The 288,358-nt window shown below is 42.4% G+C and overlaps 11 protein-coding genes and 1 long non-coding RNA gene across 19 annotated transcripts; 3 read left to right on the top strand and 9 right to left on the bottom strand.

Moving 5' to 3' along the window:
* Window positions 1-3,780: 3,780 nt before the first annotated feature.
* ankrd39 (ankyrin repeat domain 39) lies at window positions 3,781-7,102 on the bottom strand. Its single transcript, XM_046350617.1, has 4 exons — window positions 6,396-7,102; window positions 6,167-6,270; window positions 5,851-6,054; window positions 3,781-4,400 (listed from the first exon to the last, which is right to left on the bottom strand). Exons 1-4 carry the CDS (start codon window positions 6,493-6,495, stop codon window positions 4,254-4,256), a joined length of 555 nt encoding a protein of 184 aa, XP_046206573.1. The 5' UTR covers window positions 6,496-7,102; the 3' UTR covers window positions 3,781-4,253.
* Window positions 7,103-8,055: 953 nt separating this feature from the next.
* LOC124035207 (BTB/POZ domain-containing protein KCTD9-like) lies at window positions 8,056-15,374 on the bottom strand. The gene is made up of 12 exons (XM_046348637.1): window positions 15,354-15,374; window positions 13,530-13,651; window positions 13,387-13,428; window positions 13,212-13,308; window positions 13,021-13,079; window positions 12,796-12,924; window positions 12,565-12,632; window positions 12,383-12,478; window positions 12,128-12,277; window positions 11,935-12,040; window positions 11,698-11,831; window positions 8,056-9,680 (listed from the first exon to the last, which is right to left on the bottom strand). Exons 3-12 carry the CDS (start codon window positions 13,424-13,426, stop codon window positions 9,564-9,566), a joined length of 996 nt encoding a protein of 331 aa, XP_046204593.1. The 5' UTR covers window positions 13,427-13,428; window positions 13,530-13,651; window positions 15,354-15,374; the 3' UTR covers window positions 8,056-9,563.
* A 3,139-nt stretch (window positions 15,375-18,513) lies between these two features.
* Window positions 18,514-23,044, bottom strand: LOC124035206 (beta-centractin). The gene is made up of 11 exons (XM_046348636.1): window positions 22,848-23,044; window positions 21,943-22,007; window positions 21,747-21,822; window positions 21,448-21,573; window positions 21,164-21,288; window positions 20,676-20,892; window positions 20,446-20,538; window positions 20,134-20,308; window positions 19,950-20,011; window positions 19,773-19,813; window positions 18,514-19,683 (listed from the first exon to the last, which is right to left on the bottom strand). Exons 1-11 carry the CDS (start codon window positions 22,893-22,895, stop codon window positions 19,581-19,583), a joined length of 1,131 nt encoding a protein of 376 aa, XP_046204592.1. The 5' UTR covers window positions 22,896-23,044; the 3' UTR covers window positions 18,514-19,580.
* A 23,752-nt stretch (window positions 23,045-46,796) lies between these two features.
* LOC124035205 (neuropeptide Y receptor type 1-like) lies at window positions 46,797-77,816 on the bottom strand. 2 transcript variants are annotated; one of them, XM_046348635.1, is made up of 2 exons: window positions 77,674-77,816; window positions 46,797-48,813 (listed from the first exon to the last, which is right to left on the bottom strand). In XM_046348635.1, exon 2 carries the CDS (start codon window positions 48,638-48,640, stop codon window positions 47,522-47,524), a length of 1,119 nt encoding a protein of 372 aa, XP_046204591.1. In that variant the 5' UTR covers window positions 48,641-48,813; window positions 77,674-77,816; the 3' UTR covers window positions 46,797-47,521. The 2 variants fall into 2 exon arrangements, with proteins under 2 accessions (XP_046204591.1, XP_046204590.1); XM_046348634.1 differs by lacking the exon at window positions 77,674-77,816 and adding an exon at window positions 71,778-71,823.
* Window positions 77,817-106,128: 28,312 nt separating this feature from the next.
* klhl22 (kelch-like family member 22) lies at window positions 106,129-112,549 on the top strand. 5 transcript variants are annotated; one of them, XM_046350615.1, is made up of 8 exons: window positions 106,129-106,244; window positions 107,594-107,889; window positions 107,993-108,158; window positions 108,247-108,558; window positions 108,854-109,263; window positions 110,230-110,422; window positions 110,728-110,961; window positions 111,080-112,549. In XM_046350615.1, the coding sequence occupies exons 2-8, from the start codon at window positions 107,669-107,671 to the stop codon at window positions 111,407-111,409; spliced, it is 1,866 nt and encodes a 621-aa protein (XP_046206571.1). In that variant the 5' UTR covers window positions 106,129-106,244; window positions 107,594-107,668; the 3' UTR covers window positions 111,410-112,549. The 5 variants fall into 5 exon arrangements, with proteins under 5 accessions (XP_046206571.1, XP_046206568.1, XP_046206567.1 ...); XM_046350612.1 differs by lacking the exon at window positions 106,129-106,244 and adding an exon at window positions 106,667-106,802; XM_046350611.1 differs by lacking the exon at window positions 106,129-106,244 and adding an exon at window positions 106,896-106,965.
* A 2,931-nt stretch (window positions 112,550-115,480) lies between these two features.
* Window positions 115,481-118,502, bottom strand: tbx16 (T-box transcription factor 16). Its single transcript, XM_046348633.1, has 9 exons — window positions 118,487-118,502; window positions 118,079-118,235; window positions 117,848-117,950; window positions 117,342-117,506; window positions 117,065-117,211; window positions 116,886-116,956; window positions 116,706-116,794; window positions 116,386-116,605; window positions 115,481-116,272 (listed from the first exon to the last, which is right to left on the bottom strand). Exons 1-9 carry the CDS (start codon window positions 118,500-118,502, stop codon window positions 115,837-115,839), a joined length of 1,404 nt encoding a protein of 467 aa, XP_046204589.1. The 3' UTR covers window positions 115,481-115,836.
* An 8,423-nt stretch (window positions 118,503-126,925) lies between these two features.
* LOC124034914 (calcineurin-binding protein cabin-1-like) lies at window positions 126,926-216,223 on the bottom strand. The gene is given in 30 exon segments (XM_046348311.1): window positions 126,926-128,663; window positions 128,835-129,037; window positions 130,584-130,769; window positions 131,850-132,120; window positions 152,219-152,293; window positions 159,614-160,327; window positions 160,438-160,534; window positions 160,653-160,816; window positions 197,469-197,582; window positions 199,680-199,822; window positions 200,207-200,389; window positions 201,248-201,278; window positions 204,895-205,646; window positions 205,726-205,869; window positions 205,913-205,968; window positions 206,194-206,255; window positions 206,870-207,032; window positions 207,187-207,326; window positions 209,857-209,995; window positions 210,168-210,276; window positions 212,909-213,011; window positions 213,095-213,337; window positions 213,592-213,705; window positions 213,865-214,008; window positions 214,735-214,955; window positions 215,256-215,321; window positions 215,324-215,391; window positions 215,484-215,580; window positions 215,783-215,991; window positions 216,210-216,223. Coding segments are annotated over 30 exon segments (5,175 nt in total). The 3' UTR covers window positions 126,926-128,513.
* Window positions 205,676-214,583, bottom strand: LOC124036273. Of its 2 annotated transcripts, XR_006838901.1 has the most exons (10): window positions 214,522-214,583; window positions 214,234-214,403; window positions 213,865-214,008; window positions 209,857-210,276; window positions 209,220-209,275; window positions 207,174-207,398; window positions 206,870-207,032; window positions 206,370-206,425; window positions 206,114-206,255; window positions 205,676-205,968 (listed from the first exon to the last, which is right to left on the bottom strand). It is a non-coding gene; the product is annotated as an uncharacterized LOC124036273 (long non-coding RNA). The 2 variants fall into 2 exon arrangements; XR_006838902.1 differs by lacking the exons at window positions 209,220-209,275; window positions 209,857-210,276.
* Window positions 212,935-213,455, bottom strand: LOC124036272 (calcineurin-binding protein cabin-1-like). The gene has a single exon (XM_046350610.1). The coding sequence runs from the start codon at window positions 213,374-213,376 to the stop codon at window positions 213,029-213,031; it is 348 nt and encodes a 115-aa protein (XP_046206566.1). The 5' UTR covers window positions 213,377-213,455; the 3' UTR covers window positions 212,935-213,028.
* Window positions 216,224-224,559: 8,336 nt separating the features above from the next.
* On the top strand, window positions 224,560-227,402 carry LOC124035202 (neurofilament light polypeptide-like). The gene is made up of 4 exons (XM_046348632.1): window positions 224,560-225,692; window positions 225,978-226,102; window positions 226,293-226,594; window positions 226,709-227,402. The coding sequence occupies exons 1-4, from the start codon at window positions 224,625-224,627 to the stop codon at window positions 226,876-226,878; spliced, it is 1,665 nt and encodes a 554-aa protein (XP_046204588.1). The 5' UTR covers window positions 224,560-224,624; the 3' UTR covers window positions 226,879-227,402.
* A 9,076-nt stretch (window positions 227,403-236,478) lies between these two features.
* On the top strand, window positions 236,479-271,410 carry LOC124036271 (dedicator of cytokinesis protein 5-like). 2 transcript variants are annotated; one of them, XM_046350609.1, is made up of 51 exons: window positions 236,479-236,635; window positions 249,106-249,189; window positions 249,483-249,523; window positions 249,610-249,665; window positions 249,750-249,846; window positions 250,006-250,154; window positions 250,267-250,402; window positions 250,509-250,666; window positions 250,925-251,006; window positions 251,291-251,420; window positions 252,224-252,296; window positions 254,626-254,768; window positions 255,006-255,131; window positions 255,266-255,390; window positions 255,622-255,720; window positions 255,962-256,034; window positions 256,175-256,278; window positions 257,129-257,309; window positions 257,523-257,620; window positions 257,711-257,800; window positions 257,972-258,072; window positions 258,220-258,354; window positions 258,457-258,562; window positions 258,906-258,976; window positions 259,087-259,193; window positions 259,304-259,440; window positions 259,570-259,665; window positions 259,954-260,052; window positions 260,400-260,570; window positions 260,699-260,799; window positions 260,965-261,023; window positions 261,267-261,421; window positions 261,536-261,621; window positions 261,771-261,927; window positions 262,165-262,205; window positions 262,554-262,644; window positions 262,791-262,910; window positions 263,510-263,599; window positions 264,452-264,556; window positions 265,012-265,153; window positions 265,414-265,495; window positions 265,582-265,666; window positions 266,973-267,059; window positions 267,257-267,433; window positions 267,626-267,709; window positions 267,802-267,939; window positions 268,171-268,334; window positions 268,638-268,788; window positions 268,905-269,055; window positions 269,264-269,382; window positions 269,480-271,410. In XM_046350609.1, the coding sequence occupies exons 1-51, from the start codon at window positions 236,593-236,595 to the stop codon at window positions 269,582-269,584; spliced, it is 5,601 nt and encodes a 1,866-aa protein (XP_046206565.1). In that variant the 5' UTR covers window positions 236,479-236,592; the 3' UTR covers window positions 269,585-271,410. The 2 variants fall into 2 exon arrangements, with proteins under 2 accessions (XP_046206565.1, XP_046206563.1); XM_046350607.1 differs by having other exon boundaries at window positions 268,902-269,055.
* An 8,069-nt stretch (window positions 271,411-279,479) lies between these two features.
* LOC124036270 (coxsackievirus and adenovirus receptor homolog) lies at window positions 279,480-287,456 on the bottom strand. The gene is made up of 9 exons (XM_046350606.1): window positions 287,316-287,456; window positions 286,584-286,637; window positions 286,361-286,452; window positions 282,376-282,545; window positions 281,926-282,127; window positions 281,444-281,596; window positions 281,192-281,314; window positions 280,975-281,113; window positions 279,480-280,858 (listed from the first exon to the last, which is right to left on the bottom strand). The coding sequence occupies exons 3-9, from the start codon at window positions 286,440-286,442 to the stop codon at window positions 280,609-280,611; spliced, it is 1,119 nt and encodes a 372-aa protein (XP_046206562.1). The 5' UTR covers window positions 286,443-286,452; window positions 286,584-286,637; window positions 287,316-287,456; the 3' UTR covers window positions 279,480-280,608.
* Window positions 287,457-288,358: the final 902 nt, after the last annotated feature.

Here is a 288,358-nt window from a genome sequence, read left to right as displayed (position 1 = left end):
TAGCCCTATTTGGTAAAAGACCAAGTCCATATTATGTCAAGAAGAGGTCAAATAAGCAACGGGAAACGGAAGTCCATCATTACTTTATAGACATGAAGATCAGTCAATACAGAAAATGTCAAGACCTTTGAAAGTTTATTCAAGTGCAGTCGCAAAAACCATAAAGCGCTATGATGAAACTGGCTCTCATGAGGACCACCACAGGAAAGGAAGAAACAGAGTTCTCTGCTGCAGAGGATACATTCATAAGAGTTAACTGCACCTCTGATTGCAGCCCAAACAAATGCATCACATAGTTCAAATAACAGAAACGTCAAAATCAACTGTTCAGAGGAGACTGCGTGAATCAGTCCTTCATGGTCTAATTGTGGCAAAGAAGCCACTACTAAAGGACACCAGTAAGAAGAAGAGACTTGCTTGGGCCAAGAAACACGAGCAATGTACATTAGACCAGTGGAAATCTGTCCTTTGGTTTGATCAGTTCAAATTTGATATTTTTGGTTCCAACCGCCGTGTCTGTGAGACAGAGTAGGTGAACGGATGATCTCCACGTGTGGTTCCCATCGTGAAGCATGGAGGAGGTGTGAAGGTGCTTTGCTGGTGACACTATCTGTGATTTATTTAGAATTCAAGGCACACTTTACCAGCATGGTTACCACATCATTCTGCAGCGATACGCCATCCCATCTGGTTTACGCTTAGTGGGACTATAATTTATTTTTTCAACAGGACAATGACCCAACACACCTCCAGGCTGTGTAAGCGCTATTTGACCAAGAAGGAGAATGATGGAGTGTTGCATCCGATGACCTGGCCTCCACAATCACCCGACCTCAACCAAATTGAGATGGTTTACGATGAGTTGGACCGCAGAGTGAAGGAAAAACAGTGCTCAGAATATGTGGGAACTCCTTCAAGACCATTAGAAAAGCATTCCAGGTGAAACTGGTTGAGAGAACGCCAAGAGTGTGCAAAGCTGTCATCAAGGCAAAGGGTGGCTACTTTGAAGAATCTCAAATATTAAATATATTTTGATTTGTTTAACACTTTTTTGCTTACCACAGGATTCCATGTGTTATTTCATAGTTGTGATATCTTCACTATTATTCTACAATATAGAAAATAGTAAAAATAAAGAAAAACCCTGGAATGAGTAGGTGTGTCTAAACTTTTGATTAATACTGTATATATTTATACATATACACACACACACACACTACCGTTCAAAAGTTTGTCTTTGTTTTCCATGAAATCATGCATGAATTTAGTTGCAAAATGAATAGGAAATATAGTCAAGATATTGACAAGGTTATAAATAATGATTTTAATTGAAATAATAATTGTGTCCTTCAAACGTTGCTTCATCAAAGAATCCTCCATTTGCAGCAATTACAGCCTAGCAGACCCTTGGCATTCTAGTTGTCAATTTGTTGAGGTAATCTGAAGAGATTTCACACCATGCTTCCTGAAGCACGTCCCACAAGTTGATTTGGCTTGATGGGCACTTCTTAGCACGCGCTCCAGCAGGTGTATCTCACTGATCATCCCTAAAGCCAACACCTCATTTGGCCGCCTTCTGTTCCAGTTCTCTGCTGCCTGTGACTGGAACGAATTGCAAAAATCGCTGAAGTTGGAGACTTTTATCTCCCTCACCAACTTCAAACATCTGCTATCTGAGCAGCTAACCGAGCACTGCAGCTGTACATAGGCTATCGGTAAATAGCACACCCAATTTTACCTACCTCATCCCCATACTGTTCATATTTATTTACTTTTCTGCTCTTTTGCACACCAGTATCTCTACCTGTACATGACCATCTGATCATTTATCACTCCAGTGTTAATCTGCAAAATTGTAATTATTCGCCTACCTCCTCATGCCTTTTGCACACATTGTATATACTCTTTTTCTACTGTGTTATTGACTTGTTAATTGTTTACTCCATGTGTAACTCTGCTTTATATTTGCTTTATATTGGCCAGGTCGCAGTTGTAAATGAGAACGTGTTCTCAACTAGCCTACCTGGTTAAATAAAGGTGAAAAAAAAACTTACCATATGGTCAAGTTGCTCCCACAACACCTCAAGAGGGTTGAGATCCGGTGACTGTGCTGGCCACTCCATTATAGATAGAATACCAGCGGACTGCTTCTTCCCTAAATAGTTATTGCCTAGGTTGGAGCTGTGCTTTGGGTCAGTGTCCTGTTGTAGGAGAAAACTGGCTCCAATTAAGCACTGTCCACAGGGTATGGCATTTCCTTGCAAAATGGTTTGATAGCCTTCCCTCTCCAAGATCCACCAAAGCACCCCCAGACAATCACATCGCCTCCACCATGCTTGACAGATGGCGTCAAGCACTCCCCCCAGCATAATTTCTTTTTTTGTGTCTCACGAATGTTCTTTGTGATCCGAACACCTCAAACTTAGATTTGTCTGTCCATAACACTTTCCCACCCAATCTTCCTCAGTCTGTGTTCTTTTGCCAATCTTAATATTTTATTTTTATTGACATATGTCTGAGATATGGCTTTTTCTTTGCAACTCTGCCGAAAAGACCAGCATCCCGGAGTCGCCTCTTCATTGTTTTGTGGGTACTATTTAATGAAGCTACCAGTTGAGGACTTGTGAGGCGTCTGCTTCTCAAACTAGACACTAATTGACTTGTCCTCTTGCTCAGTTGTGCACCGGGGCCTCCCACACCTCTTTCTGTTCAGGTTAGAGCCCATTTGCACTGTTCTGTGAAGGGAGTAGTACACAGCATTGTACAATATCTTCAGTTTCCTGGCAATTTCTCACATGGAATAGCCTTCATTTCTCAGAACAAGAATAGACTGACGAGTTTCAGTAGGAAGTACTTTGTTTCTGGCCGTTTTGCGCCTGTAATCAAACACAAATACTGATGCTCCAGATTCTCAAATAGTCTAAAGGAGGACAGTTTTATTGCTTTTAATAATCAATCAGACAACAGTTTTCAGGTGTGCTAACATAATTACAAAAGGGGTTTCTAATGATCAATTAGCCTTTTAAAATGATAAACTTGGATTAGCTAACACAACGTGCCATTGGAACACAGGAGTGATGGTTGGTGATAATGGGCATCCGTACACCAATGTAGATATTCCTTTTTTTTTTTAAATCAGCCTTTTCCAGCTACAATAGTAATCTACAACATTAATGTCTACACTGTATTTCTGACCAATTTGATGTTTATTTTAATGGACCCCCCCAAAAAAGTGTTTTTATTTTTTTTAAAGGACATTTGAACTGTAGTGTATATACGTTTTATTGTCACATACACTGGATAGGTGCAGTGAAATGTGTAGTAAAGATTTTAATAATATAACAAGTGTTTTATTCAGTTTAATGAATGAGAGCGAGAGCGCAAAAAGTTTAACTTCAAACTATATATTTACCTAATTATTGACAGGCAAGGATGTTGGCCAAGTAGCTACTGCCAAGTCCAGACATATAAGATGGAATTTTTCCCTCTCATGTCCATAAACAAACAGAAATCCATTCATTTAGACATTATACAAGTCTTATCCATCATAACTGATCAGACAAAATGAGAGATTTTTCATAATATAAATAATGTATGTGGTCAAACTAAAGCTAACTCATTTGCTTGATTAATCCTATTTTTGTTGAGGCTGGCGCTATTTCCTTTGTACAAGGAAAATCCATAAGCTGCAGAATTACTTCCTCCCCACAACACACTCATACACATTTCAGTCTCACACCATATGGAATGCCCTCCCACCATATGGAAAGCCTCTTCAGTTTCACGTTCTATGAAAAAACAGTAGAACAACAAGCAAACTACTGCCAGATTCATTTTTTACCACGTAATCAGTTTTTCAGTACATCTTTTTCACAGACGTGCACTTGCTATATGGCTCAAAGCAGCTAGTACAGACAAACAGGCGCGTTTGCTACTGCAGTTATCCAAGGGCCATCCAGACCTAGCAAATTCAGGGCCAGGATGTCAGGATCAGCATGCCATGGAATTTTGTGAGTGTGAACATGCAGAAACAGCTAGTTGACAAAGTAAACCAATTGCTGGTACACTTGCTCCCCCTGCTGGTTGAGAAAGAACTGCACCAGATAAAATCAATCCCTTTACCAGCCAGTTTAGGTGTGGACCTTAAGAAAACAAACCAAAAACAGCTCAACACAAGTGACTGCCTCATAGATAATATTCTAGTTAACCTGATATGTGTTGTGTTGACTTTGGTTAAGCTGGGTGTCCCTGTGTTATTGTGGGGGTTCCAGGAGCTCCTTCAGATGTCCATCTGGTGCTAGCTGGTAAGGTACCTGGGACTTCTTGTTTGTGTGGCTCCGGAGGGAGGGACAGCACTGGAGAAGGAGTCTGCAGACATCTTCATGGCTCTGCTCTGCAGCCTGCTCCCTTTGTCAACACACACCAGCGTAAGTGATACAACTACAGCAGGGATGGGCAACCTTGATGGGGTGGGCCCCACAAAATATCTGAACTCATGATGGGCTGCAGTGGCTCACGGGTCTGTGTTCCCGATCCATAACCCCACATGCATTCAGAGCCAGCCCTTAGTTACATTTAGTTGGCGAGGAGAGAAAAGAATTGTAGTTTTACAGCTAATTCCATGCAATTCTACATATTTTGACATATTTGCGGTTAATATCATATCTGAGTGACAGTGACGAATAAAATCAATGGAGGCCCCCTGGCCGGAAATAGCTGGCTAGACTAACTTACCAATCTAAAACCTGGGCTAATTTAGTGACTGTAAACACTAATCTCTCATGGACAAATACACGACTTTCGCTGGAATTTTACTTCTAGGTAACCGAGATTAGTCAGTGACTGACATAAGAGGAAAAATTGCTGATGCACAACCAAATTTGGTCTTCACATCTTACTGGATTTGCAACATTGCAGAAACAAATTGTATTTTGTCAACTTTATTTTCTAAATAAAAAATTATAAACTTAAGACAAAATGGCATAGACAAAGTGATTGGCACCATGGAGCTAGTACTTGGTTGCGCATCTTTTGGTCAAGATAACTGACAACAAATGCATCTTGTAGCCATCAAATAGCTTGCTGCACCATACTACTGGCAATGTGGGCTACTCTTCAGCAGCAAACTGCTCTAATTCTTAAACTTCTATTTTAAGATCTCTCCATAGGTTTTGGATGTGATTCAGATCTGGACTCTTCGCTGGCCACTCCAGAACAGTCCAGCATTACATTACATTACATTACATTACATTTAAGTCATTTAGCAGACGCTCTTATCCAGAGCGACTTACAGTTGGTAGAGGGACCACTTAAACATGACAGGTAGCCTAGTGGTTAGAGCGTTGGGCCAGTAACTGAAAGGTTGGACTGTTCAAATCCCCAAGCTAACAAGGTAAAGATCTGTCGTTCTGCCCATGAACAAGGCAGTTTAACCCACTGTTCCTAGGCAATCAATGTAAATAAGAATTTGTTCTTAACTGACTTGCCTAGTTAAATAAAGGTTAAATAAAAATAGCTCAGGGGTGCCAATAATTTTGCCCATGCCCAAACTTAAGTTTTAATTAAAAATATTAAATGTTTTTTTCAATGTTGAAAATCCATTAACAACGTACGGTGAAAAAACATTTGTTTTTCATTTCAACTTATTTGAGAAGAAATAGGAAATGATTTAAGTGGAAGGGTGCCTATATATTTGGCTCCAACTGTATTTATAAAAAAGAACATAGAAGGAAAATTGATCCGTGGGCCACCAGTTGCTCATCCCTGAATTACAGTATTGCCTTACAACATAATGCAGCCGTTATTGCTTTTGTATTATTTTCCTTTTATAGCCATTGACTAGTACTGCACCTTATGTAAAGGGGAGGATCCATCACCATCACATAGCTGGGGATCTGCCCCATGGTGAAGCAACAGCTGGACCACGTCCAGCTGTCCACAGTAGGCAGATCGGTGAAGAGGAGTGGCCCCACCTGGCGTCTGAGGGTTGGCACATGCCCCGCTCTCCAGAAGGAACTTACATACAGACTTATGCCCACTGCGGCTGGCATAGTGCTGAAATACATCACAACCATTACACATGGTTAGGAGGATCAGTTCAACTCAGCCAAAATGTGTTACCAAATATAGGTGAAATTATAATTTTTGCCTTTGGAGACATCCTCACCAGAGCAGTGTAATTGGCTGAGTCTCTTAGGTTAGGGTCTGTACCCTTCTTGAGGAGTGATTTGACCCTCTCCAAGTCTCCATCCATTGCAGCAGACCAAATACCTGTAATATCACTCAGACTTCACTCATTACAGCTATATCTGTTTTGTTTTGATTTGATATCTGTTTTGTGATCCATTTAACCAGGCAGACTGTTAATGAGTACTAAAAGTACCAAATATAGCTACCTCTTTCAAAGTCCATTTCATCCAATGTTTGGTGCGCACTGGGGGACGCAAGTTGGTGGGAACAACACCTAACGTTACATTGATGGCCTCCAGACGACATTGCAGTCTTCAGTGCAGTTGTTTATGTATCTTGTAATTTAAAAAACGCATTTGAAAAACAAAGCACGAAAATAGAGGAAACGTTGCACTCGGTAGCTGGCTTCCAAGTCCCACTACTGTACGTTGCTAACGTTAGCTAGCTAATGTTGTTAGCTACAGCTAGCTAGCTCTCATAAGTAGCGAACACAGCTGCTAGCGAAAACCAGACGATTGTCTGCAAAGTAACCGAAAGTAACCGAGCTTGAGTTTAGCTATTTATCTGGACTCAAAGCTAATAATCTTGAACCACCACCACAGAATGTATACAAATAATTGTGTAACTAACCCGTGATGAACACGTGTACACAGGAACTCGACATTAAAGCCATGCTGTCAACATTTTCAAAATAAAGGTTTGCTACAAGAGTCGACAACGTAACTCATACAGGCAATCATTTGTTGGAATTTAGTTTTAACTAGGCAAGCCAGTTAATTAAGAACAAATTCTTATTTATGATGGCCTACCCGTCATTGTATTTTGACATCGTGTTACACTGTTTTAAAGCCATACCCTGTAATATGCGATCTAGCAAAAATTGTCCCCCAACAGACACCACAAAACACAATGATGGCACGGCAATGTTTAGAGTAAGCTAGCATACAGTTGCTATATATTATTGAGTCCACTTTGTCTGTCAGCGAAGCTTACCTAGAAAAAAGTAAATGAAAAACATTACTTACAATTTGGATACAAATTGTTTAAAAAATTGAGAGAAAGAAAACATAAAAAGTTGCAATATTTAACTACCAAAACAACCTCCCTTTATATTCAACTTCTGGGTAGCTTCTTAAAGGGAAATGTATTTTAAAAATTGTAAATGTCACTCACAAGTAATGCCCTCAGCCAGTACATTTCGGGATGAGGTGAGACATCAGCACAGCCAAACAAACTGCAAGATGTGGCTATCTTCGGAAGGTCTTCAGCCAGCTGTAGAATTGTCATTTTAACTAGATTTTACAATGCAACTATAGGAACATCCCTGCCATCATTGGATACTTTACCATCACAACCTTTAGGAAAAGACCTAGCTACGTTTGCTTCCATATTATGAATAGGTAAAGTACTTACATTGTCCAGGGTGTCAGACAGGCTGTCAGTAACTCTTTTCCCCCCTGGGTTCAAGCCATAGGACCAATGTTGACAGCAACCGTGTGACACTAGAGGCGCTACCAAAAGCAGCAGCAAGACCTTTTTCTCTTCCATTCTGCAAAGTAAGCCTTATTACTTTAGGTAAGCAACTCAGGTGTCTGAGGTTTTATAGGCAGCTTAGTTCCCATATGCCATACCCACCAGTTCCATCACTGCTGCAGGAGGACAAAGTGGATTACAGAAAAGGCTCCACTCAAAAATATATTACAGAGCAGCTTTAAGCACCTCCACTTCAGGCACCCCTAATAGCCTTTTAAAAGATTAACACTTTGGGAATGATTGTGCACTTTTACAGCAGCAACGATAAAATTAATTAGGCACATGGTCTTGGTGTTCTTCTGGAAAGTTAGTGAAAACAGTATTTCATTTTTAATTACACAGTGGCTTTTGTTTATTGAAATACATTGTTGTGCTTGAGTGCAATAATTATAGACAGGGGAGGAAGAGAAACACCCCCAGTCTTTAACTAACTTTCATTCCATATTGCGTCAATATGTTATATCAAAATAAATAACCATTGTTCTTTTCTACAAGGTCCTGATACTGACGATCTCCACACGCAAGGTGCAATATTCTTTATGATTGCCTTCATTATCACGACAAAAGAGTACCTACTATGGAATAGAGTATAGAGAGAGAATATTGCATCTCAAAAAGGTTTCAGTTACACCTATAAAAAGAAATTCAGCAGCCTTTGACTGTATTTTACCAGTCTTTAAACATGCAAACATGTTCTTAAACAGACAGATTTTAACAATCACAGTCCAGCAGTGATGTTTTGCTATCCTTATAAAACACACAAGTTTTGTAAGCACTGGATTTAAAAATATATATATTTTTTAAACACTACAAGCACTACATTCAACTTTTTGGTGTCCTGCGAGTAAGTAAAACAGAAGTTAGTGAACATAATTTTTAATTTAAGACAGATTTGTGCAAACTTCAAAACATGATTGAATTATATGCAATTCATTGTGATGGGAGTGTTGTTATACAACCATCTTCCTCATACAACTAGGTGATCCACAAGCTTGAAAATGACAGTAAACACTATTAAAAAACAGCTTATTCACTGATTATTTGCTTATCATATTTGGATATGATGAATAATGGTTTTCATACAACAAGAGACAAAAACCACCATGAAATGCATGGAACTAGATATAAATCAGAAAGTGGTAAAAACAAACGAGGTAGATTCACAGAGAACACCAAACAAAACAACAGGCAGCTTCTGACTTCAGTGATTATCAATGAAGAGTACATTGCATTCTTGAAATTCTGTTTCATCAGCCACATTATTATAAGAAAAATGAAATCCACAGCATAATTAGGTGGTGCAATAACAGCAAATTATTTTGCCATTTTTATCATGCTACAGTATAACTTTGGCGTAGAAAAAACATTATCCTAATCATAAAGCCTATCTGATATAAAACTAAGTACATTGATAAGAATGTACAGTCACACCATGCCCTTATATTGTTACTTTAAACCTTCATGCACTTATAGTTTAATAATCTGACTTTCAGAGATGTTGCATTAAATAATCAAGAGTGTATATACATCTAGAATTTAAAAGAATACTAATAAGGTAGGATTGAATCCAGACATAATTGTAAACATACATGAAATATTTTGGTTTTGGGGAAAAATAAGGAAAGACAGTTAAACAAATATCCCTGAATGTGCTCTAGTGCAAATTATTTAAAGCTAGTATATGAGCTGGAATGCCAGGTATGTGCATAAAACTACCTGTATTGCACAAGGGTCAAAGAAGCTTGATAGTAGGGGTGGGTGGGATTGGCTGGCAAATGAAGACCTTTGCCAGGCATCCATGAGATTAACCAGCCTGAACCCAGATGGAATGTGCAGGAGAGTTATCTAACACTCTGAGACATGTGCAATGCAGTCAGCATCTCTTCAAAAATGGCCCCCTTCACGTTGGACCCTCTCAAGTTGGCCTCTTGTAGGTCACAGCCAGACAGATCACAGTTCTGTGAGGAGTAAAACGAAACTCAACAGTCAGTATTCTTGGTACTAACCACAGTCATTATTCTTGGTACTAAACTTAACTGTTTTATTACCGTGACATCTATTTTAGGATTGACAACTTCATGGTATCTAACTGACAAACCTTTAACTTGTTGAGTTTACTGCCTACTACTCATCCCCAGAAGATAAGATATGCATATTATTAGTAGATTTGGATAGAAAACACTCTGACGTTTCTAAAACTGTTTGAATAATGTCTGAGTATAACATAACTTATGTAGCAGGCGAAACCCAGAGGAAAAACCATTCTGATTTTTTTTGTTTTTGAGGTCACTCTTTTCAATGGGTTTTCATTGGGAATCCAGATTTCTAAGGGACCTTCTTTGCAGGTTGACAACTCCATTGTGTCCTCCTCCCAGAGCGCTAAGAACCTTGGCGTGATCCTGGACAACACCCTGTCGTTGTCAACTAACATCAAGGCGGTGGCCCGTTCCTGTAGGTTCATGCTCTACAACATCCGCAGAGTACGACCCTGCCTCACACAGGAAGCGGCGCAGGTCCTAATCCAGGCACTTGTCATCTCCCGTCTGGATTACTGCAACTCGCTGTTGGCTGGGCTCCCTGCCTGTGCCATTAACCCCCTACAACTCATCCAGAACGCCGCAGCCCGTCTGGTGTTCAACCTTCCCAAGTTCTCTCACGTCACCCCGCTCCTCCGCTCTCTCCACTGGCTTCCAGTTGAAGCTTGCATCCGCTACAAGACCATGGTGCTTGCCTACGGAGCTGTGAGGGGAACGGCACCTCAGTACCTCCAGGCTCTGATCAGGCCCTACACCCAAACAAGGGCACTGCGTTCATCCACCTCTGGCCTGCTCGCCTCCCTACCACTGAGGAAGTACAGTTCCCGCTCAGCCCAGTCAAAACTGTTCGCTGCTCTGGCCCCCCAATGGTGGAACAAACTCCCTCACGACGCCAGGACAGCGGAGTCAATCACCACCTTCCGGAGACACCTGAAACCCCACCTCTTTAAGGAATACCTAGGATAGGATAAAGTAATCCTTCTCACCCCCCTTAAAAGATTTAGTTGCACTATTGTAAAGTGGCTGTTCCACTGGATGTCATAAAGTGAATGCACCAATTTGTAAGTCGCTCTGGATAAGAGCGTCTGCTCAATGACTTAAATGTTAAATGTAAATGTTCCTACCGCTTCCACTGAATGTCACCAGTCTTTAGAAATTGTTTGAGGTTTTTCTTTTGTGTAATGAAGAAGTAGCCCTGTTCAAAATGAGGGTCACTCCATGTTTACTTTTTGATGGAGGCAAGTGACCAGAAAAGTAGCGTCAGTTTAGTTTCCTCCTGTATTGAACACAGATCATCCCGTTTACAAATACCTAAAGTTGTATTACAAAAGTAGTTTGAAATGTTTTGGCAAAGTTTACAGGTAACTTTTGAGATATTTTGTAGCAACGTTGCTTAAGTTGGAAGCTGTGTTTTTCTGGATCAAACGAGCGAAATAAATGGACATTTTGGATATATATCGACGGAATTAATCGAACAAAAGGACCATTTGTGATGTTTGAGACATATTGAAGTGCCAACAAAAGAAGCTCGTCAAAGGTAAGGCATGAATTATATTTTTATTTCTGCGTTTTGTGTCGCACCTGCAGGGTTGAAATATGCTTTCTCTTTGTTTACGGAGGTGCTATCCTCAGATAATAGCATTGTTTGCTTTCGCCGAAAAGCTTTTTTTAAATCTGACATGCCAGGTGGATTAACAACAAGCTAAACTGTGTTTTGCTATATTGCACTTGTGATTTCATGAAAATTAAATATTTTTAGTAATTTCATTTGAATTTGGCGCTCTGCAATTCAGCGGATGTTGACGAAAATGATCCCGCTAACAGGATGGGTGCGCAAAGAAGTTAACAACAAACTTAAAATGATTACAAGAGTAGTCTAATTCTATTTGACTGAACTTTTTTGTCTCAAGATTAATCCTCTTAAATGCCCTCAGTTTACCTCAAGATCGGTTCCTGCCAAAGTGGCACCCCGCAGGTTACAGTTCTTCAGCTTAGCATTTTTGAGAGTGGCCACACGCAGGTTAATTCCGGTCATCTGACTTCCCTCCATGTCAACCCCTTTCAGATTGGCACCTAATAAGACAGAAATTAGATGTTCAACACCAGAGGTTAAACAAGTGTTATCGGTTCCATGTTTCTCATTCCTCTTATCATAAAAATCAATTAGGAAGCTTACCCTCTAAGTTGGCCTTGAGTCCAGATGGGTCCTCAAAATTGCATCCTTTGAGAGACGCCCCCTCAGCATTTGAACAGAGCATCTTGACACCCTGCAAGTTAGCACCCTAAAACAGAAAGACAAAATCAGTCCGTACAAAATACTGCTAATTTCTGAAAGATTTCTTAGGCTAGTGAAGGAGCTATGGGCTCACATCGAGGTTGGCCCCAGACAGGTCAGCGCGCTCCAGGTTTGAAGAGCATAGGTTGGCATGAGTCAGGTTGCAGCGACTCAGGTTGGCCATCTTGAAGTTGATGTAGCGCAAGTCGAGGCGAGAGAGATCAGCACCACTGAAATTAAGTCCCTTGTGGATAAAGGTATTATTTGTCAGGTTCACGTGTCATGTTAGTTAGACCGGATCTAATGTTCAACAGTGCGTTGTCCTTGTTGCAAATGTGTTGCGTTTTACCTGACAGCGGAGTTCTGATTTGGTGGGTGTAGCCAGCAGAAACCGAACAAACTCCTTGCGAGAGATGGGAGAGTGGTCCTCAGGTGTCTGGTTATTCTGGAGAAAAGCATGGGGTGACATGGATCAATATGCTGTGTTGAAATGTAATAAATCATTTGAAATATGTAGCTGGAGTTCTTCACCTTTATTGCTACTTCCAACTGCTCAGCAAGCTGCTCAATTCCAAAGAAACGGGCCTCCTCCAAAACCCCTGAAATTCACATTTAATTTACTGATTTGAGCTAATATATTGTCAATATTTCAGAAATCTAAATACTATATTCAACATGCACAAATTAAGTGTTCTCATTCATCTGTGAGCAGTATCATAGAATCAAGGTAATGAAAGTTTTGGCTGTAAATGCCATACACACCAAGTAAATTGATTCCTTCATTGATAATGAGCTGGCCATGTCGCAGGTAATTAAGAATAGGCTCAAAGTATTCTGGGCTGCGATCAATCAGGTAAGCACCACATTCATCCTGCTTGTTACCCCATACAGCTGCAGAGCAAGGATAGAGGAGACATCATTATGGGTAAATCACAAAAAAAAGGTAGCAGGGTTAGTAGTAGATGTGACAGACTTAATTATTTGTACCCTTCTCCCGAAACATATGAGCAAGCATGCTCTCTGGCTCCTTGCTGACCAAGGTGCTCCTGTAAAAAAAGATCAGTTTGTGAGGAAAGAAGTAACCAAAGGATAAAGTGGATGGCAATAATACTGAGAAAGATGTTCATTTGTGATTTCTGATGTTCACAGACCATGGAAATAACTCCTCCATTGCTTACCGTGTGGTGGTGAAGAGACGCCCTCCAATATTAAGCGTCAGCCAATCTGTGTGTGCCCCAGGCCGATCGTCTCTAGCCCTGACATCATTCTGTGGGTCTAAGATAAAAACATTATTCATAGGGATAACTCAAACCAAATGGTTTGCAAGGAAAGAATTAGAGGACACAAACTCACCAAAAAGGGTCTCCCTCTGAGACATACAAAACATCATCATCCCTATAATAAGAAGAAATTGTAGAGAAATTAATACTCAATATTGGCAGGAGTAAGGACCTTCCAAGTGCATGAAACTACAAAGTGTTGAAGGAAGTTAATACCTGATGAGCGCTATGTCATCTATAAGACCACCTTTTCCATTGTATAAATTACAGGCTTTGATTCCCAACTTATTGGTTGCTACAGATAACAGGTCAGTCAAGGTCCCATACACAGCTACAACCTAATAAAGGAAAACAGAGTTATTGTCATAAAAGACTGATTTGGGAAAACCCATTATTTCTTGCTTACTTAAATATAGACTCAGCAATATGACATGATGACACACCGCTAGAGCACTGCTTATAGACAGATAACAAAAACAAAGTTCAAATCTACCAAGACTGCCAGGAGTTAGCGACTTAACTTTAGTCAACTCTGAGTTCAACTCGGGATAACTGGTCATACGAAAGTGGCTCACCTTTTGGTCAGGTACATTTCTATGGCAACAAATCTTTCAGAACTAACCTGCTCCGGGGCAGCCTAACTCCACTTACTCTGAATGAAATTACTAAGTCGCGAGTTAAGGAACAATGAAATAAGATTCCCTCCATTTTGCAAAGTCATCATCCCCTTCATCTGAGGTAGACAATGGATTAAATATTTTATTAATAAACATTTTTGTGTGTTAAAAATAGTCATGTTAAAATATAACCACATTACACATTTAGTAAACTTCACACAATCTAACACTGTATGTATGACTCAATAAAAAATAAATAGGTTTGGGGAAAAAGATGCTTGTACAAAGCAGGGGCGGCAGGGTAGCCTAGTGGTTAGAGCATGGGACAAGGTACAAAACTGTTGTTCTGACCCTGAACAGGAAGTTAACCCACTGTTCCTAGGCCATCATTGAAAATAAGAATTTGTTCTTACCTGACTTGCCTAGTTAAATAAAGGTAAAATAAAGAAGCACACCAAAGATGGCATTAATAAAATAAAGACTGAACTTATAAAAGTCAGAGCCTGCTGAATTTGCAAGACAACTTTTCTTTCATTTTGAAACAAATGAAAATGTGGCACTGTCTCAATGAAGGGTTTGGCATCGAGAGAAAATTCTAGGTGGGATTCTGCCTTCTCCCTGCAGTTTTCAGCCATTAGCTTCACCCACAACTGGCTCGTGTGAAATACGATCCCGATGCTGTGTTTTAAGGTTTAGAAACGTCAATAATCATCGCTTGCGAAACATATAGCCCTTATCTTTCATCATGCCTCCTTGCAGCATGCAAGATGAGAAAGAATCCTTCAGATAAAAAATATACACTTACAGTTATGGATGCCCCCCATCTGATGAAACTACACTTAGACATAGGTGTTTGGTGCATGTTATATATCGAATTATAAACTGGGTGGTTCAAGCCCTGAATGCTGATTGGCTGACACCCGTGGTATAGGGTCTGATGTACCACGGCTATGTCAAAACATGTCTTTATATTGGTCTAATTACGTTGGTAACCAGTTTCTGGGGTTTGTGGTATATGGCCAATATATATCAAGGGCTGTATCCAGGCACTCCGCGTTGCGCATGAGAACAGCCCTTAACATATTGCCCCCTCCCTGTTTCATACTTTCACTTTTGATACTTAAGTATATTTAAAACAAAGTACTTTGACTTTTATTCAAGTAGTATTTTACTGGGTGACTAACTTCAACAATGTTCTATTAAGGTATCTTTACTTTTACTCAAGTATGACAATTGGGTACTTTTTCCACCACTGACGTTAGCTACCTACACAAATTATGGGCCGCATAACTTCGATGCAACTAAACCAGTTTGTTTGGACATTTGGCTGTTATTGGCTTAGTTGCGTCGAAGATGAGGCTGTATTAAATTAGCTAGCTAGTCTAGCTAACGTTAGCTCAATAGCTAAGCTAACTGTACGCACCTTGCCATTTCTGGACGTCCCGTTCACAAAAATAGTAACTCTTCTCATTCTTAGTAATAAGCTTTAATACTAATTCTAGAACAATGAGCCCCAGAAGGATGCTCCAGAGGTAGCTAGCTAGCAGACTTGACAGTGGGACGAAACAGCAAGAAAACAACCTTGAACATTGGTTAACGCCAACCAACCAATGGAATGGGCATATTACTAAGGCGTTAAGCCTCACACCAATCAAATGTTGAAACAGAAAGTAGGTGAGCCAATCAGGGGCCATCATTGGGTGCAATCGTTTTACAAGCCGGTGCGTGCCGTCAGTAATACTTTAAAGGTCCAATGCAGCCGGGTTTTATCTCAATATCAAATCATTCCTGGGTAACAATTAAGTTCCTTAACCTCTTTGTGATAGTTTCATTCAAAATGTTAAAAAATAAACAAAAATAGTTTACCAGCAAAGAGCAATTTCTCAAGCAATAATTGGTCTATTAACTAATTTGCATCACCAGGCAGGCCAAAACTCTATCCCACCAGATATTTCAGGCAGTCTTTTCAAAAAGCTTGTACACTAAAAGGGTATTATCATAATTTTATTTGGTTAATAAATTAAGTATATCTGGTGCTATCCACATTGTCCACACGCTCTGCAGTCCACACACCCATGGTAGTTACTATCTAGAATCATTGGGATATACCCGTACCTAAACAATTTCAAATCAATGTTTATTGGTTGCGTACACAGATTTGCAGATGTTATCGCAGGTGTAGTGAAATGCTTGTTTTCTAGCTCTAACAGTCTAGCAATACACAATCCAAAAATAAATTGAGAAATATCAGAATGAGCAATGCCTCCTTATGCCTCCTTGCAGCATGCCTAAGGCACGTTCATGCAGATGGCATCTTTCTTTTGGTGTTTTTCAGAATTAGTAGAAAGGCCTCTTTAGTGTCCTAAGATTTCATAACTGTGACCTTAATTGCCTACCGTCTGTAAGCTGTTATTGTCTTCACGACCGTTCATGTTCATTAATTGTTAATTGAACAAGCATGGGAAACAGTGTTTAAACCCTTTACAATGAAGATCTGTGAAGAAATTTGGATTTTTACTAATTATCTTTGGAAGACAGGGTCCTGTTGTTTTGTTTGTTTATATACTATACCAGTAAAAATCTCAAACATCTACTCAAAGGTTTTGCTTTATTTTGACTAATTTCTACATTGTAAAATAATAGTGAAGACATCAAAACACATGGAATCATGTAGTAACCAAAAAATCAGTTGTGTTGTGACAAGTTGTAGTGGTATTCAGAAGATAGCCATATTTGGCAAAAGACCAAGTCCATATTATTGCAAGAACAGCTCAAATAAGCAAAGAGAAACAACAGTACATCATTACTTTAAGACCTGGTCAGTCAATAAGGAAAATGTTAAGAACTTTGAATAATTATTTTTCAAGTGCAGTCTCAAAAACCATCAAGAGCTATGATTGAAACTGGCTCTCATGAGGACCGCCACAGGAATGGAAGACCCAGAGTTAACTCTGCTGAAAAGGATATGTTTAGTAGAGTTGTCAGCCTCAGAAATTGCAGCCCAAATAAATGCTTCACAGAGTTCAAGTATAAGACACATCTCAACATCAACTGTTCAGAGGAGAATCGGACCTTCGTGGTCGAATTGCTGCAAAGAAACCACTACAAAGGACACCAATAAGAATTGACTTGCTTTGAATAAGAAACACGAGCAATGGACATTAGACCGGTGGAAATTTTTCCTTTGGTCTGTAGTCCAAATTGGATATTTTTGGTTCCAATCGCCGTGTGTTTGTGAGACACAGAGTAGGTGAACGGATGATCTCCGCATGTGTATTTCCCACCGTAAAGCATTGAGGCGGCAGGTAGCCTAGTGGTTAGAGCGTTGGGCCTGTAACCAAAAGGTTGCTAGATCGAATGCCTGAGCTGACAAGATAAAAATCTGTCGTTCTGCCCCTGAACAAGGCAATTAACCCACTGTTCCCCGGTAGGCCATCATTGTAAATAAGAACTTGTTCTTAGCTGACTTGCCTAGTTAAATAAAGTATGGTGGGGGGGGGGCTTTGTTGGTGACACTGTAATTTATTTAGAATTCAAGACACGCTTTACCAGCATGACTACCACAGCATTCTGCGGTAGTCACGCAGTAAAAGGCACATGACAGCCCGCTCGGAGTTTGCCAAAAGGCACCTGAAGGACTCTGACCATGAGAAACAAGACTCTGGTCTGAATGCCTGCATGAAACTTGGCACCATCCCTACGGTGAAGGCATAGTGGTGGCAGCATCATGCTGTGGGGATGTTTTTCAGCGGTAGGGACTGGAAGACTAGTCAGGATCGAGGGAAAGATTAATTGAGCAAAGTACAGAGATCCTTGATGACAACCTGCTCCAGAGCTCAGACTGTGGCGAAGGTTCACCTTCCAACAGGACAACGACCCTAAGCACACCCAAGACAACGCAGGAGTGGCTTCGGGACAAGTCTCTGAGTTGCCCAGCCAGAGGCCAGACTTGAACCCGATCGAACATCTCTGGAGAGCTCCCCATTCAACCTGACAGAGCTGGAGAGGATCTGCAGTGAGAATTTTTATTCAAAATCTTAAGTTATATCAATCAATCAATCAATCAATCAAATGTATTTATAAAGCCCTTATTACATCAGCCGATGTCACAAAGTGCTGTACAGAAACCCAGCCTAAAACCCCGAACAGCAAGCAATGCAGGTGTAGAAGCACGGTGGCTCGGAATAACTCCCTATAAAGGCCAAAACCTAGGAAAAAACCTAGAGGAACCAGGCTATGAGGGGTGGCCAGTCCTCTTCTGGCTGTGCCGGGTGGAGATTATAACAAAACATGGCCAAGATGTTCAAAATGTTCATAGGTGACCAGCAGGGTCAAATAATAATAATCAGTGGAATCACAACTGCAATCAACGCATGTTTACAACTTCCAAACAGTACACTTGTGGACTTATGTACTACAGTGGACAGCCACAAGAGGGCGATGTCTACTGGCAGACAGGCTACATATCCGCTTTCTGAGTTTCCTAGCAACCACAGCAAAGCTGTGAGTGACTGTAGTACTGTGGATGAAGGTGTGGAAAATCATGTTGCTAATGTATTCAGCACAACAAAAATACATCCCAGCAGAGTGCACAAATTTATTGTAATTAAAGACATTTTTCTTTCAGCAATACTGTTAATTTTAGTGTTTGCTTGAAGGAGTCATTATTCGAGCAGGATATGGTCACATGGTTCCTCTTGAAACAAAAATATACACATTTTGATATAAAATGAAGTCAATAATTCCAATTCGGTTTAGATTGCAAATATCCAGCAGAAAACATGACAACCAACACATTATCATGTCTGCATACGTTTTGGTGCAGTTTAAAAGTTTAGACTAATTAGAGGAAGTAAACCATACCAGTTTGGATAATATTATCCAATGTGTCAGTGCTTTTAATTCATATGGTCCAATCAAGATTTAATATTTGTCCCCTTACAATGTTGAGTTAAATGAACCAATCAAATATTTATTACAAATTTAGATCCACTTGGGTTTGAAGGGAAAGTTATCCTCAGAAATTGCAACATCTGTACATTTTTTAAATCCATCAGTGTCTCATCTTCAACAGTTAAATATGAAGCAACACTTTTAAATGGAGTCGGTGTAAGTTACAGTACACTGGGTCATATTTTAACAATTCAATTTAACTGTCTCCATTCAGACTGTGGCAAATAAGGAGACAACTTCAACTAGTTCTTAAGGTATCTTTGCACACTGTTTAATGTGCCACAGTAACCACACCCAAATGTAAAAACAAGTCTTAATTGAATATATCAAAGTAAAGCAGAACATTCACCTTAATTGTCATTTAAGTGATGGATTTTATGGGGCATAACACACAGCAGAATAAATACAGAATTTGAATCAAGCAATGCAGCTTAGCCTTGAATGTGTTTAAACAAAACAAAAATAAAATCCACAATATCAAGAGATGCAACTTAAAGCCTTGTCATTGGGACAGGTTCTGGGTCTTTCTGGTAAATGCTGAACACTTTGCCAGTCCTGGCCAGTTTCCCCGTCATATGGCGTGTAGGGGAGTCCGTAGAAGGCATGCCATAGGGAGCCATGGGCTCTCCCCATTAGGGGGTGTGGTGGACAAGTTGGTGGACTTTTTGGGGGCAGAATAGGAGCACCACCAGTCTCTTCAGAATGTCTTACGATGGATGGCACGTGCTCGGTCTTCCTCATACTCCTTCTTTGACACCCACATCTTCTTGAAGGTGTCCAGTGATGCAAGGATGGAGCCCCTTAAAGCATACAACGGAGGATCATTACCATCCATTACTCTGGAAAGACTGTTTAATCTAAGTGTGGCTGATCACATGACGTTACTTACCCTATCCACGTGGAGTAGAGTCGTTCTTGAGGTGCAGAGATCTAACAGAGAAACAGGGAAATAAACTGGCTGTGAAACAGCACAACTAGTTCAGAAATATGTTGCACCAACATTAAACATACTACATTGAAATTGCTGCTCATACATGGGTAAATACGACGCCAAGGCAGCAAATACCTTTATTTTCACATCTTTAGGTGCCAACTTTTTTACTTCACTTAACAACCGGTCACCAAAACCTTTGGGACAGAAACAAAATTGTAAATAGGGAGAGTAATACAATTAGCCAATGCTGAAGGAGTGGATTTTGTTTGCTACAGTCTTCAATATGTAATTGGTGGGACAGGACTCTAGTCCATACCTTTGAGGAGTGTGGAGCCCCCAGAGAGAACAATGTTGGAAAAGAGTGTACGTCGCAGGTCCATGTCAGACTTCTGAATGGCAAAAGCAAGAACTTCGTGGATTCCTTCACTCTCGTCCCCTATCAGGTCTGGACGGAAGAGGAGCTCTGGGGCTCGGAACCGAGCAGGGCCAATCTACGCAGGGGATAACAAGCAGTCAATTCATCAGTAAAATACAACAGTTTATATGTTAATGTCAAAGTAAGTAGTAATATTTAACTTCCAGAACACTAAATCTTAAACATTTTGAGAATGAACCTAACATGACTCACATCCAATGTGCTGCCATCAGGAAGAGTGTACTGCACCTTCTCTGTCTCCAAGGTCTCATCTTTTTGTGGGTTCAGTGAGAGGTAGCATGCTCTCTGCAGACGTAAACAATTAGGGCGACAGGCGTCGAGGACAAAGAATGAAACCAATAACAAGACTGATAGTGTCTTGAAGATTTATACAACTATTTGCCTTGACCCCATCAAAAATACAACAATTTCTTCATCCATACCTCTTTGATAGTGCGCACAACCTCAAACTCAGCTGAGGTGTGGAAGTCATAGCCTTCCTTGCGCAGTAGCAGGCGTAGGTAGCGTGAAACATCACGCCCAGCAATGTCGACCCGCATGATAGAGTGAGGGATGGCAAAGCCTTCATAGATGGGCACAGCATGGGTTACCCCATCACCAGCATCCAGCACCACTCCTGTAGTCCGGCCTGTGGCATATCTGCAATATCCAAAGAGACATTCAATACGGGTGTTTTTGCTAATGATCATTTTCACAACACTACAGCTACTAATGCATTACATGTCATATTAACCTGGGGTTTCCTTAGTTGTCAATACCACAGCCATAGGAGGGGTTTTATGACCTATATGGCTGTGATAACTAGTGATGACCATTTTCCTCCTTTGGGAGTGAAATATTTTAATGTACCAGTATGCCCAACATAAGGCTGGCAAACAAGAGAAGATATCTAGAGGAAAAACAAACTCACAAGCTTAATACTGCCTGCATGGAGATGAAGAGCGCTGGTACATTGAAGGTCTCAAAAAACACCTCTGCTGCACGCTCCCGGTTTTTACTTGGGTTCAAGGGGGCCTCTGTCAGCAGCACAGGATGCTAAAGGACATTAGGAGAAATGCAAAAGAAAGTAAATGCAGTGAAACAGTAAAAAATAAAAATCATATTAACTTCAAGAAGCCCTGAGAGAGAACACAAGCTCTCAGGATCAAATTAAAAGTACCCAGAATAAGTGTCACAGAAACCAGAGAAAAATACCTCTTCAGAGAAGGTCTGTAGTTGCTCCTTAGAGTAAACATATTGCCAGATGCGCTCCATGTCATTCCAGTCCTTCACAATACCGTGCTCCATTGGGTACCGCACAGACAGGAGCCCCCTGTGTTCCTACAACCACACGGAGGGAAAGTATTGGGAATAGCAGCCAAAGTACTATATTTTGTTTAAAAATACATATTTAGTGTTAATAACATCCTACATATAGGCATACAGGCCCATAAAGCCCTTTACATTATCAGTGACACAGGGCCACAGGCATCGGTCTTAGTAAAGCACTGTACCTCTGCTTTTGGGCCAATGAAGAGATCTCCTTCCAGAGCACCTGCCATCACCCGAACATGCTTTGGACGACCCACACTAGAAGGTAAACACATAGATCATTTTACAAACACTTTTCATTCAAACAAAGCATTTCAGTCAAATACATTTAAGTATTTAATATTATAGTGTTGAGATGGCTGTAGAGTTTGATCTTACTAGTTTGGGAAGCAGTATTTGGGGATCTGGTCTCCTGCAAAACCAGCTTTAACAACACCAGAGCCCTGAAAGAGAAATAACATGTAGGTCCTTGCAACGTCAGCTACATATATTAACTCATTTATTATAGGGACTGAGGGCGTCTCTGGCCCCATCTGTTCATCCTGTTTGTACAGTGAGATCAGTCAGTAGTCATGAGAGTGCTGAGGGGCAGCACACCGGCCTATTGTAAACTACAGTGTCAGACCCAATATCAGTTGTAAAAATATGCTGTTGCTTAATTATTGTACTCTAATGCCTTGTATTGATTACGATCAGCAACACAATGATGCATAAGTAAATTATTATTTATTTTATTTCACAATGATGCTGCTATCAAGTAGCCTGAAGAGAAAGGCTGTTAATAGTCTAGCCTAACGTTAGATGATGCGCTAGTTTCCTAACTCGTCCTTTCTTTCATAATTAACGTTGGCTAGACTTCTTATTTATATCTAGCTGGCAAACTAACCTAACTAAGTTGTAGCTCCCCATAATTCGCATACTGCATATGGATGGATTGGTTGGGGATGCAACCATCTAACGTGAGCTTGTTGTTAGCCTTGGTTTATCACCCTTCCCGTCTCACAATGCTATGGTAGGTAGCTAACTAGCTACTGACTGAGTCGCAAAGCTAGTCAGTGGCTTTAGCAAAGATATTTGATATCTGTGGCTTTAGCTAGCTAATCTTGTTAGCTAACCATCAAGACAATAAGAGGGTTTGCAAAAGCATACTACTGGCTAATCAGCTAGCTAACTTTAGCTATAAACAAGACAACGACCCCCACCCATTGAAAAGCAAACGAACGTTAGCGACTTTTCGGTTACCTTAGTTACCGTTACATTTACCAATGATGTTGGCTACTTACATTATCAATAACCACAGGCTGATTTGCTATTATATCGTAGGACTCCATGGTGATAACCTTATAGATATAGGTCCTTTATGTATCCTTTTGTCCTAGCATTGTAGTTAGCTGATTTCGCCTTGTTATGTGGCGCAACGATGCAGATATAAATGTATAGCTAGATAGGCTCAGCTATTATCCGCCCACTCTGTGCAACGATTAGAGGGTTGTTTTTGCGATTTCGACGTACAGCCACACAAGCCAATCGCAAGCCATTGGAAGTAAAACGGTGACGTATGAAGCTTAGCTAGCAACAATAGGGTGCACGCAGTGGTGTAAAAATACTTAAAATCTACTTAAGTAGTTTTGGGGGGGGATCTGTACTTGACTTTACTATTTTGTACATTTACTCCATACGTTTTCCCGGATACCCAAAAGTACTTTGCGACAGAAATGGTCCAATTCACACACTTATCAAGAGAACATCCCTGGTCCTCCCTACTAATTTACCTCTGCTCTGGCGGACTCACTAAACACAAACGCTTCGCTTGTAAATTATGTCTGAGTGTTAGTACCCCTGGCTACCTGTCAATAAAAATAAAAAATTGTGCCGTGTGGTTTGCTTAATGTAAAGAACTTTAAATGATTTATACTTTTTACTTTTGATACTTAAGTACATTTGAGCAATTCTATTTTTAAGTACATTTGAGCAATTATTTTGACTTTTGATACTTACGTATATTTAAAACCAAACACTTAGACTTTTACTCAAGTAGTATTTTAGTGACTTCACTTTTACTTTAGTTATTTTATATTAAGGTATGTTTACTTTTACTCAAGTATGACAATTGGGTACTTTCTCCACCACTGGGCGCGCGCACCCTGAAAATAAAAGCTCACCATTGAAACTGATACAAGTAGTGGAATAATGTCATATCTGGACCACTAGATAATGCTAAACGAGGTTGGAATGTTGTTACATAACGTAAAATAATGCAATAATAATTAATTTGACAAACAGTTAAAAAAAAATATATATAAAAAATTAAGATCCCTCTGGATGTGTTAGACTGCATAATTGCATTGGGGGCATGCATATGTCCACTGTACAGCCAGCTTCACCTACTCGGTGACACCCACAGATTACAATTCCAAAGAGTTTACTCAAATATTAAGGTAATAGCTCTTAATGCAGGACCTGGTAGGCCTACCCTGTAGCAAACAAACAAACAAAATATTTTCCATAGGCTATGGACCGTACCTGTTTAACTTGTATTTTTTTCTTCTGAAGTGGGCTCTCTAAAAGCAGAGTACATCAATGCTTCCCGTTGGAGCCATTTTTTTTATTTTTATGTGTTAACTTTTTTTTAATCCTTTATTTAACTAGGAAAGTCAGTTAAGAACAATTTCTTAATTACAATGATGGCTTACCCGGGCCAAACCAGGACAACACTGGGCCAATTGTGCGCCGCCCTATCATGGCCAGTTGTGATATAGTGTGGAATCAAACCAGGGTCTGTAGTGATGCCTCTAGCACTGAGAAGCAGTGCCTTAGACCGCTACGCCACTCGGGAGCTGCATTTCAAGGTCGCATGTACAGTTTCAGGATAAACAATGCATGTGCATTGAATTCATGGCGATTTGTATGAGTAAATACGGTAGGCTACAACAACGCATACACGATTATTGATCATGCGGATAGCAGAGCAGAGAAGACCGTATGAAGTATGGGTCAGATTTATACATTGCATATAATTTAACAGTTCCATTTAATGTCACACTGTTCCTTGCGGCTGGGAATTGGGACCTCACAATACGATATTATCATGATACTTATGTGCCGATATGATATATAGCGATTTTCACAATTCTATATGTATTGCGATTCGACACTGCGATTTGTCGTTCCAAACATATTCAATTCAATTCAATTCAATTCAAGGGCTTTATTGGCATGGGAAACATGTGTTAACATTGCCAAAGCAAGTGAGGTAGACAACATACAAAGTGAATATATAAAGTGAAAAACAACAAAAATTAACAGTAAACATTACACATACAGAAGTTTAAAAAACAGTAAAGATATTACAAATGTCATATTATATATATATATACAATGTACAAATAGTTAAAGGACACAAGATAAAATGAATAAGCATAAATATGGGTTGTATTTACAATGGTGTTTGTTCTTCACTGGTTGCCCTTTTCTCGTGGCAACAGGTCACAAATCTTGCTGCTGTGATGGCACACTGGAATTTCACCCAAAAGATATGGGAGTTTTTCAAAATATTGCTAACTATATATCTGCTGCAGAAAGACGAGAGAGCAAATGAGTTTTGATCAGTCAGGGGGAAAAGAGCTGAAAACATGTTGGCTCCAACTAGCGTTATCTAACGCTGCCTTATATTTTAAATATATTTTTACACACTGATATTTGTAGTCAAATAGGGGATGGGTTTGGGTGGGAAATCTTGGTAACCTGGTTCCCACCCAAAAAATCCTAGCTGATACCACATTTTATGGATGCACACTATAGGTAAGTCTGTACAGTGCATTCGGAAAGTATTCAGACCCCTTGACTTTTTTCACATGTTGTTACGTTACAGCCTTATTCTAAAATAGATTCAATCGGTTTCCCCTCAATCTAAACAAAATACCCCATAATGACCAAGCAGGTTTTTACAAAACTTAAATAATACATTTACATGAGTATTCATGTCATGCAGGTGAATGAGGACCCAAAAGCGACTTGGCGAAAACAGAGTATTTAATCCAGAATAAACTTTACAAAACAAAAAGCATAATACTACACGTAAAGACAAGAACAGACTGGAGACTTGATCGAGAACTGCAGGTTGCCTCGGGAAGGCACTTGAACCTAGCAGACTCAGACACCTGCTCACCACGCAGCATCTGAGGGAAACACGACACGACAGGGCAAAACATTGACACAGCACGGTGAATTATAAATGAGGATCCGACAGCGCAGGTACGGGAAACAAGGAGTGAAATAGGGACTCTAATCAGGGAAAAGGATCGGGAACAGGTGTGGGAAGACTAAATGATGATTAGGGGAATAGGAACAGCTGGGAGCAGGAACGGAACGATAGAGAGAAGAGAGAGCGAGAGAGTGAGAGAGGGAGGGGGAGAGAGAGGGATAGAAAGAGGGAAAGAACCTAATAAGACCAGCAGAGGGAAACGAATAGAATGGGAAGCACAGGGACAAGACAAGATAATAAATGACAAAACATGACAATTCAGACTCTTTACTAAGTACTTTGTTGAAGCACCTTTTTGCAGGGATTACAGCCTCAAGTCTTCTTGGGTATGACACTATAAGCTTGGCACACATGTATTTGCGGTGTTTCTCCCATTCTTCTTTGCAGATCCTCTCAAGCTCTGTCAGGATGGATGGGGAGTGTAGCTGCACAGCTATTTTCCAGTCTCTCCAGAAATGTCTGATCAGGTTCAAGTCTAGGTTCTGGCTGGGCCACTCAAGTACATTCCTGTGTTGTTTTGGCTGTGTGCTTAGAGTCATTGTCCTGTTGGAAGGTGAACCTTCCCCCAGTCTGAGGTCCTGAGCACTCTGAAGGTTTTCATCAAGGATCTCTCTGTACTTTGCACCATTCATCTTTCCCTCGATCCTGACCAGTCTCCCAGTCCCTGCCGCTGAAGAACATCCCCACAGCATGATGTTGCCACCACTATGCTTCACCGTAGGGATGGCGCCAGGAACTCCTCTAGATGTGATGCTTGGAATTCAGGCCAAACAGTTCAATCTTGGCTTCATCAGACCAGAGAATCTTGTTTCTCATGGTCTGAGTCCTTTTAGGTGACTTTTGGCAAAATCCAAGCGGGCTGTCATGTGCTTTTTCCTCAGGAATGGCTTCTGTCTGACCACTCTACCATAAAGGCCTGATCGGTGGAGAGCTGCAGAGATGGTTGTCCTTCTGGAAGGTTCTCCCATCTCCACAGAGGAACTCTGTAGCTCTATCAGAGTGACGATCCAGTTCTTGGTCACCTCCCTGACCAAGGCCCTTCTCCCCCAATTGCTCAGTTTGGCCAGGCGGCCAGCTCTAGTAAGAGTCTTGGTGTTTCCAAAGTTCTTCCATTTAAGAATGATGGAGGCCACTGCAGAAATGTTTTGGTACCCTTCCCCAGATGTGTGCCTCGACACAATCCTGTCTCAGAGCTCTACAGACAATTCCTTCAACCTCATGGCTTGGCTTTTAGCTCTGACTTGCACTGTCAACTGTGGGACCTTAGATAGACAGGTGTGTGCCTTTCCAATCAAGTTGTAGAAACATTTCAAGTATGATCAATGGAAACCAGATGCACCTGAGCTCAATTTCGAGTCTCATAGCAAAGGGTCTGAATACTCATGTAAATGATGTATTTCTGATTTTATCTACAATAAATTTGCAAAAATGTCAACACTGTTTTCGCTTTGTCATTATGGGGTATTGTGTGTAGATTGATTTTGTAATTTAAAAAAAAAAAAGTTTAAAATAAGGATGTAACCAGTGTCGATTTTAGCATGTAAATCATGGTGGGGCAAACCATTTTTTCTTCAGAAAATCCACTACACAACAGTAAACAATACATTCATTTATAATGGTGACAAGCAGTGCCCACCAACTGTTAGGGCCAACATGAAGCTGTCCCAACAGCAGAGCTTTCTTTCCAGCACAATGGAGTGAATCCTTACCAATACCTTTTTGCCCCACTGTATGTGTATGCCCTCAATGCATGTATGCTGTATAATACATCCAGAGGGATTTTTTTTTGACTGTTTATTGTAAATTGTATTAATTATTGTATTAATTTGTAAGTTATGTAACACTCCAACCTTGTTTAGCATTGTCAAGTCCAAATATGGCGCTATTCCACTATTTGTTTCTGTTTAGATGTTTCAATTGATAACTTTTATTTTGAAGGCGAACAAAACACAAAATGTCACTATCTCAATACTTGGATATCACTGTATGTTTCGATAAGCCTACACCACCACCAGAGGGCACTGAAATACAATGTGGAATGTTGGACTTTACAATCAGGATAGTCTCTTCCTACAGCCGCTGCGGAGTGCCATACTTTCTTCTGGCGAGCAAGACCACAAATGGGATGTTTCACTTTTCCGACATGCAGATGTATCATTCAGGCCATTATATTGGCAAATAATATAAGCCTACTTTGAGAAATTTAGAGGAGATTATTATTAACTCTAAGAATATTTTTCTTAAACTTGCTATATTAAGAGTCCAAATGGCATGGTTATGCTCTTTCAGTCTGACTGACAGACTCAATTTACTTTACATAAGTTATTATTTCTACTCTTCACATTTTGCATGGACCAATGCACTCAACCTGCTTTTCCTCTCAACCACCACATGTAAATAGTAATGAGATAGATACATGTTTTTCTGTAAGAAGAGGCACGAGAGCAGTTGGTACAGTAGGAGAGAATATCTGTATCATATAGTGGACATCCTATCACTAATGTGCTAAACCAATCTCTAAGTACAGAGCTAATAGTCATGGTCAGAGAAGCAACAAGGAATTGTCACTTTAATAATGTTTAGATATTTTTGCTCATCTCATTTGTATATACTATATTTTACTTTTAGGTTGTGGCAGAGAAGGCAGAGAAAAAGAACTGGAGGGTGGGCTGCCTTCTGAGAATTCGTAGGCGATCAAATAAACCCCCACTGCCTTCCATTCTACTAGCAAATGTGCAATCTTTGGAAAACAAAATCAATCACCTACGCAGAAAATTAAACTACCAACAGGACATTCAAAACTGTAATATCTTAAGCTTCACGGAGTTGTGGCTGGACGACAACATTATCAGCGTACAGCTGGCTGGTTATACGCTGTATCGGCAGGATAGAACAGAGGCGTCTGGTAAAACAAGGGGCCGGGACTATGTATTTTCGTAAATAACAGCTGGTGCATGATATCTAAGGAAGTCTCAAGGTTTTGCTCGCCTGTGGTAGTTTTTTTCATGATAAGCTGTATCGTTTAGGTTGTGGCCAAGAGTTTTACCTAGAGAGTATTTTTTTGTAGCTGTCTGCTACAAAAAACTGAAGCTGGCACTAAGACCGCACTCAATGAGCTGTATTCCGTCATAAGCTGTCAACGCTGGTATGAATGATTCGGGAGACAGGCGCAGGAATGTGTAATAGTTTTCTATTATACCCAAATTACGGCGTGACATGTAAGGGCATGGGGACGAAGACCAAACAAACACTATACAAAACACGGGGTTTAAACCCAAACAAAAGAGCAAGGAGTACCTCGAATAAATAACACAAGCGCACAATGAGTAACACGGGACGAGACCCGTAATCACCTGAGCAATCCACAATGGCATGAAAGCCAAAACACACAGCACAGGATATGAGAACAATAATCAACAGGACAATGGTAAACCAAGGACACACTTTTACAATTACTAATCACTGGGAATAGAGGCCAGGAATTTTTTTTATTTTACCTTTATTTAACCAGGCAAGTCAGTTAAGAACATATTCTTATTTTCAATGACAGCCTGGGAACAGTGGGTTAACTGCCTGTTCAGGGGCAGAACGACAGATTTGTACCTTGTCAGCTCGGGGGTTTGAACTCGCAACCTTCCAGTTACTAGTCCAAAGCTCTAACCACTAGGCTACGCTGCATAATGAAAGTTCTGGAGGGATCCGTGACATAAACAAACAGGAAAATGCTCACCCAGATGGGGACTAATGCAGGGAAACTTAAATCTGTCTTAACAAATTTCTATCAGCATGTTAAAAATGCAACCAGAGGGGGAAAAAAACTGCACCACCTTTACTCCACACACAGAGACGCATACAAAGCTCTCCCTCGCCCTCCATTTAGCAAATCTGACCATAATTCTATCCTCCTGATTCCTGCTTACAAGCCAAAACTAAAGCAGGAAGCAGCAGTGACTAGATCAATAAAAAAAGTGGTCAGATAAAGCAGATGCTAAGCTACAGGGCTGCTTTTCTAGCACAGACTAGAATATGTTCCGTCATTCCTCCGATGGCATTGAGGAGTACACCACATCAGTCATTGGCTTCATCAATGAGTGCATCGATGTTGCTCTTGCTGCGGGCGATTCCCTGATCCACCTCTACGCAGACGACACCATTCTATATACTTTCGGCCCGTCATTGGACACTGTGCTATCTAACCTCCAAACGAGCTTCAATGCCATACAACACTCCTTCCGTGGCCTCCAACTGCTCTTAAACGCTAGTAAAACCAAATGCATGCTTTTCAACCGATCGCTGCCTGCACCCGCATGCCAGACTAGCATCACCACCTTGGATGGTTCCGACCTTGAATATGTGGACACCTATAAGTGCCTAGGTGTCTGGCTAGACTGCAAACTCTCCTTCCAGACTCATATCAAACATCTCCAATCGAAAATCAAATCAAGAGTCGGCTTTCTATTCTGCAACAAAGCCTCCTTCACTCACGCTGCCAAGCTTACCCTAGTAAAACTGACTATCTTACCGATCCTCGACTTCGGCGATGTCATCTACAAAATTGCTTCCAACACTCTACTCAGCAAACTGGATGCAGTTTATCACAGTGCCATCCGTTTTGTCACTAAAGCACCTTATACTACCCACCACTGCGACTTGTATGCTCTAGTCGGCTGGCCCTTGCTACATATTCGTCGCCAGACCCACTGGCTCCAGGTCATCTACAAGGCCATGCTAGGTAAAGCTCCGCCTTATCTCAGTTCACTGGTCACGATGGCATCCCTAAAGCCAAAACCTAATTCGGCCGCCTTTCGTTCCAGTACTCTGCTGCCTGTGACTGGAACGAATTGCAAAAATCGCTGAAGTTGGAGACTTTTATCTCCCTCACCAACTTCAAACATCAGCTATCTAAGCAGCTAACCGATCGCTGCAGCTGTACATAGTCTATTGGTAAATAGCCCACCCATTTTCACCTACCTCATCCCCACACTGTTTTTATTTATTTAATTTTCTGCTCTTTTGCACACCAATATCTCTACCTGTACATGACCATCTGATCATTTATCACTCCAGTGTTAATCTGCAAAATTGTAATTATTCGCCGACCTCCTCATGCCTTTTGCACACAATATATATAGACTCCCCTTTTTTTCTACTGTGTTATTGACTTGTTAATTGTTTACTCCATGTGTAACTCTGTGTTGTCTGTTCACACTGCTATGCTTTATCTTGGCCAGGTCGCAGTTGCAAATGAGAACTTGTTCTCAACGAGCCTACCTGGTTAAATAAAGGTGAAATAAAAAATATTAAAAAATCAATGATGTTGTCCCCACAGTCACCATACGCCATGGATTACAGGCAACATCCACACTGAGCTAAAGGAGCGGGACTCTAACCCGGAAGCTTATAAGAAATCCCGCCATGCCCACAGACGAACCATCACACATGCAAAACATCAATACAGGACTAGGATCGAATCGTAATACACCGGCTCTGATGCTCGACGGATTAGGCAGGGCTTGCAAACCATTACAGACTACAAAGGGAAGCACAGCCGAGAGCTGCCCAGTGACACGAGCCTACCAGACGAGCTAAACTACTTCTATGTTCTCTTTGAGGGAAATAACACTGAAACATGCATGAGAGCACCAGCTGTTCCCGGAAGACTGTGTGATCACGCTCTCCGCAGCCGATGTGAGTAAGACAGGTCAACATTCAGGGCCAGACGGAATACCAGGACGTGTACTGCGAGCATGCGCTGACCAACTGGCAAGTGTCTTCACTGACATTTTCAACCTCTCCCTGTCCGAGTCTATAATACCAACATGTTTCAAGCAGACCACCATAGTGTTCTTGGGCACAGGGACTAAGGTAACCTGCCTAAATGACTACCAACCCGTAGCACTCACATCTGTAGCCATGAAGTGCTTTGAACGGCTGGTCATGGCTCACATCAACACCATTATCCCAGAAACCCTAGACCTACTCCAATTTGCATATTGCCCTCACATATCCACAGATGATGCAATCTCTTGCACTCCACACTGCCCTTTCCCACCTGGACAAAAGGAACACCTATGTGAGAAGGCTATTAATTGACTACAGCTCAGCCGTCAACACCATAGTGCCCTCAAAGCTTATTAATAAGCTAAGGACCCTGGGACTAAACACCTCCCTCTGCAACTGTATCCTGGACTTCCTGACGGTGGTGGTAAGGGTAGGTAACAACACATCCGCAATGCTGATCCTCAACACATGGGCCCATCAGGGGTGCGTGCTCAATCCCCTCCTGTACTCCCTGCTCACTCATGACTGCACGGCCAGGCATGACTCCAACACCATCATTAAGTTTGCCGATGACACAACAGTGGTAGGCCTGATTACCGACAACGACGAGACAGCCCGAAGGGAGGAGGTCAGAAACCTGGCCATCTGGTGCAACCTCTCCCTCAACATGATCAAGACAAAGGAGATGATTGTGGACTACAGGAAAAAGAGGACCGAGCACACCCCCATTCTCATCAACGGGGCTGTAGTGGAGCAGGTTGAGAGCTTCAAGTTCCTTGGTGTCCACATCACCAACAAACTAACATTGTCCAAGCACACCAAGACAGTTGTGAAGAGGACACGACAAAATGTACTCCCCCTCAGGAAACTGAAAAGTTTTGGCATGGGTCCTCAGATCCTCAAAGGTTTTACAGCTGCACCATCGAGAGCATGGTTGCATCACTGCCTGGTATGGCAACTGCTTGGCCTCTGACCGCAATGCACTACAGAAGGTAGTGTGTACGACCCAGTACATCACTTGGGATACCAGGCGGTGTCAGAGGAAGGCCCTAAAAATGGTCCAAAACTCCAACCACCCTGGTCATAGACTGTTCCCTCTGCTACCCCACGCAAGCGGTACTGGAGTGCCAAGTCTAGGTTCAAGAGGCTTCTAAACAGCTTCTACCTCCAAGCAATAAGACTCCTGAACATCTAATCAAATGGCTACCCAGACTATTACATCACTTCTCTCTCTGTTATCATCTATGCATAGTCACTTTAATAACTCTACCTACATGTACATATTACCTCGACTAACCGGTGCCCCCACACATTGACTCGGTACCGATACCCCCTGTATATAGTCTCGCTATTGTTACTTTACTGCTGCTCTCTAATTACTTGTTACTTTTTATTTCTTATTCATGTATATATATATTTTTAACTGCGTTGTTGGTTTGGGGCTTGTAAGTAAGCATTTCACTGTAAGGTCTACAGCTGTTGTATTCGGCGCATGTGACTAGTAAAATTTGATTTGTGAATTGTTAGATATTACTGCACTGTTGGAGATAGAAACAAGCATTTCACTACACCCGCAATAACATCTGCTAAACATTTGTACAGTATGTGACCAATACATTAACCCTAACCCTACAGCTGTGGAACATGTGTTTGTTTTAAATTCCCGAAGCTATGGGCAAACTAAGAGTACATTCAGTTGTATTCATGCAAGACAATTGACAATGAGACAATGCATGTAATATCCTGTTGACAACTGAATAGGTTGGTCATATTCTTACCTCCAATAAAAAAATGTAACATTCAATGTGTTTCTGTGTCTGCCACCCTGCTCATACTATGCAAACACACAAACCAGATAATCACCACTATGGGCTATCTTGTTGATGTAATTTAAAGTACCGGCATTGAACATACTCCACATAGTGTACAGGGTATTATCCTTTATGAAATAGATTTGATAAGGTATTAAAGGGTACTAAAATGGGTAAATTTAATCCACTTCTGAATATAAAACTATTGTAAAAGATGAATATTGTTCACTTTCAATTTAACAAGACAATTGATCTCTCAGATTTACACAGGTTGCAACTGAATGTGTAAAATATCAAATGAAGATAAAGAACAATGGTTTTAATAGATTTTGTAAATATGGGACAAAACCTTAAGTGTGGGATACAGTTACAACACAATTATTATATTTCGGACTAATCTTGGACATTCAGACTATAGGTTTAGCTGGATAGGGTCTTTCAGGGTCTTTTTTAGGGGATATAGAAAAGTAGAGCAGGCTGTAGCCAGAACTGACTTGCTCACACCCTCGCTCCAGCGCCTGCGTCAATCTCTTCCACACGACCTCAAACTGCACCATTTTGTTTCTCTCCGTTGCCCAGACACTTTCAACATGTTGGTAATAAAGCATTTGACCTTTCCATTGTGTTAATAATGGAGGATTGGTTGATTTCCAGTTAAGTATGTTTTTTTCAAAATGATTGACGAGAAATGCATTGTACAACCCATTGGGTACCTCACTACCCTCCATTTGTCATGTCTTGAAATATGCAGACATACAGATTAAAAGTTGTTTGTAGGAATCTAGAACCGGTTTTCACACAGGCAGAATGGCCCTTGTCTGAGACTTCTCAGAGGGCTTTCATCAGTCTGTAATGTATATTATGCTGTTTTAACACCATCTACAGTGGGAGGATGTAACCTAGTCTAGATGAGACTGGCAACACAGTTTGTAAAATAACCTTGGCCTAGAGATAATTGTATAGCTTTGAAACAACCAGACACTGTTAGAGGTGATTTCTGAAGGGACAAATATACCCTGCCTATTCCCCTCCCCAATATCCCAATTTGAGCCACACATGAAAGAGGAACCTACATGTCAAGTATATAGCATATATTGTGTTCCCTACAGGTTATAGAGAAGAGCAGAAGCGCTGAAGACCCCAGTCGTATAGTAGTCATCTTTGCCATTTTTTCAAATAATGCACCATTTCTTTCAGAAAACTGTAAATTAAAAAACTATTTGGTATCCACATTTGGTTTGCAGCTGGAAAAAAATTCTGAATAATTTACCAAATCTTATCTTATTCCACAAAGAAAAAAAAAATTCCTAAAATCCTAAAATGGCCTAGACAATATTATAGGCACCTTCTAGAAGTAGTTACAAATAATTAGATTTCAAGCAGCTGATTGTCCTTTACTTTGGAATTGAACTCGCATGTGGTGGTTGCAGGTGCCTGCAATATGAAAAGCATGCATTCAACCAGTTTGAATAGAGAAAAGGACTCATTCTCCTGTTTTGCGTCACTGTGTATACTGCAATGAGCATGGAGAAAATAAAGAAAACCTGAGTATTATCTGAGGTGGTCAGACACAAGATTGTAGCCAAGCATGGACAATCTAAAGGCTTCAAGTCAATCTCCAGAGACCTTGATGTTCCTGTTTCCACCATGTCATGATGTTGGCCTGGGGGTAGGTTTAGGACAGTCATAAATACCTCTTCCCCCCCCTTTTTCCTCTCTCTACCCTACTGATGTTACATTTGCAAACCCCTTGGTTAACATAGAGATTCTGGTAACATCAGAAGGTGGAGGGAAATGAACTATATTCTGGTAATCCGACCAATTGATCATATGCGGTGGTACTTAATGAATATGATGTCAGTTCGGTTGTCATCTGAGACATTCTCATTGATGATAGGATGACAAACTCTACAGTGGAATGTCTACACATTAGAGTTATCGGATTCACATGGAATTGTTGTTCAATTTAAATGTTTGAATATAAAATTATTGGTGAAGAGATGAAATGTAATTTTAGCTTCCAAATGAGAGATTTGGGTTTTCATAAGATTATGGCTCTGCTCAATCAGTGGCCTGCCCCTGTGAAGGGACATGGGTTGTAAAACTTTTCAAACATGCCCTCCTCTCCCGTCCTATATAAAGCCTTGACGACAATATAACCTCCTGTTCCGAGGATGTGAGGACGGCGGTCCGATGTCAGAATGGTCCAGATAATAACTACAGAACGAAGCCAACATCAATGTGAGCTTTGGTTGCGAATGGTATGAACTTTGAACTCTTATTCACTACAGAAGTGATACCTCCTAGCTGTTGAGTTAGCAACATCAGCTGCAAACGAGGGTTAGGAAGGAACAGTCAGAGCAGTTTGCACAAGAGTGGGCCAAACTGCCAGTACAGAGGTGCAGGAAGCTCACTGATGGCTATAGGAAGAGCTTGATTGCAGTTGTTGACCAAAGGCTGTACTACCGAATATTAAGTAAAATGTCAATAATTTTGTCAATGTCATTTCTGTTCATGTACTGATTTAAATTAATAGATTAAGTTCTGGATCAAAAACAAAGTTTCTGTAATATTAACAGTGAAATAAAGAATTGTGAAGACCAAATACACTATATATACAAAGTATGTGGACACCCCTTCAAGTGACTGGATTTGGCTATTTCAGCCACACCTGTTTCTGACAGGTGTTTAAAATCGAGCACACAGCCATGCAATGTCCATAAAACAGTGGCAGTAGAATGGCCTTACTGAAGAGCTCAGTGAATTTCATTGTGGCACCGTCATAGGATGCCACCTTTCCAACAAGTCAGTTCTTCAAATTTCTGCCCTGCTAGAGCTTCTCCAGTCAACTGTAAGTGCTGTTATTGTGAAGTGGAAATGTCTAGGAGCAACAACGGCTCAGCTGCAAAATAGTAGGCCACACAAGCTCACAGAATGGGCCTGCCGAGTGCTGAAGGAGCATAGCGTGTAAAAAATAACCTGTCCTCGGTTGCAACACTTACTACCAAGTTCCAAACAGCCTCTGGAAGCAACATCAGCACAATAACTGTTCGTCGGGAGCTTCATGAAATGGGTTTCCATGGCCGAGCAGTCGCACACAAGCCTAAGATCACCATGCGAATCTGCATTTGGCGAATGCCAGGAGAACGCTACCTGCCCCAATGCACAGTAAAGTTTGTGGAGGAGGAATGGGGATGAATTGTAGCAACTGTACCTACCTACAGATTATGGACTATTTACTTTTGTAGTATTTCTCCAGTAGGTTTCCTCAAGGAGAAAGCCTCCATAAACTAGAAACACTATAGTAAATAATACAGGCACGTCTGCAAAACCCTACAGTTCACAAAAACACTACAGTATATATTTTTACATTTGAGTTATTTAGCAGACATTCTTATCCAGAGTAACTTTCATTAGGGAGTACATACATTTTCATATTTGTTCATGCTGGTCCCCCATGGGAATCAAACCCACAACCCTGGTGTTGCAAGTGCAATGCTCTACCAACTAAGCCACATATGACCACATTTATTTTACTACAGTATTTATACTATAGTTAACTGTAAACACTACTATACATATTACAGTATTCATTGTAGTGTTTTTTAAAAACAGTGAAATACTACAGTGAATACTATTTAAAAGAAAATCATTTTGGGCCAGATCTAACAACTTGTAATTAATCTTGTAAATGTTCTAACCTAAATTGATAATATTGCGGGAGGATGAGCAGCATGATGCTTCTAGTCCTGATGGCTCCACAGAGAGAGAGATATGTGGTAGAACAGTGGAGGTACACAGATCACTGTCATCACTGGACTAGCTTTTCTGTCAGAGGGTCCAATGAGAGAGGAGGCAACAAGGCAACCCACTGGAAGCCCTTTGGAAGCAGTAACTAGGCAACCACAACTACATTCCAAGGTCTATCTCTCAGTCCCACTCTCATGATCAAAGAGAGGGAAAGGTCAGATGGAGAGGCCACAGCTTAAATATGAAGGCAACCATGGACACTGCACTTTACCAATACGATTAGATCACAATATGACAAGAGTCGTAATTCACCTGTTTATTTTTATTTACTAGCTTCATGTATTATTTTTCATTATGCTGACTGCAAACTTTCTTTCCCTTGTAGATGGAGACATTATCAGTATACAAATACGTGTGTTGAAAGCACAGGTGGTACCCACTGCTGTTACCAGCAGGTGTTCTAGAGGAGCTGGAAACATCACCAATAGACAACAGCACCACATAAATTAATCAACAGGTTTGCACGGCTCTGATGTTTATTTTAGGCAAAAGAACGTGGTAAATAATGCATGGTTTAATCTGCCAGTTAAATTAGAAAAGAGAATACAGGTGAGAAAATAGCAGATCTATATAGACAGTGGTGAGATGCTATGGCACAGTGGTTTGGGGTGGGGATGAATGTCATAAAAATGTCATATGAGCCTTTTCACTTGAGCCACTGTGCTGTTTCTTACTTGGTATTCATTAGTAAAATTACAATAAAGTACATCGTTATAGACGTGAGAATGTAGGCTGTGCAAATGGCATAAGAGAAAGTTACCACTTTTCTTTCCATATTCAGTCTCATTTTTGCAGTCTCATTTTTGCAGGGGGTGGGTGATCATTGGATGGCTCAGTCATCCTGTGGAGATCCATAAATGAAGGCCAAGACCTGCTATTACAGTCAAATACCACCCCCGTGGGGAAATGAGACTCATCAAGTGACAGCTGCAGCTTTCTAGAACAGCTCATTTCAACTGTCATTACCCCTAACAATACAACAACACAAAGAGACAAGACAATTTGGACTAATCGATTCGGTTTATTAAGATTTTGTGTTTGCGGAGACGTAGATGAGTCTTTCTGCTACTGCAGTCTTGAGATGAGTGTGATCTCTGAAAATGATTTCTGTGGCAGGTGGAAGGAAAGCAAAGGTTCTCTTACAAATGTCCCTGTGTTCCATTCATCATAAACCATCTATTGGACACACTCTTTCCGAAGCAACCAAAGCCATCAGAGCAGCCAGGGCATAAGGGCATCAGGAAATGCCTAATAAAAAGATATGGCATTAGGACAACTCAACAGCAAGACCGATTACCTGGTAAATATTGACTGAGCCAATATGCTAGTGTGACCCCAGATGACTGTCTCCATGTTTCAATGCAGTCACACGTTTTTGCATGTATAATACCAGGATTAGAATTCAAGAGGCAGAGCTGCTTTATGACCTCTTCAATTGCCAAAGACAAAGGAGAATACACTTCAAATACAGTGCCTCTATTTGTCTTACACAGTCGTTAGGTTACACACAGGCCAATGTGACTTTACTATGTTACCACAGGAGATATTATTGAGAATTCATTAACATTTGAGATTAAGGCCTGTGAATGGATGATCCCCTGCTGTTTCAGACTTAAGGATGGGTGGGCTAGTGCAGGCCTCCTACATCCCATTCCTCGTGTGTTTACGTATTTCTCATGCTGGGTACCTGCTTCAAAAAGGAAAACAGACGGTGTGGTTATGTTTCATCGCTTTACTTGGTTTCAAAATACCCACATAACCCTGTCATTTAACATACACACACTTGACATAACTATCCTTGACAGTCCGTACAAAATGTCTTCATCTCAGCAAACTGTTTACAGGGCAAATGCAGATCAGGCTAATTTGGTAAGTATCCATAGTGGCCCCATCAGGATAAGTGATAAGAAAAACAATCCCAAAAATGTATATAGATTTCTATTTCTGGGACTTTTGAATAAGTATGTCAAACTCAACTCTGTAATCATATATCACTGAAGAGCACAGAATGTGGTTGCTTTCTCATCTGTGAATTATGCATAATTTATGAATAATTTTAAAAGCATATGTTGTCTCATGAGAATTGTTTAGGTGAAGGATTGACAGTGAAAGGAGTAAGGAGGAGGAACAGAATGCTTGAGAATTGTAAAATAGTATTCTAATATTCATGACTGTATTTGTGACTGGTGAGTGACAGGGAGAGGAAATAGAATAGAAATAGATACCAAATAGAAATGGATACAGTATACAGGTTTTGGGCACAGTTTTACTGCTTGGTCACAAATAGTCATTAACATCCTGCATAAATTTATTTTAATTTAGAAAACACTTATCTCCAGTACCCCCAACATTATTATTAAATAGAATAATAAGGTTGGGTGGAGCAGATTTACAGATACTTCATATTCTTGTAGTTCTGTATTACAATGAAGTGCTAATAAGATAGCTTGAAGTGCTAGTAGAAGTGATGATGGTGACCCTAAACAGACATTCTAACCTTAGAGGAAGTGCAAGTTGGTCAGCAACACAGCTGAACTGTTCAGAGGTAATATAACATAGCGTCGTCCGGGTTAGGGAGGGTTTGGCCGGTAGGGATATCCTTGTCTCATCGCGCACCAGCGACTCCAAGGTTACCAGGTGCACAGTGATTCCTCCGACACATTGGTGCGGCTGGCTTCCGGGTTGGATGCGCGCTGTGTTAAGAAGCAGTGCGGCTTGGTTGGGTTCTGTATCGGAGGGGTAAAAAAAAAAAAAAAAAAAAAACTTCAATCATTCCCTGCCATGTACACTATATATATAAAAGTATGTGGACATCCCTTAAAATGAGTGGATTTGGATATTTCAGCCACACCCATTGCTGACAGGTGTATAAAATCGAGCACACAGTCATGCAATCTCCATAGACAAACATTGGCAGTAGAATGGACTTACTGAAGAGCTCACTGACTTTCAACGTGTCACTGTCATAGGATGCCACCTTTCCAACAAGTCAGTTTGTCAACTGAGCTGTCCCGGTCAACTGTAAGTGCTGTTAATGTGAAGTGGAAACATCGAGGAGCAACAACGTCTCAGGGGCAAAGTGGTAGGCCACACAAGCACACAGAAAGGGGCCGCCAAGTGCTGAAGCGCATAGCTCGTAAAAATCGTCTGTCCTCGGTTGCAATACTCATTAACGAGTTCCAAACTACCTCTAGAAGCAACGTCAGCACAAGAACTGTTCGGGTTTCGTGGCCGAGCAGCCGCACACAAGCCTAAGATCACCATGCGCAATGCCAAGCGTCGGCTCGAGTGGTGTAAAGCTCAACGCCATTGGACTCTGGAGCAGTGGAAATGGTGTTCTCTGGAGTGATGAATCACGCTTCACCATCTGGCGGACTAATCTGGGTTTGGCAGATGCCAGGAGAATGCTACCTGCCCCAATGCATAGTGCCATCTGTAAGGTTTGCTGGAGGAGGAATAATGGTCTGGGGCTGTGTTTTATGGTTTGGGCTAGGCCCCTTAGTTCCAGTGAAGGGAAATCTTAACACTACAGGATAGAATTACATTCTAGACAATTCTGTGCATCCAACTTTGTGGTAACAATTTGGGGAACTGAAATGGCCGTTTCCTGTTTCAGCATAACAATGCCCCCGTGCACAAAGCGAGGTCCATACAGAAATGGATTGTTGAGATCGGTGTGGAAGAACTTGACTGACCTGCACAGAGCCCTGACCTCAGCCCCATCGAACACCTTTGCGATTAATTGGACCGCGGACTGCGGGCCTAATCGTCCAACATCAGTGCCCGACCTCACTCATGCTCTTGTGGCTGAATGGAAACAAGTCCCCACAGCAATGTTCCAAGATCTAGTAGAAAGCCTTCCCAGAAGAGTGGAGGCTGTTATAACAGCAAAGGGGGGACCAACTCCATATTAATGCCCATGATTTTGGAATGAGATGTTCGACGAGCAGGAGTCCACATACTTTTGGTCATGTAGTTTATCATCTCCATTACCTGAATCTATAAAGACTTAAACTGAACTGCATCTCTGCCTCCGCCTGCTCTTTACCTTGAGTCCCACAGTAGATGGGCATCACCATAACCCTCACCTAAAACTTAATCACTTACAATCTTGTAACTGAGGAATATTGTGTGACAAGCTCGAAACCAAACCAAGTTTTGGTCAATGTTTCACTTGGCACCCCTATTAGGGAGGACATGCAGGAAATGTATAAAGCACCCCTTGGTCATTTTCAGGTGAGAAGACATTGGGGAAAGTGTGTGCAGGAGCTATAGTGTGAAAGGCTGTCATCAAGGCAAAGGATGGCTACTTTGAAGAATCTCAAGTATAAAATATATAACACTTTTTTGGTTACTACATGATTCCATTTGTTCATAGTTTTGATGTCTTCACTATTATTATACAATGTAGAAAATAGTACAAATAAAGAAAATTAGTAGCTGTGTCCAAACTTTTGAATGGTACTGCACAGTTAGATGGCGGTGCAATTTTGTTTCGACCCTTTTCTTTGTGAACAAATGTGCAATGCATTTTCCAAACTGTGAAAGGCAGCAATATGCAACATAGCATCTAGTATGCCGGAAAGCCACATGAAGAAGTTCCGGTGAGAGCGTTGTACCTGGAAGGTCCTTTGTGTGTGTGAGCTGCACGGCGTCGTTGCTGTTGGTTTATTTCTGTGGCCAACCACTTTGACCATGCTGTCTTGAAATGTTTGGGGTGTGGTCGATTTGTTCTGAATGGTACGTGTTGAGTTGAACCATTAGTGAGTTTATTCATGTGTGACAATATTCAAGATGTTTATTATGTAAAGTCACTGCAATAATCTCCTTTTGTTTTCAGTTGGTTTGTTTGGAGAGGCTATTCTGGTTTGAGGTCCAAGCAGTTTATTGGCAGCACCCTCCTCCAATAAGGTGACTGTCTTTAAGTAAAATAATTTGTATTTCTGGATTTCACAAGACTGGGCAGGGGCGCAGTCATGGGTGGGCCTGAGAGGGCATAGGCCCACCCACTTGGGAGCCAGGCCCAGCCAATCAGAATGAGTTTTTCCCCCACAAAAGGGCTTTATTGCACACAGAAATACTCCTTAGTTTCATCAGCTGTCCGGATGGCTGGTCTCACAGGTGAAGAAGCCGGATGTTGAGGTCCTGGGATGGCGTGGTTACATGTGTTGTGAACAAATTTGTGCACAGCATTTGAGAAAAATACGCTTTTTGTGCATTTGGAACATTTCTGGGGTATTTTATTTCAGCTCAAGAAACATAGGACTAACACCTTAGATGTTGCATTTCTATTTATGTAAATGCAGTGGTTAACTGTTTATTTTCTACCATCAGAAGTACAGTATTGTTTGTCACTGTTTTTGGTCATTTTGTGAAATTGGTCAGCTGAATTTCCGTGAAGGCACGTTTGTATTTCAGAAAGCTATCTAGTGGAAGTAACAGATCTAAGTCATTTTGGTGAACTCTTGTTAATGCGTGTTATTTATCTGTGTCAAAACAGCAGCTAATCCTCTAAGCTTTAATAAACATTGTTTGTTTTGATATCTGCCTCTGTACGGTTTCCCTTTAAAGCTACAATTTCTAACTTTTTGGGATATCTGACCAAATTCACATAGAAATGTCAGTTATAGATCTTTCATTTCCATTGAAAGCAAGTCTAAGAAGCGGTACAGTGCTATTTCTATGCTTCCAAAGTTTAGTTTTCCATCTTTTCATTTCGGTTTTGTACACCAGCTTTAAACAGCTGAATATACTATATCTTTGGTTATGGAAAATATATCTCACAGCGGTTTAGATGGTACAATGATTCACTACACAATGACTGCTCGTTCTGTCACAAACTAAAATTAGGTGATCTATTAGAATTTTTGCAACCAGGAGAGGTTGCATTACTTGTTGGCAACCTTGTTATTTACAAAGTTTTTGGAACAGATTCCTGTTGGAACGTTCCACAAATGAAACCCACCCACCAGGAAACGTCGGAATGTTTCTGCATAGTGCATCTTTAAGAGTGTTGGGCCAATAACCAAAAGGTCACTGGTTTGAATCCCCAAGCCAGCTATATGAAAAATCTGATGTGCCCTTGAGCAAGGCACCTAACCCTAAATGCTCCTGTAAATATAAAACATTATAAAGTAAGCACTACATTATCAAGAGAGACTGTAGTATACTAAATCATTCTATAGTAAGCACTTCATGATTGAGGGGGATACTACAGGGTGTAGTATTCTACTGTATACTACAAACAGTCTATAGTAAGCACTACATGATAGTAGTATCCCTCAATGTGGAGTATAGAATTTCCTAGTAAGTACTATAGTAAACTGAAGTATTTTTTTATGTGGGACAGTTAAGCACAACCACTCTCTCTCTCTCTGGGATGTGGATATAATTGACTAAACTGCTGTAAAACCTGTATTTGGTAAAGGAGCTTTATTTTGTAAATGATTCACACTCTAAATCATGGTGAAATACCTTGGAAAAATAAGAGTGCTAATAAACATTTAACATTACTTTGTTATATCTAAGAGCACCTGGAGAATGGAAAACTCATGAAATGCAATACAATATAACTTTTTTATTAACATTTTATTGAACTTTTGTATAGCTACTGTAACATCTATTGGTATTGTAACTTTTCATTGTAAAAGATTATCGCTGTAGAAAGGAATACAGATAATGTAGAACACTTCATCTTGCTTCTAAAAGCTCATTGCTAACTAGGCAGTAGACAGAGAACGTTCTTTGCACATTGGATAACATTATGCAGGGGCTAAGAGCCATATATTTAAATTGAAATGTTTTCATAATAGGAAAACAGAAACGCAGCTATTTTACAAATGTTTAGACAAAATATGGCCTGATATTTGCACTACTGTATATGGCAAACTGGACTTCATTTTACCCTGCAAATCTAGTAATAACTAAATATTGCACACATTCATGAATGAGTTCCAGTTTGAATAAACATTCTTGCAACTGCCGAAAGGTAATGGATGAAAATCTGTTTACGAGAGTAGATTAGAGGGAGAACAGATGGAAATGCTGAATGATTGATTCCAAATTAATATTATAAACCAATTGTCCCACATGGCAATGCAAGAGACATATCGAGTTCAATGCAGACAATGCATCTAAACATGGCACTAGGTATATTACTGTGCATACAAAGACTCAGTGGACCTCAGTGAGAGAGCAAGGATATACAGTAGGATATTGTTCCATGTGCTGCATTCGTAAAGTACAGTGTATTAATTTACTGCTCTCTTTCTTTTGTTATATGGTGCTTGATATATGGTTGTTGGATAGCACATTTTATTATCAAAGTCAGCTGCTTAGACAGTAATATATTTAGCAGTAAACCTTAGTGGGTAGAATGTCCGTGACGGGCACTCTGCTTTAAATCAGTAGTTCTCAATGTCAGTCCTTGTCAGTCTTTCCTTGTTGAAATTCTATAACTCTGTTCTGTTACATTGGTATGTTTACAAACCAATTCTGAAGACTTCATTGACATGATGTGATCTTAGCCAAATCATTTGCCATTGTAAAGATCACATTATTCATATCTATGAAGGAAATCATTGACAAATTATTTTGGAAAACTATCCTATTAAACCCTCATCAATATCACAAATTAACCATTGGAAGTGGTTGGCACTTGGCATCCCTTACTTAACATGCATATTCCATGAGTCTCGGAATGAGGGAAGGAATTACACAAGGAGGGCTGGAAGGATAGTGTGAGCTGGATAATGAAAGCAAATTCTGTAAAAACATTGAGAAAAAGCACAATCTCAAAATGACACATTATTCTAACATCCTACTGGGCACAAACTGATGGAATCAATGTTGTTTCCACATAATTTCAACCCCCCAAAATCTGTGATGACATTGAATCAACGTGGAAAATTTGCGTGGAATTTTAAAAGGTCATCAACGTAAGAGCATTTAGTAAATTATTCAACCAATTTTTTACCTAAATCCAATGACATGGTGATTTGTTTTGTTGATTTCACATTGAATTCACGTTAGTTGACAACTCAACAAAATGTAAGTCAAAACTAGACATTGAACTGATGTCTGTACCCAGTGGGATGGCTTTGTGAGTGGACCCCTAGAATTCCTTAAATTATAATGTGCTGCAACGCAAGTTTAAATATTTCAACACATCTGGTTACACTATAGCTCTGGTATTCAGACGTTTTTCACAGGGCACATTTTATTTGCCAAAATGTGATTTGTTGATGTAGATTTTTACATCAACAAATCACCTTCAATTCATTAGATTTCCCTCTCTCTTATCAAACTTTAGACAACAAATAAAATACTGTGTTTCTAAATAAAGTTCCATACAATATTATGTACTCATATTTTTTTTTATGCCAAAAACAATCCCCCACGACCCCCTCCCAACTTTACATATTCTATAGAGACCTAAATAATACATTGAAATATGTTGGTGTAAATCCACATCTTTTACTCCACAGTGTTTGCACTGGAGAAGACCTTTGCACCTTCATAAACTCATTGACTTCCTCTAAGGCAGGGGTGTCAAACTCATTCAATGGAGGGCCTAGTGTCTGCTGTTTTTTCTTTTTTTCCATTCAATTAAGCCCTAGACAACCAGCAGACTGGAGTTCCTTACTAATTAATGACCTTAATTAATCAATCAAGTACAAGGGAGGAGCGAAAACCTGCAGACACTCAGCCCTCCACGGAATGAGTTTGACACGTGCTCTAAATTGTATAAACACAGTGCCATCAGAAAGTATTCATACCCCTTGACTTACTCCACATTTTTTTGTATTACAGCCTGAATTCAAAATGGAATAAAAAAATGTAAATCTCACCCATCTAAACATAATACCCAATAATGACAAAGTGATTTTATTGAAAATGAAATACAGAATACAGTGTCTTTCTGGGTAAGACTCAAATAGCTTTCCACACCTGGATTGTGCAACATTTGCCCGTTATTCTTTTCAAAATTCTTCATGCTCTGTCAAATTGGTTGATGATCATTGCTAGACAACCATTTGTAGGTCTTGCCATACGTTTTCAAGCAGATTTAGGTCAAAACTGTAACTCGGCCACTCTGGAACATTTACTGTCGTCTTGGTAAGTAACTCCAGTGTAAATTTGGCCTTGTGTTTTAGGTTATTGTCCTGCTGAATGGTGAATGAGTCTCCCATTGTCTGGTGGAAAGCAGACTGAAGCAGGTTTTCCTCCATGATTTTGCCTGTGCTTAGCTCCATTCAGTTTATTTTTTATCCTGAAATACTCCCCAGTCCTTAACGATTATAAGCATACCAATAACATGATGCAGCCACCACTATGCTTACAAATATGGAGAGTGGTACTCAGTAATATGTTTGGGTCAAATCCAAACCAATACAACACTTTGTATTCAGGACAAAAAGTTAATTGCTTTGCCACAATTTTTGCAGTATTACTTTAGTTCCTTGTTACAAACAGGATGCATGTGTTGGATTGTTTTTCTTTCTGTACAGGCTTCCTTCTTTTCAATTAGGTCAGAATTGTGGAGTAACTATAATGTTGTTGTTCCATCCTCAGTTTTCAGCCATTAAACTCTAACTGTTTTAAAGTCATAATTGGACTCATGGTGAAATCCCTGAGCGGTTTCCTTCCTCTCTGGCAAATTAGTTAGGAAGGACACCTGTAGGTTTGAAGTCATTAAAAACATGTTAAACACTTTATATTACTTGTTAAGCAATTGTTTACTCTTTTCACTCCTATTTTGGATTGCCATAACAAAGGGATTGAATATTTATTGACTCAAGGAATTTCATCTTTTCATTTTTAATGAATTTGTAAACATTTTGAAAAAACATCATTCTACTTTCATATTATGGAGTAGGCCAGTGACCAAAAAAAATCTACATTTAATCCATTTAAAATTCAGGCTGTAACACCACACTCCTTGACTTTTTCCACGTTTTGTTGTTTTACAGCCTGAATTTTAAAATGGATTAGATTTGTTTAATCACTGGCCATGTTTTGTTAATACTTTCTGAATGCACTGTATCTAATTGAGGACACTGTAAAATCTATTTTAGGTCACAGTGTTCTTACTTTTCCATTTCTCTCCATGCCCACCGAAGAGACCAACCATTGATTGTTAAGACACAAAACAATCCCCTGTGACTAATTTGAACAACTCCAGCCATGTCAACCCTTGCTCCAGCATTAAGCTCAACAAGTCAACCTTCAATGAATGGTTAAGACAATGGGGATTGAAGTTCTATACTTTCTCTCTCCTTTTCTGAATGGGTCAGGACTGTACATTCATGCTCATTGATCCTTTGCTCAAGGTTGACCCCTTAGTGACCTCTGTGCTGACAACAGAAAGAGGGAAGCTCTCATAACTCTCTGGTGACCCCCAGCATCGGCAGTGGTATAGGGTAGATTTTAGCTCTTTCTGGAAGTTACTGTTGAGAAAGCCGTAGATTATGGGATTGACACAGGTAGAGGCCATGGCTGTGAGGTGGCAGGCAGAGAAGATTATGTCATGCTGGCAGGATGGGATGGCCTGGTGGTTCCAGTCAAACAAGGTATTGAAGATGTTGAGCGGGAGCCAGCAGAGGGCAAACACTACCACAATGGAGGCCAACATGGCATTGATCCTCTTTGACCCCTTGGCTTTCTTCTGACAGTTGTCCCTGGCTCGCTCCACCATGTATTTTCTCTGTCGGAGACGCAGGAAGATGCGCAGGTAGCAGACCAGGATGAGGATGAGGGGAAGGCAGTACTGGAAGAGCAGCAGGGAGGTGGTGTAGGCCAGTCGGTTGTGCTCTGAGGGCCATCGCTCCATACAGATGAAGTGGTCAGTGTAGAGATTGAACGGGAGGCTCATGTTCTGGAAAGGACTGTTGTCGAGGATGTTGAAGAAGAGGAAAGGAAGAGAGATGAAGCAGGCCACTAACCAGGTGATGGCTACAGCCAGGTAGGAGTGGCGCACCATGGGCTTCCATCCAGTGGGGTGGATGATGAGTTGGTGGCGCTCCATGGCTATGAGGACAAGGGTGAAGATGGAAACCGTGACAGAGATGCACTGGACAAAGGGTGTGACCTTACAGAGTGCCTCCCCCAGGATCCAGCGGTCCATCAGGGTGTAGATGATGGTTACAGGCAGGCACACAATGCACATGAGGATGTCAGAGATGGACAGGTTGGCGATGAAGATGTTGGTGACATTCCGCATCTCCTTCTGCCGTGTGATGACAAACACCAGGCAGGTGTTACCGATAAGGCCAACCGCGACCAGTGCGCTGTAGGCAACTATCAGGAAGGTGGTGCCACTCCAGAAGGAGGTGCACTCGTCTGTGTCGCCCCAAGGCATCTCTTTCCACCAGGTGTGATGACTGCTATTGTTCACATGGGACACCTCCATGCTAGAAGTCCAAACTTGTTTTTTTTAGACTGGGATCCAAATGTATTCGTATGTTTCCCTTCCACTTCAATATATTGTCTGATGTCTTTATTGTATGTTTGAGTTTGCAGTGGTTTTAATCATACCGGTACTCTTGGTAATGGCTGGAACATTGATTGCAGTCTTTTTGCCGTCTGAAAGAGAACACAACAATCAAAAGATTAAATCCTTCACCAAGCTGATTTCCCAAATGCGAATGCAGCTATTTAATAACCCTAGGAGAAATAAAGGACTTGTCTTTGCAACCATGTTAACTCCTGTTCTGAAAACTGCTGGCTGCAGTAAAACAATATTAAAATGTAATATAATCTTTGCTTTCTATAATATCAGGTTCAATGGTTTCCACTTTGGTGCATACACAATATAAATTGAAATATAAGAGAGTGAGTAGATACGCCAATATATTTGAAATTGTTCAAAACAAAACTTAGCCTTGGCTATCATTGCAGTATTCATTCATGTTTGTTTTGGCTCTTAAAGTGCTTGTGTAAGCACTAAAATCCATTTCTTAGAGTAGACTATTGCAAAACAGAGGAGAATGATGTGAGAGGTTCAAGATGCGGTGACTGAAAAACATGCAGATGTACAGTATATCTCTGTCTACTTGAGTACTAGCAATTATAACTAAGGATGCATTAACAGCGTATCATCAAGCAAGCAGCATGGAGGAATGCTGAAATGTGTTATTATCAAAAGGCCTCATGATATACAGTAAATCATCTCAACCCCCAGAGCAAAGACAAGGCCTTCCACAGGCGGTACATTTCCGTGACAATAACCGCGTCAATGACTTGCCATCAGAATATAACATAAGACATTTAAATGAGAAGATACTTAAAGGATATAATCCTGCTGGGTAGCACATACACAATGGATATACAGCATTTCTTCTTTCACAATCACAATTTAGAGAATTAACACTGGAGTGATAGATGAGCAGATGATGATATGCAAGTAGGAATACTGGTATGCAAAAGAGCAGAAAAGTAAATAAAAACCATTTGGGGATGAGGTAGGTAGATTGGGTGGGCTATTTACAGCTGCAGCGATCGGTTAGCTGCTCAGATAGCTGATGTTTAAAGTTAGTGAGGGAAATATAAGTTACAGGGATGTTCAGCCCAAGGCTACAACATTGCTCCTGAGAGCAATTGAATTTGATGAATTTCACGTCTTGGGAGCTAGCAATTCAGGATAAGATCAGCATTCCATTCCAAAAGCAACCCATGTTCTTTTACTGCAACAATATCAATTGCATATTTCAAAGCACAGCAACCTCTTGATTTTAATTGAAATAAGATATGGTCATTATTATTATGCTTATCCTTATTGACACTCTTATTACAAAGTGACATTTCCCAAGCATCCATTGTGGATAAATGCACCTTTTGATGTTAAAAAGGCTGTTTCAACACCCCTTTTCTAGTAGTTTGTTGCCCAACATCCCTTATTTTCACCATAGTGGTACCTACAAGTCACCCAACTTTCTCAGCCAATCACGGCTTAGCTATTCCAATTCACTGCCCCTCTATGTCAGAGTGAGCATCCCTAAGTTTTCCTACGGCTTGACTATGTGTGTGCGTGTGTTCAAATACAAAGCCTTGTCTCATACACTAGATATAACATCAGTGGTGTAAAGTACATAAGTAAAAATACTTTAAAATACTACTTAAGTTGTTTTCTTTTTGGTATGTGTATTTTATCCCCTCTTTCTCCCCAATTTCATGGTATCCAATTGGTAGTTACAGTCTTGTCCCATTGCTGCAACTCCTGTACGGACTCAGGAAAGGTGAAAGTCGAAAGCGGTGCGAGCCTGAACTTGAACCAGGATCTCTAGTCTAGCCTTAGACCACTGCAACACTCGGGAGGCACACTGCTTCACTACATTCCGAAAGAAAATAAATGTTCTATTTACTCCATACATTTTCTCTGACACCCAAAAGTATTCGTTACATTTTGAATGCTTAGCAGGACAGGAAAATGGTCAAATTCACACCCTTATCAGGAGAACATCCCTGGTGTTATGCAGATGAAGGAGGACCCAAACGCGACTTAACAGAAACAGAGTTTATTAATGCTCAAAAACCGAATAACTGAAATCCTCTAGACAGTAGAGGGGAAAACAACTGGAGAAGCGGCCACAGACTGCAGGTCGCTTCGGGTAGGCGCAGGCCGTAGTCAACAGAGACACCTGCTCACACGCAGCGTCTGAAGAAGGCACAAAACACGACAGGACAGGGTGATACACAATCACGGCAAAAACACGACAGGACAGGGCGAAACGCAATTACAGCATGGAATACAAAACAAGGAACCGACGGCACAGGAACGGAACACAAAGGAATAAATAGGGAGTCTAATCAGGGGAAAGGATCGGGAACAGGTGTGGGAAGGCTAAATGATGATTAGGGGAATAGGAACAGCTGGGAGCAGGAACGGAACGACAGAGAGAAGAGAGAGCGAGAGAGTGAAAGGGGGAGGGGGAGAGAGAGGGATAGAACCAAACAAGACCAGCAGAGGGAAACGAATAGCATGGGGAGCACAGGGACAAGACATGACAATAAATGACAAACATGACAGTACCCCCCACTCACCGAGCGCCTCCTGGCGCACTCGAGGAGGAATCCTGGCGGCAACGGAGGAAATCATCGATGAGCGAACGGTCCAGCACGTCCCGAGACGGAACCCAACTCCTCTCCTCAGGACCGTAACCCTCCCAATCCACTAGGTATTGGTGACCCCGTCCCCGAGAACGCATGTCCATAATTTTATGTACTTTGTAAATAGGTGCGCTCTCGACAAGGACGGGAGGGGGAGGGAAGACGAACGGGGGTGCGAAGAAAGGGCTTAACACAGGAGACATGGAAGACAGGATGGACGCGACGAAGATGTCGCGGAAGAAGCAGTCGCACAGCGACAGGATTGACGACCTGGGAGACACGGAACGGACCAATGAACCGCGGAGTCAACTTACGAGAAGCTGTCGTAAGAGGAAGGTTGCGAGTGGAAAGCCACACTCTCTGGCCGCAACAATACCTTGGACTCTTAATCCTGCGTTTATTGGCGGCTCTCACCGTCTGTGCCCTGTAACGGCAAAGTGCAGACCTCACCCTCCTCCAGGTGCGCTCACAACGTTGGACAAACGCTTGAGCGGAGGGAACGCTGGACTCGGCAAGCTGGGATGAGAACAGAGGAGGCTGGTAACCCAGACTACTCTGAAACGGAGATAACCCGGTAGCAGACGAAGGAAGCGAATTGTGAGCGTATTCTGCCCAGGGGAGCTGTTCTGCCCAAGACGCAGGGTTCCTGAAAGAAAGGCTGCGTAGTATGCGACCAATCGTCTGATTGGCCCTCTCTGCTTGACCGTTAGACTGGGGATGAAACCCGGAAGAGAGACTGACGGACGCACCAATCAAACGACAGAACTCCCTCCAAAACTGTGACGTGAATTGCGGACCTCTGTCTGAAACGGCGTCTAACGGGAGGCCATGAATTCTGAATACATTCTCAATAATGATTTGTGCCGTCTCCTTAGCGGAAGGAAGTTTAGCGAGGGGAATGAAATGTGCCGCCTTAGAGAACCTATCGACAACCGTCAGAATCACAGTCTTCCCCGCAGACAAAGGCAGACCGGTAATGAAGTCTAAGGCAATGTGAGACCATGGTCGAGAAGGAATGGGAGCGGTCTGAGACGACCGGCAGGAGGAGAGTTACCCGACTTAGTCTGCGCGCAGTCCGAACAGGCAGCCACGAAACGGCGCGTGTCACGCTCCTGAGTCGGCCACCAAAAGCGCTGGCGAATAGACGCAAGAGTGCCTCGAACACCGGGATGACCCGCTAACTTGGCAGAGTGAGCCCACTGAAGAACAGCCAGACGAGTGGAAACAGGAACGAAAAGGAGGTTACTAGGACAAGCGCGCGGCGACGCAGTGTGCGTGAGTGCTTGCTTAACCTGTCTTTCAATTCCCCAGACTGTTAACCCGACAACACGCCCATAAGGAAGAATCCCCTCGGGATCAGTAGAAGCCACAGAAGAACTAAACAGACGGGATAAGGCATCAGGCTTGGTGTTCTTGCTACCCGGACGGTAAGAAATCACAAACTCGAAACGAGCGAAAAACAACGCCCAACGAGCTTGACGGGCATTAAGTCGTTTGGCAGAACGGATGTACTCAAGGTTCTTATGGTCTGTCCAAACGACAAAGGAACGGTCGCCCCTCCAACCACTGTCGCCATTCGCCTAGGGCTAAGCGGATGGCGAGCAGTTCACGGTTACCCACATCATAGTTGCGCTCAGATGGGGACAGGCGATGAGAAAAATAAGCGCAAGGATGAACCTTATCGTCAGACTGGGAGCGCTGGGATAGAATGGCTCCCACGCCTACCTCTGAAGCGTCAACCTCGACAATGAATTGTCTAGTGACGTCAGGAGTAACGAGGATAGGAGCGGACGTAAAACGTTCTTTTAGAAGATCAAAAGCTCCCTGGGCGGAACCGGACCACTTAAAACACGTCTTGACAGAAGTAAGAGCTGTGAGAGGGGCAGCAACTTGACCGAAATTACGAATGAAACGCCGATAGAAATTAGCGAAACCTAAGAAGCGCTGCAACTCGACACGTGACCTTGGAACGGGCCAATCACTGACAGCTTGGACCTTAGCGGAATCCATCTGAATGCCTTCAGCGGAAATAACGGAACCGAGAAAAGTAACGGAGGAGACATGAAAAGAGCACTTCTCAGCCTTTACGTAGAGACAATTCTCTAAAAGGCGCTGTAGAACACGTCGAACGTGCTGAACATGAATCTCGAGTGACGGAGAAAAAATCAGGATATCGTCAAGATAGACAAAAACAAAAATGTTTAGCATGTCTCTCAGAACATCATTAACTAATGCCTGAAAAACAGCTGGCGCATTGGCGAGACCGAACGGCAGAACCCGGTACTCAAAATGCCCTAACGGAGTATTAAACGCCGTTTTCCACTCGTCCCCCTCTCTGATGCGCACGAGATGGTAAGCGTTACGAAGGTCCAACTTAGTAAAGCACCTGGCTCCCTGCAGAATCTCGAAGGCTGATGACATAAGGGGAAGCGGATAACGATTCTTAACCGTTATGTCATTCAGCCCTCGATAATCCACGCAGGGGCGCAGAGTACCGTCCTTCTTCTTAACAAAAAGAACCCCGCCCCGGCCGGAGAGGAAGAAGGCACTATGGTACCGGCGTCAAGAGACACAGACAAATAATCCTCGAGAGCCTTACGTTCGGGAGCCGACAGAGAGTATAGTCTACCTCGAGGAGGAGTGGTCCCCGGAAGGAGATCAATACTACAATCATACGACCGGTGAGGAGGAAGGGAGTTGGCTCGGGACCGACTGAAGACCGTGCGCAGATCATGATATTCCTCCGGCACTCCTGTCAAATCGCCAGGTTCCTCCTGAGAAGTAGGGACAGAAGAAATGGGAGGGATGGCAGACATTAAACACTTCACATGACAAGAAACGTTCCAGGATAGGATAGAATTACTAGACCAATTAATAGAAGGATTATGACATACAAGCCAGGGGTGACCCAAAACAACAGGTGTAAACGGTGAACGGAAAATCAAAAAAGACATAGTCTCACTGTGGTTACCAGATACTGTGAGAGTTAAAGGTAGTGTCTCAAATTTGATACTGGGAAGATGACTACCATCTAAGGCAAACATGGGCGTAGGCCTGTCTAACGGTCTGAAAGGAATGTTATGTTTCCGAGCCCATGCTTCGTCCATGAAACAACCCTCAGCCCCAGAGTCAATCAAAGCACTGCATGTAGCACCCGAACCGGTCCAGCGTAGATGGACCGACATAGTAGTACAAGATCTAGATGAAGGGACCTGAGTAGTAGCGCTCACCAGTAGCCCTCCGCTTACTGATGGGCTCTGGCCTCTTACTGGACATGAAATAACAAAATGTCCAGCAACTCCGCAATAGAGGCACAGGCGGTTGGTGATCCTCTGTTCCCTCTCCTTATTCGAGATGCGAATCCCTCCCAGCTGCATGGGCTCAGTCTCAAAGCCAGAGGGAGATGGTTGCGATGCGGAGCAGGGAAACACCGTTGATGCGAGCTCTCTTCCACGAGCCCGGTGACGAAGATCTACCCGTCGTTCTATGCGGATGGCGAGAGCAATCAAGGAGTCCACATCTGAAGGAACCTCCCGGGAGAGAATCTCATCCTTAACCACTGCGTGGAGTCCCTCCAGAAAACGAGCGAGCAGCGCCGGCTCGTTCCACTCACTAGAGGCAGCAAGAGTGCGAAACTCAATGGAATAATCCGTTATGGACCGTTCACCTTGGCATAAGGAAGCCAGGGCCCTAGAAGCCTCCTCACCAAAAACTGAACGGTCAAAAACCCGAATCATCTCCTCCTTAAAGTTCTGGAATCTGTTAGAGCAATCAGCCCTTGCCTCCCAGATAGCTGTGCCCCATTCTCGAGCCCGGCCAGTAAGGAGTGAAATGACGAAAGCAACCCGAGCTCTCTCTCTAGAGTATGTGTGGGGTTGGAGAGAGAACACAATCTCACACTGCGTGAGAAAGGAGCGGCACTCAGTGGGCTGCCCGGAGTAGCAAGGTGGGTTATTAACCCTGGGTTCAGGAGGCTCGGCAGGCCAGGGAGTAACAGGTGGCACGAGACGTAGACTCTGGAACTGTCCAGAGAGGTCGGAAACCTGAGCGGCCAGGTTCTCCACGGCATGACGAGCAGCAGACAATTCCTGCTCGTGTCTGCCGAGCATGGCTCCTTGGATCTCGACGGCAGTGTAACGAGCGTCTGAAGTCGCTGGGTCCATTCTTTGGTCGGTTCCTTCTGATATGCAGATGAAGGAGGACCCAAACGCGACTTAACAGAAACAGAGTTTATTAATGCTCAAAAACCGAATAACTGAAATCCTCTAGACAGTAGAGGGGAAAACAACTGGAGAAGCGGCCACAGACTGCAGGTCGCTTCGGGTAGGCGCAGGCCGTAGTCAACAGAGACACCTGCTCACACGCAGCGTCTGAAGAAGGCACAAAACACGACAGGACAGGGTGATACACAATCACGGCAAAAACACGACAGGACAGGGCGAAACGCAATTACAGCATGGAATACAAAACAAGGAACCGACGGCACAGGAACGGAACACAAAGGAATAAATAGGGAGTCTAATCAGGGGAAAGGATCGGGAACAGGTGTGGGAAGGCTAAATGATGATTAGGGGAATAGGAACAGCTGGGAGCAGGAACGGAACGACAGAGAGAAGAGAGAGCGAGAGAGTGAAAGGGGGGAGGGGGAGAGAGAGGGATAGAACCAAACAAGACCAGCAGAGGGAAACGAATAGCATGGGGAGCACAGGGACAAGACATGACAATAAATGACAAACATGACACCTGGTCATTCCTACAGTCTCTGATCTGGCGGACTCACTAAACACATGCGTCATTTGTATATGTCTGAGTGTTGGAGTGAGACCCTGGATATCTGTAAATAAAAAAATAAATTCAAATGGTGCCCATCTGGTTTGCTTAATATAATGATTTTGAAATTATTTATACTTTTACTTTTGATACTTAAGTACATTTTAGCAATTACATTTACTTGTGATACTTAATGGACCATTATATCTGGAATAAACCTGCTCCAAAGACTTCTGGACAGACTTATGGCGGCTGAACCATATCCACTGGCACCTATTGCCCATTATTTATGGTCCTCCCGTACCAGCCCTTTGAATTGAATTATCTCATGAAAAATATTCTCATGTTAATGTATCTGCTTTTATTTGAGCTCAACAGATTGATTGCTATTCAGTGAGAAATTAAGTTATTTATTGATCTAAATGAAGTAGCCTTGGAAAAAATCAGTTCCACCTGGGGTTTAACCAGGGTTGTTTCTAATGATTATGTTGACAGTCACACTGTAGATTCTGTGATGCTATATAACCCTGATTGAAATTGAATTCCCAAATGGATGGTGGTTCGTGTAGGAAGTGTTGGTCCCACGTTTCATGAGCTAAAATAAAAGATCACAGAAATTTCCAAATGCACAAAAAGTTTATTTCGCTCAGATTTTGTGCAAAAATGTGTTTACATCCCTGTTATGGACCATTTGTCCTTTGCCAATATAATCCATCCACCTGACAGGTGTGGTATATCAAGATGCTGACGAAGCAGCATAATAATTACACAGGTGCACCTTGTGCCACTCTAAAATGTGCAGTTTTGTCATACAACACAATGCCACAGACGTCTCAAGTTGAGAGAGTGTGCAATCGGCTTGCTGACTGCAGGAATTTCCACCAGAGCTGTTACCAGAGAATTTAATGATCATTTCTTTAACATAAGCCACCTACAACGTTGTTTTAGAGAATTTGGCAGTACATCCAACATGCCTTACACAGACCATGTGTAACCACACTACCTCCACATCTGTCTTTTTCACCTGCGGGATCATCTGACACCAGCCACCTGGACAGCTGATGAAACTGGGTTTGCAAAACCAAAGAATTTCTGCACAAACTGTCAGAAACCGTCTCAGGGAAGCTCATCTGTATGCTCATCGTCATCACTAGGGTCTTGACCTTACTGCAGTTTGGCGTCGTAACCGACTTCAGTGGGCAAATGCTCACCTTTGATGGCCTCTGGCACGCTGGAAAAGTGTGCTCTTCATGGATGAATCCAGGTTTCAACTGTATTTGGTAGATGGCAGACAATGTGTATGGCGACGTGTAGGCGAGCGGTTTGTTGATGTCAATGTTGTGAACAGAGTGCCCCATGGTGGCGGTGGGGTTATGATATGGGCAGGAATAAGCTACAGACAATGACCACAATTGCATTTTGTCATTGGCAATATGAATGCACAGAGATATCGTGACTAGATCCTGACGCCTATTGTCGTGCCAGTCATCCGCCCCCATCACCTCATGTTTCAGTATGATAATGCATATTCCCATGTCTCAAGGATCTGTACACAATTCCTGGAAGTTAAATATCCCAGTTCTTCCATGGCCCGCAAACTCACCAGACATGTCACCCATTGAGCCTGCTTGGGATGCTCTGGATCAACGTGTATGACAGCGTGTTCCAGTTCCTGCCAATATCCAGCAACTTCGCACAGCCATTGAAGAGGAGGGACAACATTCAAAAGGCCACAATCAACAGCCTGATCAACTCTATGCAAAAGAGATGTGTTGTGCTGCATGAGGCAAATGGTTACACGAAATCCTGACTGATTTTCTGATCCCACGCCCCTACCTATTTTTTAAGTGACCAACAGATGAATTCCCAGTCATGTGAAATCCACAGATTAGGGCCTAGCGAACTCATTTCAAATGACAGATTTCTTTACATGAACTGTAACTCAGTAAAATCTTTGAAATTGTTGCATGTTGCGTTTTATATTTTTGTTCAGTGTAGTAAGGAGGGGATGGTGTGGGTGACTGACTGGTGTCTGTTGGGGGTGGGTATTGTGTATTGTAGTTAGCATGATCTATTGACACAAGAGGGGTGGGTTGATATAGTACCTTGTTTGAGTGTGTGTTGGTTGGGACAGTAGTAAAATGACATACACTGACTAGTGTGATGACCTTGACAGAAGCTTTAGTAGTACAGATCCTGTAGACTCAACATCATCTGACCCGGAGGAGGAAAAGACTGCATGGGGCTGGCAAGAGCCAATGTGAAGTTCTGCCAGACCAGCTGCCATTGTCGAACACAAGATGAGGTTTACTAGCTGAAGAACATTGAGGACCTGCCTTGAACATTCAGCCAACCCAACACCCATTGTGAGTTAGACTGATGTTGTAGTATAATATAGAATGCCTAGTATGCTTACAACTGCATTGTGGTATACATGTACCTATACACACTTTAAAAAAATATATATCTTTATTATTCCCGCAAACCCTACCACCCCTACCCCAATTGGAATAACTAATAAACAATAACACTTAGGCTTCTACCTTCAGTTTATACATATTATACACATTTTAGACACAATCTATTTTACAATAGTTATATTTAGTTTGTTTTTAGTCCTTCCTCTATTTCTGATGTCCATCCAGTTAGATTTTTATTTGTAACTGTGCTATTTAACCATTTCTAAACCTATACACATTTTACAGACCCTGTATGTTTTGCATTGGTTATCTTGTTATTAGTCCCACCCTTCAGCTCCATTCAACCCCTCCCATCCTTCTCTTAACACCATCCATTTTGGATTTCTATTTGCTATATATTTTTCAACTGTGCTGTGATGCTTCACAAAAGTACTGAACCTTTCTATTCTCATAGCTTCTACAGATTGTGAAGTAAATAAACATTTTAGCTAAAATAATAATTATATTATTGATTGATCGACTATGACTTTTCAAATCACCCAGTATGGCTATCTGCAGCGTTAGTTCTAGATACATGTTGCAATTCTTCATTCATTCTTGGACCTGTGACCAAAAACGCGCTACGTATGGGCAGTACCAAAATAAATTATGACTTTGCCACCTTGCAGGAACATCTGCAGAGCTTGGGAAGATTGTATCCCCCATATTTATAACCTTCTACCGGTTGCAAGAATTTGGAATAATAATTTAAATTGAAAAATGTGAAGTTTTGAATCTGGCATTGTTATGTGTGTTAATTCATAAAGCATGTGCCATGGAATCGGTACATCAAAAATCTCTTCCCAACTATTTTGCAATTTGTATGGCACAGCTGTCAATGTTTTGGTCCTTAAATTAAATTGGTATATGTTTTTATTTATCACAATTTTCTTTTACCATTAATTGTCTTAAATGTAGGGACGACAGACAAGTTCCTTACTTTCCCCCCAGTCTACTTGCCTCTTCCATTTCTGTGGTGATGCTGCAATTAGTTAGTTGTAATTTTGGTAGACCAGACATTTAAACTGAAATTGCAACCAACTTTCTAAGGCTTGTTTAAAAAATATCTATATTTTCGAGATTATTATGTTTTCAAATAACTGAAAGTAAGCAGTTGTAATCTGAATAAAGGGAAAAAGGCCATTCTTGAACATGGGTTGAGACATTCTTACTAATTTACTAGAGAACCATTTCAAATTTACGTATAACTTTTGTATTACTGATGCATTTAGTTCGAGGTCTAATGCTTTAATATTTAATAATTTCTGCCCTCCGAATTCATATTTGTTATATAAATAGGCCCTTTTAATTTTGTCTGGTATGCCATTTCACATCAAATTGAATATTTATTTGTTGATATAATTTAAAAAGCAGGTCACTAGGTGTAGGCAAAACCATAAGCAAATAGGTAAACTGTGATATGACTAAAGAGTTAATCAGCGTTATTTTTCCACAAATAGACAGGTATTTTCCTTTCCATGTAAGCAAGATCTTATCTATTATCTATTTCTATAAAAATGTATTGGAGTGAGATCATTTCTTTCTTTTGGGATTTGCATACAGAGTATGTCCACATCCCCGTCAGACCATTTTATTGGTAAACTACATGGTAATGTAAAAGTTGCATTTTTGAGTGATCCAATGAATAATATATATATATTTTTAACTAGGCAAGTCAGTTAAGAACAAATTATTATTTTCAATGACGGCCTAGGAACAGTGGGTTAACTGCCTTGTTCAGGGACAGAGCGACAGATTTTTACCTTGTTAGCTCAGGGATTTGATCTTGCAACCTTCCAGTTACTAGTCCAACATTCTATCTACTAGGCTACCAGACACCCCATAGTACACTTATCATAATTTGGTTTTAATCTAGCCTCTATGAGGCTGTGGAGGGATTCTAATTGTGGTTTTAAAAGAAAACATGAATCATCAGCGTACAATGACACATTTGTTTTTAAGCCACGGATTTCTAATCCCTTAATATTATTGTTGGATCTAATTTTAACAGCTAATATTTTCATGGCAATAATAAATAGATATGCCGATAGTGGACAACCTTGTTTTACTCCTCTTGACAGTTTAAAACTTTGAGATGTAGCCATTATTTACTATTTTACACCTAGGGCTACTATACATTACTTTAACCCATTTTATAAGAGATTCTCCAAAATTAAAATATTCTAGGCATTTATATATGAACTCCAGTCGTACTTTATCAAAAGTCTCTTCAAAATCAGCTATGAAAACCAGGCCTGGTTTCTCCGATATTTCATAGTATTCTATTGTTTCCAGTACTTGTCTTATATTATCTCCAATGTGTCGTCCATGTAAAAAAAAAGAACTGTCTGACGAGGATGAATAATATCTGACAATACCTTTTTAATTCTATGTGCCAAGTATTTAGCTAGGATTTTTGCATCACAACACTGAAGTGTAAGAGGCCTCCAATTGAGGTTAAAACATGTTAATAATGGTCCTCTGAGTATATAAAAACATTGGTATACTTCTACTAGTATGCCATCCAGCCCTGGAGTTTTCCCAGCCTTAAAGGCTTTAATTGCATCAAGAAGTTCCTCCTCTGTAATTTGGCCTTCACATGAGTCTTTCTGTTCACATGTTCATTTTACATTATTAATAGGAAAATAATCCATACAATTAGCTTCGGTTAGTGGAGATGGAGGAGACTGAAATGAAACATATTCTTAAAGTTCTTCCTTTACTTCATCTTTCAAAATATCATTTGGTGAACCGTGTGTGACTCCATTGTCAGGACCCGGTTACGAACCTGGGTCTCCGGAGTGAGAAACTGTCACTTAACCAACTGAGCAACGAATAGTCGGCAGAACCCAGAAGATGAGGCAGACACAGCAGTACTTGAGACGGTGTATTTAATGAAGTAAAAAGTGAAGTCCTTCAGGAAAACATGTAACTCCACAACCTCAAAAGGAATTCCACAAGAACAAAGGTAATCCTCCAAGACAAAAAGGTAAATCCACAAGGTGGTAGGTATAGCATAAAAAGCCTCAAAAGATACTCAAAAAACAAACAAACAAACAAGAACAAAAAACAGAATTCCACAAGAGAGTCCACCGGGATCAACAAGAGTTCACAGAATACTAGGGCTGGGTGCTAACATACAAACACAGAGCAAAGAACTGAGGAAAACTAAGGGTATAAATACAATCAGGGGAAACAAGGCACAGGTGCAAATAATAATGGGGATCAAGGGAAAACAAAAGGTCAAATAGCACAATGGGGGCATCTAGTGACCAAAAACCGGAACAACCCTGGCCAAATCCTGACATCCATCATTTGTAACATGTTTCAATACATTCTGTTTGGTAGCATTTCTATGTTGAAGATCGAAAAGGAATTTGATATATTCGTCCCCATATTCCATCCAGTTCGCTTTATTTTTATAATATATTACGCTGGATCTTTCTTGAATAAGTTTCTCCATTTCTTGTTGTTTTTCCTCTAACTTATTCTGTGCCTCTATGGTACAGTTTTTATTTATATCTAACTGTGCTGTTAGTCCTTCAATTTCCTTTGTTAATATGGATTAGTTTGATCTAAATTGCTTTTGTTTTATTGATGAGTACTGAATTGCATGGCCTCTAAAGGCACATTTAAAAGGGTCCCATATAATAAGGGGATCTGCTGTACCTATGTTATGTCGGAAAAAGTCAGTTATATAATACATTCTTCTGTCCTAGTTATATATATATATATATATATATAAGTTATCATCCAGTAGGCTTTGATTAAATTTCCAATATCCTCGCCTATGTGGAAATTCTGCAAGAGTAATATAAACTCAGAAAAAAAGAAACGTCCCTTTTCAGGACCCTGTCTTTCAAAGATAATTTGTAAAAATCCAAATAACTTCACAGATATTTATTGTAAATGGTTTAAACACTGTTTCACATGGTTCAATGAACCATAAACAATTGATGAACATGCACCTGTGGAATGGTCGTTAAGACACCAACAACTTACAGACGGTAGGAAAGGTCACAGTAATAAAAACTTAGGACACTAAAGAGGCCTTTCTACTGACTCTGAAAAACACCAAAAGAAAGATGCCCAGGGTCCCTGCTCATCTGCGTGAACGTGTCTTAGGCATGCTGCAAGGAGACATGAGGACTGCAGATGTGGCCAGGGCAATAAATCGAAATGTCCGTACTGTGAGATGCCCAAGACAGCGCTACAGGGAGACAGGACGGACAGCTGATCGTCCTCACAGTGGCAGACCACATGTAACAACACCTGCACAGGATCAGTACATTCGAACATCACACCGCGGGACAGGTATAGGATGGCAACAGCAACTGCCCGAGTTACACCAGGAATGCACAATCCCTCCATCAGTGCTCAGACTGTCTCAATAGGCTGAGAGAGGCTAGACTGAGGGCATTTGTGTCATGTTTGTCATTTATTATCATGTCTCGTCCCTGTGCTCCCCATTCTATTCGTTTCCCTCTGCTGGTCTTATTAGGTTCTTTCCTCTTTCTATCCCTCTCTCTCCCCTCCCTCTCACTCTCTCGCTCTCTCTATCGTCCGTTCCTGCTCCCAGCTGTTCCTATTCCCCTAATCATCATTTAGTCTTCCCACACCTGTTCCCGATCCTTTCCCCTGATTAGAGTCCCTATTTATTCCTTTGTGTTCCGTTCCTGTCCCGTCGGTTCCTTGTTTAGTATTCACCGTGCTGTGATTGTGTTTCGCCCTGTCCTGTCGTGTTTTTGCCTTCATCAGATGCTGCGTGTGAGCAGGTGTCTCTGTCAACTACGGCCTGCGCCTACCCGGCGACCTGCAGTCTGTGGCCGCTTCTCTTGTTATTCCCCTCAGACTAGAGGATTTCTGTTATTCCCTGTTTGGACTTGAATAAACTCTGTTTCTGTTAAGTCGCTTTTGGGTCCTCTATCACCTGCATGACAGAAGGAACCGACCAAGGAATGGACCCAGCGACTTCAGACGCACACTGCCGTCAAGATCCAAGGAGCCATGCTCGGCAGACACGAGCAGGAATTGTCTGCTGCTCGCCATGCCGTGGAGAACCTGGCCGCTCAGGTTTCCGACCTCTCTGGACAGTTCCAGAGTCTACGTCTCGTGCCACCTGTTACTTCCTGGCCTGCCGAGCCTCCAGAACCTAGGGTTAATAACCCACCTTGCTACTCCGGGCAGCCCACTGAGTGCCGCTCCTTTCTCACGCAGTGTGAGATTGTGTTCTCTCTCCAACCCAACACATACTCTAGAGAGAGAGCTCGGGTTGCTTACGTCATTTCACTCCTTACTGGCCGGGCTCGAGAATGGGGCACAGCTATCTGGGAGGCAAGGGCTGATTGCTCTAACAAGTTCCAGAACTTTAAAGAGGAGATGATTCGGGTTTTTGACCGTTCAGTTTTTGGTAGGGAGGCTTCTAGGGCCCTGGCTTCCTTATGCCAAGGTGAACGGTCCATAACGGATTATTCTATTGAGTTTCGCACTCTTGCTGCCTCTAGTGAGTGGAACGAGCCGGCGCTGCTCGCAGTTTTCTGGAGGGACTCCACGCAGTGGTTAAGGATGAGATTCTCTCCCGGGAGGTTCCTTCAGATGTGGACTCTTTGATTGCTCTCGCCATCCGCATAGAACGACGGGTAGATCTTCGTCACCGGGCTCGAGGAAGAGAGCTCGCATCAACGGTGTTTCCCTGCTCCGCATCGCAACCATCTCCCTCCTCTGGCTTTGAGACTGAGCCCATGCAGCTGGGAGGGATTCGCATCTCGACTAAGGAGAGGGAACGGAGGATCACCAACCGCCTGTGCCTCTATTGTTGCTGGACATTTTGTTAATTCATGTCCAGTAAGAGGCCAGAGCCCATCAGTAAGCGGAGGGCTACTGGTGAGCGCTACTACTCAGGTCTCTTCATCTAGATCTTGTACTACTATGTCGGTCCATCTACGCTGGACCGGTTCGGGTGCTACATGCAGTGCCTTGATTGACTCTGGGGCTGAGGGTTGTTTCATGGACGAAGCATGGGTTCGGAAACATAACATTCCTTTCAGACCGTTAGACAAGCCTACGCCCATGTTTGCCTTAGATGGTAGTCATCTTCCCAGTATCAAATTTGAGACACTACCTTTAACTCTCACAGTATCTGGTAACCACAGTGAGACTATTTCTTTTTTGATTTTCCGTTCACCGTTTACACCTGTTGTTTTGGGTCATCCCTGGCTAGTATGTCATAATCCTTCTATTAATTGGTCTAGTAATTCTATCCTATCCTGGAACGTTTCTTGTCATGTGAAGTGTTTAATGTCTGCCATCCCTCCCGTTTCTTCTGTCCCTACTTCTCAGGAGGAACCTGGCGATTTGACAGGAGTGCCGGAGGAATATCATGATCTGCGCACGGTCTTCAGTCGGTCCCGAGCCAACTCCCTTCCTCCTCACCGGTCGTATGATTGTAGTATTGATCTCCTTCCGGGGACTACTCCTCCTCGAGGTAGACTATACTCTCTGTCGGCTCCCGAACGTAAGGCTCTCGAGGATTATTTGTCTGTGTCTCTTGACGCCGGTACCATAGTGCCTTCTTCCTCTCCGGCCGGGGCGGGGTTCTTTTTTGTTAAGAAGAAGGACGGTACTCTGCGCCCTGCGTGGATTATCGAGGGCTGAATGACATAACGGTTAAGAATCGTTATCCGCTTCCCCTTATGTCATCAGCCTTCGAGATTCTGCAGGGAGCCAGGTGCTTTACTAAGTTGGACCTTCGTAACGCTTACCATCTCGTGCGCATCAGAGAGGGGGACGAGTGGAAAACGGCGTTTAACACCCGTTAGGGCATTTTGAGTACCGGGTTCTGCCGTATCGCCAATGCGCCAGCTGTTTTTCAGGCATTAGTTAATGATGTTCTGAGAGACATGCTGAACATCTTTGTTTTTGTCTATCTTGACGATATCCTGATTTTTTCTCCGTCACTGAGATTCATGTTCAGCACGTTCGACGTGTTCTACAGCGCCTTTAGAGAATTGTCTCTACGTAAAGGCTGAGAAGTGCTCTTTTCATGTCTCCTCCGTTACTTTTCTCGGTTCCGTTATTTCCGCTGAAGGCATTCAGATGGATTCCGCTAAGGTCCAAGCTGTCAGTGATTGGCCCGTTCCAAGGTCACGTGTCGAGTTGCAGCGCTTTTTAGGTTTCGCTAATTTCTATCGGCGTTTCATTCGTAATTTCGGTCAAGTTGCTGCTCCTCTCACAGCTCTTACTTCTGTCAAGACGTGTTTTAAGTGGTCCGGTTCCGCCCAGGGAGCTTTTGATCTTCTAAAAGAACGTTTTACGTCCGCTCCTATCCTCGTTACTCCTGACGTCACTAGACAATTCATTGTCGAGGTTGACGCTTCAGAGGTAGGCGTGGGAGCCATTCTATCCCAGCGCTTCCAGTCTGACGATAAGGTTCATCCTTGCGCTTATTTTTCTCATCGCCTGTCGCCATCTGAGCGCAACTATGATGTGGGTAACTGCTCGCCATCCGCTTAGCCCTAGGCGAATGGCGACAGTGGTTGGAGGGGGCGACTGTTCCTTTGTCGTTTGGACAGACCATAAGAACCTTGAGTACATCCGTTCTGCCAAACGACTTAATGCCCGTCAAGCTCGTTGGGCGTTGTTTTTCGCTCGTTTCGAGTTTGTGATTTCTTACCGTCCGGGTAGCAAGAACACCAAGCCTGATGCCTTATCCCGTCTGTTTAGTTCTTCTGTGGCTTCTACTGATCCCGAGGGGATTCTTCCTTATGGGCGTGTTGTCGGGTTAACAGTCTTGGGAATTGAAAGACAGGTTAAGCAAGCACTCACGCACACTGCGTCGCCGCGCGCTTGTCCTAGTAACCTCCTTTTCGTTCCTGTTTCCACTCGTCTGGCTGTTCTTCAGTGGGCTCACTCTGCCAAGTTAGCTGGTCATCCCGGTGTTCGAGGCACTCTTGCGTCTATTCGCCAGCGCTTTTGGTGGCCGACTCAGGAGCGTGACACGCGCCGTTTCGTGGCTGCTTGTTCGGACTGCGCGCAGACTAAGTCGGGTAACTCTCCTCCTGCCGGTCGTCTCAGACCGCTCCCCATTCCTTCTCGACCATGGTCTCACATCGCCTTAGGCTTCATTACCGGTCTGCCTTTGTCTGCGGGGAAGACTGTGAGAGCCGCCAATAAACGCAGGATTAAGAGTCCAAGGTATTGTTGCGGCCAGAGAGTGTGGCTTTCCACTCGCAACCTTCCTCTTACGACAGCTTCTCGTAAGTTGACTCCGCGGTTCATTGGTCCGTTCCGTGTCTCCCAGGTCGTCAATCCTGTCGCTGTGCGACTGCTTCTTCCGCGACATCTTCGTCGCGTCCATCCTGTCTTCCATGTCTCCTGTGTTAAGCCCTTTCTTCGCACCCCCGTTCGTCTTCCCTCCCCTCCCGTCCGTGTCGAGAGCGCACCTATTTACAAGGTACATAAGATCATGGACATGCGTTCTCGGGGACGGGGTCTCCAATACTTAGTGGATTGGGAGGGTTACGGTCCTGAGGAGAGGAGTTGGGTTCCGTCTCGGGACGTGCTGGACCGTTCACTCATCGATGATTTCCTCCGTTGCCGCCAGGATTCCTCCTCGAGTGCGCCAGGAGGCGCTCGGTGAGTGGGGGTACTGTCATGTTTGTCATTTATTATCATGTCTCGTCCCTGTGCTCCCCATTCTATTCGTTTCCTCTGCTGGTCTTATTAGGTTCTTTCCCTCTTTCTATCCCTCTCTCTCCCCTCCCTCTCACTCTCTCGCTCTCTCTTCTCTCTATCGTTCCGTTCCTGCTCCCAGCTGTTCCTATTCCCCTAATCATCATTTAGTCTTCCCACACCTGTTCCCGATCCTTTCCCCTGATTAGAGTCCCTATTTATTCCTTTGTGTTCCGTTCCTGTCCCGTCGGTTCCTTGTTTAGTATTCACCGTGCTGTGATTGTGTTTCGCCCTGTCCTGTCGTGTTTTTTGCCTTCATCAGATGCTGCGTGTGAGCAGGTGTCTCTGTCAACTACGGCCTGCGCCTACCCGAAGCGACCTGCAGTCTGTGGCCGCTTCTCTTGTTATTCCCCTCTACAGACTAGAGGATTTCTGTTATTCCCTGTTTGGACTTGAATAAACTCTGTTTCTGTTAAGTCGCTTTTGGGTCCTCTATCACCTGCATGACAATTTGGGCATGTTGTAAGGCAGGTCCTCACCAGACATCACTGAAAATAACGTCACCTATGGGCACAAACCCACCGTCGCTGGACCAGACAGGACTGTCAAAAAGTGCTCTTCACTGACGAGTCGCTGTTTTTTCTCACCAGGGCTGATGGTCGGAATCGCGTTTATCGTCGAAGGAATGAGCGTTACATCGAGGCCTGTACTCTGGAGCGGGATCGATTTGGAGGTGGAGGGTCCGTCATGGTCTGGGGCGGTGTGTCACAACATCATCGGACTGAGTATGTGGTCGTTGCAGGCAATATCAACTCTGTGCGTTACAGGGAAGACATCCTCCTCACTCATGTGGTACCCTTCCAGCAGGCTAATCCTGACATGACCTTCCAGCATGACAATACCACCAGCCATACTACTCGTTCTGTGCATGATTTCCTGCAAGACAGGAATGTTAGTGTTCTGCCATGGCCAGCGAAAAGCCCGGATCTCAATCCCATTGAGAACGTCTGGGACCTGTTGGATCGGAGTGTGAGGGCTAGGGCCATTCCCCCCAGAAATGTTTGGGAACTTGCAGGTGCCTTGGTGGAAGAGTGGCATAACATCTCACAGCAAGAACTGGCAAATCTGGTGCAGTCCATGAGGAGATGCACTGCAGAACTTAATGCAGCTGGTGGCCACACCAGATACTGACTGTTACTTTTGACCCCCCCCCCCTTTGTTCAGGGGCACATTATTCAATTTCTGTTAGTCACATGTCTGTGGAACTTGTTCAGTTTATGTCTCAGTTGTTGAATCTTGTTATGTTCATACAAATATTTACACAGGTTAAGTTTGCTGAAAATAAACACAGTTGACAGTGAGAGGACGTTTCTTTAGTTTATATGCCAATTATGTGACGATCCGACCGCATTCTGTCCCCCATCAACACTTTTAAAAAAAAAAAACTTTTGGTGCCAGAGAGAATGACATAAGAAAGTAATCAAGATGACTAGCTTGATTAAGCCTCCGCCATGTATATCTCACTAGGTCATGGTATTTAAGCCTCCATATATCCACTAATTCCAATATATCTATGACATTCATGATTTCCTTAAGTGCCTGAGGGTGATAGTTTGCAGTGTGATTTCCTTTACGGTCCATAGGGGTTTTTAAAACCATATTAAAATCCCCCACCATAATAATATAGTCTAGTGTTGCTTGTAGAGTTGATACATTCTCATATATACTTTCAAAGAAGCTTGGATCATCATTATTTGGAACGTATAGGTTAATAAACCTAATCTGTTTATTGTCCAATAACATATTTAATATAATAATAATAATAATAAATGTTAGGACATTTTGCACATTGGGATCAAAATTACTGTTAATTAAAATCATCACCCCTTTTGAATTTCTTTGCCCATGGGAGAAATATAATTTGTCCCCCCCAGTCCCTTTTCCACAAAACTTCATCTAAAATTGTTGAATGAGTTTCCTGTGAACAATAGATATTAAATCGCTTCTCTTATAGCCAGGTAAATACTGATAGTCTTTTCTTGTTATCTGCTAAGCCATTACAATTATAACTGGCTATACTTATTTCACCACTTACCATGAGACACAAGTTTCAATTCTATTTATCAAAATATATGTTTGTAAACATACCATTAAAAAGTAACATGATGATTGCCTATATATCTTTACCATGATATTTGCATTGCTACTAAATAAACCTCCAATTGGTCCCCACTATTCCACCTGCTAAAACCCCTCCTCATCCCGAATTGGGTTGTGATCCCAATGCCCGGCAGACCACCCCCAACCCCCCAGATCCCATAGCCCCGAAAAGACCGGGACCCATCCTTCGAAAAGAGCACAGAGTGCCACCCACAGAACAAGAGAAGATCAACCGCCAAATGCATTTCCAACGCCTTCACCTCAATTTGTATTATATATAGCCATAAAAAAAAAATATATATATATATATATATATATATATATATATATATATAATATATAATAAATATATATATAATAAATAATATAATAAATAATAATATATGCCATTTAGCAGACGCTTTTATCCAAAGCGACTTACAGTCATGCGTGCATACATTCTACGTATGGGTGGTCCCGGGGATCGAACCCAGTACCCTGGCGTTACAAGCGCCATGCTCTACCAACTGAGCTATATATATATATATATTTTTTTTTATCATGTTTCTTATTTTCCATAATTAGCTATTAATATATTGTAGTAATGTAGGCAATTTATGCAAAGGATTTTTACCTCTCACCAGTCTCGCCATTACCAAAATGACATTATGGCAAGCAATTATTATATTAGCAATCAATTATTGGGAATCATCCTGTATTGTCCCTAACATCTTTTATTCCCTCGCAACAGTTGTGGGATACACACACACACACACACACACACACACACACAACCCCTTTCCCCAACAACAACCATAGACTCAGATTCTCAACAGTTGCACCACTTTGCAGTTCTGGAACTAGCTAGCCAACTATACAAGTAACACAATCACTTCAGACTGAAGCTGGAAAGACAGCAAGATGGCATGTCAATAGAAAAACTGTTGTACATATACATATATATATATATATATATATAAAATATATATATATATATATATATATATATATATATATATATATATATATATATATGTATATACATATATATATGTATATATATGTATATATATATCCATAGAAATTGTGCTGATTCATGATTTCGACTGGCTGAGAAAAGACGACTGTCTTACCTCGACTCCTTCATTACTATGGGACACAGTGGGGATCAAATTTGAATATTGAAGATAAACGTTGAAGATAATGTTTTATATGCTTTTCACAGTGGAGATTAAGTTTCTAAATTGAATAGCTGGGCAGTGGATCTGCCCAGAGAAGTAGTAGTAGTAGTAAGTGTGTATCTAGGTAAAGACATAAACAATGGCACGTTTTATTAATGTACTGGCCATGTGTATGTTGTCTTGTATATCATGGGCTGGATAGGCTCTAACAATGGAAATTCCAAACCCCCCGTTGTATAAAAAAGGGACTTTACTATGTACATATTCAGCCACTTCCTGCAACATTGTATTGCATTTGCCACCCCATGATGCCACACAGTCCCATAAATGTGTGTTGAATCTTGAAATTGGCATTCTCAACTAAATTTTATTATAGCCTGACTATAGATACCCAAAGAGCGGATATCTCATTGAACTAAAGCAAATACAGACAGGGGGTAATGAGGGGTGTCACGATGCACATTAAGTTCTTTGAACCGTTTAGCTTAGACACAGAGTGAGTTAGCCTGCATCATACTCAATACAGAGTTGAACATCAATAGAGAATATTATTGTTTTTGAGGCATTAATTAATGCATTTGTTCAGTAATGGCCTTTTTCACTGTTTCCGAATGTAATATATCCCAACAAATATAACAATAGCCTATTATATAGGTCCTCAAAGCAATTGTTTTAGCCAATCGGTATAGGCTAAGCATAGCCAATAGTTTATTCTTTGACCTAATATGAGAATAAAAGTAGAAAACGTTGAACGTTTCTCTACAACTCACTGAGATTTTCATTGGCCCCCATTGACTATTCGTAAGCTATAGTCTACAGTTCCGTCTCATCTGCCAAATGAAGCAGACGCACAAGGAACGTCTCCTTTTGAACATTGAAGGCTCAAACAGTCTGACAGTATAATACATTATCACCCCACTCCAAGTGTAATCTAAATAGAGGGGGGAAGAAATTGGCTATTGTCTAATTTAGCAACTTATTAACTGTAGTTCAATAAAGGGCTTCTACATCTTCTGAGCCTATAACAAATAGCTTCTCCCAACCATGATAAATGCGATTAGTCCCTTCGACTACACATCTGCCCACAGCTGGAGAAAACCATCTGAAGACCTAACTTCAGTCTCTTTACTTTGCCATTCACATGGTTTAATAAATCATTCATGGCGTAATTACAATGCTATAAAAATAATAATGCATTGCCAATAGGATATTCTAAGCTTACCTTTTATTGTATCCCCCTTTCCCGAACTTCACACTCAAGGTCCGGTTTGCAGGAGGAATGAATATTGAGAATCTCCACAGAAGAGATTTTATCAAGCATGCACAGGAAGGTAGGAGGTGGCTTGTCGATATCAAACATAACATGGTGATCTCTCGTAAAGCGTTAAAGCGACCATACAGTGAGAACTAAACAAAGAATCTGATTTCTAGTGAAATAATTTGCCCATCTGATAGGCTGATGTAGAAGTTTATTCTCTGTGATAATGTGACACTTATGTTTGTTTTTTACATAAAACTGACACACCATGGTCAGGATCATTTGTGAGCAGACCCTAAAAATATATGGTCTGTATCTTTTTAAAGTGAATACTGTAGACACAGCAAAATGAAAGCATCTATAGCAACAACATGTCATGAAAGTTGAGTCTCCTCTCCTCATTCAAAGCTAAGCAATAGCATGGATATATCGTGAATGAGTTAGAGGAAAAAAGTCTAGGAAAAGTGTAGCCTATCACACACTCTCAACTGGTGAAAGTCATCACATCCCAGAAAGTTTTGTAAGAAGGTGAGTGATGAAAAGAGTCCCTTTGTGGCCATTCTATAAGGAATTCTGACTTCTGTTCAAATTAAATGTTATTTGTCACATGCTTGTAAACAACAGGTGTAGATTAACAGTGAAATGCTCCCAACAATGCAAAGAAAAATATTTAAAAACACATAAAAAAGAATAACAAGTAATATACACAATGAGTAATCATACATGGGGTACCAGTACCAAGTTGATGTGCAGGGGTATGAGGTAATTGAGGTAGATATTAGTGGTAAAGTGACTAGGCAACAGGATAGATAATAAACAGTAGCAGCATTGATGAGTCAAATTAGTGCAAAAACAGTCAATGCAGATAGTCAGGGTAGCTATTTGGTTAACTATTTAGTAGTTTTATGGCTTGAGGGTAGAAGCTGTTCAAGGTCCTGTTGGTTGCAGACATGGTGCATCGGTACCGCTTGTATGTGGAGGCAGAGAAAAGAAGCATTGTATGTGTGTGGAACATATTCATTCCTTAGTGATGTGTTGACCAAGGAAGTTGGAGCTCTCGACCCACTCCACTATAGCCCTGTCAATGTGGATGGGGAATCCGTTACCTGTCATCCACAATCAACTCCTTTGTCTTGCTGACATTGAGGGAGAGGTTGCTGTACTGGCACCACACTGCCAGGTCACTGACCTCTTCCCTATAGGCTGTCTTATTGTCGTTGGTGATCAGGCCTTACACCGTTGTGTTGTAAGCAAAGAGAATGATTGTGTTGGAGATGTGTATGGCCACACAGTCGTGGGTGAACAGGGAGTACAGCAGGTGACTATGCACGCACCTCTGAGGGAACCCCATGTTGAGGGTCAGCGTGGCTGAGGTTTTGTTACCTACCCTCACCACCTGGGGCAGCCCGTCAGTAGGTCCAGGATCCAGTTGCAGAGGGAGGTGTTTAGTTTCAGGGTCCTGAGCTTAGTGATGAGCTTTGGTGGGCACTATGGTGTTGAACTCTTGAGTTGTGGTCAATGAACAGCATTCTCACAAAGGTGTTCATCTTGACCAGGTGGGAGAGGGCAGTGTGGAGTACAATAGAGATTGCTTCATGTGTAGATCTGTTGGGGCGGTACACAAATTGGAGAGGGTTCATGGTGTCTGGGATGATGTTGATGTGAGCCATGACCAGCCTTTCAAAGCATTTCATGGCTACAGATTTGAATGCTACAGGGTGGTAGTCAATTAGACAGATTACCTTGGTGTTCTTCGGCACAAGGACTGTGGTGGTCTGCTTGAAACAAGTACACTATATAATACAGTTGAAGTCGGAAGTTTACATACACTTAGGTTAGAGTCATTAAAACTCATTTTTCAACCACTCCACAAATTTATTGTTAACAAACTATAGTTTTGGCAAGTCAGTTAGGACATCTACTTTGTGCATGTCACAAGTAATTTTTCCAACAATTGTTTACAGACAGATTATTTCACTGTATCACAATTCCAGTGGGTAAGAAGTTTACATACACTAAGTTTACTTTGGCTTTAAACAGCTTGGAAAATTCCAGAAAATGATGTCATGGCTTTAGAAGCATCTGATAGGCTAATTGACATCATTTGAGTGAATTGGAGGTGTACCTGTGGATGTATTTCAAGGACTACCTTCAAACTCAGTGCCAATTTGCTTGACATCATGGGAAAATCAAAATACACTGCTCAAAAAAATAAAGGGAACACTAAAACACATCCTCGATCTGCGAATGAAATATTCTTATTAAATACTTTTTTCTTTACATAGTTGAATGTGCTGACAACAATATCACACAAAAATTATCAATGGAAATCACATTTATCAACCCATGGAGGTCTGGATTTGGAGTCACACTCAAAATTCAAGTGGAAAACCACACTACAGGCTGATCCAACTTTGATGTAATGTCAACCGCACCAGCATATGGTCTCACAAGGGGTCTGAGGATCTCATCTCAGTACCTAATGGCAGTCAGGCTACCTCTGGCAAGCACATGGAGGGCTGTGCGGCCCCCCAAAGAAATGCCACCCCACACCATGACTGACCCACCACCAAACCGGTCATGCTAGAGGATGTTGCAGGCAGCAGAACGTTCTCCACGGCGTCTCCAGACTCTGTCACGTCTGTCACATGTGCTCAGTGTGAACCTGCTTTCATCTGTGAAGAGCACAGGGCGCCAGTGGCGAATTTGCCAATCTTGGTGTTCTCTGGCAAATGCCAAACGTCCTGCACGGTGTTGGGCTGTAAGCACAACCCCCACCTGTGGACGTCGGGCCCTCATACCACCCTCATGGTGTCTGTTTCCGACCGTTTGAGCAGACACATGCACATTTGTGGCCAGCTGGAGGTCATTTTGCAGGGCTCTGGCAGTGCTCCTCCTGCTCCTCCTTGCACAAAGGCGGAGGTAGCGGTCCTGCTGCTGGGTTGTTGCCCTCCTACGGCCTCCTCCACATCTCCTGATGTACTGGCCTGTCTCCTGGTAGTGCCTCCATGCTCTGGACACTACGCTGACAGACACAGCAAACCTTCTTGCCACAGCTCGCATTGATGTGCCATCCTAGATGAGCTGCACTACCTGAGCCACTTGTGTGGGTTGTAGACTCCGTCTCATGCTACCACTAGAGTGAAAGCACCGCCAGCATTCAAAAGTGACCAAAACATTGGCAGGAAGCATAGGAACTGAGAAGTGGTCTGTGGTCACCACCTGCAGAATCACTCCTTTATTGGGGGTGTCTTGCTAATTGCCTATAATTTCCACCTGTTGTCTATTCAATTTGGACAACAGCATGTGAAATGTATTGTCAATCAGTGTTGCTTCCTAAGTGGAGAGTTTGATTTCACAGAAGTGTGATTGACTTGGAGTTACATTGTGTTGTTTAAGTGTTCCCTTTATTTTTTTGAGCAGTATAAATCAGCCAAGACCTAAAAAACAAACATTTGTAGACCCCCACAAGTCTGGTTCATCCTTGGGAGCAATTTCCAAATGCCTGAAGGTACCACGTTCATCTGTACAAACAATAGTATGCAAGTATAAACACCATGGGACCACGCAGCTGTCATACCGCTCAGGAAGGAGACGCGTTCTGTCTCCTAGAGATGAACGAGTCTGCTCATCTATCACTCCAGTGTTCATTTTCTAAATTGTAATTACTTCAACTATGGCCTATTTATTGCCTTACCTCCTCACGCCATTTGCACACACTGTATATAGACTTTTTTTCCTATTGTGTTATTGACTGTACGCTTGTTTATTCCATGTGTAAACTCTGTTGTTGTTTGTCGCACTGCTTTGCTTTATCTTGACCAGGTCTCAATTGTAAGTGAGAACTTGTTCTCAACTAGTTTACCTGGTTAATTAAAGGTGAAAAAATAGACATACATTGGCAGTAAAATGGCCTTACTGAGTAGCTCAGTGACTTCTAATGCGCACTGCCATAGGATGCCACCATTCATGTCAGTTCGTCAAATGTCTTCCCTACTAGAGCTGCCCTGGTCAACTATAAGTGCTATATTTGCGAAATGAAGACTAGGAGCAATAACGACTCAGCTGCGAAGTGGTAGGCCACACATGCTCACAGAACGGGATTGCCGATCGCTGAAGCACGTAGCACGTAAAAATAGTCTGTCCTCGGTTGCAACACTCATTACCGAGTTCCAAACTGCCTCTGGAAGCAACATCAGCGCAAGAACTGTTCATCTGGAGCTTCATGAAATGGGTTCCGTGGCCAAGCAGCCGCACACAAGCCTAAGACCACCATACCCAATGCCAAGCATCGGCTGAAGTGGTGTAAAGCTCACCGCTATTAGACTCTGGAACAGTGGAAATGCGTTCTCTGGAGTGTTGAATCAAGCTTCACCATCTGGCAGTCTGACGGACGAATCTGGGTTTGGCGGATGCCAGGAGAACGCTACCTGCCCCAATGCATAGTGCCAACTGTAAAATTTGGTGGAGGAGGAATAATGGTCTCGGGCTGTTTTTCATGGTTCAGGCTTGGCCCCTTATTTTCAGTGAAGACAAATCTTAACACTACAGCATACAATGGCATTCTAAGCGATTTTGTGCTTCAACTTTATGGCAACAGTTTGGAGAAGGCCCTTTCCTATTCAGCATGACAATGCCCCCACGCACAAAGCGAGGTCCATACAGAAATGGTTTGTTGAGGTCAGTGTGGAAGAACCTTTGGGATGAATTGAAACGCTGACTGCGAGCTAGACCTAATCACTCAACATTAGTGCCTGACCTCACTAGTCCCCGCAGTAATGCCCAAACATCACAATGCTCTCTATGGGTGTTAGGTAGATAGCTAGCAAACAGAGCTACACACAATAATACCGAAGACAATATCAGCACGTAACGTAGCGAGTTAGCTGTCAAATCACCTAAACAAACTACACTATCAATTTAGGAGTCTAAAATCTCAACTTGCAGATTGATGTGCCTCACAAAGTGGAGTTTAGCATTCACAATGACAAATATACTTTTGAGGAGATGTGAAACATTGCCCATGCTACATCAGTGTATTCTGCACGATTCTGGGACAAGTAGCGCTTTCCTTCAAGGAGTGAATGGGAGTCTATTGGGCGCTAGCTCACAAACCCAAAATTAGCACAAATTTCGTCAACAAGAAGTAAAACATTACAAATCATTTCTGAGATGTTTTAATTAACTTGCTATCTGTAGTGTCACATAGCTTTGGAATCGTGACATTACGTACTTTCAAGGAAAATAGGCACGTTTCTTGAAAAATATACTGACTTTGAGAAGGAATTGCTTGAAGATTAGCTTAGCAACCGCATAACATGAACGCGATTGGTCAACAGTCTGCTGGGTGGGGCGTTTATATGTTCCTTCATTCATTCATTGGATCCCTATCTCATTTCTATAATACATCTAGCAATGGCACCATGCAATGCACCCTGGACTAAAGAGGCAGACAAATATGACAAATGTGCTAGACCCTCCATTAAATTATACATTTGAGGTAGGAATATGGCAAAAAATATGATCAATGGCTCATTCGAGAGAAGACATCCTCCTGAGTTATGACATTGGCCAGTATTGAAATCTAACATGTATGATAGATGTTTTCGTGATCTAAAAGTCATATTCCTATTACCTTCCAGTGTAGTGAGAGAGACTTTATCATTGTGCTATGTCCTACCAGATGGATTTCTGCCTGCTTGTACGCCAATCACTCAAATACACATGAAAACATTAAATGACCCAGGGAATGACTCAGATGCACAACAATATAACATTCAAAATGGGTGATCCTTCCATTAATAAAAGGGGCTGACGAGGTAAAGTCCTCAATGTTATCGTCTGAATCCCGGAAGCTTACCTTAACATCTGCTTCATCGCACCACTTATGTATTGAGCACGTCACTTTTCCAAAGGGTGTTATGTCCGTCGTCGGAATGAGACCAAAGCGCAGCGTGGAAAGTGTACATCATTCTTTATTTTAGATGAACACCAAAAAACAACAACGATCAACAAACGCAAAGTTCTGCAGGACTAATACAGCTACTGTGCAAAAACAAGATCCCACAAACTCAGATGGAAAACAGGCTGCCTAAGTATGATTCCCAATCAGAGACAACGATAGACAGACAGCTGCCTCTGATTGGGAACTATACCCGGCCAACAAAGAAATAGAAAACTAGGATGCCCACCCAAATCACACCCTGACCTAACCAAATAGAGAAATAAACAGGCTCTCTAAGGTCAGGGCGTGACAAAGGGAGAGCGAGTGAGAGCCTTGTATGCATTTCTGTGTGTGGATTAAAGCTGATCTAGAGTTTTGTTGCCTCTAGTTGCACAGGTGACATGCTGGTAAAAATGTGGTAAAACTGATTTCAGTTTCCCTGCATTCAAATTGCAGACCTCGATAAGGGGCACTTCTGTATCTGCCTTTTCTTGTTCACTTATGGCCCTATACAGCTTGTTGCGTGGAGTCTTAGTGCCAGCATCAGTTTGTGGTTGCAAATAGACAGCTACGAAATATATAGATGAAAACTCTCTTTGTATGTATATATAGTATGATCTGCAGCTCATCACGAGGTATTCTAACTCAGCTGAGCAAAAACTTGAGAAGTCCTTAAAAGCTTTTACTGCAATGGGCTAAATCAGGGGCACACAGATATTTTCTTGGTAGTCTTGAACAAATCTACTTTGATACAAAAGTATGAACCTCACATACATGGTTATGGGCTTATCAAAAAGAAGACACCTGTACCATATCAGATATAGAGTTGAAATGTATTCAATTTTGTTCTCTAGTGACTCTAGTTCCCATAGCATAGCTTACTATATCCATCCCTCCAATTCCATCAGTTTCCCCATGTTTTCCCAAAGGTCAATTAAACTGGTAAGAAAATATTGCAGATTGTCAATCCTCCTCAATGCTAAAACGGTAGAAGGCTAGGTTAGGATTTGAGAATTACAGCTACCATGCCCACCTATATAGCCTACTGGTGTCAAACTATGTGTCTCACATCCTTCAACATTGAAACAGCATCACAAGACATGTGGACAGATCATACAGGCCTTCACAAAGAAAACAATTTAATAAGTATTTTGTACTCCGTAAGCCAGAAGATGACATGTTCACACTGTCCCCACGCACTTCCCCTATAGAGAGATGTGAAGAGAAGGAGGGACCTCCTGAATGAGTCAGACTGAGTGTGCCTGAAAACCAGACAGACAGAACATACATCCAAAGAGCCCTCTATGGACATTAACACACAGCATGGTGTTCGCATAGAGTGTAGATGCAGGTGTCATCTTCCTGAACAATTAAGTAATACCAGCAACATCTCTCACATTTAGGTTCCTGTTTAAGAACTGCATTAAAATACAAGAACACGGCTGTTTTCACTGGTGCAAAGTAAAAAATTGACAATATTTTCAATATTTAGTATACAACATATTTGAAATGCGATATCAAAAATGTAATAGTGTCCCAAACGGAACAAATTATTTTCTTTGAACATTGGGAAGAGAGAGTGTGCATGCTCCTTTGCTGATAGAAAGCAGACGGACTTGGGGAGTTGTCAATGTTGTCCCAATGAGCAAGCACTAATACTCTCCAGCAATGAACTGCAGAGGTGTGCACTGTGCAGAACTACGGCTCTTCTCCCCTGCACAATCTCCACACCTGTCACTCATATGGCCATCCCTCTATCCACACAATTTTTAAATGGCCTTTCTGTGAGAAAAGACAGACATGAAGGAGCATTATTTCAGAATGAATTAAATACATGTTTTTCTGGGTTAAGATCATAGTCTGAAACAGTGACTGTATGTACCGTTCTCTAAAATTGACTAGAGCTTGAATGTAAAAGGTAATGAAAGGATGTAATTACACAGTAAGAGAACATTGACACATTGAAGACTCATGTTCAATGTGATTTCAGGACATGATCCACTTCTAATCCACAAGAGATGGGTGTGGCAGGGCTTGCAAACTATTGCAGATTACAAAGGGAAACCCAGCCGCAAGCGGCCAAGCAACACGGCCCTACCAGATGAGCTAAATGCCGTTACGCTCGCTTCGAGGCATGCAACACTGGATCACGCATGAGAGAGCACCAGCTGTGACTGTGTGATCTCACTCTCCGTAGCCGAAGTGAGTAAGAACTTTGAACAGGTTAACATTCATAAGGCCGCGGGGCCAGACGGAATACCAGGATGCATACTCAGAGCATGCGCTGACCAGCTGGCAAGTGTCTTCTCTGACGTTTTGCATGTACATTTTAGTAAATTAGCCGACGCTCTTATCCAGAGTGACTTAAAGGAGCAATTAGTACTAAGTGCCTTGCCAAGAGCACATCAACAGATTTTCCCCCGGCTCGGGGATTCACATTTTCAACCTATCCCTGACCTGATCTGTAATACCATCTGTAACACCAATTGTGCCCAAGGACACCAAGGTAACCTGCCTAAATTACTATTGCCCCCATCCTTTGAAAGGCTGGTTTTGGCTCATGTCAACACCATCATCCCAGACACGCTGGACCCACTGCAATTTGTATACCGCCCCAACAGATCCACAGATGAGGCAATCTCTTTTACACTCCACACTGCCCTCACCCACCAGGACAAAACGAATACCTACAGTGCCTTCAGAAAGTATTCATATCCCTTGATTTATTCCACATTTTATTGTGTTACAGCCTGAATTCAAAATGGATAAAATTTAGAGTTTTTCTCACCCATCTACACACAATACCCCATAATGACAAAGTGAAAACATGTTTTTAGTCATTTAAGAAAATGTATTGAAAATGAAATACAGAAATATCCAATTTACATAAGTATTTACCTGACAGGTGGTGCCTTAATTGGGGAGAACGGGCTCGTGGTACTGTCTGGAGCGGAATCAGTGGAATGGTAACAAATACATCAAACATGGTTTCCAGGTGTTTGATGCCATTCCATTTGCTCTTTTACGGCCATTATTATGAGCCTTCCTCTCCAGCAACTGAGTTAGGAAGAACGCCTATGTCTTTGTAGTGACTAGGTATATTGATACACCATCCAAAGTGGAATTAATAACTTCACCATGCTCAAAGGGATATTCAATGTCTGCTTTAAAAATATATCTATTTTTAAAAACTCTACTACTCTGTGCCCTTTTTGCGAGAAAAACCTTTGTAGTTAAATCTGTGTTCACTGCTCGACTGAGGGACCTTACAGATAATTGTATGTGTGGGGTACAGAGATGAAGTAATCATTCACTAATCATGTTAAACACTGTTTGATAAGCACATTTATACTACTGAACTTATTTAGGCTTTCCATAACAAAGGGGTTGGATACTTACTGACTCAAGACATTTCATCTTTTATTTTTTTATTAATTTGTAAACACATCTTACACGCTGACCATCAAAACAGGACCCCCTCAGGGGTTTGTTCTTAGTCCCCTCCTGTTCTCCCTGTTCAACCATGACTGTGTGGCCGTGCACAACTCCAACACCATCATCAAGTTTGCTGACGACACGGCGATGGTAGGACTGATCACCGACGACAATGAGGCAGCCTATAGGGAGGAGTTCAGAGGCCTGGCAGTGTGGTGCCAGGACAAAAACCTCTCCCTCAACATGAGCAAGACTACAAGAAAGGGAGTGCCGAGCACACATCAGTGGGGCTGTAGTGAAGCGGGTCTAGAGTTTCATGTTCACACACACCCACACAGTTGTGAAGAGGGCACGACAGAGCCTCTTCACCCTCAAGAGGCTGAAGAGATTTGACATAGGCCCTCAGATCCTCAAAAAGTTATACAGATGCACCATTGAGAGCATCTTGACTGGCTGCATCACCTATTGGTATGGCAATAGCAAAGCACCTGAGGGTGGTGGGTGCGGCCAACTACATCACTGGGGCCAAGTTCCCTTCCATCCAGGACCTCTATACCAGGCGGTGTCAGGAAGGCCCAGAACATTTTCAGACGCCAGCCACCCAAGCCATAGACTGTTCTCTCCGCTAATGCAAGGCAAGCGGTACCAGTGCACCAAGTCTGGGACCAACAGGACCCTGAACAACTTCTACGCCCAAGCCGTAAGACTGTTAAAAGAAGACTTCTAAATAGCTAGTCAAATGGCTACCCAGGCGCTACCTTCTTAAATTGACACCGCAACACACACACACACGCACGCACGCACGCACGCACGCACGCACGCACACACACACACACACACACACACACACACACACACACACACACACACACACACACACACACTCACACTCAACACATAAGCTGCTGCTATTGTGTATTATCTATCCTGTTGCCTAGTCACTTTACCCCTAACTATATGTACATAGCTACCTCAATTAACCTGTAGCCCTGCACATTGCCTCGGTATTGGTACTTCCTGTATATAGCCATGTTATTTCGACTCATTATTGTTATTTGTTATTCACTGTGTATTTATTCCTCGTGTCACTATTTATATATATTTGTTATCTTTAACTCTGCATTGTTTGGAAAAGGACCCGTAAGTTTAGTCTACCTCTTTTTTTTACTCTTGACAAACCAATGTGGATCTGGAACATATCATACAGAAGTGAACAAAGAAAGGACCGTCTGTTTTCAACACAGTTATCATCTCATCTGTAATGAAAGGGGGAATGGTATCATTCATGAAAGAGGCCATTTGTATTAAAATATTACAACCTCAGCCTCGGTATCAGCATGTCCTTGTAGCAAATAATACTGACAATTAGATAAGGAGAAGGGTATTCTGTCTTCTGTCATGGTAGAAACTGGGAAGGACAGGAGAAGGATGGATATTCTTTGTAAAGCATGAAAGCATGAAATGATGAAAAACTGCAAGTAGGTCTTTGTACAGAGAAACTTTCCGATATCTATGAAAAAGACAAGGTTATGTTAGATTTGATGAGCAGAAGTATACACACTTGATAACAACCTGCCCAGTTGATCATCTATGTTGATTATCATTGATAATGTATCGAAAGTGGTACTAAATGTGCTCAGAAATGTACTCCACAAAATGGGCAATAGTCACTGTTTTAATAATGTCAGCATCAACAACCAACTGTTCTGGAACAAATCACCTCTCCAGGGATGAGGTAATATTTGGCGGAGACACGTATTACATAAATAAATCGTTGGACATGAGATTGTTGAAAATAATTATGTGTCGCTGGCAGTGTAAATGATTAAGGATCTCTGCCCCATGGACAGTAAATTGTAACCCCGCTGTACCCCAAGATACCCATAATTGACACCGCTTGCTGAGAGATCAAAGCACTGTAATCTCACAGTATGCTTTTTTATCCTTGAATATCAGCCCTGCTATTTACAGTTGAAGTCGGAAGTTTACATACACCTTAGCCAACTACATTTAAACTCAGTTTTCACAATTCCTGACATTTAATCCTAGTACAAATCCCCTGTTTTAGGTCAATAACGATCACCACTTTATTTTAAGAATGTGAAATGTCAGAATAATAGTAGAGAGAATGATTTATTTCAGATTTGATTTCTTTCATCACATTCCCAGTGTGACTGAAGTTTACATACACTCAATGTTTTAGGTAGCATTGCCTTTAAATTGTTTAACTTGTGTCAGACGTTTTGGGTAGCCTTCCACAAGCTTCCCACAATAAGTTGGGGGAATTTGGGCCCATTTCTCCTGACAGAGCTGATGTAACTGAGTCATGTTTGAAGGCCTCCTTGCTCACACACACTTTTTCAGTTCTGCCCACACATTTTCTATGGGATTGAGGTCAGGGCTATGTGATGGCCACTCCAATACCATGACTGTGTTGTCCTTCAGCCATTTTGTCACAACTTTGGAAGTATGCTTGGGGTCATTGTCCATTTGAAAGACCCATTTGCGACCAAGCTTCAACTTCCTAACTGATGTCTTGAGATGTTGCTTCAATATATCCACATACATTTTCAAACCTCATGATGCCATCTATTTTGTGCACCAGTCCCTCCTGCAGCAAAGCAACCCCACAACATGATGCTGTCACCCCCGTGCTTCACGGTTGGGTTGGTGTTCTTCGGCTTGCAAGCCTCCCCCTTATTCCTCCAAAAATAACGATGGTCATTATGACCAAACAGTTCTATCAGACCAGTGGACGGTTCTCCAAAAAGTACGATCTTTGTTCCCATGTGCAGTTGCAAACTGTAGTCTGACCTTTTTATGGTGGTTTTGGAGCAGTGGCTTCTTCCTTGCTGAGCTGCCTTTCAGGTTGTGTCGATATAGGAGTTATTTTAATGTGGATATAGATGCTTTTGTACCCGTTTCCTCCAGCATCTTCACAAGGTCCTTTGCTGTTGTTCTGGGATTGATTTGCAATTTTCGCACCAAAGTACGTTCATCTCTAGGAGACAGAACACGTCTCCTTCCTGAGCGGTATGACGGCTGAGTGGTCCCATGGTGTTTATACTTGCGTACTATTGTTTGTACAGATGAACGTGGTACCTTCAGGTGTTTGGAAATTTATCCATAGGATGAACCAGACTTGTGGAGGTCTACAAATTTTTGTGGAGGTCTTGGCTCATTTTCCCATGATGTCAAGCAATGAGGCACTGAGTTTGAAGGTAGGCCTTGAAATACATATACAGGTACACCTCCAATTGACTCAAATTATGTAAATTATCTTATCAGAAGCTTCTAAAGCCATGACATCATTTTTTGAAATTTCCCATGCTGTTTAAAGGCACAGTCAACTTAGTGTATGTAAACTTCTGACCCACTGGAATTGTGATACAGTGAATTATAAGTGAAATATTCTGTCTGTAAACAATTGTTGGACAAATTACTTGTGTCATGCACAAAGTAGATGTCCTAACTGACTTGCCAAAACTATAGTTTGTTAACAAGAAATTTGTGGAGTGGTTGTAAAAAGAGTTTTAATGACTACAAGTGTATGTAAACTTCTGACTTCAACTGTATCTTCAAGAAATATCATTCTCTTTACGTGCTGAATTATTCTGTTATCATTAGATGCTTCATTACTGGTATTGCTTGTTTTTCTGTAGAGATCCTCACTATATGAGACACATTGCAGTTCCCACCAAGTGGGTTATCCTTATTGGCACCATGTGTAGGGTGTTTGCTTTTTACGGCAGTGACCCAGGTTCGCTTCCTTTCCTTGCCGTTTGCTACATTAGTGTCAGAAGTGGGATTGTAGCCATGAGGCCGTTGGAATGCAAGCCCTGGACGTGTGAGGGGACTGAGTAGTCAAAGCATGGGGACATGCAGTCCTTTTCGGAGGGGGCAGTGTAGTGATCCTCGCTGCATGAGCCACGTTACATCTCTCACCCATATATTACATTTACATGACATTTGTCATTTAGCGTATCTTACCCAGAGTGATTTAGAGTTAGTCCCGAGTGGTGCAGCGTTCTAAGGCACTGCATCTCAGTGCTAGAGGTGTCACTACAGACACCCTGGTTTGAATCCAGGCTATATCACAACCGGCTGTGATTGGGAGTCCCATAGGGTGGCACACAATTGGCCCATTACCTTCTGGGTTTGCAGGTGTAGGCCATCATTGTAAATAAGAATTTGTTCTTAATTGACTTACCTGGTTAAATAAATAATTAGCCCGTTCATTGTAGGAAAGCAAATGAAGAATGCTGTTGTAAGTATAAGTTTGACAAAATGTACAGTTCATTTGGAAAGTATACAGACCACTTTACTGTTTCCACATTTTGATAGCCTTACTCTAAAATTGATTAAATTGTTCCCACATCAATCTAAACAAAATACCCCATGATGACAAAGCAAAAACAGGTTTTTAGAAATGTTAGCAAATTTATTCCAAATAAAAAACTGAAATATCACATTTGCATAAGTATTCAGACCCTTTACTCAGTACTTTGTTGAAGCACCTTTGGCAGCAACTACAGCCTCGAGTCTTCTTTGGTATGACACTACAAGCTTGACACATCTGTATTACAGGAGTTTCTCCCATTCTCTGCAGATCCTCTCAAGCTCTGTCAAGTTGGATGGGGAGCGTTGCTGCACAGCTATTTTCAGGTCTCTCCAGAGATGTTCGATTGGGTACAATTCTGGGCTCTGGCTGGGCCACTCAAGGACATTCATATACCTCTCCCAAAGCCACTCCTGCATTGTTTTGGCTGTGTACTTAGGGTTGTTGTCCTGTTGGAAGGTGAACTTTCGACCCAGTCTGAGGTCTTAAGTGCTCTGGAGCAGGTTTTCATCAAGGATCTCTCTGTACTTTGCTCCATTAATCTTTCCCTCGATCCTGACCAGTCTCCCAGTCCCTGCCACTGAACAACATCCCCACAGCATGATGCTGCCACCAGCATGCTTCACCGTAGGTATGGTGCCAGGTTTCCTTGAAACGTGATGCTTGGCCTTCAGGCCAAAGGATTCAATCTTGGTTTCATCAGACAAGAGAATCTTGTTTCTCATGGTCTGAGAGTCTTTAGGTACCTTTTGGCAAGTGGACATTCATGTGCCTTTTACAGAGGAGTGCTCTATCTGCTTGGTGGAGTGCTTGCAGAGATGGTTGTCCTTCTGTAAATTTCTCCCACCTCCACAGAGGAACTCTAAAGCACTGTCAGAGTGACCATTGGGTTCTTGGTCACCTCCCTGACAAAAGCCCTTCTCACCCAGATTGCTCATTTTGGCCCTTGTCGGCCAAAGAATGATGGAAGCCACTGTGCTCTTATGGACCTTCAATGCTGCAGATTTTTTTTAGTACCCTTTCCTAGTTCTGTGCCTCGACACAATCCTGTCTCGGAGCTCTACAGACAATTTCTCCAACCTCATGGCTTGATTTTTGCTCAACTGTGGAACCTTATATTGACAGGTGCCTTTCCAAATCATGTCCAATCAATTGAATTTACCACAGGTGGACTCCAATCAAGTTGTAGAAACATCTCAAGGATGATCATTGGAAACAAGTTTAACCTGAGAGATTTTGGCCTCATAGCAAAGGGTCTGAATACTTATGTAATTAAGTAATTTTTTTATTCTGTTTTTTATTTGTAATAAATTTTCAAAAAAAAATATAGAAATCTGATTTCACTTTGTCATTATGTGTGTGTATTTTGATGAGGAACATTTTTTGTTTAATCTGTTTTAGAATAAGGCTGTAACGTAACAAAATGTGGAAAAAGTCAAGGGGTTTGAATACTTTCCGAATGCATTATATATACAAAAAATAATTGGACTGACTGAGATGTCTTATTTAATGCCAATTATGTACCAAAACGATTTATTTAGAGGGATAAATCAGCACAATATGGTATATCCCCTGAAACAGCAGCACATGAATCCTCAGTTGAAGTGATCCTTGACTCCAGTGTTGTGGCGCAATCCTATAATTCCCCTGAGGCTGTAAATTACCCTGGCCTAGAACGGAGGCCAAAATGCCTCTGGCTTTCGGGGATGACAAATAGCTCCCTCCATCCAACAGATCACGCCTGACACATTGAGCTCACTCTGATGCTCCTTTGTTCTAATAGGCCTTTTTGGAACACATGAGATGTATTTCTCCAACTGCTTCTGATGATAAGGATGAAATAAAACAATACATGTATTGTAGCATTGGAGGGCCCACTCTGTCTAACTAACTGTATTGGTAAGAAGAATAAGGAGACAGTCAAGCCTGCCAGGACTCGACATCCAGTGTCTCATACCAAGTTAAAACCCTTCTGTCCCCTCACTCACTGAAAGCCATGTCCAAGTGGATTAGAACAGGGCAACTCAACCCCCCATGATCTTCCTGAAGCAGCTGGACAACCCTCCATTAACTCCTTGTGATCCCGGAATCGTTACAATATATAACTTGGAGTTACTTAGGCTAGTGGTTAAGAGTGTGGGCCAGTAACTGAAAGGGAGTTGGTTCGACTCCCCAACGTTGAAAAATCTGCTGTTGTGCTCCTGAGTAAGGCATTTAACTGCCAACAACTGCTCCCGGGGCACAGATGATGTTAGTTAGGTGTGGCAGCCCCTGCACCTCTTTAATTCAGAGGGGTTAGGTTAAATGTAGAAGATACATTTCAGTTGAATGCATTCAGTTGTGCAACTGAATAGGTTTGAGTTTATTTTAATTTTTACAGTGCAGGGACAGGGACAGTGAACGTTTCAGTAAAAGTGCCGGTTTTAGCCAGCCGGCTAATTTTCAACCACAGTCCCTGGGCAGGTTGTTAAAAACAATTACAATATAGACAATCATTGAGCAGTGAGCACACACAGAGCAACATAGGACAAGCAAGACATAGCCTACAGACAGAGCAACATAGAACAAAAAGCAGCAAGACAAAATTCATAAAAGCAACAAAGTGTTTCCACACCTCACAAGCTACAGACAACAGACAACATGGAAAGCGGCAATACACAGCTAGGGATTATGATCACAAATCTGATTGACCTTTAGCCATGTATTCATACATCTTGTGAAAGTGTGATAAGGTGGTGCAGTTATGTGTGTCTGATGGCAGTGTATTCCAGACATGGGAAGCTCTCACAGAGAAAGCGGATTTACTAAAGGTGCTTATCCTTAAGGGAACTATACAGTCACCTCTCATGGCAGACCTTGTGGATCTGCTGCCATATGTTTGGGTTTTCTGTTTAACAAAAATACTGAGTGGAGGGGGAGCCAGGCCATTTAGGATCTTGAATACAAGACATGCGTCGGTGTATTGCACAAGATGTTACCAACTCAGGAGCTCATGCTTTCTGAGGATGTAACAGTGATGATGGCTATTGGGCTTCCTATCAAGCACTTTGAGAGCCTGTTTGTAGACAGACTGAATAGGTTTTAATGTTGTACAGCAAGCTTGGGCCCAACTAGTCAAGCAGTATGTTAAGTGGGGGAGTATCATAGATTTGAAGTACAGTTTTGCTTCCTCTGTAGTCAAGCAATTTCTTATAAATCGGAAACATGCTTTTTAAGAGGTTGGAATCAAGTATGATGCCAAGGTACTTAAAATCAGATACCACCCGGAGCTTCTCCCCTGACACAGACATCTGGCTTAGTAGCATCTGTTGCCCTCTTTGTGAAGAACATGCAAACAGTTTTTTTCACATTGAGATGCAAACACGAGTCACTGAGCCACTTTGTAACCTGGACCATTACAGTAGTGAGTTCTTGTGCAGCTTGTTGTTTGCTCTTTGCATGCACATATATCACTGTATCATCTGCATACATTTGAACTTCAGACCCAGTACAGACAGAAGGCAGATCATTAATGTACAGGCTGAACAGGACCCTTGGGGCACACCCACATCATAGCTAAGAGTGGGTGACAGCTAATTGCTCATTCTGACACACTGAGTTCTGCCTTCAAGGTATGATTTCATCCATCTCAAGGCATCGGGGGGGAAAGTTGAACTTGTACAATTTTGTGATGAGAAGCTCATGGTTAACAGTATCAAAAGCCTTCCTTAGGTCCAGAAACACAGCCCCAACAGGTATGTATCCCCTTTCCCTAAACTATCATTGTAATGGAGCAGTGACCGTTTGATCACACCCCAAATGTTGTCAATATCACCCAAATAATGTAGTTTCTTACCCAGCATTGCATCATTATGTCTCCTGTCTATACATAAAGTAACACATAATGCAGAAAAGAAGAGAAATCAACACAAAATATTAGCATAAACAGTATACAGTTTTGTATTACATAGTTTTATTTAATATAGAGCCTGTTATCCCCCTAAGGTCGACGTCCACGTCTGCTAAATGACTTAAATGTAAATGTAAATGTCCACGCACCTGCAGAAATCAAATTAGCATAATATATTTTTTTAAATTATAATTATAATTTCTTATAATATATATATTTTATTTTTATTTTTTGTCTCAATCCACAGCATTCGCCTTTGTAACACTTCCGCTTCTTCAGTGAAAGGTGACAGAGCTAGAGCGGTGTTTGTCAAACCATGAGATATCCTGAAAATTGGTCTTCTCACAAAATCGTCTGAACGGTTTGGCCCCTCTATGGGAAAATGAGACTCCCACAAACACGATGGTGTTCTCCGTTTTACTCTACCACCCCCACAAGCGTCTTGGGACTCGTCTGAAGTAGGTACAGCCGAACTGCCAACTGTCTGTAGTGTCCAAACCGTTTGGGCTACACACTAATATGACCCCTCTGTGTAAAGGTGAGACTCTCATGAACACGTACGTACATGTCGGTTTCACTCTAGGATTGCTCACAGGCCTCACAAGACTCGTCTGGAGGTCCCCCAGTACCAGTCCAAAAAATGTATGGAAGTATATATTGAGACTGTTTAGTAAAAAAAAGAAAGGGGTTAAATACATGTACAAATACATATATATAAATGATACTAATTTATTTCTTATATTTAAGAACAAGCTTCCTATTGAGACTCTGTTGTTCCATCTGTTCTTCAATGTATGGACTAAGGTAAAAAATAATTGTTCATCAAATATTGTTTTACTATATTGTTGGGACACTTCAAGGGTCTTAAAATTCCAAATTAAATAGCAAAATGATCCTTGGTATGACCTTATTAAAACATGTCCAACAATTCTGGCTTAGACAGGGCATAGACTCTTATGGCCCTTTAAGGCTGTCATTTTGTTTTTCTGTAATTAAATAAAATGTTCAGAGCCCATGGTATTGAGGGGACCAAGGGAGAGGAAGGGGGAGAGAGAGGGAAGGAGAGAGAGAAAGAGATATAGAGAGGGAGGGAGAACGAGAGAGAGTACAAACTACGATGGGGTTAATTAAAACACAATTACATTAGAGAATGAAATCAATCTATCATGCATTAGATCTGCTGATCATACACAACTAATTCATATAAATGTTCCACATCTCCTTCCTGTTATTTTTAGAACGCTACATAAGTATTCCATGCAGCTCCAGTCAAGTAAAGTTTCATCCACAGTTCAGTGGCTCAATGGACAACCATCTGGCCTCATTGTTGGTCATATATATGTCATCTGAATCCTTGTCCCCTTTATGTTCAATAGCCTGATTTTCTGTTTTTTAATTAGGTGATGTGTACTGCAAAAATTACACCATCCCAACACCAAATTGAGGTGATAGATTTCACAACTGAAAATAGACCAGTTCTTGGGAAAAGAGGGGTGAGAATTGGCAGGAAGCAGATGGTATCATCCACTATGATGGAGCAGGAGTGGACAAGTTAGTATTGATTCTCAGCAGCCTAGTTTAATTTGAGGCCAGATCCACAGACACATGGCAGATATGACCAGCTGGATGCTGAGGTTCCTGTGCACAGTAATAACCTTGGTAATATCCAAATTAAAAGCTTATTCAATTTGGTACCTGATGATTTGAAAGAAGTCATCTATTTTCATAAGTCATAATCATTGTTAGTCTGTAGCAGCACATGGGCTTGATAACAGGGGATAGTTGCTAATGGTTACATTGTCAGTGAGATTACTGGTCCAAAAATAATGACTTAGAAAATTAGAGAGAATTACATTGTTGGTCCAAATAGGGATTTGGGAGTATTATTGCTGTATAAAACAATCCAACAGAGAAAACAACATGAAAGACAGGGCTTTCGAGACTGCCACCGAGACTGGCAGTCATTGTCTTCACAGTTTCCCTGACCCCACCCCGTTATGTACCTTTTCTTCTACAAACAGATGTAGACCCAGAGTCCAAATCCCTTTCAGACTCCTGTTGCTGTGGAGAAGAGCAGTGTTGCAGGCAGCCCTAAGTAATTCATTTAACACTTCCACTGGGAAATGTAATTTTCCTGCCACCACATGGTCGCTGCATGCGGAAATCTACTAAAGGAGAACTCATCAGCCACCACATATGACAGCGCCTGTCTCTCAGGGAAGTCATAAACTAGCACAACAATTACAATATGGAAAAGGCTGGTAGGGGGACGTGGAAGCCTAGCTCAGGGAAACAGCAGGACAACACAGAGATAAAAACAATAGCAACACTGTTATCAGGTAACCTGGCACATTAATGGCACAATGGGCTCTATTTCCAGCTGGCGCTAAGAAGGTGCAAGTGTCAAACACACGTTAGTTTGTAATTTCGTAATGTAAAAACTGGCGCACTGACATTTTACAGCCCTAAAGCCAGGTTTGTCAATTTATTTGTGTAACATCAGCTCGCTTGGGCTGAGGTGGGAGGAGTGGCAATATTTGAGGTGTGCCCTTAAAAACAAGCACAAAAGTGACAATTTCATGCAGTGCTGATGGGAAAAAAAAGCAGGTCATAATGGTAACACAGTTGATTTTAACAGCGGGAGCACAGCCTATCCAGTCATGATGCAAAGCGCCCACATAAGGAGAAATTTGCCTTTTGTGCCGGTGAACTGTAATATTTAGAAACATAAAAAACTGTTTTGTTTAATTTGATTCAAAACAAGCAATAGCCTACCCTCCCCTTAATCAAGGCTGGTTTAGTAGCATCGTAGGTATCTTTATCCTGGCCATTAGCCAAGTAGCATATGAATACAGGCGTTTTAAATGGTGCACTGAGAGTGCTTTGAAATATTTGAAGTTTTGCCCTCTTGCTTTTTCATTATTCACAAATCACATACCTGCATACTTCATGCAGCGCCCCTCATCCGATTTCCAAAGACACACTACTCTAAAGGCCAAACTATTCATTCCTCCTATAATGCCATTTCAACGGCAGATTTTTTGGGGAGAATCTGCCTTGAAATAGGCAAAGATACAATTGACCTATTATTTTGTATAGAGTTGAATGTTATATGTAAAGACATTTAGGCCTACATGTGCACACTGTGCCATGGAACGAGATGAGCGATTTATGATATCATGATTCTGACCCCATCCTATTTAGAAATATTGTTGTTTTAAAAAACAGATTGCCTGTTTTCCGTTTCATATCAAGCCCTCCATAGGCTACCCTTACCCTAGGGTACTAAGGCTGGTTCCATGAGTACGGTGCAATTGCGGCCCACAATTTGGGGAGGAGGCGGGGGACGATACCAACATGCAGGAACGCCCCTAATTGCGGGCAGCAATCACACACCATTGGGTTCAACAGCAATCGGTTATTGGATTTTTATGTTGGCCTTGCAAAGTAGCATATCCATAGAAGGGTGTTTATGCTAGACATATCTGTTTTTTTTGCATGGTCTTCATCTCAGTCCACCGCATCCACCTATGTCGCAGTTCCGTATCTGCTGAGACATCCAGAAAATCGGTCTTCTCTCAAAAACTTCTGTAGCATCAAAACCGTTTTGGTTACAAACTGATATGACCCTACTGTAGAAAGAGGAGACTCTCACAATCCCCACAATGTCACGGGACTCATCTAAAAGTAATCCATACAAATGAATGGAAGTATGGGGTTAAATATGTTTCGACTTGTTTCGACTCAGCCACAAGCATTAGTGAGGTTGGGCGATTAAGCCTGGCTCGCAGTCTGCGTTCCAATTCATCCCAAAGGTGTTCGATCAAATAAAATAAAAGGTTATTTGTCACATGCGCTGAATACAACAGTATTCAGTGATATGTTTAATCAACAGTGCAGTTCAAGAAATAGTTACGAAAATATTTATTAAGTAAACTAAAGTGAAAATGAATAAATAAAATCAAAATGTAACAAAAGAAAATGACATAACAATAACAGGGCTATATATATAGGTGGTACCGGTACCGAGTCAATGTGCAATGTACAGGTTAGTCAAGGTAATTCGTAAAGTGACTACGCATGGATAGTAAACAGCGAGTATCAGCAGTGTACAAACAAAGGGGGCGGGTCAATGTTAATAGTACTGGTGGATTAACCGTCTGCATCGCCGCGTCCCAAACACTCACTGGACCCATATTTACTTTCTATCTCTTTCTGATTTTTAATTTGTTTATACCTTCCGGAAACCTGCCTAACCCAATGTGATACGGAATCGCTATTATTTTTACATTTTAGAACACACTCAAGAACCTCCAGAAGCTAACCAGCTAACTAGCTACAAGCTATTTAGTCATTGTTAGTTTTTTAACCTGGATAACACTCGCCAGTCCAGCTTCCCAGCCCCATCCACCACTGCCCCCCTGGACACTGATCACTTGGCTACATAGCTGATGCACGCTGGACTGTCCATTAATCACGGTACTCCATTCTGCTTGTTTGTTTTATCTGTCGGCCCCGTTGCCTAGTCAACGTCATTTTACCTGCTGTTGTTGTGCTAGCTGATTAGCTGTTGTTGTCTCACCTACTGTTTTAGCTAGCTTTCCCAATTCAACACCTGTAATTACTGCCTCGCTGTATGTCTCTCTCAAATGTCAATATGCCTTGTATACTGTTGCTCAGGTTAGTTATCATTGTTTTAGTTCACAATGGAGCCCCTAGTTCCACTCTTCATACCCTTGATACCTCCTTTGTCCCACCACCCACACATGCGGTGACCTCACCCATTACAACCAGCATGTCCAGAGATACAACCTCTCTCATCATCACCCAGTGCCTGGGCTTACCTCCGCTGTACCCGCACCCCACCATACCCCTGTCTGCGCATTATGCCCTGAATATATTCTACCATGCCCAGAAACCTGCTCCTCTTATTCTCTGTCCCCAACGCTCTAGGCGACCAGTTTTGATAGCCTTTAGCCGCACCCTCATACTACTCCTTCTCTGTTCCGCGGTTGATGTGGAGGTAAACCCAGGCCCTGCATGTCCCCAGGCACCCTCATTTGTTGACTTCTGTGATCGAAAAAGCCTTGGTTTCATGCATGTCAACATCAGAAGCCTCCTCCCTAAGTTTGTTTTACTCACTGCTTTAGCACACTCTGCTAACCCTGATGTCCTTGCCGTGTCTGAATCCTGGCTCAGGAAGGCCACCAAAAATTCAGAGATTTCCATACCCAATTATAACATCTTCCGTCAAGATAGAACTGCCAAAGGGGGAGGAGTTGCAGTCTACTGCAGAGATAGCCTGCAAAGTAATGTCATACTTTCCAGGTCCATACCCAAACAGTTCGAACTACTAATTTTGAAAATTACTCTCCAGAAATAAATCTCTCACTGTTGCCGCCTGCTACCAACCCCCCTCAGCTCCCAGCTGTGCCCTGGACACCATTTTTGAATTGATCGCCTCCCATCTAGCTTCAGAGTTTGTTCTGTTAGGTGACCTAAACTGGGATATGCTTAACACCCCGCAGTCCTACAATCTAAGCTAGATGCCCTCAATCTCACACAAATCATCAAGGAACCCACCAGGTACAACCCTAACTCTGTAAGCAAGGGCACCCTCATAGACGTCATCCTGACCAACTGGCCCTCCAAATACATCTCCGCTGTCTTCAACCAGGATCTCATCGATCACTGCCTCATTGCCTGTATCCGCTACGGAGCCGCAGTCAAACGACCACCCCTCATCACTGTCAAACGCTCCCTAAAACACTTCTGTGAGCAGGCCTTTCTAATCGACCTGGCCCGGGTATCCTGGAAGGACATTGACCTCATCCCGCCAGTTGAGGATGCCTGGTCATTCTTTAAAAATAACTTCCTCACCACTTTAGATAAGCATGCTCCGTTCAAAAAAGGCAGAACTAAGAACAGATACAGCCCTTGGTTCACTCCAGACCTGACTGCCCTCGACCAGCACAAAAACATGCTGTGGCGGACTGCAATAGCATGGAATAGTCCCCGCGATATGCAACTGTTCAGGGAAGTCAGGAACCAATACACGCAGTCAGTCAGGAAAGCTAAGGCCAGCTTCTTCAGGCAGAAGTTTGCATCCTGTAGCTCCAACTCCAAAAAGTTCTGGGACACTGTGAAGTCCATGGAGAACAAGAGCATCTCCTCCCAAATGCCCACTGCACTGAGGCTAGGTAACACGGTCACCACCGATAAATCCATGATTATCGAAAACTTCAACAAGCATTTCTCAACGGCTGGCCAAGCCTTCCGCCTGGCTACTCCAACCTCGACCAACAGCTCCGCCCCCCCCGCAGCTCCTCGCCCAAGCCTCTCCAGGTTCTCCTTTACCCAAATCCAGATAGCAGATGTTCTGAAAGAGCTGCAAAACCTGGACCCGTATAAATCAGCTGGGCTTGACAATCTGGACCCTCTATTTCTGAAACTATCCGCCGCCATTGTCGCAACCCCTATTACCAGCCTGTTCAACCTCTCTTTCATATCGTCTAAGATCCCCAAGGATTGGAAAGCTGCCGCAGTCATCCCCCTCTTCAAAGGGACCCAAACCCTGGACCCAAACTGTTACAGACCTATATCCATCCTGCCCTGCCTATCTAAGGTCTTCGAAAGCCAAGTCAACAAACAGGTCACTGACCATCTCGAATCCCACCGTACCTTCTCCACTGTGCAATCTGGTTTCCGAGCCGGTCACGGGTGCACCTCAGCCACACTCAAGGTACTAAACGATATCATAACCGCCATCGATAAAAGAGAGTACTGTGCAGCCGTCTTCATCGACCTTGCCAAGGCTTTCGACTCTGTCAATCACCATATTCTTATCGGCAGACTCAGTAGCCTCGGTTTTTCGGATGACTGCCTTGCCTGGTTCACCAATTACTTTGCAGACAGAGTTCAGTGTGTCAAATCGGAGGGCATGCTGTCCGGTCCTCTGGCAGTCTCTATGGGGGTGCCACAGGGTTCAATTCTCGGGCCGACTCTTTTCTCTGTATATATCAATGATGTTGCTCTTGCTGCGGGCGATTCCCTGATCCACCTCTACGCAGACGACACCATTCTATATACTTTCGGCCCGTCATTGGTCACTGTGCTATCTAACCTCCAAACGAGCTTCAATGCCATACAACACTCCTTCCGTGGCATCCAACTGCTCTTAAACGCTAGTAAAACCAAATGCATGCTTTTCAACCGATCGCTGCCTGCACCCGTATGCCCGACTAGTATCACCACCCTGGATGGTTCCGACCTTGAATATGTGGACATCTATAAGTACCTAGGTGTCTGGCTAGACTGCAAACTCTCCTTCCAGACTCATATCAAACATCTCCAATCGAAAATCAAATCAAGAGTCGGCTTTCTATTCCGTAACAAAGCCTCCTTCACTCACGCCGCCAAGCTTGCCCTAGTAAAACTGACTATCCTACCGATCCTCGACTTCGGCGATGTCATCTACAAAATTGCTTCCAACACTCTACTCAGCAAACTGGATGCAGTTCATCACAGTGCCATCCGTTTTGTCACTAAAGCACCTTATACCACCCACCACTGCGACTTGTATGCTCTAGTCGGCTGGTCCTCACTACATATTCGTCGCCAGACCCACTGGCTCCAGGTCATCTACAAGTCCATGCTAGGTAAAGCTCCGCCTTATCTCAGTTCACTGGTCACGATGGCAACACCCATCCGTAGCGCGCGCTCCAGCAGGTGTATCTCACTGATCATCCCTAAAGCCAACACCTCATTTGGCCGCCTTTCGTTCCAGTACTCTGCTGCCTGTGACTAGAACGAATTGCAAAAATCGCTGAAGTTGGAGACTTTTATCTCCCTCACCAACTTCAAACATCAGCTATCTGAGCAGCTAACCGATCGCTGCAGCTGTACATAGTCTATTGGTAAATAGCCCACCCATTTTCACCTACCTCATTCCCACACTGTATTTATTTACTTTTCTGCTCTTTTGCACACCAATATCTCTACCTGTACATGACCATCTGATCATTTATCACTCCAGTGTTAATCTGCAAAATTGTAATTATTCGCCTACCTCCTCATGCCTTTTGCACACCATATATATAGACTCCCCTTTTTTCTACTGTGTTATTGACTTGTTAATTGTTTACTCCATGTGTAACTCTGTGTTGTCTGTTCACACTGCTATGCTTTATCTTGGCCAGGTCGCAGTTGCAAATGAGAACTTGTTCTCAACTAGCCTACCTGGTTAAATAAAGGTGAAATAAAAATAAATAAAAAATACAAATAAATTGTTCATTAGTCTTATGGCTTGGGGGTAGAAGCTGTTAAGGAGCCTTTTGGTCCTATACATGGCGCTCCTGGGCCGTACACACCACCCTCTGTAGCTCCTTACGGCCAGATTCAGAGCACTTGCCATACCAGGCGGTGTGCAGGCCAGTCAAGTTATTCCACACCGATCTCGACAAGCCATTTCTGTATGAACCTCGCTTTGTGCACAGGAGCATTGACATGCTGAAACAGGAAAGTCATTCCCCAAACTGTTGCCACAAAGTTGGAGGCACAGAATCATCTAGAATGTCATTGTATGCTGTAGCGTTAAGATTTGCCTTTATTGGAACTAAGGGGCCTAGCCCGAACCATGAAAAACAGCCCCAGACCAATAATCCTCCATAAAATGTTAGTTAGCACTCTGCATTGGGGCAGGTAGCGATTTCCTGGCAAACGCCAAACCGAGATTTGTCTGATGGATGGTGACGCATGATTCATCACTCCAGAGAATGTGTTTCCACTGCTCCAATGGAGGCGAGCTTTACATCACTCCAGACGACGCTTGGCATTGCGCATGGTGATCTTATGCTTGTGTGCGGCTGCTCGGTCATGGAAACCCATTTCATAAAGCTCCTGAAGATTCTTGTGCTGACATTGCTTCTAGAGGCAGTTTAGAACTAAGACAAACCATTTGTACACTCTACGCACTTAAGCACTCAGTGGTCCCGTTCTGCCTACCACTTCATGGCTGAGCCTTTGTTGTAGACATTTCCACTTCACAATAACAGCACTTACAGTTGACCATGGCAGATCTAGCAGGGCAGAAATTTGACGAACTGACTTGTTGGGAAGGTGGCATCCTATGATGAGGCCACGTTGAAAGTCAGTGAGCTCTTCAGTAAGGCCATTCTACTGCCAATGTTTGACTATAGAGATTGCATGGCTGTCTGCTGGATTTTATACACCTGTCAGCAACGGATGTGGCTGAAATAGCCAAATCCACTCATTTTAAGGGGTGTCCATGTACCATTATATAGTGTATGTACTAGAGGTCGACCGATTATGGTTTTTCAACGCCGATACCGATACCGGTTATTGGAGGGCCAAGAAGGTTGATACCGATTAATCGGTCGATTTTTAAAAAAAATACAACAATACTGAATGAACACATTGTAACGTCGTTCTTCGTTTGTGGAAAGAGAGTCGGACCGAAATGCAGCGTAGTGGTTACTCGTGACTTTAATAGAAAAAAGTGACACATGAAATAACAATACAAAAATACAAAACAACAAACGGAACGTGAAACCTAATTACAGCCTATCTGGTGAAACTACACAGAGACAGAAACAATCACCCACGAAATACAAAGCGAAACCAGGCTACCTAAATACGGTTCCCAATCAGAGACAACGAAAATCACCTGACTCTGATTGAGAACCGCCTCAGGCAGCCAAGCCTATACAACACCCCTAATCAGCCGCGATCCCAAATACTACAAACCCCAATACGAAAATACAATAACATAAACCCATGTCACACCCTGACCTGACCAAATATATAACGAAAACACAAAATACAATGACCAAGGCGTGACACACATATTTTAACTTAATACAATATATCAATAAAATCAATTTAGCCTCAAGTAAATAATGAAACATGTTCAATTTCATTTAAATAATGCAAAAACATAGTGTTGGAGAAGAAAGTAAAAGTGCAATATGTGCCATGTAAGAAAGCTAACGTTTAAGTTCTTTGCTCAGAACATGAGAACGTATGAAAGCTGGTGGTTCCTTTTAACATGAGTCTTCAATATACCCAGGTAAGAAGTTTTAGGTTGTAGTTATTATAGGAATTATAGACTATTTCTCTCTATACCATTTGTATTTCATATACCTTTGACTATTGGATGTTCTTATAGGCACTTTAGTATTGCCAGTGTAACAGTATAGCTTCCGTCCCTCTCCTCGCCCCTACCTGGGCTTGAACCAGGAACATATCGACAACAGTCACCCTCGAAGCAGCGTTACCCATGCAGAGCAAGGGGAATAACTACTCCAAGTCTCTGAGAGCGAGTGACATTTGAAACACTATTAGTGCGCACCCCACTAACTAGCTAGCTATGTCACATCGGTTACACCAGCCTAATCTCGGGAGTTGATGGGCTTGAAGTCATAAACAGCACAATTATTGAAGCACAGCAAAGAGCTGCTGGCAAAACGTATGAAAGTGCTGTTTGAATTAATGCTTACGAGCTTGCTGGTGCCCACCATCGCTCAGTCAGACTGCTCTATCAAATCATAGACTTAATTATAACATAATAACACACAGAAATACGATTCTTTGGTCATTCATATGGTCGAATCCGGAAACGATCATCTCGAAAACAAGACGTTTATTCTTTCAGTGAAATAGGGATCCGTTCCGTATTCTATCTAACGGGTGGCATCCATAAATCTAAATATTCCTGTTACATTGCACAACCTTCAATGTTATGTCATAATTACGTACAATTCTGGCAAATTAGGTGGCCCAAACTGTTGCATATACCCTGACTCTGCGTGCAATGAAGGCAAGATAAGTGACACAATTTCACCTGGTTAATATTGCCTGCTAACCTGGATTTATTTTAGCTAAATATGCAGGTTTAAAAATACATACTTCTGTGTGTTGATTTTAAGAAAGGCATTGGTGTTTATGGGTAGGTACACGTTGGAGCAACGACAGTCCTTTTTCGCGAATGCGCACTGCATCGATTATATGCAACGCAGGACACGCTAGATAAACTAGTAATATCATCAACCATGTGTAGTTAACTAGTGATTATGATTGATTGATTGTTTTTTATAAGATAAGTTTAATGCTAGCTAGCAACTTACCTTGGCTTACTGCATTCGCGTAACAGGCAGGCTCCTCGTGGAGTGCAATGAGAGGCAGGTGGTTAGAGCGTTGGACTAGTTGACTGTAAGGTTGCAAGATTGAATCCCCGAGCTGACAAGGTCAACATCTGTCGTTCTGCCCCTGAACAAGGCTGTTAACCCATCGTTCCTAGGCCGTTATTGAAAATAAGAATGTGTTCTTAACTGACTTGCCTAGTTAAATAAAGATTAAATAAAGGTGTAAACAATTTTTTATTTTTAAATGGCCAAATCGGTGTCCAAAAATACCGATTTCCGATTGTCATGAAAACTTTAAATTGGCCCTAATTAATTGGCCATTCCGATTAATCGGTCGACCTCTAGTATGTATCCATTGATTCTTGAAGAATATAAGCTTGTTTTATGCCAATGTTTGTCAACAAAGTAAATGTAAACAAACACTCTAGCCTCAAAACATGGTTAAAATTATAATGTCGATATCATGGATGATTCTCCAGCCCCATCCCTCTGTTTTTTTGCCCCTTTAAATTATTTGGTCCAATAATGCAGTACCAAAGGTAGACCTAGGCTATATTTAGCTTATTAAGGACGTGCCTCACACATACAATACCATTTTTGGGAGCCTAGTTTTTTTGTTATTAAGGAGAAGCGTGATGCATTTTATGAAGGCAAGGCTTGGCTCGTTGAAGCCAATTACAACAATGTTGACTGCCAACACTCCAAACATTATTGAGCAAACGCTGGATATTTTTGTTGAACTGTTGTTATTACGCTTTACTGTAGCCTATGCTATTTAATCAACTGTAGTATCAATCCACAATGGATCAGGACAATAATATTCCATGCCCATGGCCGAATCAGAGTATATGATAAAGCAAAGACAATCAATAACCTACAGAACTTACATGCAGTATTAAGGCATGAGGTGTATTGATTGGCCAGTGAGTGGCCAAGCCCTCATCACACCTACCTGTTTATTCATCAAAACCTAGCCCTTTCAACCACCACCGGCTATGGCACTCATAATTCCAGCTGTGAAAAGAGCTCAAATATATCTGACACTCCCCAGACCTATATTGTTACAGCCAACGATTAGATTTAAAATTGTGTTAGGTTTGTTAAAGTAGTGTCAAAACCTTGTCTTCTTCCTCACTTGACTATCTGATTATCTTCTACGAAATACTACAAGAGGGGACTGAGTAGACAATCCCACAAACTTCCTCAGACGTGAATATATTCACCATGAGCCATCAAGCTTGTTGTTGTTGGAAGAAGTGTTTGTGCATTCTTACATTCGATGGCTCTGATCTTTACAGTTGCCTCTCTCCTGGCTTTGACTCTGCCGTGAGTCATGGAAATGTCCTAGCCTTTCCAAAGCTGACACTAACCTCTGCTACTGACCTCTACGCTAACCAAAGGAGCACACACAGCAGAGAGACTAAGACAGCAGTACTGTTATTTCTATCATCTGGAGCCTGTGAGCTGCCATAGTTCTGCATGATGGCTTGTGTCAAAAACACTCAGGTCAGACATTGTTTCAAATATTTACTTAAACTGACTCTTTGTGAATTTAGTTTAAAGAGATAAGTAATTCCAATAGTTTAAACACGGAACAAAAAACTGTAAACGTTTTTTTAAACAGATACCATAGCTATTTCCAGAAGAATACCCGTGATAAACAGAAGTTGTTTTTACACAATGATTTATGACAATGAAAAATGTAGCAAATGCATCTGTCCAAATCAAGACATGATATGGCCCAGTAAAAGATGAGGAAAAGCCCACAGTTTATAACTTGGAGGGAGAGAATTATGTATTACTCGGAGAAAGCCAGCTGAGACAGAGTAGGCTTCATCAAACACCGGTCCTCTGAGCTGTTGTATTATAGGATGTCGTTGTGGAGGAGAATTGATTGCACATTCATAATCACTGAGCAGCCATACTTCAGTCTCTACCCAACCATTCCTCTGATTTACACCACCACAGGGAAGAAAATTGGTCCATTGTAAAGCATATTGGGCTCTGTTTATTCATTCCAATCATTCCACTTCGTGAAACAAATGAGCACTAGACTAGGCCTATTTGCTAAAATCATCAGTGGACCAGGTCAATGACTTTCAAATATGGATCCTCAGCACAGGAGGTTGGTGGCACCTTAATTGGGGAGAACAGGCTCGTAATGGCTGGAGCAGAATAAGTGGAATGGTATCAAATACATGAAACACATGGTTTCCATGTGTTTGATGCCATTCCATTGACTCTATTTCAGCCATTATTATGAGCCGTCCTCCCCCCAACAGCCTCCACTGATCTTCAGATACACAAGACGTTACAACATTTAAAAGTAGAGATGGTTGGCGGGGGTTCAGTGACTGATTGATACTGAACATGGGTTCTAATGTACAGTAATAGTGGGTCCTTATGCCAACTCTCCTGTACATGGGTGACTAGTTTGCATGGAAACCATCTTCTATGGCTTGAAGACTGTCTGTGAATGGCAGTGCTGGTACCCACCTGTCCTGTGCTAATCAGTTGTATTGTCCACAGATCTGCCAGTTCCTCAGACTTCACAGTCATACTGAAATATAGTAGCACCGTGTTGTAGAGGAAAGCACGGTTGGTTCACCCGCCTTTCAACAAGCCTTAGTAATACGCCTCATTACTTTCTATTGTATGTTTAACTGGCAGGTGATGCTGCAGACTCCTCTACTATTTCCTCCAGAACTCGTAAAGTCTTGAGGACCTGATGATAGCAATACAATACTATTTTGACAGACAATCATTATGTGAAATTGACCATTTTCTTTGCATGCCATAGTTGCCTATTATGAATAGATTAACTTTCTGGTGTGTTCTCAGACACAGATTAATCCTAATACTGGACTAAAAAGCGGGATCAATGGTGATTCTCCATTAAAAATGCTTTTTTGTCCTGGATTAGGCTTAATCTGTGTCCTGGAAACCATCCCTTTATTTCCAGAATTTACACTTAGTGAATAGTGACAGACACTTCACAGATTTACTGTCTCTATAGCGCCATTATATTCTTATACCATAACATTGTTAAATAATCCAATCTGATTGGCTGAAGGGCATTCTATACAGTAGGTGTTCATTATCCACATGGTTGCAAGAGATAAACTCTGGAGTAGTTCCAGCAGAAAGGAGATGAACATTTTGCAAAGCAATTGGCAGTTAATAGCTCAAACAGTGGCTTATTTTGTTGGAAAGCATCTGCCAAATAAATAGCCTTGAAGTGATTGAAGTGAATGTAATTGATTTCTGGCTCAATGTTCCTATAGCTTTCACTTGTACAGTTATTTTCCAACAACAACTGCATCTGTACACAAGCTGAACTGCCCTTCCTAACAACGGATTATATTTTTTACCAGCTTGGTTGGACTGTACTCTCATTAATGACTCTGCCAGACATGTGACCTTGAGACAGGGCCGACAACAACAACCTGTCCACATTCTCACAAGTCAAATAAAACAATAAGACGAGAGAGAAGCCAAACGCCATGATAACATTAGAGTCCTCTCCTCTGTCTAGTAGTCTGACTTTCAGAATGACTTTATTTTGCTGAAGTGTTTGACACAGCCAGGACCAATGTCAACCTATATAATTCTAAAGTAATTATTCAAGCACTGTTCAATCAACCACCTGTGAGGCAGGCAGATCCATCCAGTGGAGCTGCATCAGCTTCACCTTTCAGTTTCAATGCAATCAGCATAACATAATTTATTAATGTGACATGGATTTCTGTGGGCCAACTCAAGCCATCTCGAATCTATGAGTAACATCTACCACATTGCCTGTGGGTCTATTGGCTGGAATATTGGTTGACAGGATACTTTGCAATGCCCTCTGTTACCTCTGGCCTCTCTTCCTACAACTATAGATGGTGACACAGAAGACTGTGTCAAGCTGTTACAGTGAGAGGATGAGAGGTGGGAAGGAAATGGATCAAATGAGACAGAGAACCAACCAGTGTGCTGATAAGATTGAAGACCACCAACAATTGAAGACCACCAACGTGTATGGTGTTGTGTACCGTGCTGTACAAAAATAAAATTAAGGTGTCATTATTTCAAACCAGTGAGCATTTAATAAGCATAACTGTTTACATGTAGCATACAATGTTTGTGCTTCCTGATACAGCAAACCTTTGGATTGCCATCCATCTTTGTAAACCACAGAGCGTAGTCAGAGGCTGAACATAATGAGCCAACATTTCACAATCAGGATGAATGGAGCAATGGTTATCTTTGGAAAATACATTATGAATGTCTCTTTGTGAAACATCATTTGTTCTAATTTCACTGCGAGATAACCTGACAATTGACACACAGACAAACAGATTACAATTGCCTCATGTTGACAAAATCATGTACCCTTCTGTCATTGGTGATTCTGTTCCTGATTAAACAATGGTTTAATTTTACCAGTGTACTAATTCTCTCGCATAGCACACAAGAATAGGACATAGGACAGAGTATAAATAGCATTATGTCTGGGAAAGCAATGGCATAATCAAGGCCATGGGAAAGTGAATGGTAATACAACTGATAAGAGCTGTGATTACATTGATACATGCTTAAACTACAAATAAAGTAAGCATAGGGACATGTGCTAAAGAAAGAAATATACCAGATGAGGACTGTTTGAGGGCTAGAACTAAATGATGGATCATGCCAAATCAGTTGGAAAATGTCTGTCTCACATGTCAGGAAACAATGTAAACTGTATGCAAATGAAAGCTTCCCCAGAAGATGAATGAGATTGTAAAACCAAAGCAATAATACCTTGATACTACAGGACAAGCAGCCTTAGGAAACATCTGTATGAGCTTGTGCAGAGCTGAGCTCACATTATCAAGCTAGAACAACAATGTCTAAACAGTTTGATAAAATCTTTCTGAAATTAAAAGTATTTATTTACATTTGTGATCCAACATACACTATGACTAATACATGCAGTATTGATATTGCACTTATGAATTCAGATTGTGTATAGGCAATATTGTTAATCATTATCATTATAAACATTGCATTGACTGACCATGACCACTGACTGACCATTTGAATAAAACATAAATAAATCTCTCTCCAGTTACATTGATCAGTAAAATGGAGATTACAGAGCATATCTTTCATGAGACATTGAGGATGTGACATATATATAGATTTAGCTCTGGGAACTTGATGAGATCTCAAGGGATATAGTCTGGACTCTGGATGTGAAATAGAAATGGCAACTTCTGTCTTGAATCCAATGGAGGCAGCTGGGAACATTGGTATTCATAACACAGTAATCATGGATGTGAATATAATTTGCCATACAAAGTTGCCAGGTTGATTACAGTCCACAATAACTGTACCACCATATTTGCTGTAAGCAACAGGTTCTTTCTTTGGAAATGGTCTAGCTAAATGTCAGTTTTTCTCTTTCTTTAAATTACATTTGTAACAAAAACACGAGTTCACTCCAACAGACTTCCATCATGTGATCATAAAAAGCATGTCATTCTGTGAACATTTCTGTGGAAATTCTCCAGTAAATGGGTAGAAAAAAAGATCCATTCAAAATGAGCAGTTGGTTTTTGTTTGAAGCATGTGAACTTGGCCAAAAACGTGACTGAAACAGGAACAAACTTTGCCCGGATTCTGAAGCTACAAGGTATACAAATAATCTCTAACCAATAAATTGTACACACATAGTTTTAAGTTTGTGAGTGTGTGGTGTGGGGTGATAGAAAAGTTTGTCGACATTTATAAAGAAGCACTTTTATCAACAAGGTTGACACTGCCGTGCTGATTTGAGGTTTGCTGTTGGAAAATCACTAGTGTCCCACTTTCGGCAGTCACAGATGCAGCTCCCTTGACTGACTTCACTGACAATTTTTGTCTAAGCTTAATGCTCGAAAACACCCATTGACATAAACACAGGGTTGATAGAGAGGACATTTGTTTGAGGAAAGAGCGTCCTCTTCTGGTAAATCAACTAATCGGCATACATCACATTTATTCCGCATCTGCCACATACAAGAAGTATATTTCCTGTAGGCTATCCGTTCTTTTATATCTCAGTGAGACAATCACATATTGTGTCGCTTAATTTACATTTCAGACAAGCCTACTCACATTACATAATACTCTGTATAGTGCACAGGTGACAGTCTCCCCTCAGTTTCTTTCACAACATTAGCACGAATCACTGTGAAATCCAGCACAATAGGTACGCTATGCATTATTTTTGTAAAACAAACATTTCAGATAGTCATGCTTTATCATCCACTGACATTAGTGCGCGAAGAAATAATATTTTAGACGGAAATGACCTCACACGAAATGGGCGCATGAATAACTGAAAGAAACAGTAAACACGGCTGGCTAGCTAGGTATTTTTTATTTTATTTTTCCCCTAATTATTTAACCACATTGTTCAAATGGTAATATTGCTTTAGTTTCAACTAATCGAAAGTGAAAACAACTTAACTATTTTTCAACCGACTTGCAATTGCAGAAGAATGATATCGCAGAGCTGTGTTAATGTTAGCTAGCTAACTTAGCTTGCTGCTACGGTCGAAACGTCTGTTTTTTGAGAGTTCTGCTACACAGCGTGCTTGTGTAATAATGACTCATGAACTAGCTAGGTAGTATACAGTATATAACTAGACCATCTTTGGGTAGCTGTACCATTTGTCACGTGATGTCTGTTTATGCTAGTGATGGGTATCGGATAGGAATATCATAGGAATTCAATATAGCTAGTCATATAAGAAGTCAATTCTGTTATTCACTAGCTAGATAACTAGCTATTAACCTGGTGGTCTGTCACACTACTATTACCAGTGTAGTTCGTGATTTACTTTCGTCTTGCTAGATCTTCAGATATGATTATAAATGGAAGAAGTATCTAGCATGATGATGTGTGCATGGGGTGTTAGCTAGCTAGTTATATCAACTGTAGCTACATGATCGTGTTTATTTTTCCCTTTCATGTTTCATCTCACCCAACCACATCAGCATGTGAAACATCATGGGAAGAGTGAGTATTAGCTAGTACTAGTGTGCCTAATGTGAGACAAGGAATAATCAGCAATGGCCGATGATGGGGAGCTGAACCAAATGGGGAGCCCCACCAGTTCATCTGGCCAATGTGGCCGCCAGACATATCGAAGTTGTGCCCATTCCCGCAGCCTGTTGGATGGGCTGTTTGGCTTGAGGCAGGGTGGCATCCTGTTTGACGTAGTACTCATGGTGGAGGGCAAGCCCATCCAAGCCCATCGTATCCTCCTGGCTGCCGCATGTGACTACTTCAGGTAGGCCTGTCTGCCTGACACTACTTTCCATCTGCAAGACTTTAGGCAGTTCTCGCTTTGGGGAGAGGCTATTTCTCCCCTAACCCTCCTGTGTTTTCTCCAGAGGGATGTTTGCTGGAGGTCTCAGAGAGACACAGCTGACAGAGATTCCAGTGCATGGGGTGACCTACACTGCCATGACCAAACTTCTGGACTTCATCTACACATCCGAGCTTGAGCTAGACCTGGACAACGTGCAGGAAGTCCTGGTTGCTGCCACTCTTGTACAGGTATGTTCTTTTTTTGTGTGTCCTTTTGATCAAAGTCATATGTCTTGGGCTGTATCCCCCGGTGACATTTGGATTTAATATTTTGTAGATTGAGGAGGTTATTGGCTTTTGCTGTGACTTCCTCTTTTCCTGGCTGGATGACAGCAACATCTTGGAAGTTGACAAGCTGGCTGATGTGTATGGACTGCAGCAGCTGGGGGCCAAGGTGCACTCCTACATCCTGAGGAACATTCAGACGTTCTCTCGCACAGAGGTGTACCGCCAGCTTCCCCCAGAGAAGGTCCTCAGTGTGCTGAGCAGTGATGAGCTGGAGGTCAGCTCAGAGAACGAGGTGTACGAGGCAGCTTTGCACTACCACTACAGCCCAGAGCAGGTGGAGACAGACCAGGTGTCCCTCCAGGTAAGGCCAGCCGGTTAGTCAGCCACTCGCTTTGAGACATTTGAGGCTGTTTGCCCATGGTACTGCCGTATATCAGAAGCAGTGAAAGAATGCATGCCCTCTGCTGGCCATTTTGTACTACATGAAAATCCAATAACTTTGAAAGCTGTTTCACGTTTGACCACCAGGCTTGTATAGATACATGGCTGGTGAATAGCACCATGATATCAGAGATGAATTAACTCAGATGGGCCTTTGTGTAGGGATGTGTGGAACAGACTGTTCTGCACCATTACTCATTCTCCCCCTCCCCCAGGACAATCTGAGGATGCTCGAGGCAGTGCGTTTCTGCCTCATGGACAAACAGGTGTTGCAGAGACTGTTTGGGCGGCTGAATCAGTGTCCACTGAAGGACTTTGTGGCAGCTGCACTGCGTTACCACGAGCAGGAGCTTTGGCAGCCCATCATGCAGGGCCCCCTCACCCAGCCCCGTTCCAACTTCAACTGCATCCTTGGCTTCGGAGGTATGTTCTCCTCTGGCTCACTGACTGAGAGCGAAGAATTGTTCCAGGTCTATCACCCTAGCTGGGGTGAGTGGAGGACACTCACGGCTGCTCAAGCCCCCCGCATGTCCAACCAAGGTATCGCTGTGCTGAACAACTTTGTCTATCTGATTGGGGGAGACAAGAACACCAGTGGCTTTCGTGCAGAGACTCGCTGCTGGAGGTGAGACACAATAGCATAGGCAGATCCACTCTAACAGAGTATCGATCTGATCATTAGGTCTGCTGTCATGATCTACTGTGTGATTCTCTTAACTATCTACCATACAGAGCAGAATGCAGTGTCTAACAATGAAAGAAGCCACTGTATAGAAGTAAAACTGTATTCTACCCTACTTAGCAAAAAGGCAGTAACTGCTCATAGCGTGGAGAAAAATGCTTTAATTTACCTTAGTTTCACAGTAACTTTACTGCTAAAATGACCCCCATTTTCTCCAAAACACAATACAATAGAGGCAGGATACTTGTCCACATGATTAAGCATGTATGTAAAGTAGCAAAAATGACTAACTCAATTTCAACCAAATTAGCAGTTACTGCCTTTTTGCTTGGTAGGGCAGTATTGGGGCGGCAGGTAGCCTAGTGGTTAGAGTGTTGGGCCAGTAACTGAAGGTTGCTAGATTGAATCCCCAAGCTGACAAGGTAAAAGTCTGTCATTCTTCCCCTGAACAAGGCAGTTAACCCAAGGCCATCATTGTAAATAAGAATTTGTTCTTAACTGACCTGTCTAGTTAAATAAAAATATGCATTCCTATTATAAAAGAGTAGGCTACATGCATAACAACAGACAGGTGTCAGCTCAAAATGCCATCTGACTGATAAGTTGTTCTGTGTTGAGTTCCCATGTAATTGAATTTGAACTCTAATTTGCTGTTTACTGCTGACTTAATTTGTCCTTGGAACAGTCAGAAGTCTTGTTTTTCTTTGGATTTAAATCACTGCAGTTGAAACTTTGCAATAATTTTGCATGACAAATATCACAAAAATGCATGTTCAAAATATTACTAATTGCCAATTAATTAGCATTCCCCTTTTTGACATTAATTAGCATGTCCTCTTTTTGACATTTGACATGAATTAATGAAAAGACGTGATATTTGATCTCAAGCATTCAGTCTCCTCCTCTTAGATATGACCCTCGCCACAACATCTGGTGCTCCATCAAGCCCCTGCAGCAGCAGCATGCAGACCACTGTGTGTGTGTGCTGGACGGACACATCTACGCTATTGGGGGGCGCGACTACAGCAATGAACTGGAGTGTGTAGAACGCTACGACCCACACACCAACACCTGGGAATATGTGGCAGCCCTCAAGAGAGAGGTACGATCACGTCATGAAGGGCAAAACCTCTAAGTATGCACTCACATTGTCCATAAGAGGGTGCTAGATATTCACTGATATCTATTTGTCAGTGTATCAAAGTATGGAGGGAGAAGGGGATTTATGAGGAACCTTCCCTTGAGATAAACAACAAATAGGACCAATTCACAATTTGTGAGATTAATCAAATAAATATGGATTTCCTCCCTGAATGAGCTATTCTTGATATTCCGTGGCCCTTTGTTCTTCTTTTTTTAATGTTGTGCCGATCCTATGCCTGAATACTAGTCTAGTCTTCCCTCTAGGTGTATGCACACGCCGGAGCAGTCTTGGATGGCAAGATGTACGTCACTTGTGGGCGGCGGGGAATGGCGTACCTGAGAGAGACATACTGTTATGACCCCCAGCACAACCAGTGGGCAGAGTGTGCAGAGGGGCCGGTGGAGCGGGCATGGCATGGTATGGCTGCTGTCAATGGACGGGTCTATGTCATTGGTGGCAGCAATGATGAGCGCGGGTACCGCCGAGATGTTCTCCAGGTACCGTACCTCCACTTACCAATGGTATTCAAAGTGACTGAGCAACAATTTGTAATGCAACAAAGGCTTGAGGTGTGAGATGTAAAGTAATGTACTAAGTTACTGGTCTCTTATCCAGGTGGCATGCTACAGCCCAGCAGATAACTCTTGGTCTGTGATGACTCCTCTACCAGCTGGTCATGGGGAGCCTGGTGTGGCAGTACTCGGCAGCCTCATCTACATACTAGGTGGGCGCTCTCATGACAAGAGCAACCGTATGAAATACGTGCATGTGTATAACACAGAGGCAGACCTCTGGGAGAGTGGGACAGCATTTGAGGACCGTATCTCCGGCCTGGCAGCCTGCGTGGTGCTCCTCTCCCGTGCTGTGATTGATCAAGCCAAGAACTGGGAGCAGCGCACCAAGGCATCCTGGGAGGAGGTGGATTTGGACAACTCTGAGGACTGACTGACTGACGTGGTACTGACTGTGGAGGAGGAGACTAGAGCGGTGTTCAGAGGTGGCATTGAACTGAATCTGAGGGGAATCTGTTATTTGCTCAATCTTTTATTTTGCATGCAAGGCTGAATGAATCCTTGTGGTATTTCCCTAGCTTGTTTGATACAGTGGTGATGGGAGGGTAGTCTCTCCCTGCATGTTGACCACGCTGAGTGCCTCTGAACCAAAGTGTTAACCAAAACCTTTTGCCTCTTTCTCTTGTGTTGTTGCTCCAACATCTGTACTTCTGTAGGCCTTCTCCCGTCTTTGCAGCTTGCCCTCACTTTGACCTGAAGACGTTTCTGCGTGTGTGTCTGCCAGATTGACAGATTAAGTTGACTTTACCACTTTGGTCTATCACTGCTGTTCTCCCTTTACTTTATACAAAGAGGAGAAGAAAGAAATGGCCTTTCTTTGGAACACTTCCTCCACAAAATCATACAAATGTTTCACAGCTCTTCAACTTAACATTACAACCAGTTCAAATGAGGCACAGAGGGATATTCATTGACTATGCAATAATTTTATGAGGAGGAATACTCAAATGATCGCGGTTAACAAAATCTATAATCTCATATTTAGTTTGACATTTTAGACCAAATAATAACCTTTGCTTTTACAATATCATTAGATATATAATATTTCACTTGTTTAATGTTGCACTTGTGAAGGAAACAGGCCATTAATTTGCCAGCTTGGAAACCGAAACTGTTTGTCTAGTTCTGTTGAGCCGGATTCATGGTTTATGTTCCAATATTGGCCCTTATAACCACTGGTTATTACTATGATATCATGAGAATGGCATTTACTCATCATGAACTTAAAATGAATAATGATTAATTTGTCTTATTTCCACACTGTGCCTTGTTTTCTCTGTTACACTTAAGACAGGCTTTCCTGTTTGGTTAGAAATGGGCCTTTAATAATGTGCCTCTCCTATCACAGTTTATCAAATTGTTGTTGAGGAAAGAAGTCACTAATTGTTGACAGTGGATTTGAATAAAGATGTAGTAAACATGTGATTATACTACAGTTGGTACACATGAAATCATCCAGAATATTTTACCCTGCATCTCCGTAATAAAAACAAGATCATATTCTAAACCCCAAGACAACCGTTTGCCTATATATGTGACTTTTTATAGAGCAGCAAATAATTGTTGAGAGTGATTTAGTGAATAATTACTACTAATTCATGTAGTAATCATTTATTTATTTGCAATTTCCTTTATGTCCAAAGGAATTCCTCTATATACTGAGATTTACATGGTATTGACCAGGCCTGAGTGGTTGTCTGTCCTCTCAAGGTGGTTGTTGCCTATATCCTTCATCCCTCCCAGTCTCAGCTAGTTCCTCTCCATTTGGTCCTATAGCCCATTGACTTTATGAAGCTTGACTGCTGCTTTCTTCTCCAAGGCTGTTTCATCTGCAAACCCCCATCATCCCCCAGTCAGCCCCCCCCCCCCTCTTTATTTCACACTGTCATGCCAGTCCCTGGTGTGTCGTTTTGGTCTGCTGATGTGTCTTCTTGTTTTGGACATCCAGCTCAGCTCGCACAAACTGCTACGTTTTCATGGTGTCCATAAACAGCAATCTATTCATTTTGACACCACTGACCACCTGGGGAATAATGAAGACATATGTCACGTATTTGGCATTGTCAGAGAGAGCTGAGGCCTTTAAACACTTTAGAGTTAAGGTCGATTTAGAGCTCTTTGCTTGTCCATTATTAGAGCTATTAAAATGCTGACATTTCCTGGGTGGTGCTATCTTGAACAGTTTATGCAGAGTGGAATGTTGGACGTGAGTGTCTTGGGGGTTGTTACATAAGATAAGTGTTTGTGCTCTGAGCTCTGTCCTGTCCTACTGCTGGTGATGAAAAAGGAAGGTTGGGACAGACCTGGGGAGGCAGCTCTGCACTTGAAAAGGGTCCTGCTGACCATTTGACATCTGTCAGGGGAGGAAGTGGGCCGGGCCTAAGTCCAACCCCCAGAACATCACACTCCTCCACCCAGTTAGGTCATGTTGAGGAGCATGCATGGATGTAAACTATCTATCAGCACTAACATCAGCCTGTCTTCTGATTATCTCAGTCGACTATACAGCATGTGTTCTGTATGACCGTTCATTGATATCTGTTTGGCTGTAGAAATGGGCACAGTATTTAGATTATAGTCCAATAAGACAAATGCCCTATCAGTTCTTTAACATCACAGATGTTACTTGCTATTCTAATATTATTTGTAAAATGAGAACATTGGGGGAGTAATTCTTTGTGGTGATTTGGGTCACAGTTATGCAACACTGGGTCACTTTGAACTCTGGTAATTGAACCTAAAACATTGTGTGTTTTGACTTCCAAGTTAATTTTCATCATGTTAAATCAATTTAGTATATTGAAGAGGTGTTCTTAAATCAGTATTAGTTTTTAATTCCAGTAGCGGTACATACCTGTACTTATGTCTGTGGTACTGCCCTGTCCTGACAAAAAAAACACAAACAGGATATTGGGGGAGTTAAACTTTTAAAAAATATATTCTTCCTGTATTCTCCTGTCAGCCATAGCCCAAACCATTTCCCACCCTCAAGTACCAACAGTCTGCTGACTCAGCATCTCCTCCTAGAATAAAGGATGGGGAATGGAATATGCTCCTGGCATATCTCTACTAGACCAGAGAATAGATCAAATAATGTTGCAATTCACTCCAAAGTGCTCTCACTTGGATTGGATCTCATTCGATAGCTGGGGCCCCAGCGATCTATGACTGTCCAGGATATTTTAATTTCATTACAGTGATCTTCTCTGCCACTACATTTCCGCCACATCAAATAATCAGTAATGACTGGGATGACTTTACTGTGACATGACTCACTGAGATCAATTCTAAGGTTAAATTGGGACCTTTATACAGAACGTCCTCTATTCTTCTGACACCAACACTGTCAGATAGGGTTAACAACGTGCGCATCATGTATCAGCTGGGTAGAGTGAGTTCATCAGGAGAGGAGGGCGGGAGAAAGGGAGCCAAAGATTTTCCTCACTAATGTCACAAAGAGCCTACTAATGAATTGAGCTGAGTAAAAGCCCTTGGCAGCATTGTCCCCTGGAGGACGACTCCCACCCTCCCTCCCGGGCTTTACGGCAGTCATTAGCAGCTGACATCCGTGAAAAAGGGCCATCAGGCTGCTCTGTGCTTGCTACTGTGAAAGGAAGCCAACTGCCCCCAATTTTCATGCTCTTAACGCTCGTTCAGAGGGAGAAAGATGACCGTGGCATGTTTTATTACGCAAGTGGGTAAATCTCAGCAGGTGAAGTCACTCCCCTGGCCAGAGGCACAATAGTGCAGGGTCTTTAATGCATGCTGAGCCAAAGGAAACCGGAGTGTGGTCCTCGTTAGGTCAACAAAGGTAAAATACAAACACCAAAGTAGGAAGTGTTGCTATGTGATTTTCAAAAGTGCAAAGACACAGATGAACAAGGTTATGGAGTGTGGATAACAGTTTACCATCTTTAATTCTATATCCTATCAACCTGGACTTGCATTAGGTCATCTATTTTGACCTCAAAATCTGACATCAATAATCAAATCTGAGAGAACTGAACTCATAGAAAACAGCCAGTGGAAAGTCCTGATATCCCAAGAGGGGCGATTGATCAAGGCCCAAATTCAGTTCAAGGCTCGTTCAGAGGGAGAAAGCGCTATGATATACTTTTTTTTAAAGGTAATTTATGCTTGAGCCGACCTGCGCAGAGTTTACCATTAATGTGATCTCCACAAACGTTAAGGAAAATGCCTTTAAAAGTTGCGTTGACTGCTGTATTGTCATGCACTATAATGCACCAGGCTCCCAAGAAATTAATGCTTCATTAGCTTTGAAGAAAACAGTGAAAAACAGTTAGAACCTTTTTTTAATTCCATACAGATGATATTAACATATCAGTAAAGCAATTTATTACACACAAAATGTTTTTATTTTTTACAAAAATATTTACCAGGGAGAAACTAAATCCAAACACGAAATAAATAGACAATTCAGCAATAAACATACATTTCACTGGGAGGAACGCATACATTTTTCAGGCCTTAGGCCTAAAGACAGTTGTGATATCAAACCAGTCCACACCACTACTCTGGTAAGTCATTCTGAAGTATATTGTCTCTGTTCCACTCCGTTATTCTCTCTGCTGGTTGGCATTTCTCCTGACCCAGGTCCTTCTCTTTCAGCCCCAGCATACTGTAGTATGGCCGTGAGCTCTGGATAAGCAGTCAGGGTGTGGTGTTGGACTTGGGACAGAAGAAACACAGGTATGACGGCATAGTAGCATTTATGAGGTCTCGCTGAGTCACTTATGAGACTGCAGTCCTTCTCTTTTGGGAGAAACTGAGGAGATGCTTTCACCAGCACGAGTAAGAGAAGAGTGGGTACTGGCTCCACTCAGCCACATTGCCATGGTGATATCCGTGGTGCACAGCCGGGGTACTGTAGTCAGAGGGCAGGTGGTGAGGGGGAGGGTACTGGACGGGGCTGGGGCCGCTCCACTGGCCCAGGGTCTGCTCGGTGCTGTAAGGGGTGTAAATGTGGTGGCTGAGGACCCCTGGCTTGCCTGCCTGGGCCATGTTGAGCACCCCTGTGTAGTCCTGGTGATGTCCTGCAGAGGGCTGGGTGCCACAGGAAGATGGTCCGATCTCATGGGTAGAGGGCTTGGAGGCCTCATGCTCTGGGACTGTGGCTACATCAGAGACTCTGGACTCAAAGCTGGCGCGTCCAGAACCCCCGTTGCTGCTGCCTACGCTGGAGGAGGGAGATGGAGACTTCCCGTATTCATGGAACCTGAGGACAGAAGAGAAGGCAGGGTGGTTGTCAGTGTTATCTGCTTTGATGACAATGTAGCAGTGAGATATACAGCAGAATGAACATGACAGATAGCATGCTGTGGTGCCTACCTGTAAGGCTGGTATGAAGCTGGGGCTGGTACTAGCTGCTCTGCATTGTACATTTCTCTGGCGTCAGGTCCAGGGGGTGAATCTGTCCGGACGTGGTGGCCATGCTCCCTCTCAGGCCCCCAGGGGGAGTAGCGTTCCTCTTTCACCACTTCCTCCTCTTTGGTTTTGGGGAGTTCTGCTTGCTCTCCTTCGTATCCTTCAAATGATGACCTGGGGAAGTCTGAAAAACACACATGACATCAGACCCACTAAGCTCAGGGAAGAACTATTTCTACATGAAGGGATGAGTAATTCGGTCACCAAGTGGTGAAATCCAATACCAGGAGGACTGTCCTCATCTGACTCTCTGCTTAGACAATCCATTTTCTTTGCTTTATTCTCTGGGCAGGCTGGGTTTCTGTTAGCGCGCCTGCAGCGGGAAAGATAATAGGGCCGATCATTAGTGAACTTATATTCAAGACAAGCATATAATAGAACAATAGTTATAGTAACTATTCTACCTTTTCGTATTAGTTCCTTCGTCTCTAAAGCCTTTCGCAAATGGGTTGTGGTCGATTTTCAGCTTGGTTATCTAGGGGAGAAAGAGTTGCTTTAAACAACTAGTGCCTTGTTACCAGATGCTTGCTTGGGGAAATAAAGGGTAGTGCCCTGCTCTGCCAGTGACTGCAGTGAGACTGACCTTAGTGTTCTGGTAAGCAGTGACGGAGGTGAAGGAGGTCTCGGGGAAGGTAAAGGTCTGGAATACACTCCAGCGTACACTGTACATGTCATCTGCCTGGACAATGTGGAAGCGCGGGTGGTAGCGATGCATGGAGTGCAAAATGATCTGATCGAGATGCACAGTTAGTTTAGTCACTGGAACAATGACAACGCTTAATATCAAAGTTAAGTCATTTGCCAATGCTCATAGAAGAAGTCTATATCTATTATTACAGAGCTTGACAATGCCTTCTTACATGGCCATGTTGGTCTAGGGTGTTGTTGGTAAGCTTGAGCTTGAGGAAGGACACGGTCTGTTTCATCCAGTGGCTCCCAGGGGCTGGAGAGTCTGGATGCAGGTACGTCCGGCAAGGGGGCTGTGGCTCTGCTTTTCCAGCCACTTCCCATTTCTCTTTATTCCACTGGAAGGAGACCAAGAAATTGAGTAAAAACAAACTTTGTTTATCTGTCATACAAGGAGGGTGAGGTGATTTTCAGAGGATCCCTGCCTAACTTTAAGGAGGCTAAAAGAGAGAGTGATAGTTTGGCTTGTCCAATGTCAGAGGGGTGATGAGTAGAGGCTGGAGTGGAGCTGGATCTCGTCTGGAGGCCATTGGAGAAAAGCTATCGCTAATGTCAAGATTGTTTTTTACAAGCCGGGGTTGTGTCATTTCTAAATGTAAAATTCTCCATGATTTCAATGATTTTGCTCATGAAAGACAATGGATATGTATTAAAGTGAAAACATGCTAAAGGTTCTTACCTTATACCTGAAACCATCCACAGGAACCATGTCAACCAGCAAGATGTACTTGGAACAAGGCATCAGCCCAGAAAGGTTGATTTTACAGTGTGGAAACATTCTCCTGTAAAATACAAGGATAATCATTATCATGACAGTCCACACAAAAAAATACTACTTCTTGAAGCAATTTCGATCAAGTACATTGTAATTGATCATGGCAGATAGAATTGGAAGCTGTGGTTATCTTACCTGCCCGGTTTAGTGATAATCATCTCTGTTCCAATTTCATGGAAAGACTTCCAGAGTTCTGGGTCCTCCAGAGTCATCCTGATGTTGCCTTGGTGATAGGCGTCGGGACCACCGGGAATAGAGGAGGAGGGTGGAGCAATAAAGTTGGACTTCATGTCTAAGATGTAGATGTGGAAACCATCATTAAGACACAGCCATAAACCAAAACTGATGGATGACTAGCTGATCAGGATGAGAACTGAATAGGCCGGGATAAAGAGGAGCATTTCATATACACAGAGTAGACTAAGAATACAACCCGAACTATTGATATAGGCAATGAGAGCTTATGACTTGAATGTGTGATGTCCATTGGGAGTCCAAGGGAGGTTTGATGACAAAAAAAAGAGCTTCAGGACCAACACTCACCTCTGATGGACTGCATTCTTTAGACGAGTTGGTGCAACAAGAAGAGGTGCGCCAAAAATATAAGGTATCAGTAAACTGGTTCAGTGATATCCAAAGTAGTTCACAGTCCCTCCTTGGTGCTGCACATCTGTCTTGGGCTTTCAGTATATTCCACTGGTGCCGGAAGCATAAATTGAGGGGTGGTAGGTCCAATAGTGTTCTAACAGCAATCACTTCGGGCACTCTAGAACTGTTCAACTGGAGGACATGGTGTCCCTGACTTTTAAGGAGATCCCAGGGGTGGGAGTGGCCAGGAGAGAGAGCCATTCCCAGGCTTTGAAGTGGCACAATGATGAGTCAATGTCCCACTGTGATTGGAGGGTTGTGGAAATCAAAGAGACTTAACAGGGCCTTGATACCGTCTCCACAGGAAGGGGGACGGAGGAAATGCATCTTTATTAACTGCTAAGAGACTTTTAAACAAATATGGACAGGCTTCCCCACTGGAGATCGGGGCCTGCAGCGGCACCAAAATCTGTGTAAATATCATTCACACAGACGTAATCACACACAGAAAGTCCATTTAGTGTCCTCATGCAATGTGATAAAATAGCCATTATAATTCATTTGACACAGTTAATACAAGTTCAGGGAAGTGAGATCAACCCTCACAAAATATAACATTTGAATCGGTGTTGCAAAGCTACTGATACAATTAGGGTTGCAAAGCTCCTGATTTTCCACAATTACCAATAATAACAATAATTACTTCAGTAATTTTGGTATTAAACAGAAAATCTATGGCAATCTAACGTAACTTTGCTAGTTTATAATTGAATAACTTTTCAAACTTAAAAAAAAATGTATCCATATATAGTATTCCTTTTTGTAACTGTGTCCATATTGTCCATCAGTTTCTAGTAGATAGAGCATATGGTTCAAGAGAAAATAACCTTATTATTAAAAAAGCATCTAATCAACAAATATTATTTTGTGCATTATTGAAATTTTATGTGCACGATTTATTTTTAATTTTTTTACCTTTATTTAACTAGGCAAGTCAGTTAAGAACAAATTCTTATTTTACAATAATGGCCTACCCCGGCCAGACCCTCCCCGAACCCGGACGATGCTGAGCCAATTGTACGCCGCCCTATGGGACTCCTGATCATGGCCAGTTGTGATACAGCCCGGGATCGAACGAGGGTCTGTAGTGATGCCTCTTGCACTGAGATACTGTGCCTTAGACTGCTGCGCCACTCAGGAGCTGCCCAAAACATAAAAAGGACATAAAAATCCTTGAAAGATACCAAAATGGTAGTTTACTGGTAAACTTCGAAAGTTTCCAGGACTATATATATATACCCTCCCTTTGCAACCCGTGTCACATTCCTTAATTCATGTTTTTGCCAAACGCCAGCCCAGACACTTTGTTTACTATAATGCTGAGGGAAGGGGCTGGAGAAATGTAACCATTCTCAAATTCATAGATGGAGCTATGGAGTGACAGTTCATGAGATCAACATGATAGTTTTGAACATATTTGAAGCTATATATTGCTTGTTAACAGAGACATTGTTTACAAACAATGGAGTAACCTTGTATTTTGGGTTTTGATGGGGTAAGACAGTTATATTCTTCCAAAATTAATGGGTATATATCATTGATTGAAATTACCATTGAACGGCAGTAACTATTGCTGAATGTAGCTTTAATTCCTTTTTTTATGATTACCAAAATAGTCTGTTGAATGAACTTGTTCACTTTGAACTTGTGTGCTTCTGACAATAAAATGTAAGACATGCTATCCCATCTTGAGTCACTCTTCCAACACAGTTATAACATAACTGTAAAATATACACGTGTCATATGTATATCATTTGCACTATTGGTTGAAACAATGACTTAATCTTGCCCAAACAGGGTCTCTGCCATGTCTCATTCTCCATCTGAGAAAGTGAGGAGTGTGTGAGGGACCAATAAACCTATAATGGTGTAATAACTTACAATAATACCGGTGTCTTTCTGCAGGTGAGTCTTACCTGGGGGTGAGCCAGGTTGGGTGTTGGGGCTGGGGGCAGTGCCCCGGGGTTGTGTATTGATCTGTCTAGACAGGACAATGCTCCGATAGATAATCTCATTAGGGCAGTTTCCCTTGTAGGCCACAGTTTCTCCATGCGGAGAGGCACTGTATGGGCCGACAATTAACAGTCAGTTAGCACCACAGGGCCAAGGCACCACAGCTTGAAAGAGACAGAGGCAGAGACAGAAGGAAGGCTGGGCACAACCTCCCCTCCATTCCAAAGGAGCCCTCCCTCCCACACTCGCCATCTTCCAGGCAAATCCGCAAGCGTCCATTGGCTATGTGTCCTGCATTCACCTGTATTTGCCTCTGTTACCACAGGCTAAACAAATGCTAAACAGAGAACCATTCGCAGCACTTCAGCAGAGTTCCTCCTCATCTCCACTTCCTCTGGCACTTAAAGTTCCTCAAATACCCTCAATAGATCTACAAACATGTCTTACTCAGCTTTGTTCTACAAAACCAAGCAGTTTTCATACAGTCCCTATACAATTAGTCAGTCTCTCATTGTATGCTTATGTGGGCATATTGCATACAGTTCCTCCAGGGGTAGTATTGTATGGTCCAAGTTTCCATAGTATTATTGTGAGCCCAATTGTCTTTGTAATTTGCGTCTGTGAATCTGTATAAGCCTATCACAGGAGGTTGGTGGCACCTTAATTGGGGAGGACGGGCTCGTGGTAATGGCTGGAACAGAATCAGTGGAATGGTATCAAATTCATCAAACACAGTTTGTGTTTGATGCCATTCCATTTACTCCGTTCCAGCCATTATTATGAGCCGTCCTCCCTCAGCATCCTCTACTGAAGCCTAAGTTATCATGCGGGAGACCATACTGAAAGTATGGAACCCCATTTGTGAGAAATACTAGAATAATTCTAAATTGATCTTGATACCTTAAAAGGTCCATAAAGTTAGCCCTTTGGAAATGGCTGTATTAAACCAGGCAACTAGAGAAACATCCCTCTAAGGAATAGCAGTTAAACAGGCCACAGGAGAGGTTTACAACTAGAAAGCCTGGGCTGTGAGAATATTGACTGGCTATTTTAAAGAGCTTAAGTTGAGTCAATGTATATTTCTCCCATTACTCCAACAGAACCACTCAGAGAGACCAGCATTGGATTTTCACAGCACAGGTCCTCACGTTGACTCTAAAAGGCTATTTTGGAGGGGGAAAAGACAGATGTCACATGCATAACTGGTTCCACCAATCCCCCTGCATAGAGGGCCAGCTTGCTAGTATCACTCTGAGCTTTAGGAAGTGTGATGTGGTTTCAGTCTCCTTATATGTGAAACCAATTGTTGCTGAGGAGTTATTAATCACATGTTCAATGTTGCTCTCCTCACTTTGCACTTCTGAGGACAAATGCATATTCGCAGGGCCTCTTGTGCCGTCTCCCTGGCGAGAGCTTTCCAGCAGGGGCTTCCTACCAGTCACCCAGCATCAGTCCTCTCAGAGCTGTGTCATGAGAATTCAAAACAAGGATGGCTCAGCTCTTTGTGTGATTACAAGAGTGTGTCTATTTCAGGAAATGGAGAAGGGACCGATTTTGACGTGGAATATTTTAGGTAATCATGGTTTAAAGGCTTACAGGGAAGTCTAATGTGAGCATGTCACTTTCAGAGCTGAGGTGTACATTTCAGTGGTGGCGGTGTCAATCCCATTACGCAGTGAAGATGGAGGTGATAGCCAGGTGTGATAGCCAGGCTGTTGTCCGTGGCAGAGGATACAGGCCAGTCAGGGTGGCAGGTGAGGGTCTACTGTTATATTTTACAGATGCTGCTGTTTGCTATATTTAGACGTGGGTAACACATCAGGGGAATTGTGGCCTTGAAGACAATGACTGAGTTAAGAACTAGTGTAGCCAACTATAATCACAGTGAAGTGACCCAAATAGTTGTTATTCAATCTCTTTGAATGTTTTTAATGAGTCAACACTGAAGCACTGGGTTGTAGATCTGACAAAATATGTCAAACAACATAAATATTCCCTTGATTCTCAACATAACGTATGAAAAGAGGAATAAAGACCATCCCTAACATGATCTCTACACTGGATGTAACAAAGTTGTAGAAAGTAATACCATTGCCATAACAGACATGGGATAGAGATTCAGAGAAGGCAAACAGTCATTTACAGTATATAAAAATGAACTCAAATCAAATTTTATTTGTCACAACAGGTGTAGGTAGACCTTGCAGTTAAATGCTTACTCACAGGCCCTTAAACAACAATGCAGCTAAGAAAAACACCTACAATTAAAAAAATGTAAAGTAAAGAATTAAAGAGCATAACAATAGCGAGGCTATATACAGGGGGTACCGGAATAGAGTCAATGTGCGGGGGCACCGGTTAGTTGAGGTAATATGTACATGTAGGTAGAGTTATTAAAGTGACTCTGCTCACTCACCAAGTTTGTGTCAATAGAGCTAATGTTTCTTGACTGTTCTCCAAGTCCGATGAGCCTACTAGGGCCCAACCTCCCTGCAAAGCATTGGTCCTCAGAGCGGTCTATGGCGGGGCCACTGGCCAGGCCACTCTGTCTGCTCACTGATAACCTTTACCACTGATGCTCTACCTCCCAGGTGTCAGTCTCTGGCCATTTGTTTTAACTGTGCAGATTCCCTTGTGCTGAATAGTTAACAGCTGCCAATACACAGCCGGGCCCAAGGATCAGACGACTATCCTCCAGCCCAATAAAGAGCCCCTGCAGTGGGCCGACGAGAAATCTCACACCTTTGGCCCACATTAACTATGCAGCATGCCCTTTTGATGCCTTAATTGGTTACTTTGAGGGGTTTGTATAGGTAGCAGTCGCTGGCTAAAGACAACCTGATGTCAGTGGTGCTCCAATCCCTTCTGATTCAGCCTACCGGTACATCACCTCAAACACTGGAAAGACTCACCTTTGTTAAACCTGACATCAGGGCTATTAGTTTTGTCATTTTGTGATTGTTGGCTGACAACTTCATCTCAAGTGCAGTTTGTTTCAGCTATAAACAACGACTATGATGTTCTTAATCAGTGAATCTTAAAGATGATTGCACAATAACACAGGATGCATTCTGAAAGGATTAAATTGATCTAACATAGTGACAACACTTTTTCTCTGCAAAACACTGAGCACAGAAGAAAACTGTCAGTGAGGCACTTCGGAATTTGTTTAAATGCAATGTTTTAGTGAATTACATTTGCATTCTTTAGAAGAATACTGTAGATAATATAGTCAGGCCCATAATTAGTCACCCTTGATATATTGTATGCTCATAACATTTGGTAAATGATATATTATAATAATACAATTGCTCAAAGAGATTTTGCTTCTGTTTTTCAACGCCAAACCCACCACTACTGTGTATGGCACCACTAGCTGTATTGTCATGTCATCTGAGCATAGCACCGGTTCCAATCCAAGTGCCAATGTCGTTAATCAAACTCCAGGTGGTGCTATGGTCAGATTACATGAAAAACACGCTTTTTTTGGCCACGTACACACACCAGTAGTGGGTTTGACGTTGAAAAACGGAAGTATATGCAGAAAAGTACCTCATATGGTAAAATATGGTGGTGCATCTTTGATGTTATGGGGATATTTTGCTTCTACTGGTCCTGGGGTCTTTGTTAAGGTCAACAACATCATGAACTCTACCAAGTACCAGGACATTTTAGCTCAAACATGGTTGCCTCTGCCAGGAGGCTGAAAATTGACCGCAAGTGAATCTTCCAGCAAGACAATAACCCCAAACACACATCAAAATCCACAAAGAAATGGTTAATTGACCATAAAAATTAAATTTTTGCAAAGGCCATCTGTCTCCGGACTTGAACCCCATTGGAAACCATGAACACCATTGGAAACGAGTGGCGCAGCAGTCTAAGGATAAATGACTTGTGTCATGCACAAAGTAGATGTCCTAACCGACTTGCCAAGAGTATAGTTTGTTAACAAGAAATTTGTGGAGCTGTTGAAAAACTCCAACCTTATGACTCCAACCTAAGTGTATGTAAACTTCTGACTTCAACTGTACCTACCTATAGCCCGAACCATAATTGTCACCATTGATAAAGATGAGCAAAAAATATTAAAATAAATAATACAAATTGAGCTATATTGCATGCTCAATTTAAAAAAAATATATTATTTTATATTAATACAATTGCTCAGAGAATGAGATTTTGTTTAAAAGTATATTGTTTTCAGTACTCTAGCACCCAACAAGGAAAACGACAGCCTTTTTCTGAGTCGTTTTTTTATTTATTTAACCTATTGTGCGTCGCCCTATGGGACTCCCAATCACGCCCGGATGTGATACAGCCTGGATTCAAACCAGGAACTGTAGTGACGCCTCTTGCGCTGCGCTTTTAACGGACCTCTGAGACTATCACAGTGCAGGTGCATTTATACGGAGACTTGATTACACACAGGTGGATTGTATTTATCATCATTAGTCATTTAGGTCAACATTGGATCATTCAGAGATCCTCACTGAACTTCTGGAGAGAGTTTGCTGCACTGAAAGTAAAGGGGCTGAATAATTTTGCACGCCCAATTTTTCCGTTTTTGATTTGTTAAAAAAGTTTGAAATATCCAATAAATGTCGTTCCACTTCATGATTGTGTCCCACTTGTTGATTCTTCACAATAAAATACAGTTTTATATCTTTATGTTTGAAGCCTGAAATGTGGCAAAAGGTCGCAAAGTTCAAGGGCGAATACTTTCGCAAGGCACTGTAAGTAACTAAAACTATTTCTACCATGACCTGTTCCAATTATTGGTACTGTTAGAAGCATAAGAGAATGGGACCGTAATTCATATTTATTTACCAACCTGACTAAAAAAAGAACAGAGATAAAATGGCATTTCACCCAATATGGTCTTATAAATCAGTGTATACCAGTGTTTAAACCTACTCAAGGTCAATGACGACCAGCCAACTGTAATGAACCTGAGGGCTGCATGTTATCACTAAAATGTAAAAACGCCAGTAATGTACATTGTACATTGAGGCGTTCCTGGCCTCAAAAGAAAAACAAGCCTTATGCCGGTAATAAACACCTATTTTCAGCTTGAGCTTCCTTATCAAGTTCTCTACATGCACAGTGAAGCTCAGCTTATCAACCCACACCCCCAAATATTTGTACACTTTAACTTGCTCTATAGTATGTCCAGCCAATGTAGCAATGGCATGATTAGTAACATTCCTGGCATTTGAAAATACCATGCATTTTGTTTTACCCGAATTTAGAACCAGCATACAGATTCTGTTGTACGATATTAAATGCTCTTTGGTAATTTTCAAAGGCTTAATATAAACTACTACCACTTTAATAAAGAACAGTATCATCTGCATAAAAATTAACATCCACTGTTTCAATAAGATCCCCAATGTTGTTGATATACAAAATCAACAACAGTGGGCCCCAAATATATATCCAAACCCTGCGGAACACCTTATTGTGGGAAGCTTGTGGAAAGCTACCCGATATGTTTGACCCAAGTTAATCAATTTAAAGGCAATGCTACCAATGACTAATTGAGTGTATGTGAACTTCTGACCCACTGGGAATGTGATAAAAGAAATAAAAGCTGAAATAAAGCATTCTCTTTACTATTCTGACATTTCACATTCTTAAAAGAAAATGGTGATCCTAACTGACCTAAGACAGGGAATTTTCACTAGGATTAAATGTCAGGAATTGTGAAAAACTGAGTTTAAATGTAGGTGGCTAAGGTGTATGTAAACTTCCGACTTCAACTGTAGTTAACTTCTTCCTGTTGACAGAGAGATAAAACTGAACAAATCACTTACCAACCCCCTCTGCCCTATCAAGGCTCGGAGAAGAGAGATCTCCAAACTACAACCTAGTGGATGGGGGATCACACATTTGGTCCACCTCATAAGAAAACAAACCTCAAATGTAGCTTTCCTGACAAAGGGGCAAATGACAAACTCACAGCACTTCATAAGAAACTTCTGGAAGTTGCTAATGAAGGCTAATGACTTCCCTCGTGTCAGAGACTTCACACTGAAGTGTACGAGCCCTTTGACTAAAATGTCAGAGACAGGGTGGTCTCAGCTAGAGGAGATTATGGAGATAGAAAACATGATTGATACACTGGGGACATGTTGGTGGAAAGAGTGACACTTTGCCACAGGTTGTTTTGTTTAGGTCAAACTTCACTGGAATTGTAGTCTGTAGAACTAAATGACATTGAGGTTGTCTTGCCAATTGGTCTAAACTACTGTATACATACAGCTTTTGCAACCAATACATAACCATTACAGCTGCCAGAGGTTGAAGTTCAAACTAAATATGAAAACAAACAGAAAATGTAAGTAATTGAAATAAGAGTTAAAGAGCAAAGACCAGGTATGAGTGTATCAAGTATATATTTTTGTTGTGACATCTTTAATGTGGCAAGTCAATATGTAGAGAACAACAACTCCCCAGCCTGAGCTAAGGGTGAAGAGCAGAAGAAAAGCCTTGAACCCAAAGTCACCTTTCAGCCATTCTATATTCCCATAAGACGCTCAGCAGTAGAAATACAAAACAGTATTTTACACCAAAAAATACAAACATCCATTTACAGGTAGTCAAGCAAGACTTGTTTGGGCGGTGTCCTTTACAATTATTAATTCATAATTTCCTTTTTAAAAAGTATTGTTTTTGACAAACATACAGTACATATCCTTTTTATAGAAAACAATCTGTAAAAAACATTGTCTTCTGTACAACAGACTAGCTATCCCCGTTCCGAGTTTACTTTGAATTTAAACCTATTTACCAAAACTGATCCATCGGGAAGGGATTTTCCCTTACAATGCCAGTGAATTCAGTTAATAAACCGAAGCACAACTGATTAAGTTAAATTGAATTTGTTTCCTAAATTGACTAGAATGGAGATGTACTTGACCCCAATGCTAAATAAAAACACCCAAACCCTATAAGAGTTGCCTCATTGGAAAAGATGTTTTAAGTGTGATGTACAAAAGCTAACTCAGGCTAATCCAAAACATCTCTCTGTCTATTATCCTGAGCAATGCTGGTGACAAGACCTCTTCCTGGTAAAGACTCCTCCAAGCTACACATCCACACAGAAACAAAGGACAAAAATCAAACGAGACTGGAAATAATACAGTGGAGTACAAAAATAGAACAAACAAAAGACATCACACGTGGGGAAGTGTAAACATATCCAATCTGCTACATGTTCTTAACTTTGGAGAAGTAGGTTCCTCAACATGGCGTTAGGAGACCCATATAAAAGCCTGGTTTGCAAGCTGAAGGTCCTCAGTAAATCGTAGTGTCCATGAAAATACAGGTTACATACAAATGTGGGTTTCTTGCAGTTTAGGTTCTTATATCAATGTGTATGGACAAAAGTTGGCTGGCAACAGTTGTATGTTGCCATGGCACATATCATGTTGAAGTACCTCAGTGTGGGATGTTGCATCCCACCAACAAGGATGTAGCTGCAGTTGAAATATAGGAAAAGCAGGCAGAATTTTTGACCCCATTACTTATGAAAGATGCATAAATCACAGCCAAGGATGCCAATTGCATTGAAGGCTAAGAATTTGTCTGCATAGCAACAATCCACAAATTCTGACCATTTAACTTACAGTAAGTGTTGATCATCATTCTACACCCTTTCCCATTTTCATGTGAAAGGCTATGGAGACCGGTGTGATGAGTGTAAAATGGCACTTTGCTAAATTGTTGTTGAACTAAAAACATCCCCAGTCATCCACAGTTTGACTTTTCCCATTCAATACAAGATAGACCAACTGCATCAACACAGAGACACTAGCTGCAGTGACATGTACCATTCCATTGTTTCAAGACCAGGTGGAAGGGTTGGCGGTAGTCAGGTCTAGCTCAAATGAGCAGCCTGGGTTTGTTCACTCTTGTAGCTGTGAGAAGGGGACAAGGGGGTGGGGGGGCACAGCTGGTCAGTAGCTCAGATGTCCATGTAATCATCCTCCTCATCCTCATCGTCTGATTCACTCTCCAGAGAGGACTCCTGGCTGGAGGTCTCCTGCACCTCCAGGGCTGGCTGGCTCAGCGTCTCCTTCACTGTGGCCGCCGACTGGGAGGACAGGATCACGTTCTGGACAGGAACAGGAACAGGGGACAAAGAACAGGAGGGGTTTAGACTGACTGAAAGACAGTTTAAATAACAGACAGGGTGAAAAGATAGAAAGTGGCCAGAGATCGATCAATTGATGGAATTGATAGATAGAGCGATAGAAGAGGAAAGAGAGAGGAAGCGGGAAAGTACCTTGAGTCTCTGCTTGGTTTCCTCAGAGATACTTCCTTTGGGGGAGAGCAGGGTGGGTGTAGGCGGGGTGACGGTAATTTCCGGGGGGAACTTGGTGACGGTGGAGGGGATGAAGAGCTTTGTCATGTTGGGGGGGATGCGGGAGCGCACACGACTGGGGTCCAACATCTTAGACTGCTCACTGCTGCCATACAGCTGCTGGTCTGAACATTAGAGATATAGAAAGAAAAATGTATTTGACCTTTATTTAACCAGGTAGGCCAGTTGAGAACAAGTTCTCATTTCCAACTGCGACCTGGCCAAGATAAAGCATAGCAGTGTGAACAGTCAACAACACAGAGTTACACATGGAGTAAACAATAGAGTCAATAACACAGTAGAGAAATAAAATAGTCTATATACAGTGTGTGCAAAAGGCATGGGAAGGTAGGCAATAAATAGGCCATAGGAGCGAATAATTCAAATTTAGCAGATTAACACTGGAGTGATAAATGATCAGATCAAGATGTGCAAGTAGAGAAACTGGTGTGCAAAAGAGCAGAAAAGTACATAAATAAAAACAGTATGGGGATGAGGTAGGTAAATTAGGTGGGCTATTTACAGATGGACTATGTACAGCTGCAGCAATCGGTTGCTCTGCTCAGATAGCAGATGTTTAAAGTTGGTGAGGAAAATAAAAGTCTCCAACTTCAGCGATTTTTGCAATGCGTTCCAGTCACAGGCAGTAGAGAACTGGAAGGAAAGGCGGCCAAATGAGGTGTTGGCTTTAGGGATGATCAGTGAGATACACCTGATGGAGCGCGTGCTACGGGTGGGTGTTGCCATCGTGACCAGTGAACTGAGATAAGGCGGAGCTTTACCTAGCATGGACTTGTAGATGACCTGGAGCCAGTGGGTCTGACGACGAATATGTAGCGAGGGCCAGCCAACTAGAGCATACAGGTCGCAGTGGTGGGTGGTATAAGGTGCTTTAGTAGCAAAACGGATGGCACTGTGATAAACTGCATCTATTGGAAGCTATTGGAAGCTATTTTGTAGATGACATCGCCGAAGTCGAGGATAGGTAGGATAGTCAGTTTTACTAGGGTAAGTTTGGTGGCGTGAGTGAAGGAGGTTTTGTTGCAAAATAGAAAGCAGACTCTAGATTTGATTTTGGATTGGAGATGTTTGATATGAGTCTGGAAAGAGAATTTACAGTCTAGCCAGACACCTAGGTACTTATAGATGTCCACATATTCTAGGTAGGTACCATCCAGGGTGGTGATGCTGGTCGGACGTGCGGGTGCAGACAGCGAACTGTTGAAAAGCAAGCATTTGGTTTTACTAGCATTTAATAGCAGTTGGAGGCCACGGAAGGAGTGTTGTATGGCATTGAAGCTCGTTTGGTTGGCCAAGGTTGGATTAGCCAGGAGGAAGGCATGGCCAGCTGTTGAGAAATGCTTGTTGAAGTTTTCGATTATCATGGATTTATCGGTGGTGACCGTGTTACCTAGCCTCAGTGCAGTGGGCAGCTGGGAGGAGGTGCTCTTGTTCTCCATGGACTTTACAGTGTCCCAGAACTTTTTGGAGTTAGAGCTACAGGATGCACATTTCTGCTTGAAAAAGCTAGCCTTTGCTTTCCTGACTGACTGCGTGTATTGGTTCCTGACTTCCCTGAACATTATAAGAACTTCTAACAAGGATCCTGTCCTCCACTTACTAGAATTCTTACTTTCCCGCTTGGTATTTCCTGGTTGTAAATGTTCTTACCTAAGCAGGTTTGTGTGGTACTACAGGAAGCAGGCTCATCATGGGGCCAGCCTGCAGCCTCCTGCCCTGGGGACACAGTGGCCAGCTTCATCTGTTGGCACAGATGAGACTCCTGCTGTCTGTAGGACAGTCCTTCTGCAGGCTCCTCAAGTTCATCTGGAGAAACAACCACGTCACATGACCTGGCTGGGTGACAATCCATACATCATCCAAACACACCAGCATAGAGAAGAAAGACAAGATGACAGGCTCTCACTCATACTTCTGAGGTTAGCAGAATAATCAATTTCAGACTGATTTAATATGCAGTGCACTATACTATAACAACAATGTTTGTAATGACCAACATTAACATGAGCTTACTGGAACATAAATGCAATTTCTATACACAGACAAACACTGGTTTCAAATATTGTTCCAGGCTGCCATAACAGACCCCGCAATGAAAGCTGGAGGCAGGATATATGAGGGAGGGTAATGCCTCAGCCTGCCTGCCTGTGAGAATAACATCCCCATGTAGCAACGTACAATAGCGCTAGCAGCACTGACAACAAATACAATAATCCCACTCCCTCTCTACCCAACCTCTTCATTCAGGTTGCCTGGGAAACCATTGGTAGATTGCAGTGCCAAGCTCTCCTTAACCTCATGTATGTGTGTGCGCGTGTGTGTGTGGATGATATCCTCCTTCAGGATTGTAAACTAAAGAGGCTTGACACAGTTGTGTCATACAGAAACAATGCATCATCAGGAGAACAGTGTTCCAAGTTAAAGACAGATCATTATTTTATACACTTCCATCTGCAAGTGTCAACAGATGTACTATTACCAGGGAGACATAAGTGACTTACTAAAACAGAAACCATTCAACCACTTCATAGTGTACTTTCGTTACGTAACACAGCTCTGAGTGGGCAAGTGTGCCCCCTGCTGGCTGTCTATATAAATACAGCGAGAGAGCAGCTTTGACAGTCATTTATCCTTCTCCCCTAGAGCAGCAGGTACCACGCAGGGAATCAAACTGCAGATACAGCACAGTGAACACAACCAGTTTGCAGCAAAATTACTGCGGGTGTTACAAATCAATTCACATGACACTATATTCTCCAAAGAGGAACTACGCAATTGTAATTAAAATGTTTGATGACCATGTCCTCTTTGTAGCAGCATACTTTAAACTGCTTTAGAGTCTGTTTTCAAACAGAACAGGCAGTTTCACTGCTGTGCATTGTGAAATGTACTGAGATGAGGAGGGATGAAACCGACCTGTTTGGGGGTTGAAGGCCATAGTTGAAGCAGGGTGGATGGGCAGGGGGGCTCTCCTGTGCTGGGGCTGCTCGTGGGGGCCGCTGGCTGGAGGTCTGGGCACCTTGCCCAGGGGCTCGTACTGGAGTTTGGCTTGGCTGTCCTGGATCTGGATGGACAGAGGGTGGCAGGCAGTGTGGCTGAGCAAGACCGGGGTTGGCAGAGAGGCAGGGAAGAAGATGTCGCGGTTATCCTTAGTGTACTTGGGTGTTGTCGGGGCATCACCGGCAGACTGAGAAAGATAAAGCCAGAGTGTGGTAATAAGGAGGAGCGCCTGACCTTGATACTGTAGATAGAACACTGAGAACTGCATATCTGCTTCCCTGGAGGGAAAAATGTCCCAGACAGAACCACCGTAGAAATCGGTTGAGTCAACATAGCTGATACCATCTCACTGTTTACAGTTAGATGATACTATTACGCTGGCTTTATGCTAGAGTAGTGTCCTGTGGAGGTCTTACTTCTCTGTGTTGCCAGAAGACACCGACCCTACCGGGTCTGAACACAATCATGGTTGCTTTAAGACACAGTGGAGCCGGTGCGAGATATGGGTCTGAAAACGTACCTCAATGCAGGGATGGGATATGCCACTTTACTCCAAATTGTACCGTCGAGGCATCAATATAGATAAAGGTAACATTTGGAGTACAGTGGCATATCCCATCCCTGCACTGAAGTACGTTTTCCGACCCATATCTCATGCCGGCTCCACTGTGTCTTAAAGTAACCATGATTGCGTTCTGTCCCCAGTGCAGCTCAGTGTAAATGGTCGGTATCTTCTGGCATGTTTTGAGGACCAATCAAACACAAGAGCTGCACAAACAACTGCTGTCATGGCAACCAGGAAGAACACAGCCAATGGCAAACGGTATGAATACAGATTCTGTTCAGTTTCCCTTCTGAAAGAGGAGAGCATTGGACTGAATACCATCTCTTCTTTTAAAAGTACCCGAATAGGAGAGAGACATTGGATACCTGGGAAGGAGGAATTAGAGGCAGGGCACTGATAATGATATACAGAAGTATATAATAGTATCATGACTTATTTCCAAGTTATGGCAATGTGACTACCAAGCACAGCCATAGCTACATATCAAGTTGAAGGCCGACCGGACTAAATTATCCTTATCACTGCGTTTTTAAAATAATCAGTTCAAGGACATACACAAGTGTACAAAACATTAGGAACACCTACACTTTCTATGACATACAGTTCCCCATGTGTATCAAGAATGGTCAACCACCCAAAGGACGTCCAGACAATTTGACAACTGTGGGAAACATGGGAGTCAACATGGGCCAGCACCCTGTTGAGCGAGTCCATGCCCCAATGAATTGAGGCTGTTCTGAGGGCAAAATGGGGGTACAACAATGCAATATTAGGTGGGTGTTCCTAATGTTTTGTACACTCAGTGTACATCTGGTGTATTTTTAAAATTATTATATACATTTTCTACACATCTGGTGTATTAAAAGCAATTAAATTGTTTATGACACAATACATACACACATACATACAAACGACAGCATGCAGACGCATTCAAACATCCACATCACCACCACTGCCCAGACCTGCCTGCTCCACACCCACATCGCCAGTGCCAGCATTACTCTGTGCCACATGGCCACAAACTGCACCATTTAGTGTCTCTCCATCGCCCACGCATTTTCAACATTTAGATAATAAATAATTAATAAATAATTTGACGATGGCGGATTGGTTGATTTCCAGGTATCTGCATGTTTTTTTCAAGATGATTGACGAGAAAAGTATCAAACAACCCATCGGGTATCTCACTGCACCCTCATATTACATGTCTTGAAATACGCAGACAGACTGATTAAAAGGTACATTTACATTGTGATACTTCTGACAGCCAACTTTCTAGCTCCGCCCATAACTTTTGGACTTTATAACATTCCCAGTAGACATGGATTATTGAGTCATTGCTAGTTTTACACTTAAGACATGGCTGCCATTGTGCTGTAGAATTTGTGAATGTTGTCTCTTAAAAAATCAATTATATACATGAGTTTATACTGGATTAAGTGTGAATTTTCAATAACTGTAGTTTGTAAGTTATGTTCCCACATTCCCTCCATCTTGTGCCAATATCAGTTATTTTTTGTCTTGGTTCCAATAGTTTATATTTTTCCTAAGAGATTGTCAGTTGGATAGGCTCTCTGCAAGGTTTTGTATATCTTTTCTATTACATGAATATCCTTTGTCTGACTCATATATGATTCCCTTAAGATTGCACTGATGTCGAAAAGATTTCACATCGAAGTTGTGATATAAAACGTTTAAGTTGCATGTACTTAAATATGTACATTGGTCAGTCCAAAATTGATTTTTAATTCTGTAATTGAAATAAATGTATTTCCTATTACCAAGTCATTTACTGTTTCTATGCCTTTAGTTTTCCATGTGGACCAATTTATTGGTGAATTCTGAAAAGCTATCCAAAGATTGTTCCATTGTGCTTTTAGGGAGTAATATTGGTTCCTGTAGAATAATGTGTCATTTTCTTCCATATTGTTATAGTGTTGTTAACTATTAAGCTGTTAATGTTTTTAGCTCTATCCTTTGAAAATCGACATGTGAAAAAATTCTAGGGATGAGCATGTGCATGTTGCTCCTCTCTTTAGTGCAAGTAAAAGCCTGAGCGAGCTGATACAATACCAAGTCTGGAAGGTTAAAACCACCCTCAGACTTAGGAAGATGTAAAACTTTCCTTTTTATTTTATGAGTTTTATTTGCCAATATAAAGTCTTATGACGAGTATACTTTTTAAAGAATGTCTTCGGTGGGATAATTGGTAATACCAAGAACAAATATAAAAACTTTGCGATCCAAGCCATTCTGAAGAGCTTTATTTGTACCTGTAAGATTTATGGGAAGATTGTTCCATTTAATTAGATCTGCTTTCATATTGTCGAGTAATGGGATAAAGTTATCTTTATATATTTGTTGTCACTTATTAAGCATCCAAAGTATTTAATATTTTTGTGGTCCATTTAACGGATTGCTGTAGATGAGCTATTATTTTTCTTATTACCATTATTTAGTTTTATTCCACGTAAATGTAATATATTTTTGTATTCAGGTGTATTTTATTTTTTTTAGCAAGGGGGGCATCGAGTTTTCAATATTGGTCAGGTATATCAGGAGATCATGTGCAAATAAGTTGAGTTAAAATTCATGTTTACCAATACCTGTTACATTTGGATCCTCTCTAATTCTTTCTGCAATCGGTTAAATTGCCAGTGCAAACAGGAGGGGTCAGACAGGACAACCCTGTCTCATATCCCTTTTTAAAGCAATTTCAGTTGTATTATTTGTGTATATTTCTTCGTTAGGACATGTATATAATATGTTTTATTTATTTATTATTTCAGGTGGAAAGTTGAAAGCTTCATAATTTTTGAATAGAAAAGGCCATTCAAGCCTTTTCGGCATCAACAGCTATTATTGATAAATCTATATCTCGTTTCTTAGCATATTGTATTAAGCTGAAACATGTTTTTGTATTCGTTTGGGTCCATTTTTAAAATACACTTTTTGAACTATATGTATCAGGTTTTTTTATTTCACCTTTATTTACATTTACATTTAAGTCATTTAGCAGACGCTCTTATCCATATTTAACCAGGTTGGCCAGTTGAGAACAAGTTCTCATTTACAACTGCCACTTGGCCAATATAAAGCAACGTGTTGCGACAAAAACAATACAGAGTTACACAAAAACAAACGTACAGTCAAAAACACAAAACAAAAGAAAAATAGAAACATCTATGTAGTGTGTGCAAATGTAGAAGAGGCAGGTTGCAGGAGAGTATGTTCAGTCCATAGATGGAAAATGAGATACAAAATATATACGATGAAAATGATATATACAAGGGACGGACAAGACAATCAAAACAGACATCCCACTGCTACGCCATCTTGGAGGTCTGGTAAGACTTTTGCCATTGTATTGCTTATCAGCTTTTCATTGTGACAATTTATTAAACTGGGTCTGTAAGCAGCAGGGGACTCTCCAGATGTTCCTGGTTTTATTATAACTGAAATAACTGTTTGATACATGGAACCAGGAAGCACTGAACTGAGTGACATGTGCCCATATTTACACAAATGACAGCACACTACTTTGTCCCAAAATATTAAATAGAATTCTAAAGGGAAAGCCGTCCAATTCCTGGAGCTTTTTTCCCACGCAAATCTTTTAACAGTGTCTAATATTTGTCTTTGGGTGATTTCCGTTATTCTTTTTTGTCAGCTGATAATTTCTTCAGGGTTGTTTAAGGCGGCTGTAGGATCAGTCAAACGGTTGTTTAATTCTGATTTATATAGATTTTCATAGAACCTTTTAAAATGGTCAATACTCATGTATACTGTGTGAATAACTAATTACAGGTGCAAACTACTAGACGATGGAAACTGCATAAAGCAAGCTCAGCCTTATTTGTTCTATTGTCAAATTGCAGTTGTTCCCCCCTTTTAGTCTTAAATTCATATGAACAAGTACAGGGTTTCTGTAATTCGACGGGTCATTCATCCTCCATAGGGTCTCAGGTTGGAAAACCTCATAGCCCACTGAGTGTTTTACAATGTTATGGCTTGTCAACTGTCCCATAGACATCTAAATGTCATTTCACTATTTACAGGAGATCAGCCATTTTTTTCAGGTAAGTTGACTGAGAACATTCTCATTTACAGCAGGGGGATGAATGAGCCAATTGGAAGCTGGGGATGATTAGGTGGCCATGGTGGTATGAGGGCCAGATTGTGAATTTAGGTCGGACACCCCAACTCTTACGATAAGTGCCATGGGATCTGTAGTCACCAGAGACAGGACACCCATTTAACGTCCCATCCAAAAGACAACACCTTACACAGGGAAATGTCCCCAATCACCGCCCTGGGATATATATTTTTTGATCAGAGGAAAGAGTGCCTCCTACTGGCCCTCCAACAGCACTTCCCTGCAGCATCTGGTCTCCCATCCAAGGACCAACCAGGAGCTACCCTGCTTCGCTTCATAGGCAAGCCAGCAGTGGGATGCAGGGTGAATCAGAACCATGCTACTATTCAGAATCAGAACCATGCTACGAGGCTGAACATGAATTGTTCCACTACACCAGGGTACAGAGGGATGAGACACCTTCACAGTCATTCCCGATTTTCTTCACGCATTATATATCATCCTGTAAAATAAAAGTACATTTTGTACATGCTCTCTTTTCTTTATCTTTACATTAGTAAATGTTGCATTAGATATACATTTTAGGTTGACTTGATGAAAGATCATTCATAACCCTTTTGGTTTTGTTGTTCATACTTGCTGTAGTCTGATATTTTGGGGCCAGACTATGATCTATTAATGTTTAGGGTACTTCATGTTCATGCATTGCCAAAAATTAGGGGGAAGGGAGGAAACTTATCAGAATTGAACATACAGTTCAATACAGTTTATTTTACCTTCATTTAAGTAGACTAGTCAGTTAAGAACAAATTCTTATTTACAATGACGGCCTAGGAACAGTGGGTTAACTGCCTTGTTCTGGGAAGGACGACAGATTTTTACCTTATCAGCTCGGGGATTCTATCTTACCACCTTTTGGTTACTAGTCTAACCACTAGGCTACCTGCCGCCCCAGTTCACATCATTACCCTACTATGTAAACAGAGGACATTCTGAAAAGGAAAATGAATAACTTAAGTGGGGTAAGGAAATGTTCAGCCGAAAACTAGTTGGTTATAAATTAACACATACATTTGATTAGCTAGATGATTTCGAGTTGATAGCAAGCTAGCTAGTAATTAGTTGGCTGGCTTTCTATGGGCTGAACAATGCTAGGTAACATTAGTTACTACTTTTTTATTTTCTTTAGTTGCTACTTGCTAGCCGCAAGATCGTAGTGTTTAACAGGATGCAGTTGTCTAATATGTCACTCGTTTTAGTATAGACAGGTTGTTATGTTTTGAAAATGTGTGTGATGATTTGTGTGCTCTATTCATGTTAGCAGCAAACGATGCCCAAACTCCGAAGGTTTGTGCTAGCTACTGTGTGTTTACTGCTAGCTACTGTGTGTTTACTGCTAGCTACTGTGTGCTGGCTTGAAGCGGAAGGGCTGGAGCAGTCCTATGTAAAACAATAGATCCTGATTCATTCAGTCTTGAAGTCTGAGGAGTCTCTTCATTATCGTCACTTCTTGCCGACACATTAAAGCAGCTGTTCCAGAACTCAATTCAAGGACGTAGAGAGGCTAGTGTTAACAAGACTATGCAGTAACGCGGTCGACCTTGAACTGCCGTGGCTTCAATGATGGGGGACAGGGGCCCTTTTATTTATTTTACTTCACCTTTATTTAAGGCCCTGACCTCATAGGGGCCCCCATTGATTTTGTTAGTCACTCTCACTCAGATATCATATTCACATAGCATAAGTCATGGCAAAATGTGTAGAATTGCAGGAAATTAGCTGTAAAATTTAAACAACAAAAAGTTTTGTAAAGCAAACTTGTTTACCTTTTGTTAATAAAATACCTTTTCTGCAAACAGATCCCTCTATACTTATTAATAGTTTTGAATCCCAGTGCAGAGTTAATGTGTAGCAGATAATTGTAGAGCTAACAGGCTGTGTTTGTTGATCAACTGTGGTGAATGAAGCAACCAATGTGATAATGGCTGCAGTACTTATTGCTTTTTTTCCTGTTTTCCAAATAGCATTTTATAGATTTTAAATTGTTTAGAAATGCAGTAAATGAGCATTCAACTTTCCTAAAAGCCCATAACTCAGTAAAACTCAGACCCTGGCTACAAAGTTGCCACAAAACAACAGAAGGTTAGTCTGGATAAGTCAGCTGATCTACTGATAACATATACCACAATGGTATTTTCTTCTCAGGATCCCACCTCAGGGATTTCTAGTCAAATCCTGCTCTGAGTCATTAATAACGAGGCTCCCTGGTGGATTCACACAGGCTTCAACAAACAAACCAACCAACCCCCCAAACTCTAACTACAATAGACCCACCACAAAGCACAGCTCAACACAGAACAGCAGCAGCTCCTACAGGTTTCCACCGCTAGCTGTGAAGCTTCTTATATCAGGAATTATACATAAAAGCATTGGAACACAATAAAGACCCTTTGCTCTGAGAAACAGTACCTGAGAGCACTGCAGCAGACTCCGTGTAGCCTAGTTCGTATCCACCATTCGTTGTGTATCATATGAAGACTGCTTACAGCCAGACTGGTCTCAAAGTCAGATTCAGACCATGGATGGTCCCTTCTGCAATTACTGAGATGGGGTTTGAAAGCAGCTTATCAGTTCTGTGTAGGTCATCTCCTGTTCTGATCATCTTTTTATTATTATCACATTTTAATGAAATTGCCTCTAAATAAGTTCAAGGCTGTCATTGTTTCTTTGAGAGCCAAAGCTCCATATTGTTCCTTGACTTAGTCTGTGAATGCAGCAGGTGGCACTTAAGTGTTTGAGATGTGACTGGACTTTTTGGTTAGGAGGGCGTAACTCTGAGCAGAGTACCAATGAGACAATGGTCAGAGGTACAGGTGAGGGAAAACAATGGACGGACACAAAATAGCCCCTCACAAAATAGTGCAAATAAGTCTAAAGTAAATTAATGGGGGAAACAGCAAGATATTATGATGAATCCTCTCAAAACACAGCAGATCCTCCCACCCACACGAGTAATGCCCAGGTCCCTGCAGGGGAGTTACTTAGCCTTATGCCAACCTCTCCCCAGGTGTGAACTCGGACTCAACAAAGAGCCTAGATGTACAATAACAACTTCTGTACTTTAAAGGTGCTATACATATGTTTTTTTATTTATTGTAATTTCATAAAATGTCAATATATCTGCAGTTAACTCGGGCTCTCGAGTGGCGCAGTGGTGTCAGACACTGCATCTCAGTGCAAGAGGTGTCACTTTAGTCCCTGGTTTGAATCCAGGCTGTATCGTATCTGGCCGTGATTTGGAGTCCCATAGGTGGGCGCACAACTGGTCCAGCGTTGGCCGGGGTAGGCAGTCATTGTAAATAATCATTTGTTCTTAACCTGTTACTCCTACCCCCTACTTTTTCGAACATTCTGTTAAAAATCGCGCAACATTTCAGCGCCCTGCTGCTCATGCCAGGAATATAGTTTATGCATATGATTAATATGTGTGGATAGAAAACACTCAGATGTTTATAAAACTGGTTAAATCACGGCTGTGACTATAAACAGAACGTGCGTTTCATCGAAAAGCGCAGGAAAATCTGATCACTGAAAATGGAAATATATATCCATCTGCCACTTCAACCCATTGATAAAGGCTAACCACAAGGTTGCAGAGGTTGCAATACCTACAGCTTCCACACCATGTCAACAGTCTTGTCATTTGCCTAGGCTTTGTTTCTTGGTCAAACGAAGAAGAGACCAGCCATTTGTTCAAGCCTCCGACCGGATATTTTGGTTGAGATTTACCCGGACATTATTTCCAGACGGACAGCTAAAGAATATACTTCGCCTCGTGATCAATTTGATCGCTTATTAATGTTTACTAATACCTAAAGTTGCATTACAAAAGTATTTTGAAGTGTTTTGTGAAAGTTTATCATCGACTTTTTTAATTTAAAAAAATGACGTTACGTTATAAGATGCTATTTTTTTCATTTATCACACAGTCTTCATAGATCGATATCTAGGCTATATATGGACCGATTTAATCGAAAAAAAGACCCAATAGTGATTATGGGACATCGAGGAGTGCCAACAAAGAAGATGGTCAAAGGTAATGAATGTTTTATATTTTATTTGTGCGGTTTGTGTAGAGACGACTATGCTAATTATTTAGTTTACGTCCCCTGCGGGTCTTTTGGGGTGTTACATGCTATCAGATAATAGCTTCTCATGCTTTCGCCGAAAAGCATTTTAAAAATCTGACTTGTTGCCTGGATTCACAACGAGTGTAGCTTTAATTCAATACCCTGCATGTGTATTTTAATGAACGTTTGAGTTTTAACTAGTACTATTAGCATTTAGCGTAGCGCATTTGCATTTCCAGATGTCTAGATGGGACGCCTGCGTGTCAGGTAGGAGCAAGAGGTTAACTGACTTGCCTAGTTAAATCAATGAATTAAAAATAGTGGAATGATTGTGTTCCACAGTATTACTTACCCGCCAGGGTTGTGATTTTCGCCAATTGATTTCTCTGGCCGGAGCGGAATTTGAAAACACTATTCAGTGTAGGGAATCATTGAACCATCTAAGTTGCTGTGAAATATTTAGCAATTCACCTAGCAATAGGTTGCATTCCAACCAAATCTTATCCTACTTCCCCGTAACATGTCGGAGACTTGCGCTTGACCCTTTATTTTCGGTTTTGGTCCATCAGCTTCAAATATATTTATTGGTTATTGGAAATATATTTCACAGAGATGTAAATGGTACAAGGATTCCTTACATTATTCAGAGCTTGTTTTCTCACAAACTAAAATTGAGCGAACAGCGTAGCATTTTAGCAACCAGGAAAAGACAGGGCGAATGCCACTAGATAATACAGCCAAAGTCAGAACAGCTTTCCCATTTTGCCAAGAGATGACTCTCCAGCGGGAGAAATCAATAGGCAGATATCACAGCCAATCACAACACTGGGGGGTTAGTAATACTGTGAAATATCATTCCACTATTACTGCAGATAGATATTTTATGAAATTACAATGCAGAAATAAAAATAAATCCTGTGTAGCACCTTTAAAAATGACAAAATGAACACCCCCACCGGCCAAATGTGGGAAGATTTTGGCATTGGCGGGTAAAATATTTTACCAGCCACGTTGGCGGTTGGTCAGGGCTTCACACTTAGAGCATTTGTGAATAAAAATAGTCAAGTATGATCACATTTATAGTAAAATAAATGGAGAAGCTGTTCTCAAAAGTAAGACGTTTTGTTTTATAGCTGGTGAATTAATGACACAGTCAAAGAACTACGAATCCTATATAGCCCAGTATCCCCCTTTCCCTTCCCCCTTGCGCTGCAACACTGCCTGGATGGGGTCTATACTCAGGTGAAGAAATAAGTCAAAGATACAATTTTAGAAGTGCACAAGCATAACAGTTGGTCTAATTTACTTGAAACGGAAGTCTACTAAAGTGAGACTTTGTCCTTGTGTTTCTTGGCTATTTACACTGTTTTGTTTACCAGCTAGGTTGTTTTTCTATGTTTGAGTTTCAACTGCTAGGGAAGAGAAGACAACGCTTCTACTAGTCCTGTGGTCACCAACCTAGTCGATCGCCAAACATTTATGTAAAAACGATAATGCCTTGTGTCCTATATGTTTTTATTAGTCTCGAGCTGTTGGCATTAGGTACACCCGATTCATGCGCCGGATAGCAAACTGTTGCCATTTTTAATCATTTCAAGTGTCTGAAGGTACAAACTCTGCCTTCCCTGCATGCCCAGAGAGCAAATCAAGTGCACTATAGGTTTACGGCTGGCCAATCGGATGGTTCAGATCACCGTGTCTGCAGTAATTTAGAAGGCATAAAAGAAAGCAACAGAAAAATTGATACTGTGAGATTTCAAAACAATCACTAGAGAGAAATTGTCAAGGAATCCAGAAAATATCCGTTTTTATTTATTTATTAAACAATGCATCGGCAAGGCAATTCAAGCAAAGCCAATATGCGGTGATAATATATTGGGTCTATCGCTTACTGGACAATCTTCATTGCTACAGTACTGTTTTTAAATGGTTAATGTTCCATAGTCTTGTGTTTAAAACAAATCTGAGTGGTAGATCTTGGCTTGCAATTTGACTCAGAAAAGGTCGGTGACAGGCACAAACATGACTAGTCACGCTACCTCGGTAACTTCCCGCCCTTTTTTTAATGTCTTTTTTTATTTAACAAGGCAGTTAAGAACAAATTCTTATTTACAATGACGGCCTAGGAACAGAGGGTTAACTGCCTTGTTCAGGGGCAGAACGACAGATTTTTACCTTGTCAGCTCGAGGATTCGCTCTAGCAACCTTAGGGTTAATAGTCCAAAGCTCTAACCTCGAGGCTACCTGCCGCCCCTAAACAGGCAGGTGAACATTTTTGGCTCATCTGTGATATTTTGGACACTAGCTACTTCTTACTAGTAATACATTTAATTGTTTTAGAAACATGTTGATCAGTTTGTATATTTTGGCTGGTACAAAATCTGTGTCTGGTAGATATTGAAATCTATTGGGTTTTCCTTTGAATTAAGACCTAGACAGTCAGGTGAGGGGAGTTCTTTACTAATTCATGACTTAATTCATCAATCAAGTCCAAGGGAGGAGCGAAAACCTGCCTCCGTGGAATGGGTTTGACACGTGATCCAGGGCAAGTTTTCCCAAACTCGGTCCTGGGGGCCCCCCCCCCCCCCCGGGTGCACGTTTTGTTTTTTGCCCTAGCACTACACAGCTGATTCAAATAGTCAAAGCTTGATAATGAGTTGGTTAATTGAATCAGCTGTGTAGTGCTAGGGAATAACAAAAAAGTGCACCCGGCAGGGACCCCCAGGACTGAGTTTGGGAAACCCTGACCTAGGGAATGCTAGGCTACGTTGTAGGAATCTTCCGTCTCAGGTGTGAACAGGTGACAGGGAGTAGGTTGCAGTGAGCAGAGGATCACCCAGAAGTCATCTTCTGCTCTTCTGTATTATCCCTTCCAAATCATAACCACTAGAATAGTGACTAGACCTTGAATACAAACAATAATGTCAATCAGGTCGAAACATGGAGAAGTGAGAAGAAACCCATGGGTAACCTGGATGTGGTGTGATAAATGGGACAAACTGATCACAGCGGACCTCATGCACACTTATGAAACCCTCCTGCTTGGATCCAGCATCAAAATCTGATCTACATCATGACTTTTAATGCATATGCATACACCGAGCTTTTATAAGGCCATGAGTCATGACCACAATCCTCATCTGTATAAATTATGCTAAATAACTGTCAATTGCGAGCTACGGTAGCCTACCCATCATTTTCTCCCTCCAGTATAGTGTACTGTGGTTTAAGTCACCACGACAACAGGATGAGAGATGCCGGATGCGGAGGCAGGGCTGTGGGGGGGCATAAATCAGTCACAGACAGCAAAATAACTGATGATTTTATAAAGAATGTGAGAGATGAACACAAAGCTCAGCTGTGATGATTATAGGTTAGGGTAAGCATCACACTCACACAAAGCTATTATAATGGCCTTTTTTCTAGTTTCACGTTGGATATAACTTGCATTTTAATGAATTGAAAATCACTGTTGTGTCTAGAGTTTCTGCATCTGGCGACAGAAGAAACTTGTGTTAAACGTTCCCCATAGAATGTAGCATTGCCTTTCATGTGCAAATAGGCAATGCTGTGGATACCAATGAAATACACCGTTCAAACCAATAAACTTTACTGCAAAGTGTGAAGACGAAGAGGACAAAAGGGAATATTCTTAATGCACAGGTACAGAGAAGACTTCAAAAGCCCTGGGATCTACCCGGCTAGTCCTGTGGCTGAGAACACTGCTCATCTTACTACAGACAGGGACTGCATGTTAACGGGCCACCCGGTCTCACGTCGTGACAAGGGAGAAGAATGTCAGTGAGTCCATTAGGAAACTCAATACTCTGATCTAGTTGACTTCTTCTGCAGTCAGTCACTGCTGCGCTGCTCAGCCATGTAGCTCTGCAGGCATCAAAATCAAACAGCACAGCACCCAAATAATAAGGGCAAACAGAACTAGCACAACTCCCCAGCTAGTTATCTCCCTGAGTTAGGCTACAGTGGTAAACAAGGTTACAGTGAAAGGGTCCAAACGACTGTCGCCTTGTGTCATCAAATCATCTTTGTTATTACCACAGACGTCTTTCCTATATAGCAAGTCACTAGCAGTCAGACATTCCCAGGAGTGCATTATTAGGTTTGGCTAAAGTAATTGAAACTCAACTGACGCATATGCAAACGGGTGCTTTGAAAACAATGGAAAGTTGTCAAAAGATAAGTTCCAGCAGGCTTAGGGGAAAAGAGTGAAATGGCATGGAATGTGCAATGCAAACAGAGGAGAGGAAAATACATGCGTTAACATCTAGAAATAAACAAACATGCATCAAAATGATTAAGTATCTCTTTAAAAACGGTCTGTTTCCAGATAGCAAAGAGGTGATAGAACAGAATATGTCATGATTAACAATCACTGAATCAATGCTGTTCCAATATTTATTGAGTAGCGTACTGTATCATTCCCCCAGGGCATCTATCCATGGCTGGCAATTAGAGCTGCACAATTCATCAAATTCACATCGAAATTGCAGTATTGAAAACTGCAATATTTAAGGTTGAGTGGTATCCAGATGTTCATCTTAGTAAGGCAAGATGGCATCGACAGAGATAGTCGCCTCGCTTCGCGTTTTTAGGAAACTATGCAGTATTTGTATTTGTTAGATATTACTGTACGGTCGGAACTTGAAGCACAAGCATTTCACCACACTCGCATTAACATCTGCTAACCATGTGTATGTGACCAACAAAATTTGATACTATCATACCGTTTCTGTACCATACTGGGGTAAACAGTATTACCCAATGTGCACACAAGGGGTGATATGTTTTGATGCAATTTTTATTTATTTATCTTGATACAGGAGGTATTGAATGTCTTTGCTGTAACCATTTTAATTTCGACATCTAGCCACTTAGCTAGCAAGTTAGCAAACCAAATGCATAGCTGTAGCCCTGAGATGGATATAATCTTAGATTTCTTATATCCGAAAAAAAAATGCAACATGCATCAATTTCAAAGATTTTACTGAGTTACAGTTCATATAAGGAAATTGGCGAGAATTTAAATAAATTCATTAGGCCCTGATCTATGGATTTTACATGACTGAGAATACAGATATTCATCTGTTGGTCACAGATACCTTAAATAAAAGGTAGGGGCGTGAATCAGAAAACCAGTCAATATTTGGTGTGACCACCATTTGCCTCATGCAGCGTGACATCTCCTTCGCATAGAGTTGATCAGGCTGTTTGTGGCATGTGGAATGTTATCCCACTCCTCTTCAATGTCTGTGTGAAGTTGCTGGATATTGGTGGGAACTGGAACACACGGTTGTATGCGTATGCTTAAATGGGTGACATGTCTGGTGAATACAGTGCATTCAGAAAGTATTCAGACCTCTTGACATTTTCCACATTTTGTTACCTTACAGCCTTTTTCAAAAAAAAATTAAATTAATGTTTTCTCCTAATCAATCTACACACCATAACGGCAAAGCGAAAATAGTTAATACTTTTTTGCTCATTTATTTGAAATAAAAAACAGAAATACCTTATTTACACAAGTAATCAGACCCTTTGCATATGAGACGCGAAATTGAGCTTAGGTGCATCCTGTTTCCATCAATCATACTTTAGGATGTTCCTACAACTTGGGAGTTGTAGGAACAACTCTTATCCCAGTCTGCTGTTCCCACATGCTTCAAGAGGGCCACCATTGTCCCTGTTCCCAAGAAAGCTAAGGTAACTGAGCTAAACAACTACCGCCCCATAGCACTCACTTCCGTCATCATGAAGTGCTTTGAGAGACTAGTCAAGGACCATATCACCTCCACCCTACCTGACACCCTAGACCCACTCCAATTTGCTTACCGCCCAAATAGGTCCACAGACGATGCAATCTCAACCACATTGCACACTGCCCTAACCCATCTGGACAAGAGGAATACCTATGTGAGAACGCTGTTCATCGATTACAGCTCAGCATTTAACACCATATTACCCGCCAAACTCGTCATCAAGCTCGAGACCCTGGGTCTCGACCCCGCCCTGTGCAACTGGGTACTGGACTTCCTGACGGGCCGCCTCCAGGTGGTGAGGGTAGGTAACAACATCTCCACCCCGCTGATCCTCAACACTGGGGCCCCACAAGGGTGCGTTCTGAGCCCTCTCCTGTACTCCCTGTTCACCCACGACTGTGTGGCCAGGCACGCCTCCAACTCAATCATCAAGTTTGCGGACAACACTACAGTAATTACTTGATTACCAAAAACGACGAGACGGAGGTGAGGGCCCTCGGACTGTGGTGTTAGGAAAATAACCTCACACTCAACGTCAATAAAACAAAGGAGATGATTGTGGACTTCAGGAAACAGCAGAGGGAACACCCCCCTATCCACATCGATGGGACAGTAGTGGAGAGGGTAGTAAGTTTTAAGTTCCTCGGCGTACACATCACGGACAAACTGAATTGGTCCACCCACACAGACAGCGTCGTGAAGAAGGCGCAGCAGTGCCTCTTCAACCTCAGGAGGCTGAAGAAATTCAGCTTGTCACCAAAAGCACTCAAACTTTTACAGATACACAATCGAGAGCATCCTGTCAGGCAGTATCACCGCCTGGTACGGCAACTGCTCCGCCCACAAACGGCTCTCCAGAGGGTAGTGAGGTCTGCACAACGCATCATCACTGAGGGCAAACTACCTGCCCTCCAGGACACCTACACCACCCGATGTCACAGGAAGGCCATACAGATCATCAAGGACAACAACCACCCGAGCCACTGCCTGTTCACCCCACTATCATCCAGAAGGCGAGGTCAGTACAGGTGCATCATAGCAGGGACCGAGAGACTGAAAAACAGCTTCTATCTCAGACTGTTAAACAGTCACCACTAACATTGAGTGGCTGCTGCCAACACACTGACTCAACTCCAGCCACTTTAATAATGGGAATTGATGGAAACTGATGGAAAATATATCAATAGCCACTTTAAACAATGCTAATTATATATAATGTTTACATACCCTACATTACTCATCTCATATGTATATACTGTACTCGATACCATCTACTGCATCTTGCCTATGCCGTTCTGTACCATCACCAATTCATATATCTTTATGTACATATTCTTTATCCCTTTACACTTGTGTGTATAAGGTAGTAGTTTTGGAATTGTTAGGTTAGATTACTCGTTGGTTATTACTGCATTGTCGGAACTAGAAGCACATGCATTTTGCTGCACTCGCATTAACATCTGCTAACCATGTGTATGTGACAAATACATTTGATTTGATTTGAGTCCACCTGTGGTGAATTTAGTTGATTGGACATGATTTGGAAAGACACACACCTGTCTATATAAGGTCCCACAGTTGACAGTGCATGTCAGAGCAAGCCATGAGGTAAAAAGAATTGTCCGTAGAGCTCAGAGACAGGATTGTATCGAGGTACAGATCTGGGGAAGGGTACCAAAAAATGTCTACAGCATTGAAGGTCCCCAAGAACACAGTGGCCTCCATCATTCTTATATGACCAACTGGCAAGTGTTTTCACTGACATTGTCAATCTCTTCCTGTCTGAGTCTGTAATACCAACATGTTTCAAGCAGACCACCATAGTCCCTGTGCCCAAGAACACTAAGGTAACCTGCTTAAATGACTACTGACCTGTAGCACTCACATCTGTAGCCAGGAAGTGCTTTGAAAGGCTGGTCATGGCTCACATGATTACCATTATCCCAGAAACCCTAGACCCACTCCAATTTGCATACCACACCAACAGATCCACAGATGATGCAATCTCTATTGCACTCCAAACTTCCCTTTCCCACCTGGACAAAAGGAACACCTTTGTGAGAATGCTATTCATTGACTACAGCTCAGTGTTCAACACCATAGTACCCTCAAAGCTCATCAATAAGCTAAGGACCCTGGAACTAAACACCTCCCCCTGCAACTGGATCCTGGACTTCCTGATGGGCCGCCCCCAGGTGGTAAGGGTAGGTAACAACATCCGCCACGCTGATTCGCAACACGGGGCCCCTCAGGGGTGCGTACTCAGTACCCTCCTGTACTCCCTGTTCACTCATGACTGCACGGCCAGGCACGACTCCAACACCATCATTAGGTTTGCCGATGACACAACAGTGGTAGGCCTGATCACCGACGAGACTTATTCTTATTTGTTATTCTTTTCTCATACTTTTGGGGGGATTTTCTTAAACTTAATTGTTGGTTAAGGGCTTGTAAGCATTTTACTGTATTCGGTGCACGTGACAAATAAAATTAGATTTGATTTAAATGTCAGAAGTTTGGAACCACCAAGACTCTTCCAAGAGCTGGCGCCCGGTAAAACTGAGCAATCAGGGAAGAAGGGCCTTGGTCAGGGAGGTGACCAAGAACCCGATGGTCAATCTGACAGAGCTCGAGTTCCTCAATGGAGATGGGAGAACCTTCCAGAAGGACAACCATCTCTGCAGCACTCCACCAAAATCAGGCCTTTATGGTAGAGTGGCCAGATGGAGCCACTCCTCAGTAAAAAGGTACATCAAGGCCCGATTTTTCTCCAAAAGGCACCTAAAGAGTCACAGACCATGAGAAACATGATTTTCTGGTCTTACAAAACCAAGATTGAACTCTTTGGCCTGAATGCCAAGTGTTAAGTCTGGAGGAAACCTGGCACCATCCCTATGGGGATGTTTTTCAGCGGCAGGGACTGGGAGACTAGTCAGGATCGAGGGAAAGATGAACAGAGCAAAGTACAGAGAGATCCTTGATAACACATGCTCCAGAGCGCTCAGGACCTTAGACTGGGGCCAAGGTTGAGAGGATCTGCAGAGAAAAATGGGAGAAACTCCCCAAATACAGGTGTGTCAAGCTTGTAACGTCATCTTCAAGAAGACATGAGGCTATAATCTCTGCCAAAGGTGCTTCAACAAAGTACTGAGTAAAGGGTCTGAATACTTGTGTAAAGGTTACATTTCAGTTTATGAGGTACTGAGTGTAGATTGATGTGGGAAAAAAAAAGAAAATTAGAATACGGCTGTAACATAACAAAATGTGGAAAAATTCAAGGGGTCTGAATACTTTCTGAACGCACCGTATATGCAGGAAGAACTGGGACATTTTCAGCTTCCAGGAATTGTGTACAGATCCTTGCAACATGGGGCCGTGCATGATCACACTGAAACATGAGTTGATGACGGCGGATAAATGGCACGACAATGGGCTTCAGGATCTATTCCAGGTATCTTTGTGCATTCAAATCACCGTTGTCCTTAGCTTGCGCCTGCACATACCATAACACCACCATAAGGGACTTTGTCCACAACGTTGACATCAGCAAACTACTCGCCCACAAGACACCATACACATGGTCTGCGGTTGTGAGGCCGGTTGGATGTACTGCCAAATTCTCTTAAACGATTTGAGGCGGCTTATGGTAGAGAAATGAATATTAAATTATTTGGCAACAGCTCTGGTGGAAGTTTCTGCAGTCAACATGCCAATTGCACGCTCCCTCAAAACTCGAGACATCTGTGGCAGTGTGTTGCGTGACAAAACTGCACATCCCTATTAGTGAGCATTTCTCCTTTGTCAAGATAATCCATCCAATTGACAGGTGTGGCATATCAAGACGCTGATTAAACAGCATGAGTATCACACGGGTGCACCTTGTGCTGGGGACAACAAAATGCCACAGGAGGTCTCATGTTTTGAGGGAGCGTGCAACTGGCATGCAAGAATGTCAACCAGAGCTCTTGCCAGAGAATTTAATGTTAATTTCTCTCCAAAGTCACCCCCATGGCTCCCCAGTTGGTGGGGCTAACACCCAAGTGGGTAGGCTGCGTCCCTGCCCAGTCATGTGGAATCCATAGATTAGGGCCTAATGCATGCATTTCTATTGACTGATTTCCTTAAACGAACTGTAACTCAGTAAAATCTTAGAAAATTGTTGCATGTTGCGTATATTTTTGTTCAGTGTAGTTTTACAGACAAAAAATACCTGTGTGTTGGAGTGGTGTGGACGTACCCCAACAACAGATAGGTGTGACCATATACTGGTCATAAAAAAATATGAACGCGAGTAGACCACTGAATGGCCAGATCATTTAGATCTTAACATCTCGTTGATGGGAAAGACAAGAGGCAATGAACCTGAAGTTTAATTTGAATTGTGTGAATTCTCCACACATCCCTCGAATAGCTTCAATCAAAGCCCACATGTATAAATGAGGTCCTGGCTTTGGAAGACGTCTCCAGTCAGAAAAACAGATGAGAATATGATAACTGGGGCAGATCTATTTGTGCAAAGTGCTTTGATTAAACTCCTGGAATGTGATATACACTCAGTGGCTAGTTTATTAGGTACACCCATCTAGTACCAGGTCGTACCCCTCTTTGCCTCCAGAACAGCCTGCATTCTTTGTAGCATGAATTCTACAATGTGTGGCGTTCAAATGCTGCTCAATTGGTATCAAGGGACCTAACGTGTGCCAGGAAAACACTCACCACACCATTCCACTACAGCCACCAGCCTGTACCATTGACACCAGGCAGGATGGGTCCATGGACTCTTGCTGCTTACACTAGATCTGGACTCTGCCATCAGCATGACGCAACAGGATCCGGGAATTTGTTGAACCAGGCAATGTTTTTCCACTCAAATTGTCCAGTGTTGGTAAGTCTGTGCCCACTAGAGCCGCTTCTTCTTGTTTTTAGTTGATAGGAGTAGAACCTGTTGTGGTCGTCTGCTGCAATCACCCATCCGTGACAAGGACCGACGAGTTGTGTGTTCCGAAATGCTGTTCTGAACACCATTGTTGTACTGCGCAGTTTTTGGCCCGCCTATTAGCATGCACGATTCTTGCCATTCTCCCTCAACCTCTCTCATCATCAAACTGTTTTCACCCACAGGACTGCCACTGACTGGATTCTTTTTGTCTGTCACACCATTCTCAGTAAACCCTAGACACTGTCGTGCGTGAAAAGCCCAGAAGGCCGGCTGTTTCTGAGATCCTAGAACCGGCGAGCCTGGCACTGACAATCATACCATGCTCAAAGTTGCTTAGGTCACTTGTTTTGTCCATTCTAAAGTTCAATCGAACAGTAACTGAATGCCTCAATGCCTGTCTGCCTGCTTTATATAGCAAGCCAAGGCCACACTGTCTGTTGGAGCAAATAATCTTTGTGAACGGGGTGGTATACCTAATAAACTGGCCACTGAGTGTATGTACCACAGGAGGTTGGTGGCACCTTATTTGGGGAGGACAGGCATCAAACACATAGTTTGCAAGTGTTTTGATGCCATTCCATTTGCTCCGTTCCAGCCAATATTATGAGCCGTCCTCCCCTCGGCTGTCTCCACTGGTATGTACATATTGAATGTTTACATTTGTGAGTGTTGTATTTGTATGGGGTCCATGTAGGTGTAGGGTATATGCATGAAATGTAATGTACTTTGTGTTGATGTGTATGTGCACTGTGTTTGTGGACCAGGTCATCCCCCATACCTGTCGTTGTGCTGACGTGGCCATCTGTATCTGGCAGAACTTCACGGCTTGGTCCAGTGCCACGTCCTCATCCACCTGTCCACACCATGCGGGAAGAGAAGAGAACAGAGACAATCAGAGCAGAGCAACACACCGTTTTCACAGCCACCTTAGCACCGCTGATGCTGCTCTGGGTAGCTAACAGATATGGAAAAAGGCCTTTCTCAGAGTGAATGTGGCCGTGGCAACAGGAGACAGCGGCCCTCATTAGGCCTCTCTCTGTGAAGGCTGGCTGCTCTCTATCTGCCAGACTGTAGATGTCTGTGTGAGAGTCAGGAAGCTGATGCTGCACAGGAGAAGCACACGTGAAAGCTAGTCTCCATGTTCACCTCTCCCTCAGACACGCTACACCATTATGTGGTGGTGTGGTGGTAAACGCTGTTTGGTTCTGCATTGACCACACGCTGTAGGTGGAACCCTCTAGATTGTAATATGCTGCTGCCACAGGAAATGGCCTGTGGAATGAGTCTAGGGCTGTGACAGTCATGACATTTTGTCAGGCGGTAACTGTCATGAAAATAACTGCCAGTTTCACGGTCATTGATGTTAATTAACAGAGACCAGTTTAGCGTTGCTGGGCGTCCACCCTTAGCCTACAAGCCACTGATGCAGACCTTTGGATCATCTACAATTTAAGAAGTCGAAAAAAATCTATAATTAATACAGCCTACACCATCAATAAATCCATTGTTCCTTTTAGGCAGGTCTAAAGAAACAACCTATGACAGGAAGAACATTTGACCTATTTCAGAAGAACAGAACAGCATATTCTGAGTAATCCTTACGTTAAGCTCTGATCTGGCTATGCCATATGGCTGAGGGCTACACTAGTTAATTTACACTAGTTAATTACAATACTTGCTTATAATTCCTGTGGCATTTTATAGTATGAAGACTACAATTGAAGATAGCTGAATAAAATAGAAAGGATATTTTTCCCAAAAATGATTTCTGAGGGACACATGCGGCAATTGTGTTGAGCGGTTAACAAATATATATGCTTAATTTAGTTATTTATGCAACTTCAGTTGTGATACAAACCTTAGGATATATTAGAAATTAAAACATGTAGCCTAAGGCTGCATGATGTGACTAATGACAATTTGAAAAAAAGTCGCATGAAAGGAACGCGCTCGCTTTGCTCTGTTTCTTGCACAGGCTGCACACACTTCATCAGTCTCTCATTCACAATTTGACAAGTACATCAGACTCATCTGAATTAATTCTGGCCTTTAAATATAGCCTACTAATATGTGTGGAATTGTTTTTGATTAATGTCATCCATAGCCTGCACTTAAATAGTGAATGGAGGTTACGTTTTTTAATATGCCAGATAGGCTACACCGGTTGTAAAGTGGATGAATGTGCTTCATTATATGGCAGCACGCGAAAGCTGGAATCCTCTTTTAAATAATGTCCAGACAAAACTCTTTTCATACTCGATTGCGCAATGGCTGGGCTTATAAGAACAGTGTCACTGGGCTCTGTGCTCTCCAACCCTGTTTCAGGGACCCTGGGCCTATAGGCTATGCTTAGAGTTATTTGGCCACTTTAGTTGTCATAAGAAAAACGTATCAACATATATTAGGCCTTTGCTACATGATGCATGAGAGTTTTTAAAAATGCATTGATATAGTGATGATATTCTTACCCATCAGACTATTCTCGATTTAATCGTGTCTTTACAAACAGTGCATTAGGAAAGTTCTCAGACCTCAACTTTATCCACATTTTGTTACGTTACATTACAGCCTTATTCGGAAATGGATTAAATAGTTTATTATTCCCTTATTAATCTACACACAATACGCCATAATGACAATGTAAAACAGGTTTAGACATTTTTGCAAATGTATTAAAAATAAACGTAAGTACTCAGACCCTTTACGCAGTACTTTGTTGAAGCATGTTTGGCAGCGATTTCAGCCTCGTGTCTTCTTGAGTATGACGCTACAAGCTTGGCACACCTGTATTTGGGGAGTTTCTTCAATTCTTCTCTCCAGGTCCTCTCAAGCCCTGTCAGGTTGGATGGGGAGTATTGCTGCACAGCAATCTTCAGGTCTTTCCAGAGATGTTCAATTGGGTTCAAGTCCAGGCTCTGGCTGGGCCACTCAAGGACATTCAGAAACTTGTCCAGAAGCCACTCCTGTGTTGTCTTGGCTGTGTGCTTAGGATCGTTGTCCCGTTGGAAGGTGAACCTTCGCCCCAGTCTGAGGTCCTCTGGAGCAGGTTTCTATCAAGCATCTCTGTACTTTGCTCTGTTCAGCTTTCCCTCAATCCTGACTAGCCTCCCAGTCCCTGCCTCCGAAAAACATCACAGGATGATGCTGCCACCACCATGCTTCACTGTAGGGATGGTGGCAGATTTCCTCCAGACGTGACGCTTGGCATTCAGGCCAAATAGTTCAATCTTGGTTTCATCAGACCAGATAATATGGTGTTTGTTTGGAAATGTTTCCACCTAATGAGTCCTTTAGGTGCCTCTTGGGACACTCAAAGTGGGCTGTCATGTTCCTTGAACTGAGGAGTGGCTTCCGTCTGGCCACTCTACCATAAAGACATGATTTGGTGGAGTGCTGCAGAGACGGTTGTCCGACTGGAAGTTTCTCCCATCTCCACACAGGATCTCTGGAGCTCTGTCAGAGTGACCATCGGGTTCTTGGTCACCTCCCTGACCAAGGCCCTTCTTCCCCGATTGCTCAGTTTGGTCGGGCGGCCAACTCTAGAAACAGTCTTGGTGGTTCCAGGGTTCTTCCATTTACGAATGATGGAGGCCACTGTGTTCTTGGGGACCTTCAATGCTGCAGAACTGTTTTGGTACCCTTCCCCAGATCTGTGCCACAACACAATCCTGTCTCAGAGCTCTAAGGACAATTCCTTGGAGCTCATGGCTTGGTTTTTGCTCTGACATGCACTGTTGACTGTGGGACCTTATATAGACAGATGTGTGACTTTCAAAATCATGTCCAATCAACTGAATTTACCACAGGTGGACTCCAATCAAGTTGTAGAAACATCAAGGATGCTCAATTTAAAGTCTCATAGCCAAGGGTCTGAATACATACGTAAATAAGGTACAGTTGAAGTCTACTTACAAGTTTTAGTCATTAAAACTAGTTTTTCAGCCACTCCACAAATTTCCTGTCAACAAAAACTATAATTTTGGCAAGTCGGTTAGGACATTTATTTTGTGCATGACACAGGTCATTTCCATAAATTGTTTACAGACAGATTATTTCACTACTACAGTTGGTCAGAAGTTTGCATACACTAAGTTGACTGTGCCTTTAAACTGCTTGAAAAAAATATGTAATGGCTTCAGAAGCTTCTGTTAGGCTAATTGACATAATTTGAGTCAATTGGAGGTATACCTGGGGATGTATTTCAAGGCCTACCTTCAAATTCAGTGCCTCTTTGCTTAATATAATAATATAATAATAATAATATATGCCATTTAGCAGACGCTTTTATCCAAAGCGACTTACAGTCACATGTGAAAATCTAAAGAAATCAGCCAAGACCTCAAAAAAAATTATAGACCTCAACAAGTGTGGTTCATCCTTGGGAGCAATTTCCAAGCGCTTGAAGGTACCACGTTCATCTGTACAAACAATAGTATGCAAGTATAAACACCATGGGAGCACGCAGCCATCATACCACTCAAGAAGGAGACACGTTCTGTCTCCTAGAGATTAACATACTTAGGTGCGAAAAGTGCAAATCAATCAGCAAAGGACCTTGTGAAGATACTGGAGGAAACTGGTATAAAAGTACCTATTTCCACAGGAAAACGAGTCCTATATCGACATAACCTGAAAGGCCGCTCAACAAGGAAGAAGCCACTGCTCCAAAACCGCCAGAAAAAAGCCAGACTACGGTTTGCAACTGCACATGGGGACAAAGATCATACGTTTTGGAGAAATGTCCTCTGGTCTGATGAAACAAAAATAGAACTGTTGGCCATAATGACCATCATTATGTTTGGAGGAAAAAGGGGGAGTCTTGCAAGCCGAAGAACACCATCCCAACCGTGAAGCACGGGGGTGGCAGCATCATGTTGTGGGGGTGCTTTGCTGAAGAAGGGACTGGTGCACTTCACAAAATAGATGGCATCATGAGTGAGGAAAATTATCTGGATATTTTCTCAAGACATCAGTCAGGAAGTTGAAGCTTGGTCGCAAATGAGTCTTCCAAATGGACAATGACCCCAAGCATACTTCCAAAGTTGTGGAAAAATGGCTTAAGGACAACAAAGTCAAGGTATTGGAGTGGCCATCACAAAGCCCTGACCGCAATCCTATAGAAAAGTTGTGGGCAGAACTGGAAAAGTGTGTGCGAGCAAGGAGGCCTACAAACCTGACTCAGTTACACCAGCTCTGTCAGGAGGAATGGGCCAAGATTCACCCAACTTATTGTGGGAAGCTTGTGGAAGACTACCCTTAAACGTTTGACCCAAGTTAAACAATTTAAAGTCAATGCTTCCAAATGCTAATTGAGTATGTAAAACCTAAGACCCACTGTGTATGTGATGAAAGAAATAAATCATTCTCTACTATTTTGACATTTCACATTCTGAAAATAAAGTGGTGATCCTAACGGACTTAAGACAGGGAATTTTTACTAGGATTTAATGTCAGGAATTGTTAAAAACTGAGTTTAAAAGTATTTGGCTAAGGCGTATGTAAACGTCCAACTTCTGCTGTATCTGTAAAAAAAAAAAAAAAAAAGTATGAATTAGCAACATAAAAAATGTTTTGCTTTGTCATTGTGGGGTACAGTGCATAGATTGACGAGGAAAAATTCATTTAATCCATTTTAGAATCGGCTGTAACGTAACAAAATGTGTAAAAATGTAACATGCTATTCCCGCGGTTCATTTTCATGCCAGCCAAGTAGGCTACTCAGGTTGTGAACCAATGTTCTTAATATTAGGAAAGTTGAGAAATAAATATACTAGACCTAGCCTATAGAAAGCTCATGGGATCCTCTTTTTAATAGAGGCCATCAAAACTTGCGCAATTGCATAGGCTATAGAAATGTTACGCAATATGGGCTTATAGGAACACTTCTTTAATTCCATGCATCAATGACTTGGCAGACCTGGGGGCCAAAGACTGGGAGGACTGCAAGAGGCAGCACTCTGAGACAGAGGTTGGTTACACTGGAGAGCTGTCATTTTGGATATGTTTTAGAGGAAGCCCCCCCCCCCCCCCCCTCGCGTGGTAGAGTGGAGGAGTGGGCTATTCGAGAACTTTCCTTCTTCTGAAGTAGCATAACAGACCTATGAGGGCTTGCCTGGGCACAAACATGTCAGATTAAAGCTGAGCCAAAGCTAACAAACTTTTGACACAACCTGCCAACTGCTCTTGCTCTGTACTTTATATTCATGGCTATTGGCTACATCACTGAACTGTAAAACAGATCCAATGGCATGAAATAAAACTGCTGTGCAAAAGCCTTGTGGAATTGGGTTAGAAGCTAACTTTTAAGAGATGGCTTGTATTTGGAAAGTGAGAAGCAAGGTGAAGAATTTGGCACTAATCCTGTAATTTCGCTTCACTTAAAAACATGTTAGGGAAAAGCATGTAGTGTCACTGACTCAACTGTACTAAGAAAGTTGGGTCAAGGCTTGCTCACTTTGTTCAGGAGATATGTAAGCCCTATTAGAGTGTGTCAGAACACTGGCATGTTACCCCTTTCCAGCCACAGGGGGAAAAAAAGTAATTTCCCTTGATCGCAAAACATGGGAAGCAAATCTCAGCCAAAGTCTCAGCACACTTTCCAATGGTTTCAATATTATTAACTTGCAAAATAGCATCCATCAGTGTGCGTGTGAGAAAGAAGAGAGAGAAGTGACACTGAAAGAAGCTAAATAGAGCGAGGGTTGTAGTAGCTAGCCATCTCCCTCTCGTCAGCTTAGTCATAGCCCCTCCATCCTCTGTTGCCTCCCACTCCAGCTCCATCTCTGTGGCTTGACACATAGCCAATGTCATACCAGGTTCCCCACGGTCAGCATTGATCACTAGCTATGCGTCGAGAGGCTGATGAGAGCTGTGCTCAAACAACACCCTCAATGCCAGCCAACAGAAAAGGGAGAAGTTGGCTCAGATGCAATACACAAAGTAACTAATCCCTCTATTATTTGATCAGTTCTGCTATGCAAGTGGAAGAAATTATTAAATTAAATCAACTCAACATTCCGGTTACAGTGCTGCAATAGAAATGTCCCTTTTTGCTCAGTCTATCAAACGGAATCTCAAGAACTAGTAGGTTACCTACTTAATACAACAGTGTCAGTTCTTGGTAATAGAAGTCCAAACTGAATCAGAAGTTTACGTTTAGCTTCAGTCAGTGAGCGGGCAAGACCATGCTTCCAAGCAGTGCCAGTGCACTAGAAAGTGTCCCAATCACAAAGCACAAAATCATTTTGCTGTCTTGACCAACCATAGTAAATAAAATGCACAACCTTCACCTTTCAAAGAGGTAACAGTTGTCTCAGAAAAACAGGAAACCAGTAATTTAGTCAGTGAGCAATAAATCTGTGTTGTCTGCTGGTAAGACAGAAATAATAAATGGGTCATTCTCTCTGTCTGAATCCACGGAAGCCATTACTGGGCCACGTAATACAGAAGACCTTTCATCGGAAATGATCAATTCCATCACTGTTGGAAAATAAGACATTTAGAATAATTGACATTTAGAATAATAAACACTTTGTACAGTTCCCTATTAGCTAGGTCAGGATTTACAAAATGTAATAAAAACACCAATTCATTTTAGGGTGAGATGTCCTAATGCTTATAATGACTTATTTTGCATTTTTAGTCACTTCGCAAACGAGAGAGCAAATACAGAGCAATTTACAGGAGCAATTATGGTTAAGTGCCTTGCTCAAGGGCACAGGCAGATTTTTCACCTAGTCGGCTTGGGGATTCAAACCAGCGACAGGCCCAATGCTCTTAACCGCTAGGCTGCCTGCTGCCCTTTTATGATTATACTTATGATTATGAGCTGTAAATATTAATAGTGCTATTTGTGTTAATATCTTAGTTAATACATGTAGCACTGGGAAGATGATTAGGCTAAAAGGGGTCTCGTGTGCTATTTGGTTCCTTATGAAAGTATTTTATAGCAGTTGCATGAGTAGGGAAAGTCCCCTCTGTGTTTCAGGTCTCTTTGCAAAATCAATATCAAAAGGGATTTCCCAAACCCATTTCCTTTTTCAGTGAGTATATATTATGTGTGCATGACATGGCACAGTTATAAATCAATTGTTGATGGGAGAGAGAAATGTGGCTGTAAATGTGACGGTAAACAGGGGAATTTGCGACAATAACTCATAAAAGTACAGCATACCTGCTTGATGAGCATGTATGTCTCTGACATGATCTTCTCAATGCGCCCCAGGTCGTAGGTCATGACGTTCTGGCCCTGCTGCCACACCCGGTAGGCATCCAGCAGAAGAGTTTCGCCTGACTCTGCGTCATCCAGGAGCTTCCTCTTCCTGCTGGGCCTGCATAGCGCCCCCTGGGCTAGTCCCTGCTCTGCTCCGCTGGCTAACACTGGGCCCTTAGCTACCAGGCACTGGAGCTGCTGCTGCTGCTGTCTGGAGCTGATGCTCAGGTCCTCCAGAGAAAGCTCCGGTGCGCGGCTGCTCTCAACCACTTTCTCCCCAGGCACCAGGACAGTTCTGGGAGACTCCGTGTCTGGTTGTCTGCCCTGTGAGTCTGTGGTCTTGGAGGGACACCCCCAGTGGCCAGCATCCAGCTCCATGGGCTCCTCTGGCCCTGCTCTGGCCCACTCGCCCACAGCAGCCTCCACCTTCCCAGATGGAGTTCTCTGCTGCTGATCCCCCCTGTTTCTGTCTGTGGCCAGCAGGGCTGGCTGTGTCTGAGGGGTCCCCCGGGACCCAGAGTCAGGGCCTGGGGCAGTGACCTGGGGTTCCTCAGTGAGCTCAGGCTTCTTATGCAGTGCATGACTGCTGTCCTCTGCACTGGGCCTGTTGGACGTGTCCGCAGTTGTCATTTCCCCCATGGAGGGCGCAGGCACTTTGGAAGGCTGCTCTGACACCTGAGAAAGAACAGAGCCTGTCACAACACAAGTAAGAGCATGCTGAAACTATAAACTACAGAGCTGCTTTCAGCTCCTCTCCAAGTGTGTAGAGTGCTTTGGTTGCAAACCCCTGTGAGTTTGTTGAGATTGTCCTCCAGGAATTTTACAGCTAGGAAAAATGCTCTCTGGGCCAAAACCTGACGATCCACATCCCGCAAATACTTCCTTTAAGACATGAGAGAGAGAAAGGAAAGAGAAGAGTAACAAATTCACACAAAAACACTAGAAAAAATGGTTGCCATGAAAAACAGAGAAACATGGTTGAGTCATGAGAGATCCTTACTTTCCCTGGTCAGGGGTTCTCTGGAGCATGAAAGATAAAATTATCAGTGTGTCGTGGTCCTTCAGCTGAGACAGCACCTCCAGCAAGAGGACGATGGATCGGTTCATATGAGATGCAAAACTGCCAGGGCGATCAATCTCATCAACTGGAATATGCCAGATGCCCTGAAGCAGGAAGGAGGGGAAGAAGAGGGGGAGGAGGAAAAGGAGGAGTCGAAGAGGCAACAGTTCACTAACACTGTTTGGTAGCGTGTCATGGAGACCGGCTTATGTATGACCTCACCTGTCAGGCTAACTAGAGTTCTGTTTCAAAACATATTTTCCACTAACACACTCACAAGGCCAACAGATCCCTGACATGAGCTTTTCAATGTGCCCCACTGGTGGGTTTTCAGTTTAATTACAAAAGTGCAAAAGCTCAACTGAAAAGTGGATGTACCTGATATTTCTTTTTACATACATGGGATTTATTTTACACAGACTGATAGTGAAGGAGGGCAAGAGAAAAGGAGAGAGGGAGAGAAGTGTGACAGTATATTGTTTTAGGCAATATATTAACCACCATACCTCTCCATGTATGAGCATATTACCCAAGATCTGCAGTGCAAGTTTCAAGATAATGATTTTATTTCACCTTTATTTAATCAGGTAGGCCAGTTGAGAACAAGTTCTCATTTACAACTGCGACCTGGCCAAGATGAAGCAAAGCAACACAAACAACAGAGTTACACAAACAAAGGTACAGTCAATAACACAATAGACAAATCTATGTACAGTGTGTGCAAATGTAGAAGAGTAGGGAGGTAAGGCAATAAATAGGCCATAGAGGCGAAATAATTACAATTTAGCATTAACACTGGAGTGATAGATGTGCAGATGAGGATGTGCAAGTAGAGATACTGGGAGTGCAAAAGAGCAAGAGGATAAATAACAATGTGGGGATGAGGTAGTTGGGTGTGCTATTTACAGACTGGCTGTGTACAGGTACAGTGATCGGTAAGCTGCTCTGACAGCTGATGCTTAAGGTTAGAGAGAGATATACGACATTTTGCAATTTGTTCCAGTCAATGACAGCAGTGAACTGTAAGGAAAGGTGGCCAAAGTAAGTGTTGGCTTTAGGGGTGACCAGTGAAATATACCTGCTGGAATGCGTGCTACGGGTGGATGTTGCTATGGTGACCAGTGAGCTGAGATCAGATGGGGCTTTACCTAGCAGAGACTTATAGATGACTTGGAACCACTGAGTTTGGTGACGAATATGTAGTGAGGGCCAGCCAACAAGAGCATACAGGTAGCAGTGGTGGGTAGTATATGGGGCTTTGGTGACAAAACGGACGGCACTGTGATAGACTGCATCCAGTTTGTTGAGTAGAGTGTTGGAGGCTATTTTGTAAATGACATCGCCAAAGTCAAGGATCGGTAGGATAGTCAGTTTTACGAGAGTATGTTTGGCAGCATAACACAGTGTCCAAAGAAGGGCCAGATGTATACAGAATGGTGTCGTCTGCGTAGAGGTGGATCAGAGAAGCACCAGCAGCAAGAGCAACATCATTGATATATAGAGAAAAGAATCAGCCCGAGAATTGAACCCTGTGGCACCCCCATAAAGACTGCCAGTGGTCCGGACAACAGGCCCTCCCGATTTGACACACTGAACTTTATGTGAGAAGTAGTTGGTGAACCAGACGAGGCAGTCATTTGAGAAACGAAGGCTGTTGAGTCCGCTGATAAGAATACGGTGATTGACAGAGTCGAAAGCCTCGGCCAGGTCGATGAAGACGGCTGCACAGTACGTCTTTTATCGATGGTGGTTATGATATCGTTTAGGACCTTGAGCGTGGCTGAGGTGCACCCATGACCAGCTCGGAAACCAGATTGCCTAATGGAGAAGGTACGGTGGGATTCGAAATGTTCGGTGATCTGTTAACTTGGCATTCAAAGATTTTAGAAAGGCAGGGCAGGATGGATATAGGTCTATAACAGTTTGGGGTGATGCGCTGTTGGCCGGGGTAGTCAGGTGGAAAGCATGGCCAGCCGTAGAAAAATGCTTATTGAAATGATCGATTATCGGTGACAATTTTTCCTAGCCTCAGTGCAGTGGGCAGCTGGGAGGAGGTGCTCTTACTCTCCATGGACTTTACAGTCTCCCAAAACTTTTGGGAATTAGTGCTACAGGATGAAAATTTCTGTTTTAAAAAAGCTAGCCTTAGCTTTCCTAACTGACTGAGTATATTGGTTCCTGACTTCCCTGAAAAGTTGCATATCACGGAGGCTATTTGATGCTAATGCAGAACGCCACAGGATGTTTTTGTGCTGGTCAAGGGCAGTCAAGTCTGGGGTGAACCAAGGGCTATATCTGTTCTTATTCCTACATTTTTTGAATGGGGCATGCTTATTTAAGATTGCGAGGAAAGCACTTTTGAATTAGTGCTGTTGAGAGGAAAGTAATGGCAACAGCTAAATGCGTGCTCATTTTACTCACGCAACACAGAGAACACTGATCATGTGTATGGGTCCTTCAATAAACACATTTAACATACAGAATTATGAAGCAAACATTCTGGCCAGCTGGTAGAGGACCATGTTTAAATATCCTTTAGGATCAGGGGTGAAAATAATGCGGTCTGGTGTCCCGGAAAAATAAATAGTGGGGGTACACAGTACTGGTAAACCATGAGCCTACTACAATAATGAAAACAGAATGTCAAAAATAAATACAAATTAAACTCTAGGCTACTACACCACCATTTATAATTACCTCATGAAAAACAGGTGGTATAGCCTACACCCCAAAATGCGATGTGGTTTGACAAGAACACGTACATTTTGCCAAGGCAGAGCTGAGTGGCCGAGACGTTGTGGACTAATGACAATCGGCAAATGTCATTACACTTTTTGGTATGTTGTGTAACAGAGGTCTCTTTCCATTCATTACTGTTTGGAGGCTGGAAATGTTGTGAGCAGATGAACCTGCATGGGTAGCCTAGTAAAGGAGCCCTTTGAAATGACTGTTTGACAAGCACACAGGAGGTCCCGTACCGGGGAAGAAATTCATTCCACTTTCACCCCTGCTAAGGTCTATAGGTAACGGCATGCACCAACCTGAATAAACTCTGGGTTTAGGTGTTATTACAGAGAAACAACAGGTTACTTCATGTATTCACTGGACACGGGCTGGTAAATGAAATATTTTGTGCTGCACATCGACCTGAGACGTACCCCACACCAGTGTGTCGCCAGTGGTTTATGTTAATGTAGCCCTAGTGTAATGATTATGTTTCCACGTCAGGAGTGTGACACTAGACTTGGAGCGAGCAGAATCTACAACCTCTGCATCATCAAGACAGTTGCTTCCTGAGAAGGTGTTAAAGATCACAGTTATCCATTGTTATGTAAATGAAAGCTGAAAAGTACCAAGTGCCTTGATCCGCTGGAGCCATGGCCCAGTGAGACACGGCTGCCAGCGGTGTAAATCTCAAATGGAAACTCGCCACAGTATTTCTTTGTGTGTATGTAGCATGTGCACAGCTTAATGCTACTGCAGACTCTTTCAGGCACTGGGCTGCTAATAGGGCTGACACCAGCAAACAATTAACAGGGGGAAAAATGGGCAAACCCACAGGAAAGAAAGAGAAAAAGGCAACTGTGGAATAGGAAGATGGGAGCCCTAATGAGAAAACGGAAATAGTTGCTGTAGGGAGAGACAGTGCCTGAAGAGTGGAGGTGGGGGTGGACTGGGGACTGACCTCAGGCAGACATAACAGATCCCGCCCCAGGCAAGCAGCCTCATTAGCGGTGTGTTCTGCCTGGGTTCAGGTTGGTTCAGGGAACCAGAGAGCAGCAGCACATCAAACACACATTGACTTTTTCATTTCAATATCTCTGAAGGATTGGTAAGTATTCAGAGCACGAGGAGTATCACAGGTAACGATCAATCAGATCTGAACACACACGTTATCATTTGACAGCATATGTGACGACCAAAAAACCCAGTGCACACGTCATCCCAGCAGGTGTGTACAGGCAAGGTTCGGTGCTCCACAGCAGAGCTGACTATGTGAGCTGAGCGCTGATTATGTTCTATGTGCAATTTAAAAAAATACTTTGTAATGAGCAGCTTAGAGGTGTATATGAAAGGGAGGAGAAGCTGGGCATATCATGATGAAATAAAAATACATGATATGCCTCCACAGAAGCAACTGGCCGCCCCTACACCTGAGAGCCTCTTCCTCATCCTACCAAACAGGTCCACATTGTCTGTTGACATTTTCACAGCCTTTGGTGAGAAGCCAGGCAGGAAAGAAATGCTAAACATAACAGACTTAAGAAATTAAATTGCATTCCTGAGTCATTTGCCTCGTGCAGTCAAGAGACAAAAGCCATTTATCAATATTAATGAACATCCTTCAATAATGATCAGGACAATCTGGAAGAAATAGGACAGGCGATGTGATACTTTTGTAGATCAGAGCTCTGCTGGATGGATGTATGTGGACACCTCTTCAAATTAGCGGATTCGACTAATTCAGTCACACCCGTTGCTAACAGGTGCATTAAAATTGAGCACAGACATAAAATCTCCATTTACAAACATTGGCAGTAGAATGGCCCGTACGGAAAAGCTCAGTGACTTTCAACGTGGCACCGTCATAGGATGCTCCCGAGTGGCGCAGCAGTCTAAGGTACTGCATCTCAGTGCTAGAGGCGTCACTACAGACCCTGGTTCGATTTCAGGCTGTATCACAACCGGCCATGATTGGGAGTCCCATAGGGCGATACACAATCGTCCGGGTTAGGGCTTGGCCTTCATTGTAAATAAGAATGTGTTCTTGACTGACTGGCCTAATTAAAGGTTAAATAAAAAATAAAAATTACAGCTTTCAAACAAGTCAGTTTGTAAAATTTCTGCCTGGCTAGAGCTTCCCCGGTCAACTGCAGGTGCTGTTATTGCGAAGTGGAAGCGTCTAGGAGCAACAATAGCTCAGCCGCAAAATGGTAGGCCACACAAGCTCACAGAACAGGTGCTGAAGTGCATTGCGCATAAAGTTGTCTGTCCTTGATTGCAACACTCACTACTGAGTTCCAAACTGTCTCTGGAAGCAACGTCAGCACAAGAACTGTTTGTCGGGAGCTTCATGAAATGAGTTTCCATTGCCAAGCAGCCGTACACAAGCCTAAGATCACCGTGTGCAATGTCAAGCATCGGCTAGAGTGGTGTAAAGCTCGCCGCCATTGGACTCTGTGGAGCAGTGGAAATGTGTCCTCTGGAGTGATGAATTATGCTTCACCATCTGGCAGTTCAATGAACGAATCTGGGTTTGGCGGATGCCAGGAGAACCCCACCTGCCCGAATGCATAGTGCCAACTGTAAAGTTTGGTGGAGAAGGAATAATGGTCTGGTGCCGTTTTTCATGGTTAGGGCTATGCCCCTTAGTTCCAGTGAAGGGAAATCTAAATGCTACAGCATACAATGACATTCTAGACAATTCTGTGCTTCCAAAATTGTGGCACCAGCTTTCAGCATGACAATGCCCCCGTGCACAAAGCAAGGTTCATACATAAATGGTTTTGAGCCCGGTGTTGAAGAACTTAACTGGCCTGCACAGAGTCCTGACCTCAACCCCATCGAACACCTTTGGGATGAATTGGAATGCCGACTGTGAGCCAGGCCTAATCTCCTGACATCCATGCACAACCTCATTAATGCATGTGGCTGAATAGAAGCAAGTCCCCGCAGCGATGTTCCAACATCTAGTGGAAATCCTCCCCAGAAGAATGGAGGCTGATCTAGCAGCAAAGGAGGGTAAGAACACCATATTAATGCCCATGATTTTGGAATGAGACAAGTGTCCACATACACTACATGGCAAAAAGTATGTTATTTGGGCTGGGAATTGCCAGGGACCTCACGATACGATATCACAATACTTAGGTGGCGATACGATATGGATTGTGATTCTCACGATACCATATGTATACAAGAGACAATGAAAAATCAAGTTTTGATTAGTTAGGGGGAACAAAAGCACTGAAAACATGTTGGCTCACTATTTAAAAAGATGAGAATGAAAAATACCTGTGTTTTGGCGCAGGTACAGCCAACTAGCAGTAGCTAACGCTACAAATCGATACTTGGGAGTCAAATACCCATATAATATATGTTACTGTATTGATTTCCCCTCCATCACTATATGGTATGTAGTTCAATCATGTAGAGCTTTAAAAGGGGATGCTACACAATATATTTCCACAAATCTAAAAACATATTAATGATATTCAATATAAATGGTCTTTATGCAAAAGTTTATATAAATCAATATATTCTACATTTCTATTTTCACAATTTGAATTACATTTATCAAAAACTCATACCAACAACACATTGCTGCTTTGATGTCAAAGAGGGAATGGCCTGGTGGTAGTGGGTGTGACTGCAATACTGTTTACCGGCATGCATGTTTGGCTGAAATGCGAGAAGATGGGAAGAATGTGTGACTGCTTCTTGAAGATGAGGCGGGCAGACTGGGTCAGGGGAACCCATGGCGTTTCAGTTATATGCAGGGTTCACTTTGTCCCAAACGATTAAGATGGCTACCAACAGTGGAAGTGGCTCCAACATGGCTATGGTCCAAACGTGAAGTAGACAGCCCTATGCCCTCAACCCTTGAAGGACGTTTTACATCGTCACATCAGAGTGTACCTTAAATGTCCCTTGCCAAAGTGAGGGAGAGTGATGATCGGAGAGGCAATGTCCTTGGTGGAAATCTTGAAGTTGAGCCTAAAAACAACCAACCTAAAGCTATTGATGTACCTAGCAAGCTAACGTAGTCATCACTCCTGTCAGGTATCTAGCTACAGCCATAGCTGCCTAGCTAGTTTCATAGTTCAGTCATTTATTCCAATACATTTCCCAAATCCCCCAAAATGTGTTTATGAAGCCACCTAGCTACGTTTTATAGGCTCCTCACTATCAGTCTGAGCCACTGAGCGTCATATTCACATTTGCCACTGCTAAAATCATTGTCATTTAAAAAAAGAATTGCTAGCATGTTGATCAAATGTTATACTTTGTCATTCTAACTTCCGCGACGCATATAATTCCTCTCCAGCCCTCCTTTCGGGAAAAGCTGACCACGACTCCATTTTGTTGCTCCCTGTCTATAGACAGAGACTAAAACAGGAAGCTCCCGCGCTCAGTTCTGTTCAACGCTGGTCCGACCAATCTGATTCCACGCTTCAAGATTGCTTCGATCACGTGGATTGGGATATGTTCCGCATTGCTTCGATCACGTGGATTGGGATATGTTCCGCATTGCGTCAAACAACATTGATGAATACGCCGATTCGGTGAGCGAGTTTATTAGCAAGTGCATCGGTGATGTTGTACCCACAGCAACTATTAAAACATTCCCAAACCAGAAACCGTGGATTGATGGCAGCAATAGCGCGAACCACTGCTTTTCACCAGGGCAAGGTGACGGGAAACATGACCGAATACAAACAGTGTAGATATTCCCTCCGCAAGGCAATCAAACAAGCTAAGTGTCAGTATAGAGACAAAGTAGAGTCACAATTCAAAGGCTCAGACACAAGAGGTATGTGGCAGGGTCTACAGCCAATCACAGATTACAAAAAGAAAACCAACCCCGTCGTGGATGAGGATGTCTTGCTCCCAGACAGACTAAACAACTTCTTTGCTCGCTTTGAGGACAATACAGTGCCACTGACATGGCCCACTACCAAAACCTGCGGACTCTCCTTCACTGCAGCAGATGTGAGTAAAACATTCAAACATGTTAACCCATCCACAGCTGCGTCCTCAGAGCATGCGCAGACCAGCTGGCTGGTGTGTTTACGGACATAATCCATCCTTATCTCAGTCTGCTGTTCCCACATGCTTCAAGAGGGCCACCATTGTCCCTGTTCCCAAGAAAGCTAAGGTAGCTGAGCTAAAACGACTACCGCCCCATAGCACTCACTTCCGTCATCATGAAGTGCTTTGAGAGACTAGTCAAGGACCATATCACCTCCACCCGACCTGACACCCTAGACCCACTCCAATTTGCTTACCGCCCCAATAGGTCCACAGACGACACAATCACAACCACACTGCCGTAACCCATCTGGACAAGAGGAATACCTATGTGAGAATGCTGTTCATCGACTACAGCTCAGCATTTAACACCATAGTACCCTCCAAACTCATCAAGCTCGAGCTCCTGTAGAGCTGGGTACTGGACTTCCTGACGGGCCGCCCCCAGGTGGTGAGGGTAGGTAAAAACATCTCCACCCCGCTGATCCTCAACACTGGGGCCCCACAAGGGTGTGTTCTGAGCCCTCTCCTGTACTCCGTGTTTACCCACAACTGCGTGGCCATGCACGCCTCCAACTCAATCATCAAGTTTGCAGACGACACAACAGTGGTAGGCTTGATTACAAACAACGACGAGACTGCCTACAGGGAGGAGGTGAGGGCCCACAGAGTGTGGTGTCAGGAAAATAACCTCACACTCAATGTCAACAAACCAAAGGAGATGATCGTGGACTTCAGGAAACAGCAAAGGGAGCACCCCCCTATCCACATCGACGGGACAGTAGTGGAGAGGGTAGTAAGTTAAGTTCCTCGGCGCAGCAGCGCCTCTTCAACCTCAGGAGGCTGAAGAAATTTGGCGGGCTGTATCACCGCCTGGTACGGCAACTGCTCCACCCACAACCGTAAGGCTCTCCAGAGGGTAGTGAGGTCTGCACAACGCATCACCGGGGGCAAACTACCTGCCCTCCAGGACACCTACACCACCCGATGTCACAGGAAGGCCATAAAGATCATCAAGGACATCAACCACCCGAGCCACTGCCTGTTCACCCCGCTATCATCCAGAAGGCGAGGTCAGTAAAGGTGCATCAAAGCAGGGACCGAGACTGAAAAACAGCTTCTATCTCAAGGCCATCAGACTGTTAAACAGCCACCACTAACATTGAGTGGCTGCTGCCAACATACTGACTCAACCCCAGACACTTTAATATTGGAAAAATGGATGTAAAGAATGTATCACTAGCCACTTTAAACAATGCCACTTAATGTTTACATACCCTACATTATTCATCTCATATGTATATACTGTACTCGATACCATCTACTGCATCTTGCTTATGCCGTTCTGTACCATCTCTCATTCATATATATTTATGTACATATTCTTCATCCCTTTGTATAAGGTAGTTGTGAAATTGGTAGGTTAGATTACTCGTTGGTTATTACTGCATTGTCGGAACTAGAAGCACAAGCATTTAGCTACACTCGCATTAACATCTGCTAAACATGTGTATGTGATAAAAATTGATTTGACATTTCTCCAAAAATACAAATGTAAAGTGATAAGTTGTATTGGGACTTTCAGTTAGAAGGATCAAACAAATCAGGATGTTTAACAGCAACCTAAGTCTGCAATCTTCCCTTTAAACGTTCAATGCACAGCTTACCAAATGCCTCCAAACAAGACTAGGAGTAGTATGGCTGGTGAGGGGGTGATCTGGGCTCTGCTCACTTCGATAAACAGATCTAAGGGAGGTGTGTGTGAGGGGGGGGGTTCCCCCATGGGCACAATAAATCTGTTTAGGCAGATGTGAAGCCATGGCTTTGCACAGATTATGCTGTAGCACAACAGATATAGCAGATATACATGACTTTTCCGTCAATGATTTTGAAGCATACTTTTTAGGGAGGGAAAATTTTTGCTTTGGCTTGGAACATAAAGTTAATGTGTCACTCAGGCATCAAGAGTGGGGTAGAATTTCAAGTTAGAGAAAAATATCCATCTTAAAATAATGTATTTCTCCTATAGACTTCTTAAAATGTGATGTTTTTAGGAAGCATTTGATTTCTTATTATCAAAATGTGGCTTTGGGCAGAAATGCATTCTGGAACATGTGAACTTTCATGCGACTTAATAACAAACTTGTTTGCCATCTGTAAATACAAATAATATTGTGAAATGACGAGCCTATTTGGTTTAGCCATGGAAAAAGACAGGAACCTTCCCCCTAGCCATGACTGGCTGAGATGATGGATGGGCTGGACATGCCGAGAGAGGAGTTGGGATTGGTCTGCCATGTAGCGTGCTTCTCAAATCAAATCACATTTTATTGGTCACATACACATGGTTAGCAGATGTTATTGCGAGTGTAGAGAAATGTTTCTGTTCAGCATGAGCTGCTCGGTATGTGTAGATAATACTTGCTATCGCAGCTTTTTTGAAAGATATAACGTTAGCCATGTAGAACTGCAAAAATTAGGCTACTGCTCACAACAACATTGCTGCCCCGAATTTAGCAGGCAAAGTTTCAAACATGTTCTCAAATGACATTGAAATGGCAGCAGCGGTATGAGAACCAGCACATTCTTGAATATGCAATACGGCTTTCCTCAATATGAAATCCTCATCGACCCACTGTGCTGTCAAACTAAGCATGCTTATGGGGCTGAAATTGTTGGTCCAAATGTCAGTCGTGAAGCTAATAGCAGTGATGCCCATAGCAAGTAGCTCATGGATGTACATTTCAACAACACTGTGCAACTCCGGTAGGGCAACATCTGAAAAACAGCGCCTACTTGGTATTGGTAGTGTGTACCGGGGCTCGAGGTGCTCGACCAGTCGGCGAAAGCCAACATCATCAACGACAAAGAACGGTTGATTGTTAAGAGCAATGAATGCCATTATCTTGCCGTTAATGGATTGTCTCTTGTTTTGCTGTTTTTTTCTGCTTTTGTTTTAAGTAGTCGCTGAATGTCTGGGGGTGATTCACTTTCAAATGAGTAATTAGGTTTGTGCTATTGAAAGATTTCACTTTCTCCCCTCCTTGGGAAATAATAGCAGCACAAACGTTGCACATGGCCTTTTTGCCATCTTCAGTTGAAACTTAATAATAGATCCACACCGCAGACATTGTGGGCTAGGTTAGGAATGCTGTGTTGCACGTGTAGCGCTGTATTTTGTTTTGCCGTTATTACGTCATCTAGCTACGTTATATAGATATGCACGCCAGCTTTGAAATCAGTTTTGCACATCGACTTTAAAACTAGACACCGATGCCAGCATTCTTAGCTAATATCGGCTGATTCTGATATCCTTACCGAAATGTCATGCTTCCCTAGTTTTAATAAAATCAACTATATACATTGAGCTTGTTTGATGCTTTAAATGTTACTGTTTGATGAAATAAGCCAAATTACTCAAAGAGGGAGCCAGAGATCAAGATAACCATAAGAGAAAAACCTGACCTAACCATTCTCCTTACATTACTCTCCTGAAGTTGCTGGTAATAGGCTACATGAGGAGTCTGTAACCTTTATCATGTGGAATCTTACTATTTCTACCGATCCATCTTACCATTTCTACCGATCTGCGTGCCAGTTATGGTTTTCATAAGCACATTTGTGGAATAGTTTCAATTCATTTATAATAATAATAATAATAATAATAATAATGTCTTCATATCATTGTCACATGGTTAATCAAAATTCTATCCAAATCGAAAAACGAACTTCTATTAACATTTCAAACAATGTAAAAATAGCCTACATAAATCCAACAAATAAAAACCACCAGCAGGTAGAAAATATCCTGATAAAAATAAATATCCTATAAATCACATTGGCTACACATGGCCTGTCTGCAACGGACTTGAAATATTGTATCAACTATTAACTTGGTTCCGGCCCAAAGCTCACGCTAGCGAACTTTATTGTATAAAAAATTATTTCTGGGCCCTCAGGAGTTTCCCGTACCAGTGAGCTTGTGACAGATACAAATTTAGGCTATTTGCGCAAGAGATAAGAAGCAGTGCTTAAGATGGGCAGGAGCTCACTGGAGCTGAGTACCGGCATCTCAAATGTTCTACCGTTTGAGCTCCTGTTCCTCTTATAGAATATTAGCTCAAAAGTATTATGGACTCCTGCACCTAAATATAAATACTACCAGCACCCAAAATGAGTACCGGAACCCATTTCAGTCCAAGCCAAGCACTAATAAGAAATTAAATCAGGTAGGCCTATTTTATTATGTTTCCACTGGATCAGACCATGACATTTGTCCTTTTCAAGGTAAGTGGTTATCGAAAGGGAGAGAGCCGGAAAGATTTTACAAATACCTTGAGGAACGGTCATTCTCAATGGATGTAAAAATAGACCGTTTGTTTGCCATTGGAGGTGAAGAAAACATTACTTTAGTGGTGGTGCATTTAAGCCAATACAGAAATACTTTAGTCCTACTTCTATGCGTAATCAGGTGCGCAAGGAATAATTTTGCAACATGAGACATAATCGAGGTGGTCGGTCACAAATGGTTAACAATTTTCCTAGAATGGTAACCAGTAACACTTGTTTGTGTGCCTGTTGATGTTGATCAATCCTCCTTGGTAGAAGTGAAAACAAATATTTGACTCAAATGAATTACATCCAGTTTCAAAAATGACATGCCGCACAGCTGATTATCAACATGACATTTTTCTTCTAATGGAAGTCAAGATCTGCTACTTATTTGTTGCTCTCTGCAGCAATGGTTTCCAAGCTGTTCAGGGGTAAATGTTATTGTTATTGTTATTGGTCTGTGTGAGAGATAGAGATGTGTTTACACCCCTGGCCCACGCACAACACAAGCTCTATCACAGGGAATTCACAATGTAGCATTAAACATCGCAACATAATAATGACTGCATCAATAATTCAGGCAGACATGAAAGAATTTGCCTTCTGCTTATGTTTTGTCCCTGGCAGCCAACCTTGGAGCTAGAATCCTTAGTTACTACATCATACAATTCATATATATATATACATACATACTGTCATGACAATGGCCTGGGGGTAGGTTTCATGAAAGTCATAAATACCTCTTTCCCCCTTTTTCCTCTCTACCCTACTGATCTTACATTTGCAAAACCCTTGGTTAACATATATATTCTGGGAACATCAGAAGGTGGGGGGGAAATGAACTATATTCTGGTAATCCAACCAATTGAACATATGCGGCGGTACTTAATGAATATGATGTCAGTTCGGTTGTCATCTGAGACATTCTCATTGATGATAGGATGACAAACTCTACAGTGGAATGTCTACACATTAGAGTTATCGGATTCACATGGAATTGTTGTTCAATTTAAATGTTTGAATATGAAATTATTAGTGATGGGATGAAATGTGATTTTAGCTTCTAAAATGTGAAATTTGGGTTTTCAATAGATGGGGCTCTGCTCAATCAGTGGCCCGCCCCTGTGAAGTGACATGGGCTATAAAACTTTTCAAACACGCCCTCCTCTCCATTCCTATAAAGCCTTGACGACAATATAACCTTCTGTTCCGAGGACATGAGGACGGCGGTCCGATGTCAGAATGGTTCAGATAATAACTACAGAACGAAGCCAACATCAGCGTGAGCTTTGGTTGCAAATGGTATGAACTTTGAACTCTTATTCACTACAGAAGTGATACCTCCTAGCCGTTGAGTTAGCAACAGCAGATGCAAATGAGGGTTAGGAAGGAACAGACAGAGTATCCCGTCTACCACACAACGACGTTACTACAATGTATTCAATTTACCAGCAGGGACATTCTTCAAAGAACAAAGGACTCGGTTTGGCAACACGGCCTTCCATCTACCACCAACCTACCGAAGCGGAGCTCAGAGTAAATATTTATTGCATTTTCCTTTTCCAAATGGACGGTAATTTAGAATGCATAAGATATAAGAATGCATAAGTCTTCCCGCTCTTTCACTCAAACCCAGCCCCTTTTATTTTGTGTAACCAGCTGTCATATCTGTTCCGCCCGCTAGGGACACTTTTCTTTGACGTAATTTGTAATCAAGTTATGATTTAATTGTGTGTATGTGTAATTCTGTGTGATTAGTTAGGTATTTAGTAAATAAATAATTAAACCCAATTTTGTATTGCTGATTCAACTTGTTAGCCAGGGTTCGTGCAGATAACCAAGAACTTTCAGATGAGACTGAATTAAGATGACGATTAATATTGACTGCTATTGATGTAAAATATTACTCGGTCTTTAAGAGTTTATTTGGAAGATAACAGCTCAATAAATATTATTTTGTGGTGCCCCGACTCTCTAGTTAATTGCATTTACATGATTAGCTCAATCAGGTAATATTAATTACCGAGAAATTATTTTATAGAATAGCATGTCATATCACTTAATCCGGGCATAGCCAAAGACACACTAATTCTTGAAGAATATTACTTATAAATGCCTCATGAGCTTAGTTCAACTGTTGTACCCCATCATAACCCAAAATATAAGCTTGTTATACTCCAATGTTTGCAAACAAAGTAAATGTAAACAAACACTGTATAGCCTCAAAACATGGTTAAAACTATAATTTTGCTATCGTGGATGGTCAGTCCTTGCATACATAGTCAGTCCTTCCATCCCTCAGCTTTTGACCAAAAACACAGGCAGGGTGACCGCTTTGTTAGTGCGTCAATTCCAGATTTAAAATTCCAGATTTAAGAATATAGATAAAACAAGAAAATGAAAGACCATTAAAGGTCTATTCTCCCTTGATGCTAGGAGTCCTAGCATGCATAGATCAGCCTGGCACACACCACCCCTCCTCTCAGATGGAAACGCTCTAACCCTCCATGCATGGGACTCTCAATCCACAATACGTTATAGTGTAGCAGGTAGCCTATCAAATAACACCACCACTGTGATGCAAGAGACCATATTCAACTCCATAGTGGGACCATGCTTTTCAGAGTTGTCCAGGATTGATCATGTTTCCTGGGGAGGCTAGTTATCCCTCATGTGGGTTACATTACCATGGGTTACACTACCAATCAATTTCGTCATTAAAAGCCTAATAGTCTAATTCATAACACTCTCAATAAATATTACAACCAACTTCCCCTACTGTTCAGTCATTTTTGCAATCATTGTCCCCCCCCCCACGATAAAATCGGGGAGTGGACTGTGGATCCATCTCCGTACACTAGCACGTTCGTCACAAGCAATATCTAAGATTTTGACTAAATTTGGAATAGAGACCCGGCATTTACAAAATTACACTGATTGGCCAAATTGTGGCGCATTAAATGCCATAGAGACACGGCATTTATACAATTACACTGATTGGCCAGCTTGTGGCACAATAACAAGCAATGGAGAATGCTAACTTTGAAAGGTCACGCCCCTAACACCGTTTGACTTAAAGACATGACATTATGTACATAGGTCCCTCTCTTCACAAGGAACACATTTGCCTCAAGGACACATAATAAGGTGGATTTTCAGCCATTTAAAATGCTACTCTGGCAACGAATGACCGACCTGCACGAAATTTGCTACATGGTCATCAATGGACAAAGGTCTCAATGCAATATTTTTCAGACTAGTACCTAAAACAACATGGCCGCTATTGACCAATAAACATTCACGTTGGAGCCTCCCGGGTGGCGCAGTGGTTAAGGGCGCTGTACTGCAGCGCTAGCTGCGCCACCAGCGACTCCTGTGGCGGGCAGTGCACGCTAACCAATGTTGCCACCGGTGTTTCCTCCGACACAGAGGTGCTTCCGGGTTGGATGGCGCTGTGTTAAGAAGCAGTGCGGCTTGGTTGGGTTGTGTATCGGAGGACGCATGACTTTCAACCTTCGTCTATCCCGAGCCCGTACGGGAGTTGTAGCGATGATACAAGATAGTAGCTACTAAAAAACAATTGGATACCACGAAATTGGGAAGGAAAAGGGGTCAAATAAAAATGACAAAAAAAAAAAACATTCACGTTGGAGTGTTCTGGTACATAAATGCATATAAAACCAGTAAAGGATATTGTTATAGTAACACAATTTGGTACATGTTGCAAACACTGTCAAGACAACATGTGCAAGAACATTGACCACCCGGTGGCGCTATAACAGGCACATATTGATCTCTTGATCTGTTTGACTCAGAGTGATGAAATTTGGCACATGCTCAGGGATAGGAGTCTAGCTAACCTACACAATATCTCAGAACCCACTGGCCTGATTTTGAGGGAAATTTGGGTGAATGAATAAGTCTTGCCATAGAGAGCCGCCATTTACAAAATTACACTGATTGTCCTAAGGGGGGGTGCTGCATTATACGTGGGGGACGACATGTTTGTTGCCTTGTTAGGCTTTTATTTTCTGCTTGTTGAGTACCTCCCCTCCACTCACTCCCTCCCTCCCCCCCAGCTCCCCTCACTCCCCCTAGCCAAGCCATAACCCATTAATCCCCTCCACATGCCTACTTTATGTCAGAACACATCACCTCAGGCTCAAACAAACATCTCACATCGTTAGCTCCTATCAAACCTTTACACCCTGCAGAACAGCAAAACCAACAGTTAAGGGGAAACACTGAAATAGCAACAGGAAATTACTTTTACTACGCACTTTCTTACAATGAGTTTTCCATATCACTCCAATATTTATTTTTTCACTCTCTCTGTACAACACCATGCTATTCTTGAGAAAAGACATGCGTAGAGTAAGCAATCTCTGTTGCAAGCAGGGGGGCTCAACACAACTCTTCCTCCTTCTCCATAGGCCAACTAAAATGACTCACCCCCCCCCCCCATGCCTTGTAGAATTACTACACTAACTCCACAAATGGTGGAATTCCACTCACATAAACAAGATTATACAACCATGTGCGTTTTCCCCAGTAAACAGAGAGTGAGAATGAAAAAGAGAGCGAGAGAAAGGCATGAAACGAGAGAGAGAGAGAGAGACACTCACCATCACCAACGAAAGCTACTCCACTCGTGTCTGTGTGTATTCTTTTGGATGGTTTCCTGCTGGCTGTAACAGCACCAGAGCCCCTGGCAGCACCCCCAACCCCCCCCACCCACAGAGCAACTCACACTCAGATAGCGGGGGGTGGATTGCAGGCAGGCGCTGGGGCTGCGAAAGCTGCAGGAGAGAAGAGCTGCGCACGGCAGAGCTGGAGAAGGAGGAGAGGAGGGGGGCAGCCGCCTGGACGAGGAGAGGAGAAACGGTGCTGGCGTCAGGGCCCAGAGACTCAGCATGCCAGTGACAGACGGGCTGACTCGCTCCTCTCTCTTTTTCAAACCATGCCATCTCAAAACAAAAACACCCACGCACTCTCTCTCCCCTGACCCCAGCCTGCTCGGGTTCTTTCCCTCCACTCGCACTCTATACACATCCTAGTGCCCACCCCTTTAGACTGTACCCATCCAATCAGAGACAGGTTGACTTACTCCCACCCATAAGCACACACCCACACAATACACAAACAGAAGGGAGAGAGAGCACTGAGGAAAGAGAGCAAAAGCAACAGGGAGAGGGAGGAAGAGCGCTAGTGAAAGCAGCAACAAGGAGGGGTAGAGCACGATCATGCAACAGCAAGAGAGCAACAGGAAAAGAGAGCGAGGAAGAGTAAGATGGAACTGTAGGCGGGAGGATAGAGAAGGAGTTGTAGGCGGGAGGATAGAGAAGGAGTTGTAGGCGGGAGGATAGAGAAGGAGCTGTAGGCGGGAGGATAGAGGAGGAGTTGTAGGCGGGAGGATAGAGGAGGAGTTGTAGGCGGGAGGATAGAGGAGGAGTTGTAGGCGGGAGGATAGAGGAGGAGTTGTAGGCGGGAGGATAGAGAAGGAGTTGTAGGCGGGAGGATAGAGAAGGAGTTGTAGGCGGGAGGATAGAGAAGGAGTTGTAGGCGGGAGGATAGAGAAGGAGTTGTAGGCGGGAGGATAGAGAAGGAGTTGTAGGCGGGAGGATAGAGAAGAAGGTGTTGTAGGCGGGAGGATAGAGAAGAAGGTGTTGTAGGCGGGAGGATAGAGAAGAAGGTGTTGTAGGCGGGAGGATAGAGAAGAAGGTGTTGTAGGCGGGAGGATAGAGAAGAAGGTGTTGTAGGCGGGAGGATAGAGAAGAAGGTGTTGTAGGCGGGAGGATAGAGAAGAAGGTGTTGTAGGCGAGAGGATAGAGAAGAAGGTGTTGTAGGCGAGAGAATATGGAAGAAGGTGTTGTAGGCGGGAGGATAGAGAAGGAGTTGTAGGCGGGAGGATAGAGGAGTTGTAGGCGGGAGGAAAGAGAAGGAGTTGTAGGCGGGAGGATAGAGAAGGAGTTGTAGGCGGGAGGATAGAGAAGGAGTTGTAGGCGGGAGGATAGAGAAGGAGTTGTAGGCGGGAGGATAGAGAAGGAGTTGTAGGCGGGAGGATAGAGAAGGAGTTGTAGGCGGGAGGATAGAGAAGGAGTTGTAGGCGGGAGGATAGAGAAGGAGTTGTAGGCGGGAGGATAGAGAAGGAGTTGTAGGCGGGAGGATAGAGAAGGAGTTGTAGGCGGGAGGATAGAGAAGGAGTTGTAGGCGGGAGGATAGAGAAGGAGTTGTAGGCGGGAGGATAGAGAAGGAGTTGTAGGCGGGAGGATAGAGAAGGAGTTGTAGGCGGGAGGATAGAGGAGGAGTTGTAGGCGGGAGGATAGAGGAGGAGTTGTAGGCGGGAGGATAGAGGAGGAGTTGTAGGCGGGAGGATAGAGAAGGAGTTGTAGGCGGGAGGATAGAGAAGGAGTTGTAGGCGGGAGGATAGAGAAGGAGTTGTAGGCGGGAGGATAGAGAAGGAGTTGTAGGCGGGAGGATAGAGAAGGAGTTGTAGGCGGGAGGATAGAGAAGGAGTTGTAGGCGGGAGGATAGAGAAGGAGTTGTAGGCGGGAGGATAGAGAAGGAGTTGTAGGCGGGAGGATAGAGGAGGAGTAAGTAGAAAGAGGAATGAGTGTGTAGGCCAATACAAATGACTGTACACATCTGCAGGACTAAAAAGAAAGCATGCCTGCAGCAGGAGGCCAGTGTAACACAGTAGCACACGGACAACAAGCCTCAGCTCCTCCCCTTCCTCTCTTTATCTCCTGCTGGCCCACAAACATGCCATGCAAACTGGTGATGTGCAGTTCATAGAGAACATAAATGACATGTTTAAGAACTGATTATGGATGGCATGGTGCAAGAATGAACGCATGTAATTGATTATTTAATGTTATGATACCATGGATACATATTTGTAGAACCAAAACATACACACAGACTTTGCTCAACAAACTAACTCGAGAACTAATTGTTTTGGGGGCTGCAGTTTGAACGATATTGTGCTCATCACCCTCACTGCAGTCAAGCAATGCATTCCCGCCAAAAGTTGTTAACAATCTAGTCCGGTTGCAGCCACAACTAGATGCCATTTCAAGATGTATCAAGAAATGGTCTTAGTTGTATGCCTAGAAATCAATAAAATGTACATTGTTTGAAGCACACTTCTACAAGTCAGTCACAAATGACAGCTCCATTAAGCCCCTTATGGTGACCAGCATGTGAACAAGAGGTTTGTAGAATCAAGAAGTTTTCAGTTCAACCTTCGCTGGTAAGGGGTCCTGTGTGCTCTGGGCATTACGGAATCAACTGAACAAAAATTGTCAAAAGATTTGTTCTTTTGACTGAACGAGTCGAAAATATCAGAGTCAGTAAAAAGAGAGTCAAACTTTCATCACTAACGCAAACACCTAGTTTTTCCTGCTTCCTGTTGTTAGTGTTTAAAAAAAACATAAAAATCTGCTGACATGAGCTCTCCAGCAGGGAGGGTAGACAGACGGTACTGCAGAGGAGTAACTGCTACAACGCCAGATAGGACCTCAGAGAAAGAACCACATCAAAATAGTCCATATATTACAACATATTCCCCAGCCTTCACACTCCTCCCCTCCCCTGCCTGCCTGCTCATACCAACTAGTTCTCCTAGGCTAACAAAACACAACCAATTAACACTATAGTTTATACAAGTACTGGGCTCAAGAACACGTTGTTTTATAGCTACAAACACACTTAGCTAGCATCTCAGCGCAATGAAGACAACGGTTTAAAGTGAGGATAAAAGACACAAGATTTATTTAAAAATGTTAAAGACTAGAAAACAATGTAATTCCTCTGAATTAGGATCCAGTAAGATGACATTCATTTTGTCTGGAGCTTGCAGTAGAGTGCATGTGTGGGCGGATGAATATGTAAGCACATACGTGTGGGGGCAACACCATGCCTTAGCAAGCACACTGACTCTGCAGGATATCACAGAGCAAATCAGAGCAGTAAGCCCTGCACAGTACAGCAGAGCACAGCCTGAGGGAGAAGACCAGAGGACACCTTTATTACTGAGCAATTCCACAATAACAGAGTGATGCTGAAACTCAGATTCTTCCCCTTAAAATGCATGCCAAACAGTAACCAATGATGGCAAAGTTAAACAAACCATAAAACTCTACGCACAAGGAAAATTGTTAATAAGTAGTCCTTGTGCATAGAGTTGTATGGTTTAACTTTGGAATCATTGTATTTTGTTGGGCATGCATTTTAAAGGGGAAGAATCTGAGTCGGGATTGTGTCTAGGCACAGATCTGGGGAAGGGTACCAAAACAATGTGTGCAGCATTGAAGCTCCCCAAGAACACCTTACCCTACATCATTGTAAAATGGAAGAAGTTTGGAACCACCAATACTTCCTAGAGCTGGCCGTCTCTGCAGCACTCCACCAATCAGGCCTTTACGGTAGAGTGGCCAGACGGAAGCCAGTGGTGACAGGAAAATAACCTCACACTCAACGTCAACAAAACAAAAGGAGATGATTGTGGACTTCAGGAAACAGCAGAGGGAGCACCCCCCTATCCACATCGACGGGACAGTAGTGGAGAGGGTAGTAAGTTTTAAGTTCCTCGGCGTACACATCACGGACAAACTGAATTGGTCCACCCACACAGACAGCGTCATGAAGAAGGCGCAGCAGCGCCTCTTCAACCTCAGGAGGCTGAAGAAATTTGGCTTGTCACCAAAAGCACTCACAAACTTCTACAGATGCACATTCGAGAGCATCCTGTCGGGCTGTATCACCGCCTGGTACGGCAACTGCTCCGCCCACAACCGTAAGGCTCTCCAGAGGGTAGTGAGGTCTGCACGACGCATCACCGGGGGCAAACTACCTGCCCTCCAGGACACCTACACCACCCGATGTCACAGGAAGGCCATACAGATCATCAAGGACAATCAACCACCCGAGCCACTGCCTGTTCACCCCGCTATCATCCAGAAGGCGAGGTCAGTACAGGCGCCTCAAAGCAGGGACCGAGAGACTGAAAAACAGCTTCTATCTCAAGGCCATCAGACTGTTAAACAGCCACCAGTAACAATGAGTGGCTGCTGCCAACATACTGACTCAACTCCAGCTCACTTTAATAATGGAAAATGATGGAAATTTATGTAAAAAATGTATCACTAGCCATTTTAAACAATGCCACTTAATATAATGTTTACATACCCTACATTACTCATCTCATATGTATATGTATATACACTGTACTCTATATCATCTACTGCATCTTTATGTATATTTGTATCACTAGCCACTTTAAACTATGCCACTTTGTTTACATACCCTACATTACCCATCTCATATACTGTACTCGATACCATCTACTGCATCTTGCCTATGCTGTTCTGTACCATCACTCATTCATATCTTTATGTACATATTCTTTATCCCTTCACACTTGTGTGTATAAGACAGTAGTTGTGGAATTGTTAGGTTAGATGACTCTTTGGTTATTACTGCATTGTCGGAACTAGAAGCACAAGTATTTTGCTACACTCACATTAACATCTGCTAACCATGTGTATGTGACAAATAACATTCGATTTGAGTCAAAAGGCACATGGGGCAAAGGGGTCACGTTCCAACAGGACAAAGACCCTAAGCACACAGCCAAGACAAGAGTGGCTTCGGGACAAGTCTGGGGGGGCGATGTGATCAATTTTATAATAAGGCTGTAACAAAATGTGGAAAAAGTCAAGGGGTCTGAATACTTTCAGAATGCACTATAGGTTATATCTACAGGTACCTGACAAAATAAAGGAAACATCAACAGTGTCTTAATAGGGCGTTGGGCCAGAACAGCTTCAATGCTCCTTGGCATAGATTACACAAGTTGCTGCAACTCTATTGGAGAAATCAGACACCATTCTTCTACAAGAAATTCCATCATATGGTGTTTTGTTGATGGTGGTGGAAAACGCTGTCTCAGGCACCACTCCAGAATGTCCTTTATGAGTTTTAGATTGGGTTGCGATCTGGTACCTGAGACGGACATTCATTGACCTTTCGAGCCAAGTGGATGGGGCCATTATCATCTATGAGGGCATGAACATGGTAGCCAAAATAATATCCTGCCCAGCATTTTTATACTTGAACCTAAGCATGATGGTATGTTAAGTGCTTAATTACCTGTGTGGAAGCACCTGTTTTCAATACACTTTGTTTTCCTCATTTACATTATTTTGGCAGTTACCTGTATATCTATGCCATATCTAATCCATCATATTATTGTCCATCCACAGCTGTGTTTCCACTGGGGATTCATTGTCATGGTTGATTTATTTGTAGCCTAATATGTTTCAATGTACAAAGAAGACATGGAAATTAGAGTGGAAATCCCACAATCCAACACAAGTAGAAAAAATGTCACGATTGATTGAAACACTCAACTGAAACAAATTATTCTCTTCTATGTTGATATCTCTACAATTAAACTTGTTCAGTTATGGCATTAAAGCATTATTCGATAACAGCATTTGGAATTTGTGCAACAGGATTATTGTGCTGAAATGATCAGTTATTAGAAGGCTTACCAGTCAAACAGAAACCTTGGCATTGATCAGCGCAATAAATAATGCAACAGTCACTCCCAACTGAGCTGGAACGTGTCAAAACAACAGATCATGGGTTAGGCGACACTTAATGGTGGCCCAGTTGATAACACACTAGCTGAACCCAGAGGAAAACTAGGCCAGTCAGACCTACATTACACTATAGGACAGAGTGACCTACAGAAAACTCATTTCAGGTGGCCTGGCCACTCACTGAAGACCAAGTCCCATCATGTAGCTTACCATCTCATGTCTGATCTAGCAACACTGTACTGTAGGCCTATGCTATCATTTCCCATCCAGTCATTTGGCCATTCTGTCACTGAGGGACCACAGAACAGCAATGACTGTCCCCTCTGTCTGCCATACAAAAGGCACAACACATATTACCGACAATGATTGATCTGTCGGTCAGGCTCGAGGTTCAGTGATACCACTGGGCAGGCTATGTCAGACAGCAGCTGTAGGGTGGCTCGCCTGCTTATTTTCATGATTGAGGAGTGTCTGGCAAATTGAGCACACCCCCCCCCCCGCCCACACAGTTCCCAAAGACAAGAGTGTGGCACCCTGAGCAGCGTGGCTTTCAGAATCTTATTTTGGCTACAATTAGTATTTCAGGGTGAGGTTTATTGTGCCCTTTAATAAAGAGTGACTGTCAGTGACTAACACTCGGTTTGTCAGGCAGGGTAGCTTGCTGAGTCCAGATGGAGCCAGGGCTGTGCTGCATGCTCCCTCCATCAGCCTAAGCATGGCTTTCACACACTGTTTAACAGCTTTATGGAGACGATACCACAGCCGAGGTCCCTCCTACTACACCAGCTCAACGCAAGATACCAAAATAAGGACAAACCCTTATTTAACATAACACGTAACTCTTTAGACTTCATAATAAACATTGCTTGTGTGTCAAAAGGATCTTGCATGAAAGTTCAAATTGGACATGCAGATTTAAAAATAGGATTCGGACCAAAATGTCTTGGCTACGACGTGACATAAATCTAACAATGAAAACGTAGCTACCACATATCCATTTCATGATGCACACTTTAGAGAAGCACTAATAGCTGCTTCCATGGGGCTTTCATTCAAGTCATTTTGAAAGGAGGTTCAGTGTCTTCAGAAAATATTCATACTCCTTGACTCATTCCACATCTTGTTGTGTGTTACAGCCTGAATTCAAATCGGATTAAATAGATGTTTTTCCCCTCACCCATCTACACACAATGACAAAGTGAAAACATGTTTAGACATTTTAGCAAATGTATTGAAAATGAAATATAGACATATCCAATTTACATAAGTATTCACACCCCTGAGTCAATACATTGGCAGTGATTACAGCTATAAGTCTCTAAGGGCTTTCCACAACTGGATTGTGCAACATTTGCTCATTATTATTTTCAAAATTCTTAAAGTTCTGTCAAATTGCTTGTTGATCATTGCTAGACAACCAGTTTCAGGCCTTGCAATAGCTTTTCAAGTACACTGAACACGACATGTAAAGTGTTGGTCCCATGTTTCATGAGCTGAAATAAAACATCCCAGAAATGTTCCACACGCACAAAAAGCATATTTCTCTAAAATGTTGTGCACAAACTTGTTTTCATCCCTGGAAGTGAGCATTTTCCCTTATATTAAGAAGCTGATTAAAAAGCATGATCATTACACAGGTGCACCTTGTGCTGGGGATAATAAAAGGCCACTAAAATGTACAGTTTTGTCACACAATACAATGCCACAGAAGTCTCAATTTGAGGGAGCGTGCAATTTGCATGCATACTGCAGGAATGTCCACCAGAGCTGTTGCCAGAGAATTTAATGTTAATTTATATACCATAAGCCGCTTCCAACATCGTTTTAGAGAATTTGGCAGTATGTCCAACCGGCCTCACAACCGCAAACCATTTGTAACGACGCCAGCCCAGGACCTCCACATCCAGCATCTTCATCTGCGACTTCAGTGGGAAAATGCGCACTTTCGATGGCCACTGGCATGCTGGAAAGGTGTGCTCTTCACAGATTAATCCCGGAATCAACTTTACTGAGCAGATGGCAGATGTGTGGGAGAGGAGTTTGCCGATGGCAACGCTGTGAACAGTGCCCCATGGTGGCGGTAGGGTTATGACATGGGCAGGCATAAACTACGGACAACGAACACAATTGCATTTTATCAATGGCAATTTGAATGCACAGAGATACCATGACGAGGTCACGAGGCCCACTGTCGTGCCATCACCTCATGTTTCTGAATGATAATGCACAGCCACATGTCACAATGACCTGCACACAATTCCTGGAAGATGAAAATGTCCCAGTTCTTCCATGGTCTGCATACTCAGACATGTCACCCATTGAGCATGTTTGGGATTCTCTGGGTCGACCTGTACGACAGCGTGTTCCAGTTCCCGCCAAATTCCAGCAACTTCGCACAGTCATTGAAGAGGAGTGGGACAACATTCCACAGGCCACAATCAACAACCTTATCAACTCTATGCCAAGGAGATGTGTTGCGCTGCATGAGGGAAATGGTGGTCATTGGTTCAAAAATAATGTTAAACACTATTATTGCAGAGTCCATGCAACTTATTATGTGACTTGTTTAGCAAATGTTCACTGCTGAACTTAAGGCTTGCCATAGCAAAGATGTCAAATACTTATTGACTCAAGACATTTTAGCTTTTCATTGTTAATTAATTTGTAGAAATGTCCAAAAACCTAATTCCACTTTGGCAAAAACTCTCAATTTAATCAATTCAGGCTGTAACAACAAAATGTGGAAAAAGGGGTGTGAATACTTTGAAGGCACTGTAAATTACTGGTGTGGGGAAGAGATGACCACAGTCATCTCTTCTACAGATCCTCCAGACCTAATCATCCTACCAGGCACACAATAGAGCAAGGCCTCCCTCCACATGGGCTTACATTCATGACAGTGCTACCTAGGATTCCACAATTAGGCTAAAAGCAACCATACCACAGCATGCTAAAAAAAAGGTAAACTTGCTGCATGGATCACGGGGAATAAAAAGAGTTGCAGCATGGGGAATTATCTTATAGGACTACAACAAATGTAATGAGATGGTGGACACGGAGTATGTCTTTCCCAAAAGTAGGCTTTTTATTTTCAAGATTTAAACAACTGATGCGATGTTAGAATGACTCAGTTCTCCCTCCATTGTTTTAGCCATTAATAAGGGTGTCTTGGTGCAGTATGTTATTGCTATAAGTCGAGGAGGAAGTCTGTTGGATGACATGCCAAATGAATGCGGAACTTGAACTCTAAACATTTCCTTCCAATCATTTACTTCTGATTTGTTGTCAAATTGTTTGAAATTGCTGTTATTCACTTTTGAGTTGTCAATATTCAAAATAACTTTTCACTTTCCAAATTGTAAAGTAAGGTCACAACAAATCTACCAAGTTTCAAAAGCGGGAATAATTCACATTTATCCCTAGAGTTCCGGGAAATAGTGCAAAAATCAAAAGTGCCCAATTAAAGCGTTTAAAACCAAGATATGGTCACTACGCCAGGGTTCTCCCAAAATAAGATATGGTCACTACGCCAGGGTTCTCCCAAAATAAGATATGGTCACTACGCCAGGGTTCTCCCAAAATAAGATATGGTCACTACGCCAGGGTTCTCCCAAAATAAGATATGGTCACTACGCCAGGTTCTCCCAAAATAAGATATGGTCACTCCCAAAAATAAGATATGGTCACTACGCCAGGGTTCTCCCAAAATAAGATATGGTCACTACGCCAGGGTTCTCCCAAAATAAGATATGGTCACTACGCCAGGGTTCTCCCAAAATAAGATATGGTCACTACGCCAGGGTTCTCCCAAAATAAGATATGGTCACTACGCCAGGGTTCTCCCAAAATAAGATTGTCGCTGCGCCACATTGCCATCTTGGCAGCTCTCCACTATGTAAAAAGACTTCACAGCAAGTGAAACTGATATTTAGTAATGATAGCCAATGACATTATTGTGAATTGAAAAACAGGCAGTGTCACTCAGTGTTATCATGTTCCTCAATTAATTCAGCACATTTCAGCAGTAAACCATCGCGAAACACCCCGAGTAGGCCATAGCGTTGTCGAATCATACAGACTTTGCAACGGCAATAAAACAAAAGTCAAATGACCAAAATTACTAAGCTTGCTAGATAACCTCCAACAAATGACAGAATATCTCCTATTTGGCTAAATTGAGTTGATTATACAGATTGCAGGTCAGCTCATGAATAACAGGGACATGGAGAGGAAATAGTTAATAGCAAGGTATCTTAACGGGGACCAACTCTGTATAAAAAACAACAACAACGTCCATATATCTTCTCTCATATTGTTTGTTGATCACACATTTTCTACCAAAGCTCTCATATAGGAAGCAATACAAGACAGCGCAGAAGAGAGAATACAGTAGACGGCACACGTCAAAAATGTGATTTATGACCCTATTTTATGGGTCACGTGTGTATGCCCATATATGGACATCCTGCAGGACATCCTGTCAGGAAGTTCTCCCGCTCTCTAGGGAGTGCCCATATATGTACATCCTGTCAAGTTCTCACGCTTTAGAGTGTTTATTTAACCAGATATTGACAGCTTTAAAGGAACAGATGCACTATGATTGATGTGTAGGGACCTCGTTGAACTGGTGAATGTGTTTTAACATTTCAAAGAGTATGCCCCCCCCAGTTGTACTGACCTTAGGGCTGTTGTCTATGAAACAGGAATGTCCGGGTTTATTGGGGGCAGCCGCATTATAAATAAGAGCTGAACACTACAAGCAACCTCGATAAACCCCAGAAAATACTATACAAGAAATTACAATAAACCCAGAACATTAAATAACAAATTAAACATGTCTCGTAGGCCAATTGTAGGTGTACTTTGTGCCTCGTGTCAAGAGCACAATGACAAAAACATTGAAGACATTCTGTGTGATGCCCCTGATTGTTTTAATGAAGTGCAGGATATGAGTGATGGACATTTTCCAACCCGAGGATTCAACTGTGAAGATTTTCACAGACAGCGGCCACAGTCCCCTTTATCAAACAAAACCCGGGAGTTTTTATCTCCTGCGCTGCATATGAGAGAATGGCTTAAGATACGGCTGGCGCTATGCCAGATCGAACACGCCCTGAGTGGGACAACCCTGCCCGGGTACGCGCTGGAAGGGGAAGTGTGCAGGCGAGATGATTTGAAAGCCATAAGAATCTCTTCAGTGGCATATAGTCCAGACTCCAAAGTGACAATTAGCATGTGCCCAATTCAATAGTTCCAATGCTACAAAATCAGTTAGTTCGTATGTATTTTCCAAAGCCTGCAAGGATGTGAACCATCTTGTGCCTGTCTTTAGCTTTAAGTGGAGCTGGCCATGATAAAACAGCTGGACAATCTTTTCCAACATCGTGAACAATTACGCCGCTGGGCGCTTCTATCCTTAAGATAGACCCTGGGTCTAAAGGCAAGACGTTCGATCTATCCAGGTAAAGAAAACATACTGAACCTGGAGTGTGCTGGACATCGTGCAGGGAAGAGACACTTTCGGGAAGATGGGGAATTAGACACAGACAGGTGTCTGGGTTAACCATTTAGCCTCCCCCTTTTCTGTAAGAAAGGAATAGTACAATTGTTTAACTAATTATAACACGTTTAAAAGGTCTGTACTAAATAATAAAATAAAATAAAGGGTTTTAAAATTGTATCTCACCTTTAACGAATGGAATCTCAGTTTCTCTCTCAGTCTGTCTCAGAGAAAGGCTTTCTGGGAAAGGTGTGTTTCAAAACAATGTTTTTTTTCTGCAGTTGTTTTAAAACAATGTTTTTTTAAAATATATATGAAGTCTTTCCTACAACAGACAGTTATAAATATAATAATTTAAAGGATATTAAAGTCTAGTACTGTAATAATTATACACTGCTCAAAAAAATAAAGGGAACACTAAAATAACACATCCTAGATCTGAATGAATGAAATATTCTTATTAAACACTTTTTGCTTTACATAGTTGAATGTGCTGACAACAAAATAACACAAAAATTATCAATGGAAATCAAATGTATCAACCCACGGAGGTCTGGATTTGGAGTCACACTCAAAATTAAAGTGGAAAAACACACTACAGGCTGATCCAACTTTGATATAATGATATAATAAAGTCAGAATGAGGCCCAGTAGTGTGTGTGGCCTCCACGTGCCTGTATGACCTCCCTACAACGCCTGGGCATGCTCCTGATGAGGTGGCGGATGGTCTCCTGAGGGATCTCCTCCCAGACCTGGACTAAAGCATCCGCCAACTCCTGGACAGTCTGTGGTGCAACGTGGCGTTGGTGGATGGAGCGAGACATGATGTCCCAGATTTGCTCAATTGGATTCAGGTCTGGGGAACGGGCGAGCCAGTCCATAGCATCAATGCCTTCCTCTTGCAGGAACTGCTGACACACTCCAGCCACATGAGGTCTAGCATTGTCTTGCATTAGGAGGAACCCAGGGCCAACCGCACCAGCATATGGTCTCACAAGGGGTCTGAGGATCTCATCTCGGTACCTAATGGCAGTCAGGCTACCTCTGGCGAGCACATGGAGGGCTGTGCGGCCCCTCCTGCTCCTCCTTGCACAAAGGCGGAGGTAGCGGTCCTGCTGCTGGGTTGTTGCCCTCCTACGGCCTCCTCCACATCTCCTGATGTACTAGCCTGTCTCCTGGTAGCGCCTCCATGCTCTGGACACTACGCTGATAAGACACTTGCCACAGCTCGCATTGATGTTCCATCCTGGATGAGCTGCACTACCTGAGACACTTGTGTGGGTTGTAGACTCCGTCTCATGCTACCACTAGAGTGAAAGCACCAAAAGCATTCAAAAGTAACCAAAACATTGACAGGAAGCATAGGAACTGAGAAGTGGTCTGTGGTCACCACCTGCAGATCCACTCCTTTATTGGGGGTGTCTTGCTAATTGCCTATAATTTCCACCTGTTGTCTATTCCATTTGCAAAACAGCATGTGAAATTTATTGCAATCAGTGTTGCTTCCTAAGTGGACAGTTTGATTTCACAGAAGTGTGATTGACTTGGAGTTACATTGTGTTGTTTAAGTGTTCCCTTTATTTTTTTGAGCAGTGTATATAGTTTGTATAACAAAGTTATTTTGTATGTGTATAAAAACATTCTGGCATGGATAAATATTGCGCTGTATTTATTTATTTATTTTTACATTTGAACATGTTTAAAAAGGTCTGTACTAAATATGTATAATTAAATAAAGGGTTAAATATAGGGTTTTAAAAACGTATCTCACCTTTTTTCTCTAAGTGTGTGTCTTAGAACGGCTTTAGGAAAGACGTGTGTGTGCGTGTTTCAAAACATTGGGGTTTTCGGGGTGTGTGTGTGTGTGTGCGTCTCAACAATTGTGCTTGAAACAATTCAAAATTAGGGGTCATTTGCACATAAGCCTCTCAAAAACAGACGTTGGTCGGGTCCCCGATGATGTTGGGGGATCAAAAGTCAATCCAACCAACCAGCAAAGAATAGGTCTAGACACCTCTAAGGTTTAAAACAATGTGTTTTCCCCAAAACAATACCAACACTAGGGGGTCATTTGCACATAGGTTGTCTCCACACAACAACAAAAAACAGTCAACAAACAAACAATCCCCCAGGTCTGTAAATTAATTCCATACATTTGCCCCGTTCGGACACAGCTGCTCATCTGAAAGTATTTTCCAGCCTTTCTGCAAGCCTATACACATGGAGAATTTTGAAGGTGAGGATTTGGAATTCATTTATTAGATTTTGTGTGCGTTAGTGCAGTAATGTCAAACATTTCCCACAAACTACCTGTTTGGAACTCTCTAATATTAAACCGTTGTTATATATGGTTTTTACAGATATTCTAAAAGGGGTGGACATTGAATTTTCAGGTATGTTTTTATGTCTATTGTATTTTTTTTTTTTAAGTTAAAATGTATATATTACGTGTAAATATATTTAAATATGATTTTAAAAACATCTATAGGATACCCAACATTTATACAGCTGCTACCGGGAATAATTGATTTGGATCATCCAACATTAGATGAGGAAACAGAGGTGCAAACAGCGCCCGGTTCTTCTTTACGCAGCCCGTCACCATCAAGCTATTTTCTACGTAAGTCCAAAAATAAAATGCGTAATAATATTTATACATGGAAACAAAAAAAGTGTGTACACTATTTTAAAAAGCTAATCTTGTGTTCACAGCGGACAGAACCCCAACAAGAATACCTGAAGCATTATTGACTACCTCTGAACGACTTTGGGGGCGCTGAAACAGATGATATTCTACCATTCAATACAAATGGCTTTACCAGAAATCCAAACAACCCAAGAAGTGCCGTTTTAACACAGCTACACACCCCCTAGAACCTCCAGCCAATCGCTACATAATCTAGCATTTATGGCGCATCGCAATACTTTGGCACAAGTGCCAAGGCCCGAGAAGGGCGACTGGTCTGAAAACGATTGGATTCAAGAACATGCTCTCTATGGATACGGTATGACCCTATTATTTTCTTAGTTATACATTTTTTGATAGAATATGTTAAAACAATGTCAAATAAATGTTTTTTTTTCAGACTCCAACAATGGCTATACAAACCCTGCAGAATCTACAAAGCCAGAGGACATTGGGATAGGACCCGTGTTATCCAGGCTTCCTCAGAACAGCAAGCGCCAAAAAAACAAATGACCTCTAACTATATATTGTTAATATATTAATATATCTGAAATGTTTATATAATACATTTTATTTTTAATACCCTATTTTGTATATATTTTTCTTCCAGACTCCTCCCAGGCGTATACCAACACAGAAGGCCCAATATGTCAAGAGGACGAGGTCGAGGAGGAATTCGGCATACTCCCTCTTGTTTTACCCAATGGTGCCGCAGATCTTGAACAATTTATAGCCCTGCTGGAACGACTTGCTCAATCTAATTTATCCATCATAGCTGATAGGACCCTAGAGCTCATTGTACAAATCGTACGTCAACCCCGAGGTGGAGGGGGTCAGAGAAGGAAACCGACGACAATTCAAGTCATACTCTAGCTGGTCCATTCAATGGTTGGAGTACTTGGCCCAGGATAAAAACATTTTTATTCAACATGCTTTGAATAGTGGGGAGAAGGCTGTTGGGCCGTATCACGTAGATGTATATACACAGATCGACGGTGTTGAGACAGTGTTTGAGTACAACGGTTGTTTCTTCCACGGTTGCTTTGTGCCCCGGGCCATGTGTGTCCTAACCCAAAAGACTTTTGGGGATATGTACAAGGAGTTCCAAGACAAATTGGAATCTTTACAGGCTACTTATGGGTTGAAAGTGAATGTGATGTGGGAGCATGAGTGGACAGAACTCAAAAAGTCTGATCCTCATATGTACGAGCTTTCCTTTCCAGCTTTGACACACCAGTACCCTTGGAACCCCGACAGGCATTGTATGGAGGTCGTACCAATGCTTTGACATTACGATATGTAGCGCAACCCTATGAGACAATAGGATGTAGATTTTTACATCCCTTTATCCTCATGTAATGAGTTCCTCTTGCTATCCTATGAGTCATCCTGAAATTATTCACTGTGACTGACTTACCCCAAAACTATTTCTCTGATTAAATCAGCGCTTTACCTCAGAGAGAATACAGTAGACCGCACACGTCAAACATGTGATTTATGACCCTACTTGATGGGTCAGGTGTGTATGCTCATATATGGGCATCCTGCAGGACATCCTCCCTTCCATTCTCACAATAGGGGGAGGGTGTTTATTTAACCTGATAGCTTCAAAGGAACAGATGCACTGTCATGATGATTGATGTGTAGGAACCTCGTTGAACTGGGGGATGTGTTTGAACATTTCAAAGAGTATGGCCCCCACCCTGTTGTAATGACCTTAGGGCTGTTGTCTATGAAACAGGAATGTCCGGAGTTATTGTGGGGGAAGACACATAAATAAACCCCAGAACACCAAACAAGCGACCACGATAAACCACTAAAGAAATTTTGTGATCAGTGACACACACGTGATGACCGTAACAACGGAAGCAGGGCCTCAGTTGAAACATAGAGAAAGGTCTGATTATAAAGCATCAATATATGATGTGCCAGAAAGAGGTTTCTAAACATGTATAGAACCCAAATACCGCCCACAACTGCGCTAAAAGATCAAGTGATGACTAATGGACAGTTATGGGGTTCTGTTTGATTATCCGGCCTGTCGAGTGAAACTCTACACTGTAGCCCAAGAATATACAGACCAGACTTTAGGAGAGGACTACAGGCTTGAAGGCTGGCAGGTGTTTCGCCAGGTGGTGTGTCCCGTACAGAGTTATCAAAGGGGTATAGCTTGTTCACGGGCTACGAGACCCGATGGGAAGGTGCCCCTGACTCCTCAGGAAGAATATTTCATAGGGTGAAAATACAAAGAAAGAATAGACTTCCATGTGGATGCGTGGAGTTTTATATCAGCAACGACGAAATCCGCAACGAAAACAGTGATGGTGGCCTGAGTGGGGATTTTAGGTTGCATATGCTTATTCCTTTTAAAAGTTGGGATATTATGGAATTTAAAAATGTTAGAGTTAGTGGATGCTCTTTTTGTACAGAGCCAAAAATGGCAGAGCATTGTTCAGCTAAGGAAGTGCATGATATATACACATCCTAAGGATTATGATTCAAAGGAACCCCAAGAAGTTTCATCCTCAGAAGGGTCAGCCCCCGAAGAAAAATAAGTAAGGGCTGCTACGTTAACCACGCCCCGATACCAAAGGAATGGTTCAACAATAAAAGGGGTGGCCATAAAGCCACTGGTTCATCATTTCAGCATATACCATGGATATTCATATCCCATCGATACGTCATGTGTACCAGACCCTAAGAACTCTATGCCTCACAGCCCTCCATTCTACTCCCCCTAGGCAAGCCCCCCCGACATGTACACCACCTGAGGATGTCTTTGTGGTGGTCAGTACTATTTTTGTGGACACCATCAAGGCCTCTGTAACTGCACTTTTAGATGTGGTTATTGGAGAGTATATAAGAGAACAATGCCACGGTTGTGAGATCAGTCATCCCAGCCAACGACGACCTCCGTGTTTATATGCCCCACCCCGGTACTACTTCTTCAACCACTTTGAGGAGCTGGTGAAAAGACTGTGGTCCTGCTGCTTTATACCATCGATGGTCAGAGCCCTGGAGTCTATGGGTCTTGTGCCATCTATTCCCAGAGTTTACAGGGTAACCGAGGCTTTCCTACATGAACTGAAGGAGATATCCCTCTAGTGGTGTGGGGGCTGTGCTTTGGCAAAGTGGGTGGGGTTAAATCCTTCCTGTTTGGCCCTGTCCGGGGTGTCCTCGGATGGGGCCACAGTGTCTCCTGACCCCTCCCGTCTCAGCCTCCAGTATTTATGCTGCAGTAGTTTGTGTCGGGGGGCTAGGGTCAGTTTGTTATATCTGGAGTACTTCTCCTGTGTGAATCTAAGTGTGCGTTCTCTAATTCTCTCCTTCTCTCGGGGGACCTGAGCCCTAGGACCATGCCCCAGGACTACCTGACATGATGACTCCTTGCTGTCCCCAGTCCACCTGGCAATGCTGCTGCTCCAGTTTCAACTGTTCTGCCTTATTATTATTATACCATGCTGGTCATTTATGAACATTTGAACATCTTGGCCATGTTCTGCTATAATCTCCACCCGGCACAGCCAGAAGAGGACTGGCCACCCCACATAGCCTGTTCCTCTCTAGGGTTCTTCCTAGGTTTTGGCCTTTCTAGGGAGTTTTTCCTAGCCACCGTGCTTCTACACCTGCATTGCTTGCTGTTTGGGGTTTTAGGCTGGGTTTCTGTACAGCACTGAGATATCAGCTGATGTACAAAGGGCTATATAAATCAATTTGAAGTAGGTGATCTACATCCACGAGAAACTCAAAGAAATCCAGCATACACTGGTGGATGACAACAAATACAAGGAAGCTTTGGTGGCTGATGTGGTGACTTTCTGGCTCAATAAACCAAGAGAACGAGTAATAATTAATATTTTTTATTTAGATGTAAAGCAATGGGTACCTATATGCATATGATGTTAGAGAATAAATACATTTATTCTTTTGAGAGAACTTAAATGTTATGCAGCAAATTATTGAAAACAAAGTGAACAATTTATCATTCTACACAACCCACAATACATGGGCTACTGCAGAGTGTGTGCTAAAAATGGAGCAAATCATGAATCATGTAAGATACGAGCGAGAGTCTACAATGGACACTACTGGATGATTCTGAAGAACAAGAAACATCCTTGTCTAATATTTTACTTTATTTGTTTGAAACACCATTTAATTGTAACATGTCTCATATGTTGCTTATATAACAGACACAAGCCTGTAAATGTAAACCAAGTACACAAGGTGTTGCATGCATGGGTCGTTGAGAAAACGGGTACTAATATCCTGCTACGTATCCTGACTTGTCTGCATATGTAATACTTGATATTTGCAAAAATAAAATTCAAAATGAAATGTCGTTATTTAAAAAGGGGCTCATTAATGTTATTGTACATCAGAGAGGCAAGAAGGATGGCGGAGCAGAATTTGAAAAACATTTATATACCCCCTCTAACCCAGGGTCTTATGGGGGGAAGGAGTGGTTCCATAGAGCTATAGACGAAGAAACAGGTAGCAGGTTAGGCGCTGCTCAAGTGAATGAATGGCGAGCAGAGCAGGATGCTCACACTCTGCATAAACCTGTGCGAAAACAATTCCTACCCATCCCGTGTTCCAGTTTCAGGCAGATCTGTGTGACATGCAGGCCCTTGCAGATAAACATGGAAATTGCTACATGCTAACAGTTAGACATTTTCTGTAAAATAGCATTTGTAAGGGTCTTTTAAGAAATTATTGGGGCAGAGGTGACCCGGGCCTTTGACTATCTTAAAGGAAGGAGGAGCACCCAAGAAAGTGCAGACTGACAGAGTTTTTCTTTTTAATAATACTTTTCAGAAACTCATGAAAAAGCACAATATCGTACATTTTACTACAGGTTCGGATTTGAAAGCTTCAGTTGTGGAACGCTTTAACATAACTTTGAAGGAGAGGATGTGGAAATACTTTACAGCTCACAACACGCATAGATATATCGATATAGTTCAAGATTTAGTAAAGGGTTACAACTACCATAAGAGTATGCGGATGAAACCCTCCGAGGTCTTTAAAAATCTGTATGGTTTGTTCCCCTTCATCGTAAGAAAATAATTGATTTGAAATTCATAGTGGGGGACTTGGTAGGTATATCCAAGTTGAGGGGTGTTTGACAAAAAATATGAGCAAGGTTACAGCGATGAGTTGTTCAGTTACCGAATGTCTACCACATATACCCCCTGTCTACAAGTTAAAAGATTATGATGGGGAGCTTATAGCTTATGAGAAGGAACTACAGAAGGTACACTTGGGTAAAGACGACAGCTTTCACATAGAGGAAATTCAGGAATCAAAAGAGAGAAAATGTTTAAAAAAAAAAAATAATTTAAATGGGTGTTGGTCCGTTGGAAAAACTGGCCCCAAAAGTTCAACAGTTGGGTATTAGAGGACGAGGTGGTGGAGGCAGTGGGGGTCAACTTAAACCCTCCTGCATGATAAAAACGCCATCATTCGAGTGTACACAGGAGTGCATCATGGAACACAATGGATTCTACCCGACTCTCTGCGTCTGCACACATACATACATACACATATACATACACACACACACATACATGTATGTATGAATAACCAAAGTTCAAATTATACAAACAATTTTCCATAGCCTATAGTTATCAGAGTCCTGGAAAGTAAGTCTCAGCGAGATTACATACCCCCATAGTTGGTATAATATTAAGGATAAGGACCGTGATTGTTATTGCAAAAGGATATCGGAACCTCCGCCTGATTTTGCCAAGCTATCGGTCATCGTTTAAAAACAATATTAACAAACAAGACTAGTGCATAGTAATGTTAGCCAGGTGAGCCAGCCAGGGTAGCAGAAACTTGATGGCGGAGCTGGCTTGGTGAACTGTGGAACTTACAATGAACAGGTTTGTCTTGTTCCCCTCATCGAAAAGTCCTCGTGCTGGCATATGCTTCAGCTGTTGCCATGGGACACTGCTTCCTAGCAACACATCACGTGGCCACCGCAGATTCTGCGAAAACACAAAAAAATGATCAGAAAACGTGGGGGATGCCCCTCAAGAGGAAGACCACAAACCACAAACACAAGACAAAGAAAAAGGTGAAAATGTTCCATCATACCACAACCTTCATTGAATCAATCATTTTCAGATGCATCATCCTCTACAGTACCTAACATCACTGTATTGTTACCTTGTTCTGTCATAGCAGCTCCAATGGCCATTAACTGTAGTTTAACAGTACAAGGGGACTGTAGCTGAAGTCAATTTGTTGACATGCAAGGGGTACTCCTTTTAAATCAGCACTGATGTTTTTATTAGATAGTGGAGAGGTTGGGTTAGGCAGAGGAATGGCCATTCAGATAGAACATATCGCTGACAAGACATTTCCATCACTGCCTTTTTGAAAAGCCAACTCTAGCCACTGAGCTGTAAAAACCCAGTGCCAAATGATCGGAGATTACAGGCCCTCCTGCCAATCCCTGACTTCCTTAATGAGTCTCACACTGACGGTCCCAGCCCATGCAGGTTTAGCCTAACTGTTTCTGGGAGCTAAAGACATGCAGAGGCTTTAGTAGAAGGGTGCAGTTCACCCTCATACAACTATGATTCTCCCACAGTGTTGTTTTCTGTGTTTCAATAATGTACAATATCAATAAAGTTGGTCCAGGCATTTGGCATCTCTCCTGGACCAGCTATCAGGAAAGCTCAGCAGACATCTGTTTCAGCAGGAAAGGCCTTGTACATGAAATTCCATACCAAAGTCAAGTGTTGTGGACAGATGTAAATGATTATATTTAATGACAAATCTATGAAAGCCATCTGAATTATTTTTAAAGGTTCTGCATAAAGGAATCAGAGGTAGGCTATTTAACTTCTCAACTATCCATCCACCACACATTCCGGTTACAATAGGGCAATTCAACGTAACAGTGTGATGCTGAGACTAAGATTTTTCACTTTAAAATATAAGCCAAACAAAAACCAATGATTGCAAAGTTTAAAAAATCAAATGACTCTGCATCACTTTGTTACCGTGCAATTTGCCCAATAATAACCCATAACATGAATTTAGTATTCGCTGAGAAACGTATGATTACATTAGCTTGTAATTCAAACCCCAGAAGATGTAGGATTTGTAGTGAAGAACAAACAGGGTTGTCACATATTAACCAAGAGGGCTATAGACCTGAACAGCCACAATGCTGCCTCTGGTCTGTAACGCTGAGCCGTAGGTAGTTACTTGACAATTTAGCAGAACAGCTCAACTCCTTGTTTTTCATTCAGCTCCAAAAGGAAATGTAATACAGAACCAATTATTTCACTTACCTTTAGGACTTACTCACTTTTTAAAACAGGTGCAAGCTCAGCGATTGAGATTCTTAATCCATTTTTGTCAAGCCTAAAACACTGGGGCAGTAAACTACAGCCAGTCAGGGGCCCAGGTCAGTCCAGCTGACTGAAAGAATCCTAATCTAAATATGAAAAGCATGCTGAAAACAGCTACATAACGGTCTCAATAGGTGAATAAAGAGAAGAGCAACAGTTCACTAGTCTGTTATCAATGATCAAAACTCTGCCCTGGAAATTGGTTAACCCAACCTCATTGAATTGGGATCAGCAGTCCCATAGGAGGGTCTGACTGGCAAAGTGCTGACTGTAGGGCGTCACGACACTAAACAGTCTAGCTGTGCCAAACCTGGCTGAGAGAGCACTGTGCTGCTGCCACCCACGCACACCTCTGCACACAGAGCCTTGTGTCCAATGCACACTCTGCTGCTTCAGCACCTACTGTACTATACGGTCACATTAACCCCACAGTCCCACAGGCAAACTAGCACAATTGATAAGAGGAAGTCAGAGTCCAAGCCAAACAAACTACAGACATGCAATTCTTAGAAAAACACCATCTATTTGAATACCAATATACCATACCTGAGGAAATGGTGTAAACTAGATTCATGGTTTCAGATCTGAGGGTTTTAAATGTCAAAGTTAATTGCAGGAAATGCCACTGATAAGAGTAGGGGTGAATATTCCTGTCAAAACATTCTGTGAATGAATGTTAGCGAACCATATATGATATGGAGGGAGGGTGGACAAACTAACCTGTTGGGCCTTGCTGTTGATGGAGAAGGCCAGACGGTAGAGGCTCTTGTCGTGCTGAGGGAAGCAGCTCAGGCAGAAGAAGACACTACGGACACACACGTCCCACAGCATGCGACAATGCTCAGTAGGGAGGGCCTTGGGACCTCAACCATCTCTGGGGGGTCCTGGTGAGTGGACGAGGCCTTTGGTCAGGTGGATGGAACAGGCAGTGGATGAGAGCAGGGCCCCATGGTTGGCTTTAGCGCATCAGCCTCAGGTACGGTCACTGACATGGAGTCTACTACTTCTTGGTCTTCCAGCAAGATTTACGGTCCCGTCCTCGTTGCTTTTTTCCAACCACGTGAACTTGAGGAATTCAGGGTTTAAAGAGGAGATTTTCAAACATTAACATGATCCAGTCTCAATATACCCTCTCTAAAACACAACATTTGACTTCCACAATATCACTAAAGAACATCCCATTTAGGAAATAAAGGGTAGAATGCATTTCCATTACTGCATTTCAGGATAAAACAAACAAAATACACCTATGTCTTCAACTGTAGGCTGGCCCTCCTTGATGGGGGTGATGTTCTCAGATGAAGAGGCACTGCCCTTCCCAGACTGAAGCTTAACATGGCTACTGTCCTGGGAGCTGGCAGGGTCTGTGAAGGCCTCCTGGGTGGAGTTGGAGTCCGACAGCGTCACCACCACGCTGTCCTGACTGCGCTCTGCCAGGAGTCACAAACACAGGTCATGTGGCCAAGTCTGAGCCTGGCCTGGGTGCCAGTCACACCCATGGACCATCCTCTGGGTTCTCAAGGGATCAATCACAAAGCTGTTAAGGTTACCATTCAGGAATAAAATAGATATGTAGATCCCATGAAAGGTGGTAAAGTGTGCATAGCAGTGTAAAATCTCTATACACACCAGGTTCATCAGCAGGAGAGCAATTATAGTAATCGTACAAACATAAAAAGCACTAGACCTTAGTCAGCACCCAAGCCAATGAAAAACGAGGTGCCTGCCTTCTTCCTAAGCACATTGTGCATCCTCAGCAAGACGCTGCAGTCTTCTGCAGACAATAATCAAATTAGCAGGAGGGAAACACAGTTCTATGAAAGGAGCCCTGGGGACTTGTTAAAGGCCTCCTGTAATTACAGTCCAAAAATGTAGCCGATAGAGGTGTTGCAAGAAGGATTGCCCCTTAAAAAGAAGTGTAGGGTAGTGACGAAGTTGTGAACATTGTGGAACTCATTCCGGGACACCTTTACATTGAATAATTGTTTCCCCTAAAATTGTGCATATCAATAATGTCCTGAAGATGGATTTAAGAGCAATTTGTGGGAGGGACTTAAGTTCAGTACAATTCAGGGATGCCAGCTCTCGACACCTGGGAAGGCAGTAATCATGTCAAGTTCTGGGGTGACTTAAAAGATATCGGGAGTTTGTTTTAAAACACAAACAAAAAAGCTCCATTCCTGATTTGACAATAGTACTCCTCGTAATTGCTGAGAGATTGCTTACTGTTAGCATGACGTGTTTCAAACAGGCATTAAGCGAGAAGGGCTTGGCACCCACTGGCAAACCTGCCTGCACATGGTGGTTAATTTCTGCCATCTAGATCAAAGGATGTGTGCCAATGAGGTGCCAACCACATTCTGACTGATTTGGCATTATATCATCATATCAACTGAACACAATTTCAATAGAAAACACTAACTATGGCATATCTTTCAAATAGGTTAAGATCTTTGTTGCCGTTGATCTTTGTTGCCAACAACAAAACACAAGTCAAATTGTAGCCCACGGTCCAAGTCACACCATTCAGTGGATTGTTTGAGAGAGGACTGAATTTGTCCAGTGACAGCATTATTCCTTGGGATCTACATGCATATAAACGGGCAACATGGGCAACATGGCTGCAGTATTCAGACATTCAAGCTACAGGGCAACATGGCTGCAGTATTCAGACATGCAAGCTACAGGGCAACATGGCTGCAGTATTCAGACATGCAAGCTACAGGGCAACATGGCTGCAGTATTCAGACATGCAAGCTACAGGGCAACATGGCTGCAGTATTCAGACATTCAAGCTACAGGGCAACATGGCTGCAGTATTCAGACATTCAAGCTACAGGGCAACATGGCTGCAGTATTCAGACATTCAAGCTACAGGGCAACATGGCTGCTGTATTCAGACATTCAAGCTACAGGGCAACATGGCTGCTGTATTCAGACATTCAAGCTACAGGGCAACATGGCTGCAGTATTCAGACATTCAAGCTACAGGGCAACATGGCTGCAGTATTCAGACATTCAAGCTACAGGGCATAGGGGGGAAACAACATGCTAAAGGATGTTTTTACAGTATAGTGCAAAGATATTTTGCAAAACCATTTGTAATGAATGGTCAGTTTACATTCAATATACACAACCAACAGCATTTATTTAATGACATTGTGTCACTTGTGGCAAATATTTGTGTTTACCCTTGACGTCTTTGCAACAATGTAAACAATACACAATGCTGATGTGAATATCATTTCAGTTATGGGACGTGCTGGAGAAAAGGTAACCGGAGCCAATTGTACATTCCTGTATGTAGCCCTAAGTTTCTATAAGGGAAAAGCTACTAAGAATACTGCTTCATACATTGCATTTCAGCTTTTTTCAGGAACATATTAGGCAAATCTGTCCTCATTTTGTACTAAGTATGAACTGACACACACAAACACACCTTTTTGTACAGTGTTGTTATGATTGCTTCCCCTCTAAAATATGCTCTTAAAAATGGTTCATAAATTTAAACGTAGGTTTAGTGCACTTAGATGTGGCACATTTTTAAAAGATGCAGAATACACACTGATGAAGGAGACAATCAGCTCACCAACAACAAATTGGGGGTTAAGAGTAAACTGCTTGTGTCAGTCATCACACTACTGTCATGCAATGTTAAGTGTTAAGTGTTAAAATGTAGAGCAAAGTTGCATCAGTGCATTAACTGATATTATATTGTGTTGGTAATTCATTTTGAAAAGCTACCTCTTTCATAGTGAAGGATTTTTAACCATGCTCTTATATTGTCTGTCAATATCGCCTATATTTGGACAGTATAGGTCTAGTAAAGTAGAATCATTTAAATGACTCTTTACAAGGTGAGTGATTCACCCCACTATAGGATTTTAAAACAGGACATGAATGTGTACTCTAAATGCAGCCCCTTCTCCACTGTTCCAACTGACAGGTAACACTCAGCAGCACTAGACTTTGGTTTAGTAATGAATCTGCACACAGTGAGAGGCATATTACAGAAACCAGTTAAAGTGTCAGAATAGCTACCAAACGTTCCTTGACACATAATATATATATCAAGACAAGCTTAGGACAAGTAAACTGCCTCCCTCTATAAGTGTCCTGTCAGTGTGACAAAATCTTAAATTCAGCTCAGTCGTTTCAAGTGAACCTGTAGTGAGGTGTCATTGCCAGGACAACGCAGCAACTGTTTCCTGGGATCAGGTAAAACCTCTCAATGGAATCCTGGCTGTGTCTTGCCTGTGGCTCTGTGTTGGTCATATGAGTCTAGAGTCAACACGCTAAAAGCCTGCTGTGTCCAGAACAGAGCCCTCTTTTACTGGCCATTTCCCCCTCTAAAAGACAGCACACCTTACAGAGAACATATCGATATCCAAGTGTAAAGCGATAGCCAGCAAGCTTGCATTCTTTCATAAAATAATTGCCCTGCTATGATTTGATTAGTAAGAAGTCATCAGAAAAACCAGATGAAATCAAAAGTTAAAAAAGGTCCAGCGCATCCGGTTTTATCTCAATATCAAATCATTTCTGGGTAACAATTAAGTATCTTACTGTGATTGTTTTCAATTCAAATGAGAAACAAAAATAGCTTTGTAGCAAAGAGCAATTTCTCAATCAAGAATGCTGCTAGGACTGTCTGGGAGTGATCTGAAATGGGAGGGGAAAATTGAAAGTGAACTATTATTGGCAGGGAGGTTTGGAACTCTTTCTTATTGGCAGGCCACCAAAATAGGCTGAAATTGCAGGCTCTTTTTAAACAACTCTCACACTAAAAAGGAAATTATCACATTATTATTCCCACCTCATGGTGCTCCCCAGTGGAGCAGCGGTCTAAGGCACTGCATCCCAGTGTTAGAGCCGTCACTACAGACCCTGGTTCGATTCCAGGCTGTACAACCAGCCGTGATTGGGAGTCCCATAGGGCGGCGCACAATTGACCCAGCGTCGTCCGGATTTGGCCGGGGTATGCCGTCATTGTAAATAAGAATTTGTTCTTAACTGACTTGCCTAGTTAAATAAAATAAAGAATTTAAAAAAGTGGAAATAAATAAATATATATATATATATATTTTTAAAAAACAGGAAAATCAAGTTGACTGCATTGGTCTTTACAATTGGAAGATAAAACCAAAACTTTATGAAATCAAAAGCCAAGATCTATTCTCAATCTAAATGGCTTCATAAGAGGTGATGAGAACCGTCACTCCTCACCCCCAACCTGGGCTTGAACGAGGGGCCCTCCGCACACAGCAACAACAGTCATCATCTAAGCATTGTTACCTATCGCTCCAAACAACTACTTCAAGGTCTCAGAGCAAATGATATCACTGATTGAAATGCTACTAGCGCGCAGTGCTAACTAGCTAGCCATTTCACACTGGTTACACATGGATACAAGCTCTGCTGAAGTTACAATAGAAAACAATGTCATCAAAAGGCAAGGAAAATGGGAAAGAAAGGAAGAGGGTGACCAGCACAAACTTCTACATATTAGCACACTATTCGACCTTTTGGTGGCCGACTCAGGAGCGTGACACGCGCCCGTTTCGTGGCTGCTTGTTCGGACATTCGGGTAACTCTCCTCCTGCCGGTCGTCTCAGACTTCATTCCTTCTCGACCATGGTCTCACATTGCCTTAGACTGTCTGCGGGGAAGACTGTGATTCTGACGGTTGTCAGGCCAGGACGCCCTCTGCCAAACTCTACCTTCACACCTCTGTTTGCCTGAACTAAATGACATTGCATTTTTATAGAGCAGTAAAACTATGTCCAAATAACCTGAGATACCATATTGCCCAATTCCCCAAGACATCCCAATCACCCAGTGCTAATTGAGTTATCCTCATAACAAACACTACTCCCCAGCCCGGTGAAGAATGGGCCCAACCCCAGAGAACCAGAGTCTAGGACTGGGACTGTACCATCAGCTCCTCCTCATACTGTTTCCTCGTCTGCTGCAGCCGGAGGGCGTTACGCTTGGCCTGCTGCAGCCGGAGGGCGTTACGCTTGGCCTGCTGCAGCCGGAGGCCGTTACGCTTGGCCTGCTGCAGCCGGAGGCCGTTACGCTTGGCCTGCTGCAGCCGGAGGCCGTTACGCTTGGCCTGCTGCTGCCGGAGGCCGTTACGCTTGGCCTGCTGCTGCCGGAGGCCGTTACGCTTGGCCTGCTGCTGCCGGAGGCCGTTACGCTTGGCCTGCTGCTGCCGGAGGCCGTTACGCTTGGCCTGCTGCTGCCGGAGGCCGTTACGCTTGGTCTGCTGCTGCCGGAGGCCGTTTTCACGCTTGGTCTGCTGCTGCCGGAGGCCGTTACGCTTGGTCTGCTGCTGCCGGAGGCCGTTACGCTTGGTCTGCTGCTGCCGGAGGCTAGGACTGTTACGCTTGGTCTGCTGCTGCCGGAGGCCGTTACGCTTGGTCTGCTGCTGCCGGAGGCCGGCCTGCTGCTGCCGGAGGCCGTTACGCTTGGTCTGCTGCTGCCGGAGGCCGTTACGCTTGGTCTGCTGCTGCCGGAGGCCGTTACGCTTGGTCTGCTGCTGCCGGAGGCCGTTACGCTTGGTCTGCTGCTGCCGGAGGCCGTTACGCTTGGTCTGCTGCTGCCGGAGGCCGTTACGCTTGGTCTGCTGCTGCCGGAGGCCGTTACGCTTGGTCTGCTGCTGCCGGAGGCGTTCTTGGTCTGCTGCTGCCGGAGGCCGTTAGGCGCTTGGTCTGCTGCTGCCGGAGGCCGTTGCGCTTGGTCTGCTGCTGCCGGAGGCCGTTACGCTTGGTCTGCTGCTGCCGGAGGCCGTTACGCTTGGTCTGCTGCTGCCGGAGGCCGTTACGCTTGGTCTGCTGCTGCCGGAGGCCGTTACGTTTGGTGTAATTGTGGTCGACCAGAGTGGCCGTGTAAGGTGGGGACGTCAGACCTGCAGCGTTGGAGGGGAGGGAGGCCCCATGAACATCCATCACACACAGATGAAACACAGCAGTGGGAGTCCTCGTCCATCATGGAGAGGGGCTTCTCCCTGAGGTGAGAGAGGGGGTGGGGACAAAACAAAAGGTTGGGCCAGAGGGGGAGAATTATGTTTTTCCTTTTGGTTTGTAGCCGAGTCACAGAATGAGTTTTATAAGACAGAGCATAGATCCCAGGCTAAGGTTGAGGTCCCTCACTTTTCGTTGGACCTGCCCTTCTCTTCCCCCCCTGGCAAAGGGTCCAGTGGCCACCTCAGCCAGGATGTTGAAGATCATGCTCCAGGTCTGGTTCCTCAGACTCCAGCAGCTTGAGGAGAGTGGCGCTCAGTTGAAAGTACAGCTAGGGGGAGAGACATGCCAGAGAGTCACACAGCTTTAATAACAGAGTTATACTCTCTCTATATATATCTATTATTGAACAAAAGACTAGACTTTGGGTTTAAAACAAGTGTACCTCCAGGGCCTCCATAGACAAGTCAGGGGAATTGTGGTAGTGTATCTGGCAGCTCCCTTGTGCAGATAATGTGCGGCCCGCATGGGAAGAGAAAGAGACGAGAGCATCAGATCTTCATCTGATGGCTGTTAATAACACAGGATGAAAAGCTGGTTGCCATGGTCAATATCTTTCAATGGTCAAATGTCAGCCTTTAATGTACTGGAAAAACAAACAGATACATAGTGATTCTAGTGTAAGCTATAGAATGGAAGTACTGGGTCTGGAGAGGTGAATACGCAGTGAAGGTAGCAGGGAAACACAGACAGGGCTGCTTCATCGGACCTCTGACTTCCTAGTTTCCCTATAACTCACATCCCCTTCCCCCTCTTCCACTGTACTGACCTCCATGAAGATTTCTGCTCGGTTGAGCCCTAGGGCTCCCCTGTCTGTATAAATCTAGTCTGCAAGGCAGACCAATGAATCACTTGAGTCCACAGATAGTTTCCCCTGCTGTGCACCTGTTTGTAGAGCTGGATGTATTCCCGGGGTGGCTGCTTGCGTTTCTCTGCTATCTTCCCCAGCATGTAGTGAATGAACCACTCTTCCTCATCCCTATCCCCTCCCCCCTCACACCGAGACGTCCCCTGGAAACACGTCTCCAGCATGGTCTCTCTCCTCCATCTGAAATACACACACACACACAAACACTACTGTCAACAGTGATCAATTTACTGAACAATGAATTCACACACAGCATGACTAGAAGTGACGTCCATGAAGTTTAGAAAAGTAGAACACAAAACATTTATGAGTATTCTGTACACTGGTTGTCCACTGCACCGGTTTGATGACCTCGGAGGGAAGCTCAGTCCTCCACTGTTTGAGTTGGCGCGAGGTGAAGGAGTACACGGCGTAGGACATGGTGCTGTACTCGATCCACAGAGCCAGGTTGGTGCTGTCCATCTCCAGGGCCCTCTTAAAGCAGTTGAACACAGCCATGGAGTGCTTCCACATGGGGCCATCGCTCTTCAGTTCAATGGAGTTTAACTTGTCCAGGACACACACACACACACACACACACACACACACACACACACACACACACACACACACACACACACACACACACACACACACAGTCAGTCACCAGATCTCAAACCAACTCAACACTGGAAGATTCTGGAGCGGCACCTGTGACAGTGTTTTCCACCACCATCAACAAAACTCCAAATTATGTCATTTCTTGTGGAAGAATAGTGTCGCATCCCTCCCAATAGAGTTCCAGACACGAGTAGAATCTATGCCAAGGTGCATTGAAGCTGTTTTGGCGGCTTGTAGTGGCCCAACGCCTTATTAAGATACTGTTGGTATTTCCTTTATTTTGGCAGTTACCTATATATTTCAATGCATAATGACTTGTACAGTGTCATCACCTATAATGAATGGTCATGACGTGATGTATAGGACTAAACAGCAGGGTTGTGGTCAATTCCAATAAATTCACTCATGAAGTGGAGAATTTACATTGAAATCAATTCAAATTTCAATAGTCTTTAAGTTACAGAATTGGAATGAGACTTGAGTGTTTGAATTGGAATTGAAATAGTAAAAAAAAAAAGTCCTCTTTGGAATTCAATATTTGTACAGTTCACAGTCAATGGGATTAATGCACAAAAACAGACCTCTGGATATGTTTAAAAATAATTTCAATTTATATTACTATATTTCTAGTATCGCTAGGCTATCTAAACAGTGACATAGTCGGCCTGAAAGCCTGAGGAAATTTGGATAATATTGAATTGGGAGTGACCTGGAATTTAAATTGAATTTACAGGTAGAAGGAATTTAATTCTAATAGAATTTACGGAATTAACCCCAACTCTGCTAAACTGTTCTACGTGACAACATGTAAAGTCAGGCTGTGGCTACGTCCAGTCAATTAGCATTTGTGACTCATAAATGCCCCACACTGACCTTTAAAGGTGGTGAGGGTAGGTAGCAACACATCTGCCACGCTGATTCTCAACACTGGAGCCCCCCAGGGGTGCGTGCTCAATCCCCTCCTGTACTCCCTGTTCAGCCATCATTACGTTTGCATAGGACACAACAGTGGTAGGCCTGATCACCGACAACGACGAGACAGCCAATAGGGAGGAGGTCAGAGACCTAGCCGGGTGGTGCCAGAATAACAACCTATCCCTCAATGTAACCAAGACTAAGGAGATGATTGTGGACTACAGGAAAGGGGGACCGAGCACACCCCCATTCTCATCGACAGGGCTGTAGTGGAGCAGGTTGAGAGCTTAAAGTTCCTTGGTGTCCACAACAACGAACTAGAATGGTCCAAACACACCAAGACGGTCGTGAAGAGGGCACGACAAAGCCTATTCCCCTCAGAAAACTAAACATATTTGGCATGGGTCCAGAGACCCTCAAAAGGTTCTTCAGCTGCAACATCGAGAGCATCCTGATTGGTTGCATCACTGCCTGGTACGGCAATTGCTCGGACTCCGACCGCAAGGCACTAGAGTGTGTAGTGCGTACGGCCCAGTACATCACTGGGGCTAAGCTGCCTGCCAGCCAGGACCTCCACACCAGGCGGTGTCAGAGGAAGGCCCTACAAATTGTCAAACACCGTTCTCTCTACTACCACATGGCAAGCGGTACCGGAGTGCCAAGTCTAGGACAAAAAGGCTTCAACAGTTTTTACCCCCAATAAGACTCCTGAACAGGTAATCAAATGGTTACCCAAACTATGTGCTTTGTGTGCTCCCCCAACCCCTCTTTTACACTGCTGCTAATCTCTGTTAATCATATATGCATAGTCACTTTAACCATATCTACACATACATACTACCTCAAAAGTACCTCAAAGGCTTAAAGTACTGGAACATGAAGAGGGCGTGGCTCCAAAGGAGTTCCACCTGCCCTCCTTAGAAAAACACAGTTAGTTATGATGATAAGCAAAACATTTATTGTACTGTTAAAAAAAATTCTAGTACTAACGCACGCATACACACACACTTTTTAAAACTCGCCACCAAAGAGTTTGCCCTAAGATTCAACTCTTCCTAAGTGAAACCCTGGTGATTCCCTCTAGCATGATAAGGGACTAACAGCACAGGCTAGTACATTATGATGCAGAGGCAGTCAGATAATTAATCTCATTCAATTGCTTTCTTCCTCCTGTATTGACCTGCTCGAGTGGAGTTCCTGGGTCATATGACTCAGTGGACCAACCAGTAGTTAATTAGTCGGGGGACTGCATTCATTAACTAATGAACCTTGTCCCTTTGGAACAGAGTCTATTCATCATGCAATTACTGCATATCAGTTACACTACAAGCCAATCCCAGTGAGTAAACAACCTAATGTGGAATTGACCGCCACCTAGTGGCCAGTTGGAACACATTACATGATCTCTGTTAGCTAATCCTCAGATATGTGAACGGCATTGAAAGATTGACAGTCAGTAATATAACATTAAGAGGGCTGGGTGTTTGACCTGTTGAGCAGAGTGCTCCTCCAGATAACGGGCCATGATCTTCTTGCTGGGGTAAGCATACAGGCAGTAGAAGCACTGCTCAACGCCCATCTTATCTTTGTAGGGATGAGTATCCTCCACTCGAGGGAGACGCCTCTTTCTCCAGAACACGAACCATGAACATGAATACAACAATGAGGTTAGTTCTATCCTGATTAATCTTTGACAAATACTTTGAAAGATATTAGAAACTAATTCAAACCATATCATAGGAAAACAAAAACAGAGAATGTCCACACAATCTCAGCTCTGTTGACCGACTCGCATAGCACCTGAACAGAGCTCCATCTGAGTTGCAGCACCAGGAGCGGCGGCCCAGGTACTCATGGGCCAGGTTAAGCAGCATCAGGGAGGAGGGCAGAATGGGGGTGTTAGAGCAATCTGAAGAGAGTCACAGGAAACAGCAAGACATTTTAGGGCTTCCAGCATTGATTTAAATAGGGCATTATAGCAGTTATGAACAGGATGGACTTCACCACCACCACACACACAAAAGTATTTGGACACCCCTTCAAATTAGTTGATCCAGCTATTTAAGCCACACCCGTTACTGACAGATATAAAAAAATAATTTAAAAAAACACACAGCCATGCAATCTCCAGAGACAAACATTTGCAGTAGAATGGCCTTACCGGAGAACTCAGTGACTTTCTAACAAGCCACCTTTCCAACAAGTCAGTTTGTCAAATGTATGTAGTGCTAGAGCTGCACTGGTCCACTGTAAGTGCTGTTATTGTGAAGTGGAAACATCTAGGAGCAGTAATGGCTAAACCACAAAGCGGTAGGCCACACAAGCTCACAGAACGGGACCAGCGAGTGATGAAGCACGTAGCGCTTAAAAATCATCTGTCGTCAGGTTGCAACACTCACTATGAATTCCAAACTACCTCTGGAAGCAACATCAGCGCAATAACTGTTCATCGGGAGCTTCATGAAATGGGTTTCTATGGCCGAGCAGCCGCACACAAGCTTAAGATCACCATACACAATGACAAGCGTCAGCTGGAGTGGTGTAAAGCTCGCCGCCATTGGACTCTGGAGCAGTGGAAACGTGTTCTCTGGAGTGATAAATTGCATTGGAGAGATTGTACCCACTGTGAATATTAAAACCTACGCTAACCAGAAACCGTGGATAGACGGAATTCGCGCAAAACAAACTGCGAACCACTGCGTTTAACCACGGAGAGTTATTCCCTCCGGGAATAGGCAATCAAACAAGCAAAATGTCTGTAAAGGGACAAAGTGGAGTCGCAATTCAACGGCCCAGACACGAGACGCATGTGGCAAGGTCTACAGGCAATTAAGGACTACAAAAAGAAAACCAGCCACGTCAGACACAGACGTCTTGCTTCCAGACAAACTAAACACCTTCTTTGCCCGTTTTGAGGATAATAGTGCCACCGACGCGGCCTACTACCAAGGACTGCGGGTCCCCACTCTCCTGTCAACAAAACAAAGGAGATAATAGTGGACTTCAGGAAACAGCAGAGGGATCACCCCCCCCCCCACCCTATCCACATCGATGGGTCAGCAGTGGAGAAAGTGGAATGTTTTAAGTTCCTCTGCGTACACATCACAGACAAACTGAAATGGTCCACCCACACAGACAGTGTGGAAAAGAAGGTGCAACATTGCCTATTCAACCTCAGGAGGCTGAAGAAATTTGGCTTGTCACCTAAACCCCTCAAACTTTTACAGATGCACAATTGAGAGCATCTTGTCGGGCTGCCTGGTATGACAACTACACCAACCTCACCTGCAAGGCTCCTCAGAGGGTGGTGTGGTCTGCACAACAAATCACCGGGGGCAAACTACCTGCCCTCCAGGACACCTACCGCACCCGATGTCACAGGAAGGCTAAAAAGATCATCAAGGACAACAATCACCCAAGCCACTGCCTGTTCACCCCGCTTACCATCCAGAAGGCGAGGTCATTACAGGTGCATCAAAGCTGGGACCGAGAGACTGAAAAACAGCTTCTATCTCAAGGCCTTCAGACTGTTAAACAGCCACCACTAACACAGAGATGCTGCTGCCTACATACTGACTCAAATCATTGGCCACTTTAGTAAATGGATCACTAGTCACTTTATACAATGCACTCTAAATAATTCCACTTCAATACTGTTTACACATCTTACATTACTAATCTCATATGTATATACTGTATTTTACACCATCTATTGCATCTTGCCTATGCCGCTCGGTCATCCATGTTTCTATGTACATATTCTTATTCCATCCCTTTAGATGTGTGTATTAGGTAGTTGTGGAATTGTTAGATTACTTGTTAGATATTACTGCACTGTCAGAATTAGAAGCACAAGCATTCTGCTACACTCGCATTAACATCTGCTAACCATGTTTATGTGACTAATAACATTTGATTTGATTATTTTTAATCCCTCTTCACCATCTGGCAGTTCGATCGACAAATCTGGGTTTGGCGGATGACAGAAGTACACTACCTGCCCCAATAAATAGTGCAACCTGTAAAAGGTTTATAATGGTCTGGGGCAGTTTTTCATGGTTCGGACTAGGCCCCTTAGTTCCAGTGAAGGGAAATCTTAACCCGACAGCATACAATGACATTGTAGACGATTCTGTGCTTCCAACTTTGTGGCAACAGTTTGGGGAAGGCCTTTCCTGTTTCAGCATGACAATGCCCCTGTGCACAAAGCGAGGTTCATACAGAAATGGTTTGTGGCGATCGGTGAAGAACAACTTGACTAGCCTGCACAGAGCCTTAACCTCAACCCCAAAGAACACCTTTGGGAAGAATTGGAATACCGACTGAGCCAGGCTAATCGCTCAACATCAGTGCCCGAACTCACTAATGCTCGTGGCTGAATGGAAGCAAGTCCCTGTAGCAATATTCAAACATCTAGTGGAAAGCCTTCCCAGAAGAGTGGAGGCTGTTATGGCAGCGAAGGCGGGACCAACTCCATATTAATGCCCATGATTTTGGAATGAGATGTTCGATGAGCACATACTTTTGGTCATGTAATGTACCTTCATCATCCCCTACGAATATATGTGCTGGCGAAGCAGGCAGTTGAAGGCAGCCTCCTCGTGCTTGATGATGTGGTGCAGGAGAATCCAGGGCAGGGCTGAGCTGGACACAGCACACATTTATATATCATTTTCTGTTTCCAAACACACTTTGTCTCTACCAGGTATATTAGTGTGAGTGTTGACCCAGATGAGGTTGTTGGCCAGCCGGGCCATGCTGGTGTAGTGGTTGATGTTGCGCAGGAGCTGAGGGTCCTCTGTGAAGCAGACCTCGAAGCCTCCCAGCAGCATTGTGATGGTAGAGAACCACTCCTCCTTTGCCGTGTGAGAGCTGACTGGGACAGAGTTGAGCTGCTGCAGGGCTTCATTCAGGGCAACCTCTGTGCACTCCAGACACTGACGGTAGTCCTTCAGTTTCAACAGGTAGTTCTGGGGCAGACGCCAGGAAAAGAGGAAAAATGTCATCATGGTACATATTTGTTCATTTAATACTGCTTTCCTACGTCGGTACTACACTGATTAGTAGTGACAACCATGCCTCAAAGAGAAAGACTTGTTGAAACTAAAAGAACCATATAAAGACAAATACTACAGTATATCTACGAAATGATCTATTGCTGTATTAATCCAGAAGGTAAACTGCAGCAGCTGGACAAACTCCAGAGCCTTGACCCGCCCAGAGCCATAGCTGAGGGTGGGTTGCAGCAGCCACACCACAGACTCATAGTCCCTAGACTCAGACGCTGGATCTCCGCCAGGGACTGACAATGCTCCAGAGACACCATCTTCTTATCAATCTGTCCATGCAATGGGGAGAAGGGAACACTTTCTGATGAACCAGACAACTCAAAACCACAGGGGAACTACATGCTCTCATGGGATGGTTGAGGGCCAAGTGCATGTTATTCAAATAGACTATTTGTGCTATAGTTTTACTGTTCAGCGCTTCCACTGACCTCCTCCACCGAGATTACTGCATCTGCACGCAGGTTGGGCAGGTAGATGGTGTACCTTTCCTCCTCTGTGGTCCGTGCGTGAATCTCCGCAGTATGCCTGCACACACACACATCATAGCTCTCCAGGGCCTGGTCCAGGTCTCCCTGTGAGATGACACAAGCACACAAATCACGTCTTAGGTTATGGATTACACATGTCAATAGCAAATGTAGATCAGATTGATTTGTCTTAATTATTGAAACTAATATGTGAGATGTATGAGGAAAGGGGTCAACTTAGTATCATACTAGAAACAAATATTCAAGTGTTATGGTAAATAGTCAAGGAAACATGGGTAAATTATGTTGCAGGATGAATGTGAAGGTTACTTGCAGGGCCAAGAAGCATGCCTTGAGCAAGGAAACACACACCACCACAGCCACCCAGTTCTCCTCAAACAGGTTCCTCAGCTATAACAGGTCCCCCTCAGAGTGCTGCCCTGGGAACTCTGCATCACACCCAACACTGCTCTGGCCCCCACTGCACTTTCTTGGGGACCCTTCACAATAAAAACACAGAAAGGAATATACCAATATGGTTCATGCAAAATAAAGAAACCAACAGAAAACTGTATTTCATAAAGAATACCAAATTACACCAATGTGTTTGACACGTACCACTCTTGCCTTTGCTGTGAGACCACTGCTCCTGACATGATAGGCTCATCAGCTACATTTCCTGCATAAAACACCAATCACAAGTCTTTTACCGACAGCTTGACATTCGCATTAGGTGGAATGTGAAAAACACAGGCAGAGATGTAAGTTTCTCAATTAAAAACAATGTCAATAAAGTAATATATCAAAAGAGTCAGAATAGATGTCCTATACCAGTTTGTGTTGATTACTGCAGTTGCGGAGTAGAGGGTTGGGCAGGCCACTACTGTGCTTCCTCCAACTATGATACACCTCCTGCACCACTGCAGTCAGCCCACAGTCAGCCCACTCCTCCATGAACCTCTGACCCACCGCTTTCAGATGGCACATCGTCATCTCTAATATCCCACCATTGCTCATATTATTGAGCAGGAAGTCGTGGATATCCTGTTGTTCTGGGGATGAGGAAAGGGTAAGACAATGTAAATCCCATGAGATGTTTGACATCCGACTCTGCATTTCAGTCAGGGAATTGTGTAAATGTTGCAGATGGGGATCTGTGAAACTCACTCCACCTGCGCTGCTGAATAGCTATCTTTTCAGAGGGATGAATGTGTAAGACACCTCAGGAGGGCGAGTACATGATGCAGTTTGTGAGGCAGAGGTCCTGGGTTCGAGCCTCAGTATAAACCGAATCAGGAGGAAGCTGTACTCACTAAGCAAGCAGCGTGACGTCATTTACATAAGACATGTACCTGATTCCATGTATTCAGTAGTCTGAAAGGCATGCAGCTTGCGCCATGGAGCAGCTGGAAGTCCTACTTGATTTCACGCTGGGCCTCCAGGTTACTCAGGCTCTCATCATTTTCCTCAAGGTCAAACTTCTTCAGTCTGAGTGGAACGGAAGAGCCTAGTTATCATCCAATAAGAATATATACTTGCAATGTGTTGATAGTTTTCCCCTTGAGGTTTCATGACAATACCTGGATGGTAGGTATTTGAACAGCAGCTCCTGGAAGTTGATCTTCTCCTCCTTGCACTTGGTGTTTATGACCCAACCTGAGCTGCACTTGGCAGTGTCTCCTCTCAGGGGCCTTCTTCACCTTCTCCTTTTTAGTGATGGAGGTTTCCATAGCTGTGAGGGTACAAATGGATCCTTAAACCCATAAAACACACTATCAGAGTATACAATAAATCAGTCAATTTGACATTGTATAAATGGTTTCATGCTTGCAAATCAATGGAATTGACATGCTAAATTAGATGAAAAGAAGCTACTGACCAACAGAGGGGGCTGTAGTCTGTGTGATCTGAACCAGAGGGCTGGGCTGGGACAGTGGTGATGGCTCAGGGAGTGGAGGCAGGGAGATGCTGGGGCTGCTGCTGGGGATGGTCTGGAACTCACTGACAGGAGGAGGGCAGGGCTCAGGAGGCAAGGCCTGGAGGCAGTTGGGGTTGTGGTACTGGGACAGGTTGATCCTTCGGCCCAGGCTTGGGCATGGTGGCTCACATGGTTGTCTGATGTCTGTACATGGCAAGGAGGCTCTCTCCCATATGAGAATAAGTCCAAAATGCTTTTCGTCAATTAAAACAATGCATTCTTACCCTTAATCACAATGAACAGCAAGCGAGTCAACTGCAAAAAAACAAACGCATGTAATGAATATTAACAGCAACGGTCTCCCCTGACATTAGAAGTAGGGCCGTACCACTTCAGTAACATTTGCACGGAGTCCCTCTTCAAAAAAGGCTGCTCTTCAAAGCTTTGCTGATGAAATACAAACAGCCTGGAAAATATTGTGATAGATAATTAGGTAACACTTTACTTGGATAGTCCGGAAAGTCTATCTATACATGCTCTACAGATGGTCATACTGTCAACAAAGTATCTGCTTATAAGCAACTACTTACCTAAGGTTAGATTTAGAATAAGGGTTAGGGAAAAGGCGTCCACATGCTTCCCAGACGAAACAGTTCAGAAGAGTTTGTGCATATATTATGAGGTTTTTTTTGCTCGTTTTGGACTTTGTTAAGGGTTGTTCGGGCACGGCGTTTTTTCTTGAGGCAAACCGAAGTCGGTAGCAGAAGTCTGCGCCCCTTCGTCGGTGATTTGTCGAGAGATGACTCATTTTCATACACATTTTTTTTTCATTAAGAAACACTGCTCCAAACACATTTTTTTAGATATAAAATTGCATGACCAAGATCTCCTCGGCAAAAACGTGAGTCATCTCTGTAATAATGACAATTACAATAACACTGAATGAACAATGAACACTTATTTTAACTAAATATAATACATAAATCAATTCTATTTGGTTTCAAATAAATAATGAAACATGTTCAATTTGGTTTAAATAATGCAAAAAAACAGCGTTTGAGAAGAAAGTAAAAGTGCAATATGTGCCATGTAAAAAAGCTGACATTTAAATAACTTGCTCAGAACATATAAAAGCTGGTGGTTCAATATTACCAGTTCTTCAATATTCCCAGTTAAGAAGTTGTAGGCTGTAGGTATTATAGGAATTATGACGATGACTATTTCTCTCTATACCATTTGTATTTCATATACCTTTGACTATTGGATGTTCTTATAGGCACTTTAGTATTGCCAGTCTAATCTCGGGAGTTGATAGGCTTGAAGTCAAACAGCGCTGTGCTTCAAGCATTGCTAAGAGCTGCTGGCAAAAGTGCTGTTTGAATGAATGCTTACGCGCCTGCTTTCTGCCTACCACCACTCAGTCAGACTGCTCTATCAAATCATTGACTGTATTATAATATAATAAACACACAGAAATACGAGCTTTTGACTTATTAATATGGTCAAATCCAGAAACTATCATTTCGAAAACAAAACGTTTATTCTTTCAGTGAAATACGGAACCGTTCCGTATTTTATCAAATGGGTGGCAACACTAAGTCTAAATATTGCTGTTACATTGCACAACCTTCAATGTTATGTCATAATTATGTAAAATTCTGGCAAATTAATAACGGCCTTTGTTAGGAAGAAATGGTCGCATATACCCTGACTCAGCTTGCACTGAACGCAAGATAAGTGACAAATTTTCCTAGTTAATATTGCCTGCTAACTTTAATTTATTTTAACTAAATGTGCAGTTTTAAAAATATATACTTTGTGTATTGATTTTAAGAAAGGCATTGATGTTTATGGTTCGGGACATTTGTGCAACGATTGTGCTTTTTTCACGAATGCGCTTTTGTTAAATCATCACCCTTTTAGCGAAGTTGAAGTAGGCTGTGATTCGATAAATTAACAGGCACCACATTGATTATGCAACACAGGACAAGCTAGTTAAACTAGTAATATCATCAACCATGTGTAGTTAACTAGTGATTATGTGAAGATTGATAGTTTATAAAGATAGGTTTAATGCTAGCTAGCAATTTACCTTGGCTCCTTGCAGCCACAAGGTCCTTTTTGACGCCGCACTCGCCTGGCACGCAGTCTCCTTGTGGATTGCAGTGTAATCGGCCAAAATCTCCAAAAAGGCCGATGACGATTGTTATGAAAACTTGAAATCGTCCCTAATTAATCGTCATGGTACAAGATGAACTGGTCGACCTCTAATAGAGAGTTAGTTGAAATATTACTGATAGTCTGTAGAGCAAATAAAGTGTTACCGATAATTATTTCCACCCTCATTTTTGCACACCTGGACCGCCCATTAACATCATTAGTTCTTCCTTGGGCTCCCGAGTGGCGCAGCGGTCTAAGGCACTGTATCTCAGTGCTAGAGGTTTCACTACAGACCCTGGTTCGATTCCAGGCTGTATCACCACCGGACGTGATTTGGAGTCCCACAGGGCGGTTCACAATTGGCCCAGCGTCGTCCAGGTTAGGCCATCATTGTAAATAATAATATGTTCTTAACTGACTTGTGTCGTTAAATAAATAAAACATGTCAATCCTTTACATAGTGACAGAGGACAGATATACAGAGGAACGACTCTGTAGTCACTGAGTATGCAGACAACAGTAATGAAGTTGTCCAGACAGGGCCAGTGGTCGGGGTTACATTGCAGACCCTCCTCAAAGGCATGCTGCATCAATGGAATGCACAGCCACCTGGCCAATCTTGTACCATATAAATCGGAGCTCTTGGAAGATGGCGAGTTTCCAACTTGGAATTCCGAGTTGAATGACCTTTCAAATCAATTTCTCCCAGTCAGAGCTCGTTTTTCCAAGATCCCAGTTGTCTTGAACACACTGAAGTCGGTTGCCGCAATTCCAAGTTGTCTTGAATGTGGCACAAGTCTACATAAATCTCCCATTAGATGCCATCTTAACCAACTTCCTGGGCTTCAAACGCGCTATTGATGTCGCGTTCACCTCATGTTGGAAACTGTGTGCGAGTTCAAATTAATGTAAGTTATTTGCGTAGAGCTAACTATTGGCTGATTCTGGTACCTCCCAAGTGGGAAACTCGGGATCCAACTATTCCAACTTGGTTAACAAGTCGAATTTTCAGAGTTTCCGACACGACATGAACGCAGCATTATTATTCATATACCGTAGGAATGAATGGTGTCACGTGATCGATGGCTTTGTCCATTCATTTATACAGTCATTGTGATAACCGTATAAATCATAGTAGCTGGCGATACCCTGAACGAATTGCCGCTTTCAAATCTCAGACTTCTGACTTCAGTGCATTCAAGATAACTGGGAACTGAAGAAAAAGAAACAGCTCATCCAACTTGGAATTCCATGTCGGAAACTCTGGTATCTTTCTAGAGCTCCGACTTGAAGATCACTGAGGTCATGATTTGACCCCCCAAAAAATGTGTGCTTACATGACATCTGGGAACTCTGAAAAAGAAACAAGGGCAAATCATGACGTCAGTGATCTTCAGGTCGGAAAGTCTGAGCTCTAGAAACAGGCCCGAGTTCCCGAGTTGGAATTTCAAGTTGGGTGACCATTCAAAACGATTTTTCCCGGTCGGACCTCATTTTCTTCAGAGTTCACAGTTGTCTTGAACGCACTGAAGTCAGGAAATTCCGAGTTCCCAGTTGTTTTGAACACGGCATTTCCAGACAAATGGGAATTCAGAAAAACCTTTGGTCATATCATTGTCAGTGATCTTCAGGTCAGAAAGTAGGAGCTCTAAAAAGGAAGTGTGCGTTTCCAACTTGGAATTCCGAATAGGATGACCATTAAAAAAAATTAAAAGCACCCAAACATAATATATGATATACCATTGATTGCACACCATGGGTGCACGCTCTCTGCTCTCATTCCGTCATTTCGTTCAGACCCCGCAGCACGTTGGCTTGCAAAACGAGTTTACCCAAAACAGAGACGGGTCTCTGTTCTTGACCTTGGGATTGTGAAGAGACCTTTGGTGGCATGTCTTGTGGGGTATGCATGAGTGTCTGAGCTGTATGCTAGTAGTTTAAACCGACACCTTGGTACATTCAGCTTGCCAACACTTCTTTCAAAAACAAGTAGTGATGATGTCAATATCTCCTCCACTTTAAGCCATGAGAGATTTACATGCATAGTATTAATGTTAGCTCTCCGTGTACATTTAAGGGCAGGCCGTGCTGCCCTGTTCTGAGCCAATTGCAATTTTTTTGATGTCCCTCTTTGTGGCACCTGACCACATGACTGAACAATAGTCCAGATGTGACAAAACTAGGGCCTGTAGGACCTGCCTTGTTGATGGTGTTGTTAAAAAGGCAGAGCAACACTTTATTATGGACAGACTTCTCCCTATCTTAGCTACTGTAGTATGTGTTCACCATGACAGTTTACAATCCTGGCGTTATTACCAGTGGTGTAAAGTTTTTTTAGTCATCTGTACTATACACTACTATTTATATTGTACTTTTTACTCCATACATTTTCCCTGACACCCAAAGTACTTGTTACAGTTCGAATGCGTAGCAGGTTAGGAAAATGGTCCAATTCACACACATATCAAGAGAGCATCCCTGGTCATCCCTACTGCCTCTGATCTGGTGGACTCAATAAACACAAATGCTTAATTTGTAAATGATGGCTGAGTGTTGGACTGTGCCCCTGGCTATCCATAACTTAAAATAGCAAGAAATCCTTGCTGTCTGGTTTGCTCAATAAAAGGAATGTGAAATGATTTATACTTTTAATTTTGATACTTAAGTAAGCTATATTTACTCAAGTAGTATTTTACTGTGTGACTATCATTTTACTTGAGTAATGTTCTATTAAGGTATCTTTACTTTACTCAAGTATGACAATTGGGTACGTTTCCCACCACTGGTTATAATTTAGGTAGTGTGAAGTGTAGCACAGATAATTTTCTACCAAACTTTACTTCACTATACAAAGTATGTCTTCTAATCTTTCATGGCTAGTTGCAGGTGGTTCGTTTGAATTTAGAACATTTTCTGTTATTAAATTAAAATCACATTTTTTCTCTATGAAGTAGTCAAACAATGTGTAAGCCGCCATCTTGTCTATTTCAAATCTTCTCATAGATTGAGAACGGTGAATGTCATTCAAAGTGACAATTGATTTCCGAGTTGCACTCATGACATGCAGCATTTTGGGGTGGACACCCTCCTATCTCAATCAATAAGATATTAAGATTTGAAAAAGACAAGATGGCGGCGTACACATTGTTGGGTTACTTCATGGAGCAAAACATGTATTTAATTACATTGAGTTGAGCCCAGCTCAATGCTGATTGGTTAATTCTTTTATAATTCTTTTATCAAGGGTGGCCAAAAACTTTCTGGCATCAATCAATCAAATGCTACGGCCTCAAGATGTTATACTCTTTTGGTTCAGACAGCATTAGATACACGGGCTACACATACTAGGACAGAGGTGCGCTGTTTCCCTCGCTCAGATGATTTCTCAGGTGAGATTCAGCCACTTGCTAATTGGCGTAAAATTACGAAAACAAAGAGAGAGACGAAAGAGAAATTAAGGTTTTGTATTTTTTTATTGGTCAAATATTTGGGGGGGCCTGGCTTCCCTTGGCACCAATGAATACACACCACTATTGGTCAGCTTGTTAGTCTTGAATGATGCATGCCAAGATATACCAGAGATAAGAGCTGTTTGTGGTTGATTTGCATCAACACAAGTCAAACAGGGTTCACCAAGATGAACAAAATCGCAAACCGCTTTTTTTGTTCAAGCCCTAAATAACTGTTGTCCGCTAATGTAAGGCGTGCGTACTGGCGGTAGAGAAGTCAGGCGCAGGAGAGCAAAGACTGTGTTACAACGGCGCAGTTTAATGATAAAAATCACCATGAACAAAAACAATATATACAATGGGACAAAAACCCCAGACACAACGTGCCCCCGGTCGCAATTGTAAATGAATACTTGTTCTCAACTTGCCTACCTGGTAAAATAAAAAAAACAAGCACTTACAATAAACAATACCGGACAAGAACATGTGGGGAACAGAGGGTTAAATACAGAACATGTAATTGATGGAATTGAAACCAGATCTGTGGGAAGACAAGACAAAACAAATGGAAAATGAAAGGTGGATTGGCGATAGCTAGAAGACAGGTGACGTTGACTGCCGAACGTTGCCCGAACAAGGAGAGGGGTGACAGATAATCGTGATAACCTCTTTGCATCTGCCAATTTATTGGCTGTCCAGTATCCAGATTACCTTTCCCCAGAGCATCCTATACAGTTAATTTCTTTCCGTAATGTGTTGAGGAAGGCAACAGAACTGTTGTATTTGAAGCACCACTCCGTTCTGCCCAGTTTCCCGTATGTTGCTATGGCAATCGAGTCGTTTTTACCATCCCTGTAACTGTCGCTTCTGCGGGAAGATAATTTAAAACTAAAACTCATAAAGAACTATAGAAGCATTAAAGCAGATTCATGGTCAATCTGGCATCTGTATTGGCCGTACAGCATTTACTGCGATGTGGCCTCTGCAGAAGTAAGAGCATTCATACTAATTGCATGTTGCAGAGCTGTTGTGAAAGAAGTGAGTTTGTGCTTATACAGGACATACTGCCCCCAACTACAGTCAACCAATTATGTCAATGCGTAGCTATACAGAGCATTTGTAACAGAATTTGGGAGGTGCACGGCGATGTGGTACCGAGCTTGATTTGGCCAACACAAGCCTCTGGAGGCTACGTAATTGGGCCACACCCTCCTATGGAGCCTCTGGACCACATTTCCGGATCAAGCATAAATTGGTTTTTAGGCTCTTGTGTCAGGACCCGGTTACGAACCCGGGTCTCCGGAGCGAGAAACAGTCACTTAACCAACTGAGCCACGAATAGTCGGCAGAACCCAGAAGATGAGGCAGACACAGCAATACTTGAGACGGTGTATTTAATGAAGTAAAAAGTGAAGTTCTTCAGGAAAACATGTAACTCCACAACCTCAAAAGGAATCATACAAGAACAAAGGTAATCCTCCAAGACAAAAAAGGTAAATCCACAAGGTGGAAGGTAAAGCACAAAAAGCCTCAAAAGATACTCAAACAAACAAACAAACAAACAAACAAACAAGAACAAAAAACAGAATTCCACAAGGATCAACAAGAGTTCTCAGAGTACTAGGGCTGGGTGCTAACATACAAACACAGAGCAAAGAACAGAGGAAAACAAAGGGTTTAAATACAATCAGGGGAAACGAGGCACAGGTGCAAATAATAATGGGGATCAAGGGAAAACAAAAGGTCAAAAGGCACAATGGGGGCATCTAGTGACCAAAAACCGGAACAACCCTGGCCAAATCCTGACATCTTGGTCTAATATGTGCTTTTAAATACCTGAGTAAGCTCAACTCATTGCACTGGCGCCGTCGTAGCCTTGACCACGGCATTTGTTCACCGATATCCCCTTACTTTCAATCAGTTAATTTTTTATTTTTTTAACACCTAACTTCCTAGTACATATGGAAATGAATCACTTTATGAATGAGTTTTCAGGGTGTTACTGTCAAAATGATTTATAAAAAATAAAATATAATTGCATTCACAACTCTAGTCTGCCTTCAGAAAGCTTCCCCAAGCTGTGACCACTGTGTGTAGAGATTGTTTGGCGTGTTTGAGAGGTGGCATGGTATATCTTGTGCCTATTCTGAGTACCCAGATACAGGAAAATCCATGTTGTTTTTATGAATAACACATTTTCACAAAAATATAATTACATTCACAACTTTAAATTGTCTTCATAAAGCTTCCTCAATACACTAACTTTAAATAGATATTAGTAAGAATTCTGTGAAAGCTGGTATGATACAGTATATCTAGTCTAGTCTGAGTAGCCAAAATTCATGTTTTTAGATGATTAAACCATTTGCACACGAATACTATTGCTTTCACAACTTTACATTTTGTTCAAAAGACGTCCCCATCCTGTGACCATCATGTAGAGATTGTTTTGGAGTCTGTGAGAGGTGTTATATCTAGACTAGAGTCTGAGTAGCCAGACAAGTGGGATTTTCCTCTGTGACACCAGTGTAGCAAATTCAGGCGAGCCCAAATAGGTTTTAACCCAGAAACGTGCACCTGTGAGTCCAGTAGTGCTGTCATTATAAAGCCTGCACTAAGGACTACATTTTATGACAAAGGTTTTTAATACTGATACAAATGTTGAGCAAAATATACATTGATACAAGAATGAGGTTTTCTGCAATGCTCTGGACTCTTTCCCAGCTATATGGGAGTGGCAAAATGGTGCAGTGCTGAGTCATTGTTGGCAAAAGTACTTGCTCCCTCAATTGCCAGCGCTGTAGTTTCAAGCCTCTGCACTGCAGTCACCTGATGCACTGCTATAGTTTGTTTTTAGGGCTAAAAGTAACATTTCCTACTCATCCTGTTTCAGAAAGACAGACATGCTTCACAGCAAAATGTATGTTTTGTCGTTACAGACTGACCTCATTGCCTTCCCTCTCCACTGGTTATCCCCGCCCCTTACATATGTCTCTTTTCCTCTCACCCTATCTCTCAATCCCTTTCTTAACAGCTCAGACTTGGCTGGCTGGCGCTGTCATTAATCCCTGCTGTCAGTGCTTTAAAAGGTTTGCGTCACAGTCATTACAGCCCTATAAAAGCCACAGTGATGCAGATCCCACTGTGCAGTCGACCCAGCAACTCCATCAAACATAGAGCTGCCTGTTTCAGTCATGAGTTCCATTGGTTACGACCCTTACTTTCCTTCCTCTTCCCACAAGAGGAGGGTGACACTGCGCAGTGGAGGGTATGGAGGCAGTGCAGGAGGAATGACATCCAGGTCGGTGTATTCCAGCCTCTCTGCCCCCCTCTCATCCCATGGGTCATCCCGGCTGCATTACCCAACATACAGCCGTAGCTCCTCCATGCTGCTGTCTACCCCCAGATCTGCTGCCACTGCTGAACTGGACATAAGCCAGGCGGTGCAGGTCAGCACTGAGTTCAAGGCCGTGCGGACGCAGGAGAAAGCCCAGCTGCAGGAGCTGAATGACCGCTTTGCCAGTTTTATCGAGCGCGTCCACGAGCTGGAACAGCAGAACAGGCTGCTGGATGCTGACCTGCTGATCCTCAGGCAGAAGCATGGCGAGCCCTCCCACCTCAGGTCCCTGTATGAGCATGAGATCCGCCAGCTCCGTGCTGCTGTGGAGGAGGCCCGCGATGAGAAACAGGCTGCCCAGAACCACAGGGACCAGATGGAGGAGGTGCTGCAGAGTCTACAGGGCCGTTATGAAGAGGAGGTAGTCAGCAGAGAAGAGGTAGAAGGCCGTCTGATGGATGCAAGGAAGAGGGCGGATGAGGCTGCTTTGGGCCGTGTTGAGCTGGAGAAGAGGACAGAGACACTACTGGATGAGTTGGCCTTCCTGAAACGTCTCCATGAGGGGGAGATAGCGGAGCTGCAGGCCCAGGTGCAGTACAATGCCCAGGTGTCAGTGGAGATGGAAGTGGCCAAGCCAGACCTGTCCGCAGCCCTCCGAGACATCCGTGTCCAGTATGAGAAACTGGCACACCGCAACCTCCAGTCAGCCGAGGAATGGTTCCGCAGCAAGGTGAGTGTGATGACAGAAGGCACCACCCGCAACACAGACAACGTTCGCAGTGCCAAAGACGAGGCCGGGGAGTACCGGCGCCTGATCAAAACACGGAACCTGGAGATTGAAGCATGCCGTGGGATGAACCAGTCCCTGGAGAATCAGCTACAAGAGGTGGAGGAGAAACAGAGTGCTGAGATCGCAGCCCTACAGGTCAGTGACAGTGCCAGAGCAGCACGAATGAAAAATCTAACCTGTCTAAATATCTGCATCAGCATAAGTAGTGTAGCAGACTCTGCTGAGCCTAATCTTTCAGACAAATGCGCACAATGAATATTCTACAGAAATGCTGCTTAATGCATCATTTAGATCAACAAAGTAAGTTTTGGCCTATAGAATATGTTGTTTGGTCATGATGTTTGGAAAAACCTTTACATACATCAGATATATTCCACAATCAACACCTCATTAATCATATTAATGATATCTACAAAATAGGAATCAATTGGCCAGCTGGAGGACGAGTTGAGGACAACTAAGAATGAAATGGCCAGGTACCTGAAGGACTATCAAGACCTCTTGAACGTTAAGATGGCTCTGGACATCGAGATAGCAGCTTACAGGTCTGTAACTCATAACATTAGACCTGCATGTTGTGTCTACTTCGCAGAGAGGAACTTCCTGCAGAAGTTTATAATTGTACCATTACTATATGATCATAGATTGGATTATATGTGTTTTACAGTACAACAAATTTAACTGAGTGCCAACCAGGGCCATCTCTTGTGATCTATGTATCTATTCTGTTTCCAGGAAGTTGCTTGAAGGGGAGGAGAATCGCTTCAGTGCTGGAGGACCAGGGGAAATGTCCAGTGTCTACTCCCAAAGCCTGAGTGTTGCCCCATCCTACAACCGCCCCATGTTCTTCATGCAGTCCAGCCTGAGCTCTGCTGCCCCCTACCTACGCATGTACAGCTCATCATTCTCCTCTGCGGATGAGATTATAGCTGCCAGTCAAGCACAGCCTGCTGAGTCAAGTCCTCAGGAAGAAGAGGGGGAAGAAGAGAAGAAGGGAGTCGAGGAAGCAGAGGAAGAGGAAGAAGAGCAAAAAGCAGGTCAGTGTTGTCTAGAGTTTGAATTAATGTGATTTCACTTCTTTTTTATAAAGGTTTTGAATTGTCAAGTTCATTGCCTACAGTGGTTAACAACAAATCACATTGTCTCTACAGGTGATAATGAAGATATGGAGAAAGAGGAAGCAGGGGAGCCTAAAGAAAATGGAGAAGATGAAAGCCAAGAAGGAGGAGATGGAGTGGAGGATGGAGCCACTGAAACAGAAGAAGGGGATGATAAGGGAGAAGAGGAAGAAAGCAAACAGGAAGTAGAAGTGGCAGAATAAAAAGAGAAGCCAAAAGAACAAAATATTTAAATCAAGAATGAATGACACATTGATTGTTCCCTATCGAGGTGCTCTATAAATAGATCAGTTCAGTACAATCAATCAGGAAACCACTGTATATACAGCAGAGGCCTTTATGTTTGAGTTCAAATAAACAGTATGGCTGTACACTGAGTGAAGCAGAGCATGAGAGTGTATGCATGTGTGTGCCTGCAAGGTGCTCTTCAGAACAATAAAAAGCAAATACCTGTATATGAAATACATCAAAATAGATTCAATATGATTGCTTAATTATTGGGTGCGAGAAACAAGAGAGAGCATGTGTGGAGTTTTGTGAGCAAATACTGTATTGTATTAGCCTGTGAAATATTTGTTTGAAAAACCTATGTGCTTTTCTGTCACCACAATATGCCTATAAGAACACCATTGTGTTCAATACTTGATTTGAAATGCCTTAGACCAAATCTTCTTCGTGGGATCCATGATGTACAGTACTGAACACAAATAAAGACATGAAACATGAATCATGGCATGACTCAATTCACTACACTTATGAAGTTACTACTCATTTTCATGACTGGCCAGATGAGTCAGCAATAAGTGTATGGAGTGTATAGATAATAGCATTGGCGAATCAGGATGTTCTTTTAGAATAAAAGGGATGTGTATTAGAACAACTGTTTCAATTATAGTTTGGTTGATAGATGATGTAATTTCTCCACAATGTACCTACGACCTGTATGTGTCATCTGAGAGACGCCCTCTTAGATGGCCCTTTGACAGACAATGAAAAAGAATTAAAGACATTTAGATATTTATTTTTTCAAATTGACAGATAGTAAGTAGAGAGCAGGAGCCTTTGTGTGCGTGTGTGTGTGTGTGTGTGTGTCCTCATAAGGTCCTGTGTTTTTCCTGCTAGCTCACTCTCCTTTACATCACTGGCCATAATTCAGAAGTTTTATGACTCAGCTAAGTTGGTGCTGCACCAAAGAATCTGGCCAAATGTCTACTGATGGAGGATGCCAGCAAAAAGCAATTCCATTAGAGAAACAAGAGAGGAAAATCCTACTGCATTAAATCTTGACAGAGGACGGTCCTGTTTTATTCCAGACACTCTTTTTGCACCACACTGCTGGCGGAAATGCACAGCCATTCATACACATACAGGAACACTGTATGAATGCTAAATGATTACATACATACCATGGGCTATATGTGACTTGTTGCTATTCATATCAAGTTGAATTTTGTGGCTGTGTATCCCCAAGAAGGAGAACACTTGTTCTTTCAAGGATATCAGTTTTACTTGACAGGGACACCGAGAGGGTCTTAATTTCTGCAAGTGGCTATAAATCTTCTGACTGTTTGGCTAAAGTTCCCTCTCTTTAGCGTCACTGTTATTCTGAGATGGCATATGGTTTATTTACCATCATCACTCTCTCTTCACATTTTTATTCATTTTATTCTCCAAAACAGACACATAAACTTGTATTCCTTTGTAATATATGGCATAACCCACACTATGCTATTTACACCAACAATTGGACTACAATGCTACAGAGCTCTCAAAAGTTCAACTTAACAGCAGAACTGAGGGGGGAAAAAAACATGCAGGCCTCTATGTTTGACCTTTGGCCCTGTTACATACAGTATTAGAAAGCCATCTCCCCAAAATCTGCAGCTGCCACCTCCCTCTTTTCCCCTCTGTAGTTTCTTTGTCCTCAGCTCACCCTATCCTCTGCAGCTCCTCCCTCCAACCTTCCCTTTCTTCCTGAAACAAAAGAGTGAATGAGGAGACAGCATGCGTATCAAATTGATACCAGCACATATTCTCTGTATAAAAAAAGACAACAAAAAAGGGAAGTTAACAAGTTGGACTTAATGTGTATGTCATATAGCCACAAGGGTAATGTCCCAAAGCAAACATAACAACTCAAATCATCACCTGATTTGCTGTTGGGAAAACAATGTAAATATCAAAGTGTTGTACTGTGTATACACTGTACTACTCATAAGTATTTTAGCCTCCTTGGTTCACTGGAGAAATGCAGAAACATCCATGGGAGAAGGGATCATATAAGGGATCCCTGGTGAACTCATGATCTCATCTTTGAATAGATGGTTGGAGGACAAGAGTTGTTTATGATCGTCCTCTGATGCAGAGGCTCTACTCACCGCCACCTTGTTGACGAGTAAGGAACACACCAAACAGATCAAATCAAAGTTTATTGGTCACGTGCGTCGAATACAACAGTGAAATGCTTACTTACAGGCTCTAACCAATAGTGCGAAAAAAAGGTGTGTGTGTGTGTGTGTGTGTGTGTGTGTGTGTGTGTGTGTGTGTGTGTGTGTGTGTGTGTGTGTGTGTGTGTGTGTGTGTGTGTGTGTGTGTGTGTGTGTGTGTGTGTGTAAAGAAATAAAACAACAGTAAAAAGACACTTGAAAATAACAGTAGCAGGGCTATATACAGACACAGGTTAGTCAGGCTTATTAAGGTAGTATGTACATGTAGGTATGGTGAAAGTGACTATGCATACATGATGAACAAAGAGTAGCAGTAGCGTAAAGAGGGTTTGGCGGGTTGCGGGACACAATGCAGATAGCCTGGTTAGCGAATGTGCGGGAGCACTGGTTGGTCAGACCAATTGAGGTAGTATATACATGAATGTATAGTTAAAGTGACTATGATACAAGATAAACAGAGAGTAGCAGCAGCATAAAAGAGGGGTTGGGGGGAAGCACATAATGCAAATAGTCCGGGTAACCATTTGGTTACCTGTTCAGGAGTCTTATGGCTTGGGGGTAAAAACGGTTGAGAAGCCTTTTGGTTCTATACTTGGCACTCCGGTACCGCTTGCCATGTGGTAGTAGAGAGAACAGACTATGACTGGGGTGGCTGGGATCTTTGACAATGTTTAGGGCCTTCTTCTGACACCGCCTGGTGTAGAGGTCCTGGATGGCAGGCAGCTTATCCCCAGTGATGTACTGGGCCGTACACACCACCCTCTGAAGTGCATTATGGTCGGAGGCCGAGCAATTGCCATACCAGGCAGTGATGCAACCGGTCAGGATGCCCTCAATGTTGCAGCTGTAGAACCTTTTGAGGATCTCAGGACCCATGCCAAATCTTTTTAGAATAGGCTTTGTCGTGCCCTCTTCACAACTGTCTTGGTGTGTTTGGACCATTCTAGTTTGTTGTTGATGTGGACATCAAGGAACTTGAAGCTCTCAACCTGCTCCGCTACAGCCCTGTCGATGAGAATGGGGGCGTGCTCGGTGCTCCTTTTCTTGTAGTCCACAATCATCTCCTTAGTCTTGGTTACGTTGAGGGAGAAGTTGTTATTCTGGCACCAGAGGTCTCTTACCTCCTCCCTATAGGCTGTCTTGTCGTTGTCGGTGATCAGGCCTACCACTGTTGTGTCGTATGCAAACTTAATGATGGTGTTGGAGTCATGCCTGGCCATGAAATCATGGGTGAACAGGGAGTACAGGAGGGGACTGAGCACGCACCCCTGGGGAGATCCAGTGTTGAGGATCAGCGTGGCAGATGTGTTGCTACCTACCCTCACCACCTGGGGGGCGGCCCGTCAGGAAGTCCAGGATCCAGTTGCAGAGGGAGGTGTTTAGTCCCAGGTTCCTTAGCTTAGTGATGAGCTTTGAGGGTACTATGGTGTTGAATGCTGAGCTGTAGTCAATGAATAGCATTCTCACAAAGGTGTTCCTTTTGTCCAGGTGGGAAAGGGCAGTGTGGAGTGCAATAGAGATTGCATCATCTGTGGATCTGTTCGGGTGGTATGCAAATTGAAGTGGGTCTAGGGTTTCTGGGATAATGGTGTTGATGTGAGCCCTTACCAGCCTTTCCTGGTAATCTATCTGGCCCCGCAGCCTTGTGTATGTTGACCTGTTTTAAAGGTCTTACTCACGTGGGCTATGGAGAGCATGATCACACAGTCATCCAGTACAGCTGATGCTCTCATGCATGCCTCAGTGTTGCTAGCCTCGAAGCGAACATAGAAGTGATTTAGCTCAGTGTTTGTAGCTCAGGCAGCCTTTACATCCCAGCACATCTTGCGGTTGGGCCTCTGATATGGAAAGAGAAGGGAAAACATGCTGCTTAAGACGTACTGTAGTAGGACAACAGTTGACTTTCTCTCAAAATAACCATTAATCCATTTGGTAGACTGAATATGAAAGCACCAGTATTTGAGTACTATTTATCTCTGCTCATAGTCATGCTTTCTCTCTAGGAGTGTATGATGCAATCTCATCTAACTAGAGCATTAGGTGAGAACAGGATGAAGAGGTTACAGGCATTTCTGCTAATTAGAGTGTAGGGAGGACAAGACACACATGCCAGTCTGCTTGACTGATTCATCGCCCCTATCGACACCAGACTGAGATGTTATGTTATATAATGCTTACATAAAGCTTGCACCTGAGGTGATAGACTGTTCATGGAACAATCCTACACAATGCTCTCTTGAGCCTAAATCTGTCTCTCATCAGCATTATTGAGATTTTAGGAATATCCCCTAATAATACCATGACTCAAGCACAGGAATGTTCTCTAACTAGAAGGTGTTTGACATAGAGATTGATAGAGGACTCTAGTGCCCAAAAGCATGTTTCAGCATGGGCAGCGCCATTGTGGACTTTCCCCATTTGAAGTAGTCAATTCCTAAAGGTTAAGGAAGAATCACATAATTCCATCCAGGTCATCAGGAGGGGTCAGCCAATGAATTATACTTGTGAGTAAACATTCCATAACTGCAGGTGGCAGGAAATCGTCAAACTTGGCTTTATACCTTTTCAAACAGTATACTGCAGGTGGCAGTATACTCATCACTGTCAAACGATCCCTAAAACACTTCAGCGAGCAGGCCTTTCTAATCGACCTGGCCCGGGTATCCTGGAATGACATTGACCTCATCCCGTCAGTAGAGGATGCCTGGTTATTCTTTAAAGGTGCCTTCCTCACCATCTTAAATAAGAATGCTCTATTAAAAAATAAATAAACCAGGAATAGATATAGCCCTTGGTCCACTCCAGACCTGTCTGCCCTTGACCAGCACAAAAACATCCTGTGGTGTTCTGCATTAGCATCGAATAGCCCCCGCGATATGCAACTTCTCAGGGAAGTTAGGAACAAATATACACAGGCAGTTAGGAAAGCTAAGGCTAGCTTTTTCAAACAGAAATTTGCATCCTGTAGCACAAACTCAAAAAAGTTCTGGGATACTGCAAAGTCCATGGAGAATAAGAGAACCTCTTTCCTGCTGCCCACTGCACTGAAGCTAGGAAACACTGACACTACCTATAAATCCACAATAATTGAGAATGTCAACAATTTCTCTATGGCTGGCCATGCTTTCCACCTGGCTAACCCTACCCCACTTCTCCTTCACCCAAATCCAGATAGCTGATGTTCTGAAAGAGCTGCAAAATCTGGGCTCCTACAAATCAGCCAGGCTAGGCAATCTGGACCCTCTCTTTCTAAAATTATCTGCTGAACTTGTTGGAACCCCTATTACTAGCCTGTTCAACCTCTCTTTCGTATCGTCTGAGAATCACATAGATTAGAAAGCTGCCGCAGTCATCCCCTCTTCAAAGGGAGAGACACTCTAGACCCAAACTGCTACAGGCCTATATCTATTCTACCCTGCCTATCTAAGGTCTTTGAAAGCCAAGTTAACAAACAGATTACCAACCATTTCGAATCTCATAGTACCTTCTCCGCTATGCAATCTGGTTTCAGAGCTGGTCATGGGTGCACCTCAGCCACGCTCGAGGTTCTAAAAGATATCAAACCGCCATTGAAAAGAGACATTACTGTGCAGTCGTATTCATCAAACTGGCTAAGGCTTTCAACTCTGTCAATCACAACATTCTTATTGGCAGACTCAATAGCCTTGGTTTCTCAAATGATTGCCTCACTTGGTTTACCAACTACTTCTCTGATAGAGTTCAGTATGTCAAATCGGAGGGCCTGTTGTCCGGACCTCTGGCAGTCTCTATGGGGGTGCCACAGGGTTCAATTCTTGGGCCGACTCTCTTCTCTGTATACATCAATGATGTTGCTCTTGCTGCTGGTGATTCTTTGATCCACCTCTACGCAGACGACACCATTCTGTATACCTCTGGCCCTTCGTTGGACACTGTGTTAACTAACCTCCAGATGAGCTTCAATGCCATACAACACTCCTTCCGTGGCCTCTGAAGCTGGAGACTCTTACCTCCCTCACTAGCTTTAAGCACCAGCTGTCAGACCAGCTCACAGATCACTGCACCTGTAAATAGCCCACCCAATCTACCTAATCCCCACACTGTATTTATTTATTTATTTTGCTCCTTTGCACCCCAGTATCTCAACTTGCACATTCATCTTCTGCACATCCTACCATTTCAGTGTTTAATTGCTATATTGGAATTACTTTGCCACCATGGCCTCTCTTATCCTACCTCATTTGCACACGCTTGCACATGCTGTACGTTCTACTGTATTATTGATTGTATGCTTGTTTATTCCATGTGTAACTCTGTGTTGTTGTATGTGTCGAACTGCTTTGCTTTATCTTGGTCAGGTCGCAGTTGCAAATGTGAACTTGTTCTCAACTAGCCTACCTGGTTAAATAAAGGTCAAATAAATCAAATAAAAAATTAAAGTTGTAGTAGAAGAAAATTTACTTAAAAATAGAAATGGCCTCAATGGCGCTGTCAGTGCGCTCACATATGCCATACCGATACACTGAAGAGTCCTTTATGATTCTCTATGGTGTTTGACAGTAGTTGTATACCACTTCCTGAGTTGTTGTTTTGGTGCCGTTCAAGAAAAGTTATGTTGTAATAACAAAGGTCTGTCACATGATGGCAATATTGTGTTCCTTATTCACAGCTTGCAGAATTCCTTTTCATTTGACTGGTCTCTATGTCAAAGGATTTTAAAAAATATATTAATACATTAAAGTAATCCATTTGTGGTTGAGATTATATTTGTGGAAGGTTATAACACAGCAAAAGTGTAAACCTGAATATGACTAGAGATCTTTACTCCATGCAAAGTAAGGCCTACACTGAATCATAAACCTAAGAATACACAAATCACAAAAATGCTCGGATCAAACAAAACCGTGTCAAATTATTCAAAAGTATTTAAGTACATAAACCGCTCAATATATACCCAAGTAAGTGGTCCAATCTTTTAATCACTTACAGGTGTAGGATCTTAATTTGACCAGTTTCTCAAAACAGGGAAATAATCCTTCAGTAACTGGAAATGTGAATTATTGTGTGGATTAGAATTCATAGTAATTTGTTGTAGGGGTTGATACATGTTTAGTTAGGGCAAATCAAGTCTGAAATTTTAAAGAGAAAATTACACATTTTAGAAGCCTTTTTAAACCTTGATTGCAGTACGAGTTTGCATTTTCCCGCTGTGCAGAACATTTCCTGCAGCAATGAGGTGATTAAATTATGATCCTGCACCTGTAGATGAAGCAGACAATGAGCAAGTAATTCAAAGAGAACAACATTCCCCAACATAAATAAACCTAAATGCTGTACTAATATACAATAACTGTCCCTAATACCTATATATTTATATGGTAGATGGTACAGTGTGTACAGTGTAATTACATTGTAGGTACCTTATCTGTATCTGATTTGTGTAGTTACATGTTAAAATGTTTATATGCATTAGATTTGTAAAACTAACTTAAATGAATTGTAGCTACAGTAAACCTTCTCTTAACACCCAATTATTGTTTAAGATTATTTTTCTTTTGTTGTGACTTATTTTTGCAAATTCTTTGTATTGTGCATGCCACAAACATGGATAGCAGTTGTAAGTGCTATGCAAATGTATACCAAAACTGTACCAATCATTGCTCTACCACCAATCAGTTTTGGGAGAATCTACTTATGAGGGCTGACTACTAAAGCCCTCTGCAGTTACCCTACTGTTTCGATGGGGGATATGACATTTTGCAGAATCGAATCAAGATATATTTTGTGATGGTTAGCAGAAACCAAATACTGTATAATGCAAAAAATGTCATAGCAATTGTCCTGGCTGAACCCGTGTGAAATTTACATGGGAACAATGACAGAGCAAAACGCACAGACAAATCACCATAAAAATAGTGAGAGATAAATCAAGCTGTCAAGGGGGAAAACTATGCAAATGGATGGCTAATGGTTATTGACAGCAACATTTGGTTGTGCAGTGCTATCAGCAACACATTATGTGAAGACAAAAGGCTAAGTAGAATAACAGGCCGGATCCACTACACAGCTGCATCGGTGAGGAGGGGGAGGGAGGGTGGGGCCCATTGTCTTATGGGGAGGCTGGGGCCCATTCATAAATAAAATATCACAATCAATGCACGTATTGATGCAAACTTACACAGATAAATGCATGAATGGTAACCTTAGACAGACTCATCCTCTAAAATACAAACACTGTGTGCACCTGCTGATGATCAAGTAGGCTACTGCAATCATTTTTCTCATGTTATTTAAAACACACACACACATCCTCTGACAGTGTTCACTGAGGCCTACATCGTTAACAACAGGTCGATTCCTTACATTCCTGACCTTGAGGACACAAAGCAGTCAATGGTTGAATCACTTAAAATCAAAAAAGTTAAAATCATTTGAATCAAATAACATATGGTAACGTTAGGCCTATTGTAAAATTGTTTTTAAAAAAGTCACCAGAATATGCTCTATATCAGGGAGGAAGGTAGTCTAGGGTTTAAGAGTGTTGGGCCAGTAACCGAAAGGTTGCTGTTTTGAATCCCCAAGCCAACTGGGTTAAAACGCTGTCAATGTGCCCTTGAGCAATGCACTGAACCCTAAACTGTTCCTGTAAGTCACTCGGGATAAGAGTGTCTGCCGGATGATTTTTGTTTGAGCGGACTGGAACATAATTATAATATTTTTTTACACTGCAAATTGACCACAACTAAGCCCAAAAATAGATTGAATTTGAAAATAACAATAATTTCATACCTTGATTACATTGAGACATGATCACATATTATTTTTATTTGTGGGAATACTAGGGAAAAGACTTCCTAAACTAAACACATTTTTAACAGATGTCCTGGTGATTTAAAAAATAATAATAATAACAACATCCCCAAAATTCATTGCAGTCCAGTTTTGGCCCATAGGCCGCCTCTGGCTGACCTATATTATAGTACACTCATTGTCTGCATGGGTCTATACATGATACCTCTGCATTGTAACAGACCATTGCTCTCTCATGTCAGTCTAACTTTATCTCGTGACGAAAATGTTGCTCCGACAACGAAAAATGTTTTATACTTACTTCTGATTGTGGCTATCATACCTTATCTCAGTAATGTGCCCAGTTTTATTTTGCACAATGGACTCTCATGGTGAAAGGTATGGTGTCCTAATGTACACTATACACGGTGTAGTGTAAGTGAGTTTCTCTAATCACTTATTTGAAGTTTGGTTCTATTGTTACATTGTCGTTATGTTACATTTGCCACATTTGTTCAATTGACTGATCTTTAGCCTACGCAACGAGGCGCGGCAACGCTTGCTGCTGGGTTCAATTGCATAGCCCTAGTTTTCTCCCCTCCCCCCTTTGAAGTCATGATGGCGAAACTGTAGTGTTCAGGACGAGAAGTGTCCCACCCGCACAGCAGTTCATCTATTTATTTATTTATCATTTTTACCGCAATGACCCGCTGGATTCCAACTAAAAAAGAGAAATATGGCGTTGGTAAGTTAGACAACTATGTCGTCTTGTTTACAATTGGGTTGTAATTCACACAGCAGTCTATTTACTAGTTGGCCAAGGCAATTAAACTTGGAAGTTATGTAGCTAGGAATCTTTAGGAAAAGGCGAAGTTAAGCTACTTTGACTGTCACACATGTAGTTTAGGAATCCCTGAAAGGGAATGTTGATTCGATGTGAATACGTTTGGTCAGGGTGTGCTCTCTACGTCCATACAGTAACAATCCGTAAATCGAGTGGTTTGATTCGAAAATGAGCCTTGCTTACACGTCGTGCTGAAACTTTATTGGTGTCCATATACTGAAGCATACATGTAAGCCTATAGTTGGAAATGTGTAAGACATTGTGATTTTAGCCTATCATATATCATGAAAACAACCTAGGCGCATAGCCCACATGAGTCACTTTAGTTTAGGCATGCTGTGTGGAACGTTATGTGAATACACGCCCTCAAGGTAAATCAAAACTAATGGGGAACCATTTCAGAGAGTATGATGACGTCAGTAGGCCTATAATATCGCAATTGGGTACCTGTTGTTTTTGTATTTAACCAGTAAAAGTCCATTCGGATGGTTTCTTTTGCAAGCGAGACCAGGGCTGCGTTTCAGTACGTTTTTACTTTCTGGATCGTTCAATTGAACATAGACGGTGCTGTAATGTACGACCAGTTGGAAAACGAGGAGGGGTTGGTTGGGGAACGGTATCAGCATGGCCACTGCCCTTTAAAAACGTCACTCATTGTTTCAAGCCACACCCACCCACACGTACCTCAAAAAAAGTCTGTGTTCACGAACGTACAAGAAAGTTTTGTGGAAATGAAGGCAGCAGCAATCAAATCAAATTGTATTGATCGCATACACATATTTATCAGATGTTATTGCGGATGTAGCGAATTGCTTGTGTTCCTAGCTCCAATAGTGCAGTAATATCTAACAATACACATATCAAAAAGTAAAATCATGGAATTAAGAAATATATAAATCAAATCAAATGTTATTGTCACATACACATGGTTGGCAGATGTTAATGCGAGTGTAGCGAAATGCTTGTGCTTCTAGTTCTGACAATGCAGTAATAACCAACAAGTAATCTAACTAACAATTCCAAAACTACTGTCTTATACACAGTGTAAGGGGATAAAGAATATGTACATAAGGATATATATGTATGAGTGATGGTACAGAGCAGCATAGGCAAGATACAGTAGATGGTATCGAGTACAGTATATACATATGAGATGAGTATGTAAACAAAGTGGCATAGTTAAAGTGGCTAGTGATACATGTATTACATAAGGATGCAGTCGATGATATAGAGTACAGTATATACGTATGCATATGAGATAAATAATGTAGGGTAAGTAACATTATATAAGGTAGCATTGTTTAAAGTGGCTAGTGATATATTTACATCATTTCCCATCAATTCCCATTATTAAAGTGGCTGGAGTTGAGTCAGTGTGTTGGCAGCAGCCACTCAATGTTAGTCTGATGGCCTTGAGATAGAAGTTGTTTTTCAGTCTCTCGGTCCCAGCTTTGATGCACCTGTACTGACCTCGCCTTCTGGATGATAGCGGGGTGAACAGGCAGTGGCTCGGGTGGTTGCTGTCCTTGATGATCTTTATGGCCTTCCTGTAACATCGGGTGGTGTAGATGTCCTGGAGGGCAGGTAGTTTGCCCCTGGTGATGCATTGTGCAGACCTCACTACCCTCTGGAGAGCCTTACGGTTGAGGGCGGAGCAGTTGCCGTACCAGGCGGTGATACAGCCCGCCAGGATGCTCCCCGGATGCTCTCGATTGTGCATCTGTAGAAGTTTGGGAGTGCTTTTGGTGACAAGCCGAATTTCTTCAGCCTCCTGAGGTTGAAGAGGCGCTTCTGCGCCTTCTTCACGATACTGTATGTGTATGTAGACCAATTCAGTTTGTCTGTGATGTGTCTGCTGAGGAACTTAAAACCTGCTACCCTCTCCACTACTGTTCCATTGATGTGGATAGGGGGGTGTTCCCTCTGCTGTTTCCTGAAGTCCACAATCATCTCATTAGTTTTGTTGACGTTGAGTGTGAGGTTATTTTCCTGACACCACACTCCGAGGGCCCTCACCTCCTCCCTGTAGGCCGTCTCATCGTTGTTGGTAATCAAGCCTACCACTGTTGTGTCGTCCGCAAACTTGATGATTGAGTTGGAGGCGTGCGTGGCCACGCAGTCGTGGGTGAACAGGGAGTACAGGAGAGGACCCAGGACGCACCCTTGTGGGGCCCCAGTGTTGAGGATCAGCGGGGAGGACATATTAGGATGTGCAATGTCGGAGTGGCATTGACTAAAATACAGTAGAATAGAATACAGTATACACATATGAAATGAGTAAAGCATTATGTAAACATTATTATGTCAATGTATACAGGGCAGCAGCCTCTCAGGTGCAGGGTTGAGTAACCGGGTGGTAGCCGGCTAGTGATGGCTATTTATTAGTCTGATGGCCTTGAGATAGAAGCTGCTTTTCAGTCTCTCGGTCCCAGATTTAATGCACCTGTACTGACCTCGCCTTCCGGATGATAAAGGGGTGAACAGGCTGTGGCTCGGGTGGTTGTCCTTGATTTTCTTTTGTGGCTTTTGGCCTTCCTGTGACATCGGGGGCTGTAGGTGTCCTGGAGGGCAGGCAGTGTGCCCCCGGTGATGTGTTGTGCAGACCGAAGCACCCTCTGGAGAGTCCTGCGGTTGCTGGCGGTGCCGTTGCCTTACCAGGATGCTCTCAATTATACATCTGTAAAAGTTTGTGAGGGTCTTAGGGGCCAAGCCACATTTCTTCAGCCTCCTGCGGTTGAAGAGGCGCTATTGCGCCTTCTTCACCACACTGTCTGTGTGGACCATTTCAGTTTGTCTGTGATGTGTACGCTGAGGAACTTGACGCTTTCCACTTTCTCCACTGCTGTCCCATCGATGTGGATAGGGGCGTGCTCACTCTGCTTTTTGCTGAAGTCCACGATCAGCTCCTTCGTTTTGTTGACGTTGAGGGAGAGGTTATTTTCCTGGCACGCAAGGGCCCTCACCTTCTCCCTGTAGGCTGTCTCGTCATTGTTGGTAATCAGGTCTACTATGGTTGTGTCGTCTGCAAACTTGATGATTGAGTGTGGCCACACAGTCATGGGTGAACAGGGAGTACAGGAGGGGTCTGAGTACCCACCCTTAAGGGGCCCCTGTGTTGAGGATCAGTGAAGTGGAGGTGTTGTGTCCTACCTTCACCACCTGGGGGCAGCCCATCAGGAAGTCCAGGACCCAGTTGCACAGGGTGGGGTTTAGACACAGGGCTCGAGCTTAATGATGAGCTTGGAGGGTACTATGGTGTTGAAGACTGAGCTATAGTCAATGAACAGCATTCTTACATAGGTATTCCTCTTGTCCAGGTGGGATAAGGCAGTGTGCAGTGCAATGGCGATTGCATTGTCTGTGGATCTATTGGGGCAGTAAACAAGTTGAAGTGGGTCTAGGGTGTCAGGTAAAGTAGAGGTGATATGATCCTTAACTAGCCTCAAAGCACTTCACAGAAGTGAGTGCTACGGCGTAATAGTCATTTAGCTCAGTTACCTTAGTTTTCTTGGGTACAGGAACAATGGTGGCTCTCTTGAAGCATGTGGGGACAGTAGACTGGGATAGGGAGAGATTGAATATGTCTGTAAACACTCCAGCCAGCTGGTCTGCACGTGCTCTGAGGAAGCAGCTAGGGACGCCATCTGGGCCGGCAGCCTTGCGAGGGTTAACACGTTTAAATGTCTTACTCACGTCGGCCACGGAGAAGGAGAACCCACAGTCCTTGGGAGCGGGCCGCATCGATGGCACTGCGTTATCCTCAAGCGGGCAAAGAAAGTGTTTAGTTTGTCTGGGAGCAAGACGTTGGTGTCAGCGATGTGGCTGGTTTTCCCTTTGTAATCTGTGATTATCTGTAGACCCTCTCACATACATCTTGTGTCTGAGCTGTTGAATTGCAACTCCACTTTGTCTCTGTACTGACGGTTTGCCTGTTTGATTGCCTTACAGAGGGAATAACTACACTGTTTGTATTCAACCATATTCCCAATCACCTTGCCATGGTTAAATGGTTTTCAGTTTAGCGTGAATGCTGCCTTCTATCCGCGGTTTCTGGTTTGGATAGGTTTTAATAGTCACGGTGGGAACAATATCCATCAATACACTTCCTGGTGAACTCAGTCACCGTGTCTGTGTATACATCAATGTTATTATCCGAGGCTACCCCAGTTCGTGTGATCGAAACAATCTTGAAGCATGAATTCCGATTGGTCAGACCAGCGTTGAATAGACCTTAGCACAGGTACTACCTGTTTGAGTTTCTGAAGTCCACTCCGAATACCTCTTCTCCGCCAGTGGCATCTTGGAGCAGCCTCTGGGATAAGTTAAATTGCCCTAGGGGGTGAGAACAAAATATCAAATTTGGGAAAGTCATATTCCTGGTCATTGTGCTGGTGAGTTAACGCTGCTCCGATATCCGAAAGTTATTTTGGCTGTATGTAATAACACACAAAACGTTCTGGGCTAATAGTGTAAGAAATAACACACACAAAAAACAAAATACTGCAAAGTTGCATAGGAGCTAGAAGCAAAGCTGCCATGTCTGTCGGCGCCATCTTTCAATCAACATTACACAATTTAAAAATGATATAATACAATCACAACAGCAACAACTCGATCCAACCTACAGGAAATATTAACACTCATCCTGAACAGAGTCTTGCACCATTGTTTTAAACACATTGAGGCTATGTTATTTGGTTGATATCACTGTATCAAGCAATAACACCATTCATAGATAAAAAAATTAAAAAAGTTACGTGGAAATTAATCACAATTTCATGTGGTTGTTTTTCCTTCATTGTTTACAAAACATTGAGATGTGTAAATATAATAGGCCTACAGATTTCTGAATTTAACAGGACAGAAAATAACCACAATCTCATAGAATGATTTAGGTCTCATGTACAGAATGTTAATTTTGTTCTGACACTAATTTGGGTTTCAACTTTGTTTGAACATGGATATTGGCATCATTCTAAAAAATAACAATATTCTAGTAAGGAATGCCCTTGACTTAGCTTGCCAACCCCCAAAGTAGATAGCATACCTCTGTGGAATGTTGTGTTCAAGTTCTTGTTCATCTTTTGCTATGTTTGGTAAAGACCACAGACATGTCATTGTCAAAGGGGGACTGAAGTCATACTTTGTATTGTTGCTGTTCCACTACATTTCCCCCCCATTTTGAATATGACAGATGACTCCATGCAACTGTGTATTGGTTTGCTCTTATTCGGGTAGATACCATTTGAAACAGACACTACCTTTTAGTTATGTTTGTGTAATGCTGATACAATCAGAACATCCATGAAGCTTGTTGTGTGTCAATTGCTGCTAAACCCTAGTAATATTTGAAAATAAGACATACCCCTCACTTATGGACTAGCCTAATGTCTGTGATACAATGTATTTCAAATGTAGTCGACCAATGTGTAATCGTCAAGATGTCCGTGATAATGTAGAGGATGTCATTGCTATAAAATGAAAAGATTGACAATTTATTGATATAAATGCACTATCATCACTCATCAGAGCACACATGAATTTCATACAAACAAAGAGGTATAATGGGTTTGCACTCAAAAAGATGTTACATAAATCTTACGTTATTATTCAATGTTTTAAATTATTTTCACTGCATCAGGGATAGTGTACACAGACGTTTTGGCTTTCCAGCCTTATTCAGTGTGTCGGTACAATAAAAAAATGTCTAAAGAGCATTTGTAAAGAACAGCAGATGGGCAGCAGTGCTTCTAATCAGGGTTGTCACTCATCTACCAATCAGGGATGTGGCATTTCTGGTCTACCTGTATATAAATTAGTCACAAAGAAATACAGAATTATAGGGTACGGGAGGGTGCACGAAGGGCAACTCACAAATCAATCGCCCCCAGGTTTCCACTCACCAAAATACATTATATCAATTAATGAGATAGTCCACCACAAAGGACATCAGGCAAAGTCGTTCATAAATATGTGGGGCCAACTCATAAACAATACTTAAAATCTGATATGGACAGTGTTCTTCTATAACAGTCTGAATGTGGCTTCTAATTCTTTGTTTAAACCGTGTGGGAAAATATATTTTAATTTATATATCCACATGGCTTCTCTTTTAGGGTAATTTGTTGTCATAGTCACCTCTTCTACGTGGTGGATGAACTTTTTAGATCCCGTAGAAACTCAATTCTTTAATGGAATGATTTTGCTCCATGAAGTGTCTTGCAACTGGCGAGTTGATATCTTGACGTCTAATAGTGGATTTATGTTCTCCAAGATGTACTTTCAAGGTGCAGGATGTTTTTCCAATATAAATCTTATTACAAGAACACTGTAACATATAAATAACTCATTTTAGTAGTGCAAGTTCTACATGATTTTATCTCAAGTCTGAGGGCATGCTAAATGAGAACATTTCCTTATGGTGCTACAAGAGGTACAAGCTCTGCAGGGGAAACATCCTTTTATGAAGGCCTCTTTTCTCTCTCTGACCACATCTGATCAAACCAATATGTTTGATAGATGTCTTGATCGTTTATAAATTAATAAAGGTGGGTTCCGGAAGGCAGAATTTAAATATGAGTCTGATAATATGTGCCAGTGTTTCTTGACAATAGACTTGATGCCATTATGGCTATCATTGAAAGTAAGTATATAGTTTACAGAAAACAGTTTATTCTGTTTTTTGTTGGAATTTGTTAAGTAACTGGCTTCTGTTCAAGCTTTTAACTTGTTTTTTTTAGCTTAATCAAGCCAGGTATCGGGATAACCTCTCAAACGAAAATACTCAAGGAGAGAATTTGATTGTCTATCATATTCTTCCTCTGTCACAAATGCGACTCAGTCTATGACGTTGGCTTACTGGTAAACCTATTTTTAGGTGAAGAGGGTGATAACTATCAGCTGTCAATATAATATTTTTATCTGTAGGTTTTCTGTGAACTGTAGTACTTAGAGATTGTTCCTTTAACAAGTACATCTAAGAAATGTATAGAGTTAATGTTATTTTCCATAATGAAGGAAATTGATTATACTCTAGAGTGATTGTAGTTAAGATATTCATTTAATTTTGGAACCTGTCCAGATCATAAGGCAATTGTCTATATAGAGGATCCAATATTTAACATGATCTTTAAGGATTATTTACATAAATAAAATGCCATTTGAATTTCCTGACATGCATTTCAATCTGATTTGGTCAGATTACAGAGAGCCGGTAGGATTTTGACGTGTGTGTGTGTGTGTGTGTGTGTGTGTGTGTGTGTGTGTGTGTGTGTGTGTGTGTGTGTGTGTGTGTGTGTGTGTGTGTGTGTGTGTGTGTGTGTGTGTGTGTGTGTGTGTGTGTGTGTAACCTCAGCCAGGGATGTCACAGGTTGAGATGCAAAACAGTGTGAAGGAGCTGCACTGGTGAGCAGTGCTGAGGCACAGACAGTAGCGCTTAGCGGTAACAGTAGTGCTGCATCACAACATGCTTGGCGTGATTTTTAACCACGGGCAGATCTCTGCTGTTGCCAGGCATTTCTCTGGACACAGTCAGAACGATGTCAAGTTGGTGTCACTCTGCATGACCAGAGGGAGATGTCATTTCTTTGGTATTTTTTCTTTGCTATTGTTTCTGAGTTGGCAGAGGGAGTTTTAAAGTGGAACTGACAGCATTTTAGCAACATGAAATGTTATTCAAGTCTGTTTATATACACCCCCAGGAAGAATGACACTTTTAAAAACATTTTCTGACAAGCGAGCACTTAGATATGGTAATTTTCACTTTTTCATAAATTCTTAGAACGTCTGGGAATTACGTATACTAAAGCATTTGTGAAAATTCTATAGAGGGAAAGCTAAATAAAACCGAAAAAAGCCCATCTGTCTCATTCAGGACCGGAGTCTACTCAGACCCGTGCACCATAGCCAACCAGAGCTACAGTAGGCCTTTATGCAAACAAGCCATTTACCACACAGACCTGCCATCATTCACTTTGAACTGGACTGTGTGCTTACAGGCAGTTACAACAGCACGAATTTAGATCATTAGAACACATTCCCAAAAGCTACAACATACACCTGGATGGATTTCTGCAAATATGTCAATACCACGGAAGTCCTCTTACTTTTGGGACCACTACAGTCCTATTTATCAAACAGCCATAAAAATAAAAAAATAAACTGCTAACTGGCTGTAGTTGGCTAGCTACTTCCAGACACAAGACTATTTTACTCGCCCTAGCAGAGCTGGTTAGGCAGTGTACATGTTATCTAGAGCGATCGTGACTAACTATTACTCTTTTTTGCCTACATTTACTGACACCGGTCATATTCAGCAAGTGTTGTGCGTTCGTAAATTCATCAGTTATTCCAGTTATTCTACGCTCTGGCACACTGATGAGAGTGCTCTGAAATCAGAATAGATAGTCAGTGAATTTACGTACGCAGAGAGATGCTAGCTGGATACGTCTTTCAAGTTTTGCTAGCTAACCAAATGACACCTGCATCTCTAGCTGTGTATAGTCACCGAAAAACGAGGTGATAAACTTAGTCACTCACCCACTCCTCCTAGCAGTTGGCTCGCTAACGTAAGGCTCCGTGTTTTTAGCTTGCTACATAAATAGATACGCTAGCCTATTAGCCACGTTATGACTGACTTGTGATCATTTCTCTTGTTAGTTTGATTCTATTGACATTCACAGGTTTAGTTACATTCGTCCGTTTTTGTCCAAAATATTGAGTCATTGAAACTGAATCAGTGCATAGGGAATGGAGGCAGCAGACAATGTACCCGGCCAGCTCTGACTTACAACCAGATGGCAATATTTTTTGGGACTACCAAGAAATGCAGTTCAATGCATTATTAATATAATTCACCACTACATCAATCCGTTCTACCAACATTGCCTTAGTGTACATGGAATGTTGAGTCAAATAGAACCCGTTTTTAAAACCTCTTATAAAGTTGGTTTTGTAGCATTTTACTGATATTATGATTGTCTGTTTGTTATCTACAAAGTAGTTAAAACGCTGTCAGTTCCACTTGAACTACGAACAAGGAAATGTTTTGATGAGGTTTGATGCTATGCTGAATTATATTATTTACATCCTCAATAGGCCTTAATGGCACCACTCTCTGCTACAACATGACTAAGGCCTATCCGATCTAATATGTATTGGCCTGTGTAATGGTGATGAGCGATCTCAAATAATCTCAAAGCTCAATGTTGACAAAAGCTCAATGTTGACAAAGCCATACACAGCCAGGTGGATGTTTTTTCTTGTCTTGTTGATGATCTAGTCTGGATCCTTATTGTTAGTTGATATTAGGTTAGTTGTACCACTGCATTATCACTGTACAACTGCACTGTGAAAAAAAGCGGTATTTGTACAAGGTCTTTCAAAAGATCATAGAAGATAAAGATCATCATAGTGGATATATAACTGTTCCAGATCTACATATTACATTAGTTCTCAAAGAACAAAGAGCAGTCTATATTCTATCTTAATCTATGCTGTCTCTGACATTGCTCATCCAAATATTTTATACAATCTTAATTCCTCTACTTTAGATTTTTGTGTATTGTTGTGCAATTGTTAGATATTACTTGTTAGATATTACTGCACTGTTGGAGCTAGAAACACAAGCATTTTGCTACACTAGCAATAACATCTGCTAAACACATGTATGTGACCAATACAATTTGATTTGATTTGAAGGGGAAATGCAAACAATTAAATGGGAAGGATACTTATGGGAAGGGAAGGATGCTTAAGGAAAGAAAAGGATACTGATGTTCAGTTGTGAGGTATTCAGAGGTGTGATGAGCTGAGCCAGTTGAAGCGTGCAGTGAGATCTAGCCTCCGGCAACAAGGATTATCACCATGCAAGTCAGGACAGAACTCCTCACATTGTTCCTGTTATAGAGGGTAGATAATGCAGAGTACTAGGCTTTGAAAGTGTGTCTGCAAGTCATGACAAGGAAGTGTGTGTGCTCGGAGAGAGAGTCAGCAGGAGAGCAAGAGAGCATACTGTGCTTTGTGATTTGTGATTTGTCTCCCACTCGTGTCCTTCGGAAAAGAGGAGGAAGAGGGAACCGTCTCCAGGAAGACACTTAAGTTAACAAACTGAGGAGAATAGAGGGCAGGGCACTCTGCTGACCCAGTTGGCTGCAATATGCCCTGTATAAAGTGACCTTTAACCGTCAGTCTCCTTTGTGATTTAGAAATAAATAATAAATGATGTTAAGCCCCTCCTCTCACGCCACCTCCCTCAGTGTGGATGTTGTAATAAACCTGCAGGGGAAAAATTCCACTTACTACACCCAACACACAGCCTCAAGGAATGAAAAAGAACAGGAATAATGTTAATCATCTCTTTATTTAAAACGTGAGTTCAGGTTGAGTCCTAAAATCCTAATCATGAATACATGCACATACTGTACACTACCAGTCAAAAGGTTTTGAACACCGACTCATTCAAGGTTTTTTCTTTATTCTTACTACTTTCTACATTGTAGATTAATAGTGAAGACATCAACACTATTAAATAATACATATGGAATCATGTAGAAACCAGAAAAGTGTTAGACAAATCAAAATATATTTTATATTTGAGATTCTTCAAAGTAGCCACCCTTTGCCTTGATGGCAGCTTTGCATACTCTTGACATTCTCTCAACCATCTTCATGGGGTAGTCACCTGGAATGCATTTCAATTAACAGGTGTGCCTTCTTAAAAGTACATTTGTGGAATTTCTTTCCTTCTTAATGTGTTTGAGCCAATCAGTTGTGTTGTGACAAGGTGGTGGCGGATACAGAATATAGCCCTATATGGTAAAATACTGTATTATGGCGAGAACAGCTCAAATAAGCAAAGATAAACGACAGTCCATCATTACTTGAAGACATGAAGGTCAGTAAATTTGGAAAATTTCAAGAACTTTGAAAGTTTCTTCAAGTGCAGTCGGGAAAACCATCAAGCTCTATGATGAAACTGGCCCTCATGAGGACCGCCACAGGAAAGGAAGATCCAGAGTTACTTCTGCTGCAGAGGATAAGTTCATTAGAGTTACCAGCCTCAGAAATTGCAGCCCAAATAAATGCTTCACAGAATTCAAGTAACGGACACATCTCAACATAAACTGTTTAGAGGAGACTGTGAATCAGGCCATCATGGCCGAATTGCTGCAAAGAAACCACTGCTAAAGGACTCCAATACTAAGAAGATACTTGCTTGGGTCAAGAAAGAAGAGCAATGGACATTAGACTAATGGAAATTTGGAGTCCAAATTGAAGATTTTTGGTTCCAACCGCCATGTCTTTGTGAGATGCAGTGTGGATGAATGGATGATCTCCGCATGTTTATTTCCCACTGTGAAGCATGGAGGAGGAGGAGGTGTTATGGTATGGGGGTTCTTTGCTGGTGACACTGTCCGTGATTTCATTAGAATTCGAGGCACACTTAACCAGCATGGCTACCACAGCATTCTGCATCGATACGCTATCCCATCTGGTTTGCACTTAGTGGGACTACCATTTGTTTTTCAACAGGACAATGACCCAACACACCTCCAGGCTGTGTAAGGGCTATTTGACCAAGAAGGAGAGTGATGGAGTGCTGCATCAGATGACCTGGCCTCAAAAATCCCCCAATCTCAACCAATTGAGATGGTTTGGGATGAGTCGGACCGCAGAGTGAAGGAAAAGCAGCCAACAAGTGCTCAGCATATGTGGGAACTCCTTCAAGACTGTTGGAAAATCATTGCAGGTGAAGCTGGTTGAGAGAATGACAAGAGTGTGCAAAGCTGTCATCAAGGCAAAGGGTGGCTATTTGAAGAATCTCAAATGTAAAATATATTTTGATTTGTTGAACACTTTTTTGGTGTTATGTCATAGTTTTGATGTCTTCACTATTATTCTACAATGTAGAAAATAGTATTTTAAAAAATAAAGAAAAACCCTTGAATGAAAAGGTGTTCTAAAACTTTTGACCGGTAGTGTACATTAATTAGGATATAATTTAGAGTAAAATGAAGTTCAAAGCAATTGAGGGACCTTTTATTAACTGCATTTCCAGTATACAGCCAATACCGAATTTCACGTGCACCATGAGAATGCACCTGTAAATTATTTCAATGCATAAAAAAAGTTTACTCTAATTCAAGCATGCTTTTTCACAGCGCAAGAAATACCTGACTACCCATGTACCTTTTATCAGATATGACTTGGGGAAAGGCCAAAGTCTATAAGCTTTTCTTGGCTCTTCATATAATTTTTCTGTCTCCACTTCCTTTATCTTGAGCTTGCTGGGGATTGTCATTTTGTGTTTGTATGTTGGTTCACGTAGTAAGACTGTCTCTCTTTTCGCCCCCGCCTGTCAATTCTCTCAGCAATTTATAATTATGACTCCAGAGGCGAGCAGGAGCTGTCTCTCCAGGTGGGAGACACTGTACATATACTTGAGACATTTGAAGGTGAGCATGAACAGTCTAGCCTCACTCACATACAACAAGCTGTTACACGTTAAGGAACGGTTTGCAACACTCTGGAACTTTGTAAAACATTGAACCAAGGCTGTGCTCAATACCAGACATGCATGGAAAATGATCAGCGATGTTTAATGAAATGCTCTTGAAAGATGGAACAGTCAATATCAGCATCTGGATCGAGTTTGCCCTCTTCTCATCAATCTTATCTTATCTATTGTATTTATTCCTATATCTCTGTCATGTCTCTATATCCATCTATCAATCTCTAATCTTCCCAGGCTGGTACAGAGGGTACACATTACGGGACAAATCACGAAAGGTATGGCAACAACCGTACATCCGTTCATAGTGTTTCATTGAAATGAGAAAATAGTTTGAAGAAGAGGTTTATGTTTCATCTCACAGGGCATTTTCCCAGCCTCGTACATCCACCTGAAGGAGGCGAAAGTTGAAGGGACAGGGTAAGGTGTCACTCGTTTCATGTCATGTTATTAGAAATGCATTGTATTTGGGATACCTGGTTATTTCTTTCCTTCCACCTTCAGCCAACAGGAAATAGTTATCCCAGGAGACCTACCACTGGTACTGGAACTCGGTGCCACTCTGAGGGAATGGGCACAAATATGGTACAAGCTATATGTGGTACGTGGTAAATATTAGTTTCTTATCAATCTCCCTACTTGCATTTTATTCACATTACCCTTATACTGTTATCCAACTCTGACATTCACTCTGTTTGGAAAAGTGTGATTATGTAAGTCTGGGTGGCTGTGATGATGAATATGACTGTTTGTTTGACAGAACAACAAGACCACTCTCTTCAGGGGCGTACAGCAGATGGCCTACAGCCTCATCGAGTATCGATCTCAGATAGTGTCAGGAACATTACCCAAGGATGATCTTGTGGAGCTCAGGAAGAAAGTCACAGCTAAGATTGATTATGGAAACCGGTATGAATTGTACTCTAATTCCACTGTGACATAAACGTGCTTGTAAAGTCATTGTGCTAAGAATATGCCCTTGTAAATCTGTCTAAAACTATATGGGATTCTTTCTGTACAGGATTTTGGGTTTGGACTTGGTGGTGCGAGATGACGCGGGGAACACTCTGGACCCGGACTGCACCAGCACAGTCAGTCTGTTCAGGGCCTTTGAGACTGCATCCCGCAGTATAGATGACAGAATACAGGAGGAGAAGGCATGGGCTAGCTGTTGTTTTTCTCTCTCATTTGTCTCTGACTAATACTGGTTGCCCTGCCAGTGCATTGTGTGTTCGCTCATATAGTGTCTGTGCTCCTCTGTAGACCCGGCTGCAGAACCTGGAGATGAGGCGCCAGTCCCTGTTCAGCACGGTGCACACCTACAGTCTCTTCGTGAACCTCAAGAACTTTGTGTGTAACATCGGGGAGGATGCAGAGCTGCTTATGTCACTCTATGACCCTGACCAGTCTGAGTTCATCAGGTCAGATATCAATGTATTCAATTCATTGCATTATAGTAAACCAGATAACATCACGGCCAATACCATTTTCTGACACCATAAAGAAGCTTTTGTCCCGTAATCATGGGTATTCCATGTCGCATATATGCAGATATTGCATAACATTATATCTCCCTTTTGATATATTTGTGTATCTTGTCAGACACCGAAAAAGGGTTGTTACAGAGTGGCTATAGTGAGGTAAGTGAGTTGGGATTCCTGATTTGTTTATGTCTGCAGTGAGAACTTCCTGGTGCGCTGGGACAGCATGGGCATGCCCAAAGAGATTGAGAAACTCAACAACCTGCCTGCCCTTTTCACGGTAACAGATGAAACCCTCCCTTCTACTTTCTGTCTTTGTTCTCTGTTGTAAATGTAATAAACTAGTAGCCATGTGGCCTGACAGATGGGTAGTGACAGTCCTTGGATGGGGCATGCTATGCCATGTCATTTATTTCCTCAGACAGGCTCTGAACTGCTCACATTAAGCTTTATGTAAGCAGATTTGCATAAGATATTGAATATTTTCTGCCAAGAAACTTTAATTGTACTTGCATTATGTAGTTCTTATCTTTGCATTAAAATTCTCTCCTCCAATCTGGTCAGGATCTGAGCAGCAGTGACCTGATTAGGCCACGTCTCTTCCTCGTCTGTCAGATTATCAGAGTGGGCAGCATGGAGCTCAAGGAGGGCAAGAAACACACTGGAGGGTTAAGGAGACCATTTGGTGTGGCTGGTGAGATGTCTTTTAATGCTTCACTATATTTGTTTGCTCACATTCACACATTCAATGGAATTCAATTAATCTGAGATCAGAACACTTCCCATACTCCGAGTTTGAGTGAATGGGTAAATTGACAGCCTAAATAAAAAGTTACAGTAGGAATCCCTGTCCTTGATAAAAGCCAGACACACCCTAAGCACACCTGCACCTGCTTACATTCCTGACCCCTAAAACACTTCCAGGTTGTGTGCCTCGCCAAAGAAGTCAGGGAAATGTTTTTAACAGCCCTCTTTGTTTTGAGTGAAGGATTATATTTCTGTGTTGGATGAGAAATGGTTTCCTCGGGTGTCACAACAAATGGACTGAACCCAGAATCATTGGGAACAATAGAGAGCTCTCATTTCCCTCAGCTATTTCCTAAGAAATGACACATTTTGAGAGAAAGAGGAATGCTGACTGAACCATCTATTGCAACACAAAGCTCAATGTCACGCAGACCGCCCTGCTGGAATCCTACCTATGCTGTTTTTGTGGAATTCTCTTGTTCTCATTGCAACAGGTGTGTGAGGGCCCTATAACTAGTTTTCAAACACAAACGACATTGTGGCTCTACTCTGTAGTTTACTTAATCAGAGTGAAAGACCTCTGCTGTAAAATAGCTCGAACTGGGAAATCAAATACCAAAGATATTAAAGTGAGGCCATGCTAGCAGCAGCAGTGGCAATAACTAGATAATTGAATTGATATCAGCTTATTATATTAGCCATGGCCCCCTATCACCACAGCATTCACAACGTCATCGTCTCTGTCCACAGTGATGGACATCACAGATATCGCCCATGGAAAAGCAGACGATGAGGAGAAGCAGCATTTCATCCCCTTTCAGCAGTGAGTGTTTGAAAATCTCCAACAGCCTCTGCTCATTTTCAACCTGTGTTAGTGGTCCCCACTCCCCAGTCCATTTAAAATCAACCTGCTCTTATACCATTATAGTCAAATGACAAATGGCTTGAACTCTGTTAGGATACAGCATTATGCTTTATATTTACATTTACATTTAAGTCATTCAGCAGACGATCTTATCCAGAGCGACTTACAAATTGGTGCATTCACCTTATGACATCCAGTGGAACAGTCACTTTACAATAGTGCATCTAAATCTTAAAGGGGGGGTGAGAGGGATTACTTATCCTATCCTAGGTATTCCTTAAAGAGGTGGGGTTTCAGGTGTCTCCGGAAGGTGGTGATTGACTCCGCTGTCCTGGCATCGTGAGGGAGTTTGTTCCACCATTGGGGGGCCAGAGCAGCGGACAGTTTTGACTGGGCTGAGCGGGAACTGTACTTCCTCAGTGGTAGGGAGGCGAGCAGGCCAGAGGTGGATGAACGCAGTGCCCTTGTTTGGGTGTAGGGCCTGATCAGAGCCTGGAGGTACTGAGGTGCCGTTCCCCTCACAGCTCCGTAGGCAAGCACCATGGTCTTGTAGCGGATGCGAGCTTCACTGGAAGCCAGTGGAGAGAGCGGAGGAGCGGGGTGACGTGAGAGAACTTGGGAAGGTTGAACACCAGACGGGCTGCGGCGTTCTGGATGAGTTGTAGGGGTTTAATGGCACAGGCAGGGAGCCCAGCCAACAGCGAGTTGCAGTAATCCAGACGGGAGATGACAAGTGCCTGGATTAGGACCTGCGCCTCTTCCTGTGTGAGGCAGGGTCGTACTCTGCGGATGTTGTAGAGCATGAACCTACAGGAACGGGCCACCGCCTTGATGTTAGTTGAGAACGACAGGGTGTTGTCCAGGATCACGCCAAGGTTCTTAGCGCTCTGGGAGGAGGACACAATGGAGTTGTCAACCGTGATGGCGAGATCATGGAACGGGCAGTCCTTCCCCGGGAGGAAGAGCAGCTCCGTCTTGCCGAGGTTCAGCTTGAGTTGGTGATCCGTCATCCACACTGATATGTCTGCCAGACATGCAGAGATGCGATTCGCCACCTGGTCATCAGAAGGGGGAAAGGAGAAGATTAATTGTGTCGTCTGCATAGCAATGATAGGAGAGACCATGTGAGGTTATGACAGAGCCAAGTGACTTGGTGTATAGCGAGAATAGGAGAGGGCCTAGAACAGAGCCCTGGGGGACACCAGTGGTGAGAGCGCGTGGTGAGGAGACAGATTCTCGCCACGCCACCTGGTAGGAGCGACCTGTCAGGTAGGACGCAATCCAAGCGTGGGCCGCGCCGGAGATGCCCAACTCGGAGAGGGTGGAGAGGAGGATCTGATGGTTCACAGTATCGAAGGCAGCCGATAGGTCTAGAAGGATGAGAGCAGAGGAGAGAGAGTTAGCTTTAGCAGTGCGGAGCGCCTCCGTGATACAGAGGAGAGCAGTCTCAGTTGAATGACTAGTCTTGAAACCTGACTGATTTGGATCAAGAAGGTCATTCAGAGAGAGATAGCGGGAGAGCTGGCCAAGGACGGCACGTTCAAGAGTTTTGGAGAGAAAAGAAAGAAGGGATACTGGTCTGTAGTTGTTGACATCGGAGGGATCGAGTGTAGGTTTTTTCAGAAGGGGTGCAACTCTCGCTCTCTTGAAGACGGAGGGGACGTAGCCAGCGGTCAGGGATGAGTTGATGAGCGAGGTGAGGTAAGGGAGAAGGTCTCCAGAAATGGTCTGGAGAAGAGAGGAGGGGATAGGGTCAAGCGGGCAGGTTGTTGGGCGGCCGGCCGTCACAAGACGCGAGATTTCATCTGGAGAGAGAGGGGAGAAAGAGGTCAGAGCACAGGGTAGGGCAGTGTGAGCAGAACCAGCGGTGTCGTTTGACTTAGCAAACGAGGATCGGATGTCGTCGACCTTCTTTTCAAAATGGTTGACGAAGTCATCTGCAGAGAGGGAGGAGGGGGGGGGAGGATTCAGGAGGGAGGAGAAGGTAGCAAAGAGCTTCCTAGGGTTAGAGGCAGATGCTTGGAATTTAGAGTGGTAGAACAGGTGTATTATATTGCTATACCATACTGTAGATCAAGTCTAAGTTTGTTGTGCAGTGTTAACAAAAATGCAACTGGAGACTGTTTACCATTCCTTCTTGGTCACATGCACTTTTATAGTTTGTGGATTTTCACCTCCCGTATCTTAATATGCTTTTCGTAGCTCTATGTTTGTCATCAATCCACGTGTCAGTCCCACTTTTACAATCTATTTCTCCCCCTCTCCTATTCCTTCCCATTTCTCTCAGGATAGCTATGGAGACCTACATCCGTCAGAGGCAGCTCATCATTTCTCCTCTCCTCCCATCCCGGGTCATTGGAGAGAACGAGCCTCTCACCGCCGTCTTCAACAAAGTCATTAACACCCGGGAGGTCAACCACAAGGGCCAGGGTAAAGAGAGACCTTCACTGACATGATGTGGCAACAACTCACCAAGTTTGCCCAGAATATAGCAGAGTAGAACAGAATATGAAATACAAAGGAATATAACTCGTAAGGGGCTTTTGAAATATGGGTCTCGGTTCTAAATAGGACCATTACAGGTTGTGTGTATCGATTCTGAACATTCTGTTACTGTGTCTGTCTTACTAACTTTGTCTTCATTGACGGGCCCTGTTGGGTTCTCAGGACTGTTTGTGACACTGAAGCTGCTTCCTGGTGACCTGTCCCAGGTCAGGAAGGACTACCCTCACTTTGTTGATCGCACCACCGCCATCGTCAGAAAGATGGGCTTCCCTGAGATCATCCTCCCAGGTGCCATAAGTTTACATTTTCATCTTTTGTAGCTGAATCGTCTGAAACAATGGGTTGCATACTTTGTAGCTGCCTTTACAGCAGGGACAGGCAATAGATCATTGTTTAGTATTAACCAACTAATTCTCCTCTAGGGTATGTGAGGAACGATATCTACGTCACCTTGCTGCAGGGGGAGTTTGACCGTGGTAAAAAAACGTCACCCAAAAATGTTGAGGTGATGTTGAGTGTTCTAGATAACGATGGCAATCTCATGGAGGTAAGGGTGCCGTTAACATTTATACGTGCTTCCACCTTTCTTTCTTTAACAATTTTGACCTCAAGTATTGCATGTCGGTCATGTAGGTTGGTTGACTGTAAGACAACATTGTAGTTCAGGGTTTATTATAAAATGACCCCAATTAATGTTTACATGGGATGTATAAAATGTTCTTATCTGCAAAACAAGTAGCCTATGTTTGACTGAAGCTCATTCCATCCCCTTGAATAGAAAGCAATATTTCCTGGAGCTGGATATGATGGGATCACAGAATACAAGTCTGTAATTTACTACCAGGTTAAGCAGCCGAGCTGGAATGAAACAGTCAAGGTACAGTTCACTTACCAGCATTCCAGGTGTTTCTGTCAGGACTCCCCTCATGGTGGCTCAAGTTCAGCAATTACTTTTACAAATGAATTTGGCTCTATAACAACAAAACCTTTAGAGGAGATCTTGCCAAGGATTGTTTCGCGCATACAAAATGCTAGACAGACACCAGATATGACTTTCTCTATCTATAATCTTGTCATGATACACTCCTCTCCTCATCCTTTTCTTCTCCCCCTACAAGGTGACTATTCCTATTGAAGATGTGGGTCGCTGTCATCTCAGGGTGATGTTTCGACACAGATCATCTCAGGACTGTGAGTGCCTCACATTTCTAAAACACTCGACAGCCGGGCAGCCTGCCCTAACCCTCTGGGAGCTGGTTGAGCATGAGTATAAATGTGTTCCTCAGAGTTGGTTGATTGGGTCCCCACTGACCCGACTGTGTTTCCTTTAGCTAGAGACAAATCAGAGAAACCGTTTGGCATGGCGTTCGTCCGCCTGATGAAAGGAGACGGAACCACGCTGAGAGACGGCAGACATGACCTCATCGTCTACAAGGTGGGACCAGCACACCAGTCTATTACTGTCACTAGGGTTGTTAAGGGAGGGTATACTACAGGAAACGTTTGAAGTTTACAAGGAAGCTGCCAGAGTTTTGGTGTCTTTCAAGGATTTTCTGTAATCTATCACAAGACATCTCGTGGCCCTTTTGGTTACTTCAAATGATCACAGGTGTCTGTAATTGTCTCTGGCCCTCTTGTGGCTTTATCACATATGAAATAATTAAATAAGATGATATAAAAAATGTATAATGGCAAAGCTGTAAAACATTTGCCTAAATTTAAACTTAAAATGAAATTTGAATACCATTGGTGTTTAATATGAGGGTTTCAGCCTGATATATTAAGAGCGTTGGGCCAGTAACCGAAAGGTTGATGGTTCGAATCCTCGAGCTGGCAAGGTGGAAAAATCTGCCGTTCTGCCCTTGAGCAAGGCAGTTAACCCTAACAACAAGTGCTGCCCGGGCGACCATGATGTGGACCTCTCTGATTCAGAGGGGTTGGGTTAAATGTAGAAGACACATTTCAGTGGAAGGCATTCAGTTGTGCAACTGACTAGGTATCCCCTTTTCCTATAAAGATTTCAGTAACATTGGTAAATTACCAGTAGCGTTGCAACCCTAACTGTCACAGACCCTGTATGATGTAGACATCTTGGTGGAACCAGAAGGTTCTGATACATTTGACTACAGTTGGAGATCTTTCTTTCCCTGTAGGGATTATTTTTCATTATCGATTAAATAGTGAAGTAGTTATATTTTATATAAAATACAAAGCTCCCTGGTCAATGAATATCAAATTATATATCAATGAATATGTTTTAGTATTGTATATATATTTTCTCTTAGGTTGACGCAAAGAAGTCTGAGGATGCAAAAACATACCTGACTCTGCCAGGCTCCTGGGCTGAAGTGGAGGAGAAGGAGAGGCAGACAGGGAAAACCTTTAACCATTCAGGAGTCATCCCACTCACCAAGGACAGCTTCCAGATTGGCACTCTCACCTGCTCCACTAAACTCACCCAGAATGGTACTGTTGTAGGACACAATCATCTCTAATCTATGAGCACCATAGTGGAAATGGATATGAAACAATATATTAAGTATCAAACCGCCTCTAACAAATAGAACCAAACTTGGCTCGTAATACAAATCAGAGTGGTGTTGACATACTCATTCAAGTTTATATGAAATCCAAGGGTCAGTAAAAGTGATATGCTGCTGTTCCTCTGCTGTTTTCCAGTGGATCTCCTGGGCCTGTTGAACTGGAGGTCCAACCCTGAACAGCTGGACCAGAACCTGCAGCGCCTGATGGAGGTTGAGGGGGGGGAAATTGTCAAGGTGAGTCTGACTGCTCCAGAGTTAGCATTCTTAACTGGCTTTACATACAAGGACACCCTAGCCTAATGCATTTGTCTTTTGTGGTCTTAGTTTCTACAGGACACACTTGATGCCCTCTTCAGTATCATGATGGAGACTTCAGAGGAGGAGACTTATGACACGCTGCTGTTTAATGCTCTGGTGAGTTCTGTACTCGTGGGTTACTTACTTGCATTAAGTTATCAGGATTAATGGCATCTGTCATTAATATACCAAAAGACAATTGTATATGAGAAATGATTAATGTTACACTATTTTCAAGTGGGATTCTATATTACACTGGTTCCTGACTGTGCTCTGCATTTCTTCTAGGTGTTCATAATCACACTGATTGGAGACATCAAGTTCCAGCACTTTAACCCAGTACTGGAGACATACATCAACAAGCACTTCAGTGCCACTCTGGCTTACATGTGAGTCGAGCTCTCTCCTTTCTCACATTTTCATCTCTATGCCGTTCATTTTTCCTTCCTCCTGTTTTGACACCTCACCACCCATTCAGAATTCATTTATATGTAATTACTGGTGTGCCTGAGTTCCCTATTCCATTTATTTTTCAGGAAGCTGACCAAGGTTCTGAATTACTATGTGGGCCATGCAGATGAGCCTGTCCTAACCGAGAGACTGTACTCAGCCCTCAAAGCCCTCAAGTACCTGTTCAGGTTCATTGTGCAGTCCCGGGTCCTTTACCTCAGGTATCATAGCCGTGACCTTCCTTCCTCATACATACTAGTACATTTGCGAGACAATATTAGTTTGTTTGTGAAATGAGCAATGTCCTTATTTTGTTTACTCAGATTCTATGGGACCAGTGAGGATGCTTTCTTCAACTCCATACGGACACTCTTCCTGTCCTTCAATACACTCATGGACAGACCGCTGGATGAGGGAGTGAAGATAAAGGTGAGTTAGTTTAGGGGAGAGAAACTGGGATTGGCACTTACATGGTACTTCATCTTCTTTAATGCACACTTTGTTAGCATGGCATAGCCTGGTAATGCAACATTTACTGTGTTATTCTGATCATTGTCAGCTGTTCAAACCAGCTTACCCGTTCTATGTTTATGGAAGCCTTATGCTGGCTTCGTGAAAGATAGTTGAAGTCAAGTTTTACTTGATAAACTGCAGAAGAACGTGAATTAAAACACTTTCGAGCTGACTAGAGCTGTAAAACACAGACGCCTTATCCAGTGATATTTCCCCCATGTTCTTTTTTAAAGACTTTTGAGACCTTCGTCTTTTTCAGGGGGCGATACTAAAATACCTTCCTACCATCATTAATGACATCAAGAATGTCTTTGATCCTGTGGAGCTCAGGTAACTCCTAGTAATGACTTTTCAACTGTTGAATCTGCAGAAATTATACTTTTTCCCGTATATAAAATGTCCATGTCTCTTTCTGAATTTCATCCTGTCTCTCTCACTAGTGTTCTTTTGACTAAGTTCATTGAGAGCATCCCTGACTCTCAGCTGGTGCGCCAGAAACTTGGTTGCATGTGTAAGATGGTGGAGAGTGACCTTTTCAAACAGTCAGGTACTGTAGCGCCTCTCTGGCTCAAACATAACTTTAGAATGATCTCTATTTAAAAACAGAACCACAGAATGGCACATTTGAAAAGGCTCTATTCCTCTTTTACCCCACAGAGTGTCGAGATGTCCTCTTGCCGCTGGTGACAGACCAGCTGAGTGGACAGCTGGATGACCACTCCAATAAACCAGACCACGAGGCTTGTGTTCAGCTGCTCAGCACTGTGCTGGACAACCTGGACCGCAAGAATGTGGTGAGTGGCTACTGGCTATAGCACACCTCTATCTCTGCCATTAGACACATTGAAATCCGTGACATCCAGAACTCTTAACTGGATTGGTTTTGATACATTCATTTTTGATCTGACCTGTTTGTGTCCCAGGGTCCAACCCGGGGCCATGTCCAGCTGATAATGGAGCGGCTGCTTCGCAGGGTCAATCGCACTGTCATCAGCATGAGCAGAACCTCCACTCTCATTGTAAGACTCATACTCAGTACTCTGACAGTTCTTCATCTAACTCTAAAGAAAACGTCAAGTTATTTTCAATTGTTCATTTGGAAATGATTTATTTTAAGTTTCCATGTACAAGGCACAGTCCTGAAAAGCTGCTTCTATGCATCCTATGAATAACTTGGTCGGCACTTATAAGCATACAACAATGAATGATAGCTTATAATTAGCTTCGAAGCATAAAACATGTTATATGTGGGAACCTAAAGTAGTTTTACAACTAAGGTGACTGATGCTCTGTTATCTCAATGGCAGGGTCATTACCTAGCCTGCATGACCGCCATCTTGAAGCAGATGGATGACATGCACTACGCCCACTACATCAGCACCTTCAAGACCAGACAAGACATCATTGTAAGTGGGCCGGCACACCTCCCCTGCCCTGGGCATAACTCTTCCTGAATCATCCAGTCGATAGCTGGCATTTAACCACTGGTGCTTGTAACTGCTTCTGAAGTGATTATTGTTTATAGACATTTCATGGGACTGACTTGGAACATTGTGAGGATCTCCCTGTCCTTGCATCTTTACTGAACTGTGTGGGTCTAATATGAGAAATGCAAGGGGACTGCTGTGCATAGTTCAGCATGTTACTAATCGGTCAGAAACAGAACCAAACATGTTTGTGCAGACATGAGATGCATACATCTAGGTACTTCCACTACAGGCAAGGTAACTGTTCTCTCCCTGGCCCACTACAGGACTTCCTGATGGAGACATTCATCATGTTTAAGGACCTGATGGGGAACGTTTTCCCCTCTGACTGGATGACCATGAACCTCCTGCAGATTGGTGTGTTTCTGCGGGCAATCAACCAGTACTCTGAGGTCCTCAACATGTACTTCATGGACCAGACCCACTTTGAGCTGCAGGTGGGTCTCCAGTCGCCACCTTCTGATGGGGTGGACAAAATACATCCGTGTCTCTCTGCTAATGTAAACTTATTTAGGTCAATCATTGTCCCAATGTCTGTGTAAAAACTATCATATTTTATTTTTAGCTCTGGAACAACTACTTCCACTTGACTGTTGCATTCCTTACCCACAAGTCATTGCAACTGGAATCCTTCTCTCAAGAAAAACGGAATAAAATACTGAACAAGTATGTTTTCGTTGGTTCAATTCGTTTAAATACAAATTCCCTTAAACTATTAATACAAAATCAACATTTCCACAGAGAACTGAATTTTATGTATAAGAAATAGTGCTGTAAGTTCATGTGCATATGCTCTACAGTATATAGTATAATTCTATGTTGTGCTTACAGGTATGGAGACATGAGGAAGAGCATTGGCTTTAAGATCCGAGATATGTGGTATAATCTTGGTAAGCACTGTCCGGGGGTTGTTATCTCTGTAAGACAGAAATTCAACAAATAAAGACATCTATATAATGGCCTGTTCAGTGGCAAAAGGCTTTGAGGACAATGTCTTGTTGCCTAGTTTCATGGTGGTGGCCTGCTTTTTGTTTACCGCTTTATGAGTTTACTGTCCTTTTGTTTGCATGAAAATGGAGAGCCACTTACTGCCCTTTCAAATGATGTTGCTTCTGACTTTATGCATCCCTCAGGCCCCCACAAGATGAAGTTCATCCCGGCCATGGTGGGGCCCATCCTAAAGGCTACCCTGGTGCCTGAGCCAGAGCTGAGGAAAGCCACCATCCCCATCTTCTTTGACATGATGCAGTGTGAGCACAACTTCAATCCCAGCCGCACCTTTAACATGGTGAGATAGCTGCCCACGGTAGTGCTTCCTGCCTGGCTTTACAGTATCACTGTACACCGAGGTTCCCAGCTTTATTTGGCTGAGCAGATTTTTTTTGTCTTTCTGTACCTGTAGTTTGAGAATGAACTGATCACCAAGTTGGATCAGGAGGTAGAGGGAGGCCGTGGGGATGAACAGTACAAAATCCTGCTGGAGAAAACGTAAGCACCCTGACAATAAACCTGCGAATCATTCAGAGGCTAATTCCTTTTTCTTATTAGTCATACCTCATGATTTCATAGTCGAGACCTAAATATGGACTATATAACTCCCTTATTCATTGACATTTTACATTGTTGGTATTGTGTAGACTACTGGAGCACTGCCGGAGGCACAGATACCTGTCTCAGTCAGGGGAGGAGCTGGCTCTGCTGCTCAGCAGTCTGCTGGAGAAGCTACTGGCCTACCGCACCATCACACATGACGAGAGCCCTGAGCTCCGCATGAGCTGCACCGTTAACGTCCTGGTATGCCCTTACAGTACATCACTAAGAGACATGAGAGCCTACCAGGTGCTAACTAACACCTCAGACTGGTTAATGTGGAACTCAAACTCTAATCAGAAAGATTGAGCCACCTCAGAAGAATATTATATCAAGATGTTATGTTTCTACATTGAACCAATTGATTTTAACCCAAAAAATATTATCAAACAATTGTACAGAAGCTGAGTTTTGCTGCTGTTTTTATTCTGGTTGTGACAGAACTTCTACAAGGAGAAGAAGAGGGAAGACATTTACATTCGGTGAGACCGATGATTCAATGTATACTCTTCTTTGGATCCCATTTTGTTAGCTATCACTCTGGAGAAACAGGAAACGGTCTCTGCACACTTCCAGTCAGATGCAAATTTATTTTAATTATAGCTGAGCTTTCGGGTCAGCCGACCTTCTCAGAGCAAGGTCGACTGACCGAAAGCTCAGCTATAGTTCAAATAAATGTACATCTGACTGGAAGTGTGCGGAAACTATATTTTCTTTGTTTCTCCAGTTTTGCATTTTACCTCCAGCACCTTTACAAATCAGCTTTGGGTGTGCGGTAGATTCTACCTACTATCTGTTAGATATCACTCAAATACTGACCTCGTCCTCAGGTATCTGTACAAGCTAAGGGATTTGCACCTTGTCTGTGAGAACTACACGGAGGCAGCATACACCCTGTTACTTCACGCCGAACTCCTCGAGGTCTCAGTCAAATTAACATTCAATTAGACTTTCAATGAAAACAACAGTCTTTGGCTTATTTCCCTAAAATTCCAGTTAACATACTATAACATACATTACTAGAAAACTAAATGCACTTTGTGTATTGTATATATTGCCCTCCTCAGTGGTCTGACAAGCCCTGTGCCCCACATCTGATCCCCGGTCATGGCAAACATGTCTGGACCCAGCAGGAGCTCAAAGAGAGACTCTTCCAGGAGATCATCTGTAACCTGGACAAGGGCAAAGTGAGTTCCCACCCTCACCCAGTGACCCTATTAGGAAGCATGATGTACATATGCGGTCAAATATATTGTCACCCTTCCACTTTGCAATGGAGCAGAATGTTCTGTTTTCTCTTTTCAAAAATTGTTGAATGGCTATTTTTACCTTGTAAAGTAGATAATGTTGGGACTTTTTATGAAATGCTTTGGTTCTGTGCTGTTGTGAATCAAACAAATACATGTATGAACAGCAAAAGTTTTTATTTATTTAAACTTATTCGAGAAGAAATTGGGAATCGTGCAAGGGTGCCAGTATATTTCACAGCATATGTAGTCAGAGATCATATGCTACTTACCCCTGAACATACCATATGAGCTACTGTCAGAAATATTTGTGTCTGTTTCATTTGCTGCAAAAGAAGCTGAGGGCCATATTCAATCAAACATGGTTACCAGATTTCTGGGTTAGGCTAAACATTTCTCCTGTTCACCACAGTACATCAACGATTAAACCTGCTGTTAGGGTTTGATTGAAAAGAGGTGTTAGTGAAGGACAGATGGTGATGTCTAAACCATGTTCACATCTCGTGTCTTTTTACCAACTGCTGCATTTATCTGTTCAGATGTGGGAGAAAGCCATTGAGATGGGTAAACAGCTGGCAAAGATGCACGAGAACCAGATGTTCGACTTCATGGAGCTGAGCCAGCTGCTGGTAAGAGGACTTTATCATTTGCTATCGTGTTTTAGTCTGAGATTTAATCAAAATATTGTCACCACTAAATATAAATTGGCCCTAAAGCATGCAAACAGTAAAACCAAAAATGATTATCCTCTTAGTTTATACACGTAAAAAAAAAATGCTTGTGAAGGTTCCACTTACAATGCCAGAAAGGGATAGCCCACTGCGAATTTAGTGTGAGGCCTTTTCAATAGGAGTAGTTCAACTGCTGTACTAATAGGCTTTTCAGTGCCCACAAAGACTAGGAGTTAATTATGCCAATAAATTGTTCACAATACATTGTCAATGGCTAGGACGACCATGTCTTGTCTAAGACAGAAAGTCATTTCAGCGAGCTCAATCCAAATGACAGTGATAGTTGAAGAAAAAAAAACAACCATTACTGCAGAAACAATTTGAGGAAATGGGGAAGATATCAGAGTTGCTGCCACACTTGCGTCAAACCTTTTTATCCAATAGTCCCACTCATGCATTGCCGGTTGACATACTGGCATCTGCCATTAGGAAGTAACATTCAGTTAATTATGCAGTGATACTCTATTTTAAGTCATGTTTTTGTAAATACTGCGTCATCGTGGTATTCAACAGTCCTTATCTGCAGTGGAGTTGTACAAAAACGTTGTTTTTCTACTCTGCTATGAATCCATGTTCATTATGGATCCTCCATTTTTGACACTTAACTAAATTAAGTGCACAGGGAACTGGTTAGCTTCTACAGTATTTTAAGTGTTTCCTGTTGTATGTTATCTTTGTTCCTGATTGTGGCTCTGTTAATTTAGCTCATTGTCACTACAGCCTCTATACTCTCCCTACTGTTGCACACAGAAACAGCAAGCCCAGTTCTATGAGAATATAATGCATGCCATGCGGCCTCAGCCAGAATACTTTGCTGTGGGATACTATGGCCTTGGATTCCCCACTTTCCTCAGGGTAAGATTATTACGTATTTTCAGAAATCCAGCCTCCATAGCACATTTCAAGTTCTGTCTCATTTGCCTGAGATATTTATATTTATGTGCCTTTTTATTCATTTTACTTATGGAACTCTCCATAAAATGAAATGATAGTCAATATAAAAAATGTTTCACGCTGATGATGTAGCATGCAGGCGATTGTAGTTATCAGTTCCATAAAGCAGTGGGGGATTCTATGGATTGAACACCTTCCATGATCTTGTCAGGTTCCGGTTAGAATAGCCTTCATTTGGCAGACGCACGTCTATTTCTACAGTGCAGTGGCACGTTCCTGTCGACCACAGTCCATCTTTGACATCTTCTGTAGCATGTCATTCAATAACAACGCTCGAATTAAATCCTATTGTTCACATTTAATTTGCTACCATATATGGAGGCTCACCATATCTGTGAACGGATTTGCTCATACAGAACAAAGTGTTCATCTACCGTGGTAAGGAGTACGAGTGGCTGGAGGACTTCAGTCTGAAGCTGCTGTCGCAGTTCCCCAACGCAGCCAGGATGACCAGCACAGCGCCCCCTGGGGACAACATCTGTAACTCCCAAGGACAGCGTATCCTTTAGGCCTGTTGCAGCATGTCCTCACGCTCCCAGCTATGAATGCTATTTAAATGTTAATTGGTGTTAATGCTTCTAGTCAGGACATTATTCAGTTGATGTATTTCCCATTTCTAGGTAAGTCTTATTATACCTTTCTCAAGGACAATTTTGAGCCAGTAATCCACTGGCCCCCGTCTCCGTTTCCCCCTACAGCACTAAAAAGGTTTTCGTTTTTTAATAATCCACAGTCCTATCCTTACCTGCTCTTCACAGATATCCAGTGTTTTACAGTCAAGCCAGTCCTTACTGTGCCCGCCCAGTTCAAAGACAAGGGTGTTCCTGAGCAGATCCTGAAGTAAGGAACACAACAGCTTGTGGTTGAATACATTTTCTTAGTTCTTGCTCATGCAACTAATTTGTTTGTCCCTCTTCCTCTCCCAGCTACTACAGAACCAATGAAGTGGACCAGTTTCAGTATTCCAGACCCTTCAGGAAAGGCGCAAAGGACCCCGACAATGAATTTGCAGTGAGTACCTGGGACACAGCTCAGACTCACCATGCTGCAGAGCCCTAACAAAGACTAATTCCTCCATTCAACGCACACACTCTAAACTCAGGAATGTAGCCCTTTTCCAATCAAATGCATTTTTATTTGTCACATGAAATGCTTACCTTCGAGCCCTTAACCAACAATGTAATTTAAGTTACACAATAAAATAACAGTAACGAGGCTATATAAAGGGGGTACCGAGTCAATATGCGTGTAGGTAGGGATGAAGTGACTATGTATAGATAATAAACAGTGCATAGCAGCAGTGTAAAAACAGGGGTGGGGGGGGTCAGTCAATGTAAATAGTCCGGGTGGCCATTTGATTAATTGTTCAGCAATCTTATGGCCTGGGGGTAGCAGCTGTCAAGGAGCCTTTTGGACCTAGACTCGCTCTGTTACCGCTGGCCGTGCTGTAGCAGAGAGAATTGTCTACGATTTGGGTGGCAGGTGACAATTTTTTGGGCCTTCCTCTGACACCGCCGAGTATATAGGTCCTGGATGGCAGGAAGCTTGGCCCCAGTGATGTACTGAGCCGTACGCACTACCTCTCGATGGTGCAGCTGTTGAACTTTTTGAGGATCTGGGGACCCATGCCAAATCTTTTCAGTCTCCTGAGGGGGAAAGATGTTGTTGTGCCCTCTTCACGATGTCTTGGTGTGTTTGGACTGTGATAGTTTTTGGTGATGTGGACACCAAGGAACTTGAAGCTCTCAACCTGCTCCACTACAGCCCCGTCGATGTGAATGGGGGTGTGTTCGGCCCTCCTTCTCCGGTAGTCCACAATCATCTTCTTTGTCTTGCTCATGTTGAGGTAGAGGTTGTTGTCCTGGCTTGACACTGCCAGGTCTCTGACCTTCTCCCTATAGGCTGTCTTACGTTTCCAGTGATCAGGCCTACCACTGTTGTGTCATGAGCAAACTGTTGGAGTCGTGCTTGGCCACGCAGTCGTGGCGGAACAGGGAATACAGGAGGGGACACACCCCTCAGGGGCCACAGTGTTGAGGATCAGCGTGGCGGATGTGTTGTTGCCTACCCTTACCACCTGGGGGCGGCCCGTCATGAAGTCCAGGATCCAGTTGCAGAGGGAGGTGTTTAGTCCGAGGGTCCTTAACTTAGTGATGAGCTTTGAGGGCACTGTGGTGTTGAACGCTGATCTGTAGTCAATCAACAGCATTCTGACATAGGTGTTCCTTTTTGATTAGCAGTTGAATACAAGAGGTTGTTGCTCAAAACATTTGTGTTGTTGACCATTCAGTCGTCATATTTTCCGCCTCATTTACAGACCATGTGGATCGAGAGGACAACTTACATCACAACCTATCACTTCCCAGGGATTCTCAAATGGTTCGAGGTGAAGTCCATCTCTGTTGTAAGTGTCATCATCATTACTGATAGAAATCACAGTAATACAAACGTACTGGTGTTAATGTGCTGTATGTTTAATCTAAACACTGTTGAGGACTACTACCTACCTACCACCACCCATAGCAAATAGTTCCTACTCACCCAATTTGGTCTTCTACACTTTGATGTCTCCTCACCTCTCCTGGTTTTCCTACTGGTCAGGAGGAGATCAGCCCTCTGCAGAATGCTGTGGAGACCATGGAGATGGCCAATGAGAAGCTCAGTAACCTGGTGCAGCAGCAGGCCTGTGACAGCTCCACGTCCGTCCACCCACTCTCCATGATGCTCAATGGCATTGTTGACCCTGCCGTCATGGGTGGCTACTCCAACTACGAGAAGGTTTCACTTGACTATTACTACCTAGGAGCTTGAATCCTATACAATTTTGTTTCACATTTCATTGAAGATTTGTAACCTGATATTCTTATTTTCTAGGTCACTGTTATTTTAGTTCATATTTAATGTGCATATGACAACATCTTCATGTCTCGAAATGCTAAACTTGTTTCCACCCCCTTTCTGTCTCTACAGGCATTCTTCACTGACACCTACATGCATGAACACCCAGATGACCTTGAGAGCATTGAGGTCCTCAAACATCTTATTGCCCTCCAGGTAAATTGTAATTCTCTCCTTGTTATTGAACCTGTACTTAGACATACAGTACCTGCTATAAGAACAGAGGCTCCCTCCTCCTCTCCCCTCAGATCCCTCTCCTGGCTGATGGCATCCGAATTCACGGAGAGAAATCCACGGAGCAGCTGAAGCCCTTACACAACCGCCTGCTCACCTGTTTCTCAGACCTGCGGGAGAGAGTGGAGAAGCATTACGGTGTCATAACCCTGGTCAGTTTCCAATGGCAAACTCTTATTTAATGTAAGATTGTGATAAATGTAGCTATTGGCTCCTCTGCCTCCCTATCAAACTTCCCTCATTCAAAGCAGAGTGTACATTATATTGCTGCAGGACCATAAATCTTGCTTAAGGCACTCTATTGTTGTTAGTGTTTTGCCTGTCATTCCGCTTAGCCCCTGCCAAGTTTCCTGATGATGTTTAATCCCATTTGTGTGTCCCAGCCCTGCTCTCTCATTGAAAGGAAGAAGAGTCGTGTGGGCTCTGTAGTGATGCCCTACATCCTGTCCTCCACCCTGCGCCGCATGTCCACTGTCTCCACCACCTCCTCAGGCCTCTCCAGCGGCTCCACCTCCTCTAACGGACCCTCCCGGCCCTCCTCCCAGGAGTCAGTCCCCTCCTCCTTCCTCCCCCCTCCCCGGAGTCAGTCCCTCCACTCCCTCCATCCTCCCTCCCTCTTCCAAGGAGTCAGTCCCCCTCCACCCTCCCTCCTCCCTTCCTGTGTTTGTCTCCCTCTTGGGCTAGTGTAGTCTGGTGTAGTCTATTTGTGTTGCTATGTTTGTCAGGAATATTTGTCTGTGCTTTTCCACATCTCACAGTGTGACATTCTGAAGTGTTGCACATGCCAGTATAATCCTCTAACTGTACACCTCCCCCTTGTCTCTCTCCCTGTCCTGATATCCATCATCAGTTCACTGTTGTCCCGTGACACTGCCAACGATCGCCGGGCCTCGATGTTGTCCCGCTCTGAGGATGACAACCGGATCGGTCGAAAGAACCGAAAAGAATGGAGTGTGAGCAAGTCACAGGTTTTAGTGGAGAGACAGCCAGACATAGATGAGGTAACTACAACTGTTTTTGGCTCATGCACTAAGGCACAAATGGCTAATACATTCACAGTAATTACTTGACTGTGATTTCAAGGAGGGCTGTATCTTTGTACTCTACTCCTTAGCAGACCCTTCCAGAGAAGCCGCAGAGACCCAAAAGTCTGCAGTTTGGGGATCGTCGCCTGACCCTATCTCTATTCCAGGGTGTTTCCTCTCACCTAAGCCTTGACAACCCACTCAGCCCCCTGCCAGCCTCTCCTCAGACTCCTCACAGCTCCAGTATGTAGCTTAGTTACACACAAGGCATACCTACAAAGCTGCCTATCCTACACATCCTTAAAGAGATGCTTACAGCTTCACTCTGCACACAGACATATAGAACCCTGTGTAGGATATCTGACCTCTTGTCCATGTAGTTCACACACAAATAGTTTTAGCTGTCATGCAGCCTAAAATGTGTGTGTTTTGTCACTCTCTCTCTCTGCAGCTTATTCATCTCTCCCCGGTGATAATGATGCCACAACTGACACTCCCGGAACACCCCCACCCATGCCACCAAAGAAACATCCCCATGAGATGTTTGACATCTCCCAAAACTCCCTTGAGGTATATCTTCACTGAAAACATCTATATTTTTTGTAAAATGCACATTGTGAAACAGAATATTTTTAACATTATCATTTTTTCCCCGGTCTTTCCATAGTTCCACCCTCCTCTGCCTCAGAAAATTGACAGCAAGCCCCCTCCACCTCCTCCTAAAACCAGGAAGTCTATGTTCCCTGGCTCCTACGAGAATAATCCTCAGTGAGGATCCTCCACCCGGACAGCCCCTCTCATCTGGTTCAGAGACCTGCTGCCTGGGAAAAGGGTTTGGTTCACCTTGTGGTACTGTAGCACTTTATTACAGTACTATTTCAGGACCAGTACTTTTAGCTGTTATGTACTTCAGAATTACATGTCAACAATTGATATTTCTGATACTTACTACGAGTTATTCCAACAAGCTGGGTACGTGTTGTGTGTGAATCTCTTAAGAAACAGAAGCATAATTGTTTCCATACTAAAGTAATTGAATGGTATGTTGTAAAATGGAGTGTGACAGATGTCTTTGTAAGCCGTGGTGCATTGGGGTGACACGCCTTTTCATATTTTGAGGAGAGTCCATTTATAGTCTAGTTTCCTGGGAATGGGAAATTGGATAAAGGTGGATTTAATTCATGATTTGGGAAGTGTATATATTTCTGAAAAAGCAATAATAACAATGACCTTAGCATATTTCCCAAGGGTCTTTGAGATGTTGTTGTATATAGTGTAGTATATATTTTGGGAATATCACTGCAAGGATAAGGAATGACCAAAGCTTCAATTTTGTCTTTTGTCATTATGTGTTGGAATCACACTGGACTATTCAGAATTTCCAGTGCCTGTTTTGGGCATTCGTCAAGAAAAGCACAAGCGGTGACTGCATTTTCATGTTTTATTATGTGATATAGCTAGGTGAAAACCTTTTTATTTTAGAATCACTATTGCTGATCAAGAGTAGGGGATTTATGGTCTGTGACTCAGATTTTCAACAGACTTTGATTCTGTTGTTGTTGATTATATAGTCTAAATCTGTGGTTGCGACCCTGGATGACTTTTTGGTTCCCTCGACCCAGTCATAGACCATAGGTTGTACATGCGTAGTAGTCCTTTTGGGGGGAATTGAGATTTGGAATCAAAATGGAACTTGCCCCCAAATACATTTGTAGACGATAGTCACATTGAATAACCTTGGCTAACTCATAAATACTGAGTAACTATGCATTACATATTTGTGTGATGAAAGCACACTAAGATAGTACCTCAATGATTTCAGAATCTTTAGAGACATGCACTGGAAGGAATTCATGTAAATTAGATTTTTTTTAAATGGTATGTTTTTGACGTTTTATAAAAAACAAAATATTGTATGTCTTGAACTCATACTTTCTATACAAATCCACTTGATATATTTAGCAAGTTGTCATTTTAACACGGTAGGTATGGCACAAACTCAATAACCTGTTTAAAGTTGGCAGGTATTTTTTTTCTCCCAAGTCCTGGTGCATTTCATAGTTTCATTTTATTACGCTTTTATTGATTCATTGTTGTATTACTTTAAATTATTTTAAAGATTTTCAAGTTAATTGGTATGCGTTCATCAAGCAACTTGAGTTGGACAGATAGAGACATGGTCATTTACATCGGTCTACTTTCAACAGTGAACATTTCAACTTGATTTATATATCAATGTATGCATTGTCTTTTATTATTCGGTTCCATATAGTTGTTATTTTCAAAACAATGCAATGCTCTCTTTGTCCTCTGAATTGCTCATCTATGCATGTAATCTTTCAGAATTTCAGAAATGACCTTTTCATGTATGTAGTGCAAGAATGAGTCAGTATTTTAGGTTAGACTATTTCCAGGGATCAAATATATTTTAGAAGGGATCTAAACCCTTTTTAAATGAGTTTTTCTAACAATGATCAGAACAGATATTTGTAAAGAGATTTAAAGCTTTATAGTAGCATGAAGAGATGTAATATATATATTTTTTACCAATAAAACTTGTAAATCCGACCAAACAAAAATAAAGAATTTAACAAACTGCTCTGTTGAAGGTATTGTTACAGAAGGCTAGACAACCAGTCTCTGTCCTCAGCAGAATCATTATCCTGTACTCATATCTATTGCCGGTAAGGGTGTCATCCCTTATCTCTTATCAAGGACATATCAGGCACTAGTTGGGACTTCATTATATATTTTTTGATGAATAATTATGCGATAATTGAGAGGATAATGAAGGACCTTGACGTCTGTTGAGATGGTATGACAGTGAGATTCTTTTCATTCTGTCACACAAAGCCTAATTTAAATTCTGGTAAATAGTGATGTGGATTGTGAGAATTTATGTCTGGCAGTAATTTCCTTGAGATACCAGAGGTTCTGCATGTAATTGTGCTTCAGTCATATTCATGCTTTATTTTTATGGTGTGTATTGAGAAAGAGAGCATTCTTCATTAAATGTATCAAGATCACAACATTGTTTCTTTATGTGGACTGTAGTATAACACAAGACTGTTCCATATATGTGAAAGCAGCCTGTTTCTGTACAGTAGTGTTGCCTGGGCTGGAGAGGGAGTTTTACTACAAGTTCAATTTATTGCAGTAGGCCCTGTGTGATATGTAGATACTGGTCTTGGTAATCTGGCCTCCTAATGGTCTCTTCCTTCCTGTCAGATACCGGGGGGACAGGATATCACTCTCCCTGCAGTCCCTGAGTCACATGACTAAAGAAGTGATGCTTCCAGGCTGCCCTGTGATATTCGCTCATCCATGGACGAGTTTCACGAGACCTGGTTTTTATTGTCAATATTGACCAATAGATAGAAGCCATTGACCAATAGATAGAAGTAGACTTAAATGAAAAGTCCACCCAAAAACTAACTTGAGTTTGCATCATACAGGGAATATTTCTGTATTTTGAAAGTTACATATCTTGAAAACCTGATTGCAGACAAGCAAATCATTTTGGGACTAAATGTAACAAATAAACAAAAAAAAATGTTTTTTTGGGGTGGAGTTTTCCTTTAAGTGCAGTTGAATGATCAGAAATACCCCTGTGTATCTCCATATTAGACTTCACTAGATGGTGCTAGAGGGACTGTAGCAATGGGGTATTGTCAGTGTTGCTGAATTATGAAAGATCATATGGCTGTCACATATTTGTCTTAATATTTTAGATTTGTGAGCAGAGGTTCTACAGAACATGTATTCATCCACTATACATGGCACAGATTTTCAGCAAAATATTTGTTTACACTTCAAATGCAGTTTGATTGGTGGAGTGTATTGTTTGGTTGTTATGCTAATGACCTGGTTATAGATGTCAGAACAATTTACTGAACCATTGTAATCCCATTCGCTATGCTCTCAGAAACACACGGGATATTAGCTGTTGAGATCAGAGAAACAGGCTGTGGCAAAGGCCCCAAAATGACTAGCCATGATATTAATAAGGCCTGTAAATCTTAATATCTATAATGGCAAAAGACACGGGAGGTTATTTAAGCAATAAGGCCCGAATGGATGTGGTATTTGGCCAATATACCACGACTAAGGGCTGTTCTTAGAGTGCCTGGATACAGCCCTTTGCCGTGATATATTGGCAAAAATAGCACAAACTGCCGAGGTGCCTTATTGCTATTATAAACAGGTTTCTTTCGCCTCCATATTCTCTCATATACCATGGCTTTCAGCCAATCAGCATCCAGGGCTTGAACTACTCTGTTTATTATCATGACTTAATAACTACACCCATGATAAAAACTGCTTAATTAAACTGATAACAACATTAAACAGAGAAGGGCTATTATAAAATAACATGTGGATAAATAGTTTTTAAGCTATCATAGTTTTATGACTGGAAGAATACGAAACGCATTTAACCTAATGATGAAGTGAAGTGGTCAGACAAGCAGATGGCTCTAAACCCATACTATCCAAACACGTTAAATGTACGCCAGCTCACTGCCTACCCTGGTCTGACCTCAGTGTTCGACTGTGAGCAGAGCTGGTTTTGCATTTGGTCTCTGGTACCTTCAGCCAGGACCGACAGGGAAACTCATCCAGGCAGACATTGTAAGAGTGGAGGAGAACCTTCCAGAAGTTCTTCTTACCATAAGAACCAAGGCACTGAAAGTGATATAGAAGAGTAAAGAGAGCACAATGCCATTCTCTTTCTTCACCGTTACCTGATAGTACATATAGAGCAACCAACAGTACCAGGGTCATGTTATCACCCGCATTTCAGAGTCCAGCTTAGGCGCGTGGAAGCCATTGGTACTGGTCTTAATGTGCTGGAGATGGATGGCCAGGTGAACAAAGATGGATATGCAACACTTTAGCATCAGTACTCCCAGGATGATGTCAGAGAGGACTAGATAAATGGTGATCTGTATCATGCACGGGTTGTCATTAGACATGATGGCACCGCAGTTCTTGTTTTCATGTGTTATTCTCAGGGACGAGAACAGTCCGCATGGGCAGACAGGTTCTGAGACCACACAGGGATGACCAGGACTACAGTGCTTCAGGATGGCCTTTGGATCTTGGTGTAGCAGCGGATGGGCTCAATCACCAACTCGGTGCTGTATTAGAAAATCAGGGAGGCGGTGGTCCACATGATGGGGAAGTTGGCAGTCCTGTCCGTGGCCAGTCGGCAGTCTATGTTGCCCATGGTCATCCAGAGACTGCAGAGCAGCTGGTGGGCACAACTGGCCACAGACAGAGCTGTGCTGGTGGTCTCACGGGGTTAAGTGTTTGTTCTGCCTGTAGCTCTTTAGGCTCATCAGGAAGATGTACAGGTTGAAGAACATAGTGAGGACGGCCATCAGGCCAGTTATGGCCCAGATATGCCTCTTATTGGCTCCTTGCATTGTGCTGTTGGTTCTCTAAACTATGTCCACCAGCTTATTTAGGTGCTCTAAGATAAAACCAGAAATGTTGATAGTACAATGTGATGAATACAGTAGAAGTCGGAAGTTTACGTACACTTAGGTTGGAGTCATTAAAACTCATTTTTCAACCACTCCACAAATTTCTTGTTAGCAAAATACAGTTTTGGCAAGTAGGTTAGGACATATACTTTGTGCATGACACAAGTAATTTCTCTAACAATTGTTTACAGACAGATTATTTCACTTATAATTCACTATCATAATTCCAGTGGGTCAGAAGTTTACATACACTAAATTGACTGTGCCTTTAAACAGCTTGGAAAATTCCAGAAAATGATGTCATGGATTTAGAAGCTTCTGTTAGGCTAATTGACATCATTTGAGTCAATTGGAGGTGTACCTGTGGATGTATTTCAAGGCCTACCTTCAAAGTAAGTGCCTCTTTGCTTGACATCATGGGAAAATCAAAAGAAATCAGCCAAGACCCCACCTATCTCAGCTCGCTGGTCACCATAGCAGCACCCACCTGGAGCCCGCACTCCAGCAGGTATATCTCTCTGGTCACCCCCAAAGCCAATTATTCCTTTGGCCGCCTCTCCTTCCAGTTCTCTGCAGCCAATGACTGGAACGAACTACAAAAGTCTCTGAAACTGGAAACACTTATCTCCCTCACTAGATTTAAGCACCAGCTGTCAGAGCAGCTCACAGATTACTGCACCTGTACATAGCCCATCTATAATTTAGCCCAAACCACTACCTCTCCCTCTACTGTATTTATTTATTTTGCTCCTTTGCACCCCATTATTTCTATCTCTACCTTGCACATTCTTCCACTGCAAATCTACCATTTCAGTGTTTTACTTGCTATATTGTATTTACTTCGCCACCATGGCCTTTTTTTTGCCTTTTCCTCCCTTATCTCATCTCATTTGCTCACATTGTATATAGACTTATTTTTCTACTGTATTATTGACTGTTTTACTCCATGTGTAACTCTGTTTTGTTGTATGTGTCGAACTGCTTTGCTTAATCTTGGCCAGGTCGCAATTGTAAATGACAACTTGTTCTAAATATGCCTACCTGGTTAAATAAAGGTGAAATAAAAGACCCCAGAAAATAAATTGTGGAACTCCACAAGTCTGGTTAATCCTTTGGGAGCAATTTCCAAATAACTGAAGGTACCACGTTCATCTGTACAAACAATAGTACGCAAGTATAAACACCATGGGACCACGCAGCAGTCATACTGCTCAGGAAGGAGACGTGTTCTGTCTCCTAGAGATGAACATACTTTGGTGCGAAAAGTGCAAATCAATCCCAGAACAACAGCAAAGGACCTTGAGAAGATGCTGGAAGAAACAGGTACAAAAGTATCTATATCCACAGTAAAACGAGTTCTATATCGACATAACCTGAAAGGCCGCTCCGCGAGGAAGAAGCCACTGCTCCAAAACCACCATAAAAAGCCAGACTACGGTTTGCAACTGCACATGAGGACAAAGAACATACTTTTTCGAGAAATGTCCTCTGGTCTGATAAAACAAAAATAAATCTGTTTGGCCACAATGTCCATCGTTATGTTTGGAGGAAAAAGGGGGAGGCTTGCAAGCCGAAGAACACCATCCCAACTGTGAAGCACGGGGGGGGCAGCATCATGTTGTTGGGGTGCTTTGCTGCAGGCGGGACTGGTGCACTTCACAAAATACATGGCATCACAAGGAAGGAAAAGTATGTGGATATATTGAAGAAACATCTCAAGACATCAGTCAGGAAGTTGAAGCTTTGTTGCAAATGGGTCTTCCAAATGGACAATGGCTTAAGGACAACAAAGTCAAGGTATTGGAGTGGCCATCACAAAGCCCTGACATCAATCCTATAGAAACTTTGTGGGCAGAACTGAAAAAGCGTGTACGAGCAAGGAGGCCTACAAACCTGACTCAGTTACACCAGCTCTGTCAGGAGGAATGGGCCAAAATTCACCCAACTTATTCCACAAGCTTCCCAAAACATTTGGCCTAAGTTAAACAATTTAAAGGCAATGCTACCAAATACTAATTGAGTCTATGTAAACTTCTGACCCACTGGGAATGTGATGAAAGAATTAAAAACTGAAATAAATAATTCTCTCGACATTTCACATTCTTAAAATAAAGTGGTGATCCTAGCTGACCTAAGACAGGGGATTTTTACTAGGATTAAATGTAAGTAATTATTAATAACTGAGTTTAAATGTAGTTGGCTAAGGTGTATGTAAACTTCCGACTTCAACTGTATATTAAAATTGTGATGTTGAAGTGTCCAAGGTTGAGGTGGAATTAGTGCTAAAATGTTTCAAATACCATATTTTGCAAGCCTTTTTATTACGGCATAAAATGTACTTTCAGAATCTTACATTTAACTCAGACATTTACCAGGGTTTTCATTTGAATCAAAGTAACACACAGCCAGGACTTTTTCTTTGTGGAGGAAATTTACTAATCGAAAATCAACTGGAAAACATTTCAAAGTCCATAAGGCTGAGATAAGCACCTACACCATTGAATGTGGTTATTTTGGATATAACTTTACTTCAGACAAGGATCCCTTTGCATCTGATGTTCTCTTCGTTCTTTTACTACAACTTGAAACAATTCAATATCTTCGCAATGAAGATGAAAAATATTTGTTTTCAAAGTTTGGCTTTAAGAAGTAGCCTGAAGATGTTGACTAAGAATGGCATGAAGTTGAGGCACAGAACCTTTGATTTCAGAGTCGCCTGACTGGAATTTATAGAGGAGCATCGAACTCTATTCACAATACTATTTGAATTGGTGACGATGGCAAAAGGCAGTGGTGGCAGTGCATTTCCATAGGCCTGGGGTGAAGATGTGTGCTCATTGGTGGGGGGCATTCCGACTCGAGTCAAGCGCTGGCAAATGAAACATAATTCCCTTTTTTCTGCACTTTTCTCTCTACGCGTATTCTGCCCTGCTATTCACCCGCTATTAATTTGGGGGGAGATCAAAGAAATGGTGCGGCGAAGGTCTCTATAGATACGCTATAGTCTGACCTTGATTCCCTAATAATTCCCCCACCTTTATATGCGAGGAAACCATGAATAAGGTCTAGCGAACCTACCAGTTCGAAGTGGAATAAGTATCTACTTTATTTCTTCCAACTGAATCTCCATGCACTGTAATGTATGCATTGAGAGCTGTTGATAAGGAGAAGGCGATTGTAAATACACATACTCAATTGTTTTAGATTATTTTTCCCCTTGAGACGAATGTGAAACCAGTCATATGAAGCAAACTGAAAATCATACAAACATGACATGTATTGCAGTCCCTTTTCCCAAGTGAAGTAGGCTATAAATAGTTGTGCCTTTATTCAGCATTTTTCTTGTATGCTCTCATAATTTGCACGGATTAAATTTGGATACCCAGGCTTTTCTTAGTTTTACTTTACAATTTGTGTCATCTTAAATAGTAACCACTGTCAGTATTAGAACTGGTATTTTTTAGTGTTGGTTTTCCTTCAATATGTATCTTACATTTAGCATCATTCCATTCCGTCGACCTTTCCTCTATCATATAGACTAACGTTGTGCAATAATTGACATGAAGCCTATTTGAATCATTATGGAACTGACCACACATAGCAGGTTAAACCTGGAGCACGACGACTGGACCATTGTCATACAGTTCTGTGATTAGTAAGAATTAGGGTAGATTTATAGGACTATTGTTTCACCCTTATTGTACACTTTGTTTTCACCTTCCAATATTTCATGCATTGATCTTGAATATGGCAACTTTCAGCATGAATTAAACCACTATTTTTGAGTCATCAGTATATTTTGTGCGTAAAGGCTCTCCGACCTTGTTTTTTATGATTCAGAAATACTTTCCTAACTAACAATTTCCTAAATAATCTACAAGATCAGAGTATTTTTAAATGTACCAGTTGGTGCTGAAACAGAGACAACTTTCTTTCATTGATCTCTATATTCTGACACATTCTCGAATTAATATAACCATAGACCACTTAAACTGGTAGGCTGCAAAACGTCCACTCACAGATGGCCAAAAACAATCGAAAGCCACGACCCCACTAGGCCACACTTCCAATATACATTTGCCAGTGTTCCTTGCCTTTTCCAATTCATTGTAGAGTAGTTACCACCCATGCCTGTATTTGTTAGTGACAGAGACATGGTTTTTGAATTTGTTCATGTTCAGTCCTCACCAAGTGAGTTCCTACTGGAGATGAATGTTAACATTCAAATTAAACATGTTAGGACAATACATTAAAAATATAAGACCTTTGATGGCCAAGTTTTACCTTATAGCAGTGGTGTTAGGAACCTCCTGGTTTACAGGCCACATCAGGCCTTCAAGTCATATTATGCTGGCTTGCAATGTGATGTGTAATTCCTATTGGAAGACAGCCTGAGTTAAGGAATCCAACATTTGGAATTTTTTAATTCACCTGCAACATGCATTCAGAATGACTGTCAGGGTTAGGAACATTGGACTGGAATAGTTTAGAAAAAATGTTATTTATATTTGGTCTTAATGCTACACATGCAAAAGCACAGATATGAAAAACAATCCTAAAAAATGTTGCCATAGAGCATGCTGGGAAATCTGATAACGATGGCCATGGTTTTGATGGGAATGTTTTACTACCCACAAAGTAAAACGGACACAATCACACAACACTGGGGTTATTTTACACCATGTTAATTTAACTCCTGAATCAACACTAGGTAACACTGGCCAATTCGCTCTGTGTATATCTGGTGGAATTACTGAACCAGATGTATTGCAGAATGACAAAACCACAGATACTGAACAAAACCTCGGGGTCCAGTTCCCATGCAAATATCCTTCCTGAAGCTATGGCCAGAGATCTACACATCTGTTCCACAGGGTCGATTTACATGTGATAAAGGGGGCAACCTGCGTTTGGCTCACCTTCATGTTCTGTGTTTATTCAACACTGTACAGGGTTGGTGCTCTGGGTGTTGACTCCTAAAGCATTCTGCTTGGCAAGACCACAACAAAACATGCCTAATTATTTATGGCAGGTCTGAATCTGGAATGAGGAGTCTAGACAGATCAATATTATACTATGATGGAAATCAACAAAAAAAAGTCAAAACCCAGTGATCCTTGCATCCAAATCAATCATTGTAGACATTCCACTGTGCGAAGATTGAAAAAAATCCTTTGATCATAGAGTTTCTTCAAGCTTTTATTCTTTGAATTGTCTGCCTTCTGAGGCTAGTCGGTATGAAATCAGTCAAGTTTTATATCAACATCATCTTAAATCACATATCTGACTGGCACACAATGTCATTCCGTATTAACAATCATTGGCGTGGTGTATTGAGGGTGGGGTCATTAGCTTTTTCGATTGACACAAATGTACAGGATACAACTGATTCAGAATCAAGTGCTTGATTAAAAAATATAATATTTTAATTGAAAACTCAAAAGATGACAAACATGTTGGTTTCTTGTCTGTTAGACAAAATAAGTCACATAGAATAAAAAACATACATCTGACCAGTGGTGGAAAAAGTACCCAAAGATACCTTAATAGAAAATGACTCAAGTAAAAGTCACCCAGTAAAATGCTACTTGAGTAAGTCTAAAAAATATTTGCTTAAGTATCAAAAGTAAATGTAATTGCTAAAATATACTTAAGAATCAAAAGTAAAAGTAGAAATTATTTTAAATTCTTATATTAAGCAAACTTTTTTTACGTATAGCCAGGGATACGCTCCAACGCTACAATATAATTTACCAATGAAGCATGTGCTTAGTGAGTCCGCCAGATCAGAGGCAGTAGGGATGACCTGGGACGTTCTCTTGATAATTGTGTGAATTAGACCATTTATGTCCTGCTAAGCATTCAAAATTTAACAAGTACTTTTTGGGTGTCAGAAAATGTATGGAGTAAGAAGTACATTATTTTCTTTTAGGAATGTGGTCAAATATAAATAGTGAAGTACAGATATCCCAAAAAACAACTTAAGTAGTACTTTCAAGTATTTTTACACCACTGCATCTGACATACACTTGTAATATCATCTCTTTCTCACTCATTCTCATTGGCAAAATCCTCAATTGAGCTTCACGTGACTAAAACATTATCCGTTGCACTATTGCACCAAGAGTTTTCAGGCTATTGCACAAAGTACAGGGTGGAAGTAGCATGGGAATGAGATTATACATATCCTGTAATGTCGGGTCTACATGTGATTTAGCTGTTTATACTGAAGGTTGGCAAAATATCTTAAAACTGACAATTTTCTAAGTATGAGGTTTCATGCTTATCCTTACCCCAACCCAAAACATTATTACACAGGGTAACCATTACTGCCGTCATATTTCAGCACAGGTGGCAAATGAGGGGCTTTCTGCTTGCTGGGGGCAGGCATGCCTATGCTACTGTTGGTGTAGAAGCTCCTATTGTCTGACTCTGTCCTCTTGGGCTGACCTTTTGTCACTGAGCTATAGACTGCCCCAGGGGGGGAGCGGAAGCCTAGGACCGAGCGGAAGCTGGAGTTCCTGCTGGCAGGTCGGCTCTCTGGGGCTGGGGCATCCTCCCTGTTGGGCAAGGCCAGGCCATGGAAGAGTGGCACAGAACGGTAGGAGTTAAACACATTTTACAGTTTGTCTGCTGCATGTAATTCTTGGAAGGTATGAAATGTCATATTTCATACCGGATTTCATGGGCAACCTCCTTCTCATAGCGACGTTTGTGGCAGCAGCAGATCAGAAGCCATATGAGGAGCAGGAGGAGGAGCAACAGTAGCAGTGCACCAATCACAGCAGCTGCTATGATCCCTGCTTTGTTGGGAGCTAAAAAAGAAAGTCATGATATTCAGACACAGGTTCACACATATGCACTGTTCCTCACTTTCTCCCAATTAAACTTACGGTTGTATGCGTGCAGGGTGTATTTACACTGCTCTTTGCCCACAGGATTCGACACCACACACAGATAATTTCCCATGTAGCTCTCCGAGTGATTTCTTATCATCAACTCTCCAGTCTGAGAGTCTAAATGGAGCACAAAGACAATCACTGTCAGCTACAAACCACACCTCACCTCAGTATATCAACATGCACAGTAGACCTATGGTTATGTGTGCCATGTCTTATCTATAGACTTTAGTTCCTGTTTCCTACTTTGTGTTGCTGTAGGCGGGATGGCCCCTCCACTCTCTCTGATCCAGACATAGTTAAGGGGGGTGGATCCCACGGATAACTTGCATCGCAGGGAGACATCAGCTCCCTTCTCTTCAACACCTTCAACCCAACACTTAGGCACTGATGGAGGGACTGGTGAAAGAGAAGAGGTTAAACTGTCTCAGGAAAACAACTTCATAAAGAGTGTGTAGAGTAAGTACACAGTACAAGTGAATACCATTTCCTTTGTTTTACTTAACATATGCATCTCTGCGACCAATGGCAAAATGGGCAATTGTGCAAATTCCTTCTAAGTGCATTTCCACTACAAGAAAATGAGTATATTGATAAGAACAAAAGGAGCACCAGGGTGTTCATTCCTTTTCAGTGATAAAGCAGATTTAAAAACAGAGGACACAGGACAGTGGAATGATGAAACTGGTCAAACAGAAACTAGTCTAGGGAGGGGCGGCCTTCCTCACCCATCACCACCAGAGTGACTTTTCGCATGTCGACACCCGGCGCCTTCTTGACTTTGCACTGGTAGGTGGCTGTGTCTGAGGCTTTCACTGCAGAGATGGAGATGGAGGCATCTCCCAACGCGGGGTCTCCTGTGAAGTCCATCCTCTTAGACAAGCTGGGGTCCCCGTAATGCAATTTCTGCCCTCCTGTATAAGATATGACCTGAGAGATAGAGATTTGCTTCAATGACAAAGCAACAAGTCTTGAGAACAAATGTTAACAGGTTTTTCTACTGCAACAATGAGGAGAAGATAGCCTGTAGCTAAACAACATCTCCAAGACTAGTCTGCCAAAGATATGAGTGGATGTTAAGACTAACATTCGTTTTACGACCCGTGTTGCGTCGCCAAAACCTCCCCTTAAATTATCCATAACAAGACCCGCCTCTGTCTCCTGCTCTGTAGTCTCACCAGCTGGTCTTTCTGGGTCATGTCTGGATGGACACTCAACCACTCAATGTCCAGATCTCCTGTGTCAGAGGGGGCAGGGGTGTATGTGCACCCCAGCATGACTGTCTCCCCCTGGGCTCTTTGAATGGTCTGAGACCCTGTGGATGTTATCTGCATAGCCACTGTGATATCTTAGGGTTTAGAGAAACACACACATTCAGGATTGAAACAGACTAGTTTCAGACTAAAGTGACAAGTTCCTGCATTAACAGCATTGTGTTCTAACAACATCCTATGACTAATTCAGCATACTGTACAGTGCCTTCAGTTACAGCCTGAATTTAAAATGGATTACAACATCTAAATGTTTGTCACTGGGCAACACACAATAAATACTCCATAATGTCAAAGTATAATTTTTGTTGTGATTTTTTTAAACAAATTAATAAAAAACGTAAATGTCTTGAGTTAATAAGTATTCAACCCTGTTGTTATGGCAAGCATAAATAAGTCCAGGAGTACAATAATAGTCACAAATTGCATGGACTCACTATGTGCAATAAGTGTTTAACATGATTTTTGAATGACTACCTCATCTCTATACCCCACACATACAGATTATTGTAAGGTTCCTCAGTCGAGCAGTGAATTTCAAACACTGATTCAACCACAAAGACCAGGGAGATTTTCCAATGCCTCGCAAAGGGCACCTATTGGTAGATGGGTATAAATGTCAAAAAGCAGACATTGAATATCCCCTTGAGTATGGTGAAGTTATTCATTACACTTTGGATTGTGTATAAATGCACGCAGTCACTACAAAGATACAGGTGTCCTTCCTTACTCAGTTGCCGGTGAGGAAGGAAACCAATCGGATTTCACCATTTTATTTTACCTTTATTTAACCAGGTAGGCAATTTGAGAACAAGTCCTCATTTACAATTGCGACCTGGCCAAGATAAAGCAAAGCAGTTCGACACATACAACAAAACAGAGTTACACATGGAGTAAAACAAACAAACATACAGTCAATAATACAGTAGAAAAATAAGTATATATACGATGTGAGCAAATGAGGTGAGATAAGAGAGGTAAAGGCAAAAAAAGGCCATGGTGTCAAAGTAAATAGAAAATTGCAAGTAAAACACTGGAATGGTAGATTTGCAGTGGAAGAAAGTGCAAAGTAGAGAGAAATAATGGGGTGCAAAGGAGCTAAATAAATAAATACAGTAGAGGGAGAGGTAGTTGTTTGGGCTAAATTATACAGTAGATGGGCTATGTACAGGTGCAGTAATCTGTGAGCTGCTTAAAGCTAGTGAAGGAGATGTGTTTCCAGTTTCAGAGATTTTTGTAGTTCGTTCAAGTCATTGGCAGCAGAGAACTGGAAGGAGAGGCGGCCAAAGTAAGAATTGGCTTTGGGGGTGACCAGAGAGATATACCTGCTGGAGCGCGTGCCCCAGGTGGGTGCTGCTATGGTGACCAGCGAGCTGAGATAAGGGGGGACTTTACCTAGCAGGGTCTTGTAGATGACCTGGAGCCAGTGGGTTTGGCGACGAATATGAAGCGAGGGCCAGCCAACGAGAGTGTACAGGTCGCAGTGATGGGTAGTATATGGGGCTTTGGTGACAAAACTGATGGCACTGTGATAGACTGCATCCAATTAATTGAGTAGGGTATTGGAGGCTATTTTGTAAATGACTTCGGCGAAGTCGAGGATTGGTAGGATGGTCAGTTTTACAAGGGTATGTTTGGCAGCATCAGTGAAGGATGCTTTGTTGCGAAATAGGAAGCCAATTCTAGATTTAACTTTGGATTGGAGATGTTTGATGTGGGTCTGGAAGGAGAGTTTACAGTCTAACCATACACCTAGGTATTTGTAGTTGTCCACATATTCTAAGTCAGAACCGTCCAGAGTAGTGATGTTGGACGGGCGGGCAGGCGCAGGCAGCGATTGGTTGAAGAGCATGCATTTAGTTTTACTTGTATTTAAGAACAGTTGGAGGCCACGGAAGGAGAGTTGTATGGCATTGAAGCTCATCTGGAGGGTTTTTAACATAGTCCAAAGAAGGGCCAGAAGTATTCAGAATGGTGTCATCTGCATAGAGGTGGATCAGAGACTCACCAGCAGCAAGATTGACATCATTGATGTATACAGAGAAGAGAGTTGGTCCAATAATTGAACCCTGTGGCACCCCCATAGAGACTGCCAGAGGCCTGGATAACAGGCCCTCCGATTTGACACACTGAACTCTATCAGAGAAGTAGTTGGTGAACCAGGCGAGGCAATCATTTGAGAAACCAAGGCTATATAGTCTGCCGATGGGGATGTGGTGATTGACAGAATCGAAAGCCTTGGCCAGGTCAATGAACACGGCTGCACAGTATTGTTTCTTAGAGATGGCGGTTAAGATATCGTTTAGGACCTTGAGCGTGGCTGAGGTGCACCCATGACCAGCTCTGAAACCAGATTGCATAGCGGAGAAGGTATGGTGGGATTCAAAATGGTCGGTAATCTGTTTGTTGACTTGGCTTTCAAAGACCTTAGAAAGGCAGGGTAGCATAGATATAAGTCTTTTAGCAGTTTGGGTCAAGAGTGTCCCCCCTTTGAAGAGGGGGATGACCGCAGCTGCTTTCCAATCTTTGGGAATCTCAGACGACACTGAGAAGAGGTTGAACAGGCTAGTAACCAGGGTTACAACAATTTTGGCAGATAATTTTAGAAAGTAAGGGTCCAGATTGTCTAGTCCGGCTGATTTGTAGGGGTCCAGATTTTGCAGCTCTTTCAGAACATCAGCTGACTGGATTTGGGAGAAGGAGAAATGGGCATGAGGCCAATGGTGACTTCAAAACAGCTGTGATAGGAGAAAACTGAGGATGGATCAACAACATTGTAGTTACTACACAATACTAATATTAACCTAATTGACAGAGTGAGAAGAAGGAATCCTGTACTGAAATATTTGTATTCTGAACATGCATTCTCTTTGCAACAAGGCTCTAACGTAATACTGCAAAAAAATTTGGAAAAGCAAATAACACTTTGTATTCAGGACAAAAAGTTATGTTTGGGGCAAATCCAATAAGACACGGAGTTGCTTACCAAAAAGACAGTGAATGTTCCTGATTGGCAGAGTTTCAGTTTTGACTTAAATCTACTTGAAAATCTATAGCAAGACCTGAAAATGGTTATCTAGCAATGATCAACAACCAATTTGACAGAGCTTGAAAATTTTGAAAGAATAAATGGGGAAATGTTGCACAATCCAGTTGTGGAAAGCTCTTAAAGATGTACCCATTAAGACTCACAGCTGTAATCTCTGCCAAAGGTGCTTCTACAAAGTATTGACTCAGGAGTGTGAATACCTACATTCCATAAAATGTGCAAACATTTCTAAAAACAGGTTTTCACTTCGCCTTTATGGGGTATTGTGTGTAGATAGGTGAGAAAACAAATATTTAATCAATTCAGGCTCTAACACAACAAAATGTGGAATAAGTCAAGGGGTATGAAAACTTGGAGCGTACTGTAGTTTCACTTCCACAACAGGGGTGTAATCATTATTCCAAACCGTAGAAAATGTGTTTCTATTAGACAAATTCAGGTCCCTGCCAGTTTCATTTGCTTCCATTTGTTTGTTTGATTCCTAGTGAATATCCCCAATTGTTGGACATCTATTACGCAGTTGGTATAAGTATAATGTGATATATCGAACATGTAGGACAGACACCAGCTAATGGGTGAACAGAAGCGGACATTGTAATTCCCTGACCTGGGACACTAACTGGGCTCCACCCAGCTACATCAGGTGACATAAACCTTGTGTAAGGATGTGCATATAGTCAATGGCTGTCACACAGGCACATTTTATATCCCCTGACAAAGATAAATGGACCTAGAAATGAATCAGTTTAAAAGTGGACTTTGTCTTCTGCAGAGTGGACTTAGAAGGGCCCAAAATAGTGGATGTCATAGGGTGACTAGGTTAGGATACATTGCATTACTCACCTGTATTCAGATAAACTGTTACCACAAACATCACAGCTAACTGTAGTCTTGAGCATGTAAGGCACTTTCCCAGAGTGACCATGTTGGTAAACCTGTATGGCACATCAAGAGAAATATGATTACAATGACTACCTGAGTCATTTGAATGTGTACTTCCTCATTGTGATTTTAATCTGGTTTCTAGGAAGCATTACTCAAACAGGTAGTCTTTTTTTCTTCTCACCTTTATTTAACCAGGTAGGCAAGTTGAGAACAAGTTCTCATTTACAATTGCGACCTGGCCAAGATAAAGCAAAGCAGTTCGACACATACAACGACACAGAGTTACACATGGAGTAAAACAAACATACAGTCAATAATACAGTATAAACAAGTCTATATACATGATGTGAGATAAGGGAGGTAAAGGCAACAAAAAAAAGGCCATGGTGGCAAAGTAAATACAATATAGCAAGTAAAACACTGGAATGGTAGATTTGCAGTGGAAGAATGTGTAAAGTAGAAATAAAAATGGGGTGCAAAGGAGCAAAATAAATTAAATAAACAAATACATACAGTAGGGAAAGAGGTAGTTGTTTGGGCTAAATTAAAGGTGGGCCGTATACAGGTGCAGTAATCTGTGAGCTGCTCTGACAGTTGGTGCTTAAAGCTAGTGAGGGAGATAAGTGTTTATCATGCACTGAAATGACTGATAATGGGACACTTGTTTTCCCTTAACAATATACACTCACACTTTCCAAGGGATAGACAACCCTGCACAGAATTAAAATATATAAACCTGTTCTGATCCTCAACGATAACTACCTACTGTATTTTCACCAAGTTCTCCTCTCCAACTTAATGGCTGTTGCTGAGTGAGTCAGGAATTTGTACTTTAACCTCTCAAGTACATCATTCATAATATTCCTGAGCAGTATTTAATTCAACAATCACATAATGAATGAATCCAAATTACCTTTCTGCACAGAAATATTCCAAAGATAATGTAGTTTCCAAGAGGCCTGACAGAGTGAACCAGAACAAAATTTTGCTTGCCTTCTCTTCAGTTGCTTTCACCTGAAAGTCTGAAACAGGTGTAATAATTAGCCAAACAGCAAATACAATGAGAGTTTCTATTGGACCAATTCAGGTAGGTCCCTCCCCTGTTTTGTTCCATTTGCTTCTGTTTAAGAAACATTTTGCAACAGAATCGGAGTAATGAGTACCAGTCTCACACCCTTTTTAATTACATGCAGTCCATCTATTGCCTTAGGATAATTTAAACATTGTACTTTCTATGATTGGAAAATATTGGCTATAATAAGCAAAACACTAACAACAACATGGCTTCAAATATTGTCTCTGCTTCTGATCTGATAGAATATGTCCTTATATGTCCTTAAATGTAAATGCATTTGTATTGTTAATAATTATTGCATGACTAGAATTTTTGTTTTAATTCTCTCAGTAATATATTGTGCTGGGAAATTGAGTATGAAAATAAAAATATATGTTTTGGCTCTTATACTGGAAGCTGCTGTGTGTGGCGTACGCCTTTGGTGAGATTAATGATTACCAAACTGATAGTTGCCTCACCTCCTTGGCACTCCTTCGAAACCACAGGGGTCTATTCATTACATCGATTGTGTTGCAAAACATTTCTTAAACGGAAGCAAACGGAGTGAAATCGGGTGGAACTTACCTGAATTTGTCCAATAAAAACACTTCTGTTTGGTTATTAAACAATTAACGGTTTCTGTAATGAATAAACCCCAGGCCTTTTCACAGAACCTCAACATACAATACCACAAAGCTACAACAATTACAAACTGATCAAGATTTGTGGAGATATTTAATATTTCAATATACTGTACCATAGTTAATTACATTTTAATTTCAATAGGTATGTAAATGAAGGTTGTCGGGCAAGCCACATGAAAAAGTACTATAGTATACTATGGTATAAATACTATAGTATTCACTGTAGTGTTTTTGCGGACTACACTGTACTATTCACTG

This window comes from Oncorhynchus gorbuscha, linkage group LG05, assembly GCF_021184085.1.
Source record: "Oncorhynchus gorbuscha isolate QuinsamMale2020 ecotype Even-year linkage group LG05, OgorEven_v1.0, whole genome shotgun sequence".
NCBI lineage: Eukaryota > Metazoa > Chordata > Actinopteri > Salmoniformes > Salmonidae > Oncorhynchus > Oncorhynchus gorbuscha.
Note: the sequence above shows the minus strand (reverse complement) of the source record. Positions and strands in the feature narration are given on the sequence as shown.

Coding starts and splice junctions, on each gene's coding strand:
- klhl22 (XM_046350615.1), top strand. CDS start 107,669: ATGGCCGATGATGGGGAGCTGAACCAAATGGGGAGCCCCACCAGTTCA. Junction 107,890..107,992: donor GCCGCATGTGACTACTTCAG/GTAGGCCTGTCT, acceptor TGTTTTCTCCAG/AGGGATGTTTGCTGGAGGTC. Junction 108,159..108,246: donor TTGCTGCCACTCTTGTACAG/GTATGTTCTTTT, acceptor AATATTTTGTAG/ATTGAGGAGGTTATTGGCTT.
- LOC124035206 (XM_046348636.1), bottom strand. CDS start 22,895: ATGGAGTCCTACGATATAATAGCAAATCAGCCTGTGGTTATTGATAAT. Junction 22,008..22,847: donor AGCCTGTGGTTATTGATAAT/GTAAGTAGCCAA, acceptor TTTCTCTTTCAG/GGCTCTGGTGTTGTTAAAGC. Junction 20,012..20,133: donor GGGCTCCACACTCCTCAAAG/GTATGGACTAGA, acceptor TCTGTCCCAAAG/GTTTTGGTGACCGGTTGTTA.
- LOC124035202 (XM_046348632.1), top strand. CDS start 224,625: ATGAGTTCCATTGGTTACGACCCTTACTTTCCTTCCTCTTCCCACAAG. Junction 225,693..225,977: donor CTGAGATCGCAGCCCTACAG/GTCAGTGACAGT, acceptor TCTACAAAATAG/GAATCAATTGGCCAGCTGGA. Junction 226,595..226,708: donor GGAAGAAGAGCAAAAAGCAG/GTCAGTGTTGTC, acceptor TTGTCTCTACAG/GTGATAATGAAGATATGGAG.
- LOC124035205 (XM_046348635.1), bottom strand. CDS start 48,640: ATGGAGGTGTCCCATGTGAACAATAGCAGTCATCACACCTGGTGGAAA.
- ankrd39 (XM_046350617.1), bottom strand. CDS start 6,495: ATGTCGTCTGGAGGCCATCAATGTAACGTTAGGTGTTGTTCCCACCAA. Junction 6,055..6,166: donor CAGCCAATTACACTGCTCTG/GTGAGGATGTCT, acceptor GATGTATTTCAG/CACTATGCCAGCCGCAGTGG. Junction 4,401..5,850: donor GATCCTCCCCTTTACATAAG/GTGCAGTACTAG, acceptor CAAAGGGAGCAG/GCTGCAGAGCAGAGCCATGA.
- LOC124035207 (XM_046348637.1), bottom strand. CDS start 13,426: ATGATGATGTTTTGTATGTCTCAGAGGGAGACCCTTTTTG. Junction 12,925..13,020: donor TCATATGTTTCGGGAGAAGG/GTACAAATAATT, acceptor CTTGCTCTGCAG/CTGTATGGGGTAACAAGCAG. Junction 12,278..12,382: donor AATCAGAACTCCGCTGTCAG/GTAAAACGCAAC, acceptor TTTATCCACAAG/GGACTTAATTTCAGTGGTGC.
- LOC124036271 (XM_046350607.1), top strand. CDS start 236,593: ATGACCCGCTGGATTCCAACTAAAAAAGAGAAATATGGCGTTG. Junction 250,667..250,924: donor GACCAGTCTGAGTTCATCAG/GTCAGATATCAA, acceptor TTATGTCTGCAG/TGAGAACTTCCTGGTGCGCT. Junction 258,073..258,219: donor AGTGCCACTCTGGCTTACAT/GTGAGTCGAGCT, acceptor TTTATTTTTCAG/GAAGCTGACCAAGGTTCTGA.
- LOC124036270 (XM_046350606.1), bottom strand. CDS start 286,442: ATGGTCACTCTGGGAAAGTGCCTTACATGCTCAAGACTACAGTTAGCT. Junction 282,546..286,360: donor AACAGTTTATCTGAATACAG/GTGAGTAATGCA, acceptor CTAAACCCTAAG/ATATCACAGTGGCTATGCAG. Junction 281,597..281,925: donor AGTCACTCTGGTGGTGATGG/GTGAGGAAGGCC, acceptor CTCTTTCACCAG/TCCCTCCATCAGTGCCTAAG.
- tbx16 (XM_046348633.1), bottom strand. Junction 116,606..116,705: donor AGATGAGGACAGTCCTCCTG/GTATTGGATTTC, acceptor TGTGTTTTTCAG/ACTTCCCCAGGTCATCATTT. Junction 116,273..116,385: donor GCTTCATACCAGCCTTACAG/GTAGGCACCACA, acceptor TTCTGTCCTCAG/GTTCCATGAATACGGGAAGT.
- LOC124036272 (XM_046350610.1), bottom strand. CDS start 213,376: ATGATGACATTTTTCCTCTTTTCCTGGCGTCTGCCCCAGAACTACCTG.